Source organism: Panthera tigris, chromosome A2 (assembly GCF_018350195.1).
Source record: "Panthera tigris isolate Pti1 chromosome A2, P.tigris_Pti1_mat1.1, whole genome shotgun sequence".
Lineage (NCBI taxonomy): Eukaryota > Metazoa > Chordata > Mammalia > Carnivora > Felidae > Panthera > Panthera tigris.
The window spans coordinates 25,706,077-25,994,434 of record NC_056661.1 but is presented as its reverse complement, the minus strand read 5'-3'; the positions used below and the strand labels follow the sequence as shown (position 1 = coordinate 25,994,434).

Genomic DNA, 288,358 nt, shown 5'->3' with positions numbered 1-288,358 from the left:
GCCTTTCTGTTTCACCAGCTCCTCCAGACCCTCTGTGGGAAGAAAGCACACCATCTTTCCAATGCAATTCCAGGCTCAGAATAAGCATCCAAAAGACGAGAGCAGAAAGACAGCAATATCTACAAGACATAAGCCACAGAGGGAAACGAAGTGGGCTGCCTCAGAGTGTGAGACCCTCAAAACCTAGGAGATTAATCCAAGCCTAAAAATAGATCCATTTCTGCCTCAAAGTGTGGGGAAAAGGAAGACTTCCCAGCTAAACGGCATTAGTAGGCTCACTGAGCTAAAAGAAGGCCACAAGGTCCTGGACCTCCTGGGACTATATTCAGACAAATCTAGTCCTATCTCAATTTTCCTTAACGATCATAGCTAGTAGCTGTCTTAGCCTCTCACAAAACTGAGGAGGGACAGAACCCTTAGGAGTATTTGGCATGAATTTCTGGCATAAATTACTGCCCTCGCACATCTTTTTTCAAAGCTGGATGACAAAAGTGAGAAAGTTCCTGTATGCTCTCCACAAGAGGACAGGTTTTAGATGCTGCACCACAAACTCCAGACTGAGCCATCAGGTAGGAACTTGTTTTATGTTGAGCCCTGAGGTTTGGCTGGGAAAGCCACTTAGTCAAGCGAGAATCCAAGGTCAGAGAAAATGCCTCCTTGGCTCCTGTAGCAACAAGCCAGCAAGGAGGGCAGCCCCAGAGTAGGTTGGCTCCAGGTCTGGGCAGTCTAGAACCTTGGCCACCCTTAGAGCACAGCCCTCCTCACAGCTTTGTGCTCTGAGATCAAATATTAACCTCCTGGAGCTCAGAACACTCCTGCCCCAGCCTGTTGGGAACACAGAGGGTGGGAGAAACCTTGGCATAGGAAGTTCACATTCCCACTGAGGGCTGCTACACCTGCAGCCAGCAATGGAGAGCTGCTTATCTGCGGCAGGGGAAAACACAGGCAGAGCAGACACCTGACCTTGTGTCTGCGGTCTCCCTCCCCAAAAAGGGAGGAAGAATGAGTTGCAGAGTGCAACCCACCCCTCCATGAACAGCAGTTATCTACAAAGAAAACTTAATCTTAGGGGAATTTTATTCTCCTTCTATAAGCACTGATCATAGTAATTAGGTACTTGGCATAATTTCATCATCTATAAAATGTAACCTGTAGTGGGAAAATTACTGGCTTTAGAGACTGCGCTTGAATTCCAGCCCAGATGCTTATGAGCTGTGTGACCTTGGGCAAGACCCTTTCTCTCGAGCCTAGGTTTCCTCAAATAAAAAATAAGCCACTTCAGGTTGTCATTCCAAGGAGAGCACTTCTCAAACTCTATTGCATCACTGCTTTTTCTTTTCCCAGAAGCCTTAATATGTGAGGCGGTCAAGCTACCACTGTTCCCACCTGTATCCAGGGTAGACGTAACTAATCAACCGATCCCCATGGAGCCCAGATTGCCTCAACTCTTTGACATAGCTCTCTGGGATCAATCAAAACCGGCTGTGGGATGAAATCCATATGCTATGGCTGCAAAGCCAGCCAAAGTCACACCTGAGATGAGGAAACAAAGCAGCACTTACTAGGACCCTTCACAGTCACACCGAGTTCTCCGCTTCCAGCAGCTTTGGTATCAACCTTGAAGTCTGCAGTCTCCCGGATGCGGATGCCTTTGGGCTGCAGGCCTCGGCCACTGGCCCGGCAGGCGTTTGGACTACAGGCTGCAAACACAGTTTTGACATCAATTCAACCTTTCATTCGCTAGAGTTGAGCAAGCCAAGGTAACTTGGAGCCACCCGCCAAGAAAATGTTTGCTCTGCACAGAGCGCCTGCAGCAGTTGCCTGAGGCCAAGGGTCCCGTTCAGGGAACACACCAGGCTAGCAAATAAGGACACAACATAACTTTGTCCAGCCACACCGCAGAGGGACGGTAGGGGTGTGGGGGCGGGGGGGCAGTTACTTTGGCACAGAAAGAAGGAGAAGCACAGCATGCATTTGCTGAGCTCCTGGAACCCGCTGAATCCTGGCATTTATCCTCTCGGTAGTGAAGGAGAGTTAAATCTCATTGCCATACTCAAGGGCCCAGTAATTGGGAAGACCAAACTTTTTCAAGTCTATTTGAAAAATGTAGCACTTGAAAACATCTGACCACGATCCCAACTTCAGATCAGCCATTTCTTAAAGTCGAAATGTGATCGTCTTCCGCATGAAGAGCCAGAGGACAACTCAAAAAGAGACCCATTCAACCCCACCCTGGCCATGGCAGACGAATATTTTAGTGCTGTCACCAGGTAATCAGAATGTGGGTGGCTATAAATGCAACAATTAGCAGTAAACGCCACTCTCCATTTGATTTCTGGATCTAGTTTAAAAAACCTGAAGTCAGATGTCTAAAAATTAAGGACCAAGGTAGTTTCTGGTACTTCTTACATGACAGGCCCACAAAACTACTGTCCCATGGTTGATAAAATGCATCCTTGTACCCTAGGAATTCTTTGCCAACTTGGGCAACACTTTTATGTATAGAAAAGAGAAAGCAATGGGCAAAATGTCCATTGTTGTTTATTAAGTAGCTTTTCCTTTCCAAATCTGAAACTGCACATTTGGTAGTTCTCTATATGCTAGAAGTGAGATCATAGACTCCAGAGGATGAAACTCTTTACTGCATAGAAGGAAGAGAATTCCTCCTCTGGCGCCTCCACCTTGCAATGTTCTCAGCTGGCTATTTGGCAAACAACTGCTTCCCGAAAAGATATACCCATATCCTAGGAGTTGGAGATTATTTTAGCTGGTTTATGGATGAACATAAGTTTTATGGCCACACTTTATTGCAAGTGACACTGGTTTTCCATTGTGAAAATGGGATGAAGATTCTTTTTTTATATGAAATCAGTTAAGTAGTGGAAAGGTGAGTACATCAAAAGAAAAACTCTATCAATTAAATACTAAATAGTACAAGTGATGGATGGATATGCAAGGTGAAAAATGTAGTCCACAAGTGAGAGGGAATCAGAAAACAATATTAGAACAGGAAAGCTGTTAAAAATTCTTTCCTGCATATGTCAAAGAGACTTTTATTTATGAATATGTCAGTCTTGTTTTTTTTCCTTTGTCAAAAGGAGAAAAGTCGGTCATACCAGAAATAAGTCACAACAGGATGACAGGACTTCCCCCGGAGGGTTTTTATGTGTCTTAAAAAAAACAACCAAACACTCATGGAAATTCTGAACGCGGGTAATAGTCTCAACATCAAAAGGGTAACTGCTCAGTTCATATAAACACTAAATGGAGCTAAAGAGTTTGAAAGAAACCACCAGGTCCTCCACCATTTTGAGATGTCTTAGACATGTTTCAATGTACCTAGAGAGCAGGTTTGGGGTCCAGCTAGACAAGTAACAGTGACCCCCACACTGTCACGTCTTGAGGTCACAAACAGCACAGGCCCAGCTAACGTGTGCAGGTAGCACAGGGAACTGGCATGGAAGTCCCATTCGACCAGCCCTTACCCAGCAAGATGCCTCTGGCCCAGTGCTCTCAGTTAGGAAGCCAACAGCTTCGGGGTCCAGGCTGACCCAGAGGTAGGATTCAGAGAAGAAGCCAGTTCTACGGATGCAGATGCAGAGGACAGAACAGGGAAAGGCAAGTATTGGTTAGAAAAGGCAACAGAGTTGGAAAACAAAACAAAACAAAAGAACAACAAAGTCAGAAGGAAAGGGATCTGACGTTAGAGAAAAAAGCATGCCCTGGCTGCAGAAGGGGTTTAGCAGCATGGGTAAGGGGTCAAAAGAAACCTGAGTTCTACTTCTACTGATGCCTAGTCCGTACTCACTGATACTTTATGTTATCCAAACCTCAGTGTCTCCACCTGAAAACTGGAGATAATTTTAGCACCTGAAACACACTGGTTGGTGTGATGATTAGATGCAGTCATGCTAAGTGCCTGACGTCCAGTAAAGGCCAAGCAGTGGAGGCCACAGGGCACCAGTAGTGCCACAGGTGCTAACCTCAGCCACAGACACCAATTGCCCAAATGGCCTCAGTCCTGCATCTCTCAGTGACGACCCTCCGACACGAGTGTTTTGGGGAGGACTGAATGCGTTAATACAAGTGAAGCACTTAGGTCAGCGCACAGCTCACAATAAGATGTTATATTAATATCTTGAGGACAAAGCAAGCCACTTCCCACCAAAGGGGACCTGGCAGAAAGGGGACAGTGCGAGTCTAGTGTGGCCCCCACTACACCCCTGGCCTTGGAGCCCAGCTGTGCACACCGTCAGCCTCAATGCCAGAAGCAGATATATTTGGCCACCCCAGCACTCACCTTCCCCAACCTGTACAACGAAGGGACTCTTGGGAATGGTGTCCCCAGCAAAGGAGACCTTGACCACATGGGGGCCAGGCTGTACTGGTTTGTACACACATCTATACACCTGGTTTCCTTTGTCTTCCACCAGTAATTCCACAGCGTTCTTCCCCTGGGGATCCTCCACTTCAACACCAATGTCACCCACACCGGCACCTAGGAGAGAACAAGCATTCTGTGAGCCCAGGTCACCTTGTCAGAACACTCACTATGGATGAGCTCAGGTACAAGATGGAGACCGAAGGAGACAGGTACTCTGAAGGTCAAAGTCCACGCCAAGACGCAAACAACTGTTTTCTGGTTGGGGGAGGAGGGTCATAAACTTTCCTTTTCTCCCATTCCATATTTTCTAAGTTTTCTACACTGAAAAGAAAGTGATGTTCCAAGAATCGTGTCTTATCCTCCCCACCTTATCCTTATTCCTCCCCATCAGCCCCCACACTGGCCTTGCATAGAATTTGGTCTAGCAGATGATTCTCAAAACTTAGTTTCTTTGCAACGGTTATTCAAGTCAGAAATGTGTGCAGAAGTTACCTGATAATTAATAACTAAAGTCAAGCTTGAGTGTAAGATCTTAAAGAAGAAAAGCTGTTTTAGAAAAATCTATAAACACATGGGGCACCTGGGTGGCTCAGTTGGTTGAGTGTCCGACTTCAGCTCAGGTCATGATCTCACAGTTCATGAATTCGAGCCCCACATCGGGCCCTGTGCGGACAGCTTGCTCAGAGCCTGGAGCCTGCTTCAGATTCTGTGTCTCCCTCTCTCTCTGCCCCTCCTCTACTCACTCTCTGTCTCTCTCTGTCTCTCAAAAATAAATAAATGTAAAAAAAATTTTTTAGGAAAATCTATAAACATAACCAACACACTTGGAAAAAGGCACTTTTGTTGTTGGTTGTTTGAAAAGACAAAAGGTCAGGCATCCCAAACCTTTGGGGCTCCTGAGAATCATCTCAGACTCCAGAAGAAAGCCTGGTCCACAATACCTGCTGTGTAGATGTCAAAGTAGGTGGGCTTATTGGCGATGTTTCCAGCAGTTTCCAAGCCTGGGCCTTTGGCAGTGACTTTACTGGCATCTCCCTGTGCCTTGTCAACATTCACTTCAAATGGGCTCTTGGAGATGTGCTGTCCTGCAAAGAGGACTGTAACCTGCGGGTGACAGATAGATGAGATATAGTCACTTCTCCCTGCCCAGGGAGACCACCATATGAAGCCACATGCATTAACAGTCTTCTCTTCCATCCTCCTAACTATACATACAAAGGTGGCTGGAACCAGAGGCCCTGGTTAAGCAACTTGAATGGGACTCCCACCTGGCTCCATCGGCCACAAGGCTGGGCCTAGGACATCATGCTTTCAGCAAACTAAAAATGCTTACATCAGTTATGGCTAGCCAATATAATAGGATATGAACAAATACTTATACTTGAATCTGTAGACATGGGACCCTTGAAGGCAGCTGCAGAAGGGGCCACTGACCCCCCTAGTGGTACAAGGTATAGTTCCAGGATTTCAAACCCAGAGTCAAAATATTTTTCATGGGACCAAAAATCACTCTCAGATACATAAATTTGAGATACAGTATAGATTTTCATTTAAAATTTGAGTTGGGGGCGCCTGGGTGGTTCAGTCAGTTGGGTGTCCGACTTCAGCTCAGGTCATGATCTCACAGCTCATGGGTTCGAGCCCCGAATCAGGCTCTGTGCTGACAGCTCAGAGCCTGAAGCCTGCTTCAGATTCTGTGTCTCCTCTCTCTCTGCCCCTCCCTGCTCATGCTCTGTGTCTCTCTCTCTTCTCTCAAAAATAAACATTAAAAACAAAATTTAAAAAGTAAAAATAAAAAATAAAATAAAATTTGGGTTGGAGCTCTCATCTTTTAAATTTGAAGGGGCATGGAGTTGGGTTTCATATGAATTGACAGAATTAATTACATCATAAATGCTCCCTTCAAGATTTTTTTTCTCCTAAATTTGTGATATCCTAAAGGTGTAAGAAAAATCTATAGCCATGATTCCAGGTGAATTCACTAACAACCAAGGTAGTAAGTATGGTCCAGGTCTCAAAATATTAGCATGGTACACAGGGAGAGGCCCATGTGTGCTGTTGAAGGCTTTCTTTCAAGGAAAGGCACACTCTTGGGTCACCCTACTCTCTTGCAAGGCTCCCTTGGCTCCTGTCCTATAGGCCAACCGGACACCCACTCAAATAGAACTCAAAATGTTGCTGAGACGAAGAACCTGGGGACCAGACCCCCAGCATTTTTCCAGGTGCATGACTGGGACACTGGCTTTGACTACATTCAACTGGCCTTCTCCACACTTAGGCCCCAATACTTATAGATGTTCTGGAGCACCCCAAAGAGGAGTACTTAAGGAAGCATTAAAGATAAAGAACCCACAGCTTAGCATCTATACTCCAGGCATGCAGCTACAACCACTTGTCACCCAGATGGAGTTTAAAAAATCTTAAGACATTGCAAAGAACCTAGTAGAATTCAACCTTCCTAAGAGACACATATTGAAACAAGCCCAGAAGAGCAGTCAAAGCAACAGCTAGAACACCTCATCTTACTTTGTGCAGCCCGGTGACCTTGGGCAGATACTCCACAGAGTATGTCTTGTTCTTGTCACTGTCTGGAGTCACTTGTGCCTAGGACAGAAAATGAGCAATAGTTAGAGAAGGCGATGGGTGTCAGTAAAAGTATGCTATGCCAGCCAAGGCCCTGCCACAAGGTGCCAGGTGAAGACCCTGTCCTGGCGATTTCCTGCACCATCACTTCTAAAGGATGCCCCAGGAAAGAAGCAGCCTAACGTCACAGAAACGAGGTCACGTAGCACAAATGTATACCCAAGTCCTAACTCTCCACTGTCTCAGGGCTGGAACTCACTAGATGAGAGGGACCATAAAGCGAGTAACTTAAACCTTTATTGGTCCAGTAATTATTAAGAGTTTATGGGGGCGCCTGGGTGGCTCATCTGGTTAAGCATACAACTTTGGCTCAGGGCATGGTCTTCTGGTTTGTGGGCTCAAGCTTCGCATCAGGCTCTGTGCTGACAGCTTGGAGCCTGGAGCCTGCTTTAGATTCTGTCTCCCTCTCTCTCTGACCTTCCCCTACCCACACTCTGTGTCTGTCTTTCTCTTGGTCTCTCTCTCTCAAAAATAAATAAACATTAAAAAAAGAAAAAAAGAGTATATGAAATGCCAGGCCTAGTGTCAGATACCAAAAATAAATCGGGCACAGTCCCTGCGTCAGTGGGAGAAACAGACAATATACCAGTAAGTGTAGAATTTCAGATGGTGCTAAGCACCAGGAATAAAATCCAGTGTTAAGAAGATAAATAGAAGGAACAGTATGGGCAAAGGCCCTGAGGTAGGAACCAAGGATAGTCAGTCTCGGAAGAGAGTAAAGCAACAGTATGTGGCTGTATTGTACTGCATCAGTATTGTTGTTATTCTGGTCTTGAGCATCTGAAACTTCAATTTACAAGGCCTTTGCTAAATCCAAAGTATCCCTTATTTTATTAAACACTGTGTCCTTGGGTATTGATTTCTATTACGTTTCAAGGCATAGTCCTGAGACAATTACTCTGACTGCTCTAAGCCACAGGATCCTCTTAGAAAATGAATGCACAGTCCCTGGCCCTGTCACAGCCCCAAAAGTTCCATGGAGTGGCAGCGTCTTCCAACATACCTCCTCTTTGTTCCCTTCTGGGTCCTCAACAAACACCATCACGTCTCCTTGCCCGGCACTGATGGTGTCCACAGTGAACTTGGCTGGCTGCTTTACCATGTTTCCAGTAGGCTCGATTCCTGTCAGGTTTACAGAAGCACATTACAAGTTAGGTGGGGGCCTTGACATAGGCCATTACCCACAGTGTTCCCTTGTTCTGTTCCTTCTGCGGGAACTGAGAGATGGGACCCAAGCCTGTAGCTACCATATGAGAACATCTGTGACAAGGATTATCAAACAGGTCAAAAGCCCTAATTTTGTCCTTGTTATTTAAGTGATATCCAATTCTGAAATATTGAGAGAAATTCAGTAGAAGTCTCTACAACTATGAAAAATGAACATAGTAACTACCAGCGGGGTTTGCCCTGAGGGAGGTGACACGGGGGAAGGAGGAATGAGGTATAGGAGAAGAGCTCATTTTTCACTAAAGACAATTCTGTATTGCTTGAAAGGCTTAAAAATTGCATTCAATCATTATTTTTTTAAATAAACTATTTATTTTGAGATGACTGAGCAAAATAATTTGAGATATGCACCTGCAGGTGAAAGAAATAATACCTTTTATCCAGTTCCCCAAATGTTACATTGTACAAAACTCTACTACAGTATCACAAGAGTCCTGAGCTTGACACAGTCAAGACAGAGAACATTTCCATCCCCACAGGGATCCTTCATGTTGCTGCCCTCTCATCGCCATACCCACTCCCTTCCCACCCCACCCTCTTCCCACCCTAACAACCACTAATCTGTTCTCTATCTCTATAATTTTATCATTTCTAGAATGTTATATAAATGAAATCACACATCATGTAATCTTTTGGGGTTGGATTTTTCTACTAAGCATGATTTTCTGTAGATTCATCCAGGTTGGTGCCTGTATCAATAGTTTGTTCTTTTATTGCTGAGTTATATTCCATGATATGAATGTACCACCATTTGTTTAACCATCTACCCACTGAAGGACATTTGGGTTGTTTCCAGTTGTCTATTGCTGATAAAGCTGCTATAAACATTAGTGTACAGGGTTGTATATGAACATAGGCTTTCATTCCTCTGGGATAAATGCCAAGGAGTGCAATTGCTGGGTTGTATGGTAGTTACAAGTTTAGTTCTTTTTAAGAAACTACCCCCACTGTGTTCTAGAGTGCTTGCACCATTTTACATTCCCACCAGCAATGGATGAGTGCTCTAGATCTGCTTTCTCTGCATCTTTGCCAGCATCTGGTATTATCATTACTTTCTATTTTAGCCACTTTGATAGATGTGTAATGGTTTTAGTTTGCATTTCTCTTATGGCCAATGATACTGACCATCTTTTCATGTGCTTCTTTCCCATTTGTACACACCCTTCAGTGAAATGTCTGTTCACATCTTTCACCCATTTCATAATTGGATTCTTTTTACGACTGAGTTTTGAGAGTTCCTTCTTTATTCTAGATACTAGGTCTTTGTTGGATATGTGGCTCCCAAATATTTTCTCCTGGCCTTAAGTTTGTCTTCTTGTTCTCTTAACTACAAAAAGTTTTAAATTGTTCTAAAAAGTTTTTAAAGTGGGGCACCTGTGTGGCTCAGTCAGTTAAGTATCTGACTTTGGAACAGGTTATAACTTGATAGTTCATGAGTACAAGCCCCACATCAAGTGAGCTCAAGCCCCACTTTGGGTGAGCTCAAGCTCCACTTCGGGCTCTGTGCTAACAGTGCAGAGCCTGCATGGGCTTCTCTCTCTGTCTCTCTCTCTTTCTCTCTCTGCCCCTCGTTCACTCACTCTCTCTTTCTCTAGGAAATAAATAATAAAATAAAATTATAAAATAAAATAATCTAAATAATAAATAAATAGTTTTTAAAAGTAAAGTCCAATCATTGTCTCCACAGCATTTTGAGTTCTGTTTGAGATGGTGTCTACGTGGCCTGCAGGGTGGAGGCTAAGGGCACTTGTCTTCCAAGAGAGTGGAGTCATCCAGGAGTGTGCCTTCACTGTAAGAAAGCTTCAACAACACAGTCCAATCTTCATGTGCCATGCCAAGACTTCAAGGCACAGGCCACACTTCATGACATTTTTTATGTTCTTAGTTTTGGTGAAGTCCAGCGTATTATATTTTCCCTTTTATGGGAAGGCACAGCGCCTGACAGGGCTGGATCCCAGCTGAGATCATGACCTGAGTCAGACACTCAACTGAGACACCCAGGCACCCCTTTCTGAGTTCTTATCATGGATTCCTGTTGAATGTTGTCAAATGCTTTTTCTGTATCAATTGATGTGACCCTGTGATTTTCCTTCTTTATGGCCTATTACGGTAGTAGATTTTTTATTTGATGTTTATTTATTTTGAGAGAGAGAGGGAGAGAGCATGCGTGCATGCACTTGCTTGAACAGAGGGAGTGATGGAGACAGAGGGAGAGACAGAATCCCAAGCAGGCTCTGTGATGTCAGCGCAGAGCCCAAATCAGGGCTTGATCTCACCAACCATGAGATCATGACCTGAGCTAAAATCAAGAGTCAGATGCTTAACCATCTGAGCCACCCAGGTGCCCTGGTAGTAGATTGTTTTGACTGATTTTCTAATAGTGTGCCAGTCTTGCATCCCTGGAAAAAACTCTGCTTGATCATGCTCAATAATTCTTATCATATATTGCAAACTATTTGCTAATATTCTGTTATATACCTTTAAAAAAAAAGATTGTATTTATTAACCCCAAAGTCATTCCACTTTGCTATTTTCTGCCTTGGGTTCTGGCAGCCTGTTCAATATTTTTAAGATATTTGTAAGATCTACCAACTGCTATTGCTCATTATGTTTTGGGCTTCCGATGATTTTAAGGGGTGCTTTGGTGGCTCAGTTGGCTAAGTGTCCAACTTTGGCTCCAGTCATGGTCTCACCATTCATGAGTTTGGGCCCCCTGTCAGGCTCTGTGCTCACAGATCAGAGCCTGGAGCCTGCTTTGAATTCTGTGTCTCCCTCTCTCTCTCTGCCCCTCCCTGACTCACACTCTGTCTCTCAAAAATGAATAAGCTTCAAAACAATTTAAAAAAAAGAAAAGAAAAGCAAACTGAAGAAGCTACATAGTTGGAATTCATTTCGGCACAGAAAAAAGGCAGGAAAGAAATACCTCGGACTTTGAAGGAAAGAATGGGATTAGCAGTTGGGAAGCAGGGTTTTCAATTTTTATGTTCTACATTCTTCTTTCGCTTAGAATGTATGTAATGATCAGGTCACTTAATGCATAAATACGCACTTAAGATATGCACAAATACCTAGTCCATCTGATTCCAACAGCCTGAGAAATCATTTACTCTGCTACTTACCCAAGGCTGGGCTTGGGTTGGCCCACCTTGGCTAATAACTATGGTTGGTCAGGAGGCTGAACCCCACCCAGCCTCTGTGAACTCTCTCACAGCTGTGCTAACTGTAAGGACACAATCATTCCCCCAGACTCCTCACAAGGGCGCTTAAGGCTTGCTCTGCAGTGAATGCTTTACTCAGAACATGGGTTTCAAGAGAGGTTTCCGCTTAGCTCACGGATGCATGCTTTCAACATACCTAACCCCGCAAGCAAGCCCACCATAAAGATCTGTTTGTGGCTGTAAGTTTGCCTCACTCCAGCCCTCTATCCTTTCAGTGAATGGGTCTCAGTGAGTAAGATCTGCAAGTGCCAACCGGCTGGTAACTGCAATCTGGCCAACGTCCAAGAGATAAAATTAAAAACAAAACAAAACAAAAACACTCTCAATCCTTTTAGAAACTAGAAGACGAAGTGTTCTCTATACTTTGGTTCACTAGGCAAAAATGAAGCAACGTGGCCACACAAGAGAGAAAGAAAACTGCCCCTGCCCTCGGTCTCACCACAGGACAAAGATAAAATCTTAAGGCTCTACCCATGTGGCCTGATGTGTGGCTCTGTTGCCCAAAATGACACTTGGCCCTCCTACTGATAACAAGAGAAAAAACAGACACAGAATTCTTGTACAATCCACAAATTCCACTTTTAGGTACACACCCAAAAACTGAAAGCGGGGATTCAGATACCTGCACACGCACGTTCACAGCCGTATTATTCACAGTAGCTAAAGGTGGAAGCAATTCACATGTCTGTTGTCGGAAGCATGGATAAAGCATGTGGTATATACGTGGGGTATATACATTGAGCTTTAAAAATGAATGAAATTCTAACACATGCCATGACATGGGTGAACACTGAAAACATTTTACTAAGTGAAGTAAGCCAGACACAAAAGTACAAATATTTTATGATTCCACTTACATGAGGTACCCAGAGTCGGCAAATTCATAGAGACAGAAGGGAGAATGGAGGTTTCCAGGAGATGGGGGAGGGGGAAATGGGGAGCTATAGTTTAACAGGTATAGAGTTTCAGTCTGGAAAGATAAAAACATTCTGGAAATGGATGGTAGAGACAGTTGTACAACACGGTGAATGTACTTGATGTCACTAAATGGTACATTTTAAAACAGTTAACATAGGGAATGTTATCTTATGTATATTTTACCACAACAAAAAAATGCAAAAAATATATACCTATGAATACATACATGTATGTGTGTACATATATATTTTTTTTAAGGTGCGTTTTCTCCACAAGGACAGAAAATGTTAAAAAAGGCAGATCAGGGTGCCTGGATGGCTCAGTTGGTTAAGCATCCGACTTTGGCTCAGGTCATAATCTCGCAGCTCACGAGTTCAAGCTCTGTGCTGACAGGTCAGAGCCTGGAGCCTGCTTCAGATTCTGTGTCTCCCTCTTTCTCTGCCCCTCCCCTACTTGTGCGTGCATGCTCGCTCTCTCTCTCTCTCTCTCTCTCTCTCTCTCTGAGAAATAAATAAACCTTAAAAAATAAATAAATAAAAAATAAAATAAAATTTTTAAAAGGCAGATCAGGGGCACCTGGCTGGTCAACAGGTAGAACACGCAACTCTTGATCTCAGGGTTGTGAGTTGGAGCTCCCTGTCGGATGATTACTTAAAAATAAAATCTTAAGGGGTGCTTGGGTGGCTTAGTCGGTTGAGCACCCGACTTTGGCTCAGGTCATGATCTTGCAGTCCGTGAGTTCGAGCCCCGCGTCAGGCTCTGGGCTGACGGCTCAGAGCCTGGACCCTGCTTTGGATTCTGTGTCTCCCTCTCTCTGCCCCTCCCCCGCTCATGCTCTGTCTCTCTTTCTCTCTCTCTCTGTCAAAAATAAACATTAAAATTTTTTTAAATAATAAAATCTTAAAAAAAAAAAAGCAGATGAAGGAAATGGCAATGACTAGCTACATTCCTGAACTGTAGCAAATAGTCATTTTCTAGAAAACAGCATCGTGAAAGGAAACCGTTTCACATTAACAATGGGGAAACTGGACAGCCAGTGATAAGGTGACCTCAAACAAGCATTTTATGCCTTGATTAAATTCAATCCATTTGACCAATTTTGTCAACAAGAGATTTACTTTGCTGTTTGAAGCTTTTTTGCTATTAAAGAAGCATGACCTTGAAAATCAGAGATTCCTTATTCTAGCCACCACCCTTCATTATGCTTTAGGGAAAGCACTTTTAAAACAAGCATGGACAGGGGCTTATGGGTGGCTCAGTTGGTTGAGCGTCCAACTTTGGCTCAGGTCATGATCTCATGGTTCGTGGGTTCAAACCCCACATCAGGCTCTGTGCTGATGGCTCAGAGCCTGCAGTCTGCTTCAGATTCTGTCTCTGGCTCTCTCTGCCCCTCCCCCGCTTGTGCTCTGTCTCTAAAATACATAAACAGTAAAAAAAACAAAACAAAACAAAACAAAAAACAAGCACAGACAAGCCAACCTTTAAGTGAATGCACATCCGGAAAGGGCTTCAAACAAAGTGCCCAGTCTCTATACACACAAATGCACAAATGATTGCACAGTGCCACCTCGATGTCAAAAGGAACCTCAAAAGGCAAGGTGGTTTGTTCCAGAATTATCAGGGTCTCTCTGGTGTTCTAAATCATGCTAAACAGATAAGAACCTGACCACTAAGATTGAGAACTGCACACAGCACCACTGCCCTGGCCCTTGGTCACCTTAAGACTAAGCTGACACCAAGTAGGGAAATGATATTTTCAAAGGGAATGAGTGTATGGAACATCTTGTTACAAGACAAGTGCTTTGCACTCTTCAGGAAGTCAATGTTATACATAAAAAAAATTTTTTTAAGGGAAGCTATTCTAGATTTAAAAAGTCTACAGGCACCTGGGTGGCTCAGTCGGTTAAGAGTCCAACACCTGATTTCAGCTCAGGTCACGATCTCATGGTTGTGAGATCAGGTCCCGCACTCAGTGCAGAGCCTCCTTGGAATTCTCTCTCTCCCTCTTTCTCTCTCTTTCCCTCTGCCCCTCCCATGCTCATGCTCTCCTTCTCTCTCTCAAAATAAAAAAAAAAACAACAACATTTCTTTAAAAAGAGTCTAAAGAAACAACAAAATTAGTAAGTCAATCTTTTTTAAGTTTATTATTACTTTCTTTGGAGAGACAGCACACATGTGCAGGGAGGGCACAGACAGAGAGAGGGACTGAGAATCTCAAGCAGGCTCTGTGCTATCAGTACAAAGCCCAACATGGGGCTCAATCTCATGAAATCTGAGATCATGACCCTAACTGACTAAACCACCGAAGTGCCCCTGTAGTGAATCTTAATCAGATCTTGGTTTATAAAACAGCAAAAACTATGATAGACAATTTTAGGACAATAGGGAAATTTTCACATACACTGGATATTAGTTGATATGAAATTGTTAATTTTCTTACTGTGATAATGAAGACTGGTTATACAAAAGGATGCCCTATTTTTAGGAGAGGCTTGCTAATGTACTGAGTGAACTGTCACAATGCCTACAGTGCATTTTCAAGAATTCGACAACCACACACACACACACACACACACACACACACACACACACACACAAAGGGCTCAAGAAAACTATTGTTAGAAGGGTTAGAACCGCAGATTCTAGGAGAGGATATACAAGATATCTTGTGCCTCTAAATGTGATCCCAACTGTAATTACGAAAATTAAGAAATATAATACACTCCCTTCCTTTCCCCATAACAAAGGGAGTAAGTTGTAGCTCACGGGGCTAATCTTTACCAGAAACCACCCTGGGCTGAAACACAACAGTTCTTAAAAAGCTGGTGTGCTTGAAGTCAGATGGCAGCCAGAACACCAAATGCCTCAACATGCCTTTACCCCACCATAACATTCTGAGCAGAACACTGTCCTGCAGCCCGCAGTGGCCTCAGTGATCATAAACAGGATGTCTCAGCAAGGAAGTGTCTGTCAGGGGGTCACAATAGCTCCCTCCCCATGTGGAAATCTGAAGCAGCGTGAGCATGACCAAAGGAGAAATGAATCAGCAGCCTGATGACACAGGCACCTGCACCCCCTATCCCCAGCAGATTGGGCCTCTCTGATTTCTCATATGAAAAATGGGAAAATAGTCCTGTCTTCATCCCACGGTTACTGCACTAAAGTCACAATGCAATAAACTCATTCTCCATCACATTAAAGCAGCAACATTTCTTAAAGCCTAGATTCACAAAGCAGAAAAGTTGCTCGTGAACAAATGGACTTTGAGGTAAAAAGCATCTGACAAAGGAGGCCTGGGAGGTCTTCAAGGATCAAGCCTATACATTCTTGATTCTAAGAACCTTCTTCCTGAAGCCACATAATCATGTCTAAGACCAGAGGACAAGTCTCAAACCCAGCAAGACCAGTGCTTACCTCGGCCATAGGCCCTGGCTTTCTTCGGGTTGAGTTTGGGCTTCAGAGGAGCCCCTGGCTTGAGCTTGGCTTTGGGGAACTGGGACAGGTAAGTCATCACCGAGTGCTCATCCACATCGGGGTGAATAATTTCTTCAGGAGTGATGACCTAGAATAACAGCATGGTAGGTGAACACCCAGAGTACATCACTTATAACCGCTAAAGTTTTTGCAAATGTCTCAAGTCAAACACTCTAGACATTAAGAAATTGAGTCAGCCTCTAAATTAAGTGAAATTATATCAAATTACATGCCAATGTCAGTGTTTTTAACCTTTTAGAGGTGTCATTATTCGTTTTGGAAGCTGAGGACGCCCTCCAGACAATTTTTTTTATGTTTATTTATTTATTTTGAGAGAGAGAGAGAATGCGTGCACACGTGCATGAGCAGGGAAGGGGCAGAGAGAGAGGGAGAGAGAGAGAATCCCAAGCAGGCTCTGCGCTGTCAGTGCAAAGCCCAATGTGGAACCCATGGTTCATGAGATTATGACCTGAGCCGAAATCAAAGAGCCAGACACTTAACCAACTGAGCCACCCGGGAGCCCCTCCTCCAGGCGATTCTGTATGTAATTTCCAGAGGTGCACACCCACCCTCCAAAAAAGGCCTGCTCACCTCCTACCCTGGGGAAACTTTCCAGAAGGGGTAAGCTGTGTCAAGTGAGGAGAAAGAAGAAACAAGTATACACAGGATTTGCACATATTACCAAGAAGCACATAAACTGGCCTTTCCCTTTGCTCATCTACCCATTGCCTGCATCTCTATTAACTCTGCTACCAATAAAGAATAGTAATAAAAAAAAAAGAGAGGGGGCGCCTGGGTGGCTCGGTCGGTTGGGCGTCCGACTTCGGCTCAGGTCATGATCTCACAGTCCGTGGGTTCAAGCCCCGCGTCAGACTCTGTGCTGACGGCTCAGAGCCTGGAGCCTGTTTCAGATTCTGTGTCTCCCTCTCTCTCTGCCCCTCCCCTGCTCATGCTCTGTCTCTCTCTGTCTCAAAAATAAATAAACGTTAAAAAAAATTTTTTTTAAATAAAAAAAAAAAAAAGAGAGAGAGAACACAGCAACATATTAGATCTGTGGTCTTGCTACATGCTGAAGCCCTAACCACCCGGGTAATGGTATGGGGAGGTGGGGCCCAAGGGAAGTAAGTGGGTTTAGATGAGGTCATGAGGATAGGGCCCCCAGGATGGGATTAGTGCCCTTATTAAGAGAAGGAAAGACCAGACCTCTCTTTCTTTCCCATGTGAGGGCACAGCAAGAAGCCAGTTGTCTGCAAGTCACAAAGAGGGCCCCTACCAAGAACTGACTCTGCTGGCACCTTGCTCTTGGACTTCTAGCCTCCAGATATGGGAAATAAACTTCCGTTGTTTACACCATCCAATCTATGGTATTTTGTTAGAGCGGCCTGAGCTGATGACAATGGGTTTCAATACATTAAGAGCCGTTAAAAAAAATAGGGAGGAAGTTAATTTCTCCTGACACGTAGCCTAGGAGCAAGATTACTCCCATGCTCGGCAGGTAGCCTCCTTGAAGGCATCACAGCCTCAGGCCTACTACCTGACCTAGTCCTAAACAGTACAAAAAATCTCTCTGCCCCCAGTAAGGGTGCTGAGGAGGTAAGGTAAGGCAGTACTCCTCAGACCAACAGAAGGCTCTGTCTCATGAACCGGGTTAACTAAATGCAGATGAATAACATATATACCCAGCTTCCCTCACCCCAAAGTAACACACACACACACACACACACACACACACACACACACACACACACACACACCAGAAAACATACTGATCATTATCCTCCAGCAACAGAACAGCTACTTGGGTTTGAACAATTGTCTTCACTCATTCCATAAAATGTCGGATGTGCATTGATTTGACATTTCTTCCAGGCAGCTCCCTCAACAACTATACAGTGCCAACATCACATGTACGTCAAAAGTAGATGGTTTTAGGTTTAAGAGGAGATGAAAAAGATACCACACCATTTACTGAGGGTGAGAGAGCCAAGAAATGGGCCATGAAGCAGAGACATGATGTCAAAACCAAAGAAATACAGGCAAAATTTTCTATCTCCCAAGGGATCCTATTACAAAATACACTGAACTCGGCTCTGATTACTTAGTCCATAATGTAACCAGTGGTGAGGTCATCCATCCACGGCACTGGCCACCTACAAGTTCTCTTGACCAGCGCTTCAAATATGGGAGTCTTGGTATTTAAATGTCAGGGGGAGTTTTTTAGCCTCCTTGAAAAACCTTAGAAGACAAGACCTCAACTACGTAATGTGGCTACTGTCAATGGTACCCAAGATTTATTCAATTTCCAAGTTCTCTTGTCATATTCCTGTGATAGGATTAGGAGCAATACAAATTCTTCCACAATTTCCAATAATGGTAGGTTATCCTGGTTTAAATTTAAAAAAAAACTTCTAAGTCCTATGACTTTCCCTAATATACTGAATCTTAAAAAAAACTTCTAAAATATGTAAAAAGTGGTCACATATTGGCTATTTCTTACAGTTCAACCTAATCATTAAAGTCTACATTTGCAGTCTTGTATCTCAAAACAGTCTTTGAGATCTTTGGAGCAGAAACACTAGAAAATTTTCCACATGTGACAGAGCACTGTGAAGATTTTTGAATGATCTACAAGCACCTAAATCAATGGGAACCTATTATTATGGGTAAACTGAGGAAGAGGGGAGAGTGTCATAGGCAATACTCTCTGAGGGCTGAGGCTGAGGATGTCAGACTGCCTGCCACACCGAAAGAGGCATCCACAGAGTCTCAGAACAAGCTGGAGGATGGAAACAGCCCCATGGGACATGGTGTTGCTTGTATATATACCTGTGGGACACCCAGCCAGTCGTCTGCTTGCTGCATAGCTTCCCGTGCATTGTCCACAGGCTTTCGTGGATCCCAGGATTCCCAGTCTGGACACAGACCTGTTAATATGACACAAAAGATTCTGTTAATATTAACTCACTGAAAAGATTAAAGGAAGCCATGTGCTTAAATTAAACCCCTTTGGTATCTTAATTCAGAGAACAATTTCTTCCTAAAATCACAGTGAACTGTATATTTTAAGGGCAAAAAGTATCCACTCCTCCAGAGTAGAAACTATTCTGAGTCTAAACTGAGAATTCTCCTTCAGGCTGTTATTTTCTTGCATTAACACAGAGATTATTCATTCCTTGAAGGTGTGATATAAATAAATAAACAAAGCCTATAAAACTATTTGAGCCTGGTGCCTTTTTACAGGGGATTTTCCCCCCCACCACATTTGCACTTCTGTAGTCCAGTCACCAAACGTGTAGGGTTCACGCCAGCTGGATATTCTACAATTTAACTCAAAATTGATACAATCTATGTAGAAATCGTGTAAAATCCCACAGGTTAAGGGCTCAGTCCCATAAGACTGTCCCCTTTCCCCACTTCACCAAATGCAAGTCCAGGTTGTTACTTGGACTTCTAACAGACCATTCTATAAATTGCAGGTTCTCACAATGCCTCCTCAGATTCAATTGTTAACCAGAGTGGATCACAGAACTCAGGAATACCATTTAATTGCTAGATTACTGATTTATTAGAAAAGGCTACAACTCAGAGTGCCTGGGTGGTTCAGATGGTTAAGTGTCTAAACCTTGCTTTCAGCTCAGGTCATGATCTCACAGGTTCAAGAGATCAAGCCCTGTATCAAGCTCTGCACTGACAGCATGAAGCCTGCTTGAGATTCTCTCTCTTCTGTCTCTGCCCCTCCCCTGCTGACACATGTGTACACACTCCCTCTCAAAATAAATAAATAAACTTAAAAATTTTTTTTTAAATAAAAGGCTATAACTTGGGATGCCTGGGTGACTCAGTCAGTTGAGCATCTGACTTTGTATCAGGTCATAATCTCGCGGTTTGTGGGTTCGAGCCCCACATCGGGCTTGCTGCTGTCAGCCTGTCAGCACAGAGCCTGCTTTGGATCCTCTGTCCCTCTCTCTTTCTGCCCCTCCCCCACTCTCACTCAAAAAATTAAAAAAAAAAATTTCTAATTAAAAAAAAGTTACAACTCAAGAACAACCAGGTGAAAGAGATGCATATGGCAAGATATGGGAGAAGGCGTGTGGAGCTTCCATGCCCTTTCCAGGTGCACCACCCTCCCAGCACCTCCTTGTGTTTACCAACCTGAAAGCTCCCTCAAATGTATAGTTCAAGGAATTTTGTGGAGACCTCAACATGTTGTCATGATTGATTAAATAACTGGCCACTAGTGATTAACTCAACTTCCATCTCCTCTCCTCTAACCTTGGCGGTTAGGAGATAGGGCTAACAGTTGGGACCCTCTAATCACCTGCCCCCATCCTTAGCAGCTGTTTAAAAGTCATCTCATTGGGGCGCCTGGGTGGCTCAGTCGGTTAAGCGTCCGACTTCAGCTCAGGTCACGATCTCGCAGTCCGCGAGTTCGAGCCCCGCGTCGGGCTCTGGGCTGATGGCTCAGAGCCTGGAGCTTGCTTCCGATTCTGTGTCTCCCTCTCTCTCTGCCCCTCCCCCGTTCATGCTGTGTCTCTCTCTGTCTCAAAAATAAATAAACGTTAAAAAAAAAATTAAAAAATAAAAATAAAAAATAAATAAATAAAAGTCAGCTCATTAACATAAACTCAGGTGTGGTTGAAAGGAACCATTGTCCTGGCTCTTATCACTTAAATTCTAAGGGTTTTTGGAGCTCTGTGCCAGGAAAGGGACAAAGACTAAAATACATGTTTCTTTTATAAGTCACAATATCACAATCCTATTCCTAGATACATCTAAAAAGACTGCACTAGCAACTGTATTCTGTATAATTCAAAAATCCACTTGCCCAAAAGCCCAAACCTAGAATCATCTTAAAAGCCTCTGTAAACAGGAGAAGTATAGGACTGAAGTAAACATCCACAGGTTTAAACTGGTAAAGAGGTATCCTGAAATGTGTCTTTCGGTGGAAGCAAGGAAGAGGGTGCTGGGAAATTAACTAATGCTGAGCTTTGAGTTAGTTTGAGACATCACCACCTTATAGGCTTTCAAGACAGAATGAGGCCTGGGGTCAGCCTGCCCTCCCTGTCCAACATAGGCTAGCCAGCTCCGCTTGGAGTGTGTCGGGAACCATTAGCTTACTAAAAACTAATGTGACCAGCATATACAGAGTATTCGTAAATGGAAAATATGATTATTAAAGTAAATTTTTTATTAGAAACAATCTTGAGGGTGCATATAAACACAGGCTCTGGTTTTTCTACGGAGTGTGTACCAGCAAACTCTACCCATCAATCTAAACCCTCCAGTGAGGATAATTACTACCTTGGTGTGCACTCAACCACTCAGAAAAGGGGGGAAAGCCTCCAACTGGATCCTGATCAAGCACTATTTCATAGCAACACAGAAAAAAAAGGGTGGAGAACGCCATGTATAGTCACCCAGTGGTTGATAAAAATGGGTACTTTCCACTCAATGGAAGTTTTTAGATTTTCATGCCAAGTCAACTAACAGGGCCACGTGTTTCTGCTGAAGTCAATGGGAAACCAGGCACCAAATGTGGGAAGAGGCAGGACTTTGGAGTCTGAAAGCTAAACATGCTCCAAGAACTACAGGATTCATTGGGGATTTGGGTAAATAACTGAGTTCAATGCTCAAAAAGTCAATGGATACACCTAGAAGGTAAACAGAGCCAGTTTTAGCTCCCTTTGCTCTTACAGGGGGCTAAAACTAGGAGAAGACACCAATCACAGCAAACCCGGCTTTCCCATGAGACAACCAAGGGGGCTTTGGGCCCACAAATCTCCATCCTGAAGAGCTGGCTCAGGCAGCCATGGACACTTACCTGGGGCACAGCTGTCTACCAAGGCTCCCAGAGCCTTGCCATCTTGCCAATTCTGGTTAAAGTTGGTGATGGGCAAGTAGGGGATCTTGTTCTGAATCCATCCCAGCAGCCTCTGCTTTGGCGTCTGCTTCTTGGCATCGTCATCCCCTTCGTCCTCCCACACGGGCATGGAGATGGAGTAGTGGAGGATCAGTGTCCACACCAGGCCCAGGATGAGCTTCAGGTTCCCATCCACAATGGCTTTGCTATCTGGGGAGAGAGGCACAGGCGTGGGTTGGCACCTTCCTCTCGGTTGTGAATGAAATCTTCATTTGTCAGAGAACCACACAGAACTATTTCAGCATGAAAGGACTGTAATGTTACAATTTGCTTCAAAATACTTGAGGATGGTAACAGATGAAACTAGATTCCAAAATGTTTACCAGTGTCGTGAAATCATGGGTACATGAGAATGTATTATACTTTTATCTCTACTTTTGCATACGTTGGAAATGTTCTGTAATAAAAAGAGCTTTTAAATTTTAAAGGACTCATTTCAGAAATATGGACAATAAAAAGAGGTGGCTGAATTCCAGGGACAACCATCTGTTTAACTTGATAGTATGTGATCTACCAAATTATATGTGTATGTGTTTATATATATATACATATACATGTGTGTGTGTGTGTGTGTGTGTGTGTGTGTGTGTGTGTTTGCTGCCCTGAATTTATATTCTACTATACTTTTCTTTTCACTAATCATTATGTCCTAGAGGTGTAAGAGGCCAGTTTCCCTTCAGATCTCACCATCTCTGGGTGTTATCAATCATTTTCATCTCTGCTCTTCTCTCCAGTTAGTCATTCATAAGATAAAGTCATTAATAGTTAAGCTAATCCAGCTGGGCAAAGTCTCTGTTGCCAGAAGGATAAGTGACCGGCCCAAGGTCCTGGCTCCTCTCTAGTGCTCCCTGAGCTTAACACAACAAGCCCTACACCAGCCCCGTCTAGGAATCTTCCAGGAAATCTCCCTGCTGCTGGTTTCTACCTTCTACTCCCTTGGCTTCTCTATGGCCCTCTGTCCTCTTTCCAACCTCTACCTACATCCATCAAAATCCAAACATTACCAATAAAATCTCTCTATCTCTCTCCCTGTCTCCCCCTGCACACACTTCCCCTCCTATCCATCCCCAATCTTTCTCCCCCTCTCTCTTCCTCTCCTGTCTATACCCCCATCTCTCTCCCCCTCACCCACATCCTTCCCCTCCTATTACCCACCCACCCACTCCCCCCTCTCAATTTCTTCCACCCTTTCCCCACCAAACAACCCCTGTTGCACGCCCCTATTCTACCAGGACCCCAAACTGAAAATGTCAGAGCCATCATGGACTCCTCCTTCAAATCTCAGGTTGCCATTTCAACAATGTGTCAATTCCCTTCTCTACCTACATCTCTTGGCAAATCCTTTTCTCCACCTTCCCAATAAATGTGTGGCCCCTCCTCCCCTCTCTCAGAGTCCTCGACAGCCATGAAGCTGAACCATGTTCACATAACCCTACAACTATCTTTCTAGTCAGTACCTCTGTGCTTCCAAATTCACCAATGGTCCCAACTGCCCACAGTCAAACTCCTTAGACATACAGCACCCTCAGAACCCCCAAACACAGCCTGCTTTTTCACCCTTGTCACCCCTCCCACCACAGTTCACACTCCAGACTCAGAGACTCCTCATTCCTGGACTACATCCTGCTTTGGACCCCATGGACCTCTCCATGTGTTCTGTATTCCCTCTGGTGGGAAGACCCTTCACCCCCATCCTCCTGTGGGACAAGCCCTGGCTCATCATCCAAGGGCCAGATCCAACAGGTGGTGGCCCTTCACTCCCACCAACATGTGTGTGACTGTGCCAGGGTCCTCTCAAGACAAAAACCATTCACTCCTGAGCCTCCAAGCCCCCATTCCAGGACTGTGAGCACCTGCCATGGAGTGATGAGCCTTCACCATCTTGCAGCTCCCTTCACCCTGTCCCACCCATTCACCCACCCACCACAAACCACCTGAATGTCAGTTAGACACATGCCAGATTGCACTTAATGAAACCCAACTACAACCACATGAGAAATATACACACATACTGAGAAGGAGTAAACCCCATGTCACTCAAAACTGAAAGGGTGGAGACTTTTTTTGTTTTTAAATTCACCTGGTTATTGTTAGTCTTCTCACAAGAAAAGATCCTCTTAAAAGGGCGCACCCAAACCCACAGAAACCAAAGGTACTTTTATGGTTGTAGATTCAGTCATAATAAAACTCGATCGTGTAAAACTGTACAGGGTAAAGAGTATCATAAACTGGCTGGTAAGACAATTTATATTTGAGCAATCCTCACTCAATCCTCACTTAGCAATCCTCACTAAGGTGCCCAGAGATTTTCTATGCAATGAATTGTATAAATAATAACTTTTAAACAGGACAGTCCACATAACTCACAGGGCTCAGCGACAAATGAAAATACATGACTTCTCGTCCAAAAAGGATTAAGAATTTCAAGATGGCAACAGCAGAGCATTAAACCAAGCACAGAACCCTTCTGAGAGCAGGGCCCTGTACAGCTGCACAGACTATGTGACCATGAAGCCCCCTCTGCTTCTGAGGTCCTGTGGTCAATAAAGCGATAATCTGCAGAAGACACTTGACCGTGCACAGAACTTGAACATCCGAGGAGTTCATCCCACGGACCATATTTTTCTCCAGCTGGCAGCCCTTGACCATGACGGAATTTTTTTGATAAGATGTCCTGTTATAAGGTTGTCTTTGAAGCGCTACTGATTACTGAGTTACTACCTACCAATCATAAGAAATTCCAGGTCAAACAATTTTCCATGCCAGAGTCCTTTATTTAAACTAAAGGGAGAAGAGCAGTCCTCAGAAGGGGGAAACACGAGATGGGGATGAAGTAAAGTATGTGAATGCTTATCGTTAGTCAGCATACCCGTGCTGGACCAGGCAAGGTCAGGTCTTGCACCAGGCAGGATCTGAACAGGCCAGAAAGTCTCATGCAGCCACAAGTATCAGACTACAAAGTTCAACTTTCCTGAGTTATGTGTTAAGTGCTCTTCAAAAGCAAACTTACAGATTTTATCCATAAATCAAAACATGAAACCAGTTTGCTCTATTTTTACCCGGCTTACACATGTTGGTCTGAAGGAATGAGACATGAGTCTTTTTCGAAAAAGATTTCAGGGGAAATATGACCCAGTAAAAGTCTGAGCCAAATTTATGAAAAATACAATGCCCAGAACTTCTGTTTCCAATGAATTCAAGGTGGGTGTCCAAACGGGAAAGCCCCCATTAAGATCTCCTTGGGATAAATGATACTTTTGCTCTGCTATTCTAAGAAGCTGGAGAAAGAACAGTCCTAGTTCCAAAAGTGATTTTGACAGGTGAAGGTTCAAATGCTTTACCGAACTCTTGGAACAATAAAACGATGGCGACTTGCCCAAAATGACTCCCCCTTTCCCACCCACATGAAACAGAAGACTCCCAATGCCTTGAAAATGAAATGCTCCACAGCATTACAGTGTCAATGTCTGACCATCACAACAGACTACAGGATTTTCAAACGTGAGCGTGCTCTGTGATGTTTATGTCGAGTGTAAACATGAAACAGAAATGTAAAAGGAGGAAAGGTCCAGGTCAGCTGGAAGCCTCTCTGGCAGGATTCCACCTCATTGAGAGCCTCTTTCTGGAATAAAATAAGCCAGCGCCTGCCACGCCTGCTGGACCTCCTAGAATCTGCTTAGGTTGTAGTTGGCCTGGAATCTGGCCACAGGTTTCTCCTCCCCAGATCCAACCAATCACAATTCCCATGTAACTGGTCCTGGCTCTGGACAGCACTGACCCTCCAACCGCATACACACCCTCTGGAACTACTTAAAATTATCCAGCATTGCTTCTAAGTGAGGGCAGTGGCTTTTCTTCTTTTTTAATAGCTAGAAAGTTAATTTGAGCTACTGCAAATTCTAGGATGGAATGTTTTCACGTCATTTCTGTACACCGGTTCTCCAGCCCTCCCTGAGTAGCAATCAGGAATGGGCACATTTATGGGGGAGGAAACCAGCTATTTTTAGGCAATCTTTGGAAGCATCTTGGAAACATCTACTGCGTAGACAAGTTCCTCTGAGGAAGGGAGATGGTGATCTTTCCGTCTCTCATACCAGGAGGGCAGGATCCACGCCACCAACTGCATGCTCACCACATTCACTGTGCCCATCTCCTCTCCTATTACTGATTCACCAGGGTGGCATGGTGGGGGTTGGGGGGGGGTGGGGAGGAGAGGCCTGAGCAAGCACCGTCCCACATTTCTGCCCTCCTGAGTAAGAACAGCAGGTCATCCAGCAGCCACAATGCAGCAGCTCACTGCTGGGTCAGAAACAGCCAACAAGGGACTTCAGGGATCAAGGAGACATAGGAGTTTCGGGAAAGCTCCTCCTAGTACGCTTGAGGAAAAGCACCCAGACCATAATCCAACTATGACTTGGTCATCTGGAGAAGAGTCTGTCACCCACTCTGCCTCTGTCCTCCCATCTCTATTACCCTCTGGGAGGCAACGTGGCACAGTGGTTTAAGTACAGGCTATGGAACCAGCCGCTCCTCTAGACAGGTCACTTTGAACCATCCATCCATCCTCTCTGGGCTTTCTGTTTCTTCATTTACCAAATGGGAATGATCCCAGTCAACACCTTCACAGAGCTGTTACTAAGAAGCAGGTGGGTTATAGAACACCATGAGTTGAGCATAATGCCGGGGACAGGGTAGGCACTTCATAATACCTTCCTTCCTCTCCTTACTCATTCACCTCATATCTGAATACCTGCTCTGTGCCCAACACACTTCCCTAGAACCAGAAGCCCAGAAGCCATAATCCCGGTTTTGTAGGTGAGCAGGAAACAGAAGTCAGGGTTAGTCAGGGTAATTCACAATAGTACCTTGCGAATTAAAAGGAGGATGAAATGTTCAATGTGTCACTTCCCTGAGCCATGGAATTCATTAGAAGGGTCATGAGCCTCTGAGGTCCCTGTTCTCCTGTCCCAGGAGGAGGCCGACCTACATGCTGTAGTGAACCCAGGACACATGAGGTAGGTGCAAGGGGGACATTGCAGCTCCAAGTGCTTTAGGAGACTACTATGGCCTGAGATTCCTGCAGACAGAAACCAAGAACTACACAGGAACCCGACTGCTGATAATCGATCAGACCTTATTGAAAGAGAATATGGTATGAAAAGAGGCCCACAAGAGCCAGGGGTCTGGCCCCAACGTGACTTCCCAACTTTACATTTCCCTAGGGTTAACCTTGATCCTTGGCCTCAGCTGGCTTGGCCTGGAACTCTCCCCCCACCTCTCTTGACCTAGATAATGCCTCTTCTATGCCCAACTCTGCAAAACTAGAATAGGTCCCCGGCCAAGTGCCCCCTCAATGCCCTGTGCCCTTCTCTCTCAGTGCAGCTACAGCTGTGCCTGCCTCCTGTGCTCAAAGCGGCAGCACCACAACAGCAGGAACAGGCTGTTTGGCTCCCCCGATCATGGACGCTTGGCTGTTGGCAGGCACGTTCGGCTCCCTGCCCTCTCCTCTCTGGTGCTCTGTGAGAGACAGGGCTGCTTCCCCGCTGAGTGGATGCGAAAGTACACACACAGCCTTTCAGACAGAATTCTAATCTGCTCCAGACTGTGTCCACCTCTGAGCCTCCAGCAGGCAATATAGCATGTGGCACAGAAACAAGGCTGGGGAGGTCCCTGAGGCTCTGCAGGCGTGGGCTCGGCACCAGCAGGCTGGCTGCAGAGGCCTGGCCAAGTGATCCGACCCCAGCATGCCTCAGTCACTTTACCTGTAAACTGGGGATAATGTTGGAACAGGAGAATACAGCTGCTGGGAAGACTGCCTGCCATAACACATTTGCAGCATTCAGACCCCTATACAGTCAGTTGTCATTAAATGCTAATATTAGTACTATTACTCTTACCACCACTGACTTCAACGTGCTTTTATCAACCTTGAGACAAAAAGAACAAAGGCAGAAGGGAAAAGTGAAAGCTTAACAGTTAAAGGTGGTGACCTCCGCGTAGGCACCGGGGTTTCCTGTCAGCCTTGACTGCTTGGGTGAGCCAACCCAAAGAGCATCCTGTGAAGAAGGGCTGCCCCAAGGTCACCCCACAGTGCAGCACTCGGATCACCTGGGCCCAGGATGCAGGTGGCAGACAGGGCTCACTGGCATCCCAGCTTGGTTTTATGGTTCCTCCCCACCCTGCCTTCTCTTCCAGCCTGCACAAACTGTGGCTGAATTGTTGGCCTCGGTTGCCCAAACAAGAGGGTACCCTCAACTAAAAGAAGGCTAAGTTTACCACCGTCCTCAGTTTCTCAGATGTCACCGTTCCCTTCATCATTAAAGATGACCATCTCAGTCCGCCGTCCAGAACCAGGGTCCATTTCTGGGGGTGCAACGGTCCTTCCATCCGTACAGCCCGTGATGGACTATGTACACAAGACTGTGCACCTGCCTAGACACCCATGGGTAGGATGAGGGGGCCAGATGCCTTCACCCCTGCTCAGGGCTTCGTACAGGGCCTCAAACCATCAAAAGGCCACACAGACTTACAGCCAGACTTGACAACTCACACTGGTGATGGCTGAAGGGTACTTGTGGTGAAGGCCACAAAAACCCTGCCTCCTCCTCTCCCAGGCATGTGGCTTCCAGCTGGACGGTCCTTCCTAGCCTCCCTTGCAGCTCAGCAGTGTGGTGGCTTCACCAACAGACAGTGAGCAGACAGAAGGGTGCCATCACTTTAGGGCCTTGGGCAGGGGGAGTGCTCCCTCCTACCGCCAGCAAGAGCCCCTGACATTACAGTCACTTAGCTTCAACCTGCGCTCGGGGAGGCCAGGCAAGGTGATAGAAAGAACCTGGGTCCCAGAATAGGGTGCCCTGCCAACCTGAAGACTGAAAAAAGCCACTGGATTTGGGTTTTTTCTCTCTTTGTTACAGCAGCTTACCTATAATAAGAGGATGTTCTGGGCCCTGAAGTCCTGAAGTCACACGGGCCAATTTCTAATCAGTAAGATAAAATACAGACCACGATAAAACAAGGGTGGATTGGAGCACTCTGGTCAGCTGGATTTCCAATCCTTTTTCTTACTCAGGAACTCTCAAGGATGACAAAGGAAGTGTCTGAGTTAACAATTTTTACACTTCACTTCAGGGTCCAGTTAACAAAGAGTTCATTTGGAAGGCCTTTTCATGTTAGTAATTTTTCAAGAGATGACACAATAGACCAAAGGTGGCAAATGGCATTAGCATGTGAGGTGAAAACCCTTTCAGGTGTTGAGAAAGATTCTCAGGCCCTATCTGGGGTCAACAAGAAAATAGATTACCAATGTCTGCCACGACCAGGCACAGGGAGTGGAGGCTCAATGAGGAAGAACTGTATAGATTAGCCATGCCTGCTCTGGGCACGGCATGGGGAGCAGTGGCTGGGACTTCTCTGCAACAGAATTGAGCAAACATTGCCAAATCCCTGATTGGAGACTTCTACTATAGGCCCATAACACATTCCTTATGCATAACCTCAGACTTCAAATTTCCTACTTTGCCAACTATTCCTTCTGTTTTCTCTCACTTGCTGGACAATTTTTGCCCGGAATAATTGGAACAAATTATTTCATAAATACCTTATTTTTATTTTGGTACAGAGTTTTTGGTGGACATTCAGATCACAGATACTATGCTGGTGTCCTGCTTCATATGTATCCCAAACACCCGATTCTCTGGTTAAGAGGCATCCTTTGTTTAAAAGAGGCATTTGCATCACTCGGTGGGCTTCCAAATGCCACTTTTCAAAAGTTTTTATCACTTCTGGGGATTACTTTATATCCAGCGACAAAGTCATACTGAACCTGAAATGAGACTGGTATATTTGTGGGTCTAGAACTTAGTCTCTTCCCACTAGTATTAGTGGGAAAGTCTTAAAAAGTTAGAACAAGGATTCTAGTCTTGTTATAAAGATTACAGAAAGAAGGGAAAAAGGAAACACGCCCCAAAATGGTCAAAGCAATGTATTCTAAACTAGGTTTTTGACCTCAAAGCCACAGGTCTCCTAAGTGAGTAGTAGGACAAGGGTCCCAGGGACCCCTAAGCGTGAGCAGAGAGTGGAGCAGCCCGGAGTCCAGTCACTGGGAGGTGCTGGTAAACCCCAGTGTGAGCTCAGAAGTTCTCAGCGCGGTGATGTCTGTCCCTGGCCCATAGCTTTTAGGCACAACTGCTCTGAGAACATGTGCAGATCAAATAATAAATGCTGGCTGCGAATGGAGGTCCTTGTCACCTGTGGACTCCAGCTCAGCCTCACCTGAAACACAGCTCACGGCCCAGGCCGGTCCTGTGCACGCAAGTGCAGCCCACAGGGAAACCCTTTGGGGAAAAGCATGAGGGCAGGAGGAACCAGGCCCAGGAAGACTCCTAAGCACCTCCCCCTCCTTACATCAACAGCAACCAAACTGTAACAGCAACTCCAGACTTTTCCAGATCCTTCTTCCAGACCTCTCCCCTGGGCCTGGCCCTGTGCCACATGCATCACCTCATGTAACCCTCACAGCAACCCTAGAAGGGTCGCTTTTATGCTTAATCTCATTTTACAGATGGGAAGACAGAGGCCCGCAGAGGCAATTGTCAAAAGTAACATACAGGAAGAACCCAGATTTAAACCCAGTTCTCTGCTGTCTGAGCCCAAGCCTCCATACTTCTCTAAATACACATTATGCCATGACAGCTGTATAAGGTGAGGGCAACAGGACTCACATTTCACAGATGAGACAGAGTACAGGAAGGGACACACCCCTGGGGCCCACGGCCAGTTAGTGGCGAACTTGGGAGAGGAACCCAGGTGGGGTCTCTGAACCTGCCACTGCCCCAATCATTCCCACAATCCCTAAACTGCCGAGGTTTAGAAATGAAAAATGTGGGCAGAAAGTGACAGCTTACGGCCTAGGAGGTGCAAGCAGAGGTCAGACTTGTATTACTTTAGTCCCTCTGTCTCAGTCATGACTTGGCCTTTACTGCATCCCAGATGCTGACCTACCGCTCAGCATGGGAAATCAGAGAAGATGGCAGAAAACACACCTCTGTCCCCATTTACCCCAACCTACTGGTCTGTATTTTCCCCAGAAAATAGAAATTAGGGTCACTCACATACTTGAAAGCTCCATTTGTTCTCATACCCAGCAAACACTTCTGCCTACAGAATGCCAGGCCCTGTGCTGGACACAAATTATGCTTTTATGTAAGATAATAAGTTAAATTGGCTTTAAAACACTCCACAAGGAGATGACAACATTATTATAATGAAAACCATCCACCAACCCACTTCTTGCAGCCCTGCCCCGGGGAAAGACATTGAAGACTTTTTAAGGGACAAAAGGCAAAAAAATTTCTTTTTTGCCTTTTGTCTCTCATGCTAAGCTGTTTCTTAAAAAACTTTTTTTTTTCCTTTTGTGATTAAAAGGTAAAAAAATAATAATGCTGATGAAGAGGACAGGTATTCATCCTTCCACCGCAAACTTGTAGAAGTTGAGCCTTGTTAGAAAAAAGATCAAGGTGGTTTCCTTGGTTTGAAAGGGGAGGAATCAGTTTGCATACACCCCCACCCCCTGCCCCTGCAGCCCACATCATGTTACAACTCCTATAAGCCTGTTATAGAAATGGCAGCCTGCCCAATGATCGTGAAGTCATAAAGTGAACAAAACTCCCAATTTAAAGTCTTGAATAGGAACCAAGCTGAGGGAAATTCCAAATAGTTTATAATAGCTGGCTCCCATCATTACCAACAGAAAAAGGATGAAGTTGGAAGAAAAGAAATTCTCAAAGGACAGACAAAGGGAGGGGCACATTCCCTGCTTTACCTGTATTGACACTTTTCAGACAGTTACCCACTGTCGAATTTGTACCCCCAAATTTGAATCTTCAACCCAAAATTACACGAGGAGGCCTTTGGACACACGTGCCACCTAGCCACAACAGAGCTCTCTCAGCCCAGACCCAGGCTCCTCCTTGTGGGTAGAACTCCACACCACCAACATCCATGGATAAAAAGCGTGGACAAGAGGGCAGGACTGAATCCACTCAGGCAAAGGGGAGCCCACCTGCTAAAAGAATTAGTAGCCAAGAAACCCAGGTGCCAGGGACACTGAGTTAGTCAGTGATGGAGCAGTTAGGGTTCAGAGAAGCCTGGCTCTCCTCCCAAACATGGCTACCATGTCACTTCAGTGGGTCACTTCCCGGGTTTCAGTATCCTCATCTGTAAGCTGAGAGTCAGAACTGAACTCACAGTGTCAAGCTATTGTGAGATAATGTAGTAAATTGGGTAGCATTCTGCCTGAACCAATCCACCATATCAGCAGAGACCAGTATAGCTACTATTATTATTTCTGCAATATTATAAACACACACAAGTTCAAGAACTAACAGTGTCCCATTAACATCATGAAAGATTCAATGCCATTCAATTCTGGTTCAAGACTGCCTAGAGCCAAATACCCCAGAACTCAGCCTTCTAACACAGACGAGCATTCCATCTGCTAACGACCACAAGAGCCAGCCCCCATCAGGGACCCAGGATTAAGGCTGATAGAATCAAGATGTTCTTTGCTCAGTGAGCTGCCTGAATGAACTGGCAGTTTGCTAAAATCTGCAGGCCACCCCAACTCCTCCAGCAGATTCCTGAGCAGTCTGCAGGGGCTAGCTTGGGCCACTGTTGACAGAAAATTAAATGCAAGGTCAATAAATTCAATGTGAAGCACAAAGTATTCAAGAAAGTTCCCTTAAGGGATTCCTTTTTCTAATGGGGGGAGGGAGAGGCTTGGATACTAAAGTGATCTTTAACCATGAAAGCAGTTAATTACCATAATATAATGAGGGAATAAAACTGAGAACAACATAAATGCTTCCCCACGAATAAATAGTTAAATAAACTTTCAGAACGTTCAAGGAAGAAAGTAATAGGTGGCTAGGAAAAGAATGAGAAAGATACAGATGTTTGTTCCAATAGGGACAGGGCCATTTGTAGAAAAGTATAGAACATGCAATTCTGTTTTGGAAAAGGCATGACTCTGCATCTGAACAGAAAGATCTGGAAGCATGCAGAGTTGTTGCAAGCAAGCATGTTGTTCACTGGCTCTCTCTCTGAAAAGACGTAGGGTGATTGCAAAAGACAAGCTTTCTTTTTGTTGTTGGGACATGCTCCTGTGTTGTTTGAATTTCTTTTCTTAGTTTGAATTACATGTGTTACTTTTATAATAAATTGTGACACACACCTCCCAAAAGAAAGAAATACAGGAATGTATACGTTAAGGAATTCTTCACTGAACACAGCGGCTTGTCGGGATCTATAGGCACTGATGTGGGAAAACTGACAAGTTTTATCAAACAGTGAAAGCAATGTGTATCATGGGTTCGCACAGGAGTAAAGGGGCGGCCAGGGAATTCTGTAATTGAGTTCATATATGCATAACATACCTTCTGAAAAGACAAGAAACTGTTCACCAACTGCATTTATTTCTGGGTAGAGGAACAGAGAAAGGGGGTGAGGAGGAGTGGGAGGGAGCCGGTCTTATCTTTTTATACTGCATATGATTTACACCATGTTTGATGTTACCTATCAACAAGAAACAGAATACATGAAGGCTTGGCAAGACTGGTCGGCTGTTCTCCTGATCTCCTCTGCTCAGTTCTCACATGGTGGGTCATCCAAATGCTTTACCAGTCCTCAGCCACACACATTCTCCTGGACAAGCAGTCTCCGTGCCTCAGGAGATGGCCTCTGCCATTTCCAAATAGATTGCCAGAGGAGGGGAAGATGTTGTCATTTGGTTGTCTTTGGGCATGCTTACCAACCCAACAACAACAACAAAAATTGCGGCACCTAGGTAGTTCTGTCAGTTGAGCGACTCTTGATTTCAGCTCAGGCCATGATCTCACAGTTCATGAGTTTGAGCCCCACATCGGGCTCTGTGCTGACAGCATGGAGCCTGCTTGGGATTCTCTCTCTCTGCCCATCCCCCACCTCTCTCTCTCTCAAAATAAATAAACCTTAAAAAGCAAATCAACCATCCACCTTCCTGATCCCTTCCTACCTCCTTCCCTGGCACCCTAAGAGTATCTTTTCCAAGATGCAGAGACTCAGCCACTCAGTTATACGTGAGGACAGAGGGTCTGGCCTGATGAATGACCCCACCGAATTCTCATTGCTGCCTTAGGAGGTACCCCTGTTAGTCCCATTTTCCAGATTAAAGAAAATGATAAGCAGATAAACTGAGCCCAAAGCCACATAGCTCATAAGTGGTAGAGTAGGATTTGAATTCAGGCCCTCTAACTCCAGAATCTGTTGTTGACTGTTCCACCTGGAGGCCAGGATGGGGCTGCAAAGGAAAAGGCTCATCCACAGACATGGTAATATTACAAAGGCTTTCTAAACTGGCAAAAGCTGGAGAGGAAATAAATGCTAAAGGTTACATCATCCTCCTAAAAGAGATTTATCGCTGTGCCCCTGAACTCTGTCCCAAGATAAATGGCCATGGCAGTAAAATAAACAGACCAAGCACATAGCAGGCCAGCTTCTCTGCTAAAATGGGAACAAGTTCCAACATCCCTAAGGCACACTGTCCAAGTGCAAGGTAAGCAAGTGACACACGCTGAATATCCAAGGCACCACCCTAGTCATGGCTGCCAGTTACTGAAGACACACGGCCCACGGTCAAGTGTCTTCAATACCAGTACTTCATCTAAAGAGTCCTGCACTTGAGTCAGAAGCTGCTTCCTGGCTCAGCAAAACACAAGCTGTGCCTAAACTTGGCCTTGAGGAAGATTTGTCCCTCTGGCCACACTCACAAACCTTGCCCTATCCTCTCACCTCTTGGACAATTTACCAGGGGTTGTGCCCTAGTCACTTTATTCTTAAACTACATGTGAAAATACATTACAGTATAATTTTTAAAAGTAGGTTGTGTAACACCTACTATCATTTTGCATCTTTGAAAAGACTACATTAGACATTAGCTGGTTGTCCGAGACAAATGGCTCCTGTGGTCAAATAAGCCAGGGATATATGGAATCGAACAATTTTAAACTGCTGTAGGACTTCTCAGAGACTTTAATATGCAAATGTATATTGACAATCTCCAGGAGAGTGCTAGGGTGGCACACAACACTTCCCAACTTTACTGGACAAGGGAACTTTTTTTTAAAAAAATTTTTTGATGCTTTTTTTAGATTTACATTTTGAGAGAGAGAGAGAGAGAATAAGCGAGGGAAGGGCAGAGAGACGGGGAAAGAGGATCTGAAATGGCTCTGTGCTGACAAGCTGACAGCAGGGAGCCCAATGTGGGGCGCAAACTCACAAATCATGAGATCATGACCTGAGCTAAAGTTGGACGCTCAACCAACTGAGTCACCCAGGTGTCCCTGGACTAGGAAACTTTCTAAAATATTATCTCAAAGGACTCTAATAGTCTCCAGAAGATATTTCAAGTAATTCTACCTTGAATTGCCCTTCCATGCCCTTGCAGATCTTCTACAAACACTTCTGAATGCTCCCATAGGCTTGGAGATTACGTTTTATAAAACTGGTAGATGTGGGGCGAGGGAGACAGACAAGAGATAGAAAAGAAGGACAATACGAAATAAGTCATTAAGGCTTTCTCTAATCTACAACTGTTTCGGTAGCAGTGATTATGAATCCAGAACTTTGTTACTTGGAATCACTGGATTTTGCAGATAAAGGGTAATAAAAGTAGGTTCTCAAAACATTGTTTCTAATGATGAGGGCTACAGGGAAGTACACCCCTTGACCATGATGTTTATGAAATTCTGGTGATAACCAACTCACGTTAAAACTGCACTAAGAAACATCTTATTGTTCCAGGGCAAACTGTAATTCTTAAACACAGGCAATGATTTAGAAGGATCCAGGCCAAAACCAGCCTCCTCCTTTCTGGCTTTGCTTTGGAGCTACTAATGTTGAAATCTTCATCCGCAGCCAATGTGTTGCCAAGTGGGAAGAGTCAGAGACGAAACCTGGTAATTTGGACCATCGCTTAATGCAGTAGAAAGGGGGGGGGGGTCATCCTGATGGGAGCAACTGGAATATCAAATTATGTGAACGGGAAGAGGGAGGGGACTCCAGAAGCTCCACCCCATGGCCATTTAGCTCTAAACTTCCTATGCTGGGGGGGGGGGGTGCTGGGGGTGGGGGTTGGCAGGGAGAACTTAGTAAAAGTTAGTAAAAATTATTTATATAATAAGTGAAACATATCCAAGTAGCATTCCTAGTACTACTTAAGGATATAATACTCAGAAGCATACCAGTAATAGCAATGAGCCACACAGCTTGAGTGCTAATTAAATCCACTCTCTAAACTGTGTGGTGCTGTATCTGAATCTGAGATTAGTCAACTGTAATCCCAGCATCCTAAGGACAGGGAGCGGGGCTCTGTCCTCAGCATCATTGTGATTCTAGTACCTAACATGATGCTGGTCACATAGTAAAAAGAAGAAAAGCAAAAGGGGGGGTTGGGAGGTGGGGAACCACTGCCCTCTATTACCCAATTAACAACCACCCACTCATCAATACACCAATCAATCAACAATCAACCAGACAAGCTGACCAGACAACCACTATTCCAAAGACCTATCAAACAACCACCAACCTGGTCAACCAACTACCAAACTCGAGTGGACTCATCCTTGACCACGCTCTCCCACCAAATCTCCCCCTTCCCCCAATCCTGCTGGCCACCTCTAAACTGATTCCCAGCCCAGCAGCCCTCAGCTAATGGCAGGTCCCTTTACTGGCCAGTCTGTCTCAGCCCACAGATCAGGAACTCTTAACTCTTCCCAAATCTTTCCACTAGCCCCAGCAGGGACATGCAAAAAACAATTTGAAAGTTGGGAGAGTGGGGGCAGGGGGATGGGGGAATTGGCCCCAAAACAGAAGAAAATTGGAAGAAATTGAAGCTAATAAATGTTTTATTAAATGCCAGCATTTGGCATTATATCTTCCTCCTAATTGCGATCCTAGTCGCGATCCTAATTGCGATCTCTGGTTGACATCTACAGAAATTTCATTACATTTGAGAATGAGTTACAGGTTCATTTTCTCACATCGCAAGAATTCCAAAGTATACTCTGTAATTGCTGAGAAATCAGTCAATTGTAAAATAAAGGAGTTAGGGCCAAATAATATAACAGAACACAAATATAAGCAAATAAAAGCAAATGTATTTTTTAATCAAATTCTTTTATGACAACACACGCACAAAACACACCTTTTTTTTTTTTTTTAAGTGTGAGAGATGGGTGTGTTTTATTGTATTTGATAGAATATGCCTAAGACCACAAAACACCCCAGCGAAGTCTGAACTCCTCAGCAGTGCCCCGAGGCCCCCATGGCTGGCCTCTGCCAGTGTCCCCAGCTGGCCGGCCCTCCCTATGCCCTGGCCTGTGCTCCCACTGCCCCTTCTATTCAGAATGCCCCCCTTTCATGTCTTTCACCCTGTGGGTTTCTTAGATTCAGCCTTCAAGATTCAGCCTCCTCTGATACATCCCCTTTCTTCTTGGCCTCATCTTTACATTTCTAAAGACATCTCACAAAGCAGTCAGAAATGGAACTTCCTACATGATCTACTAGGAAGCCAAATGTCCGGGACAGTTAGCAAGACAAGCCACCATCCTCAATTATGTCACAGCCTCCTATGAGGGACCGTCTAAGTCAGGGATTCTTACAGGGGAAGGCAGGACAGGGGGGTAGGGGTGGGGGAGCCTTTGAGCTTGAATAGGAAAAAAGTGAAATCTTTGTCTTTGGTAACCTCTAACTAAAATGTAGCATACTGTCCCATTATGGAATGGACACCATAAGGGGTGCCTGGGTGGCTCAGTCGGCTAAGCATCTAACTTTGGCTCAGGTCATGATCTTGCAGCTTGTGAGTTCAAGCTCCACGTTGGGCTCTGTGCTGACAGCTCAGAGCCTGGAGCCCACTTCAGATTCTGTGTCTCCCTCTCTCTCTGCCTCTCCCCTGCACTCTTTCTCTCTCTTGTGTGCACACATTCTCTCTCTCTCTCTCTCTAATAAATAAACATTTAAAAAATTACCAAAAAAAAAGGCACCATAAAACACAGGTGTATTAGCAGCACCTGTGGTTTTGTCACCAACAATATCTCAAAATACGCTGTATGCTCATCACTACATCAAAATCATGGCAAACGTTACTGGACTAGCTGCTAGATCTTATTAAACATCTAAATACATGTGTGTTTGTTACTGTGTTCAAAAATTTCTCTTTTTTATTTAAATTTTAGGTAGCCAACATACAGTGCAATATTGGTTTCAGGAGTAGAATTCAGTGATCATCACTTACATACAACACTGTGATGCGGTGCTCATCATAACAGTGCCCTACCTAATACCCGTCACCCATGTGGCCCATCCCCCACCCATCTCCCTCCATCAGCCCTGTTTGTTCTTTTTTTTTTTTTTTTTTTTAAATAATCTTTGTGCACATAACTGCATTGACTTGCTATGGTTGTTCATTAACTGCTTCCAGTATATATTTTTTTAATGTTTATTTATTTTTGAGAGAAAGAAACAGCACGAGCAGGGGAGGGGCAGAGAGACAGAGAGAGAGAGAGAGAGAGAGAGAGAGAGAGAGAGAGAGAGAGAGAATGAATCCGAAGCAGGCTGCAGGCTCTGAGCCATCAGCACAGAGCCTGATGTGGGGCTCGAATTCACAAACCTTGAGATCATGACCTGAGCCAAAGTCAGACGCTTGACAAACAAACAAACAAAGAGCCACCCAGGTGCCCCTGTTCTCTATCATTAAGAGTAACTTGTGGTTTGTTTCCCTCTCTCTACTCCCCCCCCCCCTTCCCATGTGTTTTGTTCTTTAAATTCCACATGAGTGAAATCACATGGTATTTGTTTCTCTATTTGACTTATTCACTTAGTGTAATACCTTCTAGCTCCAACCACATCATTGTAAATGGTAAGATTTCATTCTTTTTGATGGCTGTGTAATATTCTGTTGTATATGTGTATCACATCCTTATCCATTCATCAGTTGATGGACATCTGGGCTCTCTCCATAGTTTGGCTATTGTATAAACATCGGGGTGCATGTACACCTTCAAATTTGTATTTTCGTATCCTTTTGGCCAAATACCTAATAGTGCAATTGCTGGAATCGTAGGGTAGTTCTATTTTTAGTTTCTTGGGGAACCTCCACTGTTCTCCTGAGTGGCTGCACTAGTTTGCACTCCCACCAACAGGGCAAGAGGGTTCCTCTTTCTCTGCATCCTTGCCAACACTTGTTTCTTGTGTTGTTAATTTCAGTCATTCTGATAGGTATGAGGCAGTATCTTATCATGGTTTTGATTTTTATTTCCCTGATGATGAGTGATGTTGAGCGTCTTTTCATGTGTTTGTTAGTCATCTGGATGTCTTCTTTGGAAAAGTGTCTATTCATGTCTTCTGCCCATTTCTTAACTGGGTTATTTGGTTTTTGGGTGTTGAGTTTGATAAATTTTTTATAGATTTTGGATACTAACCCTTTATCAGATATGTCGTTTGCAAATATCTTCTTCCATTCTGTAAGCTGCCTTTTAGTTTTGTTGATTGTTTCCTTTGCTGGGCAGAAGCTTATCTTGATGAAGTCCCAATAGTTCACGTTTGTTTTGTTTCCCTTGCCTTCCGCAACGTGTCTACTAAGAAGTTGCTGTGGCCAAGGTCAAAGAGGTTGCTGCCTGTGTTGTCCTCTAGGATTTTGATGGCATCCTGTCTCACATTTAGGCCTTTCATCCATTTAGAATTTATTTTTGTGTGGGGAGTAAGAATGTGGTCCAGTTTCATTCTTCTGCATGTCACCGTCCAGTTTTCCCAACACGTTTTGCTAAAGAGACTGTTTTTTTTCCATCCGCTATCCTTTCCTGTTTTGTTGAAGATTAGTCGACCACAGAGTTGTGGCAAAATTTTAGTTATAAGCGCATTTCAATATGACTTGTTTCCTTTGTAACCCCATATATATGATCTTATGCACAAGGAGAAGAGCACAGTCTTCAGAAAGCCAATGGAGTCCAAGACACAAAAGTGAAGAATCCTGGCTCCAGGGGGCCTGTCAGTAGAACCTGCAACTCTTGATCTTGGGGTCATGGGTTTGAGCCCCACATTGGGTGTAGACATTACTTAAAAAAATAAAGTCTTTAAAAAAAATTCCTGGCTCCAATTAATAATTTTTAGAACCAAGAAGGGAAAGGATTTCAGTAATGGACGTTTTGCTAAATGGGCCATAGATTAGTGAAATTGCACCTGTCAGGGCATGGCCTTGGTCATCTCTCATGGGTCCCTTGGAGGTCACTGTGAATAGGTCTCCCAACCAATATAGCCTATCCACCATCCTTGAATTATCCTCTCAGGCCATAAATACAATCATTTATGTTACTCCCGGCATGAACACTTTCTGTTGCTCTCTATGGTCTATGGCAGGGGCCAGCAAACATTTTCCGCAAAGGGCCACACAGCAAATATTTTTGGGTTTACAAGTCGCATGTTGTAACTATTCAAATCTATTATTGTAGTGAGAAAGTGGCTATAGGCAATATGCAAATGAGTGCTTTGTGGCCTGTGTCCCAGTAAAACTTTATTTACAAAAACAGGCAGAGGGGGGCGCCTGGGTGGCTCAGTCGGTTAAGCATCCGACTTCAGCTCAGGTCACGATCTCTCGGTCCATGAGTTCGAGCGCCGCATCAGGCTCTGGGCTGATGGCTCAGAGCCTGGAGCCTGCTTCAGATTCTGTGTCTCCCTCTCTCTCTGCCCCTCCCCCGTTCATGCTCTGTCCCTCTCTGTCCCAAAAATAAATAAACGTTAAAAAAATTAAAAAAAAAAAAAAACAGGCAGAGGTTCAGATTTGGCACCACCATTTCATATAAGTTCCTGTGATGATAGAAATGTTTTATATGTACGCCGTCCATAATACTAAACCACACTTCTGAGCACTTGAAATGTGGTTAGTGTGACTAAGATGCTAAATTTAAATGTAATTATTTAATTAATTTAAATTTAACTAGCTACATGTGGCTGGTGGACAGGTCTACACCATCAAACCCAAGCCCTTTTTCATTTCTTTCGAGGTTCCTCGTAACCCGGCCAACATCATAACTGATGGTCCCAGCCTCAGCAAGTACTAAGCACTGAGGCCAGTCAAGCACTAAGCACTGAGGCCAGCCAGCAGGTGATAGATACCAGGAGCTCTCACATTCCTGCATTCACTTCCCACTCCTGGGCCCTGGTGGTTCTGCAGCCCCGAACCTCCTGTCTCCTGAATCTGCCCCTTTAAACTCCACAGTTCACCAGCCCCACCCTTGCCACAGGCCTTCCCTGACAGCCCACATTGCCTCTGAGAGGCAATGTAAGGACTTTCTCCTACAAAACATGCCACAGTGACCTGTGCACTCATTCTCTGGCTTTTTTTCCTTCACTCTAAGGTATGTGAAGACAAAAACACGTCCCTAGCACAGTACCTTTAAAGCTAATAAGCATTCACTAGTTTGTGAAACGAATAGACTTTAATTATAGCTAAGTACTGAATACAAACTGTCTTTTAAAAAATTATTTGGAGGGGCACCTGGGTGGCTCGGTCAGTTGAGCGTCTGACTTCAGCTCAGGTCATGATCTCATGGTTTGTGGGTTCGAGCCCCGCTTCAGGCTCTGTGCTGACGGCTCAGAGCCTGGAGCCTGCTTCAGATTCTGTGTCTCCCTCTCTCTCTGCCCCTCCCCAGCTTGCACTCTCTCTCTCAAAAATAAATTAAAAAAAAATTTTTTTTAATTCCTTTAGAAATTAATAGATTTACCTAAAACTGTTTAATCACATTTTTTTAAGGGCTGGAATCTAGATTAAAGTAAAAAGGCCCAGATGGATTTACAATCTACAGTATAGAGGGATGCGACCACTCAGTTAACATCCCATTCCACTACCACAAGATCTCACCCTCCCAAAACCTCAGTTTTCCTCTTCTGTAAAATGGGTCGACAGTGCCTACACCTGGCAGGAATGGAAAACACTTAGCACAGTGCTGAGAGACGTACATGTCAGCTTCCTAGTGGATACAAATGCCCCCATGAACACAGGGAGTGGAGGAGGCACACAAACCAGACTCAGCAAGGACACCGGATTCCTGAATCAGCCTTCTGTATAGGTCTCTCTCACAGCAGGAAGGGCATGACCTTTACACAACAGCTGTGCTCCCTAATGTCCTCAGAGCACACAGATCACACCACCCCTACACCCCGTGGGGTGGGTCAGTGCACGACTCAGGCGTCTGCCAGCCCAAGAGCTATACAGCTGTGTGCTGCTGCTCTGGCTGCTCAGAGGACAATCTGCCATCCCCATAAATGTCGTGGCCACCGCACACAAAACAGTCTGGAAACTGATTTTTGCAGCTTCTGGGGCTTCTCTCCACAGAAAAGAGTATCCAGCCAGGGCTCTCGTTATCCTGGTTTTCTGACCGAGGCCCTGTTTCTCCTCTTACTCGGCTGCCTGTCTCACCAGGCTGGGTGCCAAATGATTGGGACATTAACAATCAAATCTACCCTCGGAGGAGAGGAGGGCCAGCAGCACTTATGAGGAAATTCTTTTTAATTTTTTTTAATGTTTATTTATTTTTGAGAGAGACAGAGTATAAGCAGGGGAGGAGCAGAGAAAGAGGGAGACACAGAATCCAAAGCAGGCTCCAGGCTCTGAGCTGTCAGCACAGAGCGCGACACGGGGCTCGAACTCAGGAACTGCAAGATCATGACCTGAGCCGACATCGGACGCTTAACTGACTGAGCCACCCAGGCGCCCCCTGAGGAAATTCTAAAGAGGGGCTAGGACTGTTTTAAACCCAGTTATAGGGGCACTGGGTGGCTCAGTCGGTTAAGCGTCCGACTTCGGCTCAGGTCACCATCTCGCGGTGAGTCCGAGCCCCACGTCGGGCTCTGTGCTGACAGCTCAGAGCCTGGAGCCTGCTTTGGATTCTGTGTCTCCTTCTCTCTCTGCTCCTCCTCCACTTGTGCTCTGTCTCTCAAAAATAAATAAAGGCAAAAAAAAAAAATTGTTTAAGCCCAGTTACAAAAATGGCTTTGAATTCCAGCAGCCCTATTGGAAGAAGTTCTTAATTTGAAGGGATCCCATTCACCTCTTGTGCTGGTACTGATATATACGGGATGTTTTATCCTGATCATTATCTATTTTCCTGAGTTATAAAATACACCGTTACAATCAATTCAAATTATATGCAAAATGGGAGTAAAATAAATTGAGCCTCTCCCCACTCACAGGCCACAGGGTTGCTCTGCTGTTAATGGTGGTCATGACCTTGGTCCCACCTCAGGTTTGCTTATCCAAACTTTCTTCTCAAGCCTCAACACCTCTATTGCTCACAGAAATCACTTGAGCTTCAACCCTGACTACATACTGGAATTACCTGAAAAGCTTTAAAAAAAAGAAAAAAGAAAAAAAAGGCAGTGGCCCTCTCCCAAAGAAAACAAAACGAGGATTTCTTTGGGGTGGGGACAGGTATCCATAATTTTTAAAGCTTTCGAGTTGGTTCTAAGGGTTCAGAATCATTGTTGACAACCATGAGAATCCACTCACCAAAAGCCCCACTCGACCTTTTCCTTGACTGGGAATGGACCTGAGGCAGACAGACCCAAAGAGAGGTGAATGGGGAACAAGAAAGGAAATCACGTGCACCCAGGAACTCAGGAACTGGTGCCCAAAGCTATTGCGTCAAGCCTCCTTTCTCACAGATGTGATGAGCCACTTGTCTCGGGGCAATAAAGCCACATTCTAACAAAGGATGATTTTGCCAGTCGCTTGGAATAAATGTGCTGCAGTGGGGGACACAGGGCCAGAAGGTCCTCTTGAGAACTATGTTTCAATGTTTCATTTTTTTTATAATCCTTTTTTATTTTATTTTTTATTTTTTTTAAATTTACATCCAAATTAGTTAGCATATAGTGCAACAATGATTTCAGGACTAGATTCCTTAATGCCCCTTACCCATTTAGCCCATCCCCCCTCCCACAACCCCTCCAGTAACCCTCTTTTGTTCTCCATATTTAAGAGTCTCTTATGTTTTGTCCCCCACCCTGTTTTTATATTATTTTTGTTTCCCTTCCCTTATGTTCATCTGTTTTGTCTGTTAACGTCCTCATATGAGTGAAGTCATATGATTTTTGTCTTTCTCTGACTAATTTCACTTAGTGTAACACCCTCCAGTTCCATCCACGTAGTTGCAAATGGCAAGATTTCATTCTTTTTGATTGCCGAGTAATACTCCACTGTATATATATATATATACCACATCTTCTTTATCCATTCATCCATCAATGGACATCTGGGCTCTTTCCATACTTTGGCTATTGTTGAAAGTGCTGCTATAAACATGGGGTGCATGTGTCCCTTCAAAACAACACACCTGTATCCCGTGGATAAATGCCTAGTAGTGCAATTGCTGGGTCGTAGGGTAGTTCTATTTTTAGTTTTTTGAAGAACCTCCATACTGTTTTCCAGAGTGGCTGCACCAGCTTGCATTCCCATCAATTTTTCATTTTTAAAGACTATCCATGAATAATGAAAGCTTACACAGAGGACTAAGTGGGTATTGCAGAAGCTGCTCACTGGAGAGGCTTTGCCCTTGGTTCCTAGGGCAACTCCAGGCACACCACTTTTACAGAGGGATCAGAGAGATGGAGAGGGTCCCGAATGATGAATGGCCAGGCATACTCAAAAGCAAAAGTCAGTTCAGGCTCAACTCTTCTGATGACTTCCTCTAAAATGCCCCGTCAACATCAGCCACCTACGGAGTCACAGCTCTGTCGCTGAGCACCCTGCTTATGGTACTTCATGCGACAGGCACCGACAGCATCCCACCTTACAGCTGCCAAAACAGAGGCTTCAAGAGGCTATGCTCTTTGCCCAGGGCCACTGTAGCACTGAGTGGTGGAGACCCAGGGGGACGATGTGGAAGAAAAGGAGGCTTGGGAGGATGTGTCCCAGCCTTGCCATTTTGTGAGCCAACCTGGAGACACACGGTCAATGCTTCTGAATTCTAACGAGACAAGAAAACCAGATGGGATGCAGGCCAGATCTTCAGAAGCTGAGCTCTGAGGCTCCCGCTTGCTTAGCGGAAGTTTTCACACCTGGTAAAGTGTGCCTGCCATTAGCACTTTGGCTGGGCACAACTGCCCTGGGTAACTACTTAAGTGAAACTTCCAAAAGGCCAGAGAAACCTGAAACCTGCAAAACCTGCAAAACCCAGCCCCTGGGATCAGAAACCCCACCTCTGGAGCCCATCTTTTTCTAGAATGTTTTATGGGAGATTTCAAATAAAATTAAATGGCTTTATTTACCACACTCAGCACTTGATTTAAGTCAGGTCCCCTTCTAGTCCGACAGCCCAGTCATGTACAGTAAATTAGCCTTTAAAAATAAAAAAAAAATGTAAAAGCTTGCTCTGTTTCTTCCAATTCACAAGGAAGTAGAGGATTTTTTTTGAGTGTCTAAATCCAGACAACTTGACCCCTTTGCCCAAAGCTCCCCATCCCCAAATGGAGGGACCAGATGGTACCAAGGATGCATTTTCTAGAGCTGCTCTGAGCAGCATAATGAACACTTACCACATTAGCCTCCCTTCCTCCCCAATGTAAGGGGCCCACTCAGAGCTACAAAGCAGTTCTGACACCCCCTTTTACAGCTCCTGGAGTGTTCGCCGAGAACAAGCCAACTTTTCCAGGGCACTGGGCCAACAGTATAATCGCATGCCGCATTAGAAGCTTCTGGTTGTTCATCAGAACCCTGAAACTTGGCTGGGGGCTGCACACAGGCAGGAGGCTCCATCAGGTTTCCTGTCGTAACAAATTCCTCCACACCCCACCTATGAAAATCCATTTCCATTTATTACCAAAACTGGAGCCCTGTCTTTCTAGCTTTTTCCTGAGGCCTGGAAGCTGGCTTTTCCAGCTGATGATGTCACTGACAGGCTTCTGACAATGGCTCCCGAGAGCCTAAACCTCTCGCTAATACCTAGCAAGAGCACATTCCTCATGGGTGAGGTCATGGTTAGCTAATTACTAATCTGGCCCCTACCCCAGTGCCCAAAGCCACAGCATGAAGAGATGTCACTATGGTTTTCTCCTAGGACACTCGGGAAACTGCAAATACTACCTTGCAGCAAACATGAAAACGAGCAGCCAGTGGGACGTAGGGTTGCCAGATTTTGCAAATAAAATACAGAATATCCAGTTAAATATGAATTTAGATAAACAATAATTGTTTAGTGTAAGCATATCCCATTCAATGACTTCATAACAAAGAGAAAATTGCCTGCCACATGTGGCATAGTTCTACTAAAAGTTATTCATTGTTTATCTGAAATTCAAATGTAACTGATTTCTCTGGTAACCATGGGGGACCACAGATGGCTAACTCTCAACTCCTTCATTTTGGGGGACTGTTGAATTATGTGTAGAAAAAATTACTATAAGAAGTAAGGTGGCAGGGGAGAGGGAACAAAAATCCAGAAGGATTCTATACTCATACCACTTCAACACGTGTCCTTACTCTACCTTAAATATGTCAAAACTAGAAATTAGGTGATGCATTTTGAACATGTTTTGTGCAAGAAAATCTACGGGTCTCCAGCCAGTGCACGGTCAGAAAAAAAGTCCTGGTCCTACATGGAAAGATAGGTGATCAGCCACCACACATGGGTTCCACAGGGCAGATTCATACCCTGGCTTTGGAGGAGCGGTGCCTGGCACAGCATAGAAGGTCAGGTAATTCTTGTGGAATGAATCTCCCCGGTTAGGACTTTATTTCTAGAATAATAATGACGCTGAAAGTGGCCAATGCTACTCCTCACTACCACCAGTCAGATTGGGTCTATCAAGCATAGAACAGAATAAATGTATGTAACTTGGTGACCTCATTTCTTAAATTCATGTGGTAAACCAAAACTTTATATGTGAATCTCTGATAATATGGGCTAATACTTATTTGTTGAATAAACAGCAATAAATAAAACCAAGAACATGGGCGTTTGAAAATAATTGGCAAGTAAATGTAGGTTTTAAATTAAAATAGGTTTAATAGGGGCAGCTGGGTGGCTCACTCAATTGAGCATCAGACTCTTAAGCATTGGACTCTTGATTTCAGCTCAGGTCATGATCTCAGGTCATGATCTCAGGTCATGATCTCATGATCTCATGATCTCATGTGGGATCAAGCCACATGTCAGGCTCTGCACTGAGAGCATGGAGCATGCTTGGGATTCTCTCTCTCCCTCTCTCTGCCCCTACCTTCTTTCGCGCCCTCTATCTTTCATAAATAAATAAATAAATAAATAAATAAATAAATAAATAAAAATAGGTTTAACCCTTTTAAGGACTCAAAATGCATTCAATCAACATGCATCATGCTTTCAGTGTGCACTAGGCCTTGTGTTAAACATTTCATGCAATCATCTCCTTTCATCTTTCCAACAAACCTAGGAGTCCAAGACCCATTATTATCCCCATTTCACAGACAGGGAAACTGGGGCTAAGACACTTGCCCAAGGCCACAGTGGTGGTGAAAGGTGGAGCCAGGACTTAGAACCAGGTCTTTCTGACTATCTGTGGGCTTGAATACTCTCCAACTCTTGTTCTTCTACCTCCTGATCAGCACAGTGAAGATTCTGGACTGATTTGTAAGACTGCCAAGCACCCCAACCCTCATAGGTAAAGAGCCCTCATTTGGAAATCTCTCCTCTGCAGCTTCTTAGGGACAGGGGTTTGGGGAAAGGAGAACATACCCTAGAGCATCAACTCCACCAACTTGACATTTTCCAGTGGCTCCCACTCAAATACTCCCTTCTTGGCCACCCAACGCTCTATTTCAATCTAAAAGAATAACTTGTGACATGAAAGAACTACCTGCCCAGCTTAAAAAAGCGGTTTTCTGAAATCTGTGAGATATGTAAGAATCCCAATTGTGGTTCTAGAAGCAACTTCAGAAGGCATTCAAAAATTTAATTGATTTAAAATTTTTTTTCACTTGATTTTTTTAAACTGATTTTTTTTTTAAAGACACCATACCACCTCTGGCTGTAAGATGTAAATACCTCTCACGGGAATCATTCAAAATAGGATGGTAAAGCTTCCAAATTTGGGAAAATGTAAAAGCCAATGTTTATAATATAAATGGGAGTCAACCAGCCACTAGCTACATTTAAAAAATAAAAATTACTCACACACACATAATTAATTGCTAATTACATAAGACGCATGTGTTGTCAGCAGGAGATTATAACTCAAGATGATTTCCCCCACAAAATGAGTTGATTGATAGGTGAAAATTGTTGGGGTCCAGGACATTCATGCAATCTCAATGGTTACTTTAAATTATAATAGGAGAGGGCACCAGGCTGGCTCAGTCAGTGGAGCATGTGGCTCTTGATCTCGGGGTTGCAAATTCAAGCCCCACATTAGGCATAGATTACTTAAAAATAAAATCTTTAAAAAAATTACAGGGGCACCTGGGTGCTCAGTCAGTTGAGCATCCGACTTCAGCTCAGATCATGATCTTGCTGTTCGTGGGTTCAGGCCCCCACATGGGGCTCTGTGCTGACAGCTCAGAACCTGGAGCCTGCTTCAGATTCTGTGTCTCCCTCTCTCTCTGCCCCTCCCCTCCTCACATTCTCTCTCTCTCAAAAATGAACGTAAAAAAAATGTTTTTTTAAGAAAATTACAATAGGAGAAAGGCACCATTTTGGGGGGGTGCTGGCGAACACCGTTGAACCATGAGACGGCACTTAGCATCACTAATAACAGGACAAATTGACATGATGCGCCTCCTGATGAGATGCAATGAGACACATTCATGACTTTCTTCAAAAGAGCACTTGCTAAAAATGTTTAATGTGAATTTAATCATGAGGAAGCAAACAAACCCAGAATATGGAATATTCTACAGCCTTGCTACTCAAATGTGGTCTGTAGGTAAGAAGCACTGACATCACCCGGAAGCCTTCTAGAGATGCAGACTCAGACCCAACAGTGTCTTCCAGAATCAGAACGTGCATTTTACAAAGACCCTCCCTGCCACCCTGCATGCCCCCCACACACACACTCCTCACCCTGTAATTCTGGTGCACGTAAAATGTGACAACTGGCCTAGCTTCTTCAAAAAAAAAAAAAAAAGCCAATGTCAGAAATGAACAAAAACAAAAAAATGTTAAAGAGGGGGGCTGTTTTAGATTAAAGGATAGGATGAAGTAACTTTGAAACCAAAGTCGACTGAGTAATCTTTAATTATTTCCTTGGTTTAAAAAAAAAAAATGACCATAAAGGACACCTGGGAGCATTTGGGGAAATTTTATACCAGATATTATTGTACCAATGCTAACCTCTTGGGTATGCAGTGACACTGTGGTTAGGAAAATGCCCTTTTTTCTTAGAGACACTTGCTGAAGTATGTGGGAGTGAATGGTCATGACGTGTCCTAAAGACTTTCAAATGATTCAATAAGAGACAGGTGTGTAATGTGTACCCTTAGAGAATGACAAAGGAAACAAATATGGCCAGAAGTTAACAACTGGGGACTCTAGGGTAGGGTTATATGGGAGCTATCCTTTTCTCTCACTGCTGTTCTTTCGTACTGTCTGGAGCACTGAAAAGTTTCCAACAAATTTGGGAAAGGAAAGGAAAACTACATTAATGCTAAAATGTAAATTTTTTAAAATAAGTCAAATATTTGGAAAATAAATATAAGGCAAAAGCTCATTACAACACAGGCTCTCCAGCATCTGTGTTCATTAGCATGTATTAATATTCTTGGCAATACAAGAAAGAACATACTTTCTTCCACAAACCAACTTTTCTCCCAGGTGTCAAAACATTTAAGAAAAGTGGTAACTACTTAGGTACAGGGAGCTTAAGAAAGTCTCCCATTTCATATCCAAATGTAGAGACTGACTCCCCAGGAAAAAGCTTACCAGGCAAAGGAAAAATAAACCTGAAAATGTTACAGTTTTATTTTCAAATTCGAGCCCTGTATAGGCTTGATTCCCACATTTGGCCACAAAAAGGAATGAAGTGTAGATACAACACGAATGAACCTTGAAAACATTTTACTAAGTGAAAGAAGCCAGTCACACATGTTGCAAGACCACATGTTGTATGGTTCCACTATATGAATGTCCAGAATCAGCAAATCCATACAGACAGAAGTAAACCAGTGGCTGCTGGGGCCTGGGAGGAGGGTAGACTGGGAAGTAACTGCTAATGGGTACAGGGTTTCTTTGGTAGGAGGGGATAAAATGTTCTAAAGTTCTATAACGGGGATGGTGGTACAACTCTGAATATACTAAAAACTGTGCAGTTTAAAGGGGTGAATTTTATGATGTGTGAATTGTATCTCAGTAGAGCTGTTTGGTTGGGTATTTTTTGTTGTCTTTGTTCATTTTGTTTTTAAGTCCTATATATCTGTCCAGGCTACAAGCTCTGCCTTATTTTTCCTAGCAGAAGGCGGTTACAGGACTAAGCCCGGAAAATTTCTGTGACCTGGGACCCAGAAGGCCAGGGTTCGAGTCCAGCCACCACAACTCAGTGACCTTGAACACATCCTGTCCCTCTTCTGAGCTTTTATCTTCCAGACTGCAAATTCAAGGCTGGGCCTGAAAGCATTTCAAGGTTCTCCAAGACATTCTGAGAGCCAACTACAAGACCTCTGCTGCTATTTTAAACAGCACAGTTATTGAACTTCTGTGAACTTAATAATAAACTGTCATTCAGTTCAACCAAGATGTGAATTGCGTTATTTCCTTTAGATGATCTTGGGGTTCAATAACATGGCATCTGTACTCATACTTAGCATTTCGACTCTGTTCAGAAGACATAAACATGGGGGAAAAATCATTTTCAACGCTGAGCAAGGATTTTTATAGAAATTTTTCCCCAACACACTTTCAGGATTTCATTTAAGCCAAACTCTACGCCCAAGTGCTAATGCTGAAGGAAAGGCCAGCCAATGACCTATGAATCTGTTAATTAGGGTTTCTCACACCTAGTAAAGGTCAGTATGGCAAAGGGACTCAGCCCATCACCAGGCTCATCCCTACAAACTCATTTCTCATCTTCTGGGCAGCAGAAGCCAGACACTGCAGCCACAATGGACAAAACTCTCTGTAGAGCCAAAGGCAACACGCTGGAAGTAATCAGTGCTGATTAGTGTTTGGGGAAATCCTTGGCCTAAGTGCACTCTTTGATTCAGATTTTCCAGTCAAAGCCATCCCGAGTCATGCTGACTTGGGCCTAGAAGGAGGAAATTCCCATTCATGCCTCTCAGACAGTACCGTCTCCTCTGCAGGAAGGAAGGGCCCATGTAGGAGCAGAGAGCAGAGCTCAGAGAGGTCCCAAGGTGCTGATCCTGGCCATCGCTTCCAGGCAGGAAGCAGGCATCCATGCAGCTGAGCTGGAACTTCATCCAACATTTTCCTACTTTGGGACAGAGGCCCTTGATGATATTTCTCATCAACAGCTTGGACTTAAAGAAGGCTTCTCAACCAGATAAGGAGAAGCACCTATCTGTCCCTTCTGGACCATCAGCCCACCTCGCATCAACTCCACGAAAGGCTCCACCCATCCAAATTTGTCGTAAAGGGCCCAGTCTCAGCTTCCACAGATAATTGGATTGGGGTGGAACCTCTAAAATGAGCTGAATCTCATTCTCCCTTGAGGTCTCTGTGTATGGCTAGACTGAGTGAAATGCAAACAGCCAGGAGCCACGGGGCAGCCATGTTGTGTGGGGTGTGCTAGCAGGGTCCATCCACAGGGAGGCGGAACAAAACAGACAGCAGGGACACAGACACCAGAGGCAGGCTCCATGGCTTTCCGACTCCTGGTTCTCAGTCCTCCTGAGGCCCCCTGCCGGACTGCCCTCCATCGGTGAACCTGTAATTGTTCATAGGGATCACTGGTTGATTCTGATACCACGGATGGGGGGAGGTGCATAGGACAGGCCCCGCGAAGTTCAGAGCAGGGCATACGATTCAAGGGGCCGAATCAGCAAATCTTGGGACCTGAATAGGAGTGCTGTGCTCGCCACTCTCACTCTCTCCCTTGCCTGGCTGGGCTTAGTTCTGGGATGCCTGAAGGCCCAGAGATGCAGCAGCCATTCTACCACCACATGGAGCCCAAGCGGACAGAGCTAGACATGAGGAGAGATCAAACTCTGATGACCTACCTGTTTGAGCCTCAAGACCCAGCCATGCTTGGGAACTACTGCAGGAACTTCTCTGTTACTGGCCCAAGTGGCTGCTTCTTTTGACCGTAAGTAGTTTCAGATGGGTTTCCACCACTTGCCTAAATCAATCAATCAATCAATCTCGGGGCGCCTGGGTGGCTCAGTTGGTTAAGCGTCCGACTTCACTGCAGGTCATGATCTCACTGTCCATGGGCTCAAGACCATTGGGCTCTGTGCTGACAGCTCAGAGCCTGGAGCCTGCTTCAGATTGTGTCTCCCTCTCTCTCTGTCCCTCCCCTGTTCGCACTCTCTCAAAAATAAATAAAACATTAAAAACATAAAATGAAAATTAAATTTTAAAAAATCAATCTATATAAAACCTCCCTAACAACAACCAAAAAAAACAACAGCATTTTGCAGTGAAGCTAACTCAAGTAAGTTTCTTTCACTTACAATTAAAAGAATGGTGCCCAATAAATCACCAAAATGACTTATCCGATCTACAAGGGTACAGTTTGAGGCATATTTTCTCAAACTACCCAACACCGCAGAGAAAAGTCCATGAAATTTCCCAATCCCTTTCCGGTCCATCAGAGCTGACGAGAAGTCCCCCCCTGACCTAGGTCAACAGCACGATGCAGTCCAGTCCTGGGCCTCCGGGATCAATTCCCTCCCAGCACCACACTAAACTGCCATAAGCATCCCCAGCATCACATCACCAGCAGGATGAGGATCTGAGACCTGCTTCGCGCGATGAGTTGGAAGGGAGGATAAATCTACAGATGTTAACACTCCTAAAAGCTGAACAGACAACAAAAACGAATGAGCTCCTCCCACCCACAGTGCCAGGCAAGTCTGAGGTTTACCCTCAGTGTGAATGAGGAGTCCCCGGCCAAGTGGGGAAACCAGGCTGGTATGAATCAGGGACTATCTAGGAGTCTAGAAGATTTGTTCAACCCAGGTTGCAGCAAACCCACACAAACCAAACACGGGAGGCTTTGCTGAGAATGCAAAACTGGCCTGCACCTAAGACAGTCCCTTAAAGGGCAAAGGGATGAATGGGCTCAACTGGGAAACTGGAGAGATGAAATGGTTTACCAAACTGGCCACAGAAAGAATCTCAAGAATGCTAAAATCTCTGAACTCTAATGAATCTCAGAGCTCTCTCTAAAAAAAGAGCTGTGAGGGCACTCGGGGCAACCCAGCTGGGGGAGCCCCTCGTGGGGCTGCCTGACAGTTTAGTTGTGTGGCTGGGACCACCCACAGGCCACAGTCAAGACAGGCTGTAAGGCCTTCTGAGGGACGTTGACAAAGGCAAGCCAACCAAGGGTTCTTGGTGAAATAGCTTTGAGAAGCACAGCCCGCCGACCTGCACAATCACACAACTGCTCTAGCCTCAGCTTGTTAAAACAAGGGTCTGTGGATCCCAAGGCTGCGGTCAAGGCCATTTGGCTCAAGGCACAGATTCAAGGCAAGTATGTTTACGAGCCAAGAACTGGCTAAGATAGCAAAGCAATGGGGTGGATAAGTTACCCATGATTTGGAAACTAAGTTAGGAATGGAAAGGCTGCCTTAGAGCTCCTGGGCTTGCCCCATTGGTGGTGTGGGTTGGGTGGTGGGGAGGGCTGTTCAGGAGAAGCAAGGAGCCCTCCCAGCCGGAGGCCAGCTGGCATCCTAGCCTGACAACATATCCCCTGGCTCAGAGACTAACCAAGCACTGCCTGACACGGATGCACACACCTGACCATTCATGTTTGGAGATCCCTGTTCACATGTCTTTTTATTTTGCAATAATAACCTGGATGGCTTTTCTTCTGAAAATAAATAATGTAAGCTCATTCTGCATATAAGTAAGATGATACTGAGTCAAGTTAAATCTTTCTGTCCAGAACGACATCACACAGAGCTCTGTTGTCCAGAGTCGCCCAGACTGGTGCTAGTCCAGGCTCAGCCCCTTGCTTACCAGCTAGGTGACTGTAAATGGAGCCTCAGTTTCCTCGTCTGGAAAATGGGAATGAACACCATTCCTCAGATCTAGTGTGAAGATAAACTGCGATGAGGCAAAAAAAAAAAAAAAAAGCCACCAAGTTCATACTAGGCACTAGTATGATTATAGTCAGCACTCAATATCTTAATTTTCTATAAGGATCAAACTTTTTTTAAACAAGCATGTACCTATTTTGTGATTTAAAAAAACCAATAAAGATTTAAAGAAAAGAGAAAAGTATCAGATACACCCAACCTCCACCTAAGAAGGATGGAGGGGGAATATGTTTTAAAGAAACTATGTCCTCAGATCTGACTCCTCCCCATCAGGGCTTGCAAGCACAGGCCAGGAAACTGCCTACTCCCCTAAATGAGAAGGCCAACGGCCCCATAAGAGTGGAATGTAAACGGCCACCAGGTTGCTGGCCAAAGGCCAGCTCTTTGGGGTAGCCTGTAACTGTTTACTCACACTCCCCTGCAGTGTCAGTGCTCGTCCTATTTGCTTTTGCTCCCTGGGTCAGGGTGTACTATTATTCAATAAATACTAATCCTGCGGGAGAGCCATAGAGGTTCGATGCTGCAGCCCAGGGCTGGGGGAGTTGTTGCAGTAGTATGCCAAGGATCTGGCCTGCTTCTGCACATATCTTCACAGTGTGGGATTCCACCTTGCTGTAGCGAGCACGTACCACAGTTCAACCACTGCGGCCAAATCCTGAAGTTCCCCACCCGCCAATAAAACATGGTACCCTTCTGGGCAAAAAGGAGTACAGGCAATAAAGTGATTGGCATCCTTCCAAGAGCAAACCAGAGCACTTCTGATTTCTTTGCAAGGAAAAATCCCCAATAAATTCCTATTTGCAGACCCCACGAGGTTAGTTCTGTTCAGTCTAGTGACTGTGGTTCTTGTTCGCCACTCACAACCTGAACTACAACAGGGCAAAGTCTAGCAGATGAGAAAACACAGCGTGAAGAGGCAACCTAGCCTCTGTCAGACTAGCTTCCAGGTTAGTTGTTAACCCCTGGCATCAGTGTTCCCATCTGTGAAGCAGGATGTCTGTACCACCATGTTTTCCCTAGATGTTCCCAAAGAACAGAGATCCAGTGCATCATTTTCCATAAGAATTTGCTCAAGGGTAGAATTACTTTTCTACAAGATTTTTTTCATCTATCAAACACTAATCCAGCAAAGCAAAGAAATGAGTCCTTCCTACCAGGCAAGGGCACATGAACTAAACAAAGCCACATGTGCTTCATTTTCCACTCAATGGTTCTGATGATCCTTTTACAATTCTTACTTTTGACGGTACACAAAGGTGTTACATGGGAGGTTGGGATTATAGCATCCAACCCTACAGAGGTCTGTCTCTTCCAGGTGCTGGGCCCCTGCTGAATCAGCACAGCCTTTCCCACAAAGGGGCAGAACAGACAAAGCAGATGAGTTAGGACGATAACTACTAGATTGCGTGCTTCACTAAGAATCAGTTTCTGATTCTAAGCAGGCCTCCTGGTCAGAGTCTTCAACAAACTTTTCAAGAAATTAGTAACACTGCTGTGTTCATTGCTTTTACTGTTATAGCTACCTATTCTTCATGGCCAGTGATGGTGGTTTTCTATTGACAATTGATCGTGTTCTCTAGTTTCCTTGTGAAACACAGAATACAAAAATGCAAAGAAAAAATATTCAGAAAATAAGTCTGGCAGAATCACAATGGTTAAGAAAGGAAAGGAAAGGAAAGGAAAGGAAAGGAAAGGAAAGGAAAGGAAAGGAAAGGAAAGGAAAGGAAAAAAAAAGAAAAGAAAAGAAAAGAAAAGAAGAGAAAAGAAAAAAGAAAAGAAATCATGATGGTAACGTAAGAAAGCCAAAGGGCTTAGAGGCGAGTCTGGTGGAGGGCTATAGTCATAAATAGGATCATGGCCATTTTATAAAGATTATAATTTGTGTGTATACTGCTGTGGGAACAAAAGAGAAGAAATGACTAATGCTACATGGGGGATTTGAAGAGGGCTTCTACACAGGAGAGGCATGTGAACTGGTTCCTGAATGACAAGAAAACATGAGCAGCTAAGCAGAAGGAGGAGCAAGGGCCAACGTATGGGGGCGTGAAGGAGAGCAGCACTGTCAGCAGCGAAGAGTTCGGTACGGTCGATGTGAAAATGAAGCCAACACCCAACACAGGCAGCCCACTGGGCACAATGTGCTTTGTGTAGGCTCTTTGCAGGGCAAGATTCAAACTATCACAGATAAAGGGGAGTTCAAGTTCATATACTTTCATCAAGACAATAAATGGGTTTCATCTCAAGGACCAAATGGCTGCCTGGAGCACCACACTGAAAAGGATTCTAATGCCCAGTCTGGGCTCAGTGGGAAAAAAAACATCAGTGATGTCTGCCATGAAGAGAGAAAAGCGTAGCACGGGTGCCACCTGTTTGTTGGCCCTGATTCTAGATCAATGCTCAAAGTTCACAGATGCGAAAACTGAGGCCCAAAGACACAGCTGATGAACAGCAGAGTCAGAATAAGAACCAGGTGTGCAGACCCCACGCTCTTCCCATTCTGTGCTCCAGGATCCCCTTTTCACCTGAGTCAGAAGCATTTAAGGCTGCGGATTCATTATAAAAAAAAAGCAAATCTGCTCTAAGTCTTGGGTCAATTCATTAAGAGGCTTAAATTTATAGGTCCAAAACAAGTAAGCTTTGTGGAATAAGGGTGCTGGTGAGAAAAGGATGGGCTCATTTGCAAGGGCATCCTTATAGAAAGTTAATCCCAACAAAAGTCTTTCCCATGTTGCCGCCCCAGGCCGAGTATGTTGTGCTGGGCCAGACTTCACGTGTGGTCAACTCACCTGCCCAGTGAATAGATAGGGTGGTCTCCTCTAGCTGGGGCTGTGATGAGGAGCCCCTCTGACTATCCAATGAGGAATTCTTGAAGCTTCCACTTTCCTCCTAACAGAATCTTCCAATCTGGAATAACACTCAAAATGACTGAGGCTGCTGGTTTGTCAGAAATCCAAGCCCCATAACCACGATCTTTTTTTAGTTTTTAATTGGGGAGAGTCACTGTGGCTGAGCTACATTTTCCTCTCCTTCAACACGGACCCTGGAAGGCAAGCAAACCCCCTTTTCTGCACACATTCATTCTTTCTTTCAACTCTTCCTCCTAGAAAGGGGGGTGGAGATGCCTGTTGCTTTTAAGCTGCCATTTTGCACCCTCTTTAGATGGGAATCCAACAAGTCCACAAGACTGAGGATCACAGGTTACCTGGTATTTTGCCATGGAAATTACGCCACTTAAATTTGAAGTCAGATTTTATTTTATGTACAAGTCTAACTAACACCTTTTAATTATATAGACAGCTCTTAAAAATCCTCAAGCATGTTACAGTTTACATGTTGGGTTTTTTTGTTTTGTTTCATTTTGTTTCTTCCTGATCTGCCTGTGAAGTTGAAACGGTAATCTCACTTGGGTGGGGGGATCTCACTTTGAGGGGGTGGGAATCTCATTTGGCAGGGGTGAAGAGGTAATCTCATTTGGGTGAGGAAAGAGGTAATAACCTAAGTTACAGGCTATATAAATACCACAACCAGGGGTGGCTCAGTCAGTTAAGTGTCTGACTTCGGCTCAGGTCAAGATCTCACAGTCTAGAGCCGGCTTCGGATTCTGTTTCTCCCTCTCTCTCTGCCCCTCCATCACTTGTGCCCTTGCTCACTCTAAAATAAATAAACTTAAAAATAAATTAAAAAAAAAATACCATAGCCAGTGAGCCCAGAGTTTCATAAAATTAAGGGGGTTTCTAAAAAACAAATAGCAACCTAGTATAGCAGCGGTCCAGTGTGAGAAGCCTCCCTGGGATCCATCCTTCCAACCTCTTCAATGTCCCAGACTGGGAAGGGGAGAGAGGAGGTAGGACATGTGATCTAGGTTAAGCCAATCCCAACAGTCAAACACCCTGACCAGTGATTGGTTAAGAGGGCAGGTGGCACATGCTGGTCCAATCACAGTAAACCCCAGGGTCTGCCTTCTTCCTCAGAGAGGTGTGGATGTGGGTATGGCTGTGTGGCCAGGAACTGCTACACCAGCCTGTCCATGAGCAGAGATAACAGAAAACAGAATCTAAGAGAAACAGAGACAGGGTTCTGACAACCTCAAAACCTCCGGGTCAAAATGCACCTGCTGCTTGCCCTACCCCTGGACTGTTTAGCTGCAGGAGCCAATGAGCTCCCTTTTTGGAGGAGCCAGGATAAGTTGGGTTTCCTGTGATGTGGAAGCATACACAGACTAACTGATACATTTACTTTCAAAGTCTGTCTCTTCTGCTTCCTGGCTATGCAACAAGTCACTAAACCTCTCAGTGCCTCAGTCTCCCCAACTGTAACACAGAAGTAATACCTACTTCATAGGGCCGTTCGAATTAAGTGGCATACTTGATGTAAAGCACCAACCTAGCACAATCCCTGGTACACGACAGATGTTAGCTCACCTACCCCTCCTTGAGTGATGGTTCGTGAGAGACTGTTTTCAAGAAGCACTCACCACTCTACTAGTTAGCCACAGTGTTAGGACTACAGGGCCTTTTCCTACAGGTAAACTAGTTAGAGAATTTGATGACAGCAAGAATGAAAACTTTTGTGGTAGAGGACACAGAAAGAAGAAGTGACCAAAGCCACAGCTGCTTTTACCAACCAGCTTAAAGAATTGTCTTTAAGAAAACATTTCTTGGGACACCTGGGTGGCTAGGTCAGTTAAGCGGCCGACTCTTGATTTCAGCTCAGGTCATGATCTCATGGTTTGTGAGTCTGAGCCCCATGTCAGGCTCTATGCTGACAGTGTGGAGCCTGCTTGGGATTCTCTCTCTCCCTCTCTCTCTGAACTCCCCTGCTCTCTCTGTCTGTCTCTCTTTCTCAAAAATAGTCTGTTAAATAAATAAATAAATAAATAAACAAATAAATAAAATACTTGTAGATACTGTGAAATGATCACCACAATAGTCTAGCTAACATCTGTTACCATATATGGTAACATATATGTCACATATATGTGACAAATTTTCCTATGATAACTTTTAAGATCTAATCTCTTAGAAATTGTCAAATATGCAATACAGTTATTATTAACTATAGTCACCATGCTATACATTATATTCCCATGAGTACTTATTTTATACCTGGAATTTTGTACCTTTTGACTCTCTTCACCCACTTCACCCACCTCCCATACTTCTTATCTCTGAGTTTGGGCTGTTTTTTTGTTTTTTGTTTTTTAAGATTTCACATATAAGTAAGATGAGACAGTATTTGTCTTTCTCTGACTTATTTCATTTACCATAATAATGCCCCCAAGGTCTATCTGTTTTCTCACAAATAACAAAACTTCCTTCTTGTTTATGTTTATGGCTGAATTATATATATACATACACATACACACATACACATATCTCACATTTTCTTTATCCATTCACCCATCAATAGATACTTAGGCTGTTTCTTTGGATAAATACTCAGAAGTGAAATTGCTAGATCATATGGTAGTTCTATTTTTATCTTTTTTAGGAACCTCCATACCGTTTTCCACAGTAGTTGTACCAATTTACAGTCCTAGTAACAGTACCCAATGGTTCCCTCTTCACTGCATCCTTACCAACACTTGCTATCTCTTATCTTTTTGATAATAGCCATTGTAACGGACACAGGGTGATATCTCATTGTGGTTTTGATTTGCATTTCCCTGATTACTGATGTTTGAGCATTTTTCACGTAACTGTTGGCCATCTGCAGGTCTTCTTTGAAAAAATGTCTTATATACTCTCTGCCTATATTCTCTGTCTTATATATTCTCTATATATTTTAAAAAAAAATTTTTTTTAACGTTTATTTATTTTTGAGACAGAGAGAGACAGAGCGTGAACAGGGGAGGGTCAGAGAGAGAGGGAGACACAGAATCTGAAACGGGCTCCGGGCTCTGAGCTGTCAGCACAGAGCCCGATGCGGGGCTCGAACTCACAGACCGTGAGATCATGACCTGAGCCGAAGTCGGCCGCTTAACCGACTGAGCCACCCAGGCGCCCCATCTCTCTCTATATTTTTTAACTGTATTGCTTGGACTTCTGCTATTGAGTTGCTGGAATTATTTATTCCATATTTTGGATATTAACCTCTTATCAGATACATGATTTGCAAATATCTTCTCCCATTCCTTAGGTCGCTTTTTCATTTTGTTGATGATTTCCTTTGCTGGGCAGAAGCTTTTTAGTTTAATGAGGTTTTTCTTATTTTTGTTTTTGTTGCCTTCCAATTGTACACTTTTCAATGTGTCATTTGTTGTATGTCAATTATACCCCAATAGAGTAATTTTTTTTAAGAATTCTTTTATTTTTATATAATCTCTGCACCCACTGTGGGGCTCGAATTCACAGCCCCAAGACGAAGAGTCACATACTCTACCTGAGTCAGCCAACAAAGTAATTTTTTTTAACTTTTTAAAATGTTTATTTGTTTTTGAGAGAGAGAGCCTGCGTGTGGGCAGGGGAGGGGCAGAGAGAGGGGGAGCCAGAGGATCTGACACGGGCTCTGCGGTTCAAACCCATGAAATGTGAGATCATGACCTGAGCCGAAGTTGGATGCCTAACCTACTGAGCCACCCTGGTGCCCCGGAGTAATTTTTTAAAAATTAAATGCTTCTGAGCTCATATGTTCAGGTGCCTGGGAAACTAGACAGTTAACCACCATACCACAAAATGGACAGACTTGATTTTGGCCATAATGCAAAGGTGTTCTTTGAATGCAACCCTGGTAACACTCAATCCACTGCTGAACCATCCCTTATCTGGACTATTACCCACTTTTAAGGACAATGCAAATATTTCAGCAGTCCCTTGAGGTATTTCCTTGAGAAATATCTCCTTCACTTAGACAAAAAGCCATTGACTGGAAGCTCCCAGAGGCAGATGTCTGAAGCTCTCTCTGCCTTTGAGAAACCCAAGCCTGCCATGTTCACAAGCAACAGGAGGGGCCTTACATTCTAAGGTTATTAGCTCAGGAGTTTCAACACATACTTGGGGAGTGGGAGGGAGAAATCCTGCGAAGCGTGAATGTCTTTTGTCTTAATATCATCCTGACATCTTGAGGATGATCTGTTTTTTTTCTTACAAGTTGGGCCCAAGCTTGTCTTTAAAACAAACAAACAAAATCATAAAGGTAGGATCCTTTTTTCCCCTTCCCTTGGTCAAGTTCATTAATGCACTGTACCAGCATTAAAATAATACACTTTTTTGGAAATATTTCCAACAAATACACACAAAAACAGAGGACAAAAAGAACAGTACAATATCAGCACCATGCAATTGAAGAAATCAAATGTTACAAAGAGTTGAAAGCCCCAGCACACCCCTTCATGGCTGCACACCCCCCACACCCTACAGGCAACCACTATCCAGAGATTGGTGACAGTCATTCCAATGAACATATTTGTATTTCCATTACATATGTAAAACTATATAAACAGTATCAGAGCATATGTATCTTCCTGCAATTTGCTTTTTCTGCTCAACATTGTTTGCAGAACTGATCCAGGGAGATATACTTGGTAATGTCACTGTTGCCTGTGTCTAGATTCTCTTTCTTGGCCCACCTCTAATTTCAGCCACAGTTAGGATGGGCACAAATCACTCTCCAGGGTCCACCTACCAACCCAAGCACTCGCCTTTTCTTTTCCCTTTTTGCACCAGCAGAGCCAGCACGCATGGGCGTCCAGCCTGGAAATCTGAAGAGTGAATGCCTCTATCACTGAAGCTAGTGGATCGCCAGCTTCCTGTCCTCTCAGGAGGGCAGTTCTAGAGGCGTTCTGTACACTTCTCGGGAGGTCCCAGCAGAACTGAGCCACTGCTGCCCACAACAGTGGCCCTGATAACTCACCCTACTACTGGCTTCTCCTCCTTCCCTGTCTCACTCACGGTACCTCTTTCCTGCTTCCTGGGATCACCTCCCCTGAGAAAAGCATCTCCACATGGGTGCAGGTCCTTGTGTCCAGCCCACTCTCAGCAGAACTCAAACTAAGCAGTTCTAATTTATTATTGCTCTGTATCCTGTCTTTATTGGCATAATTTATTTTCAAAGAATATGCCCCTTGGGGCACCTGGGTGGTTCAGTCAAGTAAGCATCAGACTCTTGACTTTGGCTGGAGGTGTAGAGTCTGCTTGGTTGGGATTCTGTCTCTCCTTCTCTCTGCCCCTCCCCCACTCATTCTCTAAATAAATAAATAAATAAACAAACAAACAAACTTTAAAAAATTTTTAAGAAGAAAAGAACCTGGATCCTTGATGACAGAGCACTGGGTCCCACAAACCCATAACCCACCCTGTGCTTGCTGACATGAGTCAATCAATTTCCTTATATGTGAGCCAGTTTGGGGTCCAATTCCTGTGGTTGAAAGGATTCTAACTGCCCCACTGGCCCTCTTGAAGGCTCTTCTCATTGTCCATTTCATTCTGATTTGATCCATACACAGTGTGTTAGGGATCATGGTGCCATTTGTCCCAAATCTCAGATCCTTTCTGAATGTCCTGATGCCAATCAGCATGTTCTAACCAAATCCCAAATCTGATGTCCCCCTTCACTGCACTCACTACCAGCCTAGAGTAGTAAACACCTGAGCCTTTCAATCAGAGAAGTGTGGATTACCTGTTAGCCCTACCTAAACACTTCCCATGTGGCAAGTACTTTACAAAATTTAGCTCATTAAATCTTCACACCCACTCTTTCAGGTAGAAACTATGATTATCCCCAGTTTACAGGTGAGAACACTGTGCACCAAGGCTCCAGAAAAATCATGTAACTCAATCCTAGGTCACACAGTAAGTCCCAGATTCAACCCCAGAGCTGCCTGGCACCCAAGTCCTCCTTTTTTAGAAATTTTTCTTTTTCCTTTTATTTTTTAAAATGTTTACTTTTTTATTTTGAGAGAGAGTGTGTGCATGCATGAGCAGGGGAGGAATAGAGAGGAGAGAATCCCAAACAGGCTCCACGTGATAAGCATAGAGCCCCACACAGGGCTCAATCTCACGAACCATGAGATCATGACCTGAACCAAAACCAAGAGGCAGTTGCTTAACTGACTGAGCCACCCAGGTGCCTCCCAAGTCCTCATTGTTTTGTGTTTTTTTAACGTTTATTTATTTTTGAGAGACAGAGAGAGACAGAGAGAGACAGAGTGAGAGTGGGGAAGGGGCAGAAAGAGGGAGATACAGAATCTGAAGCAGGCTCTAGGCTCTGAGCTGTCAGCACAGAGCCTGACACGGGGCTCAAACTTACAGACTGTGAGATCATGATCTGAGCCAAAGTTGGACACTTAACTGACTGAGCCACCCAGGTGCCCCCCAAGTCCTCATTCTTAACCACAACTTCCCTCCTCCCAGAAACCCAAGAGAAGTAGGTGTTGCCCTCAGCTGGCAGATGGACAGGAAAATCAGACTCAGCCTCAATCCCACTACCTTAAAAAACACCTCTCATTCCTGGACACTAGCTGGAGGCATTTCAAAAGTCCAATCTTGGGGTATATCTTGCTTGCAGAAACTACAGGACATGCTAGTCTGAGACCGGGGCGGGGGTGGGGGGAAACAGTGTCACAAAGAGCAGATCAGGCCATCTTGTTTATATCTATTTACAATGGACATAGACTCCAAAAGAGCTCAAAACTCAAATTAGGCTTTAGGGAATTAAGGTCGGTTACCACCACATAAAGGGTTAAGATGGATCATTCTCTTAACACCATAAGAACAATGACACAACTTTAATATATTCCATTTCTCTAGAATCATTCTGGACTGAAATGGGTTTATTCACTTAAAAAAATTCAAATTATGGGGTGCCTGGGTGGCTCAGTTGGTTAAGCATCCAACTCTTGATTTCAACTCAGGTCATGATCCCACGGTTTGTGAGATCAAGCCCCACATCGGGCATGTACTTATAGCACAGAGCCTGCTTGGGATTCTCTCTCTCTCAGTCAATCAATCAATCAATCAATCAATCAACTTTTTTTAAAAATTCCAAATAAAATTTAATTTTCTAAACAACTTGCATTTGTAAAAGACTCCTATACACATGACAGAACTTAGTTCTGTGATTTTCTTACTGAAACCTTTGTGGCCTGTCCTGCTCTTCATTTACATTAACCTACTTCTAGGATTCCCATTAGATTGTGAGCTTCCCAAGACAGGTGACCAAGCCCCAGTCCCCTCTGTCCTAGCCTCTAGGATCCTGGCACAGATCCTGGCACTCAACGAAGGCTCTACAAGTATGTATCAAACAAAGCATCTATACATTACTATTCTGAGCTATTGGTGACACTCTATCAGTCTCTTTGCATCACTAAGACAACATTACTCTCTTTCCAATTCTTTCTCAATTCTTCTGTGTAGGTCAGGGAGAAAGGCTCAATGTGGTGCTAGGTTACTCTGAACACCCATCTCTGGCTAATTTTCCTTTTTTTAAAAAAATTTTTTACTGTTTATTTTTGAGAGAGAGGCAAAGTGTGAGTGGGGGAGGGGCAGGGAGAGAGAGGGAGACACAGAATCTGAAGCAGATTCCAGGCTCTGAGCTGTCAGCACAGAGTGCGACACAGGACTTGAACTCACAAACCATGAGATCATGACCTGAGCCGAAATCAGACGCTTAACCGACCAAGGCACCCCTAATTTTCCTTTTTAACCAAAAGAGTCGGCCTCCTGCTAACAATAGGCAATAGCGCTAGCCAGAATTTCATAACACTGTTTTGGGTTTATTTACGGTTACCTCGATTTACCTAGTGACACTCCTTTTTTTGTTACAACAGTGACAAAAGTCTCCTTTTCAAATGCACTTGATTTCAAAATGAGTCAACTACGGAGGGGGGGAGGCAGATATTAAGAAAAATGAAATAGAGGCAGCCATGGGACATGGCAAAAATAATGTAAGTGGTTTCTTTACGAATGACTGAAGTTTGGGAGACACAGACTAGTCCAGTTCTCCCCTTTTACAGGCAGGAAAACAAGCTGAGAGACAGAGGCAGGGCCTCTCCAAGGCCCCAGTGATGGTAGAAACGGGCCCAGGTCTGCCCGGGACCCACAGTCATGCCAAATCCAGCTTGCTCTGGGCCTTTCCCAGGACTACAGACTGGTCTCCGGAAGCAGAGCGGTGAACACCTGCTGATCTTATTGATAACGCCTGATGGTCAACTTTAATAGCTGGTGAAACAAAAGCCATTGTGCAAGTGTTTAAATTTCTGCCCTGTCACATGGAAACAGTGCCCAGGCTGACTAATTTCTTCCCGTCATTAAAACGCAAAGATCTGCATTAGTCATCACTCAAGTAAAACCCCCACAAATTCTACCTCTGGGAAAGGTGTTGGGTGTTCTCTGCCCCTAAAAGAGACAACCTAAAAATGACACTCCCTTAAAAGGCTGCAGTATTAGAAATCTGGCCCAGCCAGGAAAACAGCAGGCAGCTTGTATTCACGGAGAAACTGAAGGAAATAGGCAGCCGCACAAGACACAGATCCCTTCAGCCAGGCAGGACTAAGACTAGTGTACCCCTGAAAAGAACTGGGAATGATGCCCCCCCCACAACCTCCCACATCCTTCTAGACTTAGGAGCCATAGAATTTTCTGGTGCCGATCTCCTCCAGTCACCCCAGTCCAATAACCCTGATGCTATTTGTACAGGGTGTGACCCCAGGATCCCAGTTTCCAAGCACTACTGTAAAAATATTGTCACTAGCTCCATGACATGAATTTGGGCAGTGCTGGGCTTAAGACCACACCCAGGACAGCAAAAATCTTGGCAGGAAGCCCCACCATGATCCCAGGTATCAAAGGGCCAGGACTAGAGGGAGAGGAAACAGTGCCCAGGGCCAAGGCAGAGCCAAGCCTGGCTCAGGGAGGGTAGCTGGTACACACCCCTTTGTTCCAGATTGGAAGCACACACTGAGGCAGTGAGCACAGTCTCATCTGCAGCATGGCCGCTTCCTCTCCATCCTCCTCGACTGAGCCCTGAGAAGGGTGAAGTGGGAGGTGTGGGGCTGCACAGTAATTATGCTGATGCCAGCAACACAAGAGCAGCAGCTGTCATTTACTGATCACTGCCTATGACCAGGAGCGGTGCTAAGGGCTTGAGATGCACATTCTCTTTATACCTTAGAACTCAATAAGGCAGAGCAGTTTATCATCACATTCTGCATCTAGAAGACAGGCTCCTAGAGGCAAAACACTCCCTGGGGTCAGCCAGCTCTCAAGGGGCAGAGCCAAGGCTCACACCCACGAGCATATCACCTGGGCAGTATAACAGCCCCTTCCATGAGAGCAAAACCAGGAAAGAAATGGGAGTGGAGGACATCCTAAGAGACAAAAAGGATTAAAGAAAGAAAGGAGGGGCCAAAAAGCTAATTAAAACAACAGATCCGTTAGCCGTTAGCCAAACAGGACAAAAGGGAAAGTGGGGGAAGACGTCAAGAATAGTTGGCACCTGTTTTCTACCCTTAACCTAAGGAAGCTTGGCCGGAAGACCAGGAAGTGCCTCTGACCCATGGTTCCTGCCCAGCAGCCACTGAAAAACCCAAGTCACCTCTTCTAAAAGCAGCTTATTCAGTATGAGGTACCTTTGACCAATTTCTGGGAGTATTCCCACCCACCTCTCTTCTTCCACGATAATTAGGTCACTTCTTCCTCCAGTCTGAGGGGGCCACCCCAGGCCAAAGAAGGAGGAGAGAGAAAGGGGCGGAGGAAGGAAAGACCACCATTCATGGGGCACTTATCATCTGCCACATGCTTTATAAAGACTGTATTGTTTAATCTTCAACAACACCAACAGCTGGGGCACTGTTGATAGCCTGGGACATGGAACCTCAGAGAGGTCAAGGAACTTGCCTCAGGTCTCCCAGCCGGCAAATGGCAGGGTCTAACTGACCTGTCCTCTTAAGCACACTCAGGAAGCGGTCTCATTCTAACTCCTTTACCTCGAACAAGGCTAAGACAGGCTGGTGTCCTGAGGGCTGTTGAGAAAATGTTTCAAAACACCAGCCATGCATATAATATTCATACTTCTAAAAGTTCCCAGATGGGCACAGGTGAACCAAGCTGCCCAACTACATTCTGTTCGGCTCATATTTGAGACATTTAAATTGCTAATAGAGCTGAGCAACTAAAAAGTCAATGAATTTCCACGCTGGGCTAACCATGAGAAGAGGGCATAATAGTTACCAAACATAATAACTATTATTAAGAGACCCTGGCAGTCCCAATAAAAGTTGGTCCTAAAAACTTTTAAGAGGCAGAAAGTAGATGAAACACCCCCACTCTGTGGTTGACCAAAACATATTTCTAGACCAAGGGAGACTTGCAAACCATAAGCCTCAACCAAGACCTCCAATTTTAATGCTGGCACAGCTCCGCGGTAATTTGAGGATGAGTCTTGTTACAACCATCAGTATGATCAGAATGATTTCACAAAACGTTTCCGGTCCAGTCTCGTTTTTCCTGAGAAAATGCAATCCCCTTTTCCCATTCTGATCAAAAGGCAGCCATTACCCAAAATTCCCTAAAAGTAGAAAAACATTTGTTAAGGTTTTTCACAACATGTGATATGGTTTTTTTCTTTGTATTTCTCTATGTTCTTGCAACTCTCTTACAATAAGCACAAATGCAACTCTTTTTTAAGCTTACTTACTTATTTTGAGAGAGAGAAAGAGTGCATGTGAGGGAGGGGCAGAGAGAGGGGGAGAGAGAATTCCAAGCAGGCTCCGCACTGTCAGCCCAGAGCCTGACACGGGGCCTGAACCATGAACCCTGAGATCATCACTTGAGCCAAAATCAAGAGTCAGATGCTTAGCCGACTGAGCCACCCAGGCACCCCCCAAAACAACATTTTAATATAAAAAAAAGTATTTAGAAGTGAATTCTGAAGACATGCTGATGATTTTCCTTTGAGGGTTAAAATTTCTCAGACAAGGGTTTGAATCATAGTCTGCCACATATTCAGTGGCTGATCTGGGGCATGCCTCAGTTTCCTCATCTGTATAATGGGGATTACAACAATAACTACATCCCACAGGATTGCAATTAGGCTTCATTTAGCTATCAGTGAAAAGCATTGATCACAATTTCTGGTATTGGTAGGGATTCAATATATATTCATTATTATTAATGAAGCTAGGCTACTATTACTATAGTGATTCTCAGCGGCTTCCATTTATATCCCTTTTCTAAGCCTCGCATGATCACTAGGAAAAGGCTTTATTCTCTAACAGTTGAAGCAAATCATAGACGTTCAGAGAAGGACTATGAAGTGCTGAATTCTTTAAGTTCAGCATCACTGTCCCAAAAATGAGGTGTTCTACTGGGACCCTGGACCCCGAGGTCCACTGCACATAATTCCCACTTCACTACTGGCCCCAAAGGATAAGTATTTTGCATTTTCTGAAAGCAAGTCTCTTGCAAACCAATTAATGTATCAGATTTATTATTCAACCCATCTATGCCTGAAGCTGTGTATTTACCCGATAACTTATTTATTATGTTCCTACTAGGTGCCAAGCTCGGAGCCAAGGAGGTGAACACAGGATTCAACACCTGCCCCTGAATCAGCAGTCATGATCCAGTGGGAGAGCAAAACAGGCAAGTTAGGAGATCTATAGAGCTCAGGAAGCTATGAAATGGGGTGGGCATGGGGTGAGTGGGGAGACGTGGGTGTCCAGGAGAGGGTCTCAAGCCCTCCCACCTCAGATGTGACTTCCCACAGGTGTCAAACAAGAGTGCCAAGGGACAGGAGAGGTAATTGTGGTAAGGGATGCATGCCCGACAGGACACGTAATGTGACACCTGGATCATTTCCTATAAAGGACTCCCGGACAGGAGAGGCATTCCCCAGGTGCCAGCTTGCCTCCTTTGGTGCAGATAAGGAATGTGACATGCCACTGCCTGGGTGCTTGCAAGCCAAGATTCCTAAGGCTCCTCCTCTCAGAACAGACTGGGTGCTGCTCCTGGAGGTCTGGAAGCCCCACGGAGAGGCCCCTCATCCCACCAGCTAGACACCATTGGCCTTCCAGCCTCTGCCTCCACTGACAAGGAATCTTATAAACACAACCCAGAACCCTGCTCAGTTAACAGAACCGCCTAGTTACAAAGGCCTTTTCGGGCCAGAGCCCTAAGACCTCAGCACCTTTGGTCCCCTGGAGGGTGGCGCCTAGTACCCCACCCCCACCCCCAACCCCCTGCCTCGGGCCGGCTTTAAGCCACCAAGGGAACAATCACTTTGTTCTTGAAAAGAAAACCCAGGCCCAGCCATGCTCCTAACAGACCGCAGAATGCCAAATAATTCCCGTTTCCCTGGAATATCTGATAAATCACTTCAGGGAGGTACAGAGGAATCAGGGTGATTCACACAAGCAGTGCAGTACCAGCACGATAAGAACTTGATTATTTTCTTGGGGGCGGCAGGGGACATGAAGGAATCTGATTTTAGCAACCGAGAATCTTTTCAGACCCCAGCCTCCACGGGAGGCCTGCCTCTGCCTCGGTCACAAGCAGCGGGGGGCCGAAAGTAACACCATTCTTGTTTGTAGAAGGAAAGCCGACTGCTGCGTGCCTTTTTTAATCTTAAAATCTGAATTTATGGGCCGCAGCAAATTTACATATCCCTGCCACAAATCCCCACCCATTTCCCTATAGCTCAAAAGCCAAAATTCCACACTGTATTCTCGTTATATCTAAACGGAAATTCCAGAGAAGTTGTCTGGCATGGCAAAAGCTGACCAGCCTTATGAAAATACCCAGAAAGGTGACCCATTTAGTCAAAAGAGCTTTCAGATCTCCATGAGAAAAGGAATTCATGCCAGCATAAAGGGCCTTCAGAGAGGGAGAACAGGAGTGTTGTGTTAACGCCCAGACCTTGCAACAAACCAGCCCCTGCGATTTCTGGGGAAGGCTGAGCACTGAGTAGGCCTGCCAGACCGGCTTCCTTTCTTGGGAGTGCTGTAGGAGAAGCCCTTGGGGACACAAGTTCAGCTCTGGAGCAGCTTGGCGGAGCTACGCGACACAGCAAGGCTCCATGAAGATGAGCCAGGGGCTGCTGGCTTGGCATGGGAGCGGGCAGCGGCTTGTGCCAGGGCGGCCAGACTGATAAAGGCGAAATGCCAGCCAGAAAAGAAAGGTTCTGCTCAGCAGCAGGCACAACCCAACACACTCTCCCGCCGGTTAATGTTTAAAGGTGGCAGAAGGAAAGGATGGAGAGTGAGGTCATTTCGGAGAGGGCACGATTGTGCCAATGGTGACTGTCACCAAGGATCTCCCAGCACAGCGAGGTCTCCACAAACCCCACCACTCCCCACCCCCCCACCCCCGCAAGTGGTGTGCACCGTGAGCCCCACAGGAGTGCAACCAGGAGAAATTCCAGGGGCACCTCCTCCTCATCTCTGGCCTCTAGGCCTCACAAAGGAAGCCCTGCCTGGCTGCCCAAAGCAGCCTTCAGCGGGTCCCCACTGCAAACCTGCAGTGAAATCACTGCCCCTGGGAACCAAATAAAGGCAGAGGTGCCCCAGAACGGAAAAGAAGGCCCCAAAGCTCTACAGTACTGGAAGAGGCATGGCCAATGGGCCAAAAAAAAGTTCTGTTCTGTAGAAGAGAATTTCAATTTCACATTAATCAAGCTCAAGGAGCATTTCAAACAAAAAACAAAACAAAAAAAAAAAAAAAAAAAAAAAACAAAAAAAGGACGGAACTAAAGCTGCATGAATTCTCTCACTACAGTGTATCTAGTTTAAGTATGAAACCAAACTTTGAGATGAAAAAAAAATACTTTGCAGTTTAATGCAGGCAAACATCATGCCTGGCATGTGAAGGGAGGCTGATCTGAGCCTCAGTTTTCTCACCTGTAAAGTGGAAATAAATACAAAGCCACTCACTTTGCAGGGTTCATAATGAGGATTAGAAGCAAGTAAGGCAAGGTACTCAGGACATACTTAGCAGATGGCAGCCATAGGAAAATGTTAGATATTATGTGAGAGGATGCATGTGCACACCTCAACACTCAGTACACAAATGTCTTCATCCGTGTGCATCCTTGGAAAAGCCAAGGAATATGCAGGAGGAGGACAAGTGTCCTCCTTACCTATCCATTCTACCTATGCTAGGTTTTGATGATGGGGGAAAGGAGGAGGTCACATGTTCTGTCAAAATAATTCAGACCTATAACCTATAAAGTCAGTCCTGACTAAGTGAAAAACCAAACTGCTTTTTGCTTATAGTACAAGAAAATCTTAACCAAGGACATTCTACTGCACAGAGACTGGTCAAAAGGGGATCAGGGAAGGTAAAAGTTATGTTTGGGTGTAAGTAAACTCCCATCATTTTTTTTTTTTTTATAACTGAACAGCTTGCAGAAGAGTTATGACAACTATCTACAACTTATCAAATGAATGTATTTAAGGCAACTGCTGTAAGGCTCTTGGAAGAAAGGTAGCAACTGCATGGATAGCACAGTATGTTTGGGGATGAAAAAAATCATGACACTAAGTGGACAGAATGAAAATACCCAACAGTTCCATCCTTTAGACCATGTATAACTACTCTCATGTACTGCTTTATCCTTTAGTATATAAAGAGAACCATTTGGTTTTCTAATCATCTTTCCCCAAAACTCTCTCCCTAGAACATGGACTCAATTTCCCAAGAAAAGTGAGCAAGGCACTTAAAAAATACAAGGCCACTTTCCAAGCCCCAGAAGGGGAAAGTGCTGTTGTTTATTATACAGTAACCCGAGCCAATCTGGTGATTATTGAACACGTTTAATGGATAACTAGATTTACAACAGTAATGAAGGATGGCTTCTAGTAGAATGTCATGAAAGGCAATTTTAATCATTGTAAGAGCAGGAAATAGCACCCATTTAGACTGAAATGACTCATTCCATTGGGTTTATTCATTTGGTTCAACGTGTTGGGGGAAAGGGACAGAATTATAGATCCACCTCCTTAACTGAGGATAACCAAACATCAAAACTAAATGCAGAATAGCAACAACATGGGGGGCGGGGGGAGGTGAAATGCAGAAATACAAGCCCTCAGGGGGCCTCCAAATAGGGTATACGTACCACAAGGTGCGCAAGATAGTTCATTAGAGCACAGGAAAAATCAGATTTTATATTTGGATTTGTCATCTAAAATGAAGGTAAGTGTTACTAATATTTAATATACAGACTGACAATAATATATGAATATAGCTTATAAATTTGCATATATGAGAAAGGGGCACATTAAAATTTTTTACTGGCAGGAATGACTGGAGTAACAGTCAAGAGGGCCCCAGATCAGATGATCCATTTCAGCTGGGTTCACCTACCCTACACCAAGCATCCTCAAGGAAGATACCTGGCTGGCAGCCTCCTGCCTCAGAAGGCCCTTTGTGAGACAGCTCCTGTCACCTGTGCCACCCCTCTGACCTCCGTGTGACAAACTCTGTGCCTCACTTGGCTAACTGTCTGTTCACCTGCCTAATTCTAGTCAGGGTATAGGCCCCAGCTTAAAGGCCCTCCCTCCAGGGAGCCCTCCAGACTACCCATCCCAGCCTGAGGGAAGGTGCTCCTCTCCCCCACCACCCCCCCCAGAGGGCTTGCCCTCTAGATCTTTACTACCTCCAGAGTGGCCTACCACCGCCACCAACAGTAGCAACTGGGAGGGGCTGGAAGTACAGAATCTCAGCCTTCTCACCTGACCTACTGATCAGACCCACAGTTTTACCAAGGTCCCCAGGTGATTTTTGTGTGTGCCTGAAGGTTCGAGGACACTCTCTGGTTACTCCCTCCTCTGCATTGAGCAGTATAGGACGCAAGCTGGGGCCTTGACTCTGATTATCCCTCTGGCCCTAGCACCGGGCCTGGCCCAGAGTTGGTCGTTCCTAGATTTACTGAATAAGGAAAGGAAGAAAGAAAGGATCTTAGGAGGCATCTGCATCAGAAGTTCCAAGCTGGGGGGAAGGAAATATCTGACACACCAGATGACAGCAGTAGGACTGGCCAGAGAGTAGATGGAAAACAAGACAAAGTCCTAGACTTTAAGGGTTCAGAAGCATATTGATATTAATGATAATGCCAGCACTATGCTATAAACTTAGTCACATATAACGCTCTCAGCAACTAAGATAGGAACAACTATTCTCCATTTTACAAATGGGGAAACTGAGGCTCAGAAAGGTTAAGGCAGTGGACCAGAGTTGCACAGCTGTTAGGGAGCAGGGTGGGGCTTAGAATCCTGGCAATATAGCTTCAGACGCACGCCCTGAACCCTTCAGCTATATCTACGATAGCCTACTATGTGCTGACCCAGAGGCCATTTATGGAGAAAGCAGATGACGTGGTACCCCCAGCTCTGAAACCACTGCAGCCAAGGCCCAAAGGCTCTGAGCCTGAGCGTCTGTTGCCCAAGGAGCAAGGCAGCCATCCTCAACTACCCGGTACACCCGCCCCAGCACAAAACCAGGTCCCGGCAAGGAGGGGAGGGGTAGTGCCCAGGAGACGTAATCTGGGACCAAATAGAAGCCCTCCTTTCAGCACAGCCTCTCCAAGAACGAAGGCAGCTGCTGCCCGGCACTCTGGCTCTGCCATTGCTGGAGGAGCTCCACAGAGCCCAACTGCCATCTGGAAGTGATCTGGCCCAGAGATTCCCGCACGGGGTGAAAGGATGGAATGACCGCCCCAAGCTCCAGTCCAGGTCTCAGAAACAAAGCTGCTATGAATGGGCCTCGGAGGCAGCCACAACATAACCAGGGGTCCTCCCTTCCAAGGAGGCCAGTCCACAGCCCTGTTATAGCAAGCAGCAGTGACACTAGCCAACCAAGCTGGACTCCCCAGTGTGGCCCTGATTTCAAACGTCCTTTAGGCGTGCAAACCCTCCAGCATGGCTGTTGAGAACACTACTGGCCAGTACTTTATTTATTGAGTAAACACTCACACGGCACTATGTGCTGTTCCAAACATTTTTTAAAATATTAACTTGTTTAATTTTTATAACAACCTTTTAAAGAAGGTAGTTATCATTCCCATTTTGGTGATAAGGAAACCAAGGCACCGAAGTTTCTTAACAGCTACTTAGTGGCAAGTGGGATTTGAACCAAGAATCCTTGCTCTTAACTAAGGTAAGATCCACATCTCGCACTGTGTTACTTTGTTGCAAATGGCCCAGAACTTGTTAATTCTGACAAAGTAGGCAACTTTGCTACTTTTAAAGCATTCTCTACTACTTTCACCTAAAAAGACACACTTGGCGTTTACCAGGTAGTTCAGGAAAGAATAGAATTCAGGATTACTGTATTTGTATGTTATTTGGGTGGGGGCAGGGCAACAGGAAGGAAAAGGGACTGAGTGCCATGGTGACCCACCACCCTGGAAACTCTGCCCGGTGACCCAAGGTCTTGGGAACACACACCCTGCCTGCTCTGGGGCGCTGGCCTGGCACAGGCACCTTAAGTAAACATTAGGGTCAGACCGCATCCTCTGAAAAGGAAAGAATTCCTTCTTCTAAAGGATCAAACCAAAACACACCACCCAAACTTCCAGGCAGCCTTGATTGTCATTCTTGGGCTGGGAGACCCCTTTTTCTCCAAATTGGCTAAGCAGACCAGCATCAGAAAGGTTTTTGGAAAAACAAGTAAATAAAACTGCCAGCTCCTGGCAGGCAACTAGAATTATTTATGCTGAGGCCTCACTATGAACTGCCCAAGACAGACCAAGAAACTGAAGAAAATCTTCAACTTTTGGATGCAGCCTAGACTGGGCCCACCTTACAACAAATCACGAATGTGAATAAACAGCCAGAACTGTCTGTCCCTGAATTCTAGGCAGAAAAACCAGTCCTCTGGCAGCTTCTGACCATCTCATGTCTCAGAGCTGGGCGCCTGTATACAACTCTTATGATTCCCAACAATGTACATTGTTGGAAGTTATCCAAAGTATACAAAACCCTGTATCCATTCAAAGATACCTTCCCAGATTATGGACTAAAACACCATCCATTAAGTAGCAGGAAATACCACCACTGCCGCCACCACTCCCCGCCCCCCCCCCAAAAAAACCCCAGTGAACACAGGGCAGCCATTCCCTCAACAAGTTCATCTTGATGCTAGATGCAAACTGATTCTGCTCACCTCCTGACGTGACACTCATCTCATGGGACCCTCATCCCAGTTCAGAGGATTCATCCTCTCACCTAAAGCCTTGAGACTCCCTCTTTGCTCAAGACTTTGTTCAAGGCTCAAAGCGTGAGTGTCCAGCTGCTACCCCAACATCCCAGACTTGCAAAACCTGGTGTTTCCGGGGCTCTCCGGCTGGGGGAGAGGGGCTGCATTTCACTCATTTCTGACACTGAAAAGCAGGTCAGTTAAGGGTCAGTTTCACAACTGGGCAGACCCAGCTTCCAGTCACCATTTAGTAGCGGGGTGATCTCCGCAAGTTACTTCACTCCTGTTTCCTCATCTTTAAGTGCAGATAATAATACTAACAACAACCACAGAAATAACAGCAATGACCATTTTCTAAGCACTTAGGCAGAACCAGGGCAAGCCTTGTACCCTCCCAGTGACTTGGTGAAGCAGATGGTTACATAGACAAGGAAACCAAACCTTGAGGATTCCAGGCGGTGATCAATGGGGCGATAAACAGAACACACAGAACACCTAGTGTGTCCCACCAAACTGGAGCCAGGGTCTTTGTCAGCACAATGCAACACAGCCTAAGCAGTGAATACTTGAACTGAAGTCCGAGCTGGACGGGACTTTCTTCTGAAGGGCCATTACCCAGAACAGCCCCGGGAGCAGGGAGAAGAGGCCTCAGGCATCACCCCCATGGGACTTTTGGCACTTGGCAAGTCTCCCTCCAGTCTTCAGAGGCTGGAAAACCTGTTTACTGTGAGATCTTTCTGGAGAGCAACTAGGCAGCCAATGATAGGAGTCATAAACGTGGTCACACTCTGACCCAGGAATGCCACTTGGGGGAATAGGATCCAAGAAATAATTTTAAAATAAAATGAAACAATGTAGTCTGTGGTGGGAACAGGTCCACAGCAAGAAGTTGCCAACAGCCCACAAGTCCACAACCAGAGAAGGGGAGGCTAATTGGGAATGTCAGGACAATGCTATGTCCTAGGTGGGTTCAGAAATGAAAATCATGAGGGTCAACAGGAAAATGTAAGGGACCAGACAAAGTCTAGAATGAGACCCCCAAGTTCAGGGCAGTGACGGGAAGCCACGGCGGAGCCAGCACAGCCTCTGTAAACAGTTGGTAAATTAGGCAGTCCAGGATTTTCTGGTGCTGTGGTTTCATTTGTTTGTTTGTTTTGTTTTGCTTTTTTGAAGAGATTTCATGTCATGTTTGGATACTCCTGATTTACTTTAAGTTTCTTCGCCCATTTAATTAAACAAATACACATTTTTAAAACAAAGAAGAAGCGATCCCAGTTGAGCTCAGCCAGGCCTTGAGATTCCCCAGAAGGAAAGCTGGTTTCTGAAAAGGGGAGAGTTCCAGGATAATTCTGGGGCTCTCCTTCCACAGCTGTAGGAGATGGGACCCCAAAAAAGAGGCAGCCTGTTACACAGCTCTGCAGAGAAGCCACCCTTGATGGGGTGGCTGCCTGGGCCCAGGAAGCAGGAAGCGGCCCTACCTGCCAGGGCAGGTGTGGGGGAAGGGGAGGGAGAGGACAGAGGAGACTCAGCCTAGAGGGAACCCCTTTTGCTCTGGAGAAAGTCCCAGCAGCCACACCCACCCCGTGCAGCCCATCACCCACCACCCTTTCCTCCTATCACAGGAGTCACTATAAGGCCTGGCTTTCTCTGGAAGAGACCCCAGACCCAGGCCTGGGCCAGCTCCTCCAGCAAGAGCCTCACCTGGCAGAAAACACACACACACACACACACACACACACACACACACACTATGGGTGCACACACTTTCTCTGCCCATCCACGCTGTGTACACACTACATCCTCTGTACACACAAAAGTGCACACACGCACCCACATAACTACACACCCCTTCCCCCTACAGTCACAGCCCAGGCCCTCAGCAGCCTTGTGGCTTTCCTGGAAGCTTTCAACTACCCCAGGTCCTGGCGGGGACCTGACCCTCATTCTCTCTTCCCAGCGGAGGGGAGCGGAACCTGACACCAACTCCCTCCCCCTTCTCAGGAAGACCCTGGTGTGGGGAAGGCTAGGAGAGGAAGGCAAAGTCTCCTTTCATTGTACCCGTTTCCCTTCCATTCTCAGCGAGACTCTTCCTACTTCCAAGACCTTGGGCAAGTCAATTAACTCTCTGGACCCCCCTCCTTGTCTGTAAAGTAGGTCTAAGAACACCCCAACTCCCAGCTTGTGTAAGGACTGAGAACTTGGAAGGCTGCTGGCACACAGCGCGCACAAGTTTGGGCTCTCCCTACAAAACAGTAGTTACTATACCACTACTGTCCCTAAATGATCACTTCGGCGGCAGAGCTGGCTCACCCCAAGGCACCCAGCCAGAGCTGAGCTGGGAGCAGAGGGAGAGAGGAGGACACACCCCCCCCCCACCCGCAGCTCCCCTTCCCACCTCGGGGCCCACACCCAAGCCAGAGACGGCGGGGGAGGGTAACAGGTCGCCGTCCCCACCTGAGCGGAGAGGCCCCAGGCTCGGAGAACTGTCCCTCCCCAAGTCTCCCGCCAGGCGTCAGAGCCACCGCCCGTTCGTCAGCCGCTGAGCGCACCAGCCTGGGCGCAGCGGGGCGAGCGTTTTGGGGAACATCTGAGTGGGGCCCCACTTCTATGGACCGTGGACCAGAGGTTTCCAGCTCCCCCTCAGGGGCACCGCGGGTGCGGAAAACATGCCACAGCCCCAGCTCTCCCCGTGCAGCCCCAACCCAAGCCCAGGATCCACAGCCCCCCAAGGACGCACAGCGAGGCCATCACACAAAGTCCTAGCCCAGGAAAAGGCACTGGGAAGGAGACCTAGGTCTCCTGCGTCCCCTCTCCCGGGAGGACAACGCACCCCGCTTCAGCGCCCACACCCAGCCCGCGGCTGCTGGGCGCGGTAGGGGCGCGCGGCAGGGGGACCCAGGCTTCCCCCCGGCGCACGCGCGGGGGCGGGAGGGTACACCTCGGCGCCCGGCTGGGCCAGGGCACTCACCGATGGACACGAGCTTGATGCTCTCACGGTCCAGGAACTCGAGGGCCACGGACACGTTCTCCAGCTGCATCTGGCGGAAGGTGGGCCGCTGGTGGTACTTGCGGTACATGCGTTTCTGGCTGAGCACCTCGAGCAGCGCGATGAGCCGCAGCCCATCGCTCAGGTCGGTCTGCAGGTTCCCGATGCGTTTGTTCACACACTTGAGGTGCTCGTTGCACCAACGCGTGAAGGTGTTCTGCTGGATCTTCTTCCACGGCGCGTCCTCCGCCAGGTCCTTCTCAGTTACCGGCATCCTGGCGGCGGGGAGAGCGCAAAGCGCAGCGACTGCCCGGGACTGGCGTCGGGAGGCCCAAGGGCCGGGGGAGCGAGAACCGAAGCGGAGCGGGAGCGGGGCTCGAACTCGCTGCTACTAGAGCCGCGGCCGGGACTGCTCTGCAGCCGCCTGCCCCTCGCCGCGCGAGGCGTCTGGACCCGCGCCTGCGCACTGAGCCGACCCGCCCTCGAGGCCCCGCCCCGTCCCAACCCCTCGGCGGGCGTTCCCGGACTACGCTCGCCCCCTGCGGTCCCAAACGTGCACTGCACCCCACGGCCGGCAAGGTGTCCAGGGACCCCGTGCTCGGTGCTCACTACCTAGGCGAAAAGGAAGCCAGTGGGGAGACATTGGCTTAAGAAGAAGGTCACTGGAGTAAGGGGCGTTCAGGATGGGCGGGAGCGGCGGCGTGGGCCATGAGAGAGGGGAGTGCGGGGAGTAAGTAGTACTTGATCCACGTATAGGTTCGGTAAGGTTCAATAAAGGTTTTTATTGACCTTCTGCTGTGTGCCAGACAAAAGTGTTAGGCACTGGAGGACACGGAGAAGGAATGGACACTTTACTATTTGTATCAGTTAAATTCACGTGAATTATAATAGTGTCATCAGTAGCATTTACTGAGTGCCTATTGTGTGGGAGGCCCTCTTAGCACTTGAGAACTAATGGTAAATAAAACAAACATTCCCTGGCTCCTGGGTGGCTTAGTCCTTAAGCGTCCATTCTTGGTTTCACTCTGGTCATGATCTCACAGTTTCTTGGGTTAGAGCCCCACTTTGTTAGTGCAGAACCTGCTTGGGATTCTCCCTTTCTCTGCTCCTCCCCACTCTGGATGTCTCTTTCTCTCTCAAAATAAATAAATAAACTTAAAAAAAATTTTTTTTAAATAAGACAAACTTATTCCTTGACCTTGAGGAATTCATACAGTAATGGGTGAGAAAAGTACAAATCAACTATCACATACAGCTTAGTAGTAGTAATAGAAATGAATAATTTGCAGTGCATATCAGTTTACTAATGCTGCTGTAGCAACTTACCAAAACTTTGTCTTTAAAAAGCCACAAATTTATTATCTTGCAGTTCTGTAGCTTAGATATCCCTCATGGGTTTCACTGAACTAAAATCAAGGTGTTGGCAGGATGCATTCCTTACTGTAGGCTTAGGGAAGAATCTGTTTCCTTGCCTTTTCCAACTCCTAGAAACCTCCCTCATTCCTTGGCTGTGGCCTCTTCCTCCATCTTCAAAGCCAGCAACATCAGGCTGAGTCTTTCTCACACCATCATCTCTCTGGTTCTCCATAGTCACATCTTCCTCTTTTAAAGACCCTTGTGATTCCATCCGGACAGTTGGTTAACCCAGGATATTTTTAGATCAACTGATTAGCAATCTTAATCCCATCTACAGCCTTAATTCCTCTTTGCCATGTAAGTCATATTGACAGGTTCCGGAAATTAGGATTTGGACATCTTTAGGGGCTGTTATTCTGCCTACAAACACCATATATTGAGTACCTGCTGTGTACTCATCCAGGCCCTGTGCTAGGTGCTGGGATATGGCAGAAACTCAGGCCAGACCTCTACTGTCAAGAGCTGAATAATTGTAAAAGTAGCAGCTAGATTTTCCTGAGTACCTGCTCTGCCCCTATGCTAAGAGCTGTGCTAAACAGTTCCTTGGCTATTGGCCACACCTGACAAGAGTTAACTGGGAGGTTAAGGGACTTGCCCAAGGCATACAGTACAAACAGGACTGGAATGCAGGTGTGCAAGAAAAGCACAGAGTGTCCTGGGGCCAAGAAGAGACCCATAACCCAGGTTTAGGGACAGGGGTCTTCCTGGGGAATCTGAGTTGGGCAGGATGGAGGTCAAGGGCTTCCAGCCTGAGGGTTGCCCAGGAGAAGCCAGCAGATTTGTGGTTGTAACATTTATACAAACAAGTCATTTGCATACAACACTGAAGTGCTTTGTTCAGACAGATTGCCTCACTCACTGGAATGCTCAAAACAGCCGGGGGGGGGGGGGGGGGGGGGGGGGGGTTGAGGGGAGAGTGGATTACCTGGCCCTGGCCCATAGTAGGGACAAAATAGCTATTTGAAGGACCATTCCACTCCTTCAGTGATTAAGTAAAGAGATTTGCTAGAAGTCAGCTGGTATGGACTAGGCAATGCTGGTCTTGAATCTGATTCTAACTCCAAAGTCTGCACTATGTTTAAAGGCCCCCTGAGAACCCTGTTCTCAGTCTGGGTTTTGCCTTTGTTCACACCATCTGAGCACCAAAATCACTAGAGACAGTGTTGGTAACCTTTGCCTCCCTCATACCCAAGTTTCCTGGTTCCCCATGCTTTCTCCACCCAAACTCATCCATCAAAACTTATCAGCAAGTGTCTCACGCCCCAAGGCACCTGCTCCCTGCCAGGGAAGATTGGAGCTAATGGAGAAAGGGGGCTAAGGCCCCCTTTCCCATATAATTGTTTTCATCAGGTCTTGACACAAATAACTAAATAATTCTGCATGTAAAATATCCAGTACAATTCACCAGAGCTGAGACACCCTGTTTCAGGACAAGTCTAGTGATTCTCTCTACCCAGTCAGAAGAAACCAAAGAGTTCTCCAGGGAACAATTCATGGGAGATGAAGGGGACTTGGCAATCACGGTAGAGGTAGAGGTCAGTGGCTTGAGAACTGAGGAGAGGAAGCACACAAAGTCTTCAGATGACTCCTCATCAATATTTGATAAAAGAAAAGGGCTGAACAACTCAGGTAGACATTTCTGCAGGTAGCATTTTAGCCAGTACATTTCATAGTTTTGCCCGACAAGGCCTTCATTTAACAAATACCCAATCCCTGTTTTCTAAATTCTGTCCTAGCCTTCTCTGATCTCTTGGTATAGAACTGTCCAAAGTGGAAGAGTGTAAAGCCCCAAAAAGCCCAGGCTTTGAGTGTGACTTTTGGCTATTCTGGCTTTGTGATCTTGAACAAATAGCCTCTGCAAGCTCCAGTCTTCTGGTCTAGGTAGTGGAGGTAACACACCTCTTCCTAGGGTGCTTCGATAAGGCAAGCAAAACTCTTAGCATAGTGCCTGGCACACAATAAGCACTCTATAAAGGTAGCTGGAAACCAGGCAAAATTAAGAGACCTCACTACCAGTCCCTGAAAAAGCCGGAATTAGCTGCATTTTCCCTAGCATGTCTCTGTAAAAAGCCATGGCTCCCCTCTATGTCCGTTACTCACAGATATGCTGACACCAATCTGCTGCAGCCCCGAGAGATCCCAGTCAGAATAAACCGACTGAGAAAACACAAGCAGAGCCATAACCCCTACAGGTCAGCGTAGACCTGGCAGGACAGCAGCAGATGCACAGACACCCACGAGGAGAAGACTGGTTGAACTTGAGGATAAACACCAGTGGAAGACTGAAGCACTATGAGTCTACTTCTCAATGTTGTACAAGTCGCCGGATCAGCGGGATGGAAGGGGTTCTTCTTTCCAAGCAAGTGTGTGAAAGTTCACCTGATCACCTCCATGCTTTTGCTCAGACAGTTCCCTCTGCCTAGAATGCTCTCATCTCTCCTTTCAACATGGGAAATCCATGCCTGTCCTTTAGTCTTCACTCTCTCTCTCTCTCTCTCTCTCTTTTTTTAATGTTTATTTTTGAGAGAGAGAGAGAGAGCGGGGAAGGGGCAGAGGGCGAGGAGGACAGAGGATCCAACGCTGACAGCAGAGAGCATGTTGCGAGGCTCGAACTCAAGAACCGTGAGATCATGACCAGACCCAAAGTCTGATACTTAACCCACCGAGCCACCCAGGAGCCCCTAGTCCCTCACTCTTACAGCCCTTGCAGTCACACCACCTATTTTATGCTAAGGTTTAGTTGCTGTTTTCTGTGCCACTTGTTGAAGGAGGGCAACTGTCACATCTGTCTCCTGGCAGGGTGTAGGCTGGGGTTTAAGACCTAATAGAACTTATACTGTCTAATAAAAATATCATGAGAGCCACATTATAATTTTTTTCCACAATATAATTTTTAATTTTCTAGTAACGCTTAAAAGTTAAATGTCACTTTAAAAGAAACAGGTGAAATTACTTACAATAATATATTTTAACCAATAATAAGATGACCAACTCAGGGCACCTGAGTGCCTCAGTTGGTTAAGCATCAGACTTCAGCTCAGGTCATGATCTCATGATTGTGTGGGTTTGAGCCCCATATCAGGCTCTGTGTTGACAGCATGGAGCCTGCTTAGGATTCTCTCTCTCTCTCTCTCTCTCTCTCTCTCTCTCTCTCTGCCCTTCCGCCATCTCTCTCAAAATAAATAAATAAACTTAAAAAAATAAGATGACCAACTGTCCTGATTTGCCCAAGACTAAGGGGTTTCTTGGGTTGCAGGCCTTTCATTTCAGTCCTAAAACCAGGAATGTCTGTGGCAACTAGAACAAGTTGATCACTTTACCCAATATATCTGAAAAGTTATAATTTTCAGATATACAATTAATATTTTTAAATATATTACTGTCTTCGAAGTCTGACATGTGTTTTATACCTACAGCATGTCTTTTTAAAAAAAATATTTGTTTGGGGCGCCTGGGTGGTTCAATCAGTTAAATGACTGACTTCTGCTCAGGTAACGATCTCACAGTTCCGTGAGTTCGAGACCCATGTCAGGCTCTGTGTGGACAACTCAGAGCCTGGAGCCTGCTTCAGATTCTGTGTCTCCCTCTCTTTCTGCCCCTCCCCCCACTCAAGCTCTGTCTTTCTCTCTCTCAAAAATAAATATATATTAAAAAATTTTTTTTACTTAAAAATAGTTGTTTATTTAAGTAATCTCTACATCCAACATGGGGCTCAAACTCACGACCCTGAGACCAAGAGTTGCATTCTTCTCCGATGGAGCCGGCCAGGTGCCCTGCTTATAGCATGTCTTAATTCAGACTCGGCACATTGCCAACGCTCAATAGCTGCCTTTAGCTACTGGGGGTTATCATATTGAACAACGCAGGTATAGAGATATACTTGATATTGCAATAAACCAGTTAATAAGCTAGAGACACATAACACTCTTACTAGGGTCCTGATCTTGGAATCCTGCCCCTATGTGTGAAACCCACCTCCACACTTCAGGATCCACAGCTCTGTGAAAGGGGTCCCAGGTGAACCTGGATTCTGTGGTTCCTTGGTGTCCTGGGGTCCACTGCTATGGTAGCATGTCGGAATATTCGTAACAGTAAAAACAGTAAAATAAATAATAATAATAGAAACTTCCTTTTCTTGAGTACTGCCATTTTCTCTTTTTCTTTTTTTTTTTTTTTTAACATTTATTCATTTTTAAGAGACAGAGCACAAACAGAGGAGGGTCAGAGAGAGAAACACAGAATCCAAAGCAGGCTCCAGGCTCCAAGCTGCCAGCACAGAGCCTGATGCAGGGCTCAAACCCACCAACCGCGAGATCACGACCTGAGCCAAAGTCAGACGCCTAACCTACTGAGCCACCCAGGCGCCCCTTCTCATTTAATCATTGTAACAACCCCAGGTGATGTTGTTATTATTTCCATTTTACAGGTAAGGAAATTGGGGCTGAGAGAAATAATCATATGCCTAAGGTCACAGAGTGCTAAACTGGATACTAAGTCTAAGGAAGGGCTAAGAAAGACAATAGTCAAGATTAAGAGCAGGGAGCTGGGGTTGCCTGTAACCTACATTAACCATGTACCTTTGGAGGGTTTCTGACAAATGAGAAGCCGTGTGCAAAGCATTTAGCATGTATCTGTGAGAGAGCTACCGCCGTGATTATGATATGACAATGTCTGTTAATGTCATGATTACGCTACGAGTGGACATCAAAGAGCAAAGACTGAAAGTTTCCAAAGGGAACAGAGATGGAGAACGAGGACTTGCAAAATGAACTGAGTCCTCCCCAGTTACATCTTTGCCCCAGGGCGGGGGCCTTCTCAGTTGTAATTTTACACCGAGGTCCACACCCTGCCAGAAAGAAAGAGGAGCAAACTGTACGTGAGAACATTTGCTCTGCCTCCATCCCCTCAAGGAAGAGGAGCTGGTTCTCTCAGCAGCAACTGGAGAGGGAAGAGGGCTCACCCTCCACCCCCAGCCCCTGCTGCAGAGGTCCTGGGGCTACGTGCGTGGGTGCTGGGGAAGCAGGTCTTCTCCCAACGGGGTGGCAAAGGCAGTGGCTGTTTGAAGGACCAGCCAGCCCTGCCCTAAGAGAAGCTGGGGGTGCTGGTAGGCAGGATGCTCAGAGAAGGCACCCCGCTCTCCCACTCACCCACTGACTAAGGTGGAGTTCAAAATGGAATGAGCGACGTTCACGAGAGCCATTCTTTCCCGGACTCACTCAACGGGCTACGTGACTGTGATTTTATCGACATTCCCTCCTTGAATCCTATAGCTGTAGTACATGGCCACTTCCCTGATTGCCTGACCACCTCACATCCATGACTTACCTTCTTTAATCTTTGCAAGACTCTGCGAGCTTGATGCTATTATCATCATCCCCGTGTTACAAACAGGGAGACTGAGGCTGCAAATAACAAATTAAGTCACTTGCTCAGGTCCCTCTGGTACTAGGTGTCAGAGTCTGGATTCAAACCCTAGTCTAACCGACTCCAGAGGTCAGTTCTGAGTCTCTGAGCTCTCAGTCCCCCAGAGGCCGCAGCCATGGCCGCCAGAAGCAATTGCCTCACGCTGGTAAAGGAATGAAGGCGGTGGCCACCATCCACTGGACATGTGTGTGTTGTTCATTCAGCAGGGGTGGGAAGACAGGGCCTGCTGAGGGCCTTGATTTCCTCCCTCTGGGCCTTCCCAGTCCAAGGTGGAATTCACTCAGAGAATACCCCACCCCACCCTCCCCAGTCTTTCTGGAATCACACACACACACACAAAAAAAGCCAGTTTGCAAATGACGGGGCTCTCTTCCCCCACCCAGTTTGGCTTTGGCTTCTTTGGAAGATTTATGTGCGGGACTGGTTTGTTTTTTTTAAAGTGCAGACAAATGCCACAGAGCACTTTTCTGCTGAAGAAAACCCTGTCTAGCCACTGCTCACCTGGCAAACCTAGACTGTCTTCCAACTGGAACAGAACTGCCTTTGTGGCCGGCAGTACAGCTGACAAAGACTTTTCCATCCTTATCTTGCGTACTCCCCTCTCCCCCAATGCTCTGCACGCCAGGATTAGAATTATGACTCTCAGAGCACTCAAGGACAGGGACTGTTTATTTTTATCTGTAGGGTTTAAAAGAGTAGAGGCGTTTGTGACCATTCGCCGAATTGCCAGGGAGGAGGGACTCACCGGCAGCCCAGAAAGGTTAAGTGACCCACTCACGGTCACACAGTTAATATCAGAGCTACGAGTTCAGTGTTAGGTCTTCTGACTCTGCTGTTTATTGCAGCACTGTTTATAACAGCCCAAATGTCTCTCACTGGTGGGTCCCTCACGTCCACTATATGTATATAGCCTTGCTTCTCAAAGTATGGCCCCACCAGGAGCTTGGTCAGCACCTGGGAATGTGAGGCACCACCCCAGACCCACTGACTCAGGAGCTGCAGTTTAACACGATCCCCGAGATGATTCCTATGCTCATTACAGTTGATAACTACCACAGCACAGTACATTCATCAGAGGGGTTACTTTGGTACGTTTTACAAAAGAGTGTGATGAATCTACAAAAAGATCTCAAAATGTATTGTTTAGTGGAGAAAAACAAAAGCAAGTTACAGACCAACATGAATTTGGACAATCCAATTTATGTACACATTTTTCATTTTTTTTATAAATGTACTGTTTTAAAGTTTATTTATTTTGAAAGAGAGTGTGTGTGCACAAAAGCAGGGGAAAGGCAGAGAGAGAGGGAGAGAGAATCCCAAGAGTTAACAGCGCAGAGCCTGACATGGGGCTCGAACCCACGAACTGTGAGATCATGACCTGAGCTGAAACCAAGAGTCAGATGCCCAACTGACTGAGGCGCCCAGGCACCCCTATGTACACATTCTTTTAAAATAAAAATAACATGAATATATGTTAATATATGCACTGGGCTATTCAGCCAGGCAGCCTAGTGGGGTGCTGGTCTAGAAGGGGAGGCCAAATAGCGATGGACTAGATCAAAACACGGTGCCAGTTAACTCAGGTTTCCACGCGGGACAGCCCTGCAGGAACCAGTAAGAGAAACAGCATCCTCTGAGGGAAATTAGAACATTCTCTTTCCAACAGTAGGGGCAACTCTTGGCTGTGCCACTAAGCCAGAGTCCAGCTGGGTGACAATTCTCTCAGATCCTTGGTCATGTCAGGTTATTGTTGGTCAGAGCTACGTGCTGCCCCGAGACCTTGTCATCTGTGAGTGTGTCACCTGAGTCACATGCCCTTTAATACAGGCAGCAAGGAGCAGACCGCTTGGACAACTACAATTCCAGGATAATTCCAAATAAGTTAAAAGGTCAGGTTTCCTTCTGTGCATGTAATAAATCCTGTATTTTGAAAAGAAAGAGGAATGATATACTTTATTAACAGAAAATCAGTTTCTCTACATCCTGCCTAACTAAATTTTGAAAAAACTGTTTTTAAAATATTAAGTTGAGGGGCGCCTGGGTGGCTTGGTCGGTTGAGTGTCTGACTTCAGCTCAGGTCATGATCTCACAGTCCGTGAGTTCGAGCCCCGTGTCAGGCTCTGTGCTGACAGCTCAGAGCCTGGAGCCTGTTTCAGATTCTGTGTCTCCCTCTCTCTGTGACCCTCCCCCGTTCATGCTCTGTCTCTCTCTGTCTCAAAAATAAATAAAAACGTTAAAAAAATTTTTTTTTAAATAAAAAAATAAAATAAAATATTAAGTTGAGGGGCTGGCTGTCAGATTATTAGCCTGTGCAGAGCACCTCTGTGTCTCAGTCGGAGTCTATAGGTGGATAAGAAAACAAAGAATGCTGGAAGGACTTACAGGAAACAGTTAATCAGGCAATCACTAGGAGGTGGTATTATAAGAACTCTTACTTTCAGGGTGCCTGGGTGGCTCAGTTGGCTAAGCGACCAACTCTTGATTTCGGCTCAGGTCATGATCTCGCAGTTTGGGGGTTCGAGCTCCAAGTTCAGCTCCGTGCTGGCAGTGAGGGGCCTGCTTGGGATTCTCTCTCTCTCCCTCTCTCTCTCTGCCCCTCCCCCACTCATGCTCTCTATCTGAAAATAAATAAACTTAAACAAAAATAAGAACGTTTACTTTCAACCTTAAGGATTTTCTTTCTACCTCAAATGTGTCTCTAATGTTTTTAAACATATATTGTTGGTGGGAATGTAAAATGGTACTCCCACATTGGAAAGCAGTTTCTTTAAAAAGTTAAACATATAACTACCATATGATTCAGCCATTCCACTCCTAGGAAATCACCCAAGTGAAATGAAAGCATGTGTCTATAAAAACACTTGTACTTGGATGTTCATACCAGCTTTATTTACCAAAAACTAGACACAACCCAAAGGTCTATTAACAGGTGAATGGATAAACCAACTGTCATGCATCCGTATGTGAACTAATTAGTACTCAGCAATAAAAAGGAAGGACTTATGAATATACATAGCTACACAGCTGAATCTCAAAATAATCCTGCTAAGTGAAAGGAGCCAGACAAAAAAAATATACACATACTGTGTGATTCCACTTACAGAAAATTCTAGAAAGTATAAACTAATACATATATATTTTTTACCTTGAGAGAGAGAGCATTATGAAGGAAGGGCAGAGGGAGAGAGAGAATCCTAAGCAGGCTCCATGCTCGGTGTGGAGCTGGACACAGGGCTTGATCCCACAACTCTGGGATCATGACCTGATCCCAAATCAAGAGTCTGATGCTCAACCGACTGAGCCACCCAGGCACCCCTGCAAACTAACCAAAATGACAGATCAGTGCGTGCCTGGGCTCTAGGGGGTAGGTGAGGAGAGATGGGAGGGGGAGATTACAAAAGAAAATAAGGAAACTTTTAGGATAGATATGTTCCCCATTTTGATTGCAGTCATAGTTTCATTAATATATACGTGCATGTGTGTATGAGTGTGAAGGTGGGGTGGATGTGTAAACACATCACATTGTAAACTTCAAATATGCATAGTTTACTGTTAAAAAAAGAAAAAGAAAAGGGGCGCCTGGGTGGCTCAGTCGGTTGAGTGTCAGACTCTTGATTTTGGCTCAGGTCATGATCCCAGGGTCATGGAATCCAGCCCTGCATCGGGCTCTATGTTGGGTGTGGAGCCTGCTTAGTGCTTAGGATTCTCTCTCTCTCTTTCTCTCCTCTGTCCCTCTCCCCTGAACACTCTCTCTCACAAATTAAAAAAAAAAAAAAAAAAAAGAAGGAAGGAAAGAAAGAAAAGAAAACAAGTCTGTTTAACTTTTATGGACAGAAAAAAGCAATAAGGATTCAAAGGCACACCCACATAAAATGTGTGCTCTTTCACTACATAACATATTTGTCTTCTAAACCTTGTCTCCTCTACCCATCACCACAGAGAATAACTTCAATAAATGTGCTCTTTTATTCAACTTGTTTAAGATTATCTGTTCCATTCTCTCCCCCATGTCCCCCACTAAGCTCAAACTAGGTGGGATCCTGCTGAAATGGAGTCAGATAAGATTTCCTCACCACCCTTGCACCATGATGGCCCGAGCTTCTCCCCATGGAGGTTACAGGCTGTGAGGAATGTGATGACGTGTTTACTTTGGAGCAGACTTTGGCCCATGAATATGCTCTCAGCTCAGACCAGAATCGGCTCCTGATAGGAGATAGGCCCTTCCAAAATATCTGGAGGTCAGTCCTCTCTCCAAAGGCCCTGGGGTAGATCTTTAATTGAGGGGAGGGAAAGGTTAGAGCTAACACAGAGCATTTTTCCCTGGTGTCCCTAGAGCCTAAACTGGGAATGCTGCTGGCTACAGAAACTCATTGAGAAGTATATGAGAACAATTAGAACGTGATTGGCCGAGCTCAGTGAGGTCTCGGAGGGTCCCCTGTTCTCCAAGTATGAGTGGCGTGCACCTTTGTTGGCCTAGACAGTTGACGAGTCATACGGTCGATCCCAAGTTGGTTAGGACCAGAGGGAATCCACTGGGCCAGAGAGCTCTCCAAAACGCAAAACTTCTCTAGTAATAACAATGACAATCAGAACAGAAACTGCCCCATGTACTGAGCAAGTGTTTTATGTCTATTGCCACATGCAATCCTCACATACCTCTATGAGATAGGAACTAAGGCCCAGAGAAGTTAAGCAAGCAGCTCAAAGGCATCCTGTTAATAGATCTGACTCCAGAGCCCAACTCTGAACCACGGCACCATACTGCCTCCCAGGAAGCTGTGGGAAGTCCATGCATGGCACAGATTCTGGACTCCTACGGGTTCAAATCCCTGTTCAGCCACTGATGAGTTGTGTGGGAATAATAGTAATACCACCTCACATGGCTGTTCTGAGGTGCTTACGAAATCATGAAGGCAACGTGGGCTATGCACATGGCAGCTGAACACGAAGTAGTTGCTGTCATCATCATTAGCATCATCTTTGTCCAGAGAGATCTTCATCCAAAACTTCTAATTTGATCCTACTGAGTCATAGTTACGGACATTCACATGGTTGACTCCCTCACTTCCTCAAGTCTGGACTCAAGTCCCATTCTCTGTGAGGCCTTCACTGCCACCCCATAGAAACTGAAACTCTCTCAACCCTCTCTTGGCAACTCCCTACCTTCCTTTTCTGCCTTATTTTTCTCCTTGGCACATATCACCTTCTAGTGGATAGTGCATGACCTATATATATATATACTATGTAACCTACTGATCTCATTTGTGTTCTTTCTAAATAATTCATGAAGACCCCACTCTCTAGAACATGCCTGGCACATAGCAGGTGCTCAGTAAATATTTGATGTTGAATGAATGAATGAACCCAGACTTCAGATTCTGCTTCTCTTCAGCCTTATAATTAATCAAGGTACTCAGCTTCCAGGAGCCTCATTTTCCTCAGTGGTCGAAAAAGAGCACTAACATCTGTGTTCCTCAGGGCACTGGCAGAGTCTAAGGGAAGGGCAAAGCTGTGCATGGGAACGAATCAGCTCCAAACACTCCAGAAATGGTTACCAAGTGTTTCTGCTCCATGTCAGACAGGATGCCGGGCACCAGGGGATGTAGACAAGTATCCAAAAGCCCCTGCCCTCCAGGAACCTGTGACCTAGCGCAGCAGACAGACACGTCAACAAATACTTACAGCCTAATCAGGTAACAGCTCTGATCCACAGCAACCGTTTATCAAGCTGAGCACTTTGCGTTCACTGTCTCAGGTAACGCTCCGAGTTAGGCACCACTACCAGCTCGTTTTATCGACAAGGAAACTGCAATAAGAAGTTATGAAACAATCGCTTATTCCACACCTAGGTACATACCCAAGGGAAATGAAAATGTGCACACAGGGACTTGTATGCAAAGTTTATAGCAACATGATTCATTCAAGCCAAAAGGCAGGGACAATTCTCAAATATCCATTAATAAGTGAATGGATAAACAAAATGTGGTACATCCATACAACGGAATATAATCCAGCCATAAATAGGAGTCAAAAACTGATACAGGCTACAACTTGGATGAACCTCGAGAACATGCTAAGCAAAAGAAGCCAGACACAAAAGTTACATCCTGTATGGTTTATGTTATGTGATACGGCCATAATAGGCAGATTAGAGGTTACCAAGGATGGGGTGGGGAGGATGGGGCGTCATTACTTAATAGGCATGGGGTATATGTGAGGTGATGAAAAATTTTTGAAACTAGAGCTGGTTTTTGCACAACACTGTTAACACCCTGTCACTGAATCCTGCGCTTTAAAATGGTTTGTTGTAGGTTGTGTGGATTTCACCTCCATGCAAAAAGAAACCAGGACCAGCACTGTAAGTAGCAAAGGCTGACCTAGGACCAGAACCTGGCCAGTGCCTCAGAGCCTGTGTGCGACCTGAGCTGCAAATCTCAACTTCAGCATTGTATTTTTCAGTCTGGGAACTTCCATCGATTCTTTTTTTATGTTTTCCAGTTTTCTGCTGAAATTCTTATCTAATTTCCTGAATGTACTCCTCACGGTTATTAGAGCCGCACGTCAAGCCTGCAGATTTGTCCAGGTACTACTACCAAGATGGGGGTGTATTCAGATTTTTGTGGCCACAGGCCTCGAGACACCAAAGCCCTGCCAGCTTTGCAGCCTCTCAGCTGCCACAGTCAGCACAGGCCTGCTGGAGAAAAGCGAGTCCCAGTTTCAGGCACCTGTTTCTGGGCCTTTTCCAGGTGCTCCGGGCGGGAGGCTTGACCTGATACCACTCACTTGCCAGGGAGAGAAGCAGGAAGCACCGGACCCCCACCCCACCCCACCCCACCCCCTGCTGCTGCTCTTCTGCCAACGGATGCGGGCTTCAAAATTAAACAGCACAAAAGGAAGGAACGAACGAAGGAATGAGGGAAGGAACAAAGGAGGAAAGGAAAGGAAAGGAAAGGAAAGGAAAGGAAAGGAAAGGAAAGGAAAGGAAAGGAAAGGAAAGGAAAGGAAAAGAAAGAGGGGGGAAAGGAAGGAGGGAGAAAAGTTAGGTGAAATTGTAGTTTTCAAAGTTGTACCATTTATTTACTTATTCAGGGAATCTTTCTCTCTATTTCATTCTAAGAAATACTACACAATATAATTTCTAAAGGAAATGAATTATAAAAACTTCCATTTATTGAGTACTTCTGAAGGGCTTACTGTTTTAAGCATTTTACATGTATTAACTCACTTAGTTCTTATAAAAAGCCTAAGAGCATGTTTTGCTCTCTACCACCACAGTTGAAGAAACCAAGGCCCAGAGAGGTAAAGACATTGGCCCAAGGACACACAGCTTCTACCACATGGAGCAAAGACACTAACCCAGACGTGGCCAAACATTCTTCCTTATGACCTAGGAGCAAGGAATGAGTAATTATAATGAATTAGAGTATATAGACTTGAGAGAGCAAGAAAGCCAGAAAAAATGAGGACACCTGATGGAAAAATGGCTAAAGAGAAGGAAGCCATGTTTGGGGGCAAGAAAAGAGTTCTGAGTTTTGTTCGGTGGTCCCCAGCTTTGAGGACAGGTAACTTAACCTCTCAGGCCTCAGTGTCTTCATCTGTAAAATGGGACTGATAATGGCACGGACCCCCTGGGCTGTCCTTAGGACTCTAATACTCGAATCCCTTTCCTATTCCCCTAAGTGAGGTGGGAGAGCTTCCCTGCTGGGGGAGGTTTGGGTCAGGGAGAGGAAAACAGGGATTCAGCTTCTGGGTGGGGTACACACCTGACTTGAGCAGAGCCCCATCCTTCTTTGGAGGGAACCTTAGTTGTGGTTGCCAGGGCCTGCAGGTGGGGAGAACAGAGACAGTGCTTTCCCAGGAGAGAGTGCTTTTCCCCAGTCCCTGTGGTCCTATAGGAAGTGGGGCCCTTACCACGAAGTCACCCCCTCCCCAACGTAAAGACAGTACCAGAGCCCTCAATGCTCAGTCAGTCAATGTGTGTTCACTGATAACGCATCTATCAGTCGGGACTCTCCTGGTTGCCAGTTATAGAAACTCAGTTAAAACTCCTAAAGCAAAAAGGAGAATTGAGTGGACCCTGTAACCAGACTGTCTGACATGTCTGGATTCAGGGCCCTAGGTGACACCACCAAGATCAGCCTCACTCCATCCAGGGCCCTGCCTTTCCCTCTGTTGGCTTCCTTCTCAGGCAGGCCCCCCCTGCCATGGTGATAAAGATGCCCCCCACCCCCCAGCCACTCCAGGCTGACCTGCTTTCCCAGAACTTCCAGCAAAAGTCCTGGGCTCATGCTAGCTGGCTCTAGCAACTCCACCCAAATCCCACCGTCAGAGGGATGTGGGCCCCCCACTGGCCAGCGCTGGACTGTGTGCCCACAGGAGGGGGGCTGCCAGCCACTTAGCTGTTGATGGGAACAGGAGTAAACGCCAGGTTTACTGAGCCCTTACTGTGCACGGGACACTGTACCAAGTGCTGCACATGTGGTTAAACCTCACAGAACACTGTGACATAAGTACTATGCGTTATCCCCATCAGGCTGGTGAGGAAACTGAGGCACAGAGAGGTCAAGTGCCTTGCCCCATTCACACACACTCCCGGAGCCCTGACACCACATGGATTCTGTTGTTTCTCCCTCCACCCCTGTCCTCTGTCCGGACTGAATCACTTTAGACCCTCAAATGGCTGAGCTTCCGCCCATCTCCTGGCCTTTGCACGCGCTGCTCCCTCTGCCGGCACCTCCCTTTCCCTCCCCTCCCAGGGACTTCCTTCCTGCCCTCCCGCCTCTGCTGAGGCAGCTCTTGCTGAACACCTCAGACCGACCAGGGCCCTTTGATATCCTCCAGCCCCAGGTGTCCCCTGCAGTAGGTCACACCTGCCTGCTGCTTTAAGATGTGCCCTGCCAGGTGACAGTCCCACGAGGTGGCTTCGGCACTGCTGTTGCCAGGAACGCGCCACAGCTGCGCAGCCTCAAAAGTAGCGGCTAAAACAACAGAAATGTGTTCTCTGTCGGTTCTAGAGGCCCAGAAATCCGAAATCAGTCTTGCTGGACTGAGGTTAAGCAGTTGGCAGACCCGGCTCCTCCCAGAAGCTCCAGGGGAGAATCTGTTTCCTTGCTTCTCCCGGCTTCCAGAGGCCACCTACATCCCTAGGCTCATGGCCCGGCCTTCCATCTTCAAAGCCAGTCGTGTGGCATCTTCAAACCTTTCTGTCCCTCTGCTTTGTCGCCAGGTCATCTTCTGTCTGAAAGAGACAGAAAGACACCCTCTTATGAGGATAATTCAGGATGATCTCTCTATCTCAAGATCCTTAACTTAATCACATCTGCAAAGCCTCTGTTGCCATAGAAAGTAACAGGCACGGGTGCTGGATGGGGCCATGCAGAGGGTCTCTTGGTGTGCCTACCACAGGGGTGAAGTGTGAGGGCTTGAGGCCTGGGGTCCTGCTCTTGAACCAGGTGGCTCAACCTCTAACTTGCTGTGTGACCAAGTGATCGAACCCACCACAGAGGGCAGAGGGCAGGAGGTGAGCGAGCACAGAAGTTTGAGGAACCGAAAGCAATTCAGGCTGCTAGTGGATGTGTCATGAGAGGAGTCGTTGGCATCAAGCCACAGCTCTGAGTCGGTTCTGTGTCCGTACAATGGAGATGAGAACGGTTCCTTCCTCACAGCCCTGGCTGTCATGGGATCAAATGAGTCAAAACATGTGAAGTACTGAGCAGGGTGCTTGGCACAGAGAAATTGCTCGATGAATGTTGGCAGTTCACTACTGTCTTAGTTTGGGTTTCCTCGCAAGCAGACTCTGAATCCAGAACTCAAATGCAAGACATTCTTTTGGGAAATGATCCTTGGAAGCACTGGCAGAGGATGTGGGAGGTGAGACAGGCAAGGAAGGAAGCCCATCCAGGGTTTGTTAATGAGGGGGCCACCCGTGCGAGCCAGGAAGAGCCAGGAGCAGGGGTGTGTGCCTTCAGCGTCACCACCGGGTCTACTGGAGGAGGCAGGGCTGCTGTGACCCTCTGGTCTACCGCATGTGCAGGCAGAGCATGGACTTGTCATGACTGAACTTGGTCATGTTAAGCACGCAGCCAGTGACCAGGTAACCAGAAAGCCATTGGGCAACAAGACTTGGCTGCTGGCAGCTGGAAGTAAATGGCACAGGCTGAAAGGGCATGGGTGGGCCCCAGTGTGTGCTACAGACATCACACAAGGCCATCTCTGCCAACGAGCCTTGATCCTTGGGACTGTCCACAAAGTGGCATCCCTAGAGGGGTGTGGCTCCTTCTGCCTTAGAAATGGGCAGGCCAGGCCTGACACCTGAGCCTTCTGGGCCCCTCAGAGCAGTTAGGAGAGGCTCTAACTCACCATCATTTACTTTCTCCAAAATGCAGGTGTTGTCCAGGGCAAGCTGACGTGTCAATGTTAACATATCCCCACAGTCCTGGGGGGTGTCTTAACTGCACATGACTGACAGATCAGCTGGGCAGCCCAGGGCCCCAAAGGCTGATTGGAAGATGGTGTCTGTGGATGAATTCCTGGTGGGCACCTCGAGGCCAGAACACCAGTCATGTCTCTGCCTTACCCAGGAGAGCAGAAGGATATGAAAGGCCCAATGGGGGGTCAGACAGCAAGGGCAGAGAGGAAGATGACCTTCTAAATTTTTTTTTTTAACGTTTATTTATTTTTGAGACAGAGAGAGACAGAGCACGAACAGGGGAGGGGCAGAGAGAGAGGGAGACACAGAATCTGAAACAGGCTCCAGGCTCTGAGCTGTCAGCACAAAGCCTGACGCGGGGCTCGAATTCACAGACCTTGAGATCATGACCTGAGCCGAAGTCGGACGCTTAACCAACCAAGCCACCCAGGTGCCCCTGGAAGATGACCTTCTAAAAGAACATGGGCCATGAGGCTGTGTAGTCTTGGGTGAAGGGCAGGGCTGTTGAGACTTGTGGAGGTATTTCAGACATGAATAATGCTCAGGCTATGGGGGTGGACATACAAAAGAAAGTGGGGGGAAGTCTCAAGAGGCACTCTGTAGCAGCTGCCACTTAAGGCTGCAAACGCACCTCCCCCCCAGGGGTGAGGGAGGAAGGTCATTGCGCGTTTCAGGGAACCAGCAGTTACCTCATGGGAGAAGCTAGGCCCACAGGAACAATGTTGGTGTGGACATCAGGCCCTGTATCTTCTCAGTCCTCCCCCTGCTCTAAGCCCTGCAGGAGCCCAGCTGACAGGATGTGGCCAACTGCTCAGAGCCTGGGATTCTGGACAGACCTTGACCTCATTTGAGATTCAAAAAGAGGCCTTTTTTGAGGTGCTTTTTCAACCCTGGGACACCCTCCTCCACACCTCCAGGCCCCATGATTTGTAGATATAGCCTCATCTGTCCTCTGAGAGGTAGAAGAGGAGAATTTAGCATTCCCTATTAGTCACCCTGATTCAAGATAGCCTACGGTCAAGGGTCAGAAGGACTGGGCTCTGATTCCAGCTCTGCTATTCACCAGCTGTGTGACCTTGGGCAAGTTATCCGACCTCCGTGAGCCTCCACTACCTTTCTCTCCGTGAATAGTTGTTTTTTTTTTTTAAGTAAACCCTATGCCCAACATGGGGCTCAAACTCACGACCCGAGATCAAGAGTGGCACACCCTACCGACTGACCCGGCCAGGCACCCCTCTTGGTAGATGATTGATTGGAATAGTACCCATCTGATAAAATTGTGATGACTAGACAAGTTAGTTCACATAAACCACTCAGCACAGAGCCCAACATATAGGAAACCATCTCTAGCTAATATCTAATTCTGATACCCAAGCTGTGTTTGCCCAGTACCCTGTCCGCCACCAGAGCAAATCACTTTGCTATAATGGGCTATAACTTTCTGCTCACTTTTCAGACCCTTTTCAGGCCCTTCAGACCCTAGAAACTTCCTGAGCCAACAACTTCGTCTCATTTGTTATTTTTCCCAGCACAGCACACAGATATTTTTTAAATGTTGATTTTGAAAGTATTCCTACTTTATAGACCAGGAAGCTGCAGGTGGAGGGTTTTAGGGACAGATTCATGATTCCCCCAGTAATGGGGGAATCCAACAGACAGAGTCCAGCCCATGCCATCCTGTTCCATCTGCGATTCTTGAGTGCCTTCTGTATATCAGGCCTTGGACTAGGCACAGGGAGAGACCAAGAAAAGCAGCTCTCAGCCCTGTCCTTGACAAGCACATAGTTGGTGCTCAGGAAATAGCTGTTGAATCTACGAATGAAATAAGACAGGGGCGCCTGGGTGGCTCAGTCGGTTGAGCATCTGACTTCGGCTTGGCTCAGGTCATGATCTTGTGGTCCATGAGGTCCAGCCCCTTGTCGGGCTCTGTGCTGACAGTGCAGAGCCTGCTTGGAATTCTCTCTCTCTCCCTCTCTCTCTGCCCCTCCCCCGCTTGTACTAGTTCTCTCTCTCTCTCAAAATAAATAAACTTCAAAAAATGAAGTAAGACAAGGAAGTTAGAGCGGAGAGTGGAATAAGAGTCAGTGACATGTATCGAGCTGTATGACCCAGGGCAGGTCTCATGGCAAGTGCACTGTAACCTCACTGGGGCCTCACAACACCCTACACGGTAGGTGCTGCTATCATGCTGCTATCATGCCCATTCCACAGACAAGAAGAATAAAGCTCTGGGAGGTGAGGTGACTTCCCGAGGCCATGCTGCTGCGGAGAAACATTTGAAGCGGGACTGCAGCTCAAATCTATATTTGAAATTGGCCTCAAATAAATGAGAGACTTTTTAAACGGGGCAAAAATGAGCGTGGGTATTCCAGGCAGAGGGAAGAGCATGGACAAAGGTGTGGAGGGGGGAAAAATGGTCCGGGACTACTGAGGATTCTCTTTTGACACTAATGAGTGAGGAGATCACCTGAGGCTGAGGAAAACAGCTTCGAATGTCAGGCAGAACTCCATGGAGGTTGAAAGGACAGGTTCTACAGCCAGATGCCCCAGCCCAAGCGCTGCACCTGCTGTCTACGTGCCGTGTGACCATGGTCTAGTCACCCAGCCTCTCTCAGCTTTGGCATCCTCATTTCTAAAAAGGAGATAATACCTTTTTCCAAAAAAGACATGTAAATGACCACAGGGTACATGAAAACATGCTCAACATCAGTAATCATCAGGGAAAGGCAATTCAAAGCCACAATGATATGTCCCCTCACATCCTTAGAATGGCTGTCATCAAAAAGACAAGAAATAACAAGTGCTGGCAAGGATGTGGAGAAAAGGGAGCCTTGTGCACTGTTGTGGGATTGTAAATTGGTGCAGCCAATATGGAAAACAGTATGGAGGTTCCTCAAAAGGCTAAAAATAGAACTACGATATGATCCAGCATTTTCACTTCTGGGTATTTATCCAAAGTAAACAAAACCACTCTCTTGAAGGGATATTTGCACCCCCACGTTCACTGCAGCATTATTCACAATAGCAGAGACATAGAAACAACCTAAGTGCTCATTGACTGATGATCAGATAAAGAAAATAGGTAATGCAAGATTATTCAGCCATAAAAAAGAATGAAATCCTGCCATTTGCAACAACACGGATGGACCTTGAAGGCATAACGTTAAGTGAAGTAAGTCAGAGAAAGACAAATACTGTATGTTGCTGAACTCGTAGAAACAGAAAGTAGACTGACAGTTGCCAGGGGCAGCGGAGAGAAGGAAATGGGGGAAATGTTGGTGGAAGGGTACACACTTCCAGCTATCAGATGAATAAGTTTGGGGGATCTGATGTACAGCATGGTGACTATTAATAATAATGCTATATTATAGGGGCACCTGGGTGGCAGTTAAGTTAGTTAAACATCCAACTCTTGATCTCAGCTCAGGTCATATCTCATGGGTTCGTGGGCTCAAGTCCAGCGTTGGGCTCTGCACTGACAGCAGAGAGTCTGCTTGGGATTCTGTCTCTTTCCCTCTCTCTGACCCTCCCCCACTCGCATGCATTCTCTCTCTCTCTCTCTCTCTCTCTCCCAAAATAAATAAACTTTTTAAAAAGGCTATATTATATACTTGAAAGTTGTCAAAAGAGTAGATCTTCAATATTATCACCACAAAAACCAAAATGGTACTTATGTGAGGGGATGCAGGTATTAATTCACCTTATTGTGGTAATCATTCCACAATATACACATGCATCAAAGCATCACATTGTACACCTTACACGTATCTATGTTGTATGTCAATATCTCAATAAAGGTGTGAAAAGGTGGAGATCATAATATCTGCTCACAGGGGCTACTGTGGGATGAAATGAGCTCTTGACCACCCAGCACCTGGCACAGGGCCCAGACTGGGACAAGGGCTTGGTAACTGGGGCTGGTACTGGTCTGTGGGACTTTTCTTGCCCTTTCACGTGGAGTGTCCCTTTTCTCCCCTTTGTCCCCCAAGCCTGGCTCACTCCCACTGGGCTTGGTTGTCACCACCTTCATGAAACAGCCCTGCACCAAGGCTGGCTTAGTCCCCTCTTCTGTGTTCTTGAAATAGCTCAAGGTTTGGATGTACTCCCCAGAATGAGGAAGAGCATATACTCGTTTCAGCCACAGCTAAATCCCCCTAGCTGGCACAGACTCAGCCACACAGCAAATGTTGGGTGAATAAAGGAAACAGATGAGTGGATGGGTGGAGGGGTGGGTGGATGGGTGGATGGATGAATAAATGGATGGATGAATGAGCAGGTACAAGGCTGAAAGACAGCACTTCATCCTGCAGGCTGTGAGTAGTGCTGGGGTGTAGGGCATCCACAAGTGTGTGGCCTGGAGCCTGACACTTCAGGCCTGAAGAATCTACATCCTGTCCCTGCCCTGGGTGGGGTGTTTGGTGTTTGCTCTACTCTTACTTCCACAATGCAATTAAGTGCAAACACCCTTGGTTCAGGGAGACAGATTCTAGGAAGTCAAACAGCCCTTCTCTCCCTGACCAGAAAAAGAGTGACAGGATCTTGCCATCGACTGGTGGCATCCTCGAGATTGTGCTCTCCAAAGCTCACAGCCCCATCTTTTTATTTTTTCTTTTATATATAGCAAAACATTATATTCACAAGTCTTTGTTTTTATCTCAGGGATTTCCAGTTTCCTATGACCTCTTCTGAACCTTATTCTCCTGAAAAATAGCAACCACCCAATAGAAATCATATGTACTCTGCTCTTGATTTTCATTTGACATATTACTTTTCCATGATACCAGATACTATTTATTGCTATAACTGCTGGTGGCTGTGGCCAGGCCCTTGCTATATAGTAATGCAGTTTTCTTAACCATCCATCCTGGTCAGACAACTGGGTGGTTTATACGGTCTCACTAGTCCGAGCTATGCTGTGGTTGGGTGCAGAACAGTGCGGCTGGTGTGTTACCTTTGTGTAAGATAGGTGGAGCAGAGTATATATATTTACCTGTGCATAAAATACGTCTGGAATGATTCACAAGAAAATAGTGATATTGTTACTTTTGGGGACAGAGATCTGAAGAGACTTTTCACCTGAATCCTTTGGCATCTTTTGCATTTTAAACCAGGAGCATGGATTTTTTCAAAGATAACTAACATTAAAAAAAGTCAAGGGGTGCCTGGGTGGCTCAGCCGGTTAAGCATCTGACTCCAGCTCAGGTCATGATCTCACGGTCCGTGGGTTCGAGCCCCACGTCGGGCTCTGTGCTGTCAGTCCAGAGCCTGGAGCTTGCTTCAGATTCTGTGTTTCCCTCTCTCTCTGCCCCTCTCCCACTCACACTCTGTTTCTATTAAAAAATGAATAAACTATAAAAAAAATTTTTTTAAGTAAAAAAATAAAAAGTCAAGGTTGGGGCGCCTGGGTGGCTCAGTCAGTTAAGTGACTCTTGATTTCAACTCAGATCATGATCTCACAGCTCTTGGGATTCTCTCTTTTCCTGTCTCTCTACCCCTCCCCCTCCTCAACATAAATAAATAAACTTAAAAAAATCAAGGTTTCCTCCTGGAGGCAGAGCCTCGTTCTGCCCTCTCCCACTTGTGGGTGATGTAGACCTATTGATTCACTTCCAAAGGATAGAGTTTCGTAGGTGAAAAATAGTAACTTCACAGTGGAGCAGGTCAACAGAAACCACCATAACCACAAGTTCAAGGCGAACTTCACCAGTGGTGTCATGTGTGTGTCACAGCCCCTTGATTGGATGTGATAAGAAGGGCACTTCAACTCTGTGGTGTTCTAAAAACCTATAGCCCTGATCTAATTGGGAGAAAACCACCAGAGGAACTCAGACCAGGGGATATTCTAAAGAATAGCTGCCCGTCCTTCTTAGGGTTCTCCAGATGTAAAAGGCAAGAAGAAACTGTCACAGATTCAGTAGGAGACACGACCACTAAATGCCGTGTGCTTCCCTGGATTGAAGCTTGGAACAGAAAGAGAACATTAGTGGAAAAACCAGTGAAATCCAAATCAAGTCTGGATTTCAGTTCCTAGCAATGTGCCAGAGTCAGTTTCTTGGTTTTGACAAATATACTATGGTAACACAAGACATTAGTAAGGCGAGGAATGATGCTAGTATTATATTAACATTACAAGATGTTAATAATGACGGGAATAATGGGTGAGAGAACTCTATATTATCTTTACAACTTTTCTGTAAAACTAAAATGATTCCAAAATATACAGCTCACTTAAAAAAAAAATAAAGATTTCCCAAGTTTTCATGAGGAATAAAACAAAACAAGTAGCCCTACCATAAACCCTTTTTTAGATCTATCTATCTATCTATCTATCTATCTATCTATCTATTTAGAGGGCACGAGTGGGGAAGGAGCACAGAGAGAATGAAAGACAGAAAATCCCAAGCAGTCTCCACACTTTCAATGCAGAGCCTGATGCGGGGCTTGAACCCACAAACTGTGATATCATGACCTTAGCCGAAATCAAGACTAGGAAGCTTAACCGATAGAGTCACCAAGGTACCCTACCATAAACTTCTTGGAATATAAGTTTGGGTCCCCTTTTTTCTTCTTTGTCTGTGGCCTCAGGAGTACAGTGTGTGGTGAATCAGGGAGGAATGGGGACATTTCCTGAATTTTCATCAGCAGTTCCACTTATGGAGATCTGATTCGGTCCTGGTGTTTGTCTGAGGTTGGGTGAGGCTGTTTCAACACGAGAAATTGCTGTTACAACATAAATAAAATAAATTCCCTCGATGTTGAAGTTTGAATCATCTGTGTATTCACTTCAGATGGTGTCTGGATTCTTTCTTTGGTGGAAATGGCTCCAGGCTGAGGGGGTGTAGAAGCCAGACTTTTGAAGCCACATGTACTTTTGGCCAGTAAGGTGCCAGCTCAGGTGGGGAGTTTCTCAATTTCAGTTTGCCTAACTGTAAAATGGGGTAACTTTTCTCTCTCTCTCTCAAAGAACATGTGAAGGCACTTTGCAGATGGTATGATAGGCTCAAATACAAGACCTCAGATTTTTCTGCTGTGGGCCTGAGGGCAGGATGGAAAGTGAGGGGTTGATGGTGGGGGTGGGTGTAATCCAGAGCAGCTGTCCTCTTTTGCGGTGCTTTTGGGATGGGGATGGGTCTCAGATTTCATGACACTTGACATCTAGTCCATGTGGGGCATGCATGAAGGGCCAGGGTCAGCTTCATGGGCATATGACCCATGCAGATGACAGGGTTCTGTGCTCAGAAGGGTCCAGGACTTGATTTAATGTTCTATTGTCACAGTCTTGAAAGTCTTCATAATTTCTTTTTTTTAAATGTTTATTTATTTTAGAGAGAGAGTGCACACAAGTGAGGGAGAGGGGCAGAGGGGGATCGAGAGTGAGAGAATCCCAAGCAGGCTCCATGCTCAGCCTGGAGCCCGACGTAGGGCTCGATCTCACAACTGCCAGATCACGACCTGAGCCAATATGAAGAGCAGGATGCTTAACCAACTAAGCCACCCAGGTACCCCAGAAATTCTTCATAATTCTGAACCAGGAGCCCCACATTTTCATTTTACACCAGGCCCCGCAAATTATGGAAGCCAGTCCTGCTGATGACACTCACTCAGTGCAGTGTGTGAGGGCTGCAAGCCACCTGGAATTTTGTGGGCAAGGAGAGAAGGAGTAGTGGAGGAGCAAAGAGGAGGCTGAGGCTTCTGGGAAAAAATTTCAAGGGAAAGAGCTGGGAGAGGAAGCAGGATTGTCAGGAAGCCCTCCTCTACTAGGAACCTTGCCTTTTATTTATTTTTTTAAATGTATATTTTTGAGAGAGCGCATGCACATGAGCAGGGGAGGGGCAGAGAGAGAGAGGGGGACAGAGGATCCGAGGCAGGCTTTGCGCTGACAGCAGACAGCCAGACGGCAGACAGCCCCATGTGGGGCTCAAACTCACGAACTGACCTGAGCCAAAGTCGGACACTCGACTGAGCCACCCAAGTGCCCTGGCACCTTGCCTTTTAAATTCCTGAGAAACCTTCAGTAGAACTTCCATTGCTGGTGGTGAGATGCATTTGTTTCTGGTGAGAGAGTGGGTCTGTGTCAGGACTGCATCCCACTCCACATCCTGCCACGGGAGGAAGGCCAAGGACACGTATTGGGTGTATGCTGGATACCAGCCGCCATGTTGGAGGTGTTCACCCTGAGAGAAGAACAAACCAATAAAGTGAGCCAAAAGGGCCCCCTCCCACTCTCCTCGATCCCTGGGCTGAGTCTGAGCAGGGGGATCTGTTATTTCTTTGGGTCTCCAAATCCTGGGATTTGGGGAGGCAGGGACAGTAGTTTCTTGTTGAGAACCCAAGTCCTATGAGTCCCTGAGGAAGGGAAATCTGGCTAACAGGAAAAGGCGAGGGCTCGGAGCCTGGCCCGGGGCCTCAGCCTTCCACTTTATGCTTGAATTCCACTTGGAGGCTGGCCAGCCCCCTTACCTGCCTGCCTTTATCCCAGCACTGCCTCTAGCCATGGCCCACTGGGCCCTGCCAGGCCCGCCTCCACACCTTTGCCCCTGCCTGAAAGCACACCCCTTCCAAAGCACCAGTCGAAATCCTACCTCATGCTCAAGGGCCAAGGGGAGAGAGGGTCACAAGCAGGCCCAGAGTCTGATGATCATGACCTGAGCCAAAATCAAGAGTCAGATGCTCAACTGACTGAGCCACCCAGGTGTCCCCAAAAAGTCCTTTGTTTTTAAATTCTTTAGCTTTCCAGGTAGCTAATATTTACAAAGCAAAAACCATGCCCCAGGAATGATGCAAAAGATTAAAATATTTCATTTAAATTTATTTTTTATTTTTTAAATTTATTTTATTTTTTTAAATTTTTAGATAGAGCACAAGCAGAGGAGAGTGGCAGAGCAAGCAAGAAAGAGAATCTTGCAGGCTCCATGCTCAGCGTGGAGACCAGAACAGAGCTCGATCCCACAACCCTGGGATCATGACCTGAGCCAAAATCAGGAGTCAGACACTCAACTGACTGACTTCAGGTGCCCCTGAAGTATTTCAGCAGCCCTGAGTTAGGATCTCATTGTCACCTCCACCTCACAGATGAGAAAGGAGCTCGGCTTATGTAACTTGCTCAGGGTCATACATAGGACATGGCAGAGTGGGGACTTGAACCCAGGTTTGGGCTGTCCTCCTCCCCCAAATGGAAGCAGACAGGTCCCTGCCTACAGCAGGGCCTTGGGGCCCACTGGGCTCTCCTGTCTGAAAGCCAGTCCCTAAATCACAGCCACAGGCTTTGGGAAATTGGAAGAGAGATGGTCCACCTTCTCCCAGGCTCTAAGAATGCGATGAGGTCAGGGTGAGCTGGCCTCCCTCTAGCACCTCCTACCAACCCCCCCTCATCTGTTCCCCCTACCCTCAGGCTAGAAGAGGAAAGCTCTAGCCCCAGGTTTCCAGAAAGGCTGGTTTTCCTGGAAGGCAGGGTGAGGAGGGAGCGGCTTCACTTTCCAGTGAAGAGCAGAGGGCATGTCAGCCCTGGGCCTGGGGAGTCATTGTCCTACTTGGAACCTGGGGGCTGGACATGCTGACGTCATAGGATCCTTCCCTCCAGGCCTGGCCTCCTTAATGGCCTAAGACCACACATAGACCTGGGGTTGGAGCCTGATGGTGGGGGCATCTCATCAACATTTGGGACCCTTTCCCTCCCTAATTTGGAGTTTCTGCAGGTTTTGCATATGGCTATTCTGCTCCCTCTTATCCCTGCCCCAAATCACCTCAACTGGATACCAGGTTCTATAAACAACTTTCTTTGATTAGTTGTTTCACTCAAAAAGACAAAACAAGTTCTGGAGATGGATAGTGGTAATGGTTTCACAATAACGTGAATGAATTCAATTGCCCTGAACTGCACTCAGGAAGGATTAAAATGGTAAATTAAAAAACAAAAAACAAAAAACTGAAAAGTATTCTTTACTACAATTTTATTTTTATTTTTTTTAATGCTTTTATTTATTTTTGAGAGACAGAGCACAAGTGGGGGAGGGGCATAGAGGGAGACACAGAATCCAAAGCAGGCTCCAGGCTCTGAGTTGTCAACACAGAGCCTGATGTGGGGCTCGAACTCACTCACCATTAGATCATGACCTGAGCTAAAGTTAAATGCTTAGCTGACTGAGCCACCCCAGGTACCCCCTTTACTACATTTTTAAAAGACAAAAAAGAAAGTAGAAATTGACACAAGACCTGAATGATGAGAAGAAGCAAGCCATGGGAAGTTTGGTTATAGAGTCTTCTAAGCAGAGGATGACCTATGCAAAGGCCCTGAGACACAATTAATTATGTCAGTGGTTCTCAGCCCTGGTCATCAGGGAGACCTTAAAAAAACTTCTTTCCTTTCATCTTGTCCCTTTAAAAAAACTTCTAGAGCCCAGCTCCACCCCATAACAATTGAATCAGAACCTCTGGAGGTGGGGCCAAGGCATCAGTATTTTTCTAAACTCTCCAAATGATTCTGACTTGGGGCCAGGAGTCTACCACTGAGTTCCATGGGCAAATTACTAAGTGAAATTATTAAGTTAAAACTATTCCCGGTACCCCTGGTACCTCTTGGAAGTTTTGCTCAGACTCAAGCTGTCAGGTTGTTCAGTCTATCACATACAACTGTACAATGTGGTGCGCTAAAAAAGTAAATTAATGGGGGTGCCTGGGTGGCTCAGTCAGTTAAGCGTCTGACTTTGGCTCAGGTCATGATCTCACGGTTCATAAGCTAGAGCCCTGCATCTGGCTCTGCACTGACAGCACGGAGCCTGCTTGGAATTCTCTCTCTCCTTCTCTCTCTGCTCCTGCCCCTGCTCTCGCTCTCTCTCTCCCTCTCTGTCTCTCTCTCTCACACACACACACACACTCTCTCTCTCTCAAAAATAAAGAAATAAACTTAAAAATAAGTGAATGAGACCACAATTTATATAGCTAATCCCACCAGGGGTGAGATCTATTTCTCCCCCTTAAATCTAGATTTGGCCTTGTGACTTTTGGTAGCCAACAGATCCTTAGCAAAAGTGATACAAGCAGAGGCTGAAAAAGTGCCGGGGCATAGGGGCCTGCCCTCTCTTGCTGCTGGGAACCCTCCCTTACGGCACATGTGAGCAGGCCCAGGCGAGCCTCCCGGAGGAGGAGGAACCACTGGAGAGAGGCCCAGCTGCTGCAGCTGCTCCAGATTAGAAGATCTGACCCACCAACCCACCAAATCACCAAAAATACTGTTGTTGTTTAAAGCCATTAAGCTTTGGGGTGATTTCTTAAGCGGCAAAGGCTACCCTTTGACACACCTACTTTTGATTTTTCCCTAAATGAAGACAGGGGACACCTTTGCCATCAAAATAAAGAATTGTTTCTTCTTGGAGTAACAGAGTTGAAAGTTTCAGAAAGCTATTCCTTTATTGCCCTGAATTGGGTGATGGCACCTGTCGAAGTTCACACTGAGAGAAGCAGGCATGTCCTGGACAAGGCTCCAGGGCCCAGTCCTCTGTCCTTTTGGCCCTGGAAGCATCTTCTCCCTCGCCTGTAACCACTACCTCTCACATCTTTGCTTCCCTTCTTATTAAAGACCAAGGAAATGTACAAATATCGAATTATTATGCTGTACACCTGAAACTAATACAATGTTATGTCAATTTTATCTCGGTTAAAAAGAAAACCAGGGGTGCCTGGGTGGCTCAGTTGCTTGAGTGTCCGGCTTTTGATTTCAGCTGGGATCATGATCCCAGGGTTGTAGGATCAAGCCCTGCATCGGGCTCTATGCTCAGCGTGGAGCCTACTTAGGATTCTCTCTCTCTCTCTCTCTCTCTCTCTCTCTCTCTCTCTCTCAAATTAAAATAAAATAAAATAAAATAACCAAAACCAAGGAGAGCTCTTCTTGATGGCCACCATGTTTTCCAATCTAAGTACCAACAGTATTATTTGGGTTGCCTGGGTGGCTCAGTCAGTTAAGCCTCCAACTCTTGATTTTGGCTCAGGTCATGATCTCATGGTTCATGGGATCAAGCTCTGAGTCAGGCTCTGTACTGACAGTGCAGAGCCTGCTTGGGATTCTCTCTCTCTCCCTCTCTCTCTTCCCCTCCTCTGCTCTCTCTCTCTCTCTCAAAATAAATAAATAAACATTTTTTAAAAAACAGTAAGATTTCAGGGGTGTGTTGGGTGTCACATATGAATGAAAAAGGTTGCAAGGACACTGGGCCATTAGGAAGATTTATGCAGATGTTGAGAGAGAATATTTGAAATCAGAATAGTTCCAGAAAATTGGAGCTGGGCAGCCACTCTTTTTTATTTTTTAATTTTTTTTAGTGTTTATTCGTTTTTGAGAGACAGAGAGAGACAGAGCGTGAGCAGGGGAGGGGCAGAGAGACAGGGAGACACAGAATCTGAAGCAGGATCCAGGCTCTGAGCTGTCAGCACAAGCCCAACGTGGGGCTCGAACCCACGGATCTCGAGATCAAGACCTGAGCTGAAGTTGGATGCTTAACCAACTGAGCCACCCAGGCGCCCTTTTTTTTTTTTTTTTTTAATTTTTTGGAGCTGGGCAGCCACTCTTTCAGAATCTTCTAGATGTGGGGAGCATGATTAATTTAGCACATGAGTAGAGACCAGCTCAAGCCCCTTCTTCCTCTCTTAAGCCATTCTAGTTTCTTACCCACCCAAGAGATTTATGCCTTGGCAAGGAGACCCTGTTCAAAACTCTGGTCAACTCCTTTCTGACCAGTGGGGCGTTGGACTGGAAGCCAGGCAGGAGGATGACTTCACCCACATGGTACTAGTGGGACTTACCCAGTGGCCACCCCATGCCCAGTATCATGTGGAGGCTACTCCTAACCTCTCAAGTGTTCTGGTACCCCAATTCTATAGATGAGGAACATGAGGTCAGAGAGGTGAACTGAATTGCCTCAATTCAAACAGCAGCCAGTATGATAGTACTAATAAAAGTAATAATAGCGGGGCGCCTGGGTGGCGCAGTTGGTTAAGCATCTGACTTTTGTTTTCAGCTCAGGTCGCGATCTCATGGTTCGTGGGTTCAAGCCCTGTGCTGACAATGCAGAGCCTGCTTGGGATTCTCTGTCTCCCTCTGTCTCCCTGCCCCTCCCCTGCTTGTTCTCTCCTCTCTCTCTCTCTCAAAATAAATAAACTTTAATGTTTATTTTTTTTAATTTTTGAGACAGAGAGAGAGACAGAGTATGAGCAGGGAAGGGGCAGAGAGAGAGGGAGACACAGAACCTGAAGCAGGCTCCAGGCTCCGAGCCGCCAGCACAGAGCCCGACACAGGGCTTGAACTCACGGAGTGTGAGATCATGACCTGAACTGAAGTCAGACGCTCAACCGACTGAGCCACCTGGGTGCCCCTAAATAAACTTTAAAAAAGTAATAACAGTAATAATAGCAATTAATAAAGTAATTAAAGCAATTAAAGCAGTATAGTAATAATAGCAATAATGATAGAGTACTAATACATTGTACTGAGTTCTTCTTTGTCAGCTCCTACCTGGTTTATGTGTATTTGCTCATTTAATCCTCACTACAGCCGCAGTGATCGCTTACAACAGCAGCAAACGTTTATGAAGTGCTTTCCGTGGGTCTGACTTAGGCTGGAGGCGCGCCTGCACTGTCTCTTTGAATCCTCACCACCATCCTGGGCAGTAGCTGCCTCTCTGCTGGTTTTCCTCATCTATACAAAAAGGCTTGCTGTGAGGACCGAGTTATTTCTTACACATCACATAGGACAGTGCCAGGCACATATGAAGTGCTCAGTTAGGTATTATTGTCACTACTTGTATTATTAAGGATAATAGCCCAGGGCGCCTGGGTGACTTAGCATCTGACTTCGGCTCAGGTCATGATCTCACAGTTTGTGAGTTCGAGTCCCGCTTTGGGTGAGCCCCGCTTCTCTCTCTCTCTCTGTCCCTCATGGGATTCTCTCTCTCTTTCTCTCCTCCCTTGCTTACTTGTGCCCTCTCTCTCTCAAAAAAGAAAAAAAAAAGGATAATAGCCTCAGACCTGCGTGGCTCATCGTATGAAATTTCTGTCTGTCTAGTCACGGTCCCGCGCGGGGCTCTGCCTTCAGGGGCCCGGGCTCCTGCCCCCGTGTGGCTATGTCTCTGGCAGGTCCCTTGGATGCTCTCAGCGAGCCAGCAGGAGAGAGATGATGTGGGTCGCGTGCGGGCTTAACAGGGGCCAGGCCTGGACGGGGCACTTGGGACTTGGGCTCACTTTCCGGGGGCAGCGCAAGTCACAGGTCACGCACCTCGAGGTGGCTGGGAAACTGGTTCCGGCCAGTGCGCACGAGGCGTGGCCACGCGGGTGGTGGGTGGGTAGCCACACCGCTACCATTTTAACCGTGTTTACAGGTGAAGAACGGAGACCCAGGACCAGTTGGTGGAAGAGCCCGCCCTTGACCCCGGGCCCGTGTGACCCAAGGCTGCCCGCTGACCCGTAGTGCTGGCTGCGGCACACCTGGCCTCTCCCCTTTGCCGCCACTCACGGGCTCCTGCGTCTGCGTCCTTTGTCCAGCCATCCTTCCCTCACCCCGAAGGCGGCCTGGCCCTAGATAGAGCCTTTAACGAGCCCCAGCGCCTGGTGTGACAAGAGCCGCGTCTAATGCTCAAGGCAAGGCAGTTCCTCGCAAGGAGCGCCTCACGTGCAGGCCGTCCAGGGGCGGAGGAGAGCCCGAAAGCCCTCATGTCTGTCTCCTCATGGAGGAGAGCAGAAAGCAGCCCCCTGTCACCCTGGGATCTGATGCAGGGCCCCCAGCAGACCCTGAAGGTCACCAGAAATCAGCCATCAGAGTGGATGCCCGTTGGCAAGATGAAGACAGAAAAACCTGGAGCGGGGTGGTGGAAATAGAAGTCAGCAGCTGAAATAGAAATGTAACGGGGGCTAACATGTAGTAGGCGTTTACCATGGGCCAGACCCTGTCCGTGGACCACCTCCTCACATCGACCCAAATAATGATGTACTGTTTTTACCCTCATTTCACAGATAGGAAAGCTGAGGCACAAAGGGAGGCCGTGTCACCTGCTGGAAACAGGCAGAGATGAGACTTGAGTCCTGGCGTGTCTGAGGCTAAACCCCCGTGTTCTTCCATACTCCATAGACTGTGCTACCTCCCCAGAGCTGGGGGCTGGGTGCTGGCAGGGTGTAAGAGCCAGGAAGACACGGGCAGGCACTAGACTTTCCCACCCCCGTTCATAATGGAGAGACCCTCAGGCGGAGGGCAGGGGACCTGCCTGGTAGCCCACCTAGAGCAACTTCTTTCTCCCCAGCACCTAAGACACCAATGACTGGGACAGACCTTGGTGTGGGGGTCAGGACACAGGGGTCCACAATCTGGACTCCCCCCCCCCCCATGAGGGAAAAGATAGACATCCTAAGTGATAGTTTCTGCCCATTTAATTGGCAACGCTGTTTTTCTTAGCAGCACAGGAAATAAGGATGTGTCCTTATGATCCAAACATTTTGGGGTCAATGACACACAGCATGTCAGGAGCATTGACATACTGAACACTGAGGATAAAAACAGCCAACAAGCCCTGAGCTCTTTCCAGACTTTACATTCTGTATCTAATTATCACCTAGATAATTATCACCTAGATATTATTATGAGTCCCATTTTACCACTGGGGAGACTAAGGCACAGAAGAGTCAAGTAATTTCCTCACAGTCACCCGGCCAGTGAGAGGCACAGCCAAAACTTGGCCAGTAACCATTTTATACCCGAGCCTGGGTGCCGACCACGGGCCTATGCTGCCTCCCACTCAGTGGGAGTGAAGAAAAACACTGACATTGTCGTTTCCATTTTTAACACCTGTTGGGGTAATGCATCAGTCTGCCAACATTTATGGAGCACTTATTGTGTATGGAATGAGCCCCGTGCAGGGGGGTATGGGGAATCCCAGTGAAAAGACCCTAGGCCTTCTAGATGTACCGGATCATTCTAGGTGTATAGAACCTTCACGCACCATACTAACTTAAACATCCATGATGTGGTCACAGAGTATATCAGGGCAAGCTAGATATTTTAAGTACTAGTAGGAGCAGAATGGAGGGGCTCAGCCAGTGGGACAATCCAGTAGAACTTCATGGAGGTGGTAGCTTAGCTTAAATCCATAAACCTCTTCCAGGGCCTCAACCAGGATTCACCAGTGCAGCTGCCTTCCCATGAAAGCAGGAGGCAGATTTCACAGGGAGGTGGTGCCCTTGCCTACAGTCCGCTTTGCCCCTCTGTGGCTGTCCCAGCTGGCACTTCAGCCCAGACCTTGGCCTTGGCCCCTCTCCTGAGCCAAGCAGGCAATGAGTCAGGGGAACACAATGCCTGGAGCCTCCCGAGGGCCAGAAACCCAGCCCAGCTGTCGTGTACTCTCTGGGCAGGGATAGCCATCAAGTCTCAGATCCTGATGGAGCGGGTGGCTGCCCCATGCCAAGGCCACTGGCTCCTCCGTGGCTGGCCTGCATCCAAGACTGCTCATTTCATGCTGTCTAATGACTGATGTAGCTCGGGGTTCAAGTCCCAGATCAGTCATTTATGAGCACGACATTGGCTTGCTATGCTGAGCCTCAGTTTCTTTTCTAGAATGGAGATGTTAGTAGTACTGACTTCACAGTTTCTGGGAGGATGTACAGACAAGGCCCGCAGGCCTGGTGCTCAGCACAGTTCCTGGCAACTAGCATCTGGGATTGGGAGCTGGTTGATGGGGCTGGGCACCGTGCTTGTGCCAAGCAGGGTGGGAGATGCCTGCAGGGGCCAGAGTCAACTCTCTGCATGGGGCTCTGCGATGACATCACAGAGCCTGCTTGGGATTCTGTCTCTCTCTCTCTCTCTGCCCCTTCCCCATGGGCACACTCTGTCTCAAAAATAAGTAAACATTAAAAAATGTTTTTTAAAGAAAAAACATTTTTTAATGTTTACATATTTTTGATAGAGTGAGAGACACAGTGTGAGTGGAGGAGAAACAGAGAGAGAGAGACACACAGAATCCAATGCAGGCTCCAGGCTCCGAGCTGTCAGCACAGAGCCCAACGTGGGGCTTAACCTCACGAAATGCCAGATCGTGACCTGAACTGAAGTTGGACAGTCAATGGACTGAGCCATTCAGGACCCCTAATTCTTTTTTTTTGTTAAGGTTTTTTTTTGTTTGTTTGTTTTGTTTTTTGAGGGAGACAGAGAGCATGAGCAGGGGAGGGCCAGAGATGGAGAGAGTGAATCCCAAGCAGGATCCACACAGAGAGCCTGGAGCCCAATGCAGGGCTGGATCCTATGAAATAAGAGATCATGCCCTGAGCCAAAACCAAGAGTCAGATACTCAACCGACTGAGCCACACAGGTGCCTCTTAATTTCTTTCTTTTTTTTTTTTTTTTAAAGTAGATTCCATGCCTAGTGTGGAGCCTAACATGGGGCTTGAACTCACGACCCTGAGATCAAGACCTGAGGCGAGATCAAGAGACAGTCACTTAAATGACTCCCCTGTCTCCATTTTTCAGAAAGGAAAAAGTACAAAGAGGTGGAGTGCACCCCCAAGTCATGCCGTGGGAAGGGGTGGAGTGAGGCCTGGGGGAGGGTCCTCAGCTGCACCATCAGCCCCCCCTGCCCCCGCCCCCCAGCTCTGACGAAGAATCGGCGGGTGCAGATGACAATGCTCAGGCTGGGACAACTGGCTTGGGTGCTGCAATCCACTAACAGCACCCAGGGCTTCTGGCTCCTTATCTAGCGTGTCTGCTGACTCAGCGGTGCTCTGTGGCCATCCCCCCTGAGCAAGAGGTGCTTGTGGCCCTTGTCCACAAATGTCCCTCAGTCACTACTGAGAGGAGGGACAGTGAAACTAGTGTGTGTCCACCACGTTATTTCTTTTCGGCCTCAGAATCCCCGGAAGCCCCATTTTATACAGGAGAAACCCAAGCCCAGAGAAGTTAAGAAATCTGCCTGAGGTCACCCAGCTGGGACATAGCAGCATCAGGCTTCCAACCAACTGAAGGGGAAAAACAAGGGAAGAAGGAGCAGGAAACTCTGGGGTTACTGAGTGTGCCCCACACCCCCTCGTCCCTCCACTTCAGTGCTTGCTTCCCCCCTGCCAGTACCCAATGTGCCCTGGAATCAGCGCCCCTCCATCCTGGTACCCTCAAGGGAACTGAAGGGAGGTGGAGCATAGAAAGTGCAGCTCCCAGGTCCCTTAGTCTGCCTGTTCCGTGCTGTCCCCAGGGTCCCCCTGCCGTACCACTTGGGTCTGGCTGCTCATTCGTACTCCTGGTGTCGGCTGCCCCTCTTCCCTCTCATACTTCCCCACCCCCTGCTTCTGCCTCCTGAGAGCCTCACCTCAAGATCTGCTTCTGGGATCGTCTAAACCAGGATCATCATCTTCTCAACCAGCAGTGGTTTTGCCCCGAGGGCCATCTGGCCGTCTGGCAAGGTCTGGGGACATTATTGATTGTCACATTGAAAGAAGGGGGAGATGCTACTGGCTTCTAGTGGGGAGAGGCCAGAGATGCTACTACATATCCTACAATGCACAGGACGGTCCCAACAATGAAGAAAGATCTGGTCCCAGATGTCAATGGTGCCGAGGTTGAAACACCCTGACTATAAACTAAGACACTGAGTGGTTCCCACCAGGTGATAACCCTCTAGTATCCTAGCCCAATGGGAATGGCCCACCAGAGCCTGGGTGTGCAAAGGCTACATGGGTGGAGGCCTAGCCCCTGGCGTCCTGTGGCTTTGGCCTGGCTCTCCCTCTTCCCCTTCTACCTCCCATCCATTCCGTGTGGTTCCGCTGCTGTCCCGGCCCCACCAGATCCAGTGCCAAGATGGGCAAGCGAGACAAGGCTCGGCCAGTCAGAAAACCCCCTCCCTGGGCCACGCTGATTTGTTCAGGGAGCCATGTGACTCAAGGTGAGCCAGTTAGAATATTCTCTGGGACGTTTCTGCCACCGACTCTCTCTACCAGGGCCAGTGAGCTGGCAGGACACGGGCCCGGGGCGTCCGCGGATGTAGAGAACACGGGCAGACCTGACTGATAAATGCTGACGAGGCAGAGTCTGACAACAAATGGATGGTTCAATGAATGAATCAGAACCTTCCCTGTTTTGGAATTGCTTTCTGTCTTGACTAATAAGGCTCTGTCTCTCCCACTGGGTTGGGAATTTCCTGTTCTTTTATCTCCTCCCCAAGCACCATGCCTCCTCCCCTTCTAAGAGCCTGGTGACACCACCACAGGGTCACCCAACCACTCATTTATGAACTCAGGTTACTCACCTACCGTCTGGCCAGTGGAGAACACCTGACCCAGTGTCTCATCCCATCACACGCATGAGAGAACGGTGTCTGGGAAAGAAACATGTCCACCTCATAGGATTCCCTGGGGCAGTGGTCTTTTCGGGCTCCCTCGGGGTTCATGACACTCCCGATGCCCATCCCCTGCGCTCACATTGCTCTATTTTGGGTTTTCAAGTGAGCTGTGGATGAATTTTGGAATGGGCTTACATCCTGAATCTGCTGCTTCCTGGCTGAGTAAATCTGAGCGGTTCACTTCCTCCCTCTGAGCCTCAGTTTCCTCATATGCAAACTGTGGATACTGACAACGCTAACGCCCAGGGTTGTTATTGGGGGGAATTAAAGGAGATGGTGTAGGCAGAGCCCTTAGTGTCCGGCACTCAGCAGTCAGTCAGCCTTTTGGGGGAATAATAATATTCTGGAAATATTTTCTGTTTGAAAAATAAAGAAGAGACGCCCTGGGCCACCCCTCCTGTCCTACGCCAGCGGGCAAGGAATCCTCCCTCCTCTCTGTGGCCGGCTGTCAGGAGGTGGGTGTGGAGGCCGGACACGCTCCCACCGGGACCTCCCTTCCCTGGCCAGTTGGTGCTTGGCGGTGCAGGGTCTGGCGTGTGCAGCCTCCCCTGACACACCCAGCCCCCCACCCCATGAGTCAGCCCCACTCCTTAAGGCACAGCAAAACCCGCAAGTCACTTCCTGGCGGCCCCAAACAAAAGCCTAGAACCCACAGTCCAGGAACTGGCCCCTTATCGCTCCTCACACCTGATAAGAAGGGCAACAGGGTCTGAGTCACCACCGGGCGGTAGCTGTTTCATGACTCCCCTGGCCTCAGGCCTGTCCCCAACCCAACCTGGGGGCTCAAGCCCCTCTGCTACCCTCTTCCCCACAGCTGTGCTGCCCTCCAATCTCAACACCAGAAGAAACCGGCTGAAAACTCTCGAGAAGCCGCAGCAGGCCATGCAGTGGCATACTCCTGGAGTTTGTCAGATGGGCAGGCTCTCCCGGGCCCTGGGAGTGGGGCAGGAGACAGGAACAGTGTGAGGAGGGAAGAAGGTGAAGGGAGGGGTGGGCCCTAGCCCTCCTGCGGGAGCACTCCACAGGGAGGAGCTCCAGCTGCAGTCTCCTCAGTGGCCCCCCAGCCTCCCACCCAGCCCCACTCTGGTCCAACTATCCTCCACCCAGCAGCTGGAATCACCCTCTTTTAAGCCACATCTGCTTGCTCCACCCCTGCTGAGAACCCTGCTGTAGCTCCCCACTACCCTGGGAGGAGAGGCCAGGTTTTCTTCAGATTCCCAAAACCTCACTCCTGCCATGCTCCAGATGGGGCTGCTCCCAGTCCCTGGAAAGGAATTTCTCACACTTCTGGGTCTCTGCTCTGGGTCTCTCACACCCAGAGGAGGGGTGGGGGTGGGGGTGGGGGGTAGTATCAGAACTTTCTGGGTAGGTGAGTGGAGGTTTGAGGAGAGACTTCTTGGAGGAGGTGGTATTTGACTTGTCCTTGTATTCTGAAAAGAATGAGAGGGGCAGAAGGAGAGGAAGGCAGGTGATTCCCAAATAAGCCAACCGCTCCAATTCACCCAGCTTCCACCTGAGCAAGGAGCCTGGCTTCTTCCTAGGCAGTGGGTTCTAGGGAAAGAGCAGGAAGCTCAGCACTTATCAGCTGTGTGACCTTGGACAAGCATCTATCTCTGATCTCACCTGTAAACTAGGCTGAGGCCACTGGTCAGGGCTGCCAGCGGAGAGGAAAGGCCACAGAGTGTATAAATGCCCAGTAGGTGCTTGAGCCATTTGAGGGGTGAGGGGGTTTTCTCTGGGGCATCTCTCAGTTGCTTCTCTGGTCTGGGTCAAGGGAAAGGGCCTGGGTCAGGTTGGGGGGGCGGGGGGCGAGGCCAGGCCAACCCGGATTTTCCAATTGTTCTTGGCTGCATGTTTGATCCTTGCTGGTGGGAGGAAATTCTCTGCACAAAGACAGGAAAGCAGAGGTGCTCTGTGGCAAAGGCAAAGCTCCCAGTGGCGGCTGGTATGATCCGAGGGTCTGCAATACCCAGGGAGCCAGGGGAGGGGGTGAGAGCCAGAAGAGGCTCCCTCTTGTTTTGGAGGCCACGGCTTCCAATTCTGCTCCTCCCCAACGTTTTTTCAAGTTCACAACCATTGACTGAGGACATTCTCCAGAGTGCCTGGAAGACAGTAATCCCTCACTCATTGCGGTTTTAAGGGAATTCATTTTATGTATGTGTGTATATAGAGCAATTTACACGCCACACAACTCACCCACAGTAAGCAGGCTGTATGATTAGTGAGTTTACACAGCAGTTCAACCACCAACACACGCCGAGTTTCAAACACTTCCATCACCTTATTTGCCCATTTACAGTCAACTCCACCTCCAGCCCCAGGCGACCACTGGTCTGCTTTCTGTCTCTATAATTTTGCCTTTTCGATAAATCCCCACCCTACAAAAAAAAAAAAAAAAAAGTAAAACCCCAGGAAGAATCTTGCTCTCTTTCTGGCCTGAAAAGGGGGAAGGGTTTAAGGGCAAAATGGATGTGTCCACGCAGAGCCTGGCCCCTCCGGGTGGAACTCAGAGAGTTCCCAGAGAACTGTGGGCCCTACTGGCCCATGTCGTCATTCCACAGACAGTAATCAAAGTGTCAGCAGCAACGGTTACTACTCAGGGCCTGGCCTGGCTGCGTGTCGGCTGCCCCTGGCCCCCACTCAAGAAGAAAGGATAGGTCTGGATGCAGATGATCCCTGAGGACCAGTGTGTGAGACGCTCACTAAGGGCAGACAAGTCTTGCCCCACCCAGCTTGGATGGTGAAGGCCGAAGGTCGGGCTCGGGTGTCTGCTTAGGCCTCTAGGCTGACCTACTGGGCCTGGGGCTGGAGGGGGTGGGGGGCGCTGGTTTCTGGGTCTGGCCAGTCTAGTTCTAGCGGGAAAGGCTCATGTTCCCAACTTTTGCCTCTGGGCCCCAAACCACCCTGCCAAGTTCACTATGGGTTATGAGTGTTCAGAAAGGAACTCACCAGCTGCACGGATTTATAAGTGACCAGGAGACCCAGAGTAAGCAGCCAAAAAAGAGCTCATTCACAAAAGCAAGGCAAGTTTAGAAGTAAGGCTGGGGCCTGGGCTGGCCTTTGCCTACAAATCACCTGGGTAGGTGAAAATTGGGGCGGGGGTTGGAGGGGCGTCTTTGTCCTAATTGGGGACTTACCATGCTTCACAGAGACTGGAGGCAGCCTATAAATTTATTTTTCCCTACAATGACGAGGCCCAGGAGGCAAAGGGGATTTTCCTGTGTCTCCAGTAGGGCAGCCTTTCTGACCCAAAGATGAGCAAAGTTGTGAGTCTGTGAGTGTGATCGATTCAAGTAATAATGATGATAATAATGGTAAACATTGATTCACAGCTTCATAGAACTTGTTCTAAGTATTATCTTATGGGGTATGTACCACCATCACTCCCATTTCACAGATGAGGCAACTGAGGCCCAGAGGGGTGAAGAAATGTCGGCAATCACACACTCCTGGAGGGGTCCAGAGCTGGAAGCTGGCTCTCTTTGTGCCCTGTGCTGTACCGACTTCTGCCACGGACATGCCTTGCCTTTCCCTGAGCCTTGTTAATAGGCCAACACTCAACACTAGAACATCAGAGAGCCAGCAAAGCAGACACCAAAGTTGCCTGTGCCTCTGCTCTTTCCAGCGCCCCTTACTGCTCCTATGAAGCCAGGGGTCTGTGATGCCGAGTAATGAGAACTGAGTTTGGTGAAGTAGTTGTTGCAAGTTGAACTGTGTCTTCCCCCCACCCACTACCACCATGTTCAAACCCTAAACCACCCCCCCGCACCCCCCCTTACCTGCGAATGTGACCTTATTTGGAAATAGGTTCTTTGCAGATATAATCAAGTTAAGATGAGGTCACACAGGATTAGGATGGCTCTGAATCCAATGACTGGTGTCCTTATAAGGAGAGGGAGATTTGGAAACTGCAGACACACATATAAGGAAAAGGCCATGTGAAGACAGAGGCACAGACTGGAGGGATGTGTCTACAAGCCAAGGAATACCAAGGATTGCCAGTAACTACCAGCAGCCCAGGCAGGCATAGAACAGATCCTCCCTTGGAGCGTCTAGAAGAAATGAACCCTGCCGACACCTTAATTTCCGACTTTTGGCCTCATGAACCATGAGAGAATAACTTTCTGTGGTTTTAAGCCCCCCACTCGGTAATTTGCAATGGCCACCCGAAGAAACGAATATAGTCACTCTCTCAAACCTCTTCACCCAGCTTTGACATGTGATCACTCGGGTTGCTTGAGAGTTCTTTTGAAACTTCAACTTTCCACAGCAGACCCAGACCTATTACTGCAGCTTACTCTGCCCACTGGCTGGCATCCCCCAGCTGCACACCCCTCGGTCCCCAGCCCTGGGAAGTTCTGGGCTGAGCCCCCAGCTCCCCACGGATGGCAGTCCACCCAGGTGGTGGCAGAAGGGAAATGGTCCCCTGGCCTCGGTCATTTTTAGCAGCTGGAGGGCCAAGCCAGCCTGGCAACAGAAAGCTGGGAGGTGGAAGAAGGTGAGGGCAGGGATAACCTTTCCAAATGCAGCCACATCTGAGGAGTGAGGCAGAGAAAACACAAGCCCACGCCAGAGGTGCTGGGGGCCGGGGCTCAGTGACACAAAACAGACAGCCGAACGGCCCACCGAGGACAGTGAGGTCATTTTGAGGCTGACTCACTCAGATCGGCAGAGAAGAGCGTGCAAGGAGGAAGTCAGCTTCCCCGGAACCAGAAACCAGTGGGGTGCACAGGGTGGGCCTGGGAGGCGTCGCTTAGCCCTTCATCTCGGTGCTTACCAAGTCTTCGGTAGAAGGCCTGGGTGCTGACGGGTCTCCTTTCTCAGAATGCCTTCAGAGCTGAGGCACGTGGTGGGATGCGGGTGGACTGGCCACCTCAGGTTGCTCATCTGCTCACTGCGTGATCCGGAACAAGAGTCTGGCCATCAGTTGCTTTATTTGGAGGATGACCACCTTTCCCACCAGTTCCCAGGAGGCCTCCAAGGACTCAGGGATGAGGAAGCACCAGCACAGGGACTGGCATGAAACTTGCACATTCATGGGAACAAAAAGTTTTTTAATGTTTATTTTTGAGAGAGAGAGAGAGAGAGAGAACAGGTAGGGAGTTAGGGGAGGGGCAGAGGAAGGGGGGGACAGAGGATCTGAAGTGGGCTCTATGCTGACAGCAGAGCCCAATATGGGGCTTCAACTCACGAACCTTGAGATCATGACCTGAGGTGAAGTCAGATGCTAAACCAAATGAGCCTCCCTAAGCTCCCCAGTGCAAAAAATAAATAAATAAATAAAAAGAAAGAAAAGAAAAAGATTAACATTAAGTCATTTTCAAACGCAGCTCCCTTGGCTTTTTGGGATAAATCACTCTGAGCAGGAGGATGGGAGGTAAAAGCAACTTAAGTTTATTTTGTGGTTTTTTTTTTTTTTTCAAAAAATGGAAAATACATTTTAATTTTTAAAAATGACTGCATTCTGGGGCATCTGGGTGGCTCAGTCAGTTAAGTGTCCAACTTTGGCTCAGGTCATGATCTCGCGTTTCTTGAGTTTGAGCCCCACGTCTGGCTCTGTGCTGACAGCTCAGAGCCTGGAGCCTGCTTCTGATTTTGTGTCTCCCTCTCTCTCCCTGTCCCTAGCTCCCCCTGCCCACCCCGCCATCTCTCTCTCTAAGAATAAATAAACATTAAAAAAAAATTTTTTTTTAAACTGCATTCCATTAATTCTAAGATGCATTTTTTTTCTTTTTACATTTTAACATCTCAAAAACCCAGATGTGTCTTACTAATTGGTGACAGGTTGTAGCTTAATTGGTAACAGTTTTTCTTTTATGGTACTGTATAAAATAATGGTGCTTTTCAATCAGTGGCATCTTAGCCTTATGAAATGTGGTGCAAAACTGGTCTGTGCTCATTGCATGAAGTTTAGACCCACAGAAGTATACATAAAGGTTTCCTGAATTGTATGCTCCAGAAAACACCGCGCCCTAAGACGGCACACAGTGTAAAGAGCCTGCTGCTGTTTTTGTTCTCTTTAATTGCCAGCAGATCTCCCATGAGCAGTCACCCACACCTCCTCCTCCAGTGCGCCAGAGCCAAATTCATGCTCACCTAAAGCCGGCAACACGTTACAAATTTCGTGATCAGACACCTTCTCCACCCCCTACCCCAGTCCACGTGCTGGCGCCTCCCCTGCTGCCCAGCCCCGTCTGGAGCCCAGTGCCCTGTGCCGACCAGAAGGTGTGGAGCTGAGGGAGTCAATGACTTAAGCTTTAAAAAAAAAAAGAAAAAAGGGTATGTTCTGTGTGGCTTGTAATTTTACTACTTGCAAGTGACAAAAATCAGGGAGGTGTGGGGCCTGAAGAGGGACAGCCGTGGCAAATCAGAAACGCGTGTCTTACGCAAGGGCAGGCTTTACTGCCCACGATATGATTTAGCAGATCCATCAGGACCTCACGCTCAGCTCTATGCCCACTTAACCCAAGTGGGAAGAAGGAGGTGTGGCGTTGCATGAGAAGCCCATGTCGACTCTGATGAAAGGTGGTGGCCGTCAGGAGCACTGGGCAGGGTAAGTGGTTCTCCGAACCACATTTTCAAAGGAGAAGGGGAAGGTGGCTCATCCAAGGCCATCTGACAAGTGATTGGCAGAAACAGGTATCCATCGGGTCTAGCCTATCAGCAAGCAAATCTAGGGCTCTGTCCCCTATGCCACATAGCCTCCAAGGGGATGCCCTCCTGCCCCCATCAGCAATGAACAAAATCTGTTCTGCCCTGAGCCTAGCTCCATGGCCTTCTGTAGATTACAAGTGCAGTACAAGACCGCGAGGGGAAGGAGGCGGGAAGCACACCAGCCTGGGGGCCCGCTGGCCATGAATGAGACTTCTGTTCGCCTGCCCTGTGCGTCTGGAATTTTGTATGAAAACAATGAACTGGAAGGAGGTGAAAGCATGTTCCCCAAAGCAAGGCTGCCACACACCCCTCCCTCGCTTTATAAAAGACCTGCTTTGTTTCAAGGAAGGCAAAGGAAAAGCTGGGGGATGTGCTTAGGTTTGGGGGAGTTCAGGAGTTTGGGGTTGACAAGCCAGAGCCTAGGAGGAGGCAGCTATCAGAAAAGTCAGGAGCCCAACCAGAACCTGGGATTTCAGGCTCTAAGGATCTTTGTAACTGCTCTCATATTTGTGTAATGCTTTACACAAACTTGCAAAATGCTTTCTCAGACACTTTCTCAGTAGAGCAAGAGCCTGGGGGAAGGACAAGGAACACTTCAGCCTTCTCTCTTGCTGTCTGGTGGTAGTGGTGTGCCACACACTGCGGTTTTCTGGTTTGTCCCTCACTGTCCCCATCGTTGGGAGTCTGGCAGACTGAGCTGGGGTCTTGGCTTCCCTGCCTGCTAGCTTCAGGACCTCGTGTGAGATAGATGGATTGTGGTGCCAGATGCAAAAGGGAGAGGGACAGTGGCTGCCCAGCAGGGTGACTGCGAGGATTGAACGAGCCCCTGCAGTAGGGTGCCTAGCTTATGGCAAGAACTCAGGTGATGGTAGGCCATTAGCTGCATGGCTCGTGACAGTTGGCAGTAAGGCTGGACACATAGCTTGGCCTGAAAGCATCAGGGTATGTTGCCTGGATGGAAGTACCATCCAGAGAAACAGGATGTGAGGTTTCACGGGTGGCCAGCATCACATCAGGCCGGCTGTGGATTGAGTGATGCTCTAGGGAGGAGGGGCCCACAGGGTAGGGCGGCGTGGGGGGCGCTGGTTGACGGAGTCCAAGGAGGTGTCTGGCTGTTCATTTAACTGTGACACACAAGCACCGAGATGAACTGAGGGCCAGATTATATCACTCCTCTTCCTCAACTCTCCCGAGTCCCCACCTCACTCAGAAGAACAGCTACAATCCTTACGGTGGCCTCTAGGGCCCAACACAGTTGGGTCCGCACTACCTTTCTGACCTCCCCTCTGGTCCCTCTCTTCCTTACTCACTCTGCCCTGGCCACACTGAACTCGGCTTGCCCTGAAACATGACAAGCATGCTCCTGCCACAGGGCTCTTGCACATGCTGTACCCTCTGCCAGATATTCATGCAGCTCCCTCCTTTCCTTCAGACTTCTGCTCAAATGCTGCCTTTTCAAAGAGGCCTTCACTGACCACTTGATAGAAAATAGCAACCTGCCAGTGGGGTCCCCATCTGCAGTTCCGTGCTGAATTTTCCTTTAGGTCATTTATCAGACCACGACACACTTTATCATATATCCAAGTTTGTTAACTCTCTCTATCCCCATTAGAGTGTAAGTCCTATGAGGGCAAGGATTTTGTTTGGTTAACTTGCTAGTACTTAGAACTATGCCTAGCTCAAATGGTGCTCAAATGGTTGCTCAAAAAAAAAAAAATTCTTGAATGAATAAACCACTGTTAAGAGAAGACAGCTAGCTGCCATACGGTGGTATGGCATGAGTCAGTTTTGGTTTCTAGAACTAACATTTGTCGGTAATACCTTGTGTCAGGCATTGAACTAAGCCCTCGACATGCATTAGCTTCTTTAACCAGGTACTATTATTATCCCATGTTATAGATGAGGAAAGTGGGTCTCAAAAGTTGGTCCCCTTACTCAGGTAGTAATGGCAGAGCCAGAAATAGATCTAGTTCTGACAACCCCTGGGTGTGGATTCCTAGCTACACATGACACTTGTTCCATGACACCAGGACTCTGAAAGGATGGACACCAGGACTCCAGTAGACATACAAGTGATCTGTGTCACTTCTTCATATTTGCCCACATTTATGAATTTTCTTTTGCAATAAGCAGTTATGACTTTTATAATCAGAAAAAGGAAAAGGTTCGGGCGCCTGGGTGGCTCAGTCGGTTAAGCGTCCGACTTCGGCTCAGGTCATGATCTCACGGTTCATGAGTTTGAGCCCCACGTCAGGCTCTGTGCAGACAGCTTGGAGTCTGGAACCTGTTTTGGGTTCTGTGTCTCCCTCCCTCTCTGCCCCTCCCCCACTCACGCTCTGTCTCTCTCTGTCTCTCAAAAATAAATAAATGTTAAAAAAAAAAAAAAAAGGAAAAGGAAAAGGTTGATCTACCTGGTCCTCTGTCTACCAGGCATCAGCAAAACCTTGGGGATGCTAAAAAGGGCAGTTGCGCACGGGTCTCCCGGGAGCCTCCGAATCCCTAAATCTCTGGGAACCTGGTTAGAAGCAAGAGGGAGGTGAAAACCCCAGCTACAGGTGATGACGGCAAGAAGACAGCTTCGGTGCCGGGGTGAGGAGTGCAGCGGCCACCAGGGGCAGCAAGAGAAGATGAAAGGTGGAAGACAAACCTTCCTTCACTGGGGCAATGTGCCTCCTGGCCTCTCCTGGCCTCTGGCACCACACAGCAAACACATGCCAAGGTCTGAGACTGGCTTGCTTAACTGATGCCACTTCCCCAATCATGCCTGGTTTTGGTGCTGTGATGAGGCTCACATTTTCATCCAGAAAACAACAGGCAGACTTTTCCAAGAAGAGGATTCAGCCCCACCCTGTGGTGTGGGCGTCTGTCACTGCAAGGTCTAGTCAGGAGGAAAGGGACGCTGTAACAGTGCCACTAAATCCTTCAAATTCACGAGAACCTCCCTCCCCCAACTTCTCAAGTAAACGCCTGTCAGAGCCAAGAAAGCGCATTCCCAGTAAGGAGTAAAAAAGCCAAGTGAACGTCCTTGTTTCTAGAAAATACACACTAAAGCCTACTGGGGGAAAGAAACACGATGGATGAGTTGACTTTCTCAACAGTTCATAAAAAAATGTGTGTGTGTGTGTATACACAAATACATAGAGAGTGAGAACGCAAATGGGGCAGAGTGTAAATAATTGGTAAATCTGGGTGAAGGGTAAATGTGAGTTCCTTGTGCTATTCTTGCAATGTTTCTGTACATCTGAAATCACAAAATAAAAAGTTACAAAGAAAAGGAAGTACACCTGTGCTTAATTAACTAAGGTGCTCGGCCTGGTGTTCAGAGAAGCCAAGCAAAGGGTCCAATTCCTTTTCTTGTGCTTAACTGCCCAGGAACCGGAGAAACTTGTGGTCACCTCATTCTTCATCCCATGGGTCACTCTGAACCCTCTGAAGCTTCCCGGAATGGAAAACATCCTGCTTGGACAAGAGCCTTCATCATAAAGATGCAATAAATGCCCAGCCCGAGGCTGGAATCTTTGCAAGGGACTGGAGAAGATAACACGGAAGGGGAACTTGGGTCCTTCCCCATGGGGATGCGAAAGCAGGGCCAACATGGAGGAAATCTGAAACTCTCAAGACAGGCTTCCCAGGGCCGCAGGGGCTGGAAGGCAGCAAGGGAGAGGGAGGCACAGCCCTGCCATCGGAGCTCACGGCTTAATGTGGGAGAGAAGCTACACTCAGGTAGGAAGGGTAACTCTGGGTTACACTCAGGTAACTCCAGGCATAGGAAGAGGGTCACAGAAAAAGTGCCTCAGGGGCTGAAAGCATGGATGCTGCCCAGGGAATTTTGGAAGGAGGCTGGCAGGGACTGAACAGAAACAGGAATGTCCTGTGGCACTGCCTCATGACAAATTCCCTTTCTGCTTAGGCCAGTTTGCTGGCTCCTCACCACCAAAAGCATGAATCCTCCCTGCAGTGGGGGCAGCCTTTGCATGGTTCGGGTGCACACCCAGGTCCCTCTGCCTCAGCCATTTCTCCCACCTGAAATCCCCTGTTCCGGGTGTCGCCCAAACCCAGCTCTTCCCCCAGGGCAGCTCCAGTGTACATGAAAACAATGAAACACTTTCCTACCTTCCCCTTGCAATGCCTTTCTGTTATGGCCCCAATAAAATCTTTCCCGCCTGTCAAAGCCTGTTTGCAAGGCTTGCCCCCTTCCAATTTCTCAGGCTGCTCTTCAGAGAAGTCATTTGTTCCTGAAACAATGCAAGCCAACAACATGATTTGGTTGTTCAAATATCTAATGCTCCTTCAGTATGCATGGACAGGAAGCTATTTTGTTTGTTTTTAATGTTTATTTTAAGAGAGAGAGAGAGAGCATGAGCAAGGAAAGGGCAGAAAGAAAGAAGGAGAAAGAGAATCCCAAGCAGTTTCCATCCTCAGCACAGAGTCCAACACAGGGCTCAATCTCACGACTTCAAGATCAGGACCTGAGCCAAGATGAAGAGTCAAATGCTTAACCCACTGAGCCACCCAGGTGCCCTGACAGGAAGCTGTTTTGAACTGACCAATCCCACCATGCTCAGCAGTTCAGATCCTTCTGAGAACCTTCTTGAAAACACTGAGGCACTGAGCATGGAGGGCAACCTTGTCACTTGAGAAGTGAGGGAGCCAAGCTCATTGGGCCTTGGGCCAGCTTGGAGAGGTGCATTCCAGTAACTGAAGAGCTCTCATGGAAAGAGTTGAGACCTGGCTAGATCAAAACAAGGACAGATGCAGTTAGAGATTCAAGGACCTAGGATCCAGTGGCAAGGAATACTTGCCATTATAAGATGCTGCCAGATGAGGGAGCTAGAGAAAGGTGGGGAAGCATGTCAAGATTTGTCTTGGCCTCCGTTAGAAAACCCCAAATGTCCAACCGTTAGAACAGCCTCCGGTGGTCTAGGGAGACCTGAGAAAAATAAGGGCAACATGCTGAGGTTTTCATAAAGCTAGTCCATTTTCCTTTTTTGATACAGGTCCATAATCCAAAAGGCTCTGAAACCAAGTTTTCTGGTTTGGCACCAAAACTCATTTGGCAGAAAATCCTGTCCTGAACAGACATATAGTTATTTATAGCCTTATTGCACTTACATGCATCTTCACAGTGAAAAAAATTGAAGGTCTGACAATGCTAAGTGTCAGCAAAGGTGTAGAAAAACAATATAATTTATTGTGGGTGGGACTGTGAAGATGCACGTAAAACATCTAAAAAAATTTAAAAAGGCAAATGCGTTTTTAAATTTTTTTAGATGTTTTACATGCATTAAACTTAAAACTTAAAACATTAAGTTTTTAACGTTAATATAGTTGAATTTATTTTTACCTTCATAAGTTGACTCAACACCAAGGTCATAAAATTACTTGTCCCACCCTCTTTTTTCACTAATAATTTGTCTTTAATTTACTTGATGTTAATTATCTTAAATTTTTATTTTTAATTTATTTATTGTTTAATTTACACCCAAGTTAGCACATGTTGCAACAATGATTTCAGGAGTAGATTCCCTAAAGCCCCTTACCTATTTTAGCCCATGGCCCCTCCCACAACCCCTCCTGCAACCCTCTGTTTGTTCTCCATATCTAAGAGTCTTTTATGTTTTGTCCTCCTCCCTGTTTTTATATTACTGTTGCTTCCCTTATGTTAATCTGTTTTGTATCTTAAATTCCTCATAAGAGTGAAGTCATATATTTGTCTTTCTCGGACTAAAATTTTTATTATTTTTTATTTTATTATTTAATGTTTATTTTTGAGAGAGAAAGAGACAGTGAGTGAACACTCAGAGTGTTCAGTGGCAAAGAGAGGGACAGAGGATCCAAAGCGGGTTCCAAGCTGTCGGCACAGAGCCTGATGTGGAGCTTGAACTCACAAACTGTGAAATCATGACCTGAGCTGAAGTTGTACGCTTAACTGACTGAGCCTCCCAGGCACCCCTATTTTTTTATTTTAGCAGACTGCTTGCGGGGGGGGGCGGGTAGGGAACAGAGGGAAGGAGAGAATCTTAAGCAGGCTTCACGCTCAGCATAGCGTCCGACGATCCCACCACCCTGGGACCTGGACCTGAGCCAAAATGAAGAGCCCGAGGCTCAACCAGCTGAGCCACCCACGCGCCTACGAATTTGGTGTGTGTGTGTGTGTGTGTGTGTGTGTGTGTGTGTGTGTGTGTCTGTGCAGAAGACTGTTTTTTTTTTCTATACAGAAAACCAACTGTCCTCAAACTGTTCATTATTTCTCCATGATTTATAATGCAATGAGACCTATATTACAACATACCAAGATTCCACAGTGGCTTGATTTCTGAGCTCTTTTGTTCTGTTTTGATATCTGTCTCTATCTCTGCTTTAATATTATTAGCATATAATATTATACGCTAAATCATTATAGCTTTCTTAGAAGCCTTGAAATTTGATGGAGCAAAGTCTGTCCCTTCTCTTTTGCAGAAGTACTTGGTAATTGTCGAAACTTTAAATTTCCTCATAAATATATCAGTTCTTTATGTATGCTGTCAAAGAAAAATCACATTGGAATTACATTTATAAATTAATTTTGGGAGAATTGACATCTTTAAGATACTGAGCCTTGCCCCTTCATGATCATAGCATATTTGTCTATTGATTCAAAGCTTTATTCCAGGTAGTTCGTAGTTTCTGATGTTATCATACGTAGGCCCTGTTTTTCCGTTATATTGTAAAACTAGTTGTTACTGGCATTTAGCAACACTAGTGATATTTGTATGCTTCTCTTACACTGAGCCATCTTTATTCAATTCTTTTAAGTCCTAATCATTCATGTCTTTAAGTTTTCTGTATAGATCATTAAAAGACCTGAGAATGACATATTTGTGTTTTCCTTTCTGGCCCCTATATTGCATTCTTATCCTGGATACGATTAGCTAATACGATGTCGAGGATTTTGGTAAGAATTAGTATTAAGTCCAATTCTTGACTTGAATAAAAATACTAAAAATGCCCACTCGAATAAAAATGCTACTTAAAAAAAGTGTGATTGCTGTACATTTTAAAACACACTTAAAAAACTATTGTGGGGGGCACCTGGGTGGCTCAGTCGGTTGAGCGGCTGACTTCCAGCTCAGCTCATGATCTCACAGCTGGTGAGTTCGAGCCCCGCATCGGGCTCTGTGCTGACAGCTGGAGCCTGGAGCCTGCTTCACATTCTGTGTCTCCCTCTCTCTCTGCCCCTAACCCACTCGCATTCTGTCTCTGTCTCTCTCAAAAATAAACAAATAAACATTAAAAAAATAAACTATTGTGGGAAATTTCAAACATATATAAAAGTAGAGCAAATAGTATAACGAATCCCCATTACCCTTTCCAGTTTTGACAAATGGTGTTAATCTCTTTCTTCTACTTTGAATACTTTTGAAAAGTAGATACTCAGGACTTCCTATATCATATAGCATACATTTTTTTCAAAAGACTATTTTCTAGGGCAATTTTATGTTCACAGCAAAATTGAGGGGACCATACCATGCTTTTTTTTTTTAAACCTTGAGTTTTTTCCCTCTCAGTTTTCAGTCAATTTTATATCCTCATTCTTATTTTCTTCTTTCCCTCTCCCCCATCGTTTCAACCATGCTATGCTATATTTTAGGTATTTGTGTAGGCCACCTTAAAACCTTGAGACAAAGCATTTATTATTGAATAAATGCTTATTCAGTACCTTTCTACTTGGTAATTGATCAAAACTAGGCCCAGCTTTTCTCATTGGAGTTTTTGTGTATACTTTAAATAAGGCCAAAAATCTGTAAAAAACAAAGTCTTCCTCTACCGTCAAATTTACATCCATGGCAAGAGAATGTTTGCTGGGACTAATCGATTTCATTCCAGATCCGTGAGCACACCATCATACTATCCACCAGTGACTACCACTAACAACTAGAAAGCAGTGTTTCAAGTCCACCTTAAGACGATTTCTACTTCCTTTATCCAATGAGTATTTGTTGGGTATTGAATATGTGCTAGGCACTGTACTAAGCTCTAAATGCACCAAAGTGAGTTAAGCCCCAGGAGTCTAGTGGTGGAAGGCAAAGAAGGAAAAAGCAATTACAGCGTAGGGAAGGAGGGGTAAGCTATGAGAGCTGCACCCAGCCCAGAGTTACCATTAAAACCTATTCCCTTAGTTTTTCACATAATGGTTGAAGATGGACATAGTTAGTTTTAAAATATCTACTTTGAGAAATCTTGATAAAAGCTTCTGAACTTAGCTTACAGGTATGACAGTTACCTTGAGGAAGCACAAGCTTGAGAATTCATCACCCAAAGAAATGCATTTCCTAAGTGCTGTCTTGTTTTGGACTTTCTACAACTCATTTAGAATCAATAAAATCAATGTAATGAGGGAAAGATGTAGTTCTTATAAAAGCCTTCTTAATTTGTCTGTTTTGATGCATTTCATAAAGTCTGCTAACAATCTAGGTTTCCTAACGAGAAATTAGGTGAGGAATCAGTCTCCAAACTGGCTCCCAGTGACCCCTGCTGCTTCTTAGTATCCATGCCCTTGATTAACCCTCCCAAACTGTAACTGGGTTAGTCTGTGTAACCAACCAAATATAGCAGAGTGATGGTGTGTCACTTTAGAGATTCAAAAGACTTCCATCACTTGTTCTGGGGAAAAGCCAGCTGCTGTGTCTGAGTGGCCCTATGGTGAGGAACTGAAGCCCTAGGCTAACAGCCACCTGAATGAGCTTAGAAAGGAATCCTCCAGGCCCAGCTTGATTGCAACTTCATGAGACCCTGGTCCAGAACCATCCAGCTCCTGGGTCCTCAGAAACTGATAAGAAAATTTGCTATTTTGGGGTGCCTTGGTGGCTCAGTTGGTTGAGTGTCTGGCTCAGGTCGTGATCCCAGGGTCATGGGATCAGGGCCTGTGTCAGGCTCTGCACTGAGTGTGGAGCCTGCTTAAGATTCCCTCTCTTTCTCCCTCTCCCTCTCCCTCTCTCTCCCCCCTTCCCTCCCTCCCTCTGCCCCCTCCCCCACTTGTGCATGCTCTCTAAAATAAGATTTTTTTTTAATAAATCTTTAAAAAATAAAAAAAGTAAATAAATGTCTGCTATTTAAGCTGATAAATTTGGGGCTAATTTGTTATAGGACAATGCATAACAAACAAATAGATTTTGAGACCAGAAAAACAAATGTTATTTTAAGTATTCAAAGACAGATAACTTGAGCACATAGAAGGTACTATTTTCTCCAGGTGCTATCAGGGCACTTCATCATCTTCACCAAAAATAAGGGCTTTATGTGGACACAACACGTATGTAATTCACCCACCACCTAATTTAAAATAGAAAGCTTTTCTCAGGTGCCTGTGTGTCTCAGTCGGTTGAGTGTCCCAACTTCAGCTCAGGTCATGATCTCATGAGTTCTTGAGTGAGTTCGAGTCCAGCATTGGGCTCTGTGCTCTCAGCACCAAGCCTGCTTTGGATCCTCGTGTCTCCCTTTCTCTCTGTCCCTCCCTCACTCATGCTCTCTCTCTCAAAAATAAACATTGAAAAAATATATATACATATATAGAGAGAGAGAGCTTTTCTTTTTTCTAAGGTTGCATGACTTAACAAATGGATTCATGGATTCTCTAAGATATAATGGACCTATTCATCATATCATTTTCTCAGAGCAAAAAGGTCCATTCCTTTGATTACAACTTGTACAATGTATCAGACAAATGGATTTGAAGAATCACATCAGATATGCTGGCTATGTAGTATTTGGAGTGATCCTTTTGGTGTGGAAACTCTTACCTATCACTTTAGTTTATTTCTGCAGTCAGAAATCCTACAAATGACCTTGTAAAGTAAACCATTTTATAGTTGCAGAGAGAGAGAAAGAGAGAGAAATGTTCCGAGAAAATGACAGGATAAACATCTCATGGTTTTGTTTTTGTGGGGGTTTTTTTTGCATCAAATGTTTATTGAACTCCCCTAAAGACACAGACATGGTGCTAGACACCAGGGATTTGCAAATAAATAAAAACTGGCCTCTGCTGTCAAAGAGGTTTAGACCCAACAGGAAAGGCAGGCATGTAAACAGATAAGAATATGAAGCAAGGCATGGTACAAAAGGTACAAAGGAGGAGTCCAGGAAGAAGTGCCCACCTCTGCCTGGGAGGGTCAGGGACAGGCTCCTGTGTTGGGCACAAACATTCAAATGGAGTGCAGCATTGACCCACAGGTACAATTTGAACATCCATCTCAAACTGCTTGAAACTTAAATATGGTATTGATGAAAATCAGACCATTGTCCAACATTAGGGCTTAAATATTTAGCTGGTGTTGCATGGATTAAAACATGTACATGCTGAAGCACGGATAAGAAAAAACATCTGGTGTGTTAGGATCAACTAAGAGGGAAATGGGGCTGTGGGGAGGTGTAGAGGTGCCCCCTAGAAGGTGCTGGCTCCCACAGCTCCAGTCATCGATTTTTTAAAAATGTGATTATCTACAAGAAGTGCAAAGTTACAATGCCCAACTTTAAAATGATACCAAATTTAGTTTGTAGAAGCAAAAGGTGATCAGCTTTATATATACTGACTTTATAAGGGGAATAAAAATTTGATCAAAAATATCCACGTTAACTCTTTACACTTAGTTAAGGAGTACATGGTGGGGAGGGGGTGGGGGGCACTGTGCGATGGGAGTGGTCAAAAAAGCATAGGCTAATTACCTCAGAGCAAGTTTTCAACCAAAATCACAATGGCATAACTATGCAAAGATGTGATAAATAGTGAAGTAATATATGGCAGAAACCTGGGATTCAAGGAGTGGAAATGGCTGAGGTTTTTAATGCCTTTGGTGCTCCTTCCCTGGCTGCTTGAAGAGCCTGGCACCAGGAAGTGTTCCCAGCCTCACAGAAATGGATCCCTGCCATTTAAGAGGGCAGGTATGCTGTTCAAGCAGGTGTGCCTGCTTCAAATTCTATGTGGAACAAGATGATGGGATGACTACACACATAAGAATTCAGGATAAAAAACAAAAAACAAACAAAAAAGCCCCTGTGGGCTGTGATTTCACAGAGTGAAGGTTTTAATCTCTGCTAAATGAAGTCTGGCTACCTAGATGTACTTGGGCCAATTCAAGAGGCCAGAATGAAAAGATGAAGTGAAGAGTGTCTGTAGACAGTGGAAGAAGCACAATCAGCAAAAGTTCTTTTACTCCCCCACCCCCACCCCCACCCCCAGTCTCTTCGGCTTTTCACTTATTTTCAATGTTCTTGTCTTTTTTATAGGCTTGATCTCAGTGTCCTTGCATGATAGGGGTAGTAAATTATGTATTACAAGATCTGGGCTGAAACATGCTTAATCTTTAGGAAGAAATATAGAGCTGCTTAATCTCCTGAATGAGCAGCACTGTAAACACTGTAAACACATGCAGTAAGATATGGTGAACATGTGCTGCCATGTGCAAGGGATTATTGATTAGTGCCTCCATCCAATCCATGCCCCAGCCCATTCATGGAAGATTACTTTCAAAGAACCTGTCTGGTTATGATACTTCACAGGCTTTAAAAAAAAAAAGCAGGGGCGGTGGGGGGGGGGAGGTCGGGGAGCCTGCTTGGCTCAGTAAGTTAAGCATCCCACTCTTGATTTGGGCTCAGGTCATGATCTCACGGTTTATGGGTTGGAGCCTGTGTCAGGCTCTGCACTGACAGCAGAGAGCCTGCTTGGAATTCTCTCCCTCTCTCTCTCTGCCCCTACCCTGTTCATGTGCCTCCTCATTGTCTGAAAATAAATAAACGTTAAAAAAAACCTTTATATTAAAAAAACGACAACACTTAACCCTAACCTGTTACTTGGAAGGTAGAGTTCAGACCATTTAACAGGGCAAAATTCCAGGAAAGTAAAAATGCTTTCCAATCACAATGTCTTTTCTAGGAAAATCAGTCTCAGATCTTAATGGTTTTGCAAAGCCAGGTACTTCAAGAAAAACCAGTCCTGTTACCCTGACTTCCTAGAAGGGAAACTCACCTTTGGCTCCATAGCCAGATGTCTCTGGCTTGGGTGGCTGGGTGGCTCAAAGTGACAGGAAATGTGCGAGGACCTCCTCAACGGTCCCACCGGCTCCTACATCTTCCTCTAGTGAATGGTATTGTAAACGCTGACTTCCTTGCCTTTATTTCCCCTCTACCCCAAAAGCTTTGTGATGAGAGGGGCTGAGTAATGTCAGGACCTAGCAGAGTGCCTCATTCTAGTCACTCAATAAATATTTGCTAAATGAATGGATATAAAACCATCAAAGTCTGGAGATACAAAATGGAGTAGCAAAAAAAGAAGTAATCCTCTTGATTCACAACTCTGTAACAATTATTCTGACTTGGAGTCAAAAATTCTCTGGATTTTTTTCCCCAGATAGGCAAAAAGGTGAAAATGGATGGCTAGCTAAGGCCTCTTCCAGCATTCTACATACACGCATGCACAAAGCATGTTTAAAATTGTATGACTAATTTTGAAATGAATACACCAGAATTCATAAGTGCAAATGAACATTAGTTCCTTTAAATGTAGGTACTTTGATAAGTTAGTTATTCAATTATGAAAACCAATTTGGAATTCTGGAGAATTCTTTTTGTTTCTAATTTAAAGCAAAACCAAATATAGCTTTTTAAAAATTCACAAAAGTAATATATATTTGCTACTAAAAACAAATCAGAAATCATAAAAGGAGAAGATAACCTACCCATAATCATACTGACAAAACCACTACTTAGCTTGAGTGTAAATCTGAGTCCTCTATGAACATATCCTATCTGCCTACATTGTTTCTTTATAAAACCAGCTTTATTCCACACTGGCAACTTCTCGCTTTTACCTTAATATAGTATGAGTATCTTCTCATATACTTTGCAAGCACAGTAATCTATTGGGTGGCAATATCAATTTATTTAACCAATGACCCACTCCTGGATATTTAGGTTATTTACCCATCACTATTACCCAGAAAAAAAAAAAAAAGCTACATTAAATGTCCTGGTAATTACCATTTAGTGCACACATATTATGTTCTCAGAACTTCCAGAAGTGAATTTTTTGAAACAAGGCTGTACATTTGTAACAAAGTTGATTTGTAGGTAGTTTGTATGTAGCAGATCTCCATCTTTTGACAGTAGATATAGCCACTGGAAGGAGCCAAGAGTCAGCTGGGGTAGAATCTGGTGATTACAGTCAGAGATCAAGGGAGGCGATACTATTTTTAGTTGCAAGCCTCTGACTATTCAGCAGTGTGACAGGTTTTCACATGTGACTCAACGTGGCTCTGAAGGCAGTTGCAACAGGAATTCCAAACTGTTGTAAGCTTTGGCTCATTATCAAACTAAGCATATTACTTCCCAAAGACAAAACCATGAAGGGGACACACAGAGCTAGGTGATGCCACTTTCTCAGGATTCCTATCGCTGCAGTTACATCTCGTTCACATGCACAGAAAGTCTCAATAGTTGGGTCAATTCATTTAAATAGTTGACTGGTTCACTTAAAACTTACATATTGGCAGCTTTTCCAGTGTGACATTCTCATAAACTCTCATTTACCACTTGGATGACACTTCACGTGTATCATCTTTTTAATTTTCATACTACCACTAAACACATAGATATTATTCTCTCCATTTTATACACAAGGAAATAGAGGCTCGGAGAAGATAAGTGATTTGCCCAAGGCAGCAGAGCTGATAAAAGGCAGAGCCAGGATGCCAATAAGGATCTGTTTAGCTTCACCAGCCACATTCCTTTCCTTTTCTGAGCCAGCCATGTAGCACCTCTGAGTAATTCTTCAATGTATCATTACAGGGTTGTTCAATCTTAACTACTACGATTAACATTTCTTAATGACTATCACTACCAGTGAACAATCCTATTCTTTATTTAACCTGGAAGTGAACTGAACGAAACTGGAGGTATTGCTTATGAATAGGCTCATTCATATTCTTAAGAAAAACTGGCAGTAACTACAAAAACCCATTAATTCAATTTGAATAAAGTAAATATTGATACTAGACTTTACATTTAAAGAGACTTGTCTGGCAAGTGAGTCACGTTTTAACAATAACCATAGTAAAAGGGGAAAAATTAGAGCAGCAAGTTAAATAAAAGGCTAATAAAACTTGAAGGCAACAGCTCAGTGTTTTCTTTTAACCCCTGAAGAACACCAAATATATATTACGGTGCATAAAGAGTCATTTCAAGAAACGACTATTAACAATCTAACAGTAGAGTCAACACTAAGAATTTCAATGATATCCAACTCAAAAATGCATAGGGAGAGTAAAGTTATTTTATTAAATCATGCACATCACGTGTGTTAGTGCAAATAGTTTAATCTGTACTCCAGAAATTCTATTGTACTTTATATCTTTACAAAATAGATTTAAAACAATTATTTACTTTAAAAAATGTAATTCTGAAGTTAAGCATTTCAGAACAATATTTGCAATAACCTATATACAAGAGGTACTGGGTACCACTGGCATATTAGCATTCTGTGGTGGAGTGGCTTCCTGCAACAGAAAATGATGAAATGAACTATATGACAGCATTTTCTACAAGTCATTGGTGACTAATTCCTCCATAAATCTAGTGATACTCCCAACAGCAAATCCCAAATAGCTTAAAATATAACCTTTAAAGTATAAACAACGACTGCCAAACATCACAAGGCAAATTATATCCTAAACTTCTATTTCAACACTTGGCTAGGCCTGTGGATGGCCACAGAACATTCGAGCCAATTACTGACATTCCCTCCCAGTTGCGCTGACTGAAAAATTTAACTAGGTGATACTTTAGGATATTCTATGACCTAAATAAATTTTATTGACATAACTGTGGTGCCGCACAAAACCATAGCTAAACTTTCACTTCTGTGTTTTAAATTTATAACATCAAGCAGTGTTTTTAGGTGCTTCACTGTGCATGGAACACTACTAATCTTGGGAATAATGCTTCTCGTAAACAGAATGTCCCAATTAACAACAGTAAAAAGAAAATAACCATTTGCATACCCGACCAGGAAATCTGTTGGTAGGTAACAACAGCTCACCGTGAACATGAATTAGCTTTGAAATATCATAACCAAATTAAGTCAGTAAAAGCTTATCTAAAGAGATATTAATTCTTTCTTCAATTAAACATGCTTGGAGGAAGAGATGATAGAAAAAAAAAATCATGCTTCCTAAAATGCTGTATATGAGAAAGTAACTTGGCTTTTAAAGAAAATATCTCTTTAAATACATGAGGTTTAATAAATTGCATTCCAATTGACTCAACAGTTTGGTTTACTGCACTGAAATTGTAGAATTACTGTTTTTGCTCCCAGAAATACTTCAGTTTGCTCAAGAAAATACACACTCTCATGGAAAGTTTTTCAAAGTTGATGTCCTCCACATCGTCAAGTCACATTAAGGCTGAACAAGCGTGCACATATTCCCCAAATTATCACTAGAACAGAATATTTTCCAAGTGTATTTCTTCTTAAAAAAAAAAAAAAAAGAAAGAAAAAGAAAGAAAGAAAGAAAATCCACGCAAATAGTTGTCTCTAAGTCTTGTTCCCAATAGCTCAGTGGTTTTATAACAAGTAAAAATGGCGTAAATATGTAAAAAATATATATATATGTGTATATATTTCAAACTGATAGGCACTGAGCACACAGGGCCTCTCTTCCCATGTATGTGTTGGTTGTTTGGTTTGGGTAGTTATCGAATCAGAAAAATGAATTATCTGGCCATTAGAATTCAGAGTAAAATACCCATAAATTTAATGTTATAAATAATTTGGTGTACCAAGAAGCCTACTTTAGGCCACCATAATATTCAGAATCTCAACATACTAATTTAAAAATTACATGAAAAATTGCAAGCAAATTATTGCTTACAGTAGAATAAAGTCACAATTTTATATCCTCTTTATAGATAGATACATTTTATATAAGTTAAAGCAATGACCCTACAGCTGTATTCTTGCACTTCTGCTGTCTTAAGAGGTAAAAAGGAAGAAAATGGTTCTGTTTGTCCCCAGCATGAGTGTGATGCCAGCTTCTAAAGGGAGGACGGTGTACGGACTCAAGAAACGCTCTCATGGAGAAGCTCTGGCCAGACCTGGCACGTACAGCACGATGGCTGTCACCGCAACCAGGGCAGCCAACATGGGCATCCAGGGCCAGGGTTTCTGTGTGGAAAGAAACCGAGAGTCAATATCACATTCTTCCCTCTCTTTTCATACCTACTAACCCCTTGGTTCCAGAGAGTCCTGAATACTTAACAGAATATTAGAAAAACCTTATCTTTGCGTAAGAATAAATTTTAAAAAGAGAAGAAAACAGGTGAGGGAGTCAGGTGTGAGGAGAACCATTATAGCAGGAACGCTTTTAGAGGACCATTATGTGGAAGCCACGTATAGCTCAGGAAAGTCTTGAGCAGTTTTCAATTTTGTTACAGTTGAAACCTAACAGTGACCCCTAAGAAACCCTGTGGGCTCAGCCTGCTTTATTTACTCCAGTGTCCAAATATTGCAACTAACTGATGTACACAGATGCCTGGAATATATGTCTGCTTAAAATGTTTATTTCTTCTTCTTCACTTTTTAATGTTTATTTCTTGATTAAAACCAGATTTCTATGTGGGGATAGTTTTACAGAAGGAGCTGGTGGGTAAGGTGATAGAAAGAAAATGGTCTAAGCTTTGATCCTCTAATTTGAAACCACAGAAGACAAGATCAGATGGGGTTCAAGATGGGGAAGAGCTATTAGGACACTGTCTCTTTGATACTTTTGGTAAAAACCATGTCCAGTGCAGTAATGTCACATGATTATCTCATATGATCTACTAACACGCATGCCTGTTGCAGGCAAGCATGGGCGGGCTGTTCCCTGTTAGCTTTTGGAGGGCTTTATAAGATCACTGTGCTCTGGTTGATAGCTCTATTTTCCACTCATGTTCTAAGAGTCTCACTGAGAAAGTTGGCTTTTAAAGAAATATTCTGATGTTGCAGATCAGGGCTCAGAAAGATACGGGGAGGTTTATACTCGCATAAGTAAATGCACACTGGGGTTGAGATCATGAGCCACTGGTCCATTATGCTAATCTCATCCTTTTTCATCTTCATAGCCACAGTATAAATACAGGCAAAGGGTTGAAATGAAGAAATTCTACACTACAGAAAAGAAGAGGGAAAGGAGGAGGGGGAAGAAAGCTGGCTGAAAACTTCAAAGAGGCAAACGCTTCATTTCTCATTCAAATCTGATTAAACGTAATTGGGAAGGGGGGTGCTAATATTGCAACAATTCATAGTGTATCCCGGTTTGCTAGAGACAAAGACTCGGTTAAAGGCAGCACATTAACAACTGGTTAGGTTGGAATTAATTCATGGTTAGCATCACTACAAAGGAAACAAGACAAAATGTTATGTGATTAGTTGATTGTTCAGTTCATTTGTATGACACAATACATGGCATACTAAATGAAGGGTTTGCTTCAGGTAACGAAATACCTGTGTGATTCTGCCATGCACTATATTACAAATATGGCACAAACAGGTGACGGGGACAAACAGACAAGGACTCAACAGTAGTGCTTGTACCTTTCTCTACCACAATGGACCGAAACACCAAAACAGGAAAGCCAGGAATAGGCCGATGAATACGGCTGGGACGGGTTGTAATATGGAAGGCTAAAGAAGGGAAGGGATATTAAAATCATTTTATGCTATAAAAAAAAAAAATCAGATAAGATGATTTAGACCCCGGGAGGTGGGAAGGAGGGTAGGAAGACTGAGGTAACAGAAGTAATAGCACTCAGGTTTTGAACTGATTTCAAACATTTTAAAGACATCTAATACAATCCAGAATGACGGACTGTGGTATGTAACCACCAGTTTAAAGGGACATCTGGGAGCAATGGGCACTGTGGGTGCCCCTAACACGCTAATGAAATGTAGCATGTTAAGACAGAGCCACGGCGACACTTCAGCGACCAACGCTCTGCTTGACAGTACATTCTTTTTGTTCCGTATTTGGAATCCATTATTTGACAATGTAGTCCCTTGGAAGTGGCTAAAGTTTATTTTATCCCTCCATCAAAACCTTTTTTTAAAACCAAAACTCGCTTGCCTGAGATGGTATTGCTTTCAAGCTTAAAAATAAATGACCTGTGATGTATCCTTCCTAAACTGAGCAAGAGATCTGACACAATGTGTGATAAACATTTGATATATAAAGACAGGCAGTTGAGTCTCAAGGCTTTCAGTTATGTTACCAGAATAGAATTAATTTTTAAAATTGGATGGAGTTACTGCAATGAGTTTTATTGCAGAGAAAAATTTATTATCATAAGTCTAATATGATAAAAAAAAAGGAAATTCACCTTTTAGGCAAATTATTGATACAACTATAAATAATAAAAGCCAGGTTACTTTTGAAAAGGTTCTAAACAGTACAGGGGTATCCATTCTGATTATGCTAGATGTCTTCGTAGGTTAATTTAGTAGAAGGTGGACTGAAATTCCAAATTCAGAAAGATATGATTTAACACAAAAGAGAGAAATAACCAAACCATTATGATCTGATTTCAGAAGAGGTCTGTAATCTACATTTTCAAAATAAATGCAATCAATTTTGCTTAGCATAAAGCCTCCATTCCCAATTTATCAACTTCTCAAAGGCTTCCGCCTAAGCAACAAGACTTTATATTCCAAAAAACTAATAGCAAAGGACAGTTGGACACAACTCATGAACATTTTGTGTGCAACTGCATAATTGAATGGCCATGCAACATCACTCTTTTGTACTTGTGCGGCAAAATTAAGCAGAGTGTTTTCCTCTGTAGGAAGGGTGTGGCTTACACCACTGCAGTGTCCAAGCCATGACAGGGATTTGAAATAAGTCAGAGCACAACCAACTACACTGAACAGCCATCAGTTAGGTCCCACAAAGGCAATGATCACCGAAACATATAATAACACAACATATATTTAGTATAACATCTTTTTAAAGACTATCTGCCTTTCTAGTAAATGAAAAACAAATTAATATTAAACTCAATTTATGTGAAAACGTTCCAATTTCTCTCTCTCTCCCTCCCTCCCTCTCTCTCTCTCTCTCTCACACACACACACACACACAGACACACACACACAGACACACACACACACACACACACACACACACACACACACACACGGCTTTACAGAAACTCACCAAATATTCCCTAATATTTATAGGAGGTCAAAAAGACGCCAAGCTTTTTGGGAATATGCCTTAGTGAGAACATTATTAGTGTAAAATGAAAACCATAATTAGGTCTCCATTTTTTGGTACAGCCAAGTGCTGAGGAGTCGACATGTACTACTCTTTCTTAGGTGGGTCCCTGGTGGTACAGTGCTTCATTTCCCAGCAGGGGAAATGAAGTGCCAGATGATGGCTTGGTGACAGAACTTCAGATTCATCTGGGGAAAATCTGACAGTTCTTAGGTAGATTATTTTCTTGCAAATAAGGCTCTTCCTCCAGGCAGTCCTCAGGCTCTCGTAGGGATACAGGTTAAAGGGGCAAATTTTTACTCAACAATTTGAGAGTACAATGATTCCATCATGGAATTTCATAACGAAAAGCTTAGTTTACATACTACAGGCCTCAGTTTCTCAAATCAGTAATAAAGTCCTCTGAAAACTCTATCTCAGGGCTTTCACCTGCCTCTCAGTCAAAGCTAAGCCAAGTTTGCAAAGACTTACATTATTTCCTTTCTCTCGGAGCAGCTTCAGGTTGTCTTTACATTGTTTGAGCTCATCTGTGATTGATTGTTTTTCCTGCTCAGTCATTTCAAACTTCAACTTCAGTTCTGAGAGTACAGTCTGTGTCTTTTCATACTAAAGGCAAAGAAAAAAGAGTGTGCAGACTCAACTTAAAATGGGTAGGAAGTTATGGTTCTCTTCAGGCTTAATACCAGACCCTGTTTAGCCACCTGCAACACCAAAGTCAAGCCTTTTTGTTTTAAGGAGGATAAGAATCATTTGCACTAATAATAGGAAGTCTTTCATGTTAACTTTATTCTATGTAAGAACTTTCTGGCCCTGGAGTTTAAAAAAAAAAAGAGAGAGAGAGAGAAAGAGAGAAATCACCATTGTGTCATCTGTTTCTAATATAAAGGGTCACTCTTTCCATTAAGTGAATTAGAGGAGAAAAGTAAAGTAATTTTCAAACTGAGCCAAAAGAAAGGCAAGTGAAGAAAAACTCCGAAGGCTAATTAAATGGTGAGATTAGGAAGTCTGAGTTTATATCCTGGTAACCAATGTCAGCCAAGCTATTTTAGTCTTGAAGTAAAAAGTATTAACTCCCATCAGGCTTTCTTTTACCCAAGCATCACTGGGTATTAAAGTGTTCTGGATAATGAATTTCTAGGCAAATAAAGTAAAGAAATAGATCTAAAGTACTGACCACTATGACTGAGGCATTTCTATCTTTCTACCTAAAACTTATAAGCATCAATAAATAATTTTTAAGAAGCTGTTCCTGATAAATACTTTTCTATAGTGAAACATGCCACTTCCTGCTCTGAAAACCAGTTCACTCAATATAATTTAATGTTCAGACAGACTTGTGTATCCTATGAACACTGGTGAGGTCAATGCAAGACACAGCATAGTTTGCCCCTACTTTAAATGGCCCAGGAGGCAAGAATTCTAGATTGGTTCTACTTCTAGATACTGCATCTTACATGAAAGCTGGGCTCCCAGTCACAGAACAAAAACCGTTCTGCTGCTGGTTATGCCTTTGTCTCAGCCTCCATTGCCCCACTCTCCCATCTCTGAAGGTTTTAGAAGGAAGACAGACAGACATGGCTGAGTAGAATATAAATATACCATGGGTCCAGCATACCAGAAAGGTTTCTCCTTTTTCCTCCTATATCCCAGAAATTTCTCAATAAAAGACACCTTTACGTGGTGCTTCTGAATAATGCAAATACTTTGGAGTGATTAATTAGGAGCTCGTCATTATGCACTCCAAAGATAAATATGAAGCAGGATGCAAATGTATAAAAACATTAGTCAGAAGAGATGAGAGCAGGGGGATTAGGGTCAGCAGAGAGATCACCAGTAAATGGGAATAAAGATATGGGTGTAGAGAGGGAGGCAAAATGTGAAGGGAACTCCCTGTTACCTAACAACATTCCCAGAAAAGGCCAGGTAGTATGCCAGACAATGAACCAAGGAGTAAGATTCATGGACTTTATGACAACTTTTTTTGTGGGGTCTGTGGACTTCCTTCCAGAAGGCGGAAGGCTGCTGGCAGGCTGCCAAAGCAAATTTAGCATACCTAGACTAGTCTTTTAGAACATAATCAGTTCTCAATGACCTGATTCTTAACAGTGATTTTGCTGACCTAAATTTTCCCTTACGTTCCTTTTCCACTATTCTTACATCCACCTTGCCCTTTACACCAAAGCACTTAATCATTTCTCCATTCCAGGGGGTGTGAAGCAGAGTGACAGGAAGGCAGCCAGTCAGGGACTGCCTGCTGTTTACCTTCAGCCTGTGCAAGGGCTCAGGCCCTTGCTCCACAGCCAGGTGGTGAAGCCAAACAACTTTCCTGAGGCAGTCTTTGCACGACTGACTTGTATACTCAACATTTTATGAGTTCTTAAGTTATAGACACCCCTACTAAATTCAAGTATAAAGATGCTTTTAATCAAATATAAAGATAATATACCATTATTTCCTCTTAATACTGAAGATTCAAATTTCCTTTCTTATGTACTTTCTTTTTGGTTAAATGTTCAAATAAAAGTTGCCATGTATATAAAACTTAATTGTTGGAACAAAGGTCACCTTCTGCAGCCTTAGTTTCACACCTGGCTTGGATATCATTTTTGCTCCATCTTGCTTTCTAACTCGAAGGTAAGAAACGAGCTCAGTTCTGAGTAAGAGGGAAATACCACACAATATTACCAACAACACCTTTGGTTCTTCTTCATAAAAATAATCATATCTGGCTTGCTTAGCTTGTAATAGTTTAGCCTGTTACAGTGCTGAAGATACATGATACTGTGCACATTAAGCATGATTCTATGAGAGAAAGGAGAACAAAGGGGAAATGTTGAAAGAGAATATATGTGCATTAGTAAAAAGTAGTAATTCATTTGCAGTAGATTACACAGATAAAAGAATCTCATTAAAGAACATTTTAGTTACAGACTAGTGTCCAATAGTTGACGACAGGACAAACAGAAAGAGAAGCAATTTTACATTACAAAGGAGTGTGATGACTACACATCATTTCACAATGGAAAACACTGAACAAGAAAATAGAAAAGAAACATATTGACAAGTTCAGACATATTTTTAAATGCGCTGCATTTAATGCAATCCAGAGCTGTCAACAATTTAGATGCTGTGACAACATGCCACTGCCATTTGAGGAAGCAGTTAAAGCATTTCTCACTGATTGCTCAGTGACCAAAAACAGGCAAACAAATAATGCAACACAACGGCCAGTGCATTCATAGTAACATACAACAGAGTCATCTTGCAACCACAGCATTCTTCCCAGATTTTGAAAGGACTATGGCATATGGACTGGAAGGGCACAAAGTGCTTACAGTATTAAATACTAGGATATTTACTTTGGCACAAAATTTGTGTTCCAACTAAATGAGATTTCTCTCAAAATGCATATCCTTAGCAAGAAGATAAAAACGACATGTTACAAAATCAATATGGCCACATGTAAATAAAAAATGTTACAGTTTTTTTTCTTTAAGAACAAACATGAAGACAGAAGAACAATAATCATGTCCACGTTCAGGATACTACAAGGAAAGGGAAGTGCAAAGAAAAACTGGATTAAACAGATCTTCTAAAAACAATTTTGGGAAAATTTGTTATTAAAGACAAAGAGTTGTCTTCAACTTCCTTCTCTGTATAATGAATCTTTCACTTAAGAGAGTCTACAGCTGGGGCGCCTGGGTGGCTCACTCAGTTAACTGTCTGACTTTGGCTCAGGTCATGATCTCAAGGCTCGTGAGTTCAAGCCCCGCATCGGGCTCTGTGCTGACAGCTCTGAGCCTGGATCCTGTTTCAGATTCTGTGTCTCCCTCTCTCTCTGCCCCTCCCTACCTCATGCATGCACTCTCTCTCTCTCTAAAATAAATAAACATTGAAGAGAGAGAGAGAGAGAGAGAGGGAGAGAGAGAGAGAGAGAGAGAGAGTGTGTGTCTATAACTGGGGTGGGCCCTGACCAGTACGTCAAGATGCACCAGCCTTCCCTGTCCCCTGGGCTGGCCAGGACTCAATGCAGGGAGGATAAGGTAGCAAGACTGAATGTAGCTCTCATTGCCTCATTGTCAACTTCAAGGTTTTGCTCAGAAAGAGGCTGGGTGAGGTCTCTACTCCAAAATCAAGTCAAGGTTTTAGGCCAAATGATATGAAAAGTGAGCATGCATATTTGTGAAGAAGGGAAGAAGGGGAAAAAGGGGTGGAGGTGAGGGAGAAGAAGGTAAAAGGTCACAGGATCTGTGTTTGGCTAGCTGGCTATGAGGTGAATTTTAAGTAACTTTCAGGCCAGTTTCACTGAGGGGTTTAGACAGCATTACGGTAAGGCCCCACTTTGTTTTCCAAAAGTATTCCAAATTAAATATGATATTGTCTTTGAAAGATAAACAATGAATTGAGGAATCTGGTACAAAGGGCTTCTCATATAAGTCAACTAACTGGTAGAGAAAAAAATTTAATGTAATTTTGTATATTTGTATTTTTGAGACCAAAGTCTACTAATGAATTCTCTATATATGGACCATGATACACAGCTAGAAATCACCAGGCAGAGATGCTCCAATTATCAACTTTGTGACAGGTAATGGGACTTCTGCTTCCCTTTATTTCTAACTAGCATGAATATCTGATTTGCTTTTGGCTTTAAGTCCAACCATAATTGGGCTCATAATGTCTTTTCGCTTTACCTCTTTCTGTACATCCTTTGCTTGGTTTTCAGCCTTACTGAGAAGAGTTTTTAAACCAGCTGAATCCCGAAGATGCTGTTCTTTCAAAGATCCCACTTGATTCTCAAGCTCTTTCCTAGTCATCTGAAGGATGCTGAGATCACTGGTAAGCTCTAAACTCTGCTTCTGAGAACTGCAACATAAATATTAACAGTTATTCAATTCATGTAGAAACTAGACATAGCAGGAAGTCCAATTTCTTATACATTTCACTAGGAGGGATGGAGTAAATTTCAGAGGAGGAAAAAGTACATAAAAAATAATAAGATACATTCAATAAATAAAAAGCATTATACACTAAAAAATTGCATGTTTAAAGCTGTGTTCTATTTTCAGATTATCAAATATACACAGAGGCTGAAATCTTGAAAGTAGAAGTAGGAGGTGACTAACTGCATGTTTTGTTACATCATGTTATATTAATTGTATTATGAAAAGATACAGTGTGGGGCTTCTCCAGGAAAATAGCACACTTTTCAACTATTTATTTACTTAAGTACTGGACAAATAGAAACTTAAAGCTTAGGAGCCACTGTCAATTCAAGTAAAGAAAAAAGACACACCAAATTGGGGAGAAAGCATGAAACAAAGAACCAGGAGGCTGGGTTCTAGACCCTAGCTCTGCCACTATTAAGTTGTAAGATGTTGAGCAAGTCACTTAATTGGTGCAGTTTACTTCTCTGAGCAAGCATTTCCTGAGCTCTTAGATCTGTGCCAGGCACCATGTTACACAGACACAAATAACACAAGGAGAGTCTCAGTGCCCTCCATCGTCAAATAAGAAGATTGAACTCAATAATTTTGGAGGCTGTTTTCCGGCTTAAATTCTATAATTACTTTTATAACTTGATATAAAAAAATCCAATTTACACACTACAAAAACAGCTTGATAGGCATGAACAGAAATTCTTTGTTCAATTCCTTGTGCATCACAAAAAACAAAAGACCTAAATAGTGTAGCTGTTTGAAAGAATGTGGCTCCCATTTACAACAGAAATAGCTAAAGAAGAATAAAGTTTTCAAAATGACAGTTTTATGCTTCTCAGAATGGATCATAAGATTCAGGCTCAATATTATTAACCAAGGCACTATGAAGCGTAAATCCCATTCTGATTGTATGCCAGGCCAATTCTTAGGGGCGAGTGTGACGTCAGTCCAATATAGCTAGGAACTAAATGACATAGAAGACTCTGTAAAGAAAGACTAACTTCTAAATGCTCCTTAAATGCTGAGGTGGCTTACCAAATTGAGAGGGCCACTAAACCAGAAAAGCTTAAGAAACAGAATTAATTTGTCTTAAATAGTTTGTGACTTTAGGCAGACAACCTTGACTAATGATATAATATATTCCACCCTTCTGGGACCTAATATTTTTATAAGATGTATGTTTCTAACTCATAAGGAGTTTGTTGCTTTTCGATGCTTCAACAAAATTTGAAGTAATTTAAAAAACAGCACTTAAAAATCTGCCAGATTCCGATTAATTACATCTTAAGAATGAGGGATCAAGTTTAAATCTTTAAAATATCAATAATCCCAAAGCAGGAATAATTTCAGATAATCAATATTAGTAATCAAAGATCAGTATTTCTTCTCTTTTCTTTTCTTTTTTTTTTTTGAGTAGTCTTCACTCCTAATGTAGAACCCAACATCAGGGGCAGGACCTGAATTGAGATCAAGAGTTGGATGCTTAACCAACTGAGCCACCCAGGAGCCCCAAAGATCAGTATTTCTTGCTTATGATAGAATACCAAACTAAATGGATTCACTAAGATTCCAAATATAAAGAATTTGAGCGTGTCTCCCTCCCTTACAATCACTTTATACCAAACAACTTGCCCAAATGTGCTGTTAACACAAACATCAGTTGGTACATACATAAACATTCACATGTGTATAGTTGTGTCTGGGCCTTTATTTTGTCCTGTTCAGATTTTGGAACTGTTTTTACAAAATTTTAGATGTTACAAACATATTTACTCTTTGTTATTAATTATCTCTGAACATTTAAAAAGTATAACACATAAATGTGTATTGCATAGATGTACAAAAGACTGGAAAGATAGGACACTGAAAGAGAAAGAAGTTTTATAGTATTGATAACACATGGTATTGTAAGAAGCCATCTTACAGAATAAATCTACACATCTTGTTCCTTCAATCATTCTTGATTTTTCAAAATGTATAATCTACTGCAATTGCTACTCTTTATGAGCAGATGAGGCTTACCATTTTCTGATATATCTAGTCCTTTCTTTATTGTTTTCCCCTAAAGCTTATTTTTATGGGAACTTACCTTGATCACTAAGTTTTTGCTAACCTTGATGCTCTTGAGGCTATAAACACAAGGTTAACAGGAGAGTAAGGACTCCCATTTATGGTGTATTGTGGGGAGGGAGATGGATTAATTAAGAGTAACTTCAATAATAAACATGTACAGGGGCATCTGGGTGGCTCAGCCGGTTAAGCGTCCAACTTCAGCTCAAATCATGATCTCATGGTTCGTGGGTTCAAGCCCTGCACTGGGCTCTGTGCTGACAGCTGGGAGCCTGGATCCTGCTTCAGATTCTGTGTCTCCCTCTCTCTTGCCCCTCCCCCACTTGCACTCTATGTCTGTCTCTCTCTCAAAAAATAAACATTAAAATTTTTTTAATGTAGTAAACATGTACTACTTTCGCATTCTGAATTAGAACATAAAATTGTTTAAATAAAAATATGGAATGGATCAAATTTTTAACAGATTGATTTTAATTTTTTTTAAATGTTTATTCATTTATGAGAGCCAGAGCACAAGTGGTGGAGGGGTAGAGAGAGAGGGAGATACAGAATCCTAAGCAGGCTCTAGGCTCTGAGTTGTCTGCACAGAGCCTGACACAGGGCTCGAACCCACGAACCGTGAGATCATGACCTGAGCGGAAGTCAGACGCTTAACTGACTGAGCCATCTAGGAGCCCCAGGAAGAAATTAACTTTAAACTATACATCAAATGTTGGTGGGGAAGCAGGAGTCCACTAAATTTGCTGGAATAAATTTATTGCCTTCGTTGGTTTGTTTGTAAGGTACTGGATATTAGAAAGACATAATTGATCTTATATATTATTAGTCTTTATATAACTAACTGTGAAATTCAAAAGCTGAATTTGTATCTTTCAATCTTACAAATTCTTTATTATAGTAATCTTCTGATCACCCTTACTAACAGAAGGGATCATTGGTATGAAAGAAAAACAACTTGTATTTGAAATTTTTATCACTTAGTTTATAGGACAAATTCAATCACTGATTATAGATCTTTGCTGTTTGCTTGTTCAGGGCTTTGTATGGGGAGTTGTATTCCATGAATATATATTCCTTGAGTACACCAAAAGGAAAGGACATGTAGGATGAAGGTAGAAGTAAAAATAAAACACTGCTGAAGTATTCAGTTAGTGTGCATAACTTGTCAAATAGCCAAAAAGAGTCTGGCTGAACATTGCTCCCAAAAGGTATTTAAGTATAAAATTTAAATTTAATTTAGATGAAAATTTAAGATAAAGAAATATTTTGAAGCTAAAAAAGAGTTCTTGCGTACTTGTGCAATTCTTTTTCTTGTCGCTGCAGTTCTGATGATAACAAAACATTTTCCTTTTTTAGAGAATGGCATTCGGTTTCCAATACATTCCATTCCTTTCTCAACTTCTCTAGTTCACCTAAAATAGTCCCAAAACGTATTCATTAATATAGGAACATAATTTCCATAATAATTCAGAGGATAAGGGAAATATTTCAGAGAAAAACATACCTTTCCCCCCACCAAATACATGGCTATTTTTTGATTCCTGTTTATTTTGCATCTATACCTCAGGTAAGTCCCATCACCTTGAACTTCAGTAATATTTTCTTCCCATTCACTTTTATATGGCAAATAATTCTAATAGTATTTAAATAAAATATTGTAAAAAATGTCAATTTATTGTAGAACTTGCAGACCTGAAGAATTTTTATAGCCCCAATATAAAAACATCGCTTTATAGTTTTTAGTCCAAGTTGTTGGACTAAAGAGAAAATGGTCCAAATGGTTATTTTGTGCAAATTATCACTGTCAAGACTTAAGAGTTTTATGTAAAATACGTGTACTCACTTTGTAGCCTTGTTGCTTCCTCTCTCTGCTGGTCCTCACACTGCTGACATCGAAGCTGAAAACTATTTTGTAGACTTGTGATTTCTTTCTCATATTCAGACGCTGCTTTCCGCCACCGCTCAAGCTCAGCTCGCACCTTCTTAAGCTCTTCTTGTAATGAGGCAATGTCAGTGTCCCGCTCACAGGCAGCCTTTTCTGCTGCTTGATGAAGGAGTAAAATTTCATCCCGGGCACTAAGCAGTTCATCTCGAGTGCTTGTGATTTCACTGTCCTTCTCCTCCCGGAGATTCTCAATATTGATGTGTAACCTCTGTAGTTGGGCTACAAAAGGATATTTATCTGTCATTTTCTATGTCCAAAGCAATTACAAATAAATGAACTGCCCAAATGAGACTGTAGTTATCACAAACTATACAAGCAATCCATGTTTAATGCAGAAATGTCAAAATACAGAAACACAGAGAGTAAAAAAACCAAAGTGATCTTTTTATTTCTCTCACACAGAGAAAGTTGCTTCTGACATTTGGTATTTATTCTTCTGGATTTTTTATATGTAATTATACACATATAAAAGCAAAAACAGAGAGGGAGTCTAACATATATGGTGTTCTCTATCCTATTGGCGATGAATATCTTTTAATAACAAAAAAGTTACACTGTGACTTCTTTGACTAATCCCTTATTTTAAATATTTTAGGCTGTTCAGTTTTTAATTACTATAAAAAATACTGCTTATAACGCAAGCCTGATTTTTTTCTTAGAGTGAATTCCTAAACACAGAATTTCTTGGTCAGATGGTATGCATTAGTTTGATGTTCTTGATTCAATTTTCTGTCAAATATCAATTCCTTGAAGAAGCTTTCTCTGATGCCTTATCTAAAAATAGCCCTCTCATTCTCTAGCCTACTACTCTGCCTTTATTGGATATCACATTATATATTTGCTTACTGTTTATCGTTTCCACTGACTGTACATCTCTTGCATACTCTATCCTCAGTACTAGCAAACAAACAAGAATTATTGGTTGAATTAATGAACTGACAACATTAATGAATGCTGCCTAATCAAGGAGGTGTATTTTTAAGATTTAGTCTTGTTCCCTCAAGACTTGAACTGGAAACAATCTGTATAAAATACTTGGTTCAGAACTAGAAAACTAGTCTTGGTTACTATAACACAAGAAAACTATAGGTAGAAAAATACCTTAGGGTAGAAAAGAAGAATAATTAAGAAGAAAGGCTGAGAAAGGGTAAGGCTGCTCCATAAATAAGCATTAAAAAAATTAGGCCTTTTAAAAAGTTTGCAGGAAGCATTGAGAGGTTAACAGGTTCAAAATCTGAAAAGACATAATGGCCAGAGATGAACAGGACCATACGCTTGCGGATGAAGTCATGAAATACACATACTGGCACTAGGGGGCACTCAATGATGACTAGGTAAGACAACTTTAAGCCAAAAGGCAGCCCTAGTTATAGAATCTTTAGGGAAAATTGCCCATATACAGTACAGAATGGAAATATAAATTGAAATCAGATTTATATAAGCTAATGGATAAAAACATTAAATTATAATGAGCTTAAAGAATTTTCTATTCAAAAAAAATATACAATCTATCCCAGAAATTCTAACTTGACCATAATAAAAAAATTTTTAAATAACTCAAATTCCCACTCAAAAATAAAACCCAGAAGACTGCTTTTTCTCAGGGATATTTTAGGGCAAATATCACAGGCCTCAGACAGTGATTTCCTTTTTTTTCTGAACTGAGATTGCTTGACTATTTAATTTCTTCTGACCCTACATCTCAAACTAAAACTTTAAAATAACATTAGTTCTTTCTTTGACAGTGAAGACAAATTAATTTTGCTTTAGGAATTTTACAATAGGATGGGAAAGAAAGGTTTCTCCTAGGGCTCTCACAATTAGAACCTAACAGTACCAGGAACTCTGGTTAGAAGAAAACCTTTGGCAGGCAGGGATCTTTCTGGTCATTTCTGGATAGCCCACACAAAGAGAAAGCAAAATGGTGGGTATGAAGAACAGCTTCTACCAATGAAGGCAGGGCAGGGATCATTGTGCTCTTCCATGTGATATATAATTTTTGTTGTAATTCAAGTGTGTTATGTGTATTAGAAATGATGTCATCAAGCTAGAAGTGCTGATGCACAGAGCAGTTCAAATTGGTGTGCTGTCCAAAGGCCCCCTGTGTAGTAACTCACTACATAACCCTGAAAGTGACAGTTTTGCCAAACCCATGTCTTCACCTATGTTCTTCCCAATCGAAGTATCTACTATTGGAGTACTAGGGGATCTTCTCTTGTATCTTCTTAAAAAAAAAAAAAAAAAAAAAAAAAGCCTACCCAGAGGTCTAATTATAGTCTCAGATTCTAGGGACAAACCAAAGACATGAAAAATGGGAATCCTCCCAACTCTTACTTTCCATTCCTTTTGAATCACTACAAACAAACCATAATAATCCCCAATAGCCCTGAGATGTTCCATACCTTGAAGAACCTGTATTTGTTTACTGGACTCCTCAACTTGATTTCGATAGGCTTTTCTTTCTTCTTCCAAAACAGCTAAAAATAAAATACAGTATATCTAATTTTGTGAGTTAATGGAAGTATTCAGAATTGAGCAGCTGGAAATTTCTAAGAAATTAAATTTTGTTTCTAAGAAGGAAACAAAAGCTAAGGAGTAAGTATTATCAGTATTAGCTGTTAGATAGTTTAAAGATTTTAGGAGCACAAAAGAGTAGTAATAAATCTATTCAATTGAATAGCAGAGTTTTCTAGACCTTGTCTCAACAAGATAATATGTGCTATTTTTTACATGAGAAGCATTCTTGCTAGTTGTTAATCAGCATTTTTGAGCTTGAGTTTTAAAAACAGACTTAAAACCCTATGTTTACCGTCAAGCACTTGGTAAGTAAGTACTGACTAACAGAAAGTTCTGAGTTCCTCCTGGGGATGTGAATCTTCCTCCAGATCAGGAAGGCCATCTTAGAGAACAGCGAGGACTCCACAGGCCACTTATTTTCTCTTTGTTTTGCTAAGACTTTCTAAGATACTAGTGACTGCAACTAGGTAGTTATTGTGAAAGATACGGAAATGTAAGCTCTGGAGAATAACAGTTATGACTCCACCGGCCTATGACACTATGGATAAGCAAACTACTAGAAAAGAAAGTGGTCGGGACACAGCGAGAGATTCTATACTTTTATCTTGCCTGGTTCCTCCCATTTACTGAAGAATATGCTATAAAATCACAGGGAACGTAAACTTCCCTCATCTTCTACTGAGGAGCCAACATTAGGTGTAACTAAAACTTTGAAAGTGAAATACATGATGTTTTTTCCTTTTGTTGTACTTAATATATAATCAACTGTTAAGATCTTTTATTGGTACAGATCCTGCTTGATCTTCACATCAACAATGTGAACGAAGTAGAGCAACGGGGCCTCTCCCCACTTTATTGATCTGAAATACCAGTTCAGGGAGGGTAAGTGAATGTTCCAAGATCACATATCCAATAACGCTGTGGGTCTGGAACAAGATACCACGCCTCTGGATTCAGTGATATCACATTGCTTCCACGTCCCCTAAAGAATCAAAGTAATCTTGATCTCACCTTGAAGTTCAAAGCATTTTTGTTTACTTGCTCTAGCTAGTTCCTGGGCTTCAATCAATTCCTTGCGCAGATGCTGAATTTCTTGTTTTGCCTCAATTTCTGACTGTGCGCCCTGCAAGTCATCTGACAAAAATATGTTTATTTTAAAAGCAAGAGTCAGTATCACACTATAACCTCTACATCCACGTATTAGCCATCTGTTTCATGTTTAGACATGCACAGTTAAAGAACATAGCACAACTAAGTTAAGTAAAATTTAGAAGCAAATTATATTAAGCATTTTAGTCATTTTGCCCTGGACAAAGAACACAAGTACAGTTAAATATATATTAGTAATTCATAGCAATGGTATTATAAAACATATTAATATATACTAAGTTATACATTTCACTCATGTAGAGCTCATGTAAGGCTTGACATTCAGTAAGATGGGCATAATGCCAGTCTTCTTTATTTTGAAATTGCTTGATAACAAGTCAGTAAAATTTCACTTGGAACTGGAAATGGAAAACAAAAACAAACTTTTCTTCAAGAAAAAGTATTTTAGCATTATTTCCCCAGTTGTGGGAAACATAATAAGAAATCTCCACCATTCTCACTTTGTCATCAGTATTTCCCCAATACTACACACACAACAAATACCTGCTCAATAATTAAATGATGTGATCTAAATGATTTTATCAAAATAAATTAGATCCAGCATTACGTCTCAAATATGCCCCGTCCTTTAATGTCTTTCCTCTCGTCACTCTGCTCATCTTTTACCGTATTAAAATTTTTTGCAATTTTTTTAAAGTTTATTTATTTGTTTGTGTGTGTGTGTGTGTGTGTGTGTAAGAGAGAGAGAGAGAGAGAGAGAGAGAGCGAGAGAGAGCAGAGACAGAGATAGAGACAGAGAGAGAGAAAGCACATGAGTGTGAACGAAGAGGAGCAGAGAGAGAATCCCAAGCAGGCTCTGTGCTGTCAGAGCAGAACCCAAAACAGGGCTCAATCTCATGATCCTGGGATCATAACCTGAGCTGAAATCAAGAGTTGGATGCTTTAACTGACTGAGTCACCCAGGTGCCCCAAAATTTTCTGCTATTGAACACTGCCTGAAATAAGTATATTATCAGTTAGACCATATTCTTCTAGTGCATTCTATTTGACTATTACTTTGGCTTACAAGTAGCTCAGGCATAACTACTAAAAAAAGAGCCAAGAGGGGCACCTAGCTGGCTTGGTTGGTAAAGCATCGGGGTTGTAAGTTTGAGCCCCAGGTTGGGTATAGAGATTACTTAAAAATAAAATCTTAAAAAAAAAAAAAAGCTAAAAATAAAAGTTTACAATATGATTACAGCTGGTCTTAGATGTTACATACCCATATTTTCATACTCCTAGACTATATCCTACTTTTTCCTGCAGGGAAAAGTAATTTTGAGCTTGGTTTCATTTATTCTAGTCAACCTATCAATTCCTCCTTCAAATGGTCTCTTGGTAAAGAGGGAGGCATGTAAACAGAGAGAGATTTTCCAGTTGGCAGGAGCACTGTCACAGCAACTACAAAATTTCTCTTCTAACACCACACATTAGAGTCTGCAAAAGTCCCAGCTGCCCATCTCTGGATTTGTCATTACGTAGGACAGTGTCGTTATTGTCAGGAGTATTTAGGAGGGATGTGTCATGATGCCTGCACGTTATTTTCAAGTGGGTTAGCAAAAAAAAAAAAAAAAAACAAACACACACACCAAAAACTACATAAAATCCTTCAGTGGATAATTTCTTAGTTCTCTGTGTGTGTGTGTTTAAATTTTATTTTTATTTATCTATTTTTTATCTTAAGAAAAAGTTTTTAATATTTATTTTTGAGAGCGTGCATGTGCGCGCGCACACACACACACACACATACACACACACACACACACACACACGAGATGGGGGGAGGCAGAGAGTGAAGGGGACAAAGAATCCAAAGTAGGTTCCAGGCTCCAAGCTGTCAGCACAGAGCCCGATATGGGGCTCAAACCCACGAACTATGAGATCATGACCTGAGCTGAAGTTGGATGCTTAACCGACTGAGCCACCCAGGCGCCCCAGTTTATTTATTTGTTTTTCAAATGTTTATTTGAGAGAGATAGAGCACACGAGAGTGGGGAAGGGGCAGAGAGAGAGGGAGACAGAGGATCTGAAGTGAGCCCTACACTGACAGCAGCAAGCCCAACATGGGGCTCGAACTCAGGAACTGTGAGATCATGACCAGAGCCGAAGTTAGATGTTTAACTGACTGAGCCACCCTGGCACCCCTAAGTTATATTTTATTTATTTTGAGAGAGAGAAAGAGAGAAAGAGAGGGAGGAGGAGGGGCAGACAGAGAAGGAGAGACAGAATTCCAAACAGGCTCCACAGCCCAACATGGGGTTCCATCCCAGGAACTGTGAGATCATGACCTGAGCCGCAATCAAGAGCCAGATGCTCAACCAACTGAGCCAACCAGGTGTCACTGTTTGTGTGTTTTTTTTTTTAACTTAGCCCTTTTGACATTTGGGGCTGAATAATTCTTTATTCAGGAGGCTGTCCTGTGGATTGTGACATGGGTTTTTGTTTTTGTTTTGTTTTTTGGTGCAAAAAGGTGATTTTATTAAAGCACAGGGACAGGATCCATGGGCAGAAAGAGCTGCCAATTGTGAGATGTTTAGTAGTTTCCCTCATCCCTACTCATTAGATGCCACTAGCATTCCTTCTGAGTTGTACTAACCAAACGTTTCCATATATTGCCAAACGTCCCTCTGGGGATAAAACTGCTCCACGTTGAGAACTACTGTTCCATCTTAATAATTTGATAACCAAGAACAAACAAATCTATACGTAGACTTCTCTTCCACAGAAGCACTGATTAGTACCTCTGAAACTGCTTTTTGTATATTCTAAAAGTGATCAAATAAATACTGTAGATAAAGAGAGCCAGGTTTCTCATCGTTGGAGAATAGAATTAAAGATATGGAAACTGCTTTTTGTATATTCTAAAAGTGATCAAATAAATACTGTAGATAAAGAGAGCCAGGTTTCTCATCGTTGGAGAATAGAATTAAAGATATGGAAACAGGGAAGACAAAATTAATCCTGTGGTGTAGGGTACGAATTAGAGTATGAACTCAAATAGATCTGAATGTGTAGACAAATGCAGATGTAGAAATAAATACAGGTACGTGAGGCTGTATATATACACATACACATATGTGTGGGCATAAGTATATGTGTACATCTATTTCTTAAATGTCTGCTGAGTGGGCCTAGAAGCAATGAACACACCAAATACTCAGATCTTAGTTTCTAAATACTATTCTCCACTGAAAGAGAACTAGAGCTCTTTGGAGAAATTGTTGATTTCATTGCTAAGGGTAGGAAAGTACAAGATGAACGTAAAACATCTTTTGGGTCAGAAAGTAGGAAAGGGTTCGAAGAATGGTTGGTTCATGTTGAAAAGATACAAGGGGCTCCCACTGGCCAAACATGGGACAATGTGAGCATCAAAATAAATAATGACAAAGAGAGGTTATAAGCCACTGAATAACACATTAGTCCATGATGTCACAATGATGTAAGTAAAGGAAGGAAGGAAAGAAAGAAGGAAGAGAGGGAGGGAAGGGAAGAGAAGAAAATTCTTCCTTATATTAGAAAGCCAGCTGACAAATGTAGAAGGAATGAGAATTAGGAAATTACTATTTGGCAACTATTATAGTAATAATTGATTCAGGCAAGAAGCCTCAGTAGACGCTACCACTAAGTAGATAAAAGTTGAGAAGTAACAGGATATGTATACAAAGTTAACATCACCAGTGACAGAACAATTCAACATCAGTTGTCACTTGATATGATGTCCAATGTTATTACTGAGGAACATTGCACAAATAACCGTGCTTTTCAAAAATGTCAATGTGACGAAACACAAAGACTGAGGAATTGTTCCAGATTAAAGGAGAACAAAGACACATGATACTGAATACAATGTATGACTCAAGATATTCTCTTATAATGACATTATTTTTCTTTATAAAAGACATTATTGACACAACTGACAAGATGTGTGTGAATAAGGTCTGTGAATGTGATCATGTAATATATCCATGTTACTTTCCTAACTGTGAAAGTTACATGGTGGCTATGTAAGAGAAACAGGAAATAAACACTGGAGTATTCAGGAGTAAAGGCTAGCAGGTCTGCAATCTACTCTCAATCGGTCAGGGAGAGAGAGGAAGGTGGATGGAGGAGGGAAGGAGATGGATAAATCAAATCCTGTAAAGTGGTAACAGCAAATGCAGTGAAATGTTAACATTTGGAGAAATCTGGATGAAGAGTACATGGAATTCTTTGTTCTATTCTTATAACTTTTCTTTAAGTCTGAAACTGTATTAAAATAAAAAGTTAAGGTGTGCCTGGGTGGCTCCGTTGGTTAAGCATTTAAGTCTTGATTTCGGCTCAGGTCATGATCTCACGGTTTGTGAGACTGAGCCCCATGTCGAACTCCATGCTGACAGTGTGGAGCCCACTTGGGATTCTCTTCCTCTCTCTCTGCCCCTCCTCCACTCACATGCTTGCTCTCTCTCTCTCTCAATAAATAAATACACTTAAAACTTAAAAAATACTTTACTAAAATAAAAAGTTAAAAGAAGCATTTCTAAAAACACATATCTACATATACATACAAAAAAGAAAAAAATTAAAATAAAGAAAATGTGGCAAAACACTAACAACTGTTGAATCATAAATATATGAGTGTTTTTGGTACTCTTCAACTTTTCTTGTGTTTGAAATTTTTCATAATTAAAAAAGATAAATGAAATTACCAATCCCAATGCTACAATCTTAGAATAAGCACCAATCATTTCTGTCCAAATTCTTGCCCTTAACCTTTCCTGCCCTTCTGCATTCTATCCTACACGGGGATATTAAAGCAATTCCCTTACTTAGATCAAGAACCTATATTGACTTTCTTTTGTATCAAGTGCAGACATCTTTATCTGACTTCTAAATTTCTCCACAATCCAGTCATTACTTATTTTCCACTAGTCACTAATATACTCAATCCCTACTAGTCTCCTTAGTAGCTCTGCCTCATGACTACTTTCCTCACACACTTTTGCTCATGCATTCTCTTTTACTCCTCCAAGCCTGCCCATCCTTTAAAGCCCAGGCTGAAGCTTCTGCATCTAACCCCCTGACATCTAACTCCTAGTGCACAGTGGTCTCTTGCCTGATTTCAAGAGCTTGATAGTAAAACCTAAGCAAACTGATAAGCTCCTTACAAGTTCTCTTAATTGTTCAATAGCATTTTCTTTCATTAAAAAATTTTTTTTTAATTTTAGAGAGAGAGAGAGTGTGGGAATGGGGAAGGGGCAGAGGGAGACTGAGAAAGAATACCAAGCAGGCTCCACACTCAGCACAGGGTCCAATGTGGGGCTCAATCCTACAACTCTGGGATCATGACCTGAGCTAAAATCAAGACTTAAATCCTCAACCGACGGAGCCACCCAGGCACCCCTAGTTTCATTTTTTAAAGGAGCATGAACCCATATAGATATATAAAAGTTTGGAAGAGACCTACTCATTTCATTTTACAAATGAGGAAATAAAAGTCCAGAGATCTGAAATGGCTTACACATCTGGGAAGTGGTAGAGAGAGGACTAGAATTCTCACTCTAATCCAATTGTCTTTCCATGGTAACTTCTTAGTTATATCGCAGAAATTAGCTTTAATTAGCATCCATTCCTAACAACCAACTCTTATTTTTTCTTCAGAAATAAGAGGGTTCCTATCAGGGATTTCCTTTTAGTAACGCATGTTAAATGCATATATGTTTCACACTTATGCTCCATACTCTATGGAAATACTATATACTCCATCTAATACAATGCTAGACATACAATGGGCACTTAACTATCTGATTAATGATATACAAGGTAACCAAAGATTTGCATCTAAAATGTGTAGATTTAAAAAATAAACATAATAATCATATATGAATTAATACAATAACTAGAGAACTATTTCATTTTATAAATGAAAAATCATATATAATCCATCTTTAAGGTCTATTAAAGCAGACAGTTTTTGTCTGCAGCAGAACAATTCCCTTGATCAGTGATGTTGTGAAACAAAACTAATACTTGTTTTTTAAACTAAAAACAATGGAACAGATTTTATGTTAAGTAATTATGTTTCAGAAAACTAAATATAATCTACACATTAATAAATTGTGCTAACAAGGGATTTACTATTTGCAAATTATTTCTTTGTACCACATAGGAAAAAGGATCAGCATTTTAATTAGAGCAAATAAGATGCCATGTATCAAATAATGGACACGTACAAATTCTACATAGTGTTTGATCATAGAAGTTGAAGATACTGATCAAAAATCTTTACAAATTAAATATAATATAATATAATATAATATAATATAATATAATATAATATAATATACACAAAGACTATATTCAAACTAGTCAAGTAAGTACTGTACAGATCCTGTTTACAGAAAACCAAGTGCCAATTTTTTTTATCAAAGACCAATAAGCAAATCTTTTTCTGCTAAGGTTGATAAGTGCACACTGTATTTCATATGGTTATGTGGGAAAATGCATTATTAGTTTACTATGGCTTGGATCCTCTCTCATAGTGCCTTACTTTTGTCACAGGAAGGGATTTTTTTGTATGAAGCTACTTCACAATCTTGGGGAAAGTGTTGTGATGAGGACTGGTGGAAAGTGTTTAGCTGAAAATAAGTGAAAGCCTTTCTAAGCCAAATCCATTTTATTTAGATGTGCAAGTCAAGCAGAAATAAATGTTTTTTAGGAACCATGATAAAGTGGAAAGATTAACAGAATCTGTTTTCTCCTTCACATAAATAGTGTATCCTTAGAACTGCCTGGTGTATGTAGTCTGGGCTAGGGGCCAGCTTTTCTTAGACTAAGGCTAAATTCTGTAAAGAGATCCACACCATAGAAGAACCCACGAAATGAATCAGCCCTGGCACACAGAATACAGACAAGATATCCTCAACTGAATTTGGTGTTTTAACTTAGAGGTTTTAAACTTAAATTCTGGAGGTTTGATTTAAAACCTGACCTTTGCTTTAAACATGGTTGAGATACTCCGGATCATGTGGAAAAGGGCCAAATCAAAGCACTTCTTCCCAAGTTCTATTTTGCATGTGTGTGTTGAAGGCTGACGTAGCCTCAACGCCATGATAGTTACCTCATCAACTAACAGAAGTGATCTGGCTGAGGCAGCTGGCCAGGTGAATGCGCCCTCTTTCTACTACGACTGCTGTCCCTTTGGAAGGTCTGGCAGTTGCAGGCTTGGTTGATGAGAATAACCATCACAGTGCAGAAAGATCATTTTTCTGTCATAAGTATGTGCAGCCATGTGAGATAGTCCTAGGTGGCACCCTAACTATGAATTTAAGTTTGGCAGCATCCTTTTACTGTCGGTTCTCGCTTCTTTGCCATTCCTTCTGACCAGCCGGGTTCTTGACAACTGGTTCTTTTGCTGGCTCCTCCATCCTCCCCATTGTCCTTTTCTTTCTCCTTAAGTTCTCCCTGCTATAATGGTCCAATTCTCTATGCAGAAAATTCCCAAACACGTTACCGCCTTTTTTCTGACCAAGTCTTACCTTTCATCACATTTGTGCCACATAGCCTGTGCTCCATCACACTTGTGTTCTTGTACACTTCCCTGTCTCTGACAGATGTTATTCAGACTTTAAACATTATTTCTACTTGTAAATGAAGGCGGTATTTTAAAGAAATGCATGGCTCCTTTTCCCTTCTTGGCATACTCTGACTTATCTTTAACCACCTCATTTAGGGAGCCTATCCTGACTACTGTTCTACCCAAACCCTGCCCTAGCCAGGAAGTTAGCTGTGCTCTCCAAAGTTTCTACCACACCCATTAAAACATTTACTATACTATCAACATATCTCTTTCCTCCATATGACTGCAGCCTCCTCATGTGTCGTACCTCTGTATCTCTTGGGTCAATAAATATCTCAGAAATAAGTGAAAATGACTTTCTGGCCCTACTTTCTGTCTTGCACTTCCAACTGCATTTCTGGTTCCTTGGGTGACAATACAAAACTGGAGCACCTCTGAATGTGAAAGGAAGCACTTTTAATAATTGTGCTGGGACCATGGGCATAAATGGTTCCAGGCAAACCAGAATCTGTGTTCAGGTCACCCTCTCTGTTCAATGATGCGAACAGGAAGTGATGTTTCAAACTTAAACCATCACTTTCCTCACAGGACATCTCTTCTTCCAGAAATAATATTCTTGTTAATAACACTACCGTCCTTTTAGTAACTCAGGGTCAAATGCTGGAATTCTATCTAACTTCCATTTATCTCTCATATTCAGTTCCTTAGGACTACAGATTCAAGGTAAGATTACTGAAGGAAAGATGATAAAGACAAGAACAGGGACCCAAACTGGATTTTGTTCTTTGTTTAAATTTTCACAGCAGGCATTCTAGTTCATACTCTCAATGATTACCTAAGCCTCCTAACTGGTTGCCTTACCTCCAGCCTCTACCTATTCCAGTTCATCCAACAAATCACCCCAAAATACAGGTCTCATCATATCATTTCTGCACTTAGAAGCTATAGAATTCTGCCAAAAGAATCACTGCAATCTACAAAACACTCAAATGATTATGTGAACAAACTTTAATTGTACTTGTCAAACCCAACCCAAATTATCTAGCTTGTGGTTTCTAATATTCCCTTTGTCTAAGAAGGTATCTCGATCTTCTCCTCTTATAATCATACCCACTTAAAAAAATCTGTATCTCGATAGATAAGAAAGGTAAGAAAAACAAAAAAGATCTCTAAAAGAAAAACAAAAAAATAAATAACTGTAATGCTATTACCACACTGCAAATAACAAGCAATTCCTTAATATCAAGTATCTAGTCAGTATTAAAGTTTTCCCACTGTCTCAAATTCTTTTTGAGTTGGATTGTATGAAGTTCCAAACAAGGTTCACACACTGCATTTAGTTGACATATCTCTTATATCTCTTTTAATTCATAGGCTTCCCAATCCTCCTTTCCTTTTTATCCACAAACCTTGTAATTTACTTTTGTGTGTCCTAGAAAATTCTCCACATTCTGGATTTCGCTGTTGTATCCCCAGCACCTCATTTAGGTAATGTCCCTAGTTCTTTACACATCCTGCAAGTTGGCAGTTGGATCTAGAATCCCAACCAGATTCAGGACTCAGTTTTTGTCACTGAACAGGCCATATGTGTATGACACACTTTCAGGACCATCTCAAATGATACTTCCTTCATGAGGCTCAAATTGCCTTTCCTGCCCATCTTCCAAGATAAACAAAAAGGAACAAAGAAACTGCCCATTCTTTCTTTCTCTGTCCTTAAACAACCACCAGGAAGCAGCTTATCATCTATACCTCTCCTATCACCAATTGGACTAGAAACTCCTCAAACCCCAAGGACAGTCTTATCAGAGTTTAAAACCACTGAAGTCCCTGGCATAGTTCTTTATATAGAGCAAACTTGCATTAGATACTACTTAGACTGAATTCTGGTTTTCTTTTTACCTTTTTTGGGAAATGATTAAACATACAGAAACTTGCGGTTCAAGTCACATCTTTATTTCTCCCTCAAAAATGTCATAAATTGGTTGAAAATAAATTTTCAGGAAAAAGGCACTACTGCTATCCTCATTTTATTTATATCTCATGGTGAATATTTGATCTATTTCATTCTCTTCCTCATACTAGGTGATTAACACGAAAGGTAGCACATTATAATTCTAAATCAAGATTGGCCCTTTTTTTTTTTTTTAGAAGGGAAAGAATAAAATTTAAAAACAGTGGTTCAGGGGTGCCCGGGCGGCTCAGTCAGTTAAGCGTCTGACTTCAGCTCAGGTCATGATCTCACGGTTTGTGGGTTCAAGCCCCGCATTGGGCTCTGTGCTGACAGCTCAGAGCCTAGAGCCTGCTTCAGATTCTATGTCGCCCACTGTCTCTGCCCCCCACCCCCCACTTGCACTCTGTCTCTCAAAAATGAATAAACATTAAAAAAATTTTGAAAAGAAACAAAAACAAGAACAGCGGTTCAAAAAGTCAAGCACAGGGGTTCAAGGAGGAAAAAAAAGGACAACTACTTTGTACTACTTTGTACAACTCTCAAGGTTAACCCTATGGCTTAATAATTGATATTTTTCATTTAAGAGAAAAGTTCCGTCAGCCCACTAAACCTAATCATAGAGATTACAAAGCATAACCACATACAATCAACCATAACCCAAGTGCTTCTAATAGGTGCCAGTGGATATATTATTTTCAAGAAATCATACAAGTCTTACAAAAGAGAAACAATGGAAAAACAACCATTTAGGCTTATCACCACTAACTGCTTCCCCTAAAAGATATAGTAGGAAATAATAGTTTTTAAACCCCATAATCTTATTCAATTAATGAAAAGTTACTCTTTAACACATAGGTCTGCTTTTGTCAATCACCAACATCATTATTAGCAGTGTCTTCATCATGATGCTTAACAGGTTATGTTCCCAGCACCATGGTGAGTGATCTACATGCATTATATCATTTAATCCTAACAATAAATTTCAATTTGACAAACGAAAAAAACTGAAGCACAAAGCGGGTAAGCAATTTGCCTAAGGACAAATTACAAATAAATGGCGGAGCTGGGACTGAACCCAGAGCTCTCTGACTCAACTTCTTAGGTAGAGTGTGTCACTTTCCTAACGCTCTATGGTTTTATAACTTTGATGTAAGAGGTCTATTGTTAATTCAATCAACAAATAACTGAACATCTGGCATTGCGGTAGGCAACAGGATAAAAGTAAAATATAAAACAGACTGACACATAAAATCACAAGAGCACTAGTAACAGTTGAATATAATTAACACAAGCATAATTGTTACTTATAAATCAATCTGCACTTGGCTGCTGAAAAGATTTCTGGGAGATTTCTATAGTAAAAAAGACGTAAAACAGCTACTTTTGTATGACAGGTGCTCATTACTCTTGTTTCTCTATGTTCCCACAAAGGCCCAGGGGTTCCGGCAGTTTTTGAGCATCAGTAACAGTTTACACAGCAACAGTATTGCATTTCTGAGAAGAATCAGAAATGCTCCAAGATGAGACTTCTAGACTATGCAAACATTAACTCAGACTTATTACTACAACGCTAGAAAAAAAAGCATGCCTCATCAACACCAAAGGTCACCTGGGAAGAGTGCAGATCAGTAAGAGTGCCAGAAAAGTACTGGAAACTATGATTGTACTGAAAGACAGGTTGACAATTGTGCTGCCTGGGCCAGTAATCCTCAGAGCTTCCCTTAGTAATGGAACTCAGTCAGAGGTACCTCAAAGAGTGATGCGAGCTTTACTATCCAGGGGGAAGAAGAGAGAAGGCCAGGATGCCCAGATTAAGGATCTCTAAAAGAATCTGGGTAATCTCTTTGTTAATTCCTATCACTGACAACTAGGCCAGCAGCAGGGTCATATAGGGTGAAACTAAGGCTTCCTTATATAATCCAAAACCCAGGGTCTGGACTAAGAGATTCCTTAAAAGCCCAGCCAGAAGCATAAGCATCTCTACACAGAGAAACTTCCACAGGCTGTTTTTGCTCATTCCAGACGGTTGCCTACGGTTAGTCCAGTGGGCTGAACTTATATGTCAACTTATCCTGTATACAAAAGGCAATATAAAAGACACTATATGGTGACAATCACAAACTTATCAGTAGGCCACCCAAAGCACTTTATTTTAAAAACACTTTGATAAATGTTGACTTATTTACTATTATTATCAGTCTAAATAAGTAAATATCAAGAAATAAATGTAGTTCTCATTTAGAAGTGATATGAGTGAAAGTTTATTACATGCACTGCTTATCTTAGGCCTACCTAAAATTTCTAGAAGACTGTCCTAAGAACCTGGGGATGTTTACTGGAGGATGAGGGCCAGAAAATGAGGAAATTTACAACTGTTACCATATGACAACAGAGAAAACAGGTAATTCTTTCAAGAACATTAATATTTTCTTCTCTAATTTATGTTAAAGGTGGTAATGAGCTTCTCTCAGCAATATAAAGGTAAACACAAAAAAAAACACAGCTGCATTTCATATTCTTACCATTTACCATTCTGCCCTTCATAACCTTGATTGATCCAAATTATTTTACAATTGAAGTATTTTCATTTGAAGCATCGGCACCAACACCAACATTTTAAATTTTAGTTCCTGCTACTTTAGAGAACCTATCTTAATCTTTTAACTAAACTTAAAACTTCACATAAGACATGCAATTTTTTGGTAAATCTGATGCTCTGATTTAAAATGTTATAAAAACATGTTAAAGTACCTTTTAATAGGGACACTTTAGCAAGAGGTTCATTTAGGTCTTGCTCATCCATTTGGGCGTCTGCAGGGGGGGAAAGATAATTACAAACAGTAATCAGCTCTATCATCAAGCTATCACTATCAAAATAAGTAAGTGAAATTTATACAGGTATTGTATTTGGATAGGTGAAAGTAATTTTAACAATATATCCAAGGTTCAAGGGAGTATCTCCACAAACGGAAGGAGACTGCCTTTTCCGCCAAACACAAACTTTGAAATCTCCACTCACATTAACCTGCATACCTAAACTGCTCAGACAGTGATAATAATATCTGTAGATTTGCAAATACTACGTTACAACTCACCTGTAGTGTCGTTACAACTCACCTGTAGTATCGTCACTACTCTTTTCCTTGCTTGGACTCAGAGTATCCGACAAATCAGATTCCTTTGCTCTTGCCTGGTTTTCTACCAAGAAAAAAAATAAAAGTAGAATCTCATTACAACTATATCAATAAAACCACCTTAGGCTTTGAGAGCTCTAAATCTACTGATATGCAAAATACTTTTAAAATTAACTGAGGTCACTGCCTCTCTTACTTCTTCACCACTCCACTTCAAAATGGAATGCTGGTTATTACACGTGGCTCATATTAAATTATAATGTGGATCGTGTCTGCTGTGCAGAGGGCTGGGGCTTTTGTCAAGGCTGTCCACTGGCCAACTAGAAACAAAAATGAAGCAAGCTTTGCTAAAGTATGCAGAGAACTGCAACAAATATAGCAAAGTTCCAGGACAACGTGGACATTGTTTGAAGATGATGAAAGGAAATGGCTCTCTTATATAAAAACACTAGTTAGGTTGCCTGAGCAATAGTTATACCAAGTTTTGGGGTTATTTGCAAGTGCTGTGCTGCCTGATCCAATGAAGATATCTCAAGCCCTGTTTTCAACAAATTGCTCTCAAAAATCCTAATTATAAGCCCACCAATGTTATTAAAGATGACCGGCAATTAGATCCTTATCTCTAATGGCACATCTGCGTGTTCTATGGCGTGCATTTGAATAGCATTTACAGAGATGGTCATTTCCCCGTTCTCCACAAGGCCTCAGCCAAGTTTTATATCCCAGGATTTAGCTATAATTTGGTCTCTGCATTAATTCACACATGAGCTCTGTTTCAGTCAGGCTAGCCTCTTTACAGGGCTGAGACATGCCAGCTCACTACGACCTCTAACTCTTTGCTTGAGTTGATATTTTGCTAAACTCAATGACCATTCTACTTGGCCTATTCATTAAGATGCAGCTTAAGCCCCAATACCTCTAACAAAGTCTTCATTTCTCCATCATGCTGCTCCTTTTTATTGCAGCTTCTCTGTGTCATATGATTTTGTAATTAATCATGTTCTATTTTATATTCTATGTGTATATATGTATCTGATTTCTTTAGTTAGATTATAAATTCCCTGCGCATATGATTATTTTTTTATAATGTTATGCTGTTGGCTATCCTGTTTGTGGTAATACATACCAAACATTTAAATGTGCGTATCTACTTCTAGTACTTCTAAGGAAAAAAGACTTCACATAGTATTATAAGGATGTTCATTGCAGCATTGTTCATTATGGAATGGAAAACATTCAAGATATATTCCTTACTATTAAGTAAAAATAAAGGTTGCTAAAGAACAGTGCATAATATGACCCCATTAAGATCGAAAATAGCTATACATTTAGCTATGAATTTTCAGTTGTGCATATTTATTGAAGTCTAGAAGGATCTACAACAGAGATACTCATGATCATATCTGAAGGTAGGGTCATGGCAGATATTTACTTTCTAACTTCATAATGTCATACATCGTTTGAAAAAATTATATTTTATAATCAACTAAATCAAGAGATATTTTCCATTTTGAAAGTAATCAGAAACATCCAAAACCATTAATATTAAAATATATTTAATAATATTAGAATGTAACTTATTATGACCATTTCATTAAGAACATCCTTAGAATTGGTGGCTTAATTTGTGAAATAGGTGACAGATTGCAAGAAGACTCTTGCTTCTTTTCTCACCGCCATTTCTAGTCCGAGGCCAACTGCTGACAGACACAGAGCTTAGATTAGAAGTGAAGTCACTGACCACAGAGGCCCATGGGAATCCAATCTATGACCTCTGGTGCATTCACAGTGTGCTATAATCAGACATTTCTGAATGTTCTAGTTTTAATCACAAAGTTACAGTCTCAAACAAGGCAGGCTAATACTTCTAATCTATACACAGAAAAGGGATGACTGTGGGAGAATAGAAAAATGACTGTCTTTTGATTTTAAAATTCTTGGCAATTTTATGATCAAGATACTGAGGTAAACCAAGAAGACTATATTTTCAAAAGTATTCTTCTGGCTTAGAAGGAACTCTATCTTATATTAAAGTATTAGCTGGGGAAGTAAAATTAAAGGTGGGACCAAATCTTCCATTAAGATCTTACTAGAATATTAAGTTCCCTGAGGGCTGGGATTTTTGTCTGTTTTGTTAACTGCTATCTCCCCATTGCAGAAAACAGTGCACAGTGCATAGTAGGTGCTCCAAAATCAGATGTTTGAAGGCACAAGTCTACTTTGAGTAAGAAGACAAAGTTTTGAGCAAGTCAAATTATGGTCCATCACTGTTATGTCCTGATATTACAATTATTATGTGGAGGCAAACCAAATCTACTCAAGAATGAAACACAGGACACAAAAAAAGAGAAGTAGAGTATCTCCTTCTTTTTAAAACATCCATTCTTTAGCTATGAAGCAGCACCCAACTTTCTAGTATTAGCAAGTCCTGGGGCTCCTGGGTGGCTCAGTTGGTTGCCTCTTGGTTTCAGCTCAGGTCATGATCTTATGGTTCGCGATTGATTCTCTGTCTTGCCCCTCCTTCACTCTCTCTCTCTCAAGATAAATAAACTTAAAGAAAGAAAGAAAGAAAGAAAGAAAGAAAGAAAGAAAGAAAGAAAGAAAGAAAGAAAGAAAGAAAGAAAGAAAGAAAGAAAGAAAGAAAGAAAGAAAGAAAGAACCCTCCTTACTGGTTGATTTTCTGTGCGGTACTTAATCATTAAGATACACACCAATAATATATAGAAGGAAACAGAAGAAAAGCTACCAACACCAATATCAAAACTGTTCCCAAACTGGAAAGTCTGCAAGGTGACTATTTTCATTGTATCTCTGAGAAGACATTATGATGGATGGGCAAAACACTGGCCAGAGACCACTTCCTATACCAATGGAACCATTAGTTGGAAAAGAAAGCAAGAAGGGAAGTGAGAACTAAACATTTGTTGAATACCAGAACAATGTTTCTTGCTTTGTGAGCAATATTTCATTAAATTCCCACAATTAAATATTGTCAATTCTACTTTACACATGAGGAAACTGAAGTTTAAAGAGCTAAAGTGAGTTGCCGGAGGGCATACAGCTAGTTAGTGGTAGTACCTGGGGTTGAAACCATCTGTTTTATCTACTAGTATTCTTTCCACTTCCACCCTAAGACTACAGTAAACACACAATGACTACGAGTTGAGTTAGGGTTTAAATAGAAAGCACATGCAACCTATGATTATATTTTGCATTAGATGAAATATCTGAAGGAAACACTTAGACTTGTAACAGCTGGTAATTAGCAATTTCTAACAACTGATATTTTCTTTTTTTTTTTTTTAACGTTTTTATTTATTTTTAAGAGACAGAAGGAGACAGAGCACAAGCAGGGGAGGAGCATAGAGAGTGGGAGACACTGAATCCGAAGCCGGCTCCAGACTCTGAGCTGTCAGCACAGAGCCAGACTCAAGGCTTGACCCATGAACCGTGAGATTATGACCCGAGCCAAAGTCAGACGCTTAACTGACTGAGTTACCCAGCTGCCCCACAACTGATATTTTCCATGCAGAGAACAAATCCTATCAAAAATGTCACTGATGAGAGAATTTTAAAATAAAACGATTTAGCCAAATCCAAAAGAAATATTTTATAGCCAGATATGAAATTCTTAAAATGTAACTTATTTTATCTAGTTTGTTACAAGGATTAGTGTACCTCTGCACATTAACCGTGAGAAACGCTTGTAAAATGTTGACTGCTGACAAAAAAATCTCTGGGTATGTAAAACTTGTGTCTATATTATCAATTTTAACAGATGTATTTTATTACTTGTGTGGACTTACTTGCTATAATTAATAAATGCCCTTATTATTGGACACTTCCGTTTTCCTCTTTTTGCTTTAAAACATTGATGTAAATACCCTTGCATATCTGTCTAATTTGTTCCTTAACATAAAAACCCAGAAGTGGGATTGCTGGATCAAAATGCATGCTCTTTAAAGCTTTCAGCACATATTTTACGGCCAGGTTTCTTTTTAAAAAAAAAATTTTTTTTAACGTTTATTTATTTTTGAGACAGAGAGAGACAGAGCATGAACGGGGAGGGTCAGAGAGAGAGGGAGACACAGAATGTGAAACAGGCTCCAGGCTCTGAGCTGTCAGCACAGAGCCCGACGCGGGGCTCGAACTCACAGACCGCGAGATCATGACCTGAGCTGAAGTCCGACGCTTAGCCGACTGAGCCACCCAGGCGCCCCTATGGCCAGGTTTCAAAAGCAAATGTAAGGTGGCACAAATCTTTTTCAATAATTACATCATATAATTTCAAGCAAATATATTCTAATTCAGAATGTATTAAATAGAAGCACTAAAGTAGCAAGATAATTTTCTTTAACTAAGAAGCACTGATTTTTTCCCCCTTAGGCTCTCCTTGTACTTCAAGTGCTGGCTATTCAACTCATCTGATTAGGTGCTTCTGTGGTGAAGTAAAAGCTATGTTGAAGTCTGCTCTCATCTCACTTTAATAAGATGAAATAAATTGCCACATGTACTAAAAATAGTTCATTGCTCTGAAACCCAATGCCTGTTTGCCAGAACAATATTAGTGATGCATATTCTATGCATTCTTTCCCCAAATATGGCATCTGTCATGCACAAAATTCAGAACGGAAGCCACCAGATACTTGAAATAACATTCTTCTTTTAAATATTTTTAAAAGTCGAAATGGATTCAGTTACGTTCATAAAACAAAATGTACTGAAGCAGAGTATTTGAAACTTTTATCACTCATTGTTTTAACTGGCCAAAAAGATTGTGAACCTAGTTACAAATTTTATAGCGGTATCTTCTGATGAAAGTCTTAGGTATGAAAATGATAATAATGAGCGTATCATACCAAATTTATTTGACCAATTTCCCTAATGCATAAAAGTGACTCGACAATATAATGCTTTAAAACTCACTTTTCTTCTCTGACAATTGTAACAGAAAATAATTAATAGAATAAACTATTTCAATTTATAAGACTCTCATCATAAAATATAAGAAGACCCCACATAATCACTTTTGTTTAAATCAAATTGAGTTGCCGAAAATTAACAAAATATAAATTTCATAAGGAATGTTAAAGGTATAACAATTACAGAAACAGACATGCAAGCATTTTTCACCTGTTTTACATTGTTTCATTAAAAGATTTACATTGTGTTTAATTAAAATTTTATATCAAATGTAACAAATATCAAATACAAAACCTGAAAATAATGCTGGAAGCAAGACAGATCAGAACAAATCTTTTACTACCTAAAGAATCTACTTCAAGCATAAAAAAAAAAAAAACAAAAAACCCCACACATATATACCCATTTAAAAGTTAAAAAGAAACTTTCTAATTAAGATATCCTTCTTACAACAGAACTCCGACTATTTTATATTATATGATACCATTACTGGATTGCCATTTGGTGAGCTATAAGAAATAAATTGATGGTTAAAATACTATGACCTTGGAAATGTACACTAACATCTATTGTCCAAAAGAATAATTTTCAAAACCCACAGAAAACCCACAGAAAACAAACCTTTTGAAAGCTTTGTTTCTTCTACCACTTTGGTTAGATGCCCCTCGACGATCAGCTTCTCTGCCAAAGAAAATAAACGTTACTATCCAAGCCCAAACCGAGTAGCATTTCCCTGAGCGGGGCAGTGTAACACATTCCATGACCAAATTTAAAGATGATAATATTACTCCCATGACTAGGCTCGTACAAAAACTTGAAGCTGGAAGGAGAACTAAGAAAACTCGAACTATAATTATAACAGCACAATCAGATTAATGCAGAAATCTGGGGGCAGGGAGACAATTTGTCTTTTATTTTCATTAGTTTTTACCTTAGTCAAAAAGCCTAGACCATTTTAAAAAGGATTCATAACAAATAAACCTTCTTTAAATCAAGGATATGAAGTTGAAATAAAGGAATTCTGAGAAAGTATGTATTTAAATAAAGAATACAAATTAGGTTATGCCAATAGTTTCCCAATTGATACAATTCAGCACAGATGCATATATGACATGCTTCAGTAAAATGAATCATTTTAGAAGAGACAAATATTTAAAGATATTAAAACAAATATTGTTTTGTTTTGTTTCGTTCTATAGGTGATTCTCTGTAAATGTATAATATACAGCTTCTTCATAATTTATTTAAATCCAGATTTTCATATTCTATGCTTCACTGAGAATGGCATCTATTCTAATTATCCCCTTATTTAATCCTGTATGCCAGCTGGTCTCCTTGAATTTACACGTTTGCAGTATATGAAGTCATTTCTCTATTCCTTCACTCTTCAAATCCAATGTAGCTTGGACTCTATACCCACCATCCAACCAACGAAACTGCTCCAAGATTACTATAACCTCCAAAGCCCATGGCTCCTTTTAATAATTTTCATTTTGCACAGGCTCCTTGCAGTATGTGGTACTATTTGCTCCTGCCTCCTTAAAAAATTTTTCTTTAAGTCTAAGTAATAGATTTGGATAATTTTTAAAGGTAGTCCTACAAGATGTATAATGTAAGCTGTCCTACCCATCTTCTGTCCTACTCTACTCCATTCTTGAATTTCACTTCCTAGAAGCACAACATTGTTTTTGAAGAAGGAACAATGTTTTGAGCACCTGGGTGGTTCAGTCCAGTCCACTAAGTGTCCAATTCTTTATTTTTGTCTCAGGTCATGATCCCTCAGTCGTGGGGTCGAGCCCCACATCAGGCTCTGTGCTGAGTATGGAACCTGCTTGAGATTCTCTCATTGTCCCTTTCTCTCTTGGCCCCTCTCCCCAGCTCGTGCTCACTTGCTCTCTCTCAAAAATTAATGAACATTAAAATACAATACAATACAATACAATACAATACAATACAATACAATACAATACAATACAATAATATTGTGTTGGGGTTCACAGGTGGCTCAGTTGGTTAAGTGTCTGGCTCTTGATATCAGTTCGGGTCATGATCTCACCACTCATGAGATCAAGCCCCATGCGGGGCTCTGCGCTGACAGCACAGAGCCTGCTTGGGATTCTCTCTCTCTCCTCTCTCTCAAAATAAAGAAATAAACACTTAAAAAAATACCATGTTGAGCATTCAGTGCATCCTTTCAGTTTAGAAGCTCCTATCTTCCATTCTGGGAAATTACCTTCTATTCTAACAAATTCTGTTTCATTTCTTTTCTCCCACTCTCTCCCTTCCTACACTCTGGAAATCTTATTATTCAGATGTTAGATCTTCCTCCTTTGTTTCTAAAATAAAACCTCAAACCAGCTCATGTCTTTTTTGTTATATTTTCTGGAATATTCCCTCTACTTTCTCTTCCAACACTAACTCAAAAAGATATATGCACCCCCGTGTTCATTGCAGCATTATTTACAATAGCCAAATATGGAAACAACCTAAGTGTCCACTGATGCATGAATGGATAAAGAAAATGTGGTGTGTATGTGTATGCACAAATACACACAATGGAATATTACTTAGCCATTAAAAAAATGAAATCTTGCCTTTTGGGATAATATGGATGGACCTTGAGGGTATTATACTAAGTAAAATAAAGTCAGACAGAGAAAGATAAATACCATATGATCTCACTTACATGTGGAATTAAAAAAAAAACACACACACACAATCTCATAGATAAGAGAACAGATTGGTTGTTACAAGGTAGGAGGGGTGGGGGTGAAAGGAATGGGTGAGGGGGTTCAAAGGTTAAAAAAATGACCTTAAGCATAATAATGCAGAACACAAAACCATATGTGAAAGGACAGACAGATCTGCCCTCATATAAATTAAAATTTTCTGTATGACCGACCACTCACTAAAACACAGCTAATGGGCCAGTGGCAGACATAGAGAAAATATCTGAAAAATTAACAGATAAGAGGTTATTCATTCATTCATTCATTCATTCATTGAACAATTAATTAGGGGCTACCTACTATGTGCCAGATACTGTCTTCCAGTGCTGGAAACATCAGAATGAACAAATGACAAGATCCCTGCCTTTCTGGTTCATACATTCTAATGGGGTGAGGAGGGAGAGAGGATAAAGAAATAAACAGTATGTCAGATGGAGGCAATGTAGAAAAATGAAGCATGGAAGAAGGAAAGGGAGTATGGGGATGGCAAGCGAAAATGTGAGGCACTTCAAAAACGAATAAGAAAAGTCAAACACCACAACAGAAAAGGGGCAAAGAATAACAACATTGAATTCACAGGCCAAGAAAAGCAAATGTCCAGTAAACATGTGGAGTTCAGGGTCTACCCACTGAAACAACGCCATGGCCTTATGCACTTATCAGTTCAGCAAACATTCAGTACCAGGAGGGGTGCGTAAAAGAGTAATCTTGTGTCCTTCTGGCGGGAGTGTAAATTGGTATCATTTTATTTTTAGAGGGCAATTTTGACAGCACCTATGCAAATGTTGAAAGGACATGTCCTTTGATCCCACAGCCCCTATTTTATGTATTACCCTGGAAAGAGACAATTGTACAGATTTTCAATGCAGCATTGTCTATATTTATGAAGGGAGTGAAAAATTTTTTTAGTTCTACCAGGAAAAAAAAAAAGGTGTTAATTAATCTTCAAGATCTCTATCAACAACAAATTCACTTTTAATAGCATTAACTACCTGCTATATTTGCATAACTTCTAAATGTTGATGCCTAGTCTAACTCTCTCGTAGGTCTCAGAACACGTTTGTCTAACTACTTCCCAAACATCTTCACCTAGTGACCCCATGAGAACTTAATCTCACCATGTTTAAAATGGAATTTATTTTCTCTTCCTTTCTCTTGGATTGATTTGGTATCTCTCCTCTCCTCATCCATAGCCCATCATTCACATCTCTAATAAGCTATACTGCAGGTATCTATTGATGTCTACCTTTCCCAACATACTATGAACTTTTTGAGAAATACACTCATTCCTTCAAATATTTACCGTGTGCCAGGTGCAATACTAAGTACTTCTCATGGATTACCAAGGTAAATGTGATAAATATAGGAATTTAGAGTCTAGTGACAGCAGGAAGTTATCTCATCAATAATTTAATTCCCAACACAATTCTTACATATAAAACAGGTTCCACAAATGTTGTTACATGAATACAGCAAAATAATAATATAAATGCAGACTTTGAAAGGCATTCCAATCTTTCTCTAGTATGTTGACGATCTAAGTAGCACCTTGTTTAAAAAATTATAAACATACATTAAGAGTAATTTATTACTTGGGGCACCTGGGTGGCTGAGTAGGTTAAGCGCCCGACTTTGGCTCAGGTCATGATCTCACAGTTTGTGGGTTCAAGCCCTAGGTCGGGCTCTGTGCTAGCAGCTCACAGCCTGGAGCCTGCTTCAGATTCTGTGTCTCGCTCTCTCTCTGACACTCCCCCCCCGCCCCCCCCACTCACACTCTGTCTCTGTCTCTCTCAAGAATAAATAAACATGAAAGAAATTTTTTAAAAAAGGGTAATTTATTACTCAAAATGCTCACCTTTAGGAAAAAATCTGAAGTCCCTACCATGCCTTACAAAGTCTATATTATCTAGCTCAGGGGTCAGCCAACTAAAGCCCCACAGGGCCAAAAACAGCCTGCTGCCTGTTGGGTAAATAAAGTTTTAGAGGAACAAAGCCGAATATATTCGTGTACATACTGTCCTCGGCTGCTTTCCACTAAAATGGCAGAGTTTAGTAGTTGCAACTGAGAATTTATAGCCTGCAAAGCCTAAAATATTTACTACCTGGCCCTTTATTTAAAAAAAAGAAAAGAAAAGAAAGAAAACATTTTTATTGTTCTAAAAGTGCAGTTTCAGACCAGTTCTAGTTTTCACACAGTTTCTCTCTCACACACTCTTTCCCCAGATACATGTACTCCTCACTTAGCTTAGTCCCAAATCTGTTCAAATTCCCTATGTTACCTTTGTTGCTACCTATTGGCTTACATTCTTTTATTTTTCTTCAGTGGACGTATCACTACTTGACATGTTATTAGTTTATCAGTTTTTGTCTCCTCCAGAGACTGTAAACTCCATGAAGGCAAATCTTTCTTTGTCTTGTTCATTTCTGTACCCCCTACAGCTAAAATAATGCCTGGTATATACATAATAGATGCTTAATAAATATTTGCTGAATGAATGAACTGAATACCTATTTTTAAAGGGATCAAACTTGGAAAAATTATTTGAATGTTTTCATCATTCTAAAAAACTAAGAATTAAATATGCAAAAAGTTTTGCATAGTACTAGTATCTAAGTGCTAAATAATAATTATCTGCTGCTATTGTCACTATTGAAACATTTAAGGTTAGATGATCAAATCTGATGAGTCATTAGTGGCCTATAATCAAATAATTGAGAAAAGGGATACTGTTTTATTTTTTTTTTAATGTTTATTTATTTATTCAGAGAGAGAGAGAGAGAGAGAGAGAGAGAGAGAGAGAGAGAGAGAGAAGGGAAGGGGCAAAGAGATAGAGAGAGGGAGAGAGAATCCTAAGCAGGCTTTGCACTGAGCAATGTGAGGCTCAATCCCACTCAACCACACGGGGCTCAATCCCAGATCATGATCTGGGCTGAAATCAAGAGTAGGATGCTCAACCAACTGAGCTACTCAGGCACCCTGAAAAGAACACTGTTTTAAAAAAAGCTTCTAACCACTGGTTCTCAAACTTGGAGTGAACACTTCAATTCTTTGGGAGCACTAAAAGTCAGAGGCTACTCAGAGACTCAGACGAAAGCCTCCATATAATGATAAATGCAGGCCTTGAAAGAACTATTTGGCCTGGCACAACTGAAAGATAAAGTACAGGATTTTCTTTCTTTTTAAAAACTCCCTCTTTTTGAGGGACACTCTAGGGAGATAATTATTCTTTTCCCCTCTTTTAAAACCATACTTATTTATTGTGACAAATAACATACAGAGAGGGACACAAAACACAAAAGTACAGGTTAATAATTTTTTTTTTTAAAGCAAATGTCTGTATGACTACAGCTCAAATCAAGAAACATAACCTAACCACAAGGGCGCCTGGGAGCATCTGACTCTTGGTTTCAGCTAGGGTCATGATCCCAGGATTCTGGGATTATGCTGAGCATGGAACCTGCTCCAGATTCGCTCTCTCTCCCTCTGCCCCTCCCCTGCTGACTTTCTCCCTCCCTCCCTCTCTCTGTCTCAAATAAAGAAAAAATAAAACAAAGAAAAGACCCTAACCACAACCCCCTAAAGCTTCCCATGTTTCCCTTTCCAATAAAAACCCCATAAAGGTAACCACTGTCCCGACTTTGTGGTATTTAATTTCTTGCATTTCTTTATAGCCACACTACCCAAATATGCATGTCTAAATAATACACTATAATTTTAGTGTTTTGACCTTCACATAAATGTAATACTACAGTATGTATTCTTTTGTGTCAGGCATCTTTCATCAAATATACCCAGTGTATATTTCTCCATTTGACTGCTGAAGATCTTTTGGGTTATTTCTAATTTTGAACTGTGAATGATGCGGCTGTGAATATTTTTGCATTTGTATCTGACATGCATGGGTAGGCATTTCTGTAGGGAACCTACCAAAGAGCATAACTGATGGGCATAGTAAGTCTGACATTGGAGAACTATCACCTAAGCATTTAATTTAATCGAAAAACATATGATGGCATTGTAGAAACTGTCAGATCTGGTAAAAAACTGATTAGAACAGAACCAAATTTATTTCTTATGGGTGATAAATGTAAATTATGTACTAACTATATTACTATGTGGCACAAAATAAAAATAAAAAACCATGCATTCAAAAGAAGTGCAAAGGGGTCACTTGAGTGGTTCGGTCGGTTAAGCGTCTGACTACAGCTCAGGTCATGATTGTGGTTCGTGGGTTCACACTCCATGTCAGACTCTGTGCTGACAGCTCAGAGCCTAGAGTCTGCTTAGGATTCTGTGTCTTCCTCTCTCTCTGTACCTCCTCCGTTCACGCTCTCTCACTCTCACAAAAATGAATAAACATTAAAAAAAAAAAAGTGCAAAGGGAGCACAGGTGTGCCTAGACTGGATTAAATTCTTCAAGCTGAAGAGCCATTTTCCTCACATGACAGCTACAACCAACTAAAAGCAGAATATAAACTCAAACGGCACTATTCAGATACTGCTGTCAGCTGCCTAGGAATCTTAAGTGACAGAAGAGAAGAGCAGATCAATATAAAAGAACTACATAATCAGCTATTTGTAACTGCCGACCTGGAAAATATATTTAAGTCTGAAAGTTAGGTTTCATTCAAAAAATAATGTTATCACTTGGGTATCAAAATAATGTGCTGGAGACCACATTTTCTAAATGGCATGTGTGCTAGTAATTAAAAAGTTAGAGAATCTTTAGATTGTCAGGAACATATGATTTTAACAAGAACAATAAAACTAGGTCAATCAGCTTTCACTGTCTTGTGACTGGGAATAAAAAGGGGAAAAAAGTTACTCCTGCAAGAAAACTCCCACTAACACTCTTTCCAATCTCCCCACCATAAGTTTTCTACCTATTAGTTAGCATATATTTCTGTGTGGCTGGCATTACTAAGAGTACTACTAAATATGATCTCATTTAATTCTCATAATAATCCTATGAAGTAGGAACTACCATCCCATTCTGTAAATGAGGAAATTGAGGTTTAAAGAAGTTATACTGCCCATTCATACTGCCAAAGAGGAACCAAAACAGAATTCACATCTAAGATCCTCTGATCCAATTCTAAATATCATAAATGAAAATGAACTACAAGTCACCTAGAAAGTCATTAAAGGGACATACAGCAAAGAAACTGACATTAGAATTAACATCAAACATAACAAAGTAAAAATGAACAATCAGCATTCAACATCAAACCCACAGTTTATTTCCTTCACAGAGTAGCAGTTCACAAAATAGAAATAAAGCTTTAGACCTAAAGCAGGGGAGGCCTAACCTTAATAGGACAGACTTTTACAAAAGTATTAGTTTTTGCAGCAAAATAAAATTAATTAAAGCAATTCCTGCTATAGAAGATAGTCTGCTTTTTCATAAAAACAGTTCCAGAAGCTACTTGTCTTAAAACCTGAGAATAAAGAACAAAAGAGAAAAAAGTTGAGAATTCATAGATTGAAAGCTAAACAAAATGAACCAATTTAAAGAATACAGACAGTTTTTTAAGAAAGAAGCAATCTACATATCAAAACACTATTGGCATAAATTTAAGACTATCTGCTATGCAGTTATACTGGGAGAAAATCTGGTAGAAATGTTGGAAAGTTAGCTGACTGGGAACATGATTGGCACAAATAAACAACAAACAAAAACCCTCCAATATATCCTAGATTGGTCAACTCTAAATACAAAGAAATAAAAAATAAGTGGGGTGCCTGGGTTGCTCAGTTGGTTAAACATATGACTCTTGATTTCAGCTCAGGTCATGATGCCAGGGTCGTCAGATCAAACCCCATGTCAGGCTCCGTGGTGAACATGGAACCTGCTTAGAATTCTTTCTCTCTCTCTTTCTTTCTCCACCCCGCCCCCCACCCTCTCCCAAGCACCTCCTCTGCTCATGCACGTGCTCTCTCTCAAATTAAAAAAAAAAAAAAAAGAAATTTAGCAACATCTAGTTTAAATTAATAATCTTCCTATAATGGGGACATAAACTACTATGAGCAGGGAACCACACCAAGTGTATTCTACTCTTTGTCATAACTAATCTGCTTTGGCTTAGGGAAATAAAAGTTTAAAAAATGAAAATTAAAAAATCTGTTTTAAGTGGAATATGTAATCAGAATAACCCTGAGATTGTTCAGAGACGCTGATCTCATAGAGTGATGAAAAGTAAACAGTCACGGAGCAACACTGATTCAATGCATTACTCCAAATAAGGCAATTTTTATATGAGAGCAAAGCCCTAAGAGAAAGAAGAGAATGAGACAAACATACACAGACAGTGACTATAATTTCAAAAGGGGGGTGGGAAGCAGGGAGAGAATTTTTCTTAAATCGGGCAAAAAACTTACATAAGACACAAAATATTAAGAGAATTAGACTTCTGCTTCTAATAATAAAAACCATTAAGTCTCACAGTAACCATGGATTAAGAATACAAAGACATTAAGTTTATTTCAAGGCACTTGTTAACTCAGTCATTAAAAGCAAGATGCCATTTGGGGAGAGGGCAGTTTGTATGTACAAAGCGGACCACAGAAGAAATTTTCTCTGGAACACAGCCGTGATGCCTCTGCCCTCACCCAGACAAACAGTAGCAGAAGAAAGTACAGGCAGTAGTCTGGAGAAAGCTGTCTTTCACTCTATGCCCATGAAGTGAGTCTCCATGTCCTGAGGTTCTCCACCTTTTACCCTTTATCTTTGCACTCAGCATACGCATTAACCAAATGATAGAGCTCATAGGACACATATGAAACAGATACAAGGTGCATAATTTGTTAACTCAGAAAGCACATTTACCAAACACAACAGTCTCAATGTATTTGTCTTTTTCTTTTTTTAAAAGTTTATTCATTTATTTTTGAGAGAGACAGAGACAGAGTGAGCGGGGAAGAAAGAGGGAGAAAGAGAATCCCAAGCTGGCTCCTCTGTTAGCACAGAGCCCTATGTGGGGCTCGAACTCACAAAACCAAGAGATCATGACCTAAGCCAAAGCCAACAGACGCTTCGTTGAATGAGCCACCCAGGTGCCCCTCAACTTATTTGTTAAATTTACACTTTAAACCTTGAGTAACTAAAATTTGCAGAGGGAACAAGGAATGTGGAATTCCGCTTAAATCAAACTTCTTGCCTGAATTCCTTCAGAAGAAAATATTGCTAGAGCTTTTTAGCAAGTTTTATTAAAGTTACTTGTTAATTCTAGATTTTACATGGTATATTTTTACACAGAAAATTACTTCACAGTCCTGGAATTACACAAGGTTATATTTAAATCTGTTCAAAATCCAATCTCTTTGCATGGGATTAAAAGCTTTTCTCCTAAAAGAGAATTAAAAGAAACACAGTCTCTTTTACCATAAAAGGAAAACAAACTGAAATGTGTTCCAACTCATTTAATTTCATCAAAATCACCTTGTAAATGGAAACAGCCAACAACTAAATCATTCTCTTATGGGTTCATATACATAAACTGAAAAACTCTGTTAATATATTAAAAAGACATGAGGAATCCTACAGAAGTGAATTATTTGCTTTCTAATTTTAAATTTAGAATTCACAAGGTGAATTTGGACTATACAACAAGCACAGTAAACAATGAAATCTAGGTGCTTAACATCTGCTTTTTAAAAGACCGGAAATAAGGGGTGCCTGGCTGGCTCAGTCAGTAGAGCATGTGACTCTTGATGTCAGGGTTGTAAATCCGAGCCCCATGTTGGGTGTGGAGATTACTTAAAACTAAAAAATCTTTAAAAAGTAAATAAAAGACAGGAAAATAAGACTATGAGGTGTCACTGCTCACAGAATATAAACTTCATGTTCAGGATCATAAATCAGTTCAAAATGTCTATCAATTAAAATAATGGCAAAAAAGTTTGTGTGAGATTATCAAAAAATAATCCAAAATTATTTTGAAAGTTCACCTAAGATTTTACTTGAATGTGCCTTGCTTGCCATAATACTAATTAAACACCACAATTTCTATACCAGCAGCTTGTCATAAAATAATGAAAATACCCCTTCTGACAACAAATCAAATCAAAGTTAACTCTTACTATGCCAACTCTGAGTATCCAAATTTAAGGAGCCAATATTGGAAATTTCTGAGATACAACGGTATCCTCATTAACCAAACTCTTGCTACTTGCTACCAAAACTCAGGAACTGGGCAGATTCAGATAATGGACGATACCCCCAGCTATATCCCTAGGGATATACATGAATTTACAGCCCAAACTTCCACTGTTTGCACTTAGGGACCCAATGGATTCAGACATCTAGGAATACTTGTATTTTATTTTTTGTTCTTTGGTTCATTATTTCTTTGCCCACAAGGAAAGCATTTTATATTCTCATTTCTCCCTCTCTATACCACATCTAACGTTTTCCCATGCCACTGCATAGTCCTTGTAAACATAATTTAATTGGCTAATATCCTTATTGAGGGGATTGCTGTAACTTATAACTTCTGCTCTATCTCTGAATGTTTACTGGTCCATTTGCCCCCCGTAACTATGATACAATAAAAATCTCCAAACATCTTTTTCTTAACGTAAAACAAACATCGTTCTGTGTTACAACTACAGCTAAATATTTTACATACACATTTTATAATATTTTAAATGATTTTTGCAAATTGTAACTTAGTAATAAGCTTTCTTTTTGGATAGTTCTCTGTTCTTGTTTCCTTGGGCTCAAAATACAAGCCCAAAAGTTTAAAATAAAATTAACTTACTAAACAATGGTCACATGTAATAAAACAAAGTATAAGATCCTTCCCCTAAAGATTTATATTTTAAATTTTATATTCTGCTTTTAGTTGGTTTCAGTGGATACCAATTATTTTGCCCCAAATCCCCATGCCAATTTCCCATAAAAGTGAAATTTAGTAATCAGAAGATAACAAAAACATGAACTAATCTTTGCTTTATGAGAAAAATTTAAAGGACAAAGGAATATGCCATATTTATTCATTAATTTTCCCCCAAATAATATTAAACTTATATTCAACATAAAATGGACAAAAATAGAAGCTCTTCTAAAACTACTAAATGAAATTCCAGGTTTCCTTAAGGCATCTCTAAGGAGTATATAACACTGGATCTATTGACTTTGTGCCTGCTATAATTACCAGGTGTGACCCTGACAACCCCCAAGTGCCCCTGAGATTGGGGCGGGGCGGGGGAGAAGGAAGGGGAAAGAATCACATATGCTTGCATATCCACAGAATGAATTCATTAGCATAAAAACATGGAAAGTCACTCATTTCAAAAAGAGAGCAAACAGGGAGAGGAAAAACAACAAAGTTGTGTGTCTGGTAGGAAAAAGTGTAGATATCATCAGTAAATCTTTATTACACATAGTGACCTTTAATTGTCACCAAGAGGACCAAGAGAATATCACAACCTCATGATTTAAGCAGCCACATGATTTTCAAGTACGAGGAGATTCATGATACTCTGGCTCAGAATTCAGCAGAGGTCTAAATCACCTCAAAAGCTAACCTATCTATCTTTAAAGTATTATTAACAATAGGCTTCCCAAGGGTAGGCGGTTGATGTCAGAATGTAGGACAATCTATTCCTATTCCTTCCCTAGAAAGCTCCTGCTACCTTAAGGGTCATCTTCAGATCTGAGTACCCAAACTAAATCACTGTTTTCATGGCTTCATTTAATCATTTAAGAAATTTGCTTAAGAAATTCAATTCCAAATCTGTGATAGAACTAGAATGTAAATAAAACAGGCTAATGTTACTACGATCTCTTAAGTGTCCACACAGAACGTTTAGGTGCTTGACATTCTATTTCATTCCCTGCTCAACAACAATTTTTTATTTAAAAGCTTTAAATTTCCTCTTTTTTGTGGGCAATATGAAATCCATCTTTGAAGGCAAATGCCACAGAAATATTTTTGTCTAAAGAGAGAAGCCGAACAGTATGAGAAGTATCGCTGCTGTCTGAAGATGGCCCTCTGTGCACCTTCTACCATAACAAACACATTGAGATCTTCATTTTTCTTCTCATTTTTCAATGTTAGCCCCTGACTTCATTAAAATCAATGTGAAAAATACTCTGTACTCACTCTGGCATTCTATGAATTGATGAATAAAAGTGCAGTCCCCGCCACTCTTTGAAAGCAAGTGCTCTAATAAAGAAAGAAACACCTTTAAGGATATAGTTTGTTGCTGTTTTTGAAAAACAACAGCAAAGGTAGGAAAACTGAAATGTATTGACATGAGTAACTCTAAGATTCATAAAAGTTTAATATATTTTTAATATTAATAGCAGACATATTTTAGAGTTAATAAAGCTAAATGACTGAAAATTATAATTATATTCATTAATTTGTACCCTGACTGGTTAGCTTTTAAAGGTGCAGTTTCTACCCAAAGAGCTCAAGAAAACCACAGACATATATTGCTTTAAAAAGCTTCTCTTTTAAAATATACCTTTCTCCATGACATTTAATAAATACCTGTAAATAATTTTTAAATTTTATTATTTGTTCGTACTGAATTAATTGTCAAATAACAATTCTCTAACAGTCTCTCTTCAAAGTTATTCTTAAGAGGCAAAAGATAAATATTTGAAGAATACCACAAAATAATGCCCTAAAATTTAAGAAACTAATGCAACATTTCCATTTTTATACTTTCATTTCACAAATAACCTTGCATTTGAGTCATTTAATCTGTACTTTCTATACTCTCAAAATATTACACTGCTTATCTCTGCCCAAATGATTAAAATCAATGTCATGCATATTTTAAAATAAGAGCTTGGAAAATGGTTTTGTTCAGGTCAAACATAATTTGTTTTGTTTTTTTTTTTAAGAGTAAAGAGAATCAAAATCTAACAGTAGAGAAAAGCTTCAGCTCTTTTCTTACAATAATCTTTATCTATTTTGACTCAGAGAGCTAACTTCTAAATCTGGATAACATCTTTCAATTATATCTCTGGATTTTTCAAAACTACTAAATAGACTTTGGAAGTTCAGGTGTTAAAAATATATCACAATATGATGACTATCTGGAAGGTGGGAAAGCACTGAAACCTGTGAAAGAGGACATGAGTTAGTACCACTCTGACTGTGAAAGCCTCTTTTCCTTCTCATTTCAACCCATCTCACTCTCATCATCTCAACTTTGAGAAGCAGGCATCTCCTACTCTAATCACTGGTTAGCTTCTCTTGACATCCTTACCAATAGACACCTTCTTTACCTTCATACTCAAATCTATCATTATCTTTTATCTATTTACATGGTACACAGAACTTCCAGTCAATAATTTTGTATATATATGTATGTATATATGTATATATGTGTGTGTATATATATATATATGTATATGTATGTAACAAATGTGTGTACATAGTTGTACATAATTGCATATAGAGTTATACTATATACAGATAAAATATAGCCCCAAAAGGAAAAAAATGGCTAACTGCAACAGAAATTTTTTTAAAAATCTAGGGGCGCCTGTGTGGCTCAGTCGGTTGAGCATCTAATTCTTGATTTCAGATCAGGCCATGATATCATGGTCGTAGGATCAAGCCCCACATCGGGCTCCACGCTGAGCGTGGAACCTGCTTAAGATTCTCTCTCTCTCCCTCTGCCCTTCTCCCCTGCTTGTGTGTGTGTACTCTCTCTCTCTATATATATATAATAATAATACAAAAGATAAAAGTAAAAAAAATCTAATAAATAGCACTTGCTGACTGGAGCCAAGAAATCCAAAACAGAAGCCCTCAGTTGAATAGTAATTACCAAGATCAAAAGTTGTTTTACATAAATCCTATCTAAGCTATGATAACATTTTCAGAACTCCAACTATACAACATCATGGTTAAATATGAAAACTCATTTGAAACCAAATTTTAACCTAAAGGACCTTATGGAACTTATTTGAAACAAAATTTCAGACTATCAACACAGGACTTTAGATGACATTTATTAATGCGGTACCTCCCACCATTACTCATCAAGCCTCAAATCACCCTTTTATCTACTCTGATTTTACTATCTGGACCCTACGTTAAAATATTTATTATACTAGTTTAGATACAATGCAAGATTAATATATTATTATATATGTTACACATATATGACTTCTATAAAGGCATTTTCTAAGACACATGAGAGAAAAATCTTTTAGATAGTACATGTAAAGAATTTGGATCATGACACTTTTAATACTTTATGACTTGAATTCAGTTCCTTGGGAATTCACTTTGCCAAAACTATAAAAGATGTCACTGAAAATCCAAAAAAAATGAGATACTTAGGGCGGGGAAGTCAGGGGGCAGGGAAGCAGGGTTGTAAGATCCCAAACAGGGTTGTGGAAATGCAAAGACCAGACAGATACAGAAACATAATAGAGAACTGTGCTACTTAAAATGGGTTTATTTATACACATTAGTTTCCTATAAAATTTGATTTTCTATACTATCTGTGCTGTCCAATACACATGTTCAATACACATGTGGGTACTGAGCCCTGAAAAAATGGCTAGTGTGAATTGAGATGTATTGTAAGTGTAAAATAAATACATACTGGTTTCAAAGACTTACTAAGGAAAAAAGGTTGTGAAATAATTCATTTATAATCTTTAATATTGATTACATGTTGGAAGAATATTTTGGATATAGTAGGTTAAAGTAAATAACATTATTAAAATACATTATTAACACTTTACCTGTTTCTTTTTATATTTTTAATGTGGTTTCCAGAAAATTTTAAATTATGTATGTGGTTCCCATAATATTTCTATTAGACAGTGCTTTTCTATACTAAGATATATTCAAATTACAATTATTAGATAAGACACAAAAAATTTTATAGTATAAAACCTATGCTTGTAGCAGCTACTTTACATTTAAGTAATTTGAAAAATAGTTTACTAGATACATAGTATTAATCTTAACATCTCCAGATATTTTTAAAATATTCTCTTACAACTATACTTGGCTCTCTACTATTTAAAGACTAATTTTAGTTAAAGTCATATCTGATAGCATATTACAGTTATGGATTTTTGGTAATATTGGAATGCTGGATAACTGGTTTACTATTCTATAACAAATGATTCAGAACAAATCCATCTTACTCCCAAAATCCACTGAATGCTAAATCTGGTGTAATGAAGTTTTTGTGCGTATCAAGATATTTACTATTCGGTTTCATTAAAGATACTATTGGTCACCCCACAACAATTTATCACCACTAAAAAACCAAACATACCAGCACAGGAAAAGTTATAGTAAGAAGTGCTTTAAAGTATCCAAAATACCTTATTCAGTCTTAAATCAAGGAGTTGTCTACAACTATTCTCATCTAACTCAATTGGAATTGACAAAAAAACTTTAGCAGTAATCTGACAACTCTAAATAGTATAAAGATGATTTCGTGTATATTAAAGGGTTCTCTTAACTGAAGGAATAGCATGTCCCCCGCTTGAGTTAACACTAACATTAATAAATACATGTGCCAATCAAACTGGTGATTGGAATAAAACGTGTTCATGCCAGAAAGAGGAAAAAAAGGCAAATAATGACAACAAAAAATAAAAATTCATTTAATGATAACAAACTTTTAGAAAATGAGGATTAAGTCATTTTATATATGTTCACTAAATATAGTTAATAAACAGAAATATTAGTAATATTAATAAAATTAGTAATATTAGAATATAAACTACACCTTTAAAAATTCTCAAATCGAAACTCAAACTGGAATTCTAAAATATCGATGTAGTTTATAAAACATACACAGAATAGTCAACAATGATTAATGACAATAATTTCTAATTTAGAGTTTCGAGATTTTTTTGTAGAACATATGTAATATTATTAGGTCTTGAGCTTGCAAGCTCACATATACATGATTACCTAAGCCTATTTTGCCAGTTCCTAATTAAAAACCAAACAAACAAAAACAAGAACAAAAAAAAGCACCTCCTAACTTTATCAGAATTGGTTGCTGCCCAAGAACTATAAAGATATCCCCTGATACATGAAAAAAAAAAAAAAATTTTAATTAGAAGTTCTGAGTATCGACCTTAACATTTTCCACTTACTTCTATATAAAAACTAAGATCAGAGGTACACATATTTGTAAACACAGAAAATAATTTTATTCATTCTGCACTTCAAGCGTCTAATGCAGGATCTGGCACATAGTTGGTGCTCAATTAATGCTGGATGGATGGAAAGGGGAGGGTGAATGGGGATCTTCACAACTGAAGGAATGTACAAGTCAATGGGTAAAAAGTACCCCATGCAGTAACAAGAAAACCAATAGTGGCTATACATTTTTGGCAAGAGATAATGCAAGCTATCCAGAAAGAAAGGTCACAGTATCAAGAACTAATAAAGGATTTTTCAGAGAACAGAAATGGCTGGCCTTGCTTTCTCTGATTAAAGAAAGAGATGTACACTATAAAGAAAGTAGCTTCTATGACATATCCAAGAGCTCAGTGGGCTGTTAAGTAAACTCTTGGCCAGGGATGGGGCATGACACAAACATTAAAAATAGAGGCCCCATATTCCCAGGAAGCAGTACTTGATGGAAGAAAATGGTAGTAGAGTTCTTTGAAAAATATATTGGGGGAGAAACCAATTATTATGCTACATGTATAAACCAATGCTAACGTTGAACTTTAGCAGTTTCCTGTTATTTAAATAATTAAAATTTCCATATAACAAGGGATATCTAACCAAAAATCATAGCATTAAGAATTACAAAATAAAGGGAAGCTTTCTTTTAAAAGCTGGGATTCAATGGTCTATGAACAGCATGCTTTTTGTTCCAAAAAATGAAAACCTTAAAATGCTGATCTCTCTATACTGCTTGAGGAGTAAAAGGATACCATGAAAGAAAAACATTTAAGTTTTTTACACTACCTTTTTCTGTGCTCCCATTTATTTTAGGTAAGAAGTCATCAACTTGTATCCCTAGGATTAAGACAGTGTATCATTGCCTGATCAAAGAAAGAGTTACTTTAAAACTGGTCTCACGGCATTTTTGTATTCCTATTTGCATTAAGACAGTATAGAACATTTTGAATTTATTTTTGCAAGAAGGGTTCAACGGGCCATTTTCTATCCACTCAGAGAAAAAGCTACAACTGCCTAGAAGCCTTCCAATGAACCTCAAAAGAAAAGAATCCTGCGGTGCTTGTACTTCTCTTATTTAAATATCTCTAAGTAGAGCTTCTCAGACGCACAAATTTCATCTTAAAGCCTAAACAATGGTGCCCACTGGTGGCAATCAAGCATATTTTTATAGAAAATTTTCTAAGAGTGTGGATACATTCCACCTAATACATAGAAAATAAGTACCCAATGAGACAGTAAATACCAAAAGTTCAATGATAAAAATTCAGCTTTAAATAAGAAATTTGGTGACACACCTACCTAAGCTGCTGCATTCTTTAAGAGTTTTCTCCTGAAGATGTTCTAACCGTACTGTAAATAAAAGTCCAAGAAAAAGGTATTTCACAGATAAAAGAAAAAAAAAATCAAATCAAATCAATTTCTGGATTAGCTAACTTACCTTGTAAAGCTGTTAGCCTCTCATTGGTAAAATCATTATCAGCTTGCAAAGCTTCTATTTTTGCCTGGAGCTCCTGTTCTTTTTCTTCCATTTCATCTATTTTATGTTGTAATTCTTTTTTCTCAGCTTGTCCCTTCTGTTGGATTTCTTCTTGTTTTCCTTCTGCTACCTGTTGAGAAAGAAAAAAAAAAATCAGTTATTTCATAGTCTGAACTTGCTTTTAGAGGCCCAAAGCAGGGCTGCTTTTATTCACATAAACTTCTAACAAGAATATTCAATATTATAGAACATATTTGTAAATGTCAAAATGATGTCAGAAGTAGTCTGTATTGGGGTCATGCTTCTAGGTAACTAGAAAAGAAAACCTTGTAGCAGGCAAGCAGGCCTAATACGTAAAGATAATGGGTCAAAATTTAAAACTCCACAGTTTTCAAGAGGGAAATATATAAAGTTTTCCCCTGAAATTACTATTGTTTAATCAGTTTGTAAGTTCTAAAATGTAACTTACTCTGAAATTTTAAACTAAATTGTGTTCAGTTGAAGGAATGATGATCATAAGCACTTTTCAAAATGACCTCCTTTTAATAAGACCAATCTTTAACACTGTTAGAGGTTCACCAACCACACAGAGGATGCCCTGGTCTTCTCTAAGAAATATTTATCTTCTAGCCACTGAATCATGGTTTGAATGATATAAAGATGGGACTTCACAAACTCAGTTATAACATTTTAAAGGACCATCTAGACATTATGGTCTGGTCTGCCCTTATCCTAAACGTCCTACAGCTAATCTACAGGGAGCTGCAGCTGAGCAGTTAACAGCATCCCTAGAGGCTACAAGGGTCCGCTGCAGATCACTCCAAGGTCCCATCTGGGCTTGTTCCAGCACTAACATCTGCTTTTGGGGCTGCCCAAGGAGAAGCACATTCAAGTTTTCGAAAGGTCTAAATATCTTGGGGTTTGTGGATTTGCATCTACTTCCTGTTATATATTAAAAGATGCCTGTTGTGAAGTACTATTTATTTCCTTCCAAAGGAAATATGTCAGCTGGGGTTTGGGCTAAATGCAAACTTATTTTTACTACAAATTTCAACCATTATAAATTTTATATCGACAACTATTCAGCAATACCTAACATCTTAATCTATCCAGTGTGTTAGGGACAATTAACATATTTTCAGGTTGAGTAAATACATACCTTTAATTTATCAGATAAATCTTTAATCTCATTTACTGCTCCATTATATTTATTGGCTAATTCTCTTAATTCTTCCTGAGTCCGTTCATTCATTTCCTTCAGATGGGTACATTCATCTTCAGTATTACTCAGACTTCGCTGTAATTCAGGTTTACAGATTACTGATTTAGAATAAATGGCGTGTTTTAACTTCAACTTGTAAAAAGTATAATTCTATGGGCTGTTCTAAATTAACCTTCATAGAAGACTGAGCTAAATAACATAAGAATTTTAATTTACTTTAGGTGTATACTAAAACAGAAAATACAACAAAAAATTTGAAAAACAAAACAACAGAAAGGGGGCAGGGAGGAAAGGATGTTACTTTTATATAACTACTCTTTTAAAAGGCCACTGAGAATGACTTTTAGCCTTGAAAATATTTTAAGCTTAACAATTCCTGAAAGCAAGTTTAATAATATGCACAATCAACTTAATAAGAAAAATAGAAGACAACCAGCAACTTTCTTGCATGTCAAATTAATGACACGAAAGTGAATCAGTTATTATGAGGCTTTTACAGAAACTATTACTATACTATATGCTATATAGTATGTACTATATATGGTATTTTTATTATTGTATTTAAAATGGGCATTTTAACTAAATCCAGTAACAAATAACTTCTGTAGTAATTGTGCAGTGGTTCAAAGGGATGACCTCCACTATCAACTAGGTCATTTTTAAAGCAATGAGAATCACATTTTGATTGTTCCTAAAAGACCTAGAAAGGACCGTAGAGATATTTTCGCCTTTGACCTCCAAAGTTAGACACAGTTTTCTTCTCTAGAGGATGGGTAAATAAGAATAGCGGTGATGTTCTCCACCTTACAGTGACTATCTTCAATTTGAAGAAAAACAAAACTAGGTGACAGGAGATCGATTCCCTGGCACATATCATGGTCCACTGTGTGAAGGCTGAATCCTAAGCAGAATGCAAATTCTAAGACTCCTTGATTACCCTTTTATTTGCCCAGTCACTGACTAGGGACCACAAGCACCAAAACTCACATGGTTATGCTGAAAATCCTTAACAATAAAAACAGCATACTAGTAATATAACACCCAAGTTTAAAATGTCCTAGAATATGAGCGATTTTAGGCTAAAAATTTTTAATCATACTACCAAAGTATATTTGTTAAATTAAAATACCTCAACTTCTGAAAGTTTTCTAACCACTTCAATTTTCTCCTGAAGAACCCGCCTCAGGGACTCTTTGGCTGTCGTCTCATAGTTGTGTTTATCCTCCTGTAATGCTATAAGTTCCTTCCGTAAACTATCTTCTGTTTGATTCTAAGATTAAAAGATACTTATAATTATAACCAAGTTATTGTTTTTAAATATTTATCATTTGAAAAAACAACACATTATCATACTGTTTGAGTTTTATATTAAGGTATCACTAAATCCAAATGATGTTGGCCCTGTATTAACTGAAGCTTGAAGCTGTATTGAAAAGTTTCATTAGTGAATTATGCCTTCACAAATATATTAATTCACATTTACAATTAAAAAAGTCAAAGGAAAATAAGAATTTCTCAAATGTACAAAATGAATTGAGTCTCCAATTTTCATATTCTCTGTAAGCCATAGTATTTCCATTTGTGTACAAAAATGATCTCTTACTTTCAAAGGGGCCCAGCATTTTAACACAATGGTTAAACCAAAAGGAATAAGAGTACCCAGAAGAAAAAGCTGATTCCAGCTCTGAGACAGGAAATGTACAAGATGAGTCTGAAACATCTTGTCTAAAATGACAGCAGGAAGCTATGAAAGCCTGCTGAGACTGTACCAAAAGGACTCAGGCACCAAACTGAAAAAGCTATGGTTCACCAGAGATGTGATAATTTGAACAACAATAAGAACAACAAATGGAATAGGTTGAAACACATGAAATATATTTAAATCTAGTTTGGAGAAAAGAAAAACACTTCGTGGTCATTCTTTGGTGGATGACAAAGAACTAATTCGTTATTTTGAAATCCAGTAAATAAAAAGAGAAAATCACTTATCCTGCCTTCCCTAAAAAAAAAAAAAAAAAAAAAAAAAAGGCTTCAGGTAACAAAATAGTTTGAGAGGGGCATAAGAGAAGTATTTATAGAAGTCACCCAGCTATAAATGAAGGAATGACAGCACTAAACCTAACCATTTTTGCAACCCTTAATAATGGATTAGGCAAGGGACATCAAAGATTGCTAATATTTCAGAAAGAAGGACAACTAGACATTATGGTGCCTTTTGGTGAAGGTACACAATACTATTCATGAAGTATTGTTGGCAAAAAAGAGATCAGATCAAATCTCTAGATCAAACTACCAATTTATGGTGTGGGAGGGGAGCTAGAAGAATCGTTAAATAACAGTCTAGGTTGAGGGAAATTATAGAGGACAAATGACCCAGTTTCTCCAGCAAATATCAACTGCGATAGAAAAAAGAGAGTGATACATGGATATTCAATATACAATTCTGTTCTTACATGTATGTTTGGAATTTCTTATGACAAAAGACTTAAAAGAATGGAGAAAACGTATAAATGTTTTAGAATGTACTCAAAATGACAAAGAAATGAAGCTACACAAAAAACTATGCATTTTAATGCATAATTTATGCTTTTTTCTTTATGAATCCTTACTTGAGATTAATACCTACTTTAGAGCATGCCTGTAATTGGTTTCCCATAACTTCTAACCGTGATAAGAGTCTATCTTCATCTATTAAAGCCTGTTGAAAAAAAATTAAATATAAATAAAATCCCAGGGTAATTAAAAAATAACACATATCAAAATGGTTGCTATCGCCAAAAAAAAAAGATGTAAAATCATAAAACTGACCAACATCCACTGTAAAATGCTAAATTTTCAATATTTGGTCATTAGGAAATAACTGCCTTTCCCTGCTAAAAAAATTCAGTTTTAGTTTAATCAACATTTAAGGAATATTAAACTATGAATATAAAGGCATCTGTAATACCTGCCAACTGGTATCTGAAGCCTCTTGGGTGATGGCTAGTAGCCGCTGAAGTGTGGCTAACTTCTGTTCCAACATCTGTTCCCGATGTAAGGCCTCCTAATAATACAAATCACAAAAGAGATTCTAAAGAACTCAGCATGATCCCTTGAAGAGTAATCAATTTTTAGCACATTCTCATCTTATATCCCACTTTGTATCTTACTTTCAAACCTGATAAATCTTGTAAGATATATATAAACCACATCAGTTTAGCCTCACTTTCTGGTCTGTTAGGGGTACTCTAGCTGCACCTTCCACTGTTAACAGAAAACAAGCCCCCTGTTTTTGTTTTCTTTTTACTCATAATTCGCAAGAGTGACTTTAAAAAGGAAGCATGGCTGGTTCAGTCAGTAGAGCATGACATTTGACCCCGGGGTTGTGGGTTCAAGCCCCAGGTTGGGCATACAGCTTACTTCCTTCCTTCCACACATACATACATAGGAAGAGTGAGTTTAAAAAAAAAAAAAAAAAAAAAAAAAGGAAATCCAGAGTAGAAGAATCCAACAAATGTTCAACCCTGCATTTTATATATATACATATTTTAAAAAATATATACATATCTTTCAGCACTAACTCATTCCAAACTAAGTCAAACAATGTGGTCAGTAGCAAAGATACTTCTTAATGGCTTAGGTGCATGGATATGACATCTAAATTAGAAATGTCTTTTAGTTTTTCCTTTTAAGAATGTTATATATATAAACATATATACTTAAGAAGAGAGAAAGACTGTTTCACTATCATAATCTATTGCATTGTCAGGTGTTCTGATTCTCTGAGACTGTATACCACTTAGCAGCAATCAAATATGCCGAAAATAAGAGTCCACTAATGTAATTAAGGAATCAAGGAGTTATATAACTATTTGGCAGCTCCAAAGGAATATTTTTCCAGAGAAGGACATTGGCAAGCAAACCTTATCTCTAGGTCACTTATTAACATTTGATAGCTGTTAAGAGGGTCTCCTTCACTAGAAGTCAAGGTGAAAATGCTCACACAGCATTCAGCGGTGGTTATGGCACATCTTTAAATTTCACTTTCTTCTATTCCTGTCATTAGCCAAAGAAGAACACTTACTACCCTAATACCTCTGGAGCCACCTCAGCAAAGAAGGGTATGCTTCAAACACATTTCTTGAGATTTAAAGCATGCATTTATTGTTGTCCACATCCTTGATACATAATGATTAGAGAAAATCTGACCTAATTAAGAGTTAGTGGTACTGTTTTTTAATATAATTGTAAAAGTATAGATTAAGGAATCTAACAAAGGCCATAAAACACAACTTACACTTAAAAGAGATGAGCTGCCAAGTTTATTTTAAGCTCTTAAAACATTCCTAATATCCAGGAAATTACATTAATGCTGCAAAAAGTTTTACTTAAACACAAAACCACCAAATAATCACTACTCCCACTAGGTGGTGTAATTTCACCTTTTTTTAACTCAATCCCATTTAGAGTTTCATAATTCCATGAACCACATCCTAATAGAAATCTAATAATATTTCCAGTTCTTTACTTTTAGTTCTAAGGCATAAAACATATCTACTCCAGTTTTTATTCAAAAGTTTTACAGTTTATGTAAGAATTCCAGCAATTCACAAAGATGTATATAGAAAAGATAGCACAATATAATATTCTCTCAAAAATCAGAAAAGAACAATTAAAGACATGCCCACCTATGAATATGCAAAGAACTGACAAAGGTGGAAAAAGTACTGAGTGAGTCAGGACATTAGATCGACAGTCCATGATGACTGGTGAGTATATAGTGTATATAGCCTCGGGAAATCATTTTTATCTAGATGAGCCCCATATTTCTCATGTGAAAAATGGAGGTTAGACCAGATTAATCTCAAAGTTTTCTTCTACTTCTAAAAATAAGAGAGATCTGGGTCAATTAATGTACCTTCCTATTGAGTGGTACACAAATGCTAACATGTATGGCATACACTTTAAGTGCCAGGCGCTGTTCTAAGTGCTTTACATATATTGGTTCATTTACTATTCACAATTCTGTGAGGTAAGTGCTATTATTATACCCATATCACATATTAAGAAAATGAGGCACGCAAAAGGGTTAAACAACTTTCCCAAAAGGTCAGAGGTTAAAGCCACAGATCGAGTCCAGGGAATTCTGGCTATGTTTTGTGCTGTTAGAAATTCTACTTAAATTACAAATGTGTAACAGTGCTTTTCTATGCACCGTTACATAACACCCAGTGGAAGTAAGATGTGATTAGTACTTTGACAATTTTCACAGACTTGTACATTCTTAACTGAGGGAGAACCACTTTTAGTGATTGATTCCTATAAAAGAACGTAGGAGCCAGGATCACTGGTTTGGTCCTATCATTTTTAAAAAGCAGACTTATGAATGTAAAATGAGTCACCCAAAGTTACAGAACTCAGTGGCAGAGCCAAGATAAAAAGTTCAATCTCTAAATTCCTGATCTAGGATTTTTCTTCAATATGCTCCCTCACCAGAATAATAATAGGAACATAATCTAGCCCAAATCTCCCCAAAATCAAGAGGGGACACACACACACACACACACACACACACACTTGTTTCCTTTTTAAAGATTTGAAAGGCTTTTTAAATATGGTATTAACTTCTTCAGGAGCCCACTCGATGTATCTGCCTCATCAAGATATCTTCCAACAGACTCAGCAGCACAGCCCAGTGGTTAAGGGTACAGATTCTGAGGTCTGACTGTCTGGGTTCAAAGCCCAGCTCTACTACACAGTGTGTAATATTGTGTAAATTATTTAACCTTCCAGACCATCAGTTACTCTCTCTATAAAAATGGGAATAAAATATGTACCTTACAGGATTGTTCTGAAGATTAAATGAGTAGAGGCAAAGAGCTAGAGTCTGGCATATAGTAAGTACTATGTAATTATTTGCTATTAAGCAACCAAAATCTCTCCAGGTTTAATTTTCTTTAGAAATCATCTATGGATGGGGGGCCTGGGTGGCTCAGTCAGTTAAGTGTCCGACTTCGGCTCAGGTCATGATCTCATGGTTTGAGGGTTCGAGCCCCGTGTCAGGCTCTGTGCTGACAGCTCAGAGCCTGGAACCTGCTTCAGATTCTGTGTTTTCCTCTCTCTCTCTGCCCCTCCCATGCTCACACTCTGTCAACCTCTCTCTCTCAAAAAATAAATACACATTAAAAAAAAAATTTTTTTTTAAATCATCTATGGATAAAGAACTATGTTGACACTTCCTCATATTTAAATAACAAAAACTTCTCTTGTACAGAACCCTATCTTTTCTAGACTTAATAATCCTGATTCTTTTATCCTTTCTTCACAAGACCTAATTTTAATCCTTTTTTTTTTTTTACTTTGAAAAGATATTTCTTTTGTACTTGTAGCCAGCCAATATTTCTTTAGCCTGTATTTGTGAACTAGCAAAATCAAACCTAAGTTGCTTAATTCTACTTTTAAAAACTAAGAATTTTCAAGATTTACTTTTACCTGTAGATACTGAGAAAGCTGGAATAGTTCCTGAGAGTACATACTTGGAGTGTTAGCAGCAACCTAGAAACAAAATGACACAAGTATCAATAGTCACACAAAACATTCATAAAAGACATTAAAGCAAACCAAGTCTTTGAAATGTCTATTTACTGAAGTATGCAAAATAAAAATTATTTTTAAGCTTAACCAGTTCCTTTCATTTTCAAAACATTTCTGTTCCGTGTGTAGAATTTGTAAATGGTGTTATATTTCACTGGCCAGTCTGAGATTTATAAGCAGGGTGGTGGAACAAGTACTACTCATGAAAACATTCCTTGATAAACCAAATCACAAGCACAAGGCAAAGGCAAGACAGCCCTTTCTTAATCCAGAAGTAATAACTCCTAAATCAACAGATCTATATTTTCCCCCTTTAAGATCCATTGTTAAACAGTTCTTCAATATGTCAACAGTCATAATTCATTCTGAGGCAGCCATCTTCAAAATGTTATTTGTATGTGAGGGTATGGGAGAGACAGAACAGGAAATATAATGCTTTGTCCAATGGCCAGAGGCAATGGAAATAGGTTTGTCTCTTTAAAAAAAAAGAAAAGAAAGAAAAGAGGGGCGCCTGGGTGGCTCAGCTGGTTAAGCATCTTAAGCATCCAATTTCAGCTCAGGTCATGATCTTATGGTTTGTGGATTCAAGCCCCGCATCGGACTCAGTGCCGACAGCTCAGAGCCTGGAGCCTGCTTCGGATTCTGTGTCTCCTTCTCTCTCTGTTCCTCCCCAACTCATGCTCTGTCTCTCTGTCTCTCAACAAATGAAAGAAACAAATAAACATTAAAAAAAAAAAATTAGAAAGAAGGAAAGAAAGAAAAAGAGAAAAAGAAAAAGAAAGAGAAAGAAAATAGCTTTGTCTTTTTTTTCTTCTTTAAACTATAGGTAGGTTTAAGAAGAAAAAGATAGTAAATAATAGTATTTAAACTATAAATTGTAGAAAAAATACTTAGAATTCAAGTGTATTAGGAAAAATTACCTTCTATCAGGGTTTCCCCCAAGTGTGGAACATATAACCATGGCATTATTTCTCCGCACACACACACCACCCCCCCCCCCCGCACCAAAGAAGGTACTAATAGGCTGCTGTTAACATTTACTCATATCAATACTACTAAGTCTTATGTATTAACTTATTAATGATGTTAATAGCATCATTCCCAATTAAGCTCAGAAAGCATATATTTTTAAATATGCTAACTAGAATTCAGAGACGTGGCATTATTTTTAAAAGTTAGTCTTATATTGGCAAGGTCATTATTTACTTCTGAAATAATTCTTGGTATTGCTGAACTTGATGATTAGCCACTTTTACTTCTAAAAAAGGAATTTAACAGAGAACTTCAGTTTCAGGCAGGCTTTCAGTCTTTATCCACATGGAAGAAAAAAAAATGTAAAATATTTTCCCAATAGTTTAGTTAGTACACTAAGAAAAAACATCTACATTAATGTCAAAAGACATCTTTTTTTTTTTTGCTATGAAGCAATGATATCTATAGTTTATTACACCATTATTTCTGAGGAAAATACTAACAAGTAATTATCACAAAGTTTCTGACCAAATCAGATTAAATAAAACTGCTTTTCAAGGACAATAAAAGAACAATTCCTGTAAACCCATATTTCTGTTATTTCTATGGGTAGGTATATGTTGGGTGAATATTTGGGTAGAAAGCTTTAATAAATATTTCTAGACATAACTGTATTCCAGAATAAACAGCAGTAACTAACACTTCGTACCTCTGGCTAGGCACAAAACAAGTACTCCTAGTCTATACAACCAGCCATTTATTTGAGATAACAAAAGCTTTTTCCTAAGAAACATCCACCCTAAATTCTCCAGATAGAGGACTGCAATAACCAAATATCTATATACACTGTATGTATTTTGTTACAGAAGAAAAATAAGCTTCTAGGTAAAGCATATTAAAAACAAACAAAAACATTTTGCAAAGCAATATAGCTGAGTTGGTTTGTAAAAAATCATTACTAACTTACTTTGTCAACAGGACTTGGTAATGGAGCATGGATGACACTGAAAAGAAAAATTTAGAATTTTTATCTAATTTCCTGACAACAGAGGAAACAAAGTAGGACAGTACCAGAATATCTTAAACCCCAAAGTTGCTACACTTGCTTTCATATAATTAAAAGAATGTGAATTATTTTTAATCCTTCATAAATACACAGCATTCTTAGAAAACAAGGTAATAAATACACAAATCTACTTTTTACACATAATATATTTTTAAACACAAATTCAAAATTCAAAACGTATTAAATGCCTTTTGAGGATCCACTATTTAACGAGGACTCTGGCGAATTTCTGGGCTCTACAACTTCTACATATCCATTTTTAATTTTGGAATCTGTAAGTTACATTCTTTTAAAATTAAATATTCCTATACACAAAGTCTTAAAAACCAAAGTTCTATTTGAAAGAAAGCTATAATTTGGAAACTTGCTCTAGGAGAAAAATTTTAGCTAGCCAAACAGTATTACTGTTCTTCTCCACCCAGCCCCTTCACACATTAACAAATGAAAGCTTAAATGTAAGTAGGAAACTAAACTCAGTATACCTCTTTAAAGCAGCAAACAGACAGTATAATTGGTACTAATTGCCTCTTCAGCCTTATAAAGTACTGACAGATAGGCAGTATAGTGTATCAGTTAAGTATGCAGGCTCAGAAGCCTGGGTCCGAATTCTGGCTCTACTTACAAGCTGTATAACCTTGGGCAAGTTACCTAAGCACTATAGGTCTCATCTTCCTCCTCTATAAAATGGGGATAATCATAAAAACAAGCCCAGGGGTTACTGTATTAAATGTGTTAATATAAATAAAGAGCTTTAAACAGTACCTTTAACATAGTAGCACTTGATCCTACTACCAGTTCCATGAGAACACAGCAGCTAAGGAAGCCAGGGGCCCTATCTTACAATGCCTGTAAGTTACTGTATGGGGGTTGGGGTGAGTAGAGAAAACACGAAGCAAGGCTGCTACCCACGTCCCCTCCCAGTGGCTAATCACTCCATATCCTAGACGCTACTCTGATAATGGTCACCTTGAAGGTTGACTAGAGGAAAGCTCCTAGATTCAACTGGTTAATTATGTGTAAACTAATGAGAAACTGATCTCTGACTTAAAAATAGAAATGACAATTCTAATCCCACTGTAATAACCACAAACATCCTAAGTACTGCTTCAATTCAATTAGTCACAAATACACTAAAATGCTGAATAAAATGGAATATTAAGAACCAGCACACCCTTCCCTTCTGAACACACATGATCCTGTGCAGACTCCCATTGAGATCATATAACCCTTTATATCTTCAATTTCACATGTGTGTTTTTAGGCATTGTGACCAATTTACCTCTGGATGCCCAGAACCTATCACAACGCCCTGGAAAAGCTGGTGCCCAATGAAGGTTTAAAAAATTATGCCAACTTTAGTTTTTCTCTCTACCCCATAAACATGGGATAGATATCTTAAACATAACTTTTGTTTTCTTCACTATACAAGTAATACATATTGATTATGTGTGTGCAGTAAAGCAAGAGAAAATAAGTAAAAACTACCTAATGCCAGCACCCAGAGGTAACCATTTGGGGTATATACCTTTTTCTCTATAGATACGCACATATAGGCAAATGAACTTAAGAAAGTCTAAATAGAAGCAAATAGTACTCATGGTTTTTTAATTCCATTTTTCTTCGTGACCAAAGTACAAAATATTCTGTTCTTATGAACATTTAGTTAGCCAAAGGCTGAAAATCCAGTTAAACATTCCATAAGTAATATGTATTTGTGTGTGTATAGTATGTATTTTACAGAACCTATCTTGGATATAAACGTATTCTGTTTGGATTTTAAGAAAAGTTCATATGCAATAAGGGAATGCAGAAAAAGAAAACCATTATTTAGTGTTAGGACTGCGGAATTACAGGCAATTTCTCTGTTATCACTTAAAAATTATTTGTACAGGGGTGCCTGGCATGGCTCAGTCAGTGCAGCATACAACTCTTGATCTCGGGGTCATGAGTTTGAGCCCCATGTTCAGTGTAAAGATTACTTTAAAAAATAATATTTGTGTGATATAATAAAAATCAAGGAAGAAAAAAGAATCTTTTTTTTTTCTTTTGAGAAAGAGAGTGCAAGCAAGGGAAAAGGCCAGAGGGAAAGAGAGAGAATCTTAAGCAGACTCCATGCTCAGTGTGGAGCGTGACACAAGGCTCGATTCCACAACCCTGGGATCATGCCCTGAGCAGAAATCAAGAGTCGGATGCTCAACCAAGGCACCCAGACACCCCAATAACCAGCTTTTTGAGAACTATCTAGTGAAGATCTTAAAAGCATTAAATGCTATGTATACAATGTATCTGAAACTCTAAAATTCTGGTGTACTCAAAAATATCTTGATTGCTATAAAAGATTACAGTCATAGAAACAGTCAATGATTATCATGTGCTTAATATATGCCAGGTACTACACAAAACTTTTAGTGCACAAACTTATTTAATCTTCCTCATAAAATTCCTGCTCCACAAGTACTACTGTTATCTTCATTTTTCATATGAGAAAAGGGAGGCCTGCTCAAGTCACAGAATAGGTGGAGTCTGGCTTTGAAACAGACTATCTGCCTCTAAAGACTATTCTGATCTTCCTCCAGCTCTGGAGAAGTGCCCGTCCCAAATTCGTCTTCTCCAGAAAGTCAGCCAGGTTGTGTACAAAGAAATTGGCAGCAAAATTCTAAATGCTAATATTTAATCACATAAGAAAAACCAAACAATAAGGAAACAAGGACAAAGATGAAAAGCATTGGGGAAACAAGGGCACGGACACAATTCACAACATAGACTGAGAAATTCACATGCCCTACTAGATGGAACCTGAGATTACAGATAACCCTTTATATAACTGCTCAAAGTTTTTAACTCCATGAAAGAAAAATCTCATTATCACACAGAAACATCAAGGTTTTTAAGAAGTCACACATCATTAGATGACTAATAGTTATTCTTATTTTTAAAAACTTAACCCTTGACTCATAAGAGCTGAGTCACATTAAAGCTTCCAAAGTAAACTGTATTTTTAATAATTAAACTATAATATAGAATAGGAAACAGATTGTTATGAATTTTAAATGTTTAGGGGCACCTGGGTGGCTTAGTCGGTTAAGCGTCTGACTTCGGCTCAGGTCACGATCTCACAGTGCATGAGTTCGAGCCCTGCATCAGGCTCTGTGCTGACAGCTCAGAGCCTGGAGCCTGCTTCAGATTCTGTCTCCCTCTCTCTCTGCCCCTCCCCCACTCCTGCTTGTGCACGCGTGTGCACTCTCGCACGTGCGCGCTCTCTCTCTCTCAAAAATAAATATTAGGGGCGCCTGGGTGGCTCAGTCGGTTGAGCGTCTGACTTCGGCTCAGGTCATGATCTCGCAGTGAGTTCAAGCCCCGCGTTGGGCTCTGTGCTGACAGTTCAGAGCCTGGAGCCTGTTTCAGATTCTGTATCTCCCTCTCTCTCTGCCCTCCCCAGCTCATGCTCTGTCTCTCTCTCTCTCTCTGGCAAAAATAAATAAACATTTAAAAAAATTTTTAATAATAAATAAATAAATATTTAAAAGATTTATTTAAATAAAATAAAATCTTTAAAAATTTTTGCTTTGCTTCAGATATCCTTAAAGCTAACAAAAATTGGTATCTTCTTTTTTTTAATTTAATTTTATTTTTTTATATCTGGGATAATTTTGCCAGAGGTTATATAGAGAGAATTCAAATTTTAAAAAAAAATTTTCAATGTTTATTTATTATTGAGAGACAGAGAGAGACAGAGCATGAGCATGGGAGGGGCAGAGAGAGGGGAAGACACAGACTCTGAAGTAGGCTCCATGCTCTGAGCTGTCAGCACAGAGCCTGATGCGGAGCTTGAACTCACAAACTGCGAGATCATGACCTGAGCTGACATCGGATGCTTAACCAACTGAGCCACCTAGGTGCCCCAAAAATTGGTAGCTTCTAACTGAAGCAAAATATATAGTAATTCTAATGAAAGCACAGACTGTCATGGTAATAGGAGAGCCTCTCTGCTTTCTTTTTCATTCTTTCCTCTCACTACTCTACTTTGCCTTCAACTTACTACTTATCTTAACCTCCCATCCTCAGATCTTTGTCTTTGCTTTTGAAGGATAAAAAGTATTATGCTGGGTATAGAAAAAAGCTTCTGGCATATTCAAGGTCTTCCCCCCCAATAAAAAAATGGTTTAATTAATGATTACTACATAATGATAATCTGTGAAAAGCTCTAAGATTAAAATGTACTTATGTTTAGATCTTAACATATACATTTTATGAGTAACTCTTCTCTTTCACATTTGTCTTCCTCTAAGTAATCTTTCCACTGCTTCAGGAAAAAAAAAATGCAGCATTGGAAAATCCCTCCAAAATTCCCATCAAAATAGGCTACTAACTATATCAACACCCCTCAAGGTCCTAAAAGATGATGACACTGGCATTAACTTCAGAGGGAATTATACTTTAAGAATCCTCTATTAAATGCAGATCAAAATACAGTTATCACTTAGGACACCCGGATGGCTCAGTAGGTTAAGCGCCAGACTTGATTTCAGCTCAGATCATGATCTCAGGGTTCGTGAGTGGAGCCCCACGTCAGGCTCTGTGCTGACAGAGCAGAGCCTGCTTGGGATTGTGTCTCTCCTCTCTTGCTGACCCTCTCCCATTCTCACCCACACGAGTGTGAGCACTCTCTCTCTCAAAATAAATAAATAACCATTAAAAATAATATTTTTAGGGGTGCCTGGATGGCTCAGTTGGTTAAGCATCCAACTCTTGGTTTCAGCTCAGGTCATGATCTCACAGTTTGTGGGTTCAAGCTCTGCATCAGGGCTTGGGATTCTCTCTCCCTCTGTCTTTGCCCCTCCCCTATCTGTACTCTCTCTCTCTCTCTCAAAATAAACTAAATTAAAAAAAAAATTTTTTTTTCATACAGTTATCATTCACCAGTGACTTACATACCCTAAATATTTTAAAAACAACTAATTGGGGTGCCTGGGTGGCTTGGTCGGTTAAGCGTCCGACTTCGGCTCAGGTCATGATCTCACAGTCCGTGGGTTCGAGCCCCGCGTCAGACTCTGTGCTGACAGCTCAGAGCCTGGAGGCTGTTTCAGATTCTGTGTGTGTCTCTCACTCTGCCCCTCCCCTCTTCATGCTCTGTCTCTCTCTGTCTCAAAAATAAATAAACGTTAAAAAAAAAATTTAAAAACAACCAATTATCCATCAAAATATAAACTGTAAAGTTAACTTTGGAAACAAAATAACCTGCCTCCTTATACATTATTATTTACTAGAATTGTAAATAACATGAAAAGGAATTAAAATGAAGTATATTATATTGTAAAAGTACTGCATTAATTTTCTACCATTATTAGAATAATCCTCAAGTGTTAACAGTATACCATCATCTAGAATATTATTAACCAAGGTAGTTGAAACAAAAACTAAATTATACTCACTCTGAGCGGAGCCGGGCTTCCATACCATCTGGTAGAAAAAGTTTTATTGTAGAAACAATACACCCATGGGTAACTGGTTAAAAAAACAAATAAGATGGATAAAGTAATTTTTTAAAAATACAAACATTCACATCTCTCATATTCAAAGATATATTTTATTCTTAAATGTAATAACTTCCAGGAAAGAAAAAAATCTGGTGGTTTAATGACAATGTTTATTCCTCTGGAGAAAGTCCCCTCTATTCATTCTGAATCACAGTCGCAAGGCAGAATTACAGAGAGAATTGTTAAGTCCTAGCCTCCAATGCAGTGACAGTCCATAAAAGGTCAGCTGAATACACGGAAATACAATTGAGGTCAGGAAATGCACTTTCTCTGCCATCTGTTGGCATCAAAACCTAACTCCAACTATTCCCCAATTTAGAAGTTAGCCCTAGTTTCTAGTTCTCCTGTCCTCAACCTGTAACTTCTACCCACGCCTCACAAAACTCTAACATCCTGCATAACACAGCTTGAAATATGCCACTCAATTCCCCATTTGATGAGTGAGAAAACCAAGACCTCAGACAAGTGAGACTGCTTCTTGAACTCTGTTATTAAGTATCAGAGATTTTGGTAGAGCTCAAGTCTGAGGTTTCCAGTTCAGTATCTAAAATTGTGGTTCTGTATTCTTGGTGCTTTTTCTTCCTTCACCCCCAAACATTTTTATATAACATTACAGCACTCACTTTGTAGACAATTTCTTACTGTTGCTTCTTACTTCCTCCTCTTCCTTCTGAAGATTTCAAGAGACAAAACCCCCCAAAAGCAGCATTTATACAGAGCTTCTCTTTTTATATGGGCTTTGTAGAAAAAAACTTTTTTGCTGGTTTAAGGTTGATGGCTTTTTATGTCTCTGTCCTTCAGAGATTACATCTTCCAGGGTTAGGGTTCAAAGGGTTAATTTATTTAGTGTACCAAAATCTAATTTAAAAGCTAATGCATAATATACTGTATATGCATAATTTACTGTATCATGATTAGGGCGGTGGCAATTATAGGACAGTATACATTTGTCAAAACTCAGTGAGTTGTGCTTGTAAAACTGGTGTTGCAAGTAAATTATATTTCAATGAAACTTATTAAGAATAGAGCTAATGCATTTAGGTACAGGTAAATCATTAAGTGCTCAAACCCATGAATCATCAAGATGATCTTATAAACATGGATATTATTCTGACATCTGGAAATACACAGTAAACTTAAGAAATTTAGCATAGTTTACTCAATTTTCATTAACTTATTATTGAAAAGTGCTAACACAAATCAGGAACCATCTATGGGACAGGCTTCTAAACTGCCTAACACAGCAATCACAGCCCTGAAACATTGGGCTCCTTCCTTCCTTTCAGGCCTCATCCTCCATCCTGCTACCAAAAACACCCTGTGCAAGACTAAGCTACCTGCATCTCCAAATCCCTTACTTTTCACAACTCCATGCACTTTACAAGCTGTTCTGTCAGTGATGTCCTTTATCCCTTTGCCTCCATAACCAAAAGCCACTTATCCATTCAGCTCAGACATTCTACTTCCTTCACCAAACTCAGTATCTGAGTTAGAGGTCCCCAAAGTCTCCTATATCTACTTCTTATAATACTGAGCACATTGGATTATGAATATTTATCATTTATACAACTATTGTCTCACCAGTTAGAGTCAACTCTGTGACAGGAACAAGGATTGGTTGCTTTTCACTTTTTAAATCCTGTACTAGGGAGAGTTATCTGGTACAAACTAGGCATTTAATAAATGATTACTGAATATGCCAAAGCACATATCTGGTTAATATTTTACAGCTTTAATTACCAGGGGTGAAGACATCTCTTACTTTGAGGACAGTAGGGTTCACCTACACTTTCAAGAACCACCTAACTCCCTCCTTTTCCTGGCAGAACATAGGAAGGGACAAATTCATCCCCAGTTCTATGGCTTTCCCAGAGATTTACTATAAACAGGTTACAATAAATACACGAGCACAATACAAGAAGATCCAAGAGTACTGACACCTGACCAATATATTTATTAAATTGGTAATAAAGTCTAAAAAAATAGGTGCAGTGAGTTAATAGAATAAAACTGCAGTGCCAGAGCTGACAAGCTGTGATATATTACATCAGAATCTCCATTGCTCAGACTTATTTTTTTTTTAATTTTTTTTATTACATTTATTTATTTTTGAGAGACAGAGTGAGACAGAGCACGAGTGGGGGCAGGGTGGAGAGAGAAGGAGACACAGAATCTGAAGCAGGCTCCAGGCTCTGAGCTGTCAGCATGAGCCCGATGTGGGGGTCGAACCCACAAACTGTGAGATCATGACCTGAGCCGAAGTTGGATATTTAACCAACTGGTGGAGCCACCCAGGCACCCCCCATTGCTCAGATTTATCACCCCAAAGTCCAGCACCTGGACTGACGTACAAATCTGTGAGACGAATCAAGGGCTAATACTGATTGGGTAGCACAGGGTTGGTGTACTACTGAAAGCAGTTAAAGATCACGTCTGACTAAGCTGACCATCTAGTCTAGCCAACCCTTCCTTTGAAAAGGTTCTTGTGATACCTAGATGCACAGAACAGTTTTTTTTTAATTTGCAACAGGCAAGTATTTAAAACTACCTGATAAAAATGTTTTGTTCTAACACTTACATTAATCAACTCTACATAGCAGTATTTCCCAAAATGGAGTGTTAGCAGGTGTTAACAAAAAAGGATTTGGGGGTCAGAAAAGTTTGGGAAATACTTGGTAAAAAGAGATGGAAAGAATTTTTTTTTTTTTTTTACAAGTCTTTCACAGAGCTTAAAGGACTTTTTGTCCATCATGAGGCTCTAAAAGTAAGATGCATTTTCCAAGCTTATTTGACCATTGAGCATCCCTGGCCCCTGTTTTCAGAACACTTAACACAGGAACTAATATTAGGGTATTTTATATATGATATATACAGTATTATAAAAAAATACTTTGGAAAAGTACTGCTGTAAAATATTCTATGAAGTACTTTGTAAACAAATTTCACTCAAAATTCACTCAGAAACATTATTTACCATATTTACAAGATTCAAAGACAAAATTAATTGTAAAACACACAATTTAAAAGTTTCTTGGGCAGACTAAGGAGGCCACAGGATCACTGCCACATTAAATACAAGTACCCATTGCTTTTTAAAAGTTTGTGTTACATTACTTTGCATCTATGAAAAACCTACATTAGTACCTGTTTTCCTAACTGAAAGAAATAACTGGAAAGGATTTTGGCTAATTATGAAAATCAAAGTGTAAGCAGCATTCAGCATTTGTTTTGCAGCAAGCTGTTAACAGAGGTAATAAGAACAGTCCCACAAAGCTCCCTCCCCACAAACTATACTCAGCAGCTCAGTCTTGAGCTGCCATAACTTTGAACTGTGTCTGTGAGCATCTGTACTTAATCTCAGTTTATTTTGTGCATCCATTAGCAAGATATGTCCTAAGGTAACAGAAAAGCCTAAGAGAGGTTACTTTTTGGGTCTGGGAACTCTAAAAACTCTTTCCATATAAATTCATGGTAATTGCTTCTTTACGCCATTTTGAAAAGGTTTCATAGGAATGCTCTTTTTTTCTGACAGCAAGGGAACCTGTATGCATATGCATTATAAGCTACATGTAAATTTCAGAAATGTTAAAACATGAAAAACAGATGTGTCTGAATCAAAGAAATAAGGTATCTATGGAGAAAAATCTGCAATTACTTGTAGTTGTGAGACTTTATTAAAAATCAAAATGAAGACTACCCAAGCTGTCGTTTGTGGGTTTTTATCTCTAGTATCTTACACAGATTATCTTGCTTTTGAGTTAATACGTTTACTTTACGGTATGAAGTCAGCCTTTTCTATTGCCTCTTCACACAAACATCACTTAAAAGACCCATGTTCACTGTGATTAGTTTAAAAAGCTGTTTAAGGCCCTGGACTGGGAGACTGAAACTTCTGGGATATGTTGTAGTCTGGTTCTATCTCTATTCCTGCACTGAGTAGGAAGATCAACACTACTCTATATTTGAGTAGTTTGAGAGATCTTTTTTTTTTAATGTTTATTTATTTTGAGAGAGAGAGAGAGTGAGGAGAGTGGGGGAAGGGGAGAGGAAGAGAGGGAGAGGGAGGGAGAGAGGGGGAGAGTGAGAGAGACAGAGAGGGAGAGTGACAGAGAGAGAGAGAGAGAGAGAGAGAGAGAGTGAGTAAGTGAGAGAATGAGAATCCCAAGCAGGCTCCACACCCAGTGCACAGAGCCTGATGCAGGGCTTGATCCCACAACAGTGAGATCATGACCTGAGCTGATATCAAGAGTCAGATGCTTAACCGAATGAGCCACCCAGACACCCCTTGAAGATCTCTTGAAATGACTGGAAGTAACAGGAAGAAGACCAAAGAAGTATAAGAAACATTTATAAAACCAAGACCTAAATGAGAGGTGTTAACATTTCCAAACTGGAGAATAATTTAATTGTCTTTTGACTGCAATCTAAGATAAAAGAGTTCCCAAACTTTCATTCCTGAATTTTTCCCTTCATAAAGCTTTCGACTTAAAGATTTTTTTTTAAGTCAGAAAAGAGGTAGGGAAAGTTCGCTGAAGAGACAAGTAACATTAATTCTAAAGAATTTTTTTTTGTATTGATATTCTATCATTCTGTCTTCACTTGTGAGCTGGAGTACGGTAATAAAAAGCTTTCCCTCCTCAACTAATTGTATATATCAGGAATAATTTCTATAGGAAAGGTCGCATACATGGTTTATGCCTTCTCTTTATTTACTTGTTTTCAGAATGGTTTGTCTAGGCTTCCAAGGGTGATTAAATCTTTTTGCCTTCTTGTATTATTTAAATTCATGGATTTAAGCACATTTGATATATTTCAATCCACCATAGTTATTATTTGATGTGCAACTGTCCCATCTTTGATCAGCTGGAACTCCATGTTAATTCGAGTTTTCTGACACAATCCTACCAGTCTTAGATAGCTTCACTGCTTTATAATATGACAGAATCTTCTAGGCTCACCCTGTACATTTCCTGCCTAGACTCAGAGTCAGCTGTTTCTCCTAGAAATCCTGTTTTTAGCTATTTATTTGGTGGGAAAAATCCTTTCTCTGTGCATGTGAATTCATTTGCAGCTTTATTTCTCTAGCATACAATGGAGCAATACTTCTTGTTGGTTTACTTTTTGATTTATGCACAAGGAGTAGTGGTTCTTTGGCTTTACCTATTTGCTAAATATTCAGTGAGAATCTGCTGGCTACAAAGCAGTATGCTGGTAAAGCCGGGGAAAACCAACATGATTATGACTAGGTCCTTGTCCTCGAGGAGATTTCAATTTATTTTGTAGAGAGAACAAGAAGTATCTAACATAACAACCAAGGGGGACATTTTTCACAAATGCTATAAGAGGTATACTATGGGAATTTGGAATGGACAAGGGCAGGGGAAGGATTTATTAAAAAGGCTAAAAAAAAAAAAAAAAAAGATTTCAAAAACTGGAAACGGGGGGCGCCTGGGTGGCTCAGTCGGTTGAGCGTCTGACTTCGGCTCAGGTCGTGATCTCACAGCTCGTGAGTTCGAGCCCTGCGTCGGGCTCTGTGCTGACAGCTCAGAGCCTGGAACCTGCTTCAGATTCTGTGCCTCCCTCTCTCTCTGCCCCAACCCACTCGCATTCTATCTCTGTCTCTCTCAAAAATAAATAAACATCAAAAAAAAAATTAAAAAAAAAAAAACAAAAAAAAAAACTGGAAACGGAAGGAAAGGCTGAGAGAACGGCCTGAGCAAAGACACAGAAAGAGTAGGATGTAACAGCTGGAGGAGACTTGAGAGAGCAGGGAAAGAATACATTTCAAGGCCCTCTCGGTGCCAGGCCCCAGGCTAATTACACAATACATGTTAACTACTTACAACAAACCATGCAGATAGTCATTTTTATGTCTTATATGACAGATGAGACAGATCAGACAAGGTCAAAGAGGCTAAAGTTAACTTGCTTGAGATCATACCTTCGGCAAGTGGCAGTGCCAGGATTCAAAAGAATCTTTTCTATACACCATCTTACCTCTATTTTAGTTTAACAGCTTAACATATATTCAAGAAAGTAATGGGAAACAAAATAAAAACTCTGAACTGAATCTATATTTTTGAGGGCCTCAAGTGTACAATTAAGCATTTCAGACTTTATTGTACAGTATGGCACAGCCTTCTACAAGGAGAATGCCAAAAGTGTAACAGAAGGATATGTTGGAGGCAATGGATTGGCAGAGTATGGCGGTGAGAAGGGGAGAGCTAGTGTAACACCTGAGGTTGGCAACAGGAGAAACAAGTAGGAGCAGGGAAAGGAGACAAATGACCTGGATGGCACAGCTGCTAGAGGTAAGGAAGAGACAAGATTCAAAAAAAATACCAGGATTCTGAGTGTTTGAGAGAATGATGGAATAATACAAGAAATTGGGAAATCAGTAGAATGTTCTAGTTTGAAGGGGAAATTAAGCTATGTACAGGGTAATTATAAGGGGCTCGAGGACAAGGGAAAGCATATAACACAGCTGCTGCCAGAAACTTAATTGAGCAGGGTTCTTAAACCTAGTTTCCAAAAGAACAACCAAGGCTTTTAAAAAATAGGTATGTTCAGAAGAGACTCATAAATATGGAGAACAAACAGAGGGTTACTGGAGGGGGTGTAGGAGGGGGGATGGGCTAAATGGGTAAGGGGCACTAAGGAATCTACTCCTGAAATCATTGTTGCACTATATGCTAACTAATTTGGATGTAAATTTTAAAAAATAAAAAATAAAATAAAAACAAATAGGTATGTTCAGGGGCACTTGGGTGGCTCAGTCGACTAAGCTGCTGACTCAGTTTCAGCTCAGGTCATGATCTTACAGTTCAGGGGATCAAGCCCCACAGTGAGCTCCTTGCTGACAGCATGGAGCCTGCCTGGGATTCTCTCTCCATCTCTCTCTGCCCCTCCCCTATGCATGCACATTTTCTCTCTCTCTCAAAATAAATAAATAAACTTAAAAAAAATAGGTATGTTCAGTCTCCACACCTTGCAAATCTTCTTCTTAGGACTGAAGAGTGGGATCTAGATATCCACAGTTTTAAAAGTTCTGCAGGTAATTGTGGTGCAGATAATTCCTGGGTCAAGAATCCACTTTTTATTTTATTTATTTTATGTTTTTATTCTTGAGAGAGAGACAGAGTGCGAATAGGGGAGGGGCAGAGAGAGAGGGAGACAAAGGATCCAAAGCAGGCTCCAGGCTCTGAGCTGTTGGTGCACAGCCCAACGTGGGGCTTGAACTCACAGACTGTGAGATCATGACCCGAGCTGAAGTCAGACGCTTAGCCAACTGAGCCACCCAGGTACCCTGAGAATCCACTTTTTAAATGAACAAAAGAAGACTGCCATGCCATCAGAAAGATTCTCTTAGTCACCCCAGCAAATCTGGCACAGTCTCTGCTGAATCAGCTTTGTGATTTTCCCTAGCAGCTAGAAAGTGAAGGAAGTAAAGCTTCTGGTGAAAGTTACCAAAAGCTAGGAATGAACAAGGACAGCAAAACTAAGAGTGAAGGGGCAGTCTAGAAGTTAGTAAGAATTGAAATGGCCAATGACAGGTTTGAAAGGACAGACAGGTAAAGGAGCCTGGGGCTGCAGCTACTGAGAAAGAGAGGCAGACTTAATGGCAAGAGATGGTACAGGTGCCTGGCAAAGGTTTTGTTAATAATAAAAGTACCTGTCCCAGAGATGAGAACTTTGTATACGCTTTACCAACATTCACACTGAACATTATACCATAAACCTTGAGGTAGGTAGTAGTATCAAGAGTCCCATTTTATTAGATGAATAAAGTTTAGATAGGTTAAAGAGAGGTAACTGAGTCACAGCAAAATAAAAAGGGTTGTGGGAAACAAGAAGGTTGCCAGTTTCTGATCCTCATACTAAGCTTCTGGGTTAGGAGGAAGGTTGTCAAAATCTTAGTTGAGATAAGGTGGTAGAAAGAACTTTTGTAACATGGTAGAATAAGATTCATAAGACATTTTAAAATCTATTAACCAGTATGTGCCAGGTTGAGCACGGGGATTCCACAGTGAAGACAGACACACTGCCTGCTCTTGTGCAGCTTACAGTTTAGTGAGGGAGGCAAACACACAGAGGGGAGTGTAGTGTGCAAAAGGGACATGAAAAGGCACCTTTTCCAGCCTAGAAAAGTTTCTAGCCAAAGGAAAAAGCATGTGCAAGGGCTTGAAGACCAGAAAAGACAAGGCCTATTGTGGGGAGTAAAAGTAATTGAGGGCAGTTTGAGCACAATGCAAAAGGAAGGCACCACTGACCTTGCTCATACTAGGCCCCTTGCTCACAGGGGCTTACCCATGAACAGATATTGGTGAAGCAGACCTCGGTGATGAACTGAGTGCAGTTATATGTCAAGTTTACAGAACTAACTGGTCCCAAGCTTTGCAGCAGAGGTTTACTGAAATGTTACATGACCCAGAAAACTCATGCCCTGTCTGAGCAGTTTGTGAGTTTGGGAACAGAGGAATAGCTAGCACTGGGTTCCTAAGGCCCCGATTACAGGAAAATATGATAGGTTGGCTTTCTCTCTTCCTCACTTCCTTAAAAAAAAAAAAAAAAACCTGTTAGAATGTCATCCTATTTGTTTACAATATTTTGTATCTTTAGGGAAGGTTATTTGTACAGTACTGACCAGTGAGTTTTCTTCCTGGAGTCACACTATGTGGAAAGCCAAACATCAAAATCAGCTTGTTTTGGAGAGGTTGGAATAGAAGAGACATTAGTATGAATGGGTATGTTCAATGACATCAGGTTCCTATCACCTTTTTAATAAAATTATGATTTTATACACATACATGTATTAAAAAAACCATTTTCATATATTGTCTACTTTTTGAAATTTCCTTTTATACATACATTATTTTATATATATACATAAATGTCACAGACAGTGGAAGGTTTTTAATTGTAGTTTTATTATCCCCACCCTTTTTCATTTGGCTCCATCCTCTTTACCCTTCCTCTCCACCCACTCCAGGACGACTCATAGTAATGACCACACACATCCCTCCGTGTTTTTTTCCCTATGTTCAAACAATCAAATACACATATATGTATACATTTATAGGGATTGGTGAGACTTTAAAAAAAAAATTTTTTTTTAACATTTATTCATTTTTTTGAGAGAGAGAGACAGAGCATGAGCGGGGGAGGGGCAGGGAGAGAGAGAGAGAGAGGGAGACACAGAATCTGAAGCGGGCTCCAGGCTCCGAGCTGTCAGCACAGAGCCCGAAGCCAGGCTCGAACCCACGAACCGCAAGATTGTGACCTGAGCGAGTCAGCCGCTTAACCAACTGAGCCACCCAGGTGCCCTGAGACTTTTTAAAATAGAAATTATAGCCCGGCTAGCTCAGTCGATAGAGCATGAGACTCTTAAAATAGAAATTATTAATAGTAATTCTTTTCTCAACAATATATCTTATAGAAATCCCTGCAATTCATATAATCCTAATTTAATCTTTTTAATAGCTACATCACAGGCAATTTTTAAATTATGCTTCCATTGTTTGTCTGTTCCATGCACACTGATGCAAAAAAAATCCTTTCATACATCCTTAAAAACTATTTTGTGATTTCATAATTTTATATCCTTATTATAAATGTATTCAAAAGCACTATGTAGTACTGTTTTGCATTAATTCATGCTTTATGTAAATAGAATTGTACCACACACATCCTTCTGTAATTTACTTGAGATAATGTTTGAAATTTATCCTTATTGATATGTAAATTTACTTCATACATTTTACACCTGTATAATATTTGCACTATTTTTATTCTATTTTAATTAGAATTCTTACTTTACTTAATTTTTTCTATTCATTCTATTCATTTAAAATTTTTATTAGTAATAACTCCTAAACTTGATCAAATGCCTTTTCTTTTCTTTCTTCTTTTTTTGTTTTTTGTTTGTTTGTTTGTTTGTTTTGTTTTGTTTTCAGAGTTTGGCTTTGTTTTGCAGTAAAGAAATCATTTGGAGCCATATGGAGCCAGACATCATTGAAGTGAAGTCTATGTGAAATCAATACTGCATTGCAGCTTAGTCTGTTGAAGAAAGAGGAAAGAAGAAAAGAGAAAAAAGAAAGAAGGAAAGAGAGGGAGGGAGGAGAAAGAAAGAAAGAGAAAGAAAGAAAGAAAGAAAGAAAGAAAGAAAGAAAGAAAGAAAGAAAGAAAGAAAGAAAGAAAGAAAGAAAGAGAAAAAGAAAGAAAGAAAGAGAAAAAGAAAAAGAAAAAGAAAAAGAAAAAGAAAAAGAAAAAGAAAAAAAGAAAAAGAAAAAGAAAAAGAAGAGGGGCGCCTGGGTGGCTCAGTTGGTTGAGCTTCCAACTTCAGTTCAGGTCATGATCTCCCAGTCCGTGGGTTCGAGCCCCACGTCGGGCTCTTTGCTGACAGCTCAGAGCCTGGAGTCTACTTCCAATTCTGTGTCTCCCTCTCTTTCTGCCCCTCCCCTGCTCATGCTCTGTCTCTCTCTGTCAAAAATAAACATTTAAAAAAAATTTTTTCTTACAAAAGAAAAGAAAAGGCCTTACAATACAATATTGATTTCACACACTATACATCATTTGCCAAAAGTTAAGTTTGTCCTAATTAGTTGATAAAATGTACTGCTGTTAGTCTTCCCCCTAGATGTCATTTTTCTTGTGCTTCATTTCCTCAAAGTCAAACTTGGATTTGGTCATCCTCTTACAGATGTCTTTAATGTCATCACAAGCTGTCTCAAAGTGAGTTGGAGCATCATATGTGCAGGAAATAAAGATATGGCTTTCTGTTCCCAAATCTTTTGGAACAAAGAGGTCAGTGATGCTAACAAATTTCTGTTCAATTGGTTCCAAAAGCTCCAAAGCTGGTCTGATTTCTTTCTCTAGTCCCTCAGTCTCCACCACTGTACTATGGAGATGTACTTCCCTTGTGCTGCCACATTGTGTGTAGAGGAGATCAAGCAGACATAGATATGTGACTTCCAATTGACTTGGTTCTGGTGAATGATAATCTGGCAGGGGTTGGCATCCCTGGTGTTCTTGATAGGGTGGCTGAGGATGTAGATAACTCTGATCAGCTGGCCCACTTTTTCTACCCAGTCTTTTACATAGCTGGGATCACAAATGAGCTGCTTATAGCAAGCAACCTCTTCTTCAGATTTCACACTGATCACTTTTCCATTTTGCAGAATTATCTCTTCAGTGGTTTACTGAAGGTGTAGGTACCACCTACCTACCTGAAGGTGTAGGCACATGTAGGTACCACCATAAATAGCACTAAACCCTGCAAATTCTTATGGCAGTTGTCCAAGGTCATAGAGTGGATAAAGGTATGGGCTTTTGCCATATCTTGCCAGAGACTTACCGTAAAGTCTATCTATTAATGGTTTCACAACATGGTTGATCTAAATAGTCATCAGTTCTATCAAGTGCCAGGGCATGGCCAGTAAAATCTATGACATCTTGTCCCAAGTCAAATCTCTTGTCAACCTCTCTCACTGCAGTCTTCTTAAGATCAACACTCTCAAAAGTTCTGGGAAGTGACATTTTTTAAACAGTCCCATTTAGCTAGATGCCAGGGCTTCTGCTTCAGTGGAAGGAATCTTGTAGATTTTTTTCCTCCCTTATAGACAAAGTTCCTTTCAGTCACTTTGAAATCCAGATAGCGGGTAACCTCTGTATAAAGCAGCATTTTTTTTTTAAATTCTTTTAAGTTAATTTTGAGAGAGAAACAGAGAGGGCAAGTGGGGAAGGGGCAGGGAGAAAAAGAGAGAGAGAGAGAGAGAGAGAGAGAGAGAGAGAGAGAATCCCAAGCAGGCACCGCACTGTCAGCACAGAGTAGGGATCAAACCCAGGAACCAAGAGACGACGACCTGAGCCGAAACCAAGAGTCGGACACCTAACTGACAGAGCCACCCAGGTGCCCACGTATAAAGCACCATCTTAACCAGCTAACCATTGGCCATAAGGAACTTAGGAATTAAGACAATATTCCAGTGTCTTCCTCTCCCCATTAATGCTGGTGGTGCTCCTGGTATTTTAAATCTTCTGTAGAAATCTTCCAGAGGTGTTATAGATGTACTTTCTCCTCCTTAATATAGGTTTTTTATCAATGTGAAGAATTTTCTTTTCATTCACTGATGTTACACCTGACAGGATATATTCCATCAGGCCAGTGCCCAGCATGATCACAGTTCACATCTTACTCCTCATTCATGGCAAGGGGAGGGCAGGGACCAACACCCAAGGAAAGGAGAAAGCACAGGGACTCTAGGGGCCAGGGGCTATAAGGCCACCCTAAAGTGATATGGGAAGTGCTCAGGCTCCTCAGAGCCTGACAGGAAAGGGAAGCCAGGGCTAGAGGTAAAATGGAGCTAGAGAGGAGGGAGGCCAGCCACCACCTAAGATGGGAAGAGAAGGATCAAGTGTCTTTTCAGTACCTGCTGGTTATACAGTTATGTGTTTTTTAGTTTTAGTTTGTGGATGATGTTGGTTAGATTTCCCCAATACTGAATCATTTTTGCATTCCTAGAATAAAATCTCCTTTTTTGTTTATTCTAGCTTCATTTCTGAAGTTAATTTACTAATACCTTAATCAGAATTGTTCACCTATTGCCACGAGTAAAATCAGTTCTAGTTTTCTTTTTTTTTTTTTTTTACCATATCTTTATCAGAATTTGGCACTAAGGATTTTGACAGTTTTCCACCTTTATGTATGTTTGGATTAAATAACATTAAATTTATCTGTTTTTAAAAATAAGCTAAAATTCAGCTGTTAAGGCCTATTTCTGGTCAATCCATAATAACTTCCTAGTCTCTTTTAAGGAAATCAATTTACTCAAGTTTTTTACATCTTGGGTAATTTTGCTAGGAAAACAATTTACTCTAGTTTTTTTTTCTTCTTTGCCATAGGTTGACATGTAATACTTTCTCAAAATTCTTTTAGTATGTCCTGTATCTGTGTTTATGTATCCTTCCTCATTCCTTATCTTACATATTTTTGCTAGTATTTTTTTTAACCTAGTAAAAGAATCAAGGCTTATGAATTACCTGTTTTATTGTCTGCTGGTTGGTTGGTTGACTTATAAAGAACCAGCATTTGGTTTGTTTATGCCTTCTATAGTTTTTTGCTTATTTCTTAATTTCTGCTTTTTATTTCCCAGCTTCTTTTTCTCATTCTTTTTCTAATTTCTTCTAAATGCCAAGTTCCTTCATTGTCTTTCTTCTTTAGTACAGAAGGAATTTAAAATTATAATTTTTATCTGAGTAAAGGATTTACTGTATTTTGGTATAAAAGTCTCCTTTCCTTCTATATAAAGTTCCCCTTTTGATTTCTTCTTTGATCCAGGGGTTATCCTGTAGTGTTGTATAATTTCAGTAGGATTTTCCAAGTAATATAAAGCTTATCATAGTACTGTTTAGCATGGGACAAAGTCTAACTTTTTTCCTGGCATATGCTTAAACAGGTAGTACTCAACTTAGTGACAAAGCTTATCCTAAGAGACCATGCATAACATAAGTCAACTTTTTGGAGGCAATAAATAACAAAAGAAACAACATTTTAAATGATGAAGACATCTTCTTAATTTCCTTAAAGTTGACATAAAAGATAGTTAAATTTTCAAAGAAGCCTGCAAGAATCTAATGTTCCTGAAATAATAGTGCAGTAATAATAACCTGAATTTCAGGATTGTCCTCTTAAGCTTCTTACAACATGTCCTAAAGAGTGTTCCTTATGGGAACTTATATGGGAAAGAGGAGTAGGGAGGAGTAGGAAGGAGTTTGGAAAGAGCTACATTCTAGAACAGTCACCCTCGTGGAGATCTGCATATATGTTAGCATACTAAAGACTCTGAGAAGTCCTGTTTACCTTTGGTTAACTAAGCATTTCCTAAATGTATTTGATAACCTCATTCTTTTCTTAATTAACACCATTAATTCTCCTGGGGAAATGCAAGCCAAGAACAGACATTCCTTGGAGAAAACACGTAAACAAACTGTCTTCTCTGTGGGTTACTTACAGCTGAGGCTCAGTGTTTGCTGAATGCCTTGGTACCAGAGGTGGTACGACGTGGCAACAGATGGTACCGTGTCCGACACAGCTGTTCTTAGTATGGTCTTAAATAAGTTGAGTTCTCTTAGTAAGGAGGACTCAATACTCTGCATCAAAATATAAACTTTCTTTTTTATTTTACAATTGTAAATGGAAATCCCTAAGACTTTCATTCTACCCAAATCAAAATCAAACATCAAAACCTAACTCCTGGAGGAGACCACCAAAACCCAATAAAAATAAACTTCGGTTGCAACAACCAGTGAAATTACATAAACATATACGCACATGTACACACACAGCAGCAGCATCACCACCCAGCCACCATCATCCATCCCCATGTCTACCGGGCAAAATGTCACAGACTGACGACTCAGGGTATCACCAGATCAAAGTATGTTCAGAGAAGCAAAAGAAGAAACTTGTCAATTGCTTCCACTGTCCGTATTAAACTAAGAGAGTGGAACTGCACACTTTTGGTTCCTATTTATTTAGTTTTGTGATCCAGCCATATAATTTCATGGTCATAAAGTAGGCAGTAAAGCAGGTAGAGCCAGGAAGCTTCAGAATTGTAAAAATAAAGCCAATCTACATTTATTTAGCTAGAGAACTTCTAGTTTCAAACCCTGTGAGACGTGAAATTTTATATCTCCATAGGTAGTATGAACTGCCTACAGAACCCTGATTTTGTTTGAGCCAAAATGTATGCACAACTGGAAGGGTTAAATCATAACTGACCTCTGACAATCACGGAGCTCCTGTTTGCCAGGTATGTAACTTCCCAGGCTTCTTTGTAGCCATAGGTAGCTGTGCATGTGGCCAATGAGACAAGAAGAGTATAAACCTGCTCAGAGGATTCTACAGAAGATTGTTCTTTCAACATAAAAAAAAAAAAAAAAAAAGAGCCACACGGGAAGATATTTTTTCCCAGCCTCACAGTTTTTGCCAAGGACACTGGCATGAGGAAAATAAGGCATGGGGCCCCAGCCATCCCTCTTTAACCATGAGGTGATAAGCAAAAACATAAGACAAGCAAAGGCGTAAGAAAACAACATGTTAAGGACAGTAGAACGGGAGGGCGGTAAGAACTCTGGATTCCTGACAACATTACTGAGTCAAGTGAACAAAGTCTGAGCTACCCTCCTGACTTGTTAACAATAAATATCCATATGGTTTAAGCTCTTGTTGGATGGGTATGCTGTCACTGCAGCCAACTGTTTCCTAAACTAACACAAGAATGTCCTATATTTTCATACTGTGATGAAATATAAATCACTTATTAACACTTCAGAATTTAAAATTTTAGAAAAGCAGTAGTGGAAGTAAGAGGTTTTTAATTTTTCACTGCATATAATGCTGTATTTAAATTGCTTTTACAAACATGAAATGTTTTACAACATTAAATAGACATTTTTTTTTTTTACTTAAAAAGACAAATAATAGGAAAATCGATCCATACCCGTACCTTTCCGTGTGTTCTCCGTTACATCTACCCCAAACTGGATAATGTCACCAGAAAGAATTTCACATGGTGGACTTTCTTCAGAGCCTCGACTCAATCTCTGGCTATTTATAAAGGTACCGTTACTACTTTTAGTGTCTTGGAGATAAAACTGCAAACAAACAAACAAAAAGAGTCAAAGATTAATACTAATAATTCCAAACCCACTTTAAGAAAAAGGACTTCCAACTCTACAAACTACAACAGGTAGCTTTTCTTCCCCTATCAATTCAAACCTCTTGTTTCAGCTAAGGTTCGCATTTAATATATATGAAATTAGAACCTGGACACCAAGTGATTTAAAATCCAGCTAGGCAAAATGGTGCAATAACTCTGGAAAAGAGTTTATAAAGTCTTCAAAATGTTAAGCAAAAAGTTAGCACATGACTCAGCAATTCTACTCTGAGGTATATATGCAAGAGAACTGAAAACATATGTCACAAAAACTTGTAAATGAATGTTCAGAGCAGCATTATTCATGACAGCCAAAAAGTGAAAACAACCCAAATGTCCATCAACTAATGAACAGGTAAACAAAATGTAATATGTTTATATTATATTATATTATATTATATTATATTATATTATATTATATTATTTGGCAATATAGAATAAATACTGATTCATCCTACAACATGGATGAATCTTTAAAATACTAAACTAAGAAGTTAGTCACAAAAGACTATAGAACTTCATTTATATGAAATATCCAGAATAAGCAAATCCAGAGATAAAAAGCACATTTTTGGTTGTAAGAGGTTGAGGTGTCAGAGGAAAAAGGATAAAGGAGCAGGAGATTAGTGGTATAGAATGACTGCTAATGGGTACAAGGTTTCTTTTTGGGATGATAAAAAAAATACATCTGTTATTTTTTAAAAAGCCAGGTAGACAAGATTCTAATTCTATACTTGCATCTCACTCTTTGTAATTTTGTTCCTAGAATATCTGGGTTAAATCAAAGGAAGTGTTTATTTCACAGGCAAGGACAACTGGTTTTAGGTAACACCTAGAATTAACAGCTATCAGCTAGCTAATGTACTTGGTATCAAGAACGACACATCTTCAGTAAACTCTTTGTAGTAAAGCAGACTGGAGACACCAGGAACTCAAATACTAGAATTGGCTACAAAGCTACTACTTCCTGGTCTCCTAAACTTGCCTTTCATCACTTGGGCAATTTCCCTCTTTAAAAAGGGGAGTGAGGGGAGCCTGGGTGGTTCAGTAGGTTAAGCATCCAACTTGAGCTCAGGTCATGATCTCATGGTTTGTCGAGTTCAAGCCCCGCACTGGGCTCTCTGCTGTCAGCAGGGAGCCTGCTTCTGATTCTCTGTCTCCCTCTCTTTCTGCCCCTTCCAGCTCTCTCTCTCTCAAAAATAAACATTAAAAGAAAAAATTTTAAGGGGAGGGAGGGGGTGTCTGTGTGGCTCTGTCAGTTGAGTGTCCAACTCTTGATTTCGGCTTAGGTCATGATTCCAGGGTTGTAGGATCAAGCCCTGTGTCAGGCTCCATACTGAGCGTGGAGTCTACTCAAGATATGCTCTCTCTCTCTCTCTCTCGCTCTCGCTCTCGCTCTCTCTCTCCCGCCCCCTCCTTCTGACCCTCTTCCCTGCTTATGCTCTCCTTCTCTCTAAAATAAAAAAAAAATTTTAATTAATTTAAAATAAATAAATAAATAAATAAATAAATAAATAAATAAATGGTGGGGTGGGGAGCAAGAGGCACAGGAAGCCTTCCTATTTATCACCTACCTTTTCTAAAAGAAATTAGAAACAATTGGGATCATGCACAATAGACTTACTAGGAAGAAAACAACCAATAAAAAAAAGATGTACCTTTCTTTTTGCATTTTTCTACACTCTCCAGCCCTGCTTATTCTAGCAACATATTTTCACTGAATTCCTTCCTAAGGAAGAGAGGAAAGAAGAAAACTAATATTTATTAAAATATATGTTACACCACCAGGCCCTCATTTAATCTTAACATTAAAGCTATGATATAGATATTACTTCCATTTGTAACTGAGAAAAATGAGGCATAGGCAAGTATCTTCCAAAGGCCACAGAACTAGGAGCAAGGATTCAAATAACAGAACTGAAAGGGCCATCTTTTCCCCCATTACCTCGCACTGACCTTTATATTTCATTTATCTTTCACTCCTTCCACAAACTTTTCCAAAATGAAATACAACAACTTGCAGAAAATACGAAAATGACATTCTTTTCATTAATTCTTAGGTGACAATATAAAGGCTACCACGCTGTCTATAAATGACTTATTCTCCATTTGTAATTCAAAAAAGACCAACTGTTACTTTGGCTAGCAGTTCATATATTTAATTACGGACCATTAATAATGAAAATTGTATTGATATGTGACAAGTCCATTTGAAATGGACATGCCTTCCCATTTCACACCAGGGAGAAAAGCACAGGTAATACAGTCAAGTAGGAGTGCTTATCCTCCAAATGTTTCCCACACTGCAACCTACTGTTACACTATATAAGAGAGTTTGGTTTTGTTTTTCAATGAACATATTCTTGGGAAATGTGGCAATATCTGGATTCTAGGTGGCTCATTTGCAGTATCTTGACAGGCCAAATAAAGGGATTATACTAGATTTACAATGTTTTGCAAACTTCAAGTTCTGATCCATTAGCGTGTTACTAAGTCAATTTAGTAGTCTGTGGCTAGCATTTTGATTTAAACTGTATAGAAATAAGAATATATGAAATGAGGTTCAGTACTGTTTAGCAAACTTTAGCAAACAAAAATATGTGTGTGTTTCAACACTTCTTACATAGCTCTTAGGTGACTCTAAAACCACAAATTTTCAAATTAAAAAAACTTGAAGTCAACATTAAACCAGGTTCTTTTCATTTTGATACGCCTGTATTACTGCCCGAAGCACAGCCTCCATTTAGCTTGAACACATATCATTTACAGTAGTTGTTCACCCCCCCTCTGCTCTCAACCTACTAGTGGCTTCCAAACACCTAGAATGAAACCTAACGCTCTTATTACACCCTATAAGGCCCTGCATGATCTTGCTCTCCATTCCCTCTCCAAACTCATTAACTCCCACTATTTTCTATCCTCATCCTTCTCAGCCACACTAACCTCCACTCCTGCCCCTGAGCCTTTGCATTTGTGTATAGCTAGACCACATCAGTCTACTTCCCTGCACAACTATTTTCATTAATATGCTTTAACCTTTTACCCTTGGCTGTTTGAAAAATTGCTATTAAAAATTATGCTTCTGCATCTTCTATGAAACAATCTACTATTATTCAGTCTAAATTGTACAGAAGCTATTCTAGGTGCAGTTTAGGCTCCTGAAGGTATAAAGAGGTTAATTTGTTTGTAAGAGCCTGGGAAGGGACTGTGCTTACAGTCCCTGGATGCATTCCCCATAAGTAGGTATGTTAGCTGACCTTTTGTCACTTTTAAGCCAGAAATATTTTTCTTCTCTATGCTGACAAACCTTCTATCAGGCTTCTTCTTTTTATTCCCTTAAAAGAGATCAGTCTTGGCTACTCTAAAAATTTTTTTCAAATCCTGTTGAAGCTTTAACTATCTTTACTTCCTAGTAGCATAAGGAATGCCCAAGTAGCTCTAGTGTTTGTACTAGCCACCAGGTATTCACTTAGAGCAGGTGTTTAAGGAGCCCTGAATTTATAAAACCCTCTGTAGCTTGTGGCCAAAGTTCAACTTTTCACTGTTTTCAGATTTTATCTCCAATTAACCCCTTGTTTTCCTCTGAATAAATGTTAAGCTCCCTGAAATCAGGCACTGACAGTTGTCTTTAAACTGAGAGGTTCTCCCTGCCCCACCACTTTTCCCTGGTTCTGTTGATTCTGATTGTTGATTCTGTTGTTCCTGATGACACAGGAACTATACTTCACAGGTTGCATAATTTGTTCTTGGCCTTCAGAAAGTTCTTGTTGTTCATTCCATAAACAAATACATTTGCATCACTTTCAACTTTGCTAAAATGTGTAAATACTTTTTTCATTTCCACTATAATGATAAACTGCTTCTTTCTAACCCTTTCTACATTGATAGGTTTTGCAATATCCAACACCAATAGGTCAATAACATTTGCACTCAAACTTCAGAACAAAGCACTATATAGTAGACATGCCATAGCCCAGGGGCCAGAACCTCTAAGCCCATACAGGAGAGTTTTTAAAGTGTGAACACAGAATGGATTATGGATTCTAGATATGGCAGGTACTGCATCATAAAATTTTAATTACCTGAATTAAAATCAAACAGATTGACTAAGATAGCAAACCAAAATCCCACAGAAAATATTTACAACAAAAGTAGGTGACGGGGCACCTGGTGGCTCAGTTGGTTGAGCGTCTAACTTTGGCTCAGGTCATGATCTTGCTGTCTGTGAGTTTGAGCCCCGCATTGGGCTCTGTGCTGACAGCTTGGAGCCTGGAGCCTGCTTCGGATTCTGTGTCTCCCTCTCTCTCTGCCCCTCCCACCCTCCCTCTCTCTCTCTTTCTCTCTCAAAAATGAATGTTAAAAAAAGTTTTAAGGAAATTGTTTAAAAAAAAAAAGTAGGTGGCAAGGTATCCACACAAACCTCAAAATAAAAATGAGTGAGGAAAACATCAATAGCCAGCAGACATACATGAAATCTGCATCTGTTCAAAAGGATGCATAAGGAAGCAATGGCGCATTTGAGGGATTTGAGAACATCTAAATAGTCAGTAGGTATTCACTGGACAGTGTGATGGCAATTTGAGAGGAGAAGCTGAAATTGGAAAAGGTTTAGCCCAATCCAATAACAAATGAGCATGACTTAAGTTCTGAAAAAGGCTAGAGCAGCCTGAGTCATATAAATTCTTAAAATCAACCTACCAACCAAAACTGCTTTCCAAGGCAGGGTTCTATAATAAGGAAAGTTGCTGGGTTGAAACCAAAATTGAGCAAGGTAGGGACAAGAGAGACAAAGAAAGAAAAGATCCAAATAAAACTGGAGAAGGGAAAAAGAGCCACCGTATTTTTGAGCATTTTACAAAAACAACAGGAGAGGGAGCTCTGTGACATTAGAAAAATTCTCCTGAACCATGACTCCCTTCTTAAAGTTCAGGAAAACAAATTTCACATAAAAATGAGCAACAGAAAAATATCAAAGCCCCATCCCAGTTATTTTAAGAAAAATGAGGCTAAAGAACAGAATAACATCCCTACAGATAATGAAAAACAGACCTTGAGATCAAAATTATACAATTTCAAAGCAAGCTAAGAGACATTAATAATTCAAAACATGAAAAAGAAATACAAATCACAATTACAAAACTCCAGAAAAGGTGAAAGAACTCAAAAAATAAGAGAAAAAGAATCATTCTGAAATGAATACAAAATTAGAAGGACACAAGTGACTAAATGTAACAAATAATCCATTAAGAAAAATAAAAGGTAAAAAGAAGGACATTTTTTAAAATAAAAAAAAAAATGAAGAAAGATACATCAGCAAAACAGCAAAGTAGGCAGTTCCACGCTCCCATCCCACTTCAAAAACACTGAAAAACAAGGAGAAACTGTCAAAACCAACTTTTTTAGAATTAGAATTCTGGAAAATAGTCTTACAGCAACTAAGTGAACACTGAATCAAGAAAAAGGCAACTTAAAAATGGTAGGACATCTTTGTGGCATTACTTACTCTTGTCCCATACCCTTCCCCAGTACAACAGAAGTCTTTAAGAGATCAACCCGCATTTCTAGTGTGGGACCCTGGTACCTGGTTCCAGAGAGAGCAGAGTAGACTTAAATCACAAATTATTTTGTCTATCTGTTCTAACCTGTCTGGGACTACCTAAAGGACTGATGCAAGGCCCTCACCTCTATTCAGCCTAACTTGCAATTCACCCAAGCTGGAAAAGCAGAGGCTGGCTGAAAAAGTGGGATTTATCCTAAGTGGTTCAATATAAGAAAGTCAATCAATGTAACGTACCATATTAACAGAAAGAAAAAAAAAAAAAACCCACACAATCATCTCAATTGACGCGGAAAAGGCACATGACAAAAACCAATACCCTTTCATGATTAAAAAAAAAAAAAAAGCTAGGATTAGAAAGGAATTTCTTCAACATGATAAAGGACTTTCATGAAAATCCCACAGCTAACATAATACTCAATGGTGAAAGAGTGAAAGCTTTCTTCCTAAGATCAGGAACATGAAAAGGAAGCCTGCTTTCACCACTGCTATGCAATGTGTACTAGAAGTTCTAGCTAGACACAAGAAAAAGAAACAAACGGCCTCCAAATTGGAAAGGAAAAAGTAAACTATGTCTATTCACAGATGGCATGATTCTATATATGGAAAATCCCATAGAACCCACAAGAAAGCTACTAGAGCTAATAAACAAATTCAGCAAAGTTGCAGCTCACAAGATAAACACACAAAAATCAGTTGTGTTTCTACACATCAGCAATGAACAATGCAAAAAAGAAATTAAGAAGGCAATTTCATTTATAATGGCACCTAAATAAAATAACTGGGAATAAATTTAACCAAGAGGTAAAAGACTTACACGTTGAAAACTACAAAATATTAAAGAAACAGAAAGGCATCCCATATTTGTGGACTGAAAGACTTAATATTGTTAAGGTGTCAACATTAACCAAAGTGATCTACAGATTCAATACAATCCCTATCAAAATTCAAACAGCTTTTCTGCAAAAATGGAAAAGTCAATCTTCAAATTCATATGGAACTGCAAGGGACCCTAAATAGGCAAAACAATCTTGAATAAGAAGAACAAAGTTGGAGGATTCACACTTCCTGAATTCAAAACTTACTACAAAACTACAGTAATCAAAACAGTGTGGTACAGGCCTAAGTACAGACATACTTAAAGTAAAATTAAGAGTCCAGAAATAAAACTGTACATCGATAAGCAACTGAATTTCAACAAAGGTGCCAAGACCATCCAATAGGAAAATAATAGTCTCTGGACTGGACAACTGGATAACCACATGCAAAAAAATAAAGCTAATTTATCCCATATACAAAAATTAACTCAAAATGGATCAAAGACCTAAATATAAGAGCTAAAACCATTAAATTCTTTTCATCCATTATTTCTTCAATTTTTTTTTTTTTTCTGTTCTTTTCTCTCCCATCTCTTTGCCTTCTGGGATTTCCATAATGTGCATGTTGATACACTTGATGATGTCCCTTGGGTACTATTCATTTTTCTTCATCTATTTCTTTCTGGTTCTCAGACAGGGTATTTCAATCACCATATCTTTAAGTTTTTTGATTCCTTCTTTGCCTGCTCAAATATGCTACTAAACCTTCTGCTGATTTTTATTTCAGCTATTTTACTTTTTCTACTTTCTATCTCTCATTGATAGTTTCCATGTGTTTACACATTGTTCCCCTCATTTTCTTTAGTTCTTTGTCTATGTTTTCCTTCAGCATTCTGAGAATGTTAAAATAGTTACAGTCTTTGTCTCTTAAGTCCAATGTTTGAGCTTCTTCAGGGATTTCTTTTTCCTATTAAGGGCCACAATTTCTATGTCTTTGTATGTTCTGTATTTTTGTTGAAAACTGGATACCTTGAATCTTGTAACGTGGTAATTCTAGAAATTAGGTTCTCTCCTCTTTCTACAGATTGCTGTTGTTATTAGATGAAGGATACAGTTGTTGGTTTAGTGACTTTTCCAAACTTTTTTTTTATTTTTTTGCAAAGACTATATTCCTTGTTGTGTGTTGTCACTGAAGTCTCTGATCTATTATTTCTGTGGTCAGCCAGGGTCCTGACAGAAATTTCTTTAAATGCCAGGATCCAATCAGAAAAATGGGGTAGAGGTATTTTGTCTCTTTAAATTTCTTTGGAAGATGCCAGAGAAATCACATTAGCCTGTGGGGTTTGAAACAATGGTCAGTCTCTGTGCTGGTCCCTCAGCAATCAAAAGCAGCAGTCAAAACATAAAACCACAATTTCTGAAGGACAAGCAAGTCACATCAGGAACCATGGGCCACCATACCCACAGCTGATTGTCACAAGGCTGAAGGATAGAAAATTGTAGTCACTGGGGGTGCCTGGGTGGCTCAGTTGGTTGAGTGTCCCACTTCGGCTCAGGTCATGATCTCATAGTCCATGAGTTTGGGCCCTGCGTCGGGCTCTGTGCTGACGGCTCGGAGCCTGGAGCCTACTTCGGATTCTGTGTCTCCCTCTCTCTCTCTGCCCCTCCCACACTCACACTCTGTCTCTGTCTCTCAATAATAAATAAACATTTTTTTTAAAAGTTTTTAAAGAAAAAAAAAGAAAATGGTAGTCACTGTGTAAAACCCAAAATTCTCAGAAATTTACCAGCTTCTTTCTTCATTAAGCACGCCACTGGATGCTGCAAGTGTATGACTAAAGAATTTCAAAACAATTGCTTCAGAGAGTTCATGCTAGCTTAATAGCTGTCTTGGTGAAGGAACCAATCTTTGGAGCTTCCTTCTCTGCCATTTTCCATGACATCATTCCCATTAGTTCTATTTCAACCTACAAATCTTTTCTTGGGCCAAATCAAACAAATCCCAACCTATAAAAATAGCTACCATCTATTGACTAATTGCTATGTGCAGGTACTTCTGATCCTCACAACAATCCTACCAAGTAGATATTACCATTTCCATTTTATAGATTAAAAAACTGAGGCTCAGGTATATTAAGTAGATTGCCATGGTCTCACAGCTATCACAGATTTGACATTATTCCTTTAAAACCTCCACACTGTCTTCCTCCTCTCCTACTTAGATACACACTCTCTGGTCTTTGAGTACAAACTTATGAAATCCCACTTTGTTTATGAAGTTTTCCTGAAGCAATCAGAATAGTAAGGGTCAATTTTAACTCTAACTCCACAATTAAAGCACATCATTTACTTGGCACCTGTCTTGGAGAAACTGCACATCTATAAAACCAAATGCAACCACCTCTACACTGAGAATAAGTTAACAGAGTATGAATTAAGTACCAAAATCCGGAGAGGCTGCTAAGAAGTATAGTTAGGAACAGTCAGTTGCTAAGGAGGCATTTAGAAGTGAGGGTGGTGATCTGAATGAAAGGCAAGGCGAAGGAGGAGGTGGAAAAGGAACAGGTATTGCAATACATTTATGTATAATTAATGCCCAGCCCCAGAGGGTAACCAAAGCCAAAGGAAGAAGTGGGGAAATGCAAGAGAAAGTGAAGCTGTAAGAGAGGGTCTTGCACACTATACTAAGGAGTTGAGACTTCTTAAGAGAAACCACTACTAAAGGATTTGATGCAAATATTGTTTTAGGGAGATTATTCTAACAGCTCTGATAATCTAGCATCTGTGTGTAGGATGATTTGCAGTGGGTGTAACTAGAAATAGGGAGACCCATGACTTATACATTTTTTGCCACCAATAATTTAGTTATTTCTTAGAATACATCATGTCTGTTATATATGAATTTGTTTGTTTATATACTTATATATTTTTTGTTTCTATAACATTCTTGGCTTCCTGACTAGCAAAGAACCACATGTTTCAGAGGCTAAAATTTTTAAGCTGTGCCACTGGAGGGGGAAATACAAAGTTCCATTCATATGCTATAGGAAAACACATGGAAAAGTGGCAAAATGTTCTTCACCAAAATGAAATCTCACACATAAACTAGAATGAACCTGTCCACCCAAAGATCTTGCAAATGTTATGAATTTGCCAAGATTTTTCCCATCTCCAAGTGATATTCCAGACACACTCATTGTACAATAATTTCTTCTTATAGAGACAGCTCACAAAAGAGAAAGAAAACGTATTTCTTCTATCTCTCTACATAGGAACAGAGATAAGATTATGAAGAACAGACACAGAGAAGGTGGGAAGGAGAAATTTTCAAAATTTAATGAGAATAATACAAAACATACAAAATTAAGCTACAATGAGCACATCCTTCTGAAATATGCAAATTGTGACAATCCTTCACTGAGAATTCAGGCAAAGTAAATTAGATTACTGAAGCTCAGCAAGATATAAAATAAATATATCATCAGAACATTAGTTCTGAGGTGAGGCTATTGAAAGCCTACACCAAATTCTAATTCGGAGATTAATAACCAATTTCCCACATCCTAAAACAGGTTGACAAGCAAATACTAATTATTTTCTCCTCTCATGGTGTGTTAATCACAGCAAGAGGCATTCAACTTTGACTTTGAGGCTCCTCTTTAGGTAACTGGTATTAAAGAACAGATACTGATCCCCAACTCAATTTTTTAGATGCCAAGAAATCTCTAATTACCTCAAAGAATGTCAAATATTTTATTTCAATATTTAAAATAGGTATTTATAAAAAGTATCATGTATTTTAGCATAGTAGAGATAGAACAAGGGGATATTGTGATATTAAAATGTTACCTTAAACCATCCTGAGATCAGCTGAAGCAACAAAGTAATTGCACTTCCATTCTGTATCTCTGATAGTTAAAAACCTCATCCATAGAATAATAGCCTCATTTTCCACAAAAGTAAATCACTGTGATCACATTTGTGGGAAATACTGAACAAGGTACTACATTTAAAGGATGTAGTCTTACATATTATTTAATAATGCATACAACAGGCTCAATCTAAGGACAGCTGATATTCATTTAGATAGTCACTAAGAGATGGGGGAGAGGGAGATACTAAAAAAAAAGTTTCCATTAAAGACTAGCAAAATTGGCAAAATATAGGAATCTAGATCTTACTTAGAAAGAAAAAAGAAAAAAAAACTACCCACACATAAAACACTTTATTTGGCAAACAAATTCAATGGAAATGTTAAAAGATACAAATAGTACATCTACTCCCAAAAGAACATTCATAGCTTTTTAAAATGCTTAATAAGGTAATGAAAATAACCACAATGGCCTTTTCCATCCGTTAGGCACAACCACTCAGGCTGGCATATAATCTTACTTTTTTAAGACATTATTTTTAAGTAATAATCTCTACACCCAATGTGGGGCCCAAACTCACAACCCTAAATCAAGAGTCACATGCTCCACCAACTGAGCCAGCCAGGTGCCCAGGCATGTAATTTTAATTTTAAAACATCTTGGTCTTTACTCCTGTCTCTTCATTTTTAGTGACAGTTAATTCTTCAAGAGATTTATCTCCTCAAGGTTTTGACAATTCACACATTTGCAACTGAGTGCTTTGGTTATTACGTGAATAAATAGAAATAACAAAGCAACTTATGAAACAATCTTTTTGACTGAGATAGGAAATGATGTTGGAACTAAAGAAAATAAACCCCTCAAGACTGAGTATAACACAGAGGCTCCCATTTGCTGCCACATGACTCAGATGTTCAAACGCCATCTACCCTCCAAAATCCCTCATGACATCCAAGCTCCTGAGGATGGGTAAGTAATACCCCCAGATAAGAGCTATTCTTTTTTTTTATTTTCAACTGAAATTTATTATCAATTCTACCTCCATTTATGACTTAAACACAAGGCGTAAAATATTTTTCCCTAGGAAACTTTTAGGACCAAAGTGAAGTTTCCTTTGAAAAGGATCATCAGTTTTCCTTCACTACCATGAAAGGTAACATGGCTTATATTCAGAATTAAGCTACATAGAAATTTCACCTACAGAGCAAAGCCAAACCAAGAAGAGTTCACTGTTCAATAATGTCAAAAGCATACCACATAATATATGATAATCACAAGTTTTTGAGTGCTTACCATGCGCTTAGATAAACTACTTTCTGTGCATTCTTTCACTTAATCTTCACACTAATCTTATAGAGATAGATGTTTTATTATCCCTATACTACAGATAAATGAGGACTAAAAATAGTTAAGTAACTTGCCAAAGGGCCTCCCAAGCTAGTAATTGTACAGAGATGAATGTATGAGTACATAGCTGAATGGCTGAGGTCAATGAGCGTAAGCATTTTAAACTCTTTGACTTGAACCATTCAGCTATGTACTTAGGTTTGTCTGGCAATTTCATAGCCACTATCTCTAATATTTCTCCCAATCACCCTGTGAAATAAGAATGATTTTGATCATATACATCAGCAAATTGAGGCTGACACACAAGCCAAGTGACCTATCTATACTCACAATGGAGAAAATAAAACAGCAATCAGGTTTTATGATGCCAAATCATCATGAAAGATAAACTTAAAAAATCTCTTTCAAAAATGTGTTTGCTACCTACTGCCATCTACTTGAGAAATAATCCTAATAAATTTGTGTTTCCTAGTTTACGTACCCATGGCAGATTAAAAGAGAACAAATATTTGCTTATGCCAGGGACTTTGCTGGGCACTTTACACACATTACCTCATCTAAACTTCAGAATACTATTATATAAGCAGTTATCCCACATGATCAGACAGGATTAGGAGTTAAATCATATACCCAAAGATTACACAGAAAAGTAAGAACAGCAAACAAGATCTATTAGACTCTTCATCACTATGGCAAATTCCATGAAGATCAGGATCAGTGGCATCCCTTTTTGTCAGCGATATCCCTAGACATTAACAAAATGTCTGCTGAATAAACCAAATAGTATTTTATTTTATTTTATTTTATTTCATTTCATTTCACTTCATTTTTGAGAGAGAGAGAGGGAGAGAATCTTAAACAGGCTCCATGCCCAACACAGAGCCCAACATGAGGCTCAATCTCAGACTGTGAGATCATGACTTGAGCTGAAATCAAGAGTTAGACACTTAACCAACTGAGCCATCCAGGCACCCCCCCAAATAGGATTTTAAATAAATATTTCATTGAGTGTAACATTTATAACGCATCATTCCCCCACCATTTCCTGAACACCTCTGGTCAAGAATTCAACCATCAGCCTACTAATAATACAATAAATATGACTATGAGAAGCCACTTAGAGCAAATGCAAAACAGTAGTAATAATAAATACTATTAGTAATAAGTAATACCAATAACCCCGTAAGACATCCATTATGTCACCATTTCCTATGAATTATGATTCAGATTCAGAACAATCTCTCAATTCCACCCTGCCTTTCCCTTCCCATTATCGTCCTTCTAACCCAGGTCCATAATCGTTGTCAAGATGAGGACTATGATTCCATACTCTCCACCCTTCACACTGATGCTAAAGTTATTTCCTAAAAATGCAAACTTGATCACTTTGTCTCCCTTTATAAAAGGGCTTTTGTCCCTCTAGTGTCTTCAAAAATCAAATCCAAGAGCCGTGATAACTTTAAAAATGACACCGATCACCCTAACCTGATTTACCAATCTTCCTAAAAACTATCATCCATCCCAGCCTTGCTTTACTAGCAATTCCCTACATAAGCCCCAGGCATCCATGTGTTTGGTTATGCTGTTCTTGGACCCTTGCTTCCACCCACCCAGACTCTTTACTTGTTAAAAGCATTCTTTTCTTTCCAAAGCCCAGTTTAAACACTTTAACAAGTAAGATTTATTTCTCAGATAACATTTCTCACTAAGTAAACACCTAAATCAGAGACTCAAGGCTTTATTCTAAGTTAACTCCCAAACCTTGATGTCCAAAACATGCTTGGAACAGCACTATTATTCTATCTTTTCTAATCTATAACATTCATTGCCTCTTAGGAAGTTCCAATAGGCACAAGTCACAAATGATTTTTTTTAACGTAGAACAAGATATAAATGATTCATACTCTACAATGGAAACTAAAAGTTTCGTTTTAACATAGGATAGGCCAAACTGTATTACATCCAAATAACAACATGCTATATAAAACAGAGTATACATTAAGGTTTGAATTCCAGCTCTATCACCTTCTAACTTACTGTGTGACCTTGAGTATTACTTATGTTACTTAACCTCTTTGAGCCACCCTTTAGTTATAAAGATACTTATAAATCGCTATTTATAAATTGAGAATAATATCAGTACCTAGCTCAGAGTGTTTGTTGTAAAGGTTAAATTATGCTAAGCATGTAAAGTACTAAGCAAAATATTTGTACATACTAAACAAATGGCAGCATATATCTACATACATATACACACATATATATGTAAAACATTGTCAACCAGCTAGATCAGTTCTGATACTTATAGAATAATATACCACATTAAATTCTTTCAAGTTATAAATAATAAAAAAATGGAAGCTATTATTAAATCCATAGAATATGCATAAATATGTAATCACTGACTTTCTTCAAAGGAACTGATACAAGATTTTCCTTTATTGGTTAAAGTTCTTAAAAATAAAGTCCTCTGCTGATTAATTAAATAGTAAACAGCTGATAGAGATATAAATAGATCAGTAACAGCTGAACTCTAACACGGTGTTAAAAATAGTATGTCACCGCCCCCAATACACGTGAATATTACCATAAATAACCACAACCTGTGCACAGAACAAAGGCAGCTAAACCTTTGTCTCACAGCACAACTAAAAACTTTTCATGAAAAATATAAAATATATATCACAATATGGACCAGGGATTCCCAAATCAAAGTTAAATCAAAAGGAAAGTACTGCTCTCAAGTATATACATAAATACACTTAGAAAGTATTACATAGATTAGCAATCTACAGTTCATTTAACATTATGAACCAACTTATGAATAAACTAAGCCATGAGATATTCAGCGATGTCATAATTCCATTTCTAAACAAGAGTCCTACTATACTCCTGGCCCTGAGTGACAGGTCTGGAAACCCAGTCAAGTCATAGAATAATGCAAACAGAAGGCCATAACTCACTCAGTTCAAAACTCAAAATGCCACTTGGACACCCTTTAAACTATCAGGGCAGAGACAGAGTTTACTGCATTACACCCTCCTATACTATTTGAATTTTGTTTAAAGGGAAAGAGAGTGAAATGTATGTGAAGGAGTAAATAAGCATCTAATTCTGAAACTCTCAAGAGACCTAAAAGCTCAGGAAGATGGGCAATTAGCAAAGTGGTCAATATCAGTTTGACAAAAATTAAAAATAGTTTGATACCTGGTTCTGGCAAGAATGTGGAGGAATTGCACTCTCATATACTGGGGATGAGAATATAAAGTGCTACAACCTTTTTGGAAAATGATTGAGCAATACCTATGAAGCTTTTTTTTTAATGGTTGTTTATTTTTGAGAGAGAGACAGGGGGACAAAGCATGTGCATGCGTGAGCAGGGGAGTGGGAGAGAAGGGGGGGTGGGGAGAGAGAGAGAATCCCAAGCAGGCTTCCTGCTGTCAACACAGAGCCTGACACAGGGCTCAATCTCACCAACCATGAAATCATGACCTGAGCTGAAATCAAGAGTCAGAGGCTTAACTGAGCCACCTAGGCACCACAAAGATTTTTAATGCTTATACTCTTTGACTAATTCCACATCCAGAAATCTAACCTATAGAAACACTGAAATATTCACACACGTGCAATGGCAAATGCATAAGCATGTTCACTAAGCAAGGCTAACAGAAGTTAAAAACTGGAGACAGATAATGTCAAACCAAACTACATATGTGCATCTGATGATATATCAGACATCACAATCACAATATCACAATCATAAAAAATAATGAGGTAGAGTTATTGGTACTGAAATTAAAATATATCAAGATATACAGTAGTCCCTTTACACAGAAAGAATGATATATATGCTAACATACCATTAGAAAACGAAAATCTGAAAGAATGTATACAAAATGTTCACCGTGCTTATCTCCACCAAAAAATATCTTAAATCGGGGTGCCTGGGTGGCTCGGTTGGTTAAGCAACCAACTCTTGATTTTGGCTCAGGTCATGATCTCATGGACGTGGGATGGGGCCGTGCACATTGGGCTCTGTGCTGACAAGTGTGGAGCCTACTTGGGTCTGTCTCTCTCTCTGTCTCTCTCTGTCTCTCTCTCTCTCCCTGCTCACACTAGCATGCTCTCTCTCAAAAATAAACATTTTTTAAAAAAAGAAATCTTAAATACTTTAAAATTAAAAGAGAATATTTTATTCAATAAGCCTAGCAAATTTTCAATTCCACATTCTGGTCATTTAGAGGAAGAGAGCAAGGGGCACCTGGGTGGCTCAATTGGTTAAGGTCTGACTTCAGCTCAGGTCATGATCTCATGGTTCGTGGGTTCGAGCCCCACATTGGGCTCTGTGCTGACAGCTCAGAGCTTGAAGCCTGCTTCGGATTCTGTGTCTCCCTCCGTCTTTCTCTGCCTCTCCTCTGCTCGCACTCTGTCTCTCTCTCTCTCTCTCAAAATAAGTAAATATTTTTAAAAAATTTAGAGGAAGAGAGCAAAAGGAAGATAAAAAGAAAAAAAAGCAAAAGAGGGATACACACTCAACTGCATGACATACAAAAGCAGAATCTGCTAGGAAAAAAAGAGGTAAACATCAAGGGAAATCAAAGAGGAAAGAAGTCCAATAAATTCATAAGGGCTAGTCATCATCTTGCACATGTGAACAACAGACTTCAGATGTAAAATCACTGACTTTTGAACTGTACTTAAGAGTTTTCACAGCTCACTTCCTTTTTGTTCTTTCAGATTACAAGATTCAATTCTGAACGGAATAGCTTCAACAACCCACCAGAATTCTTTACCTGAGGTAATTCAAACTAAGAGATTTGGTATAACTACGGTCTTCAGGATTCTTGCTCTTAAAAAACAGTTGTAAAACTGAAAAAGCATAAGATTAACCTTTACACAACACAGCACACACAGGAAATGTAATTTATACAACACAAGATTTCCTGACAGATTGGATGTATGAATCTGTATGAATCAACATGAAAGAAAGGAGTCAAGAACAATACCAAAGTTTTTAACCTAAGCAACTTAGAAGGATGTAATTGCGTCTGTGTGAGCTGGGAGGGTTAAAGGAGGTAAGGTTTTGTTTTTTGTTTTTTGTGTTTTTTTTAATCTTTTATTGAGGTTGAGGGAGGGGTTAGCAGTTTGGCTTTGGACATATTAAATTTGAGGGAGCTGTTAGACATCATGCGGAAATGTCAAAAAAGCAGTTGGATAAGAACTCAGAGTTCAGGAAAGAAGTCTGGGCTTAACATAAAAATTTGGTTGTCACCAACCACATACAAAGAATGTGAAGTCAAGAGATGGGATGAAATCACCAAGACAGCAAGTACAGACAGACAGGAAGGCCAAGGACAGAGCCTTGGAGCAGTCCAAAATTTACAGGTCAGGGAGAAAAAGACCAAGCAAAAGAAATTTAAAATGTGGCCAGTGAAGTATGAGAAGAACCAAGGGAAAGTGATATGTCCCAAAAGTTACGGGAATGATGTTTTCCAAGAATATGGGAGAAATCAACTACGTCAAATGATGCTGAAAAATCAAGTAAGATAAAAAACAAAAATTGACCACTGGAAAAGCAACTTGGAAGCCACTGATGGCCTTGACAAGAACTGTATAGATATAGCAGCAAATGAAAGCTTGACTGGAATGATTCAAGAGAAAATGAATGAAGAGGAATGAGAAACCACACCTATAGACAAATCTTTTAAGAAGTTTTGCTCTAAAGGGAAGCAAAGAAATGTGCATGCACAGCCAAGAAAACCATCAACCTACTGAATGAGAGAAAACACCTGCAAATCATTAATCTATTAAGGGGTAAATATCCAAAATACATAAAGAACTCATCCAACACAAGACAAAAACAAAAACAAAAAACCAATTTGATTTAAAAATGGGCAGAGGATCACAATAGACACTTTTCCAAAGAAGACATACAGATGTCTAACAAGCACATGAGAAAATGTTCAACATCATTAATCATGAAGGAAATATAAATCAAAACCACAATGAGATATCACCTCACACCTGGTGGAATGACTATTACCAAAAAGATAAGAAATAACAAGTGTTGGCAACGATGTCAAGTAAACAGACTCTTTGTACACTGTTGGTGGGAATGTGAATGGGTTCAGCCACTACATAAAATGGTACGGAGGTTAAAAAAAATACAACTATCATAAGATCTAGCAATTCCACTTCTGAGTATTTACCTGAGGAAAATGAAAACATTAACTCAAGATATATGCACCCTCATGTTTACTGCAGCATTATTTACAATAGCCAAGGTATGGAGACAACCTAAGTGTTCACTGATGGATGAATGGATAAACACACACACACACACACACACACACACACCATGGAATATTATTTAGCCATTAAAAAATGAAATCTTGCCATTTGTGACAACATAAATTGACCTTGAGGGCATTATGCTAACTGAAATTGAGAGATAGAAAGACAAATACTGTATGATTTCACTTACATGTGGGATCTAAAAATAAACAAAAAAACAAGTTCATAAATACAGAGAACAGACTGGTAGTTGCTAAAGGCAGGGGGTGAGGGTAAGAAGAAATGGGTGAAGGGTGTCAAAAGGTACAAAATTCTAGTTATAGTACAGGGATGTAATGTATAGCATGGTGACTATAGTTTATATTACTGTACTGCATATATGAAAGTTGCTATAAGAGTAGACCTTAAAAGTTCTCAACAGAAGAAAAAAATTCTGTAACTATGTATGGTGATGGATGTTAACTAGACTTATGATGATCATCTTACAATATATACAAATAGTGGATCATTATGTTGTATACCTGAAACTCATATAATGTTGTATAGCAACATTATATATCAAACTCATATAATGTTGTATATCAATTATGCCTCAATAAAAAAATTTCTATCAAAAAAGATGAGCAATAGCTGGAAGGGAAAGTGAAGTCAAGATAGTTTTTTTAAAAGAAAAAACATTTTCATATACGAATAAGAATAATCCAGTAGACAAGAAGGGCACTTAGAAGGGCACCCTGAAGATTCAAAAATGACTTCTTAAAGGAACTGTCTATGCTGAATCATGAAGGCTGAGTAAGAGTCAAGATGAGTGGAGAAGGGATTTAAACAGAATGAGCAAACAGAGGTAAGAAACAACATGGGGGGCAGCAGTAGGGGGAGACTGAGGAGAAGGTCTGGCATGTGAAGTATAGCACTGAGGCTCAAGAAGTAAGAAGTCACCAAGCCTTTTAAGACATATCAAGCAGTACAACCTTTATCATATAGATGACAGGGTACTTGCCACTACAGGGTTTAGGCAGGAAAGTACTGAGATCAAATTGACATTGTTTGAGGCGTACTAGATTGAAGGCAGAAAGACCAGTTATGAGGGTACTAAAATAAAGAAATAATAAGATTCTAAACTAGGATCTTAGTAGTGAAAGGGGTTTAGTGATTGATCCTATGTGTTCAGTGTTGAAGAAAGCAGTTTCTAGCGTGGGCTACTGGATGATAATGCCATTATCTATATTTGGAAATATTGGAGGGGGGTGGTGAGTGAATGATTCATTTCAGTTTGGAGTATATTGCTTTTGGAGTCTCTATTGGACATCCAAGTGAGTAAATGTCAGCAGGCAGAGGACAGAAAACTTGGAACTTAGGGCTCAAGATATCTGAAAGGTACCAGCATTTGAGTGGTTACTAATATTGTGATGTATGAAATGATCCAAAAGTAACAATCACAGGGAAAACAATGACTGAACTTTTAGAAACACTAGCATTTAAGGAGAAATTAATGGAGAAAATGCTTGAAGGAATACCAGATAGGATAGTCAGGTATATGAAAATCAGGAAAAGAAACATCCAAGATGCCAGGGAAATGGCCAAGGGCTAACAATACCTCTCCCAGTGTAAAAAAGAGACACCGTAAGTGACCTGAATAAGCTGGCAGAAATCAGAGCTCAAGATAAGTCAAGTCACCTAACTGACTGGACTTTCCGATTCTGTTGCATTAATTAATCAAAAACTAATAGGTATTTGTGCCTAAAAACTAATAGGTTCAGTGCCATCCCTTCCTGAGATCCTTAAGTAGTTAAGCCAATTTGAGTAGAAATACCTAAAGGGACCAGATACAGTTACACTACTACCTATAGGAAAAGATTATTTACAGTTTTAGTAGAAGAGTATTTATGGTTGCTGTCTGTAAAGGAAATTGATAATATAATTCTTAATAAACCAAAAGTTGCTGGCAAGCATAATAAAATGAATAAGAATTTTTTTGCCTTTTATCATTCCTAACTTCTTGTTACACATTACCTATGACTTCACATAAGCTCAACTAACAATTAAAATCTTACAGCCTTATATAACAAGTATGATAATGTAAAAATCCATAATTTTAGTACTTAGGGGGAAATATTATCAATATTATCAATCCAATAAAAATTTATCAGAAACGGAAAGAATTTCTGAAGTTAGAAGAAAAAAGATAACTTGAAAGGCGCAGGGGGAAAATAAATAAAGCAAGGATCAAGTTCCATTTCTTGATTCAATGAATGTTCTACTTTATCACTTTTTGGCAGACAATTTGTCAAACTAAAAAATCACTTACTGTTGGATGACTGTACTGTAAGTGTACTAACTGGGAGTGACACAAGTGTTTGGTCCCACCCATACAGAAGAACCCCACAAAGAACTTTAAAAAAAAAATCAATAGGAAGCATATTTTCCTGTGAGTGTCTAAAGCAAATTTACTGATATAAATTGTAGACAGAATATGACAGAATTATTTATTCCAAATGAGAAAGTTAATAGCATTTTCGTGGAGTGGGATGGGTAACTCCTAAGGTGTGAGTCATTGGATTAAAGAACAACTGGATCCAGGATTTAGCCAAAGCTGTAAAAGCAGGATTCAGGCTACAGAAGAACAAACATGTGTTCTCTGGCTGGAAAGAAAAAAAGCTGCGTTGAGTTAGTGCCTCCAGAGTTTAAATGAGTCACAGAGACAGAGTGGAGAGGATAGCACAACCAGACTCACCTTCAGCACATGGGGAAAATCTGTACTGTTTTCTTATCTTCTGATGTATTCCCTCCCTTAATAATTTACTATTAAAATTTTTAAATTACATTCAAGAAAGCTAAAATAAAAGTTACTTCCGAATCTACTATTCCAAGGATCTGGATAGGCTTTGCCACATTGCTTTGTACATGAACTAGATCAACATACAAAGCAACATCACTAACACAATCTTTCCATCCAGCGCTATCAATTTTGCTAATTTAATATAACCAACTTGTTAAATATTTATTTCTGTGATCACTAGCAAGAAGGAATGTTTACTTGCTGTATACATTGATCTTGAATGAACTGACTGCTTATATCTTTGGCCTGTTTATCTACAAAAGTCTTGATGGCCTTCTTTTATGTTAAGAAGGACATTTTATGTGTTACATATTTTCACTTTTCTGTCAAAATAAATGCAAATGAAGTCCCATTTCCATTTTTCTCATTTTTCATGGAACCAAAGTTTTCAATGTTTTTTTAGATACCCATTAATTTTAATTGCCTTCACTTGGTTTTAGGTTCTGGTAGTTGCTCATCTACCAATAAATCCTGAAGTGGTTTCCATTATTAGTCATACTACATGTGTTAGAACTTTTCACTTGCCTACTCTAATCATTCCACGTTAACTATTACATCATAGAACTGTGTTCCTTCTCAAATCTAGTGCTATCATCTATTCTTTTAAAGAAACATTTTTGTGGCTAAGTAATGATAAGAAATTTAATGGGTTTCAAGCAACTGTACTCCCAGGTATCTACCCCAGAGAAATCAAAGACAAAAAGAAATGTACACAAATGTTCCTAGCAGCAATAGTTCCTTGTTTATAATAACCAAAAGTTGGAAACAAACCAAATGTCTATCAATTACTGAACAAATAAGATATATCGGCAATAAAAGAGCGTCTGGGTTGCTCAGTTGGTTAAGAGTCTGATTCTTGATTTCGGCTCAGGTTAGGATCTCACAGTTCTTGAGTTGGAGTGCCACACCTGGCTAGGGATTCTCAGTCTCTCTCTGTCTCTCTCTCTCTCTCTCTCTCTCTCTCTCTCTCTCTCTCTCTCTCTCTCTGCCCCTCCCTCACTAACTTGAGCATGCGCCCTCCTTTTCTCAAAAATAAACATTTTTTAAATAAATAAAATGAACTATGATATATTTTACAAGATAGATGAACCTCAAAAACAATGCTGAGCGGAAGAAGCCATTCACAAAGGAATTGAATATGATTTTGTTTATTTGTTATTTCCAGAATATGCGAATTTACAGAGACAGAAAGCTGATCCGTGGTTGCCTAAAGCTGGGTGTGGGATAAAGGACTGAATGCAAATGGGCAAAAGGAAACTTTTTGGGTGATGAGAATACTTTACAGCTGGATTATGGTGATGGTAACAAACTACAGATTTACTAAAAATCATTCACTTCAAGTAAACACAACTGACATGTACAATAGGAATATTTTATGGAGTGTAAATTATATGTTAATAAGGCCGTTTTTGAAAAGCCACTGAACAGAGGAAGGATAAGAAGAATAAATACAGGGATGCCTGAGCGGCTCAGTTGGTTAAGTGTCTGACTTCGGCTCAGGTCATGATCTCATGGTTCCTGAGTTTGAGCCCCGCATCAAGCCAGAGCCTGGAGCCTGCTTCGGATTGTGTCGCCCTCTCTCTCTGCCCCTCCCCAACTCGCTCTCACACGCATGCGCTTCTCTCAAAAAAAAAAAAAAAAAAAAATTAAAAAAAAATCTAAAAAAAAAAAGAATAAATATACACACACCCATATTGACCTTGAAATATAAAAATTTAAGGGGTTCAATTTGTCAATAATAAAAGTAGCAGGAAGTATTTTAAATAACAAATATTTCGTGCTTCCAAGACTGACATAAAAGAAACATTTTCACAAGCTGATCATGGGAGAATAAACTGTCTGGAAAGCAGTTTACCAAGGTATACCAAGGGAGCTTTTAAAATGTGACTTTTGATTCACTTCTGAAAATTCAGCCTAAAGAAGTAATAAAAAAAAAAAATGTGAATAAAGATAGATCTAAGTATAAAGATATTCAGCAAAGCAAAATTTATAATAGTTTCCAAACAATGGTAACTATAACAATGGAAGGATGGTTAAGAAAATTACAGCCCATTCATGAATATCATACAGTCTTATAAAATGTTTGTGGGCCTATGGCCCAGTGTAGAGAATGACATCATCACCACCACTGCAGCTATTACCAGGGCCTGCACTCAAGAGGAAGATGCTCTAAGAAAAAGATACCCACCATTTCCTGACTATCACAGCTAGGAGAGTGCTTGCTAGAGACATATCCTGTAACTTTGCAAATGATGCTACATTTGAAATTAAGAAATGTGACCTTCATGGATTAGAAGAGGGCCCTCCTATCATAACAGTGCTCATCAGGGAAGAGGGACTCAAATAGTAGAGAATGATCAGACTCTTCACCAAGAGCATTAACAGAATATTATTCGTGGTTTTTATCGCTCATGAAGTGTCAAGAAGTTTGTGCGGAACTTGAGATTGGATAAATATCATGGATCATCTCATCTCAACCTACTGGGCTTTTGCTTTATTTGTGGCCCTTCTGTCCCAGAAATTTGTAGAGTTTACAGAACAAAGAGAAGCCTGTACTAAAGACAAAGAAGGATCAATGCACATGTATGCCAAGAACTGCTAACTACTGGGGCAATGACATTGTCAGAGCTCAGGTCCCCCTGGGAGCCGGTATGGGTCTGGCCTGTAAATACAATGGAAAAGATGAGTTCTGCTTGACTTTATATTTGAAAATTACAATATGACAGTTTTGTGGAAATCAACCTTTATTTTCATCTGTGGGAATAACTGCTGTGGAATGGGAGCATCTGCTGAGAGAGCAACAGCCAGCACTGATTACTACAAGAGAGAAAATTTTATTCCTGGGCTAAGAGCAGATGGAATGTATGTTCTATGTGTCCAGGAAGCAACAAAGATCGTAGCTGCCTATCATAGATCTGTGAAGGGGGGTCATGCTGATGTAGCTGCAGACTCACCAATATCCAGGACACAGTATGAGTGATCCTAGAGTCAGTTATCATACACAAGAAGAAATACAAGAAGAGTGACCTCATTATGCTTCTCAAAGATAGAAGAGTAGACAGCAATATAGCCAATGTTGAAGAATTAAAGGACATTGATGTTGAAGTGAAGAAACAAATTGAGAATATGGTCCAGTTTGCAGCAGTTGATTATGAACTAACTTTAGAAGAATTAAGCCATCAATTGACACCAACAATCCACCTTTTAAAGTTTATGGTGTGAATCAGTGAATCAAGTTTAAGTGGGTCATTTAAGGAAGACTGTAAATTCATCATTATGTCTTCAATGAAACATTCATAGTCAACTTTAAGAGATTTTGTGGTCTCAACTTTAAAAGGGCTAAAACCCATAAAACAAACAAAGCTTTGTGAACGTATTTATGCTATGCTATAAAATTAGGTTTAAAATTTTGGGGAAAAAAATGTAATGGGTTCCAAAGGTTGAGTGATGCAGTGGAAAGCACAATGTCTTCCCTACATCCCACAGTTTCCTAATTTCCCTCCATAGAAGCAGACATGTTACCAGTCTCTTCTATATTAAGAAATGATTTTTTTTAACTGAAACAAACCAACGAATGTTTAAAACTCTAGCTCAAAATGTTTAAAGGAAAAACTCACAAATTCTTACATTCAGAAAAACATGGAGGAAGAAATATAAACACTATGTAATTAACATGACCCAAGTAGCAGATGATACAAAGGTATACATTTGGGAGTTAGGAGGCATTGCGTCAAATCTCTGGGAAGATAGAATAGGAGACTTGACATGTAGGGTAGGAACTCTCTCATATCTGTACTTAGACAAATAACTCATCCTAAAATAAAATCCAATCCTTAAGGCAAGAAGAATTCTTCCCTCCTCTGTCAGTGAGTCACAAAGCTGTCTTGAGCTGATTTTGTCTATCAAATCAGAAGACAAAGCACTTTTCTCCTGTCATGGGAATTACATAAATATGTTTTATAAACAAAAGTTATTATAATAAGAGGAATCCTCTAATATGTTTTTAAGTAACAAACTATATTCCATAACTGTGGAGTCAAACTCCTGCCTTTTGCTTCCTGACAATGTTACTCAACTAATTTGTTCTCCAACACAGAAATAATGACCCCTATAGTGGGCTATCTACTGCAGCTATAACCCTGCAGAGAAGGGGAGAGCTTCTAAAGATCTAAGAATAAATGTATTGAAATACAACTTTCATTCTTATCCCTCGCAGGGAAAAAAATAAATAATCATCTTCATTATGACTGCCACCATAAACTGAGGTACCATACAGTGACTTGCTTACAGATGAAAATTTCCAAAGGGATGGAATAGCTGAGTCACTTTAATTAAGTATGTCATATATAGTCAGTGAAAGAAAATGATATAATATTATGAAAGTCATCTATTTCTGTAGTCTGTTAGGAGTTCCAAAATGAATTAACATGGTTGCTGACTCGGAAAGTGATTTTCACATACTCAGATTTCTCTCTTAAACCATTTGGATACAGTCTTTTTCTGGGATTAAGTTAAGTAACATCTATGCACCCAGTCATTACTGTAGGTCATGCTCTACCAACAGTTCAGTTGTTTACCTTACAAAGTTAGCTTTTACTAGAATGGACTAATTGAGCTGTAACATTCTCTTGGGCTTTATGCTGGTTCCTAAATTTAAAATTGAAACATCAGTTGAAGAAAACTAGGTACAACCTAACAGCCTATGTAACTTAACTACAACTATATTAAGCTACATGCATTAGTTTCAGAACAAAAAGAATTGGGGGAAAAAAAAAAAAACCTCTATAAAATCAAATGAGATTTTTACTGCTGAAAAAGTCTACAAAATACCCTCAACAATAAGATAATTTAGGCCCCAAAGAAGCTGCCTATACTAAACATAAGACATAATAGTAAAGCTGGGGGAGGGAAACGGGGACTTCAAAATACCTAAATAAAAAATGAGCTAAATTTCAAATGACAAATTTAAGAATTGCTCACTTGACTAACAATATTATTGGAAATAAATGACTGCATTAGAAAGAATCTTATATACCAGTAAAAATAGGTAACATTGATTGAATCCTTCCTATGTGCCAGATTCTATATTAAGTCCTTTACATGTATTATTAACTCATTTGATTCTCACACCCCTCCTATGAGGTATTATTACTATCTCCACATTATAAACAAGAAATCTGAGGCACAGAGAGGTTAAATTACTTGCCAGAAGTCACCAAGTGAATAGGAAGAAGAACCAGGGCATGAACCCACACAGTGATCTCTTAAACTGCAGTCCCTAACTCCCCCCTCTAACCTCCCAACTCTTAACCAGTCTACACACTGTCTTTTTAATTTTAGTTCAATTTCCCATTTCACAGATGAGGAAACTCTGTCCCCCAAGGTAAACAGAAAATTCATTCAAGACTGAAAACTATTTTTTTAAGTAATCTGCCAGCCCAAAGTGGGGCCTGAACTCACGACCCCAAGATCAAGAGTTGCATGCTCTACTGAGCTAGCCAGGCATCCCGAGGCCTGAGACTATTTAATAACAATACTAGTACTAGGACTCAGGTTTCCTATTTACATTCTGCTTTCCTATTTCACATTAGGCTTTTCCTATTTTCCTGTCATTTTTCCTATTTTACAGTGAGCTTTCCCCATGTTTTGTCTTTTAAAAAAAAATAATTTGGGGGCACCTGGGTGGCCCAGTCAGTTGAGCGTCTGATTCTTGATTTTGGCTCAGGTCATGATCCCAGGGTTGTAGGACCAAGCTCCATGTTGGGCTCTGCGCTCAGTGTAGGGCCTGCCTGGGATTCTCTTTCTCTTTCCGCCTGTCCCTCTCCCCTGCTTGTGTGCGCTCTCTCTCTAAAATAATAAAAATAAACAAATAAATAAATAAAATGATTTGTTTTTCTGTGTATACTTACTGTTGAAGTCAGGAGAGTACAATAAAGTACAGAAGAAAATTAAAATCATTCCTCCTGGCTTCCAAGAATAACCCATGTCAACATTTTAACATACTTCTTTATATGCAATGTAAGACCAACACTCTGCTTACCTACCCCATATTTTCAAAGAAGTTTAGAGACATAATTTATATATAGTTGTGTATTTACTTGACTTTTTCATTTACGTCATTATTTTTCATGGTATTAAATATTTTTGAAAATATGACTAGCAAATGGCATTTCATAAATTTCATTAATTTAGACTATATATGGTAAATTCTTGCAATTACTCTGTGATGAAACTGTTATACCTACATCTTTTTGCAACATCGCTGATAATGTTCTAGATTAGGTCCCTAGAAATGACATTACTAAAATTAAAGGGTATGACAATATCTAACAATTACGGGGTTAACACTATTGCCAAATTACTCTAAGCACTTCACAGATATTTGCTTGTTTAATCCTTGCAACAGAGAGAGCAAGGGACCCCATAAGAGAGGGAATGAATGCCTAGAGAATAAGTGACTTGCCCAAGATCATACAGCTAAAAAGTGACAACCAGGATTGTCTACCTCACACCCAGGTAGTGAGGCTCCAGGACCCATGCTCTTAATCACTATGCTGGCCTATTTTACTTACACACTTTTTCAATGTGATGTGAAGTCTCCTAGAAGTTTACTACAAATGTACAAATATCCTCTCAGGAACCTGTAGTTTTAGTAAGCATCCCAGGAGATTCTAAAATTTGAAAGCCACTATCCTGATCTAAAAATTTTAAAAGAGAACATTTAACGGCACCTGGGTGGCTCAGTCAGTTGAGCTTTCAACGCTTGATTTCAGCTCATGTCATGATGTCATGGCTGTGAGATCAAGCCTGCACTGGGATCTGCACTATCAGTGTTTGGGATCCTCTCTCTCTGCCCCTCCCCTGAATGTTCGTTCTTTCTCTCTCTCTCTCTCTCTCTCAAAATAAACATTAAATAAATAAATAAATAAATAAGAACATTTAACAAAGCCTTCTCACAAAACCTCTGATAGTTACATTGATGTTTGAAAATGGATGAAAGAACCAAGTAAGAGAGTACTCAAAAATGATTAAAATAAATCTTTATGACCTTGGATTAGGCAATAGCATCTGAGGTATGACATAAAAAGCACAAGTGATCATATAAATGAAGAATTTTAAGATCATTAAAAATTACTTGAAAAATAAAAGGTAAGCTGAACCTCATCAAAATTAAAAACTTCTCTGCTATAAAAGACACCATGAGGACAAATACTATGTTATTCCACTTACATGAGGCACTTAGAATAGGCAAATTCATAGAGCCACACAGTAAAAATAGAGGAGTTATCAGGGACTGGGGTAGAAGAAGAAGGAGAGTTATTGTTTAATGAGTACAGAGTTTCTGTCTGGGGTGATGGAAAAGTTCTGAAAATGAATAAAGGTGATAGTTCCACAGCATTGTGAATGTATTTAATACCAGTGAATTGTACCCTTAAAATACTAAAAAATAGTAAATTTTATGTTATGTATGTTTTACTGTAATAACAAAAAAGGCACCATCAAAACAATCTATAGAATGGAAAAAAAATTTTTGAAATCACTCAGCTGATAAGGGAATTATATCCAGAATATACAACTCAACAATAAAAAGATAAATAACCTAATTTTTAAGTGGGAAAAGGACATGAACATTTCTCCAGAAAAAAAAAACAAAACATACAAATAGCCAGTAAGTACATGAAAAGATGCTCACAACATTATTAATTAGGGAAATGCAAAACAAAAATCAAAGTGAGGTATCACTTCATACTAGCTGGCTACAATAAAAAAGACAATAACAAGTGTTGACCAGGAAGTAGAGAAATCGAACCTTCAAACACTGCTGGTAGAAATGTTAAATAGTATAGCCACTTTGGAAAACAGTTTGGCGGTTTCTTTAGACATTAAATACGGAGTTATGATATGACCCAGCAATTCTATTCCTAGGTATATAACCAAGAGAGCTGAAAACATATGTCCACAAAAAAACTTGTACATGTATGTTCACAGCAGTATTACTCATAATAGCCAAAAAGTAGAAACAACCCAAACATCCATCAACTGAGTATGTAGTAAAAGTGATAAATGAAATATGGTATATGCCTACAATGGAATATTATTTGGCAATAAAAGGTATAAAGTACAGATACATGCTACAACATGGATGAACCTTGAAAACACCAGAGTGAATGAAAGAAGCCAGACACAAAACTCCACATGTTATATGATTCCATTTATATGAAGTAACTCCTGGATAGGCAAATGTATAGAGGCAGAAAGTAGATTAATGGTTGCCAGAGGCTTGAAGAGGAGGAAATGAACAGTGATTGCTAAATGGGTACAGTTTCTTTGGGGAGCAATAAAAATGTTCTGGAAATAAATAGTGGTAATAGTTGTAAATTTTGTGAGTATACTAAAAACCACTGAAGTGTAAACTTTAAAAAGTTAAAAAATAAACTAAAAATACATTTAAGAAATTCATGATAAGTACATAAATTTTGAAATAAAGCTCTTAGAAGTAGTAATTTAAGACTGTAAATATGTGAATTTTGAGAGAATTAGGGAGGAAACTCGACAGGATAAAGTCTGCACAGACAATGGAAATAAAGATAGAAATGTCAAAACTGTCGAAAAGTTAAGAACTAGAAAAGTACAATGTCAGGCAAACAAAAGTTTTAAAAGTTCTATTAAAAGTCACATTGAGGAAGACAGAAAAGTGAGTTTCAGAGTAGAGAAGAAACAAAAGAAATAACCACCAAAACAAAATCATTCAATGTCTAATATAACATTAGACATTAAATAACTGTCTAAGCAGTTCCTTGATGACCTTCAAAAATACTTTAAGTTTATCTGTTAGTAAAGAAGAGGCCAAGATACATATATGATCTAAATTTATAAAATTAAAGGAGATATGTACAAATTTCACCAAATGTAGAGCACTAGCAATTCAGAACAAAACTCAAATTTAACCAGAATACTTTGGGGCCATATGATAGCATTTGCTTTTACACAGCAAATTTATAGGACAAGAGGAACTGAGTTATGTTGGATTACCTCTCAACAAATCAGAAACATTCCAATTTGTCCTAAATAGGCTGAGGTAATAATGAAAGATGGATGATGGTACATGCGGGCTAGAATGTTAGCTTCGTAGAGTCAGGGACTTTGTTTTGGTTAGAACAGTGTGGGGCACATAGGAAGTGCTCAGTGATGGCTAAATCAATCAACAGGATTTTGAAATCTGTAGAATACTGTGTTTATGTTTTGGGAATTCACATGTAGATTAAGGAATTCTACACATCTAGAAACGGAATTGTAATGTATGAAAAACCAGAGATATAGGACTAGAGTTTCAGAGGATGAAAAGAATTTCTCTTTAAATACCACACTGACTAGAGGTAGATGAGTCTATATAACTTGCTTGTGTTGTTAAATACTTAAACATATTCATAAATCTCCTCTATTTTTTACATTGTCAGTATAACAGAAAATATAATGGCTCCATAAACTTCTAAAAAATTAACTATTTAATGGTAAAAATAATTATATATACATAGAATTCATCATAGACAAATAAAAGGAATACACAATATAGAAAATAAAATCTAAAGACAAAGATAAAATTTAAGTAAAATATAACAGACAAAATCAGTATCTACAAGATCTAAGAAGAAAACATAAAACCATGTTAAAACCTAGACAGTACTAACTCTAGAACAATGAGCACAGAAGACAAAGTTCCCCACCTTGAAAGAATTCAAGATAACAGAAAAGAAAAAAACTATAATAACAATCCCATAACAGAGTTGAGAACAATTTCTAACAATGACCAATTTGGCTAAAGACATCCTACTGTAAAGCATTAGTATTTCATAAAAAGTTTCTATGCCTGTCATATAAATACTAAAATCAATACCAACAAAAGGTATTTACATAAAAATATCACTAACAAGTTTGCATTTAAACATTTAATTAACATAATTATGGCAAAATTTTGTTTCTTAAATCAAAGTACTCTATTGTTAGAATGACAAATGGCACTATTCAGTTATTTCACTTTTCTTTTTAAACAAGATACCTGCAGGCAACAGACATGCAATTAAAGCTGTAGTTCAAATTCAAACAATTCACTCTGAACATACCAAAAAGATATCCCACTAAAATATCCTGTCATACTTCTCACATTTGAATACGATTTTAGATTCACCTCAGTTAAGGACTTTATTTAAAATCTAACATATCTGGGGCACCTAGGCGGCTCAGTCGGTTAAGTGTCCAACTCTTGATTTAGGCTCAGGTCATGATCTCATGCTTCATGAGATGGAGCCCCTCATTGGGCTCTGCACTGACAACATGCAGCCCGCTTGGGGTTCTGCCTCTCTGCCCCTCCCCTATTCATGTGTATGTTCTCTCTCACTCTTTCTCTCTCTCAAAATAAATTAAAAATAAACATTTAAATATTAAAATGTCGGGATGCCTAGGTGGCTCAGTCAGTTGAATGCCCCATTATTGGTTTTGGCTCAGGTCATGATCTCACAGCTCACGGGTTCAAGCCCCATATCGGGCTCTGCACTGACAGTGTGGAGCCTGCTTGGGATTCTCTCTCTTCCTCTCTCTCTGCCCCTCCCCTGCTTATTCTCTCCTTCTCTCTCTCTAAATACTTTAAAAAATAATAAAATAATAAAATAAAATCTAAAATATCAAGCAAAATTTAAGATGAAACGCCTTTATAGAGTTTCAACTCTAAAGTTTAGTAAAGAATGTAAACTGGTTCAAGTATGAGAGATCTCTTTTACTAACTGAAATTAACAATTTGTGAGTACTTAATGTAAGCAAATTTAGATGCTATGCCATAAAACTTAAGGTATTTTTTGAGTTTTCCATTGATAGAGTTCATTTGATAATTTTTGAAAATCATATTGAAAATATTGAAATGAACTTTTAAATAGTCATAACATAGGAAATTAATCATACCTTAACTTTTATTTTGTTCTCAAACTGTTTTTCAAGACCCTGAGAAATTTACACTCAGTTTCAGGCATGTTATCTTAGAAGGAGAGCTAGATTTTCAACAAGGAAGTGACAGTGCAGATTCTGGGTTTTGACATACATGCTGTACAAGAGAAAACATTGTGCAAGTTAAAGACTACTAAGGTTTAGAACTGCAACACATGCTAAATAAAATGGTACATTTTTTTTTTAAGTAAGGCTGCTGCTATATACTTACATTGGGCCAAAACTCACAAAAAGCCATTCCTCCAAAGTCTTCTTTCCCTGCCCCCCCATCCCACTCAAAATAAATTTTTCCATCCTAGAACCCATATAAAATGTATTTTTAAAATACATTTCAGTACATCTTTATTATCTTTACATTTATGAATAAAACTCTGTGAAATTGAAAATACTTTATTTGATCCCTTTGCTCCAGAATAACTTAATTATGTTTTTCTATTAAATTTAGAGTGAATTTTGAATATTTCTTCTATACTTAAAATCAGATACTTAATTTCTAACTACAGACTTCATAAAAACAGTTCCAGGGGTGCCTGGGTGGCTCAGTCGGTTAAGCATCCGACTTCGGCTCAGGTCATAATCTAACGGTATGTGGGTTTGAGCCCCACGTTGGACTCTGTGCTGACACCTCAGAGTCTGGAGACTGCTTCAGATTCTGTGTCTCCCTCTCTCTGTGGCCCTCCCCTGTTCACACTCTGTCTCTCTCTCTCAAAAATAAACATTAAAAAAAAAAAACCAGTTCCACATACATGACCTCATTTTACATAGTATAAATTCAGAGGAATTATTAGTCTTACATATTTAATTAATAATTTCTTGCTATCTTCATTTTTACTTAATGTTGAAACTACATTTTAATAATTACATATTCAGCACTTACCACAAAAACAAGAATGTAAAACTGAAAAACTATTGTAAAATTACATGAAATGAAAATAAGTGACCAAACTAACATAAAATAGAATTTGATAATTTGCAAAATGTATCTCTCACTGCAAAAATATTTAGATTTGATCAGTGTTTCCATTTTTTTTAAATCTTGGTTTATAAGTTCCTATAACCATTCTTTAATAGTTAAGTGTTCATCAGGATAGATACAAAGACATTTAACCCTTTCATTGAATATTATAGGATATGTGCTAAAAATTTAATTTTGGCCAAATATAAAATAACTATCAATCATTCACAGATTAACCAGTCCTTAGAGTGTCTCTCATTCATACACTTTGGACATAGCAAGAGCTGGATATATATCCAGCTATCAGTTACACACACACACACACACACACACACTTTGCAGACATAATTTTTTTGTACCAAGAGAAATGCAAAGATAAATTCCTAGCTGTAAAACCTCAGAATATCAAAGAGTACTAGAGGGCTGGAGGCATCAAAATTCCAGACTTTAAGATGTATTACAAAGCTGTAATGATCAAGATAGTATGGTACTGGCACAAAAACAGACACATAGATCAATGGAAAATAGAGAACCCAAAAATAGACCCACAAACATATGGCCAACTAATCTTGGACAAAGCAGGAAAGAATATACAATGGAATAAAGACAGTCTCTTCAGCAAATGGTGTTGGGAAAACTGGACAGCGACATGCAAAAGAATGGACCTGGACCACTTTCTAACACCATACACAAAAATAAGCTCAAAATGGATGAAAGACCTAACCGTAAGACAGGAACCCAACAAAATCCTAGAGGAGAAAGCAGGCAACAACCTCTTTGACCTTGGCTGCAGCAACTTCTCACTCAACATGTCTCCGGATGCAAGGGAAACAAAAGCAAAAATGAACTACTGGGGCCTTATCAAGATAAAAAGCTTCTGCACAATGAAGGAAAACAATCAGCAAAACAAAAAGGCAACCGACAGAATGGGAGAAGATATTTGCAAATGACATATCAGATAAAGGGTTAGTACCCAAAATCTATAAAGAGCTTATCAAACTCAACACCCAAAAAACAAATAATCCAGTGAAGAAATGGGCAAAAGACATGAATAGACACTTTCCCAAAGAAGACATCCAGATGGCTAACAGACACTTGAAAAAATGCTCAACATCACTCATCATCAGGGAAATACAAATCAAAATCACAATGAGAGACCACCTCACACCTATCAGAATGGCTAAAATTAACAACTCAGGCAGCAACAGATGCTGGTGAGGATGTGGAGAAAGAGAAACCCTTTTGCACTGCTGATGGGAATGCAAACTGGTGCAGCCACTCTGGAAAACAGTATGGAGGTTCCTCAAAAAATTAAAAATAGAACTCCCTATGACCCAGCAATTGCTCTACTAGGTATTTATCCAAAGGATACAGGTGTGCTGTTTCAAAGGGGCACATGCACCCCAATGTTTATAGCAGTTTATATAGTTTATATCGATAATAGCCAAAGTACGGAAAGAGCCCAAATGTCCACTGACTGATGAATGAATAAAGAAGATGTGGTGTACATACACACACACACACGTGCGCGCGCGCGCGCACACACACACACACACACACACACACACACAATAGAATATTACTCAGCAATCAAAAAGAATGAAATCTTGCTATTTGCAACAACGTGGAACTAGAGTGTATTATGCTAAGCAAAATTAGTCAGAGAAAGACAAATGTCATATGACTTCATTCATATGTGGAATTTAAGATGCAAAACAGATGAACATAAGGGAAGGGAAGCAAAAATAATATAAAAACAGGGAGGGGGGCAAAACATAAGAGACTCTTAAATACAGAGAACTGAGAATTGCTGGAGGGGTTTTAGGTGGGGGAAATGGGCTAAATGGGCAAGGGGTATTAAGGAGGACACTTGGGACGAGCACTGGATGTTATATGTAGGGGATGAATCACTGGATTCTACTCCTGAAATCATTACTGTACTATATGTGCTAACTAATTTGAATGTAAATTAATATATACATATTACATTTTATATATATTATATATATAAAAGTACCAGAGAATATCATCCATGCTACTGAATTTCTAATGTGTGGAATTACAAAATTTTAACATTCCCATGCATTTTTGACATCTGGGATTCATGTCCCATTTGCACAAATCGTATTTAATGCAATACGATACCAACATACATTTAAGCCTACTGAAAAATTAATGTGGATAAGGAATGCCTAACCTAGAAGACTTTTCTCACTCCACATCGCACCACCCACCAAAGTCTCCTCAGAATTACCAACAACTAAAACTGGAGAAACAAAATTACCATCATGGAAATGTACATACACATATCTTTTACATGGTAATCTTTTTTTTTTAATTTTTTTTAATGTTTATTTATTTTTGAGAGAGACAGAGACGGAATGTGAGTGGGTTAGGGACAGAGAGAAAGGGAGACCCAGAATCTGAAGCACGCTCCAGGCTCTGAGCTGTCAGCACAGAGCCCGATGCAGGGCTCGAACTCACGAGCTGTGAGATCATGACCTGAGCCGAAGTCGGACGCTCAACCAACTAAGGCACCCAGGTGCCCCTACATGGTAATATTACCCTCTGCGTCCACTTATTCAAGCACTGTCAGAGCTGTAACACTCACTATTTATAGCCTTTTACCCATTGCCAGTGAGCTTCCATACCTACTACTCCACTAATAGCCCAGCTTTTAATACTTATACTCCCTATAAAGTGACATTTGAGTGCTGTTAATAATTGTCTTCTCAAAAACTCTCCCTTGCCTTGTATCTCACAAACCCAATCTTTCCTGGTCCTCCTTCTCTGGCTGTTCTTCCAACTGTTTTCTTTTTCCCTGCCAGCTATTTCAATGCTGATCATCCCCAGGGTTCTCTAGCCTCTACTTTTCTAGAGATGTACAAACTTCCCTGGGAGTATATTTCCTACACCCTTCACTACTTTGGTTGATGACTCCCAAATCTGTCTCCCTCCATACAGATGATTTTGTTGCACTCCCGTTTGTTTCTAACTGTCCTTTCTACTATATCACTCTACCAGGTCTCCTTGCCTCTAGGCAATATCTTCCACATTATCACCAAGACTGCTCCTCTAAAAACAAAGATCTAACCATGTGATTCTTTTGAAATCTTTTCGAACTCCTCACCACCAGTCCTAAAGGAAAAAAAATAGCATAACATTAAAAGCCTTCATGATTTGAGGGGCGTCTGGGTGGCTCAGTTAGTTGAGTGACTGACTTCAGCTCAGGTCATGATCTCACAGTCTGGGGGGTTCAAGGCCTGCATCAGGCTCTGTGCTGACAGTTCAGAGCCTGGAGCCTGCTTCAGATTCTGGGTCTCCCTCTCACTCTGCCCCTCCCATGCTCATGCTCGCTCGCTAGCTCTCTCTCTCTCTCTCTCTCTCTCTCAAAAATAAAAACACTAAAAAAAAATTAAAATCCTTCATGATTTGATCCTAAGCTACTTTGTCTGCCTCATCTTCTCTTCCTTCCCCCATATTATGTTACACAAAATCACTAAAAGTTTCTCAAACAAGGGGCATCTGGCTGGCTCAGTTAGTATAGCATGAGACTCTTGATCTCAGGGTGGTGAGTTCAAGCCCCATGTTGGGTGTAGAGATTACTTTTAAAAAACAAAGTTTCTCAAACAAGCTACCTTTTTTTTTTCCCTTCATGCTATTAACTCATGCTATTTATTGATATTGCCTAAAGTGTACTTCCCCCTCATGTGCATGCTAAAATGCTGTTCTTCTTTTAGGACTTGTTTTAGATGTCACTTCTGGTGACATTCTGTTCCCTCCTTCATTGCCTTATTAATCGGTCATCTTAGCCTCAACATTTCTACTGCAGTTCATTTAAATAGCACCTCTCTTAGCAATTATTTCATTGTTTTATTGTAATTATCTGTATACATGTCCGTTTATGTAGAATCACTAAAAGCAGGGATCATCTCTTGTCACCCCTGTAACCCTGTCAACTTGCAAATATGCCATACAGTAAATGCTTAATAAAGAGATGCTCAATAAGCAAATGCTATGTAATTTATGTCACTCTCTACCTACTCTAATATTTGACCCCATGAAATCATATATCCCAGAGTTTTATCTGAAAATATGATTAATGTAGATTCAGTCCATGACAAAGCAGATGAATCAGCAAGATAAAGTAGACCGAAGAGATGTTTGGAAAAAAACATTTATGACTAAATCCCATAACTCAATGTCAAATGTCAGAGTTATTCACAAAAGACACTAAGTAGTATATCAATGATACAGTCTTCTATCTGCTTAAAAGAACACTACTTCAAATTATAATTTCTTTATGTCTTACTTTTCTCATCTGAGAAATACAAACCATTTACCTTATGAATATTACAACACTCAAAAGGGAATGAAAAACAACTTTATTTTTGTTAAAATACATTCTTATTTGATAATTCCCACAGGTAGATAATTTTCACTTTGAGTTGGGAAGTAAGCTGAATGTAGTAAAACATATGACTGTGTTCAATTATTCCACTGCCTCTTCCTATATGAACATTAAATTACATTTCCTGCTCAACTTCATCACACTTGGCCATGTGCATTGCTTTGGGCAATAAAATGTGAATAGAAGTGGCATGTGCCATTTCTGAGCAGAAGCATTCACTGTAACTCCATGGCTATGCACAGCTCTTGTCCCTCTACCACCAGAACATGTCCCAGACAGGAGCTGCTCCTCTGGCCTGAATTCCAGAAAGGAGAACAACTGTGGATGGAGCAGCCACCTACTTAAACATGTAACATGAGCAAAAACTAAATCAAGTGAGGTCTTGGGTTGTTCATTACCACAATATAACTAGCATAAACTAACTGATACACTGAATTAGATGCTCCTCCTCTATAATATCGTTAACACCCAGGCATATGCCACGATAATATTATACTACACTCAAAGGTTTTTTATTGTTTTGTTCAAATAGACTTATGATTTCAAGAAGTCAGACATTTGTTTTTTCATCTTTAGCAACGGGTAGAAGACTGATAAATATTTGCTGAAAAAATTATAGAGGTACCTATCATATATTTTCCAATAAATGAAGCTAGTTACTGAAATTTTTGAAAATGTAATATAAAAATAACATATTGCAAAGAAAGGCTGAAGAGATCAAAATAACTTATAGTGTAAAAAGCTGAAGAGATTTCATGGCCATTTGTTACCTGATCTTAGGTAGAGTATCTTAACATTTTCCTAAAAGTTTCCAGCAATATATTTATCAAAGATTCCAATAACACCATTTTAAACATATTCTATTGATAACCAGAAGGTAAGAAGAGAAGTGTAGAAGTCCAAGTTCATGCACTATAAAATCCATGTTTCCTCACAGATCCAGTTACATATATGTTTTAGACACATATATTTACATATATGTTTAAAACATATATTTTATTTCTAAACAGTTCCTATAGTGATGGCTGACCCAGAAAACTGACAAATAACAATCCAGAAGAACCAACACATTACAAAAATGCACTAATTCAGTAATTTTAAAACATGCTAATACAAAGTCACCTAGCACAGGGGTAAAAAACTTATAACCTCTAATGCCTCTAAGTGCATAATTCTATTAGTAAATATAACCAGGTCATTAAGAAAAGGTTTTTTCCTTTACTCTATTTAAGGTGACAAGGAAATGTTTAATCACTTTAGAAAAATTTCCATCCAAAAAATTATTTGGTTGTAAAAGGTGTACATTTTCAACTCATCAGAAAATCCTGTTTTCTGAAATGACTCATTCCCTGAAGCTATCAAGAAACTATGGCATAATTATAAATGGCATAATCTCTAATCTATTAAAATATATTTGAATTTTAAATTTTATCTAGATGGAGATGTACTTCAAATTCCCTAAACTCAAGTAAACACTTATGTTTGCTAAATCTTGCTAGCATTTTATTCTATAGTGGAGTATATTCATTAAAAACCACATACAGTGATAGGAATAGAAATTTTAATATTAAGTTGATATTACAAGGTCTTAATCTTTGTGATTTTCCTAAACACTTGTACAATTTTTATTCTAAAGCACCTAAAACTATAACAACAGTTTGAAAAAAGTTATACGCTCATTTTACAAGTAAACTTCACAATGACAATTATATAGTTTTTTTAATAAAAATTTTTTAATGTTTGAGAGAGAGAGAGAGAAAGACAGTAGGGGAAGGACACAGAGAGAGGGAGACACAGAATCTGAAGCAGGCTTCAGGCTCTGAACTGTCAGCACAGAGCCCAATGCGGGTCTCAAACCACCAGATTGTAACCTGAGCCGAAGTGGGAAGTCGGATGCTTAACTGACTGAGCCACCCAGGTACCCCTAAGCAGTTCACAAACATCATTAACCAAAAGTCATACAGGATCTTTTGTATATGGGTTTTTTTCTTGTTTTTAAGTAGGGGCTTTTAGCTGATATCAGCAGTCTAATAGGAAAATAAATGCCAGAGGCACGTGGGTGTCTCTGTCAGTTGAGCGTCTGACTTCCGCTCAGGTCAAGATCTTGAGGTTTGTGAGTTCCAGCCCCATATCGGGCTCCCTGCTGTCAGGTCAGCTTGTCAGCGCAGAGCTTGCTTCAGCTCCTCTGTCCCACTCTCTCTGCCCCTCCCCCACTTGTGCTCTCCCAAAAAATAAATTAAAAAAAAAAAAAGGAAAATAAACGCCTATGACAAAAATCACCACCTTATTCTACTTAATGCAGAAATGCATGATTAAGTTAATATATTTTCGCTTCTCAATATTCCCTCAAAATAGCATAGTCATGCAGTCAACATGATCTTCACAGATATTAACAACTTACAGATTTTAAAATGTGAATAATTTAGAAGTATTAAATCATAATCTCTGGGGGATAATTAAATCATAATTTAGGCATCAATGTGTTTTAAAAGCTCCAGACGATTCTAATATGAAGCTGAGGTTACAAACTGTATATTTCTTTCAATGTCCCTACAAAATATTAACTAAAAACTTTTTTCTTTCAATTTAATTCTGGACCAGATTTTAAGGGAGTAGCTTTAAACATTTCCTTAAAATAGTATAGATTTATACTCTTAATCTCCATTTCAACTTCTGGAGATTTTTATTTAAACAGTAATTTTTATCATGCTTATAAAATGTGTCTTAATAAATCAAGTTTTAAAAAGAAAAAAGGGACAGTTTAGCCATTTAAACACTAACACTATTTTTTGCTTTAAATTAAATGATGTCAGATAGCTCAAAGTCACAGTACCAAAGCACTTTTTAAATCACACTATTTAATCAACTGTTTAAATATACGGTCATATTATTAACAAAAAGCTTTCTCATTAAAATAAAAGTTCTGCTGGGGCAGCTGGCAGGCTCAATTACAAGAGCACGGAACTCTTGATCTCAGGTTCATGAGTTCAAGCCCCATGCTGGGTGTAGAGATTACTTAAGTAAATAATAAAGAAAGAAAGAAAGAAAGAAAGAAAGAAAGAAAGAAAGAAAGAAAGAAAGAAAGAAAGAAAGAAAGAAAGAAAGAAAGAAAAAGAAAAGTTCTGCCTACAGATGTACAACATCCAAAAAAGACAGGAGATAATCAAAAAATAACTGAAATAACACTGGAAAAGGAGAAACTCTGAAAAGGTTTTGGGTATTTAATTGAAAAAGTCCTCTTTGAACATAACTGATGGCATAGTATTTCCAAAATTTCTCTATCTCAAGAGATACTAGACCAAATCTCCTGAAAATGGAAATATTCTATAGCCAACAAATAAGTAAATATGAGTCTCAAAAGGACATAGTCTGAATCTACCTAAAAGAGCCATGTTGGGGCACTTGGCTGAGTCTGAGTGTCTGAGTCTTGATATCAGCTCAGATCGTGATCTCACAATCATTAGATTGAGCCCTCCATAAAGGCTCTGTGCTGAGCATGGGGCCTGCTTGAGATTCTCCCTCTCTCTCTCTCTCTCTCTCTGCCCCTCCCCCATGTGTATATATACACGTGTGTTCTCTCCCTCATGAATGAATGAATGAATAAATAAATAAATAAATAAATAGGCCAGGTTAAACATGCTTTCTTTTTAACTTAATAAGTTAATGTTTATTTATTTAGAATAGGTGGTATAGTTTCAAGGTTCCAGAAATACTAAAAAAGGTATATACACTGAAAAGTCTTCCTGTCATCCTTATCTCATAAAGACAGTTTCCGCCCTACCGTACTTCCACATAACCAGGTTACTAACTCCTTTATGTATAACCCTTCCAGATTTCTTTATGCATAAACAAATAAATAACAAATATGAATTCTTATTTTGTCTCTTTTGCATAAAAGGTAGATTATTGTGTATATTGTGCTATGCCCTGTTTGTTGTTGTGTTGCTTGACAATATATCTCATTCTTTTTAAAGATTCTTCAATGAAGTAGAATCTCAGAAAGTCCATTTAGTTTTATACTTTATAACTTATAATCCTCTTATGCTCATCCCAATAAAGACACACATAATATAGCTGCAATAAGAAATCTTTGGAATTTAAAAATCTTATGTGACATTGCTATTTTTTTAATGTTTACTTATTTTTGACAGAGATCCCTGAGCAGGGGAGGGGCAAAGAGAGAAGGGGACAGAGGATCCAAAGTGGGCTCTGTGCTGACAGTAGAGAGCCTGATAATAGGGCTCAAAATCACGAACCATAAGATCATGACCTAAGCCAAAGTTGGATGCTTAACCAACTGAACCACCCAGACACCCCCTGACATTATTATAAAGAATTTATTGAAGTATGGAATGCATATAAAGAAGTGAACAAATCAAAAGTGTATATAGCTTGATGAATCACCACTAAGTGAACACACCTTTATAACTAACCACCACCCAGGTCAAGATATAAAACATTACTAACACATCATCTATCTGATTTTTTTAATATTTTATGATCTATTAGTATCTAAGACACATGTTAGAGAAATTTAATAGTACTGACTTCCTAAACTTACATTAGGGATACAGATTATGGGTTTCCTTTTCAGTTGGCTTAACCTGTTATTTATTTTAATGAAATAGTTCATATATACAAAAATAAACAGAAACATAGCAGTAAGAACTAAAGAATATTAAAATAAACTTTCATGTACCTAACACCCAGACTGAGAAGACCACTGCCTCTCCCATAAGGGCAGGCAGTATGGCTTAATAGTTAAGACTGCAGACTCTGGAGCCAGACTGCCTGGGTTTGATTATAGGATTTACTTCTTATTAGCAGAATGATTTGGAGTAGTTAAGATTTTCTGTACCCTTATTTATAAGCTCCTTTATTCAGAAATGAGAACAATAATAGTGCCTGCTTCACAGCACATACTCGTTTAATTATGAGAATTAAATAAGTATATATTTATAAAGTATTTAAAACACTTTACAGTATATATTATGTAAAATTTAGCTATTTTTATATCCATTCTCTGCCTCCCTCTCAAGGAAATATTCATCATTCTATTACTATATAGGAAGTAACATATATATATATCAAAAGGTATCACGATTTCTAAGTTCTATATTAACTGGCATCATAGTCTAAGTATTCCTTTGCAACTTACTTTTCTCATTCAACATTTCTGAGATTCATCTGCATTGATAATGTACAGCTATTGTTTATTCGTGTTCACTCTTGTACAGTAGTCCATGGTATAAATTAACAGAAGTACTTACATATTCATGTTGATGAACATCTGGGTTACTTCCAGTTTTTTGCTATTACAGAAAATACTATGAAAAACTGCTTGAGGGGCATCTGGGTGGCTCAGCTAGTTAAGTGTCCAACTTCAGCTCAGGTCATGATCTCACTACTCATGATTTTGAGTGCCGTATTGGGCTCTGTGCTGACAGCTCAGAGCCTGCAGCCTGTTTCAGATTCTGTCTCCCTCTCTCTCTGTCCCTCCCCAACTTGTGCTCTATCTCTGTCTCTAATATAAACATTAAACATAAAAATTTTAAAAAAGTTCTCTACCTCTTCCTCTGCCCTTTCCTACTTGCGTGCACACATGCTCTTTCTCTTTAAAAAAAAAAAAAAATGCTTGAACATGTCTCCTGATGCAGATATAAAAATGTTTTTGCAGTGTATACACTACACTTAGGTAAAGAACTGCTATCTCATTAGGTATACACAAGCATTATAATAATGTCAAATTGTTTATCAAAATAGTTATATTAGAGCATTACATACTTTTATTAATAAAGAAAGGTATAAAATCAATTATTTAAGCTTCCAATTTAAGAAACAGAAGAGAATATCAAACAGAAAAAAAGCAGAAAGAAGCATATAATAAAGGTAAGAACATAAATCCATGAAAGAGAAAACAGAAAAATAACAGAAAAAAATATATTTAAAATAATTGAATATTTAACATCAATAAAGTTGAAAAACTTCTGGCTGTAGTAATAAAACAAAAAAAGAGAAAAAAGACACAATACTGGGAATGAGAGAGGTAACATCATTATAGAATCTAGAGATACTGAAAGGGTAATAAAGTAATGTTATGAATAATTTTATGCCAATTGACCCAACAACTTCGATGAAATAGATAAATTTCTTTAAAGACACAAACTATCAAAATTTACTCTACAATAAATAAGTAACCCGAAAAGCTCTGTATCTGTCAAAGAAACTGAATTGATAGTTTAAAACTTTCCACATGCAAAAAAAAAAATAAATAAAAATACAAACCTACATGACTTCATTAGTGAATTCTACCAAGTATTTAAGACTAACCTCTCATGAATAGATATGCAAAAATCCTTGACAAAATTTAAGCAGATCACATCCAGTAGCATATTAAAAAAATATAGTATAATCAGGTGGAGTTTATTCCAGGAATGCAAAGTTGACTTAATATTCAAAAGTCAATCAGGGTTTAATTCATCAAATCAATAACAGAGCATGGGAGTTCCTCTACAGTGTCGTCCATACTTGATATCATCCAACTTTTTTTTAAATCAAACTCAACACCCAAAAAACAATTAACCCAATAAAGAAATGGGCAAAAGACATGAATAGACACTTTTCCAAAGAAGACATCCAGATGGCCAACCGACACATGAAAAAATGCTCAACATCACTCATCATCAGGGAAATACAAATCAAAACCATAATGAGAGACTAACCACCTCACACCTGTCAGAATGGCTAAAATTAACAACTCAGGCAACAACAGATATTGGTGAGGATGTGGAGTAAGAGGAACCCTTTTGCACTGCTGGTGGGAATGCAAACTGGTATAGCCACTCTGGAAAACAGGATGGAGGCTCCTCAAAAAATTAAAAATAGAACTACCCTATGACCCAGCAACTGCACTACTAGGTATTTATCCAAAGGATACAGGTGTGCTGTTTCGAAAGGACACATGCACCCCCATGTTTACAGTAGCACTATCAACAATAGCCAAAACATGGAAAGAGCTCAAATGTCCATTGACTGATGAATGGATAAAGAAGATGTGGTGTGTGTGTGTGTACACACACACACACACACACACACACGCAGACACGCGCACACACACACCGGAATATTACTCGGCAATGAAAAAGAATGAAATCTTGCCATTTGCAACAACATGGATGGAACTAGAGCGTATTATGTTAAGCAAAATAAGTCTGTCAGAAAAAGACAAATACCACATGATCTCACTCATATGTGGAATTTAAGGCACAAAACAGATGAACATAAGGGAAGGGAAGGAAAAATAATATAAAAACAGAGATGGAGACAATCCATAAAAGACTCTTAAATACACAGAACAAACTGAGGGTTGCTGGAGGGAAGGTGGGTGGGGGGATAGGTTAAATGGGTGATGGGTATTAAAGAGGGCACCTGTTGTGTTGATTAATGGATGTTATATGTAAGTGATGGATGAATCACTAAATTCTACTCCTGAAACTAATATTACACCGTATGCTAACTAGAATTTAAATAAAGACTGGAAACATTAAAAAAACTAAATTAGGGGCGCCTGGGTGGCTCAGTCGGTTGGGCGGCCGACTTCAGCTCAGGTCATGATCTCGCTGTCCGCGAGTTTGAGCCCTGCGTCGGGCTCTGTGCTGACCGCGTAGAGCCTGGAGCCTGTTTTGGATTCTGTGTCTCCCTCTCTCTCTGACCCTCCCCCGTTCATGCTCTGTCTCTCTCTGTCTCAAAAATAAATAAACGTTAAAAAAAAAAATTTTTTTTTAAACTAAATTAAATTAAAAACCACAACAAAAATAATAAAGGCAGAAGAATGTTTTTTTTTTTTTTTTTTAAGTTCATTTATTTATTTTGAGAGAGAGAGAGAACAAGTGAAGAAGGGGCAGGGGCGGTGGAGACAGTATCTGAAGCAGGCTCTGTGCTGACAACAGAGAGCCCATCGCAGGGCTTGAACCCACAACCTGTGAGATCACGACCTGAGCCAAAGGTGGACACTCAACAGACTAGTCGAGCCACCCAGGTGCCCCTATCCAACTTTTTAAAGTTTATCCCCCCAGTAATCTGCACACAGCACGGAGCTCAAACTCAGGACCCTGAGATCAAGAGTCTCTTGCCCTACTGACAGAGCCAGCCAGGCACTCCAAAATTATCCAACTTTTTAAATGAGCATAAATGGAACTGAAGGTTTAAGTTTACAATTTCCTAGTTATGCTGAACATCTTGCGTTAGTTTATTGGTCATTCTTATTTCTTCTGTGAAATTCTTATTTGTGTTAACCATTTTTTTTCTCTTGGGTTGTGTCTTTTTTGTTAATTTGAACAAATCCTTTCTATATTCTAGACACTTATCCTTTATACGTGATGTGTTTTACAAATATCTTCCCCTAGTTTTTTTTCCTTCTTCACTTTTTTCATTCTTAATGAAAAAGATAATTTTAATGTATTTGCATTATCAATCTTTTATTTCAATTATGCTTCTTTGTGAATTTTTTATAATATATCCTTCCCTACCCCAAGGTCATAAAGATATTTCACACTCTCTTCCAAGAGGCTTAAAAAAAAAAAAGGGGGGGCAGAGGCACTTGGGTGGCTCAGTCTGTTAAGCGTCCGATTCTTGATTTCAGCTCAGGTCATAACCTCACAGTTTGTGGGATTGAGCCCTGCGTCTGCACTATTGGCACAGAGCCTGCCTGGGATTCTCTCTCTCATCCCTCTCTGTCCCTCCCCCCATTCTCTCTTTCTCTCTCATTAAATAAACAACATTAAAAATAAATTAAAAAGACAAATTTCTAAAGTTAGTAGTACTTCTAGAATTTCTTTGGAGATGGGACAACTAGGTAGCATTGGCTGAGCATCTGACTTCAGCTCAGGTCATGATCTCACAGCTGGTGGATTCAAACACCATGTCAGGCTCTGTGCTGACAGTTCAGAGCCTGGAGCCTGTTTCAGATTCTGTGTCTCCCTCTCTCTCTGCCCCTCCCCTGCTAGTGCTCTGTCTCTCTCTCAAAAATAAGCAAACAAAAAAAATTTTTTTCAGAATTTCTTTGGAGAAACGTAGTATGTTGGTAATAAGTGTTTTAACCACCTACTAAATACTAGGCATTGCACCTATATTGTAGGGCTACAAAGCAGTAAAGCCTATTACACTTACCTTTAAGAAGAACATAAATTATTTTTATTATTATTATTAAAGAACTAAGGCAGCATAACATAATCAAGTGTTAAGTTTTATGATAAACATGATCAAAGTTCAAAATATTATGAAAAGGAATTAATCAGTGAGAATTGTGCAATCAGTAAAATCCCATGAAGAAGAGCATTAAACCTTCACTTAATTCTGACTTAGAATAACAACAAACACTAGAATTATCTAAAACATACTGATATTTAAAATAGCCAACAGAGGGGCGCCTGGGTGGCTCAGTCGGTTAAGCATCCGACTTCAGCTCGGGTCACGATCTCGGGGTCTGTGAGTTGGAGCCCCGCGTCGGGCTCTGGGCTGATGGCTCGGAGCCTGGAGCCTGCTTCCGATTCTGTGTCTCCCTCTCTCTCTGCCCCTCCCCTGTTCATGCTCTGTCTCTGTCTCAAAAATAAACTTAAATAAAATAAAATAAAATAAAATAAAATAAAATAAAATAAAATAAAATAAAATAGCCAACAGAGGGGCAAGTGGGTGGCTCAGTTGGTTAAGCGTCCGACTTCAGCCCAGGTCATGATGTCATGGTTCCTGGGTTCAAGCCCCGTGTCGGGCTCTGTGCTGACAACTCAGAGCCTGGAGACTGCTTCATATTCTGTGTCTCCTTCTCTCTCTGCCCCTCCCCTGCTCATGCTCTGCTTCTCTTTCTCTGCCTCTCTCTCTCTCTCTCTCAAAAATAAACATAAAAAAAATTTAAAAATAATACTATTTAAATAATATAAATTTTAAAATAATACTATTTAAAAATAGTCAACAGAGGGGCACCAGGGTGGCTCAGTCAGTTAAGCGTCTGATTCTTGATTTCAGCTCAGGTTGTGATCTCCTGGTTCATGGCATCAAGTCCTACATAGAGAGCTCTGCGCTGAAAATGTGGGGCCTGCTTGGGATTCTCTCTCTCCCTCTCTCTTTCTCAAAATAAATAAATAAACATTTTAAAATAATAATAAAAAATAAAATGGCAGCTCTTTCTGCCCACAGGTCCTGTCCCCATGTTTTAATAAAATCACCTTTTGTGCACCTAAATAAATAAATAAATAAATATTTTTTTTTAATGTTTATTTATTTTTGAGACAGACAGAGACAGAGCATGAATGGGGGAGGGTCAGAGAGAGGGAGACACAGAATCTGAAACGGGCTCCAGGCTCTGAGCTGTCAGCACAGAGCCCGACACGGGACTCGAACTCACGGACCGCGAGATCATGACCTGAGCCGAAGTCAGCCGCTTAACCGACTGAGCCACCCAGGTGCCCCAATAAAATTTAAAAATAAAAAATAAAACAGCCAACAGATAAGGGCGCCTAGATGGCTCAGTGGGCTAAGTGTCCGACTTCAACTAGGGTCATGATGTCATGGTTTTGTGAGTTCAAGCCCCACATCAGGCTCTCTGCTGTGAGCGCTAAACCCACTTCAGATCCTCTGTGTCCCTCTCTCTCTGCCCCTCCCCCACTCATACTGTCTCTCTCAAAAAACAAACATTAAAAAAAAATAGCCAACAGATAAAAACCATAAAGTCTGAATTCATGCAAACTTGCATGTGACAGCAAAATAAAATGGAAAATATAAGTAAAAATGTAAAACATAAATAAACATTATATTGCTTAAGGGCTTTACATAAATCAGATTTACCTAGCCGAATTCTGCACACGACCAGGAAATTCAAAATTCAAAAGCAAAAGATAGCTAGCAGGTTAAGTGAGTTGGATAACAGAATTAACTCCTACTATCAGAATATTACATAGTCATAAAACTGGAGCTATGACATTGATTCCAGAAAAGAGAGTACCCTTTCTAGCAAGTCTTTTTAAAAGTGACTGAACTTAAAAACTTGAAGAGTTTTTTTCCAACCTCAACATTCAGATACAAACACTCTATTTTGTTTTGGGGGAATAATATTTTGAAAGCAAGACTTAAATATCAGAATTCAATACTTTATAAGTGAAGCATAGCAGGTAATAGGTTATCAGTAGGCCTATAACAAAACAGTCATTTCAGAAAATAATTCTTAAAATTTATAATTTACTAGCACACCTAAACCTCTAAACTGGTAAAATGACAAAGCAATAATAACAAAAAGTAATAAAAGTAGGAAGGAATAATGACTAATTTTTACAACACAACCACATAATATTTGAAAGTGCTTTTTAATCACTTTCTCACACATTAACAGTTTACCTATTGTTATATCAGCTTTCCAAACAGTTGCAGCTAAAACAAAGGATAAAATTTTGATTCAATTCTCAAATCAGGTCACTGGTGAGGGAAGTGGGAGGGAAGAATTATTAAAAGTGAGTACAATAAACTTAACTGATGCTTATCTGAAAACTGCCTCCACACAACTGGCAATTATGAACCAAAAACTCAGCTTAGAGCATCAATTTAAAATGGTAAGACTAGCACTACCACATAAGGTTTATGTTTCAAAATGTTTTTCTACTGAAATTCTAATATATGTTCTATCACTTAACACCTGCCTCTGACTTGGACATTCACATGCATTATTTTCTTCATCATTATATTTGTAACTTCATTCATTTTTCATTTAAATATTAAATCTGTATTTCTGGAAATATCAGAAATGGTATTTAAGTGAATTTATCCCAGGGGCGCCTGGCTCAGTCGGTTAAGAGTCCGACTCTTGCTCTCAGCTCATGTCATGATCCGACCATTGGTGAGATCCAGCCCAGGTTGGTGAGATCGAGCCCCGCGGATCTCTGCACTGACAACGTGGAGCTTGCTTGGGATTCTTTCTCTGCCCTTCCTCTCTCCCTCCCTCAGAATAAATAAACTTAAAAAATAAATACATAAATGGATTTATTCCAGAATTTAAAATGACTGACAAAAGAAATATACCTTAAAATGATGAATACAAGCACAATCTTTTCATGTGCCGAGAGAGAAGCAATCTTGAAAATAAGAACTCATACCCTGGAACCTTTAAATCTTGTCTACTCACTATACCTATGAATCCAATCTTCACTTTCCAATCACCCTATTATGAAGTCAGCATATTAAAGCAGATGAGGGTTTTATAACCCACTGTAAAACATATCAGTTTAGTTATTAGAGTTACCTGGGAAGATTAAGGGGCAGTTTGGCTTTTTCCAAAGTTGCATGCAAATCCAAGATTCTTACTTCCAAGGTTTGTGCCTTGGTTCCCTCAATGTTTCTGTCCTACTGCTCCAGCAACCTTTGTACCTCTACAGCCTTCCTGAAATGGAACCTGATTTAGGTTCACCTCTACTATTTAATAGAAGCTATCTGGTCAATCCAGTAGTAGAGCTCCTTAACACACAACTGTCTCCTGACTACCTTTCTGGGCTGATGCCTTTTTATGTAGACCTTTTTGCACCCAGAACATCTGTTATCTTCTACCCTAAATCTTCAGGGTCTAGTTCAAGTCCCCCTTTTTAGACAAACAAGCCTTTACTACCTTAATCATATAGCTCTCTTAATTTCACTTAAAACTTTATTCTTTCCTAATTTGTTCATGGGAGTTAGTTTTGGCTTCCTAATTAAACTATAAGCTCCTCAAAGACTGAAGTAACATCTTTGTTTTTATGTTTTACTATGAACTGCCTCATGAATTTGTGTGTCATCCCTGTGCAGGGGCCATGCTAATCTTCTATCATTCTAATTTTAGTATATGAGCTGCCAAAGTGAGCATTTTTTAATTAAAAAAAATTTTTTTTATGTTTATTTAAGCAATCTTTACATCCAACATGGGACTTGAACTCATGACTTTGAGATCAAGAGCTGTATGTTCCACCAACTCAACCAGCCAGACACCCCTGAAGTAATATCTTAATACCTTCATCATGTCCCATTTGCCTAATGCAGAATATGCACTCTCTCACATGTTCCCTGATTGACTGACTAGATTCTCATCATATTACTCATTCAGCTCCTTTCATTTCAAATCTTCAAGTAAGGCAAACCAAGTATGCTACTGATTTTTATTGCTATTACCAGGGAAACTCTACAAACTAGGTAGTATTGGATAATGAATATTAATTATAAGACTATTTGAACTATTTTTACACACAACAATTCTGACACCAAATGCATGGTGTCTTCCAACACCACTCTCCAACTCTCTAATACAAGCCGGATGTCCTACAATTCCATTCTACACTATCTACCTGGAATTAATGTTGGATCCCATAAGTTAAGGGCTCAGTCCCACAAGATTGCATCCAGTTGAGATGCCAGTCAAAAGTCCCAAGTTGTTAGTGATGCTTCCAACCAATCAGCTATAAATTCAGAGGATTCCTAATTCACTCCTCAGTTTTGATAATTCATTAAAACGACTCGCAGTACTCAGGAAAGTGTTTTACTTACTATTACCGGTTTATCATAGAGGATACAACTCAGGAACAGCCAAATGGAAGAGATGGGCAAGGTATGGGGGAAGGGGCTTCTATGCCCCCTCTGTCCTGGTGAGCCACCCTCCCAGTACCTTGTAGTGTTTACCAAACCTAAAGGAGCTACATTGCCTCCCCTCTTGCCAGCAGTGCTCAACTACTCCAAAGACTTGATAGCTCTATTTTCTCCTTCCCAACTGCATTTCCCAGAAAACACCATTCTCTGTTAGGCTTTTCTGCCTCAAACACATACTATTCCCTTGGGCTGGAAAGCCCTGCCCTTTTTTTTTTAAGATCTTATTTTTAACTAATCTCTACACCCAATGTAGGGTTTGAATTTACAACCCCGAGATCAAGAGTCCCACGCTCTACCGAGCCAGCCAGGTGCCCTCAGAATGCCCTGCTCTTTCTTTTATCCAGCTAGCAAAACCCTACTCACTCTTCAAACAGCAATGTAAAACAACTTTCTCTATGAAGTCCTCTTCCTTCCTTCCACATTTTCTGCCCCCATTCTTGGGGGAAGGAACACATCACTCCCTTAGCTACTCAGAAACAATGATTAACAAATATTTCCATTGTTAGACTTATTTGTATTATATTTTTCAGTGCTACTTACTGGGCACTATACCACAATGCAAGCATTAAACAGTCAGATACTTGTTAAAGAATAGGAATGCATAATGGTCACAATCTAAGTTCAACTATAAGTGAATAATTTATTCTAGTCAAGACAACATCATTCATTCTAATAATCTTTTATCTACCCTCTATATGTCTGCATACCCAAAAGATTCACTGATGACACTCCTATGTTTACTGCAGTGTTATTTACAATAGCCAAGATATGGAAGCAACCCAAGTGTCCACTTGACAGATGAATAAAGAAGATGTAGTGTGTATACACACACACACACACACACACACACACACACATATATGCACACAGTGGAATATTACTCAGCCATAAAAAAAAAGAGAGAGATTTTGCCATCTGTGACAACATGGATAGACCTAGAGGGTATTTTGCTAAGTGAAATAAGCCAGGTAGAGAAAGACAAATAGTACATGATTCCACTTACATGTGGAACCAAAAAAAAAAAAAAAATGAATAAACAAACAAACAAAAAGCGGAAACAGACCCATATATACAGAGAGCAAACTGATGGTTGCCAGAGGGGAGGAATGTGGAGGGATGGGCAAAATGGATGAAGAGGAGTGGGAGATACAAGCTTCCAGTTATGGAATGAATAGTCACGCAGATAAAAGGTACAGCATAGGGAACATGGTATTGTAACAGCATTGTATGGTGACAGATGGTAATAGGAACACTTGTGTTCAGCATAGCACAATATATAGAGCAGTACAATCACTATATTGTACACCTGAAACTAATGTAACACTGTATGTCAACTATACTTCAATTAAAAAAAGATTCACTGGTAAATAAATTACCTTACGCTTCCCAGATTCAGACTAGAGCTTTTAAACTGTATCTTTCCACCATTTCCCAACTCCCACATTAAGACCTTGATACTACAACTCGCCAGTAATATCAAAACTGTGCATATTAATAAACATTTCAATATTGGAAACCCTCTCCATCTACTAAAGTTTTTAGAACAAACGTCTACCAATAAGGTACACTAAGGAAGTAGTGACAAATATTAAGCTACATGGCACTTCAAAAGCAGCTCTGCTAATCCCACCCACATTTGAACAGTTGTTCTGCACTCTTCTACTTCCTACACCCTAATCTGTTTTCACTAAGCTATTACTCCATCTAACATTCTTTTTTTTTTAGAAGAGCTTTTTTGAGATATAATTCATACGCCACACAATTCACTGATTTAAAGTATACATTTCGGAGTGGTGCAACCATCACCGCAATCAATTTCATAACATTTTCGTCATCTCAAAAAGAAACCCATACCATTTAGCAGTCACTCTCTGTATTAGTCAGGGTTCTTAAGAGAAACAGGACCAATAAATAGGATGTGTGTATATAAACAGAGAGATTTATTTCAAAGAATTGGTTCATGTGACTGTGTGGACTGTCAGGTCCGAAATCTGCAGGGCAGGCCAGCAGGCTAGAGACACAGGGAAGAGTTGCTATTGCAATCTTGAGTATGATGGTTCTATGAAGGCAGAATTCCTTCAGAAGAACCTCAGTTTTTTCTCTTAAGGGCTTCAACTAACTGAATGAGGCCAACCCACATTCTGAAGGATAATCTGCTTCACTCAATATCTACTGATTTAAATGCTAATCACATTTTAAAAGTACCTTCACAGCAACATCTAGACTGGTATTTGACTAAAAACTGGAAACTGTGGCCTAGCCAAGGTGACAAATAAAATTAACCATCACACTCCCTGTTACTCCCAAACCCTGGCAACCACTAATCTACTTTCTCTCTTTGGAATTGCCTATCCTACACATTTCATACAAATAGAATACAACATGTGGCCTTTTGTGTCCAGCTTCTTTCACTTAACATAGTGTTTCCAAGGTTCATCGATGCTGTACTATGTAGAAGTACATAATTCCACTTTACTGTTGAGTAACATTCCATTACATGGTATACCACATTTTATTTATCCATTCATCAGTTGATGGTAAATTTGGGTTCTTCCCACTTTTTTTTATTATTATGAATAATGCTACTATGAACATTCATACAAGATTTTGTATGGACATATGCTTTCATTACTCTTGGGTATATACATAGGAGTAGAATTGCTAGGTTAGATGGCAACTCTATAACATTCCGTTTTACCATGCAAACTGTTTGAAAAAATTCAAAACTACAAATTTTGTTTACTCTACAAGCGTAACTACCATTCCTATACTGGTAACATACAGCATGATCTTGTTTTCCAGACCTTAATTTTTGAAACAGAAGGAACTTTATAACTAGCATCTAATACTATAGTTAATATTTCAAGAAACAATAAAAAAACAAAATAGTCATTTTTTCTGTAATAGATTTACTTATGGGGGGGTCATACATACACATATACACACACATTCTATTTAAATTTTTTTTAATGTTTATTTTATTCATTTCTGAGACAGAGACAGAGCATGAGTGGGGGAGGGACAGAAAGAGAAAGGGAGACACAGAATCAGAAGCAGGCTCCAGGCTCTGAGCTGTCAGCACAGAGCCCAACGCAGGGCTCGAACTCATAAACCGTGAGATCATGACCTGAGACGAAGTCAGTCACTCAACCGACTGAGCCACCCAGGCGTGCCCCCACACACATTCTATTTAAAACACAACCTCCTGGGGCGCCTGGGTGGCTCAGTCAGTTGGGCATCTAACCTCGACTCAGGTCATGATCTCGCAGTTCACAGGTTCAAGCCCCGCGTCAGGCTCTAGGCTGACAGCTCGGAGCATGGAGCCAGCTTCAGATTCCGTATCTCCCTCTCCCTTTGCCCCTCCCCTGCTCACGCTCTCTCTCTTTCTCAAAAATAAATAAACATTGAAAAAAAATTGTTTTAATAAATAAAACACAACCTCCAAACATACTAAACTTAGAAATTATCTGATGTAAAAAAAAAAAAAGTATCATTTTTTTGTTTATTATAGTATCTGAACAGTGATACTCCAGTATCCTTACACATAAAGAGTTGTTTTTATTCAATCTGTAAAATATTAAGTGATTAATAAATACTGTTTGAGGAACTAATCTTCAATTAAAACTCTAAACTGATGGGGGCACTTGGGTGACTCAGTCAGTTAAGTGTCCAACTTCACCTCAGGTCATGACCTCAAGGTTCGTGGGTTCAAGCCCCGCATCAGGCTCTGTGCTGACAACTCGGAGCCTGGAGCCTGCTTCAGATTTGGTGTCTCCCTCTCTCTCTGCCCCTCCCCCCCAAAAAAATAAACATTAAAAAAAAAATACTAAACGGATTTACTATCAAAATATCTAAGAGTTAATAGACAATAAGGTTTTTATTTAATGCATTTTTTTCTTCTGATCTATTTTTCACTAACAGGCTGGTGATGAGATTAATGATGAAGAGCGCTGAGGTAGCAAGCAACAGAGTGGTCGAAAGTGCACATTCTACAATCAGATGACTGGGGTCTGAATCCTGACTCTACTACCATCTTTGTTACCCTGAACAAATTCCTTCACCTCTCTGAACCTCAGTTTTCTCATCTGTAAACAGGATAATAATACTACCTACTTCAGAAGTTTGTTGTGAGGATTAAATGAGATAATACATATAACTCTTAGCACACCACCTGGTAAATACTCAATAAATGATAGCTATCACTTTTACAGAAGTCTGGATGCTGGTCAGAACTCAGAGCATTTAACATATTTCAGATAAGCCTACCACAATTCACTTAATATCATCAGCTAAAAAGTACATTTTTAAAAAACATTTCTTTTGAGAGAGTGCACGTGCGCATGGGTAGAAGAAAGACGGGTGGTGGGGAGTCCCAAGCAGGCACCATGAGCCCGACATGGGGCTAGATCCCACAAACCACGAGATCACGACCTGAGCCAAAATCAAGAGTCAGAAGCTTAACTGACTGAGCCACCTATAGGTGCCCCAAAAGTATATTTTAAATTATCATCCAATCACTTATGAAAAAAGTAACAGAAAACTATGTTTCTTTACCTACATACCCAAGTAGGTAAATACACAGAAAAAAGTTTTGAAAATTATATACCAAACTAATAATAACAGTTACTTCTGTAGTAGGGAAGGAGGATGGGAGGTACCTATGTTCAGGAGGACATATATATTCTCTATATAGATTCCTATTGCTTGAATTTTTGAGAATGTATTCCTGATATTTGCATAAGTAAAAAATAAGAAGTAACAGCTTAAAAGTCCATATTGGAAATTCATTCTGCTTGGCTCAGCCAGAAAAAATCAGTAGTTATAAATGTAGACAAACCTATAAGCCTGAAAGTACTGACAAAACCTTAATACAAGTAAATAAGAAAACAAAGTTTCTTACAGCTTTAAATTAAAATCTAACCCAAATTAAATAATTGACAAAGAATACAGTACTAATCACCAAAAACTTCCATGTTTTCAAATGCCTATACAAACTTTTCAACTTTTCTTCTTTATACCTATCAGCCACACTCCTTAAGGATAAAAGATTTACATGGGAGGCAAGTTTTTCCAAGGCTGTTTCAGTTATTTGCATAAACACCCAAATCCAAATCAGTTGCCTGAATGCAAACCTAAGAAAAAATATATTTACTGCTGGAAGTAATAGAGGTATGTTTAAAAAATACCAGCTGACTCAGAGAAATAATTAACTCAGGTTCACACAGTCTTTGAAAGTCTTGTCATATGATACGATTTCAGTTATGCTCCCAGAAAATTATAACTTAGCCTATTTTTCAAGAGAGCAAAAGGCAAATTTTCATTATAATAACTGTTCAGTCCATAAGATAGTTTAGAATAAATGTCTAGCAGTTGGCTTTCATTTCGGGGGGGGGGGGGGGGGCTGAGGGGAGTAGAGTAGAATGTAGATTCTGGTCCCAACTCCCATAGTTACTAATAGATGACCTTGTACCAGTAACCTCTAAACATCCAACTCCTTTAGGATAAAATGCACCCAGCCTGTAGCTCCTCTACCTACCTCCTAGATACGTGTAAGAGTGTTACACATATCAAGTGAAATAAGAAAGTACTCTGACTATAAAATCCTTAAAACAAAAGTAGTATTTTGCATGAGAATGGATATGTATGTAATACCTCAAAATTAATATCACCAAACACAAGATTATCTATGGTCCCGAAACGCTTAGCAAAGCATCTTGCACACTGCAAATTCTCAATAAGGAATGATTTATACAAAGACTACCTATTGGTAATTGAGTCCATGATCTCAAATTAAGAACTAACTCAAATGACCTTCTGCCCTTTGACCCCCCTCAGGGTTTGTAGAAGTACAGACTGCTCCATTGTTCAGACATCACTCATTCAAACATTTGTGTAGTGCCTATCCCCTTGTTCTCAAGAGCTCACATCTGGCAGGGCAACAGCACATTTGCATTATAGTTATTTTGTTGTCTGTGTCCCATAATGAAATTATATACAAAGTTCTATGGAAGTGTAAAGGAAGCAGCAATTAATTCTTTAGTCAGTGGGAGTTAGGGAAGGTTTCACATTGGAACTGGGCCTCGAGGGATGAAGGGGAAAGGTCATTCTGGAAGACAAAACAGCAAAGAAGGCACTTGTTCTAGGAACAGTGAGCACTGTCACACAGCTACTGCACAGAGTTTGGGGCAAAGGGAAAAAAAGAGTAAGAGAAGATGGAGCTGGAAAAAGGAGAAATGAGAGAGATTTTGAATGGGTTTGTACATCAAGTTAAAAATTAACAGGGCAGCAATTAAGAATTTTGAGGAGACTTGTAAACTGTTCATTCATTTGTAGTGGCAGAGAGAGAAGCACCAGCAGGAGAATCCTTAGAACATTTCCGCAGCTAACAAATGCCATCATTTTTCTTGATTTAAGTAACTGACATACATTAAGAACCAATCTCAGTCTTTTCACTTAAAAGTCTAAATGACAGACACTCTCCTCCCTATTTACCAAAGAGAATAGATACTAAGCTCTAACATAAATACCACTTGAAAAAAACAAATAGGAGCCTGAGAAGGCAAAGAGTAGATTCAACCTAAGAAGTAAAGTCAAATACCTAAGCAGGAAAAAAAAAAAAAAAAGGTTTCAAGTATATACACCACCCATATTTTTAACAGCTTGGATAGATAAAATGTTTCATTAATTTTCCACTATTGTGAAAAGTGTGAAATGAATCTGTTTTGGATATACAACTTGGCCTTCTAAACATGTTTACATCAACGTGTCTTAAACATAACATTGGTCGATTATAACGCTTTCTCACAAAGACCAGCACCTCTTAATGACATTTTTACTTCTATCAACAAAAAAATCTGGTAAAGCAATACACAAACAAATAAAATCAATGATCTGATATTTTCCCAAAGCTGAGGCCAGGATCTCTGCTGTCATATTTAGATGCGGGGAAGAAGAAATTATCTTGGCTATCAAATTCTGGAGATTCTTCTCTTTCAATGGCTTCCTTGCAATGTCCTTGGAATGTGACATATCACACCTGCTTTTATGCCTTTACTTCAGTAATTCTTCTCACCCAAAACTCCTTCTCCTGGTATTTACATCTGTTATTTACATCTGCCTTACTTTAAGTCCTAAGGTCTATCTCAAATTGTTATCTCATCCATGAATCATCCCTAAAATCTCCAGAACTTACAGAACCTCTCTTTTTGCTCAAGTCGTAATAGGCAAGAATAATATATTTGTCTTTTCTCACTTTCTGGCATTTAATCATTTTTATTCCTACTGTGAGCCTGGTCTATGCCCTTACAAAATGACATCATATCTAAACTGTTACAAAGCCTTGGAATAGCAGAGAAGTTAAGAGCTTGGGTTCTAGACTCTCTAGAGTTAAGAGTCCAAATGCCTACATTCGAATCCTGGCTCTACCATTTAATAGCTATTGGAATTTAGGCAAATTAATCTAATCTAATCTTTCTGTGCCTTAATTTCCTCAAAGGTTAACATGGGAAAAATAAGCACTTATCTTAAATTGTTATTTAAGGATTAACTGTTAACATGTAAAGCAGTTAGAACAGGACATGGTACATAGTTAGTGCACAACAAGTGTTAATTAAGCAGTTACCCATTTGCCCTTGCTCCAGGCCTCCCTACATATTGTTGTTGTATCACTTTTAAATGGTGGTTCCGTTATGTCAGCGCACAGAACTTTCCCTGGTCTCCCACAGTGCATGGATCCATGCCCTTGGTAATTAAGGTACTCCACAACTATCTACTCAGCTTCAGTTACTCAACATCTACTTTATACAAAATAAGAGACAGATATAAGGCAGACACACACTCTGTTTCATGGTCTGACAACTAAGTATAAAAAAGAGATACAAACATAAAACATCACACAGAATGGATGTTCACCCATAGCTACTCTCCAAAAACACTCTCGAATCCAACAAAATCGATTTCATCAGTGATGGGAAGATGTCAAACTCATTCAAAATTATCTGCTTTTGTCTGTTTTATTTTACTCTCATCTCCTCAAAACACACAAAAACCACCCAAAAAAGGATACCTTTTCTTAGTGTGTAACTATCCATCCCTATTTTAAAGTCGAATTAAAACACCATCACTCTTGCCACTTAAACTTATTTAATACTATCTTGTCTCAATCAACTATTCTCAAAGTGTATAGTCACCCTCTCTATCTAAAACATAGGTTCCTAGAAAGAAGGAGTAACAATCTCTTCCCAGTTTTTGTCGTTTTCTTCCCTCTCATCACTAACACAGATCATGATAGAACAGGTGCTCAAAAATATGCATAGAATTTAAGTTAAAAAGTGAAACTGGAAGTAGAATACTCCTACTACTACCACTTATTACTAATTACTAAGTAAACTAGAGTTAAGAGTGGAAATAGACTACTGTATCAACCACTAGACTATCACTTGTCCATAAAGCCTCAAATCAAGTGGGACCACCGAAATCAGGAGGTAGTCCACTCACTATCCCTTCTATGTAACCACCACATGGAGAGATTTGCTTCTTCAGTGGTACCTTGGAACAATGGAAGGATTAAAAACATTCCATTATCTGCCATCTTATTTCAAGAGCCTGACCTCCAAAAAGAAGTGAAGGATGTACACAGGGCCAGCATGCAAGCAGGGCAAAAACCAACTGCTATACCCCTGGGAAAACTTATTAAATTCCACTTTGTCACAAAGCTGTTGCTCTCCAACAAGCAGGTTTTAAGTACCATAACACATTCCACACACTTAGCATTAAAAAAGTATCACCTAGGGGCGCCTGGGTGGCTCAGTCGATTAAGTGACCGATACTCGATTTCGGCTCAGGTCACGATCTCACAGTTCATGGGATTGAGCCCAACATCAGGCTCACACACTCTCTCTCAAAATACATAAATAAATAAACATTTTTTAAAAAAGCATCACCTAGATTTCCATGTGCCTATGTTTTCCAAATTTTCTACAATGAACATGTATTACTTGAATAATCAGAAAGCTTCGTGTTTATTACTTCTTCCAGCTCTTTATTTTTGAGAGAGAGAGAGAGAGAGAGAGAGAGAGAGAGCATGCAGGGAGGGGCAGAGAGAAAGGGAAAGAAACCGAATCCCAACCAGGCCCCGCACTGTCAGCACCAAGCGTGATGCAGGGCTCAAACCTACAAACAGTGAGATCATGATCTGAGCCAAAATCAAGAGTCAGATGCTTAACCGACTGAGCCACCCAAATGCCCCATTACTTCCTCCAGCTTTTCATGGGTCTCCCTTAATGGCCAGTGCCAAATGCAAAAGTCACGAGGTAAAAGTCAACCAAAGGGCATATTACTCCAATTTTCCACCTCCCGGGGCAAGTGCCAATTTGAACAAAGTTCTCAACTTCATTTGTTTCAATTTTAAAAATTATTTCTACATATGCCATCACATGAAAGAAAAACAATTGTCATTACCTTCCTAAGACTCCACAGCAATACAGCAAATTGCAAAGAGCTGCCTAAATGGTTCCCTGTTTCCCCACCTTAAACACCCTCCTCCCTAAGTACTGATCTCTTAATAAGGACCCAAAAAGGTGCTCAGTAATTTACATGATTATCTCAATCCTCAAAACAATAGTAGGTACCATTATTATCCCCAGGAGACAAAACTAAAGTTTGAAGACATTTGAAAAATAAAAACTTGGGGGTGCCTGGGTGACTCAGTTGGTTAAACGTCTGACTCTTGATTCTGGCTCAGGTCATGATCTCATGGTTTGAGAGTTCGAGCCCCATGTCAGGCTCTGTGCTGACAGCATGGAGTCTGCTTAAAATTCTCTCTCTCTTCCCTTTCCCAGCTCATGTTCGTTCTCGTTCTCTCCCTTTCTCTCTCTCTCTCTCTTCCCCCCCCCTCAAAAATAAAATAAAATAAAATAAAATAAAATAAAATAAAATAAAATAAAATAAAATAAAATAAAATAAAAATACAAACTTGCCTAAGGTGATGCTTGCAGAAGGAGGGGATTCTGGTGTTGTACAAAGAAATTTGCTGGGAATATATATTAGGCTCAGTGACTTTTGTTAGGAGAAATCCTCAAACAGGAAATTTCACACATAGAAAACAATAAGTAATATTTGGTTGAACTATGGGTTTTCTTTGGACTTGTGTATCTCAGGATATCTGGCACAAAATAGGTGCTCAATAAAAAGATGTCTGTTCAAACCTAAAATTTAAATAATTCATAAAACAATTTGATCACATGGCAAAATCCGACAGGCTATTTGCTTTAACTAAATTAGTTTGTACAACAATCAATAATTATATCTATGCCTAAAGTAATGACTTCATGTCCTGAAATGTCTCTAGCTAAAGCAGAAAAAAAGTGAAAATGGAAATAAGCTATACATCTTTTAAAGTTTTTTCTAATTACAAATTCCATTAAAAATTTTAACGTCATCTCAATTTATACAATACTCACTATTGATCTATCCTTAGCCATCTTAAAATAACCTATTGTGAGGGTTTTAGTATAGCCATGAAACACACTGTTCATATAACCACTATTTTTTAAATAACTAATAGAAAAAATCTGAGTCTCCTTTGAATAGTGTATCAAAGAAGGTGCATTTGCAGATTATGTACTTTAAGGAAACCTGTTATCTGATTAAGTTGGACCTTAGCTTAGACAAAAAGGTAAAGCTGATTAAGTTAGGACACTAGCAGTTAACTGATGTTTGAATTTGATAGCTGGAAAGATGAGTTTTGTGAACACTCACTTTAAATGCTTATGGGTAATCCATGAAGTCTTTTAGGCATCCAAATTTTAGTTTCCAGGGAGAAAAAAAGGGTCTGTTCCATAGGTAAATGAACATCTGGTGTTATACAGAAAAATTAACATATTTTTCAGTTCTCATCCTACACACAGAGTAGGGCATAGGTATTATGCAAGCACAGTCTTCTCCTCCTTTCTTTAAAAAATGATTTATATAATAATTCCTTAATTCAGTAGCAACAGAAATAATGTTTTCTCTCTTTTTTTTTTGTTTTGTTTTGTTTTGTTTTTTAGGCTCAGGCTTCTTTCATTCCAAAACCCTACTCTTCAAGACTTAAATTCTTCTTTTAAAAAAGACCTAATCATTTAACTCAGAAAGAGCAAAAAGTCAGGAGGTGAAACCCAAGGTATTCCTATTAGTCTTACATAACTTACTCTAAGTTGGAACTGATACAATAGCTTAACTAAAACCTGAGGTATAAGGACAAAAATCAGTTCTTTAGTATATTCTCCACACACATAAAGAGTTTTAAAAATTAAAAAGGCCTTATTTTTTTTTTCTTGCATTCTTAAAATATAAGCACCCACTACAGAATAAATTAGGGCACCAATATAAAATGCAAAAGAGTCACACTTAAAATAAAGAGCATTAAATTCATCCTATCACATCGAGGTAATGCAACTGACAGAACTGGGAAATAATTTCAAATAACTTAATTTCTTAACACTGATTTTTAAAAACCACCTCTGTAAGTATGCATTAAGTATTTTTTATAAGTTCTTGCAGGGAACATCAAAAAGTGATTTTCAAAAGCAATATATGCATGTTCATCCATCTTGCAAACAAAACTGAAAATGTAAAGTTACAGTTATTAGTGCTTAAATGAAATTAGCTTTTAAAATTGCAAATTACTCGTTCATGGGTAAATATGTATCAAATCTTTCAAAAATGTAAATTTACACAAACAACTGTCCTTACTAGGAAGACCCTGATCTGCACTCAATTAAAAGCTATGTGTTAACTACATCTCACCACTGAGACACCTGAGCCTCAGTGTAATACCAGCCACAGATTCCCTGCATTGCTTTGGAAACTGCTGCTTGCTTACTAAAGCACTGAACCGCAAATTCGCCTTTCTAAAAAGACTGGAAGCAAGAAGCCAAGTTTCACTATCTAGTTTTCCGAAATGAATTAGGGTTTGCGATTTCACTGGGAATGACCACATTATCAAGATGCCATCGCCCTCCCGAGGCATTTAATTACAGTACCTTCTCTGTTTCCATTCAACCACCTCAACTAAACTTCCAATAGAATCAGACACACAAAAAGTTGCTTCCATGGCCTTGCTGAAAGTCTCCTCTGGGTGCAACGCTGGGATCCTGCATATATTACGCAGAAAGGGCAAAGGGAAACGAAAAGTAAAGATTGTTAGATAACGTGGTGACATTACCTTGCCCGTCTTGTGATCAAACCAGACGAGAGCGTGGTTCCTTGACAGCACTTTGCAATCAAAGGTAGCATTATTCTGAGCTGGTCGACAGCGGGCCACGGAGCGGCCGATTTTAATAGGTTCGTCCAGGTAGACATGGCGCTCCTGAAATGGGTGCGAGTTCGGGCGGCAAGTGAAGATGGCCAAGGCTGACGGCATCGAGGACAGACTGGGGTGTCTCTCCTACCAAGGGACAAAGAGGAGTTCCACCGGATCCGGACTGCCCTTCACAAGCTTATACCCCTATCCCCCCCAAAATTTTAAATTAAAACAAACTGCGCATTGTCTAAGCATAACCAGTGAACATCAACAACTCTTCACTTGAGTGGGAAGACAAGCCAGCGCAAGCCCCATCACCTCCTTTAAAACCCAGCAGCGCCCTGATCAGACAAAGTCCCCGACTGGCAGCTTTCAGTCCATCCTCTTCCCTGGGAAGAAAAGGCTCAAACATCGGTCAGCTCCGGCTAAGAAAACTCCTGGAAGACAGTTCAGGGACTGGAGGTATCCAAGCAGATGAGTCACACACCAATTCTTGTGTTTTGTTTGGGATCGCGGCCGCTTTTCCCCCTCGGTGGCGGAAATGTTGCAGCACTGCAGCATGAAGGAAGGGTCGGTTCCGTGCGGCCAGGAAGGTCCTTTTGGGCCGAAGGAAGGTGTAGCCGAGCACCTCTGGGCAGCCACCGCCCGTCTTCGAGGGCCTCGAGAGTGGAAGGGCAGGGGCGAGGGGGTCGGTGAGGGGGTCTAGACGGCCAGCGGGACAGTCTGCATTGCTCTTGCTGCACGGAGGCCACCCGGGAGGTGGCACGGGGTCCCTGGCACGAGCCGAGGCAGCGGTGGCTGGGGTCCTTGGCTCGAGGAACGGGGACAGGCAGAGGCGCGGGCAGCGGCCGAGTGGGGACTCCCGGGCACCTGGCGGGCGTCCCCGCGCCCAGGGCGGGGATCCGGCTCGGCAGGCCGGTGCGGACCGAGCGAGGCGCAACCCCGGGGAGGCTTGGGGGGTCTCGGCCCGCAGGAAGTTGGTCCCTGGACGTCTGAGCTCCTGGCTGCTGCTCAGCACACGGGCAGCCTTCCTTCAGGGTCGCCCCCACGAGGGTCGCATCTCAGGGACGGCAGCCGCAGCTCCCAGCGGACGAGGAGGTGGGGGAGGGAGGCTGGCCCAGAGATTGGGGGAGAGGCCTGGAGGCCCCGGGCTGGGTCCGCCGCAGCCTCCACCACTCGCGGCCGGTGGAACACGCTCAGGCTGTGCCCGACAAGGCAGGAAACTTTCCGACCTAGTGGGGAAAACATCAAAACAAACGGCCGTCAGGCGCCGGTGCCCGCCCGCCTCAGCCCGCACCCCCTTCAACCCGCCCCTTGCCAGTCCCCACGACTGGCCAAGACCTCGGCCGACCTCTCCGCGGACGAGCTGCGGGGATTTAGAGCCCGAACGCCACGACGGGTCCAGCCTCCCTCGCCGCCGCCACCACCGCCTCAGCTTACCTTGCCAGCGCCGGCCGCCATAGTGACTCTGACTGAAACCTACCCGGTGCACCGCCACGGGAACGCGCACCCTTCAAGGGCCCTCCTACCCCCTCTCCCGCGCCGTAGTCCAGGGTTGTCACGTGTTCGACGCCGTGGAAGCCATGATGGTCAAGGGCAGAGAAGAGGGCACGCTAATTTTTAAGGAGCCTCCAGGCGCCATGTTAGTTAAGGGCTGGAAGCTTCAAACCATGGGACAACCTTTATAACCATTTTGGTTAAGGGCAAGAGAAAATTTGACCTGTTGAAGGCTTTCCAAACAAAACGTGACAGCTTCCTGCGTTACCATCTTGGTAAGAAGACACCAGCTTTTACTAAATTTTAGTCATCATACTTCTCGTTGAAGATACCAACGAGCGAAGAGAACAGACACATCCGAAGGAGATGTTCATTTGCAGTCATCTTAGCTGTGGGCAACACAGTCCCCCTACAGCCGCCTTAGGTGTGGCCAACCAGATTCCCACAAGTCTCAGGATTTGTGCATCTAAAATGAGATCCCTCCTCCCCCTGCAAAAGTCTTCTGAGAATCCTGCCCAGAGAAAAACTCTTAGTCTCCGCATTCCATTTCGAATGACCATTCTTCTCTTGGGACCTATCACGTCCCCCAGGGCTCCAGTGCAGATTCTACCCCGGAAAGAGTGTGACTTCAGAAAATTTAAAATCACCCTGTTTCCAGAGAAAGGTCAAACAATTTCCAATATGAAAAAAAAGAGGGTATAGTCCCCATTCATAATATTATGGTAGATGACGAGTCTGTAGAAGGAAAAAATACAAAACCTAAAAGAAAATTTCAAGAAAAGATGGTGGGAAGGAGTTTTATTCATTTGGAACCAATGGTGGCTTCATTCTTCAAATTCCTTTGACAACAGGCTCTACCACTGTGTGACCTTGAGTTTATCTAAAACTTTTCTAAACCCTTTCAAGCCTCTTTTTCTCATCTATTACTTGGAGATGATACATAACTCACCTGTTATTGGGAGAATTCATTTCAATACTTACATATAGGAGTTCCGCCCTGTCCTACCTGTCCCAAGTTCTGTGCTGGGCCCTGGAGACACAGTTGAACAAAACCTCAATCCCTGTCCTCTGAAAGCACACCTGGACACTGTGGGATAGGAAGGGCGGTGGGGAGGAGACAAACGCATAGATATTTCACTTTGATGTAATGAGGGCTAAGATGGAAGCAAACAGTGAGTGCTAAAGGTGTCAGGGACTGCCTTCTGAGGGAGGTAACTGAACTGAATGAAGGAAGGTAGGAAAACCACAATAAATACAGTATTTATTGAATGGCTTCTTAAATGTCCAGTAAAAGAGAACAGCAAGAAAGGAACAAAGCTATTTGAAACAGTGGACCAATGTGCCTGGCGCATAATAGTGAAATAAATATTTGATGCATGAATGAAAATTACATACTGTTACTCATTATTACAGGATAAAGAAGGAGTGGCACAAAATGAGTCTGGAGAAAAGAATATGCATTAGATTATAAAGATACTGGGTATTTGTGTACTTTTCTAGGACTCTTCACTAATTCAGCAAATATGTATTGAACTACTACAGCGTTCCAGGTACTTTATTCTGGGAAAAAATAAAGATATGTTGAAAAGTTTTAATATAAGAGGGTAAAAAGTTTTCATTTCTGGTAACTTTTAGGCTTATGTGGAATAAAGTAATACAGGTCCCTCCACAAATCTCTGATGCGTTCTGGGCATGAATTTATAAGTTACTTGTACATGATTTCATTAGTTCATTCTAGAAATATTTAATTGACTGCCTACTGGGAAATAGCTACTTTTGAAAAGCCCTACAACAGTGAAAAAAAAACCCAACTCCCTCAAGCTGCTCATAATGCAGATGATGATATAGTAAGAAACTTGCTGTTATGAGTATATCAAGAGTATATCAAGAGTAGTGGGAGCATGGCAGAGTAGTTTATTTTATTTTATTTAAAAATTTTTAATTCCAGGGTCACCTGGGTGGCTCAGTCAGTTAAGTATCCAACTCTTGGTTTCAGTCCAGGTCATGATCTCACAGTTTGTGAGCTCGAGCCCATGATGTGATAGTGCAGAGCCTGCTTGGGATTCTCTCTCTCCCTTTCTCTCTGCCCCTCCCCTGCTTGTCTCTCTCTCTCTCAAAATAAATAAATAAACTTTAAAAATAAATTTAAAAATATAAATAAATTTTAAAAAATTTAATTCCAGTATAGTTAACACACAGTGTTATATTAATATGTTTCAGGCATACAATATGATTCAATAATTCTACATATTACTCAGTGCTTATCATGATAAGTGTGCTCTTTAATCCCCTTCACCTATTTCACCCATCCGCCCCACCCACCACCTCCCTTCTGGTAACCATCTGTTTGTTCTTTATAGTTAAAAGTCTGGTTTTTAGCTTGTCTCCTTTCTTTGTTTATTTCTTAAATTCCAGAGATGAGTGAAATCATATGGTATTTGTCTTTCTCTGACTGACTTATTTTGCTCAGCATTATACTCTCTAGATCCATCCATGTTGTTGCAAATGTCAAGATTCTATTCTTTTTTTATGGCTGAATAATATTCTGTTGTATATATGTGTACCACCCCTTCTTTATCCATTCATCCATAAATTGATGGAACTTGGGCTGCTTCCATAATTTGGCCATTGTAAATAATGCTGCAATAAACATAGGGGTGCACATATCCCTACGAATTAGTGTTTTCCTTTGCTTTGGGTAAATACCCAGTAGTACGATTACTGAATTGTAGGGTAATTCTATTTTAATTTTTTGAGGAGTCTCTATTCTGTTTTCCACAGCGGTTGTACCAGTTTGCATTCCTACCAATAGTGCACGAGGGTTCCTTTTTCTCCTCATCCTCATCAATATTTGTTTCTTGTGTTTTTTATTTTAGCCATTCTGACAAGTGTGCAGTGATATCTCATTGTGGTTTCAATTTGCATTTCCCTGAAGATGAGTGATGCTGAGCATCTCTTCATGTATCTGTTGGCCACCTGTATGTCTTCTTTGGAGAAATGTCTGTCCATATTGTCTCCCTATTTTTTAATTGAATCACTTGTTTTTGTGGTGTTGAATTATATGTTATTTATACATTTTAAATGTTTAAATTTGTATTGGCTATGTCATTTGCAAATATCTTCTCCCATTCAATAGGTTGTCTTTTAGTTTTGTTAATTGTTTCCTTTGTTGTGCAGAAGCTTTTTATTTTGATGTGGTCCCTACAGTTTGTTTGCTTTTGTCTCCCTTGCCTCAGGAGATTTATCTAGAAAAATGTTGCTAAGGCTGATGTCGGAGAAATTCTGCCTGCACTTTCTTCTAGGATTTTTATGGTTTCAGGTCTCACAGTTAGGTCTTAATCCATTTGAAGTTTTGGGGGTTTTTTTATATGATATAAGAGAGTGGTCCAGTTTTATTCTTTTGCATGTAACTGTCCAGTTTTCCCAACACCATTTATTGAAGAGGCTTTTTCCCATTGCATATTCTGGCCTCCTTTGTCGAAGCTTAATTGACCATA

The 288,358-nt window shown here is 41.0% G+C and overlaps 2 protein-coding genes, 1 long non-coding RNA gene, 1 other non-coding gene and 2 pseudogenes across 37 annotated transcripts in view; 2 read left to right on the top strand and 4 right to left on the bottom strand.

The window, feature by feature from the left end:
- Positions 1-10,306, top strand: part of LOC122236682 — an 11,465-nt gene extending 1,159 nt beyond the window's left edge. The window contains exons 2-3 of one of the 3 annotated variants that reach the window (XR_006214863.1): positions 4,434-4,593; positions 9,942-10,306. This is a non-coding gene — a long non-coding RNA (uncharacterized LOC122236682). Of the gene's footprint in view, positions 1-4,433; positions 4,684-9,941 lie in introns of those variants that run through there. The other 2 variants (XR_006214864.1, XR_006214862.1) reach the window with 2 other exon arrangements.
- FLNB (filamin B) overlaps positions 1-78,603 on the bottom strand; it is a 143,427-nt gene extending 64,824 nt beyond the window's left edge. For all 4 annotated transcript variants that reach the window (XM_015538545.2, XM_007084399.2, XM_007084400.2 and 1 more), the window contains exons 1-10: positions 78,153-78,603; positions 21,686-21,934; positions 18,691-18,788; positions 15,805-15,952; positions 8,031-8,149; positions 6,911-6,988; positions 5,326-5,488; positions 4,301-4,498; positions 1,563-1,700; positions 1-32 (exon numbers count right to left, since the gene is read on the bottom strand). The exon at positions 1-32 is cut by the window's left edge and continues 95 nt beyond it. In XM_015538545.2, coding sequence (XP_015394031.1) covers positions 1-32; positions 1,563-1,700; positions 4,301-4,498; positions 5,326-5,488; positions 6,911-6,988; positions 8,031-8,149; positions 15,805-15,952; positions 18,691-18,788; positions 21,686-21,934; positions 78,153-78,444 — 1,515 coding nt within the window. In that variant the 5' untranslated portion in view covers positions 78,445-78,603. The remainder of the gene's footprint in view (positions 33-1,562; positions 1,701-4,300; positions 4,499-5,325; positions 5,489-6,910; positions 6,989-8,030; positions 8,150-15,804; positions 15,953-18,690; positions 18,789-21,685; positions 21,935-78,152) is intronic.
- Positions 78,604-135,729: 57,126 nt separating this feature from the next.
- Positions 135,730-286,272, bottom strand: LOC102952537 (sarcolemma associated protein). Of its 29 annotated transcripts, none has more exons than XM_042979230.1 (25): positions 284,805-286,271; positions 283,287-284,596; positions 220,128-220,281; positions 204,523-204,595; positions 198,992-199,028; positions 196,951-197,013; positions 193,427-193,522; positions 193,106-193,177; positions 191,609-191,749; positions 190,417-190,554; positions 189,219-189,387; positions 189,080-189,130; positions 188,567-188,617; positions 183,746-183,808; positions 171,531-171,590; positions 165,970-166,050; positions 165,604-165,663; positions 153,206-153,328; positions 152,080-152,154; positions 149,576-149,896; positions 149,027-149,144; positions 145,417-145,588; positions 141,194-141,328; positions 139,048-139,137; positions 135,730-137,637 (listed from the first exon to the last, which is right to left on the bottom strand). In XM_042979230.1, the coding sequence occupies exons 2-24, from the start codon at positions 283,482-283,484 to the stop codon at positions 139,054-139,056; spliced, it is 2,535 nt and encodes an 844-aa protein (XP_042835164.1). In that variant the 5' UTR covers positions 283,485-284,596; positions 284,805-286,271; the 3' UTR covers positions 135,730-137,637; positions 139,048-139,053. The 29 variants fall into 29 exon arrangements, with proteins under 29 accessions (XP_042835164.1, XP_007084466.2, XP_042835175.1 ...); XM_007084404.2 differs by having other exon boundaries at positions 220,134-220,281; positions 284,805-286,269; XM_042979241.1 differs by lacking the exon at positions 153,206-153,328 and having other exon boundaries at positions 284,805-286,272.
- Positions 215,167-216,363, bottom strand: LOC102960924 (annotated as a pseudogene).
- Positions 242,765-245,746, top strand: LOC122236681 (annotated as a pseudogene).
- LOC122236784 lies at positions 270,206-270,308 on the bottom strand. Its single transcript, XR_006215036.1, has one exon. It is a non-coding gene; the product is annotated as a U6 spliceosomal RNA (small nuclear RNA).
- Positions 286,273-288,358: the final 2,086 nt, after the last annotated feature.

Bases quoted from the DNA above. Each gene is read 5' to 3' on its own strand.
- LOC102952537 (XM_042979230.1), bottom strand. From the start codon at position 283,484: ATGCCGTCAGCCTTGGCCATCTTCACTTGCCGCCCGAACTCGCACCCA. The intron at 153,329-165,603 runs GTACTTTAACAT...TATTTTTGTCAG, and splicing joins TAAAGTGTCCCTATTAAAAG to ATGACTTGCAGGGCGCACAG. The intron at 149,145-149,575 runs GTGAGTACACGT...GGACTATTTTAG, and splicing joins GGAAGCAACAAGGCTACAAA to GTGAACTAGAGAAGTTGAGA.